The sequence below is a fragment of the Hyla sarda genome, unplaced genomic scaffold, assembly GCF_029499605.1.
Source record: "Hyla sarda isolate aHylSar1 unplaced genomic scaffold, aHylSar1.hap1 scaffold_490, whole genome shotgun sequence".
NCBI classification, from domain to species: Eukaryota; Metazoa; Chordata; class Amphibia; order Anura; family Hylidae; genus Hyla; species Hyla sarda.
The window spans coordinates 1-234,222 of NW_026610501.1; the positions used below are offsets into that span (position 1 = coordinate 1).

The 234,222-nt window shown below is 49.1% G+C and overlaps 418 non-coding genes across 418 annotated transcripts; all 418 read right to left on the reverse strand.

Annotated features, from left to right (window-relative positions):
* Nucleotides 1–12,492: 12,492 nt before the first annotated feature.
* On the reverse strand, nt 12,493–12,564 carry TRNAE-CUC (transfer RNA glutamic acid (anticodon CUC)). Its single transcript has one exon. It is a non-coding gene; the product is annotated as a tRNA-Glu (tRNA).
* Nucleotides 12,565–14,466: 1,902 nt separating this feature from the next.
* Nucleotides 14,467–14,541, reverse strand: TRNAR-CCU (transfer RNA arginine (anticodon CCU)). Its single transcript is given in 2 exon segments — nt 14,467–14,501; nt 14,505–14,541. It is a non-coding gene; the product is annotated as a tRNA-Arg (tRNA).
* Nucleotides 14,542–14,938: 397 nt separating this feature from the next.
* On the reverse strand, nt 14,939–15,010 carry TRNAE-CUC (transfer RNA glutamic acid (anticodon CUC)). The gene has a single exon. It is a non-coding gene; the product is annotated as a tRNA-Glu (tRNA).
* A 1,814-nt stretch (nt 15,011–16,824) lies between these two features.
* TRNAE-CUC (transfer RNA glutamic acid (anticodon CUC)) lies at nt 16,825–16,896 on the reverse strand. Its single transcript has one exon. It is a non-coding gene; the product is annotated as a tRNA-Glu (tRNA).
* Nucleotides 16,897–17,534: 638 nt separating this feature from the next.
* On the reverse strand, nt 17,535–17,606 carry TRNAE-CUC (transfer RNA glutamic acid (anticodon CUC)). Its single transcript has one exon. It is a non-coding gene; the product is annotated as a tRNA-Glu (tRNA).
* A 5,142-nt stretch (nt 17,607–22,748) lies between these two features.
* Nucleotides 22,749–22,820, reverse strand: TRNAE-CUC (transfer RNA glutamic acid (anticodon CUC)). Its single transcript has one exon. It is a non-coding gene; the product is annotated as a tRNA-Glu (tRNA).
* Nucleotides 22,821–24,150: 1,330 nt separating this feature from the next.
* On the reverse strand, nt 24,151–24,222 carry TRNAE-CUC (transfer RNA glutamic acid (anticodon CUC)). The gene has a single exon. It is a non-coding gene; the product is annotated as a tRNA-Glu (tRNA).
* Nucleotides 24,223–24,385: 163 nt separating this feature from the next.
* Nucleotides 24,386–24,463, reverse strand: TRNAE-CUC (transfer RNA glutamic acid (anticodon CUC)). Its single transcript has one exon. It is a non-coding gene; the product is annotated as a tRNA-Glu (tRNA).
* Nucleotides 24,464–26,636: 2,173 nt separating this feature from the next.
* Nucleotides 26,637–26,708, reverse strand: TRNAE-CUC (transfer RNA glutamic acid (anticodon CUC)). Its single transcript has one exon. It is a non-coding gene; the product is annotated as a tRNA-Glu (tRNA).
* Nucleotides 26,709–27,106: 398 nt separating this feature from the next.
* On the reverse strand, nt 27,107–27,178 carry TRNAE-CUC (transfer RNA glutamic acid (anticodon CUC)). The gene has a single exon. It is a non-coding gene; the product is annotated as a tRNA-Glu (tRNA).
* A 398-nt stretch (nt 27,179–27,576) lies between these two features.
* TRNAE-CUC (transfer RNA glutamic acid (anticodon CUC)) lies at nt 27,577–27,648 on the reverse strand. Its single transcript has one exon. It is a non-coding gene; the product is annotated as a tRNA-Glu (tRNA).
* Nucleotides 27,649–27,810: 162 nt separating this feature from the next.
* TRNAE-CUC (transfer RNA glutamic acid (anticodon CUC)) lies at nt 27,811–27,882 on the reverse strand. Its single transcript has one exon. It is a non-coding gene; the product is annotated as a tRNA-Glu (tRNA).
* A 1,340-nt stretch (nt 27,883–29,222) lies between these two features.
* TRNAE-CUC (transfer RNA glutamic acid (anticodon CUC)) lies at nt 29,223–29,294 on the reverse strand. Its single transcript has one exon. It is a non-coding gene; the product is annotated as a tRNA-Glu (tRNA).
* A 398-nt stretch (nt 29,295–29,692) lies between these two features.
* On the reverse strand, nt 29,693–29,764 carry TRNAE-CUC (transfer RNA glutamic acid (anticodon CUC)). Its single transcript has one exon. It is a non-coding gene; the product is annotated as a tRNA-Glu (tRNA).
* A 1,343-nt stretch (nt 29,765–31,107) lies between these two features.
* On the reverse strand, nt 31,108–31,179 carry TRNAE-CUC (transfer RNA glutamic acid (anticodon CUC)). Its single transcript has one exon. It is a non-coding gene; the product is annotated as a tRNA-Glu (tRNA).
* Nucleotides 31,180–31,342: 163 nt separating this feature from the next.
* TRNAE-CUC (transfer RNA glutamic acid (anticodon CUC)) lies at nt 31,343–31,414 on the reverse strand. The gene has a single exon. It is a non-coding gene; the product is annotated as a tRNA-Glu (tRNA).
* A 1,103-nt stretch (nt 31,415–32,517) lies between these two features.
* Nucleotides 32,518–32,589, reverse strand: TRNAE-CUC (transfer RNA glutamic acid (anticodon CUC)). The gene has a single exon. It is a non-coding gene; the product is annotated as a tRNA-Glu (tRNA).
* Nucleotides 32,590–32,752: 163 nt separating this feature from the next.
* TRNAE-CUC (transfer RNA glutamic acid (anticodon CUC)) lies at nt 32,753–32,824 on the reverse strand. The gene has a single exon. It is a non-coding gene; the product is annotated as a tRNA-Glu (tRNA).
* Nucleotides 32,825–34,162: 1,338 nt separating this feature from the next.
* Nucleotides 34,163–34,234, reverse strand: TRNAE-CUC (transfer RNA glutamic acid (anticodon CUC)). The gene has a single exon. It is a non-coding gene; the product is annotated as a tRNA-Glu (tRNA).
* A 398-nt stretch (nt 34,235–34,632) lies between these two features.
* Nucleotides 34,633–34,704, reverse strand: TRNAE-CUC (transfer RNA glutamic acid (anticodon CUC)). The gene has a single exon. It is a non-coding gene; the product is annotated as a tRNA-Glu (tRNA).
* Nucleotides 34,705–36,388: 1,684 nt separating this feature from the next.
* On the reverse strand, nt 36,389–36,460 carry TRNAE-CUC (transfer RNA glutamic acid (anticodon CUC)). The gene has a single exon. It is a non-coding gene; the product is annotated as a tRNA-Glu (tRNA).
* Nucleotides 36,461–37,440: 980 nt separating this feature from the next.
* TRNAE-CUC (transfer RNA glutamic acid (anticodon CUC)) lies at nt 37,441–37,512 on the reverse strand. Its single transcript has one exon. It is a non-coding gene; the product is annotated as a tRNA-Glu (tRNA).
* A 632-nt stretch (nt 37,513–38,144) lies between these two features.
* On the reverse strand, nt 38,145–38,216 carry TRNAE-CUC (transfer RNA glutamic acid (anticodon CUC)). The gene has a single exon. It is a non-coding gene; the product is annotated as a tRNA-Glu (tRNA).
* Nucleotides 38,217–39,082: 866 nt separating this feature from the next.
* Nucleotides 39,083–39,154, reverse strand: TRNAE-CUC (transfer RNA glutamic acid (anticodon CUC)). Its single transcript has one exon. It is a non-coding gene; the product is annotated as a tRNA-Glu (tRNA).
* A 163-nt stretch (nt 39,155–39,317) lies between these two features.
* On the reverse strand, nt 39,318–39,389 carry TRNAE-CUC (transfer RNA glutamic acid (anticodon CUC)). The gene has a single exon. It is a non-coding gene; the product is annotated as a tRNA-Glu (tRNA).
* A 295-nt stretch (nt 39,390–39,684) lies between these two features.
* Nucleotides 39,685–39,756, reverse strand: TRNAE-CUC (transfer RNA glutamic acid (anticodon CUC)). The gene has a single exon. It is a non-coding gene; the product is annotated as a tRNA-Glu (tRNA).
* A 1,949-nt stretch (nt 39,757–41,705) lies between these two features.
* Nucleotides 41,706–41,777, reverse strand: TRNAE-CUC (transfer RNA glutamic acid (anticodon CUC)). The gene has a single exon. It is a non-coding gene; the product is annotated as a tRNA-Glu (tRNA).
* A 397-nt stretch (nt 41,778–42,174) lies between these two features.
* On the reverse strand, nt 42,175–42,246 carry TRNAE-CUC (transfer RNA glutamic acid (anticodon CUC)). The gene has a single exon. It is a non-coding gene; the product is annotated as a tRNA-Glu (tRNA).
* Nucleotides 42,247–45,103: 2,857 nt separating this feature from the next.
* Nucleotides 45,104–45,175, reverse strand: TRNAE-CUC (transfer RNA glutamic acid (anticodon CUC)). Its single transcript has one exon. It is a non-coding gene; the product is annotated as a tRNA-Glu (tRNA).
* Nucleotides 45,176–45,338: 163 nt separating this feature from the next.
* TRNAE-CUC (transfer RNA glutamic acid (anticodon CUC)) lies at nt 45,339–45,410 on the reverse strand. Its single transcript has one exon. It is a non-coding gene; the product is annotated as a tRNA-Glu (tRNA).
* A 163-nt stretch (nt 45,411–45,573) lies between these two features.
* On the reverse strand, nt 45,574–45,645 carry TRNAE-CUC (transfer RNA glutamic acid (anticodon CUC)). The gene has a single exon. It is a non-coding gene; the product is annotated as a tRNA-Glu (tRNA).
* A 295-nt stretch (nt 45,646–45,940) lies between these two features.
* On the reverse strand, nt 45,941–46,012 carry TRNAE-CUC (transfer RNA glutamic acid (anticodon CUC)). The gene has a single exon. It is a non-coding gene; the product is annotated as a tRNA-Glu (tRNA).
* Nucleotides 46,013–46,307: 295 nt separating this feature from the next.
* TRNAE-CUC (transfer RNA glutamic acid (anticodon CUC)) lies at nt 46,308–46,379 on the reverse strand. The gene has a single exon. It is a non-coding gene; the product is annotated as a tRNA-Glu (tRNA).
* A 530-nt stretch (nt 46,380–46,909) lies between these two features.
* Nucleotides 46,910–46,981, reverse strand: TRNAE-CUC (transfer RNA glutamic acid (anticodon CUC)). The gene has a single exon. It is a non-coding gene; the product is annotated as a tRNA-Glu (tRNA).
* A 903-nt stretch (nt 46,982–47,884) lies between these two features.
* On the reverse strand, nt 47,885–47,956 carry TRNAE-CUC (transfer RNA glutamic acid (anticodon CUC)). Its single transcript has one exon. It is a non-coding gene; the product is annotated as a tRNA-Glu (tRNA).
* Nucleotides 47,957–48,354: 398 nt separating this feature from the next.
* On the reverse strand, nt 48,355–48,426 carry TRNAE-CUC (transfer RNA glutamic acid (anticodon CUC)). The gene has a single exon. It is a non-coding gene; the product is annotated as a tRNA-Glu (tRNA).
* A 163-nt stretch (nt 48,427–48,589) lies between these two features.
* On the reverse strand, nt 48,590–48,661 carry TRNAE-CUC (transfer RNA glutamic acid (anticodon CUC)). The gene has a single exon. It is a non-coding gene; the product is annotated as a tRNA-Glu (tRNA).
* Nucleotides 48,662–48,824: 163 nt separating this feature from the next.
* TRNAE-CUC (transfer RNA glutamic acid (anticodon CUC)) lies at nt 48,825–48,896 on the reverse strand. The gene has a single exon. It is a non-coding gene; the product is annotated as a tRNA-Glu (tRNA).
* A 60-nt stretch (nt 48,897–48,956) lies between these two features.
* TRNAE-CUC (transfer RNA glutamic acid (anticodon CUC)) lies at nt 48,957–49,028 on the reverse strand. Its single transcript has one exon. It is a non-coding gene; the product is annotated as a tRNA-Glu (tRNA).
* Nucleotides 49,029–49,323: 295 nt separating this feature from the next.
* TRNAE-CUC (transfer RNA glutamic acid (anticodon CUC)) lies at nt 49,324–49,395 on the reverse strand. Its single transcript has one exon. It is a non-coding gene; the product is annotated as a tRNA-Glu (tRNA).
* A 163-nt stretch (nt 49,396–49,558) lies between these two features.
* TRNAE-CUC (transfer RNA glutamic acid (anticodon CUC)) lies at nt 49,559–49,630 on the reverse strand. Its single transcript has one exon. It is a non-coding gene; the product is annotated as a tRNA-Glu (tRNA).
* Nucleotides 49,631–49,793: 163 nt separating this feature from the next.
* On the reverse strand, nt 49,794–49,865 carry TRNAE-CUC (transfer RNA glutamic acid (anticodon CUC)). The gene has a single exon. It is a non-coding gene; the product is annotated as a tRNA-Glu (tRNA).
* A 398-nt stretch (nt 49,866–50,263) lies between these two features.
* Nucleotides 50,264–50,335, reverse strand: TRNAE-CUC (transfer RNA glutamic acid (anticodon CUC)). The gene has a single exon. It is a non-coding gene; the product is annotated as a tRNA-Glu (tRNA).
* A 163-nt stretch (nt 50,336–50,498) lies between these two features.
* On the reverse strand, nt 50,499–50,570 carry TRNAE-CUC (transfer RNA glutamic acid (anticodon CUC)). Its single transcript has one exon. It is a non-coding gene; the product is annotated as a tRNA-Glu (tRNA).
* A 163-nt stretch (nt 50,571–50,733) lies between these two features.
* TRNAE-CUC (transfer RNA glutamic acid (anticodon CUC)) lies at nt 50,734–50,805 on the reverse strand. Its single transcript has one exon. It is a non-coding gene; the product is annotated as a tRNA-Glu (tRNA).
* A 163-nt stretch (nt 50,806–50,968) lies between these two features.
* TRNAE-CUC (transfer RNA glutamic acid (anticodon CUC)) lies at nt 50,969–51,040 on the reverse strand. The gene has a single exon. It is a non-coding gene; the product is annotated as a tRNA-Glu (tRNA).
* A 404-nt stretch (nt 51,041–51,444) lies between these two features.
* Nucleotides 51,445–51,516, reverse strand: TRNAE-CUC (transfer RNA glutamic acid (anticodon CUC)). The gene has a single exon. It is a non-coding gene; the product is annotated as a tRNA-Glu (tRNA).
* A 163-nt stretch (nt 51,517–51,679) lies between these two features.
* On the reverse strand, nt 51,680–51,751 carry TRNAE-CUC (transfer RNA glutamic acid (anticodon CUC)). Its single transcript has one exon. It is a non-coding gene; the product is annotated as a tRNA-Glu (tRNA).
* Nucleotides 51,752–51,914: 163 nt separating this feature from the next.
* TRNAE-CUC (transfer RNA glutamic acid (anticodon CUC)) lies at nt 51,915–51,986 on the reverse strand. The gene has a single exon. It is a non-coding gene; the product is annotated as a tRNA-Glu (tRNA).
* A 163-nt stretch (nt 51,987–52,149) lies between these two features.
* Nucleotides 52,150–52,221, reverse strand: TRNAE-CUC (transfer RNA glutamic acid (anticodon CUC)). Its single transcript has one exon. It is a non-coding gene; the product is annotated as a tRNA-Glu (tRNA).
* Nucleotides 52,222–52,384: 163 nt separating this feature from the next.
* Nucleotides 52,385–52,456, reverse strand: TRNAE-CUC (transfer RNA glutamic acid (anticodon CUC)). The gene has a single exon. It is a non-coding gene; the product is annotated as a tRNA-Glu (tRNA).
* A 295-nt stretch (nt 52,457–52,751) lies between these two features.
* On the reverse strand, nt 52,752–52,823 carry TRNAE-CUC (transfer RNA glutamic acid (anticodon CUC)). Its single transcript has one exon. It is a non-coding gene; the product is annotated as a tRNA-Glu (tRNA).
* Nucleotides 52,824–52,883: 60 nt separating this feature from the next.
* Nucleotides 52,884–52,955, reverse strand: TRNAE-CUC (transfer RNA glutamic acid (anticodon CUC)). The gene has a single exon. It is a non-coding gene; the product is annotated as a tRNA-Glu (tRNA).
* Nucleotides 52,956–53,247: 292 nt separating this feature from the next.
* On the reverse strand, nt 53,248–53,319 carry TRNAE-UUC (transfer RNA glutamic acid (anticodon UUC)). Its single transcript has one exon. It is a non-coding gene; the product is annotated as a tRNA-Glu (tRNA).
* A 162-nt stretch (nt 53,320–53,481) lies between these two features.
* TRNAE-CUC (transfer RNA glutamic acid (anticodon CUC)) lies at nt 53,482–53,553 on the reverse strand. Its single transcript has one exon. It is a non-coding gene; the product is annotated as a tRNA-Glu (tRNA).
* A 163-nt stretch (nt 53,554–53,716) lies between these two features.
* On the reverse strand, nt 53,717–53,788 carry TRNAE-CUC (transfer RNA glutamic acid (anticodon CUC)). Its single transcript has one exon. It is a non-coding gene; the product is annotated as a tRNA-Glu (tRNA).
* A 163-nt stretch (nt 53,789–53,951) lies between these two features.
* TRNAE-CUC (transfer RNA glutamic acid (anticodon CUC)) lies at nt 53,952–54,023 on the reverse strand. The gene has a single exon. It is a non-coding gene; the product is annotated as a tRNA-Glu (tRNA).
* A 60-nt stretch (nt 54,024–54,083) lies between these two features.
* On the reverse strand, nt 54,084–54,155 carry TRNAE-CUC (transfer RNA glutamic acid (anticodon CUC)). Its single transcript has one exon. It is a non-coding gene; the product is annotated as a tRNA-Glu (tRNA).
* Nucleotides 54,156–54,456: 301 nt separating this feature from the next.
* Nucleotides 54,457–54,528, reverse strand: TRNAE-CUC (transfer RNA glutamic acid (anticodon CUC)). Its single transcript has one exon. It is a non-coding gene; the product is annotated as a tRNA-Glu (tRNA).
* Nucleotides 54,529–54,691: 163 nt separating this feature from the next.
* On the reverse strand, nt 54,692–54,763 carry TRNAE-CUC (transfer RNA glutamic acid (anticodon CUC)). The gene has a single exon. It is a non-coding gene; the product is annotated as a tRNA-Glu (tRNA).
* A 163-nt stretch (nt 54,764–54,926) lies between these two features.
* TRNAE-CUC (transfer RNA glutamic acid (anticodon CUC)) lies at nt 54,927–54,998 on the reverse strand. The gene has a single exon. It is a non-coding gene; the product is annotated as a tRNA-Glu (tRNA).
* A 398-nt stretch (nt 54,999–55,396) lies between these two features.
* On the reverse strand, nt 55,397–55,468 carry TRNAE-CUC (transfer RNA glutamic acid (anticodon CUC)). The gene has a single exon. It is a non-coding gene; the product is annotated as a tRNA-Glu (tRNA).
* Nucleotides 55,469–55,631: 163 nt separating this feature from the next.
* On the reverse strand, nt 55,632–55,703 carry TRNAE-CUC (transfer RNA glutamic acid (anticodon CUC)). The gene has a single exon. It is a non-coding gene; the product is annotated as a tRNA-Glu (tRNA).
* A 301-nt stretch (nt 55,704–56,004) lies between these two features.
* Nucleotides 56,005–56,076, reverse strand: TRNAE-CUC (transfer RNA glutamic acid (anticodon CUC)). Its single transcript has one exon. It is a non-coding gene; the product is annotated as a tRNA-Glu (tRNA).
* Nucleotides 56,077–56,239: 163 nt separating this feature from the next.
* On the reverse strand, nt 56,240–56,311 carry TRNAE-CUC (transfer RNA glutamic acid (anticodon CUC)). The gene has a single exon. It is a non-coding gene; the product is annotated as a tRNA-Glu (tRNA).
* A 530-nt stretch (nt 56,312–56,841) lies between these two features.
* Nucleotides 56,842–56,913, reverse strand: TRNAE-CUC (transfer RNA glutamic acid (anticodon CUC)). Its single transcript has one exon. It is a non-coding gene; the product is annotated as a tRNA-Glu (tRNA).
* A 530-nt stretch (nt 56,914–57,443) lies between these two features.
* Nucleotides 57,444–57,515, reverse strand: TRNAE-CUC (transfer RNA glutamic acid (anticodon CUC)). Its single transcript has one exon. It is a non-coding gene; the product is annotated as a tRNA-Glu (tRNA).
* Nucleotides 57,516–57,678: 163 nt separating this feature from the next.
* On the reverse strand, nt 57,679–57,750 carry TRNAE-CUC (transfer RNA glutamic acid (anticodon CUC)). Its single transcript has one exon. It is a non-coding gene; the product is annotated as a tRNA-Glu (tRNA).
* A 163-nt stretch (nt 57,751–57,913) lies between these two features.
* Nucleotides 57,914–57,985, reverse strand: TRNAE-CUC (transfer RNA glutamic acid (anticodon CUC)). The gene has a single exon. It is a non-coding gene; the product is annotated as a tRNA-Glu (tRNA).
* A 163-nt stretch (nt 57,986–58,148) lies between these two features.
* On the reverse strand, nt 58,149–58,220 carry TRNAE-CUC (transfer RNA glutamic acid (anticodon CUC)). Its single transcript has one exon. It is a non-coding gene; the product is annotated as a tRNA-Glu (tRNA).
* A 163-nt stretch (nt 58,221–58,383) lies between these two features.
* TRNAE-CUC (transfer RNA glutamic acid (anticodon CUC)) lies at nt 58,384–58,455 on the reverse strand. Its single transcript has one exon. It is a non-coding gene; the product is annotated as a tRNA-Glu (tRNA).
* Nucleotides 58,456–58,853: 398 nt separating this feature from the next.
* Nucleotides 58,854–58,925, reverse strand: TRNAE-CUC (transfer RNA glutamic acid (anticodon CUC)). The gene has a single exon. It is a non-coding gene; the product is annotated as a tRNA-Glu (tRNA).
* A 301-nt stretch (nt 58,926–59,226) lies between these two features.
* Nucleotides 59,227–59,298, reverse strand: TRNAE-CUC (transfer RNA glutamic acid (anticodon CUC)). The gene has a single exon. It is a non-coding gene; the product is annotated as a tRNA-Glu (tRNA).
* A 633-nt stretch (nt 59,299–59,931) lies between these two features.
* On the reverse strand, nt 59,932–60,003 carry TRNAE-CUC (transfer RNA glutamic acid (anticodon CUC)). The gene has a single exon. It is a non-coding gene; the product is annotated as a tRNA-Glu (tRNA).
* A 163-nt stretch (nt 60,004–60,166) lies between these two features.
* On the reverse strand, nt 60,167–60,238 carry TRNAE-CUC (transfer RNA glutamic acid (anticodon CUC)). The gene has a single exon. It is a non-coding gene; the product is annotated as a tRNA-Glu (tRNA).
* A 163-nt stretch (nt 60,239–60,401) lies between these two features.
* Nucleotides 60,402–60,473, reverse strand: TRNAE-CUC (transfer RNA glutamic acid (anticodon CUC)). Its single transcript has one exon. It is a non-coding gene; the product is annotated as a tRNA-Glu (tRNA).
* Nucleotides 60,474–61,003: 530 nt separating this feature from the next.
* TRNAE-CUC (transfer RNA glutamic acid (anticodon CUC)) lies at nt 61,004–61,075 on the reverse strand. The gene has a single exon. It is a non-coding gene; the product is annotated as a tRNA-Glu (tRNA).
* A 530-nt stretch (nt 61,076–61,605) lies between these two features.
* On the reverse strand, nt 61,606–61,677 carry TRNAE-CUC (transfer RNA glutamic acid (anticodon CUC)). The gene has a single exon. It is a non-coding gene; the product is annotated as a tRNA-Glu (tRNA).
* Nucleotides 61,678–61,978: 301 nt separating this feature from the next.
* TRNAE-CUC (transfer RNA glutamic acid (anticodon CUC)) lies at nt 61,979–62,050 on the reverse strand. Its single transcript has one exon. It is a non-coding gene; the product is annotated as a tRNA-Glu (tRNA).
* Nucleotides 62,051–62,924: 874 nt separating this feature from the next.
* TRNAE-CUC (transfer RNA glutamic acid (anticodon CUC)) lies at nt 62,925–62,996 on the reverse strand. The gene has a single exon. It is a non-coding gene; the product is annotated as a tRNA-Glu (tRNA).
* Nucleotides 62,997–63,159: 163 nt separating this feature from the next.
* TRNAE-CUC (transfer RNA glutamic acid (anticodon CUC)) lies at nt 63,160–63,231 on the reverse strand. The gene has a single exon. It is a non-coding gene; the product is annotated as a tRNA-Glu (tRNA).
* A 163-nt stretch (nt 63,232–63,394) lies between these two features.
* On the reverse strand, nt 63,395–63,466 carry TRNAE-CUC (transfer RNA glutamic acid (anticodon CUC)). Its single transcript has one exon. It is a non-coding gene; the product is annotated as a tRNA-Glu (tRNA).
* A 163-nt stretch (nt 63,467–63,629) lies between these two features.
* TRNAE-CUC (transfer RNA glutamic acid (anticodon CUC)) lies at nt 63,630–63,701 on the reverse strand. The gene has a single exon. It is a non-coding gene; the product is annotated as a tRNA-Glu (tRNA).
* A 163-nt stretch (nt 63,702–63,864) lies between these two features.
* On the reverse strand, nt 63,865–63,936 carry TRNAE-CUC (transfer RNA glutamic acid (anticodon CUC)). Its single transcript has one exon. It is a non-coding gene; the product is annotated as a tRNA-Glu (tRNA).
* Nucleotides 63,937–64,360: 424 nt separating this feature from the next.
* On the reverse strand, nt 64,361–64,432 carry TRNAE-CUC (transfer RNA glutamic acid (anticodon CUC)). The gene has a single exon. It is a non-coding gene; the product is annotated as a tRNA-Glu (tRNA).
* A 163-nt stretch (nt 64,433–64,595) lies between these two features.
* On the reverse strand, nt 64,596–64,667 carry TRNAE-CUC (transfer RNA glutamic acid (anticodon CUC)). The gene has a single exon. It is a non-coding gene; the product is annotated as a tRNA-Glu (tRNA).
* Nucleotides 64,668–64,830: 163 nt separating this feature from the next.
* Nucleotides 64,831–64,902, reverse strand: TRNAE-CUC (transfer RNA glutamic acid (anticodon CUC)). Its single transcript has one exon. It is a non-coding gene; the product is annotated as a tRNA-Glu (tRNA).
* A 163-nt stretch (nt 64,903–65,065) lies between these two features.
* On the reverse strand, nt 65,066–65,137 carry TRNAE-CUC (transfer RNA glutamic acid (anticodon CUC)). Its single transcript has one exon. It is a non-coding gene; the product is annotated as a tRNA-Glu (tRNA).
* A 163-nt stretch (nt 65,138–65,300) lies between these two features.
* Nucleotides 65,301–65,372, reverse strand: TRNAE-CUC (transfer RNA glutamic acid (anticodon CUC)). Its single transcript has one exon. It is a non-coding gene; the product is annotated as a tRNA-Glu (tRNA).
* Nucleotides 65,373–65,535: 163 nt separating this feature from the next.
* On the reverse strand, nt 65,536–65,607 carry TRNAE-CUC (transfer RNA glutamic acid (anticodon CUC)). The gene has a single exon. It is a non-coding gene; the product is annotated as a tRNA-Glu (tRNA).
* A 163-nt stretch (nt 65,608–65,770) lies between these two features.
* TRNAE-CUC (transfer RNA glutamic acid (anticodon CUC)) lies at nt 65,771–65,842 on the reverse strand. Its single transcript has one exon. It is a non-coding gene; the product is annotated as a tRNA-Glu (tRNA).
* Nucleotides 65,843–66,005: 163 nt separating this feature from the next.
* On the reverse strand, nt 66,006–66,077 carry TRNAE-CUC (transfer RNA glutamic acid (anticodon CUC)). Its single transcript has one exon. It is a non-coding gene; the product is annotated as a tRNA-Glu (tRNA).
* A 301-nt stretch (nt 66,078–66,378) lies between these two features.
* Nucleotides 66,379–66,450, reverse strand: TRNAE-CUC (transfer RNA glutamic acid (anticodon CUC)). The gene has a single exon. It is a non-coding gene; the product is annotated as a tRNA-Glu (tRNA).
* A 163-nt stretch (nt 66,451–66,613) lies between these two features.
* Nucleotides 66,614–66,685, reverse strand: TRNAE-CUC (transfer RNA glutamic acid (anticodon CUC)). The gene has a single exon. It is a non-coding gene; the product is annotated as a tRNA-Glu (tRNA).
* Nucleotides 66,686–66,848: 163 nt separating this feature from the next.
* TRNAE-CUC (transfer RNA glutamic acid (anticodon CUC)) lies at nt 66,849–66,920 on the reverse strand. The gene has a single exon. It is a non-coding gene; the product is annotated as a tRNA-Glu (tRNA).
* Nucleotides 66,921–67,083: 163 nt separating this feature from the next.
* TRNAE-CUC (transfer RNA glutamic acid (anticodon CUC)) lies at nt 67,084–67,155 on the reverse strand. The gene has a single exon. It is a non-coding gene; the product is annotated as a tRNA-Glu (tRNA).
* Nucleotides 67,156–67,318: 163 nt separating this feature from the next.
* Nucleotides 67,319–67,390, reverse strand: TRNAE-CUC (transfer RNA glutamic acid (anticodon CUC)). The gene has a single exon. It is a non-coding gene; the product is annotated as a tRNA-Glu (tRNA).
* A 163-nt stretch (nt 67,391–67,553) lies between these two features.
* TRNAE-CUC (transfer RNA glutamic acid (anticodon CUC)) lies at nt 67,554–67,625 on the reverse strand. The gene has a single exon. It is a non-coding gene; the product is annotated as a tRNA-Glu (tRNA).
* A 163-nt stretch (nt 67,626–67,788) lies between these two features.
* Nucleotides 67,789–67,860, reverse strand: TRNAE-CUC (transfer RNA glutamic acid (anticodon CUC)). The gene has a single exon. It is a non-coding gene; the product is annotated as a tRNA-Glu (tRNA).
* A 163-nt stretch (nt 67,861–68,023) lies between these two features.
* Nucleotides 68,024–68,095, reverse strand: TRNAE-CUC (transfer RNA glutamic acid (anticodon CUC)). The gene has a single exon. It is a non-coding gene; the product is annotated as a tRNA-Glu (tRNA).
* A 301-nt stretch (nt 68,096–68,396) lies between these two features.
* TRNAE-CUC (transfer RNA glutamic acid (anticodon CUC)) lies at nt 68,397–68,468 on the reverse strand. Its single transcript has one exon. It is a non-coding gene; the product is annotated as a tRNA-Glu (tRNA).
* A 163-nt stretch (nt 68,469–68,631) lies between these two features.
* Nucleotides 68,632–68,703, reverse strand: TRNAE-CUC (transfer RNA glutamic acid (anticodon CUC)). The gene has a single exon. It is a non-coding gene; the product is annotated as a tRNA-Glu (tRNA).
* A 163-nt stretch (nt 68,704–68,866) lies between these two features.
* Nucleotides 68,867–68,938, reverse strand: TRNAE-CUC (transfer RNA glutamic acid (anticodon CUC)). The gene has a single exon. It is a non-coding gene; the product is annotated as a tRNA-Glu (tRNA).
* Nucleotides 68,939–69,101: 163 nt separating this feature from the next.
* On the reverse strand, nt 69,102–69,173 carry TRNAE-CUC (transfer RNA glutamic acid (anticodon CUC)). The gene has a single exon. It is a non-coding gene; the product is annotated as a tRNA-Glu (tRNA).
* A 163-nt stretch (nt 69,174–69,336) lies between these two features.
* TRNAE-CUC (transfer RNA glutamic acid (anticodon CUC)) lies at nt 69,337–69,408 on the reverse strand. Its single transcript has one exon. It is a non-coding gene; the product is annotated as a tRNA-Glu (tRNA).
* A 163-nt stretch (nt 69,409–69,571) lies between these two features.
* Nucleotides 69,572–69,643, reverse strand: TRNAE-CUC (transfer RNA glutamic acid (anticodon CUC)). The gene has a single exon. It is a non-coding gene; the product is annotated as a tRNA-Glu (tRNA).
* A 163-nt stretch (nt 69,644–69,806) lies between these two features.
* On the reverse strand, nt 69,807–69,878 carry TRNAE-CUC (transfer RNA glutamic acid (anticodon CUC)). Its single transcript has one exon. It is a non-coding gene; the product is annotated as a tRNA-Glu (tRNA).
* Nucleotides 69,879–70,041: 163 nt separating this feature from the next.
* Nucleotides 70,042–70,113, reverse strand: TRNAE-CUC (transfer RNA glutamic acid (anticodon CUC)). The gene has a single exon. It is a non-coding gene; the product is annotated as a tRNA-Glu (tRNA).
* A 163-nt stretch (nt 70,114–70,276) lies between these two features.
* TRNAE-CUC (transfer RNA glutamic acid (anticodon CUC)) lies at nt 70,277–70,348 on the reverse strand. The gene has a single exon. It is a non-coding gene; the product is annotated as a tRNA-Glu (tRNA).
* A 398-nt stretch (nt 70,349–70,746) lies between these two features.
* On the reverse strand, nt 70,747–70,818 carry TRNAE-CUC (transfer RNA glutamic acid (anticodon CUC)). The gene has a single exon. It is a non-coding gene; the product is annotated as a tRNA-Glu (tRNA).
* A 163-nt stretch (nt 70,819–70,981) lies between these two features.
* TRNAE-CUC (transfer RNA glutamic acid (anticodon CUC)) lies at nt 70,982–71,053 on the reverse strand. Its single transcript has one exon. It is a non-coding gene; the product is annotated as a tRNA-Glu (tRNA).
* Nucleotides 71,054–71,451: 398 nt separating this feature from the next.
* Nucleotides 71,452–71,523, reverse strand: TRNAE-CUC (transfer RNA glutamic acid (anticodon CUC)). The gene has a single exon. It is a non-coding gene; the product is annotated as a tRNA-Glu (tRNA).
* Nucleotides 71,524–71,921: 398 nt separating this feature from the next.
* TRNAE-CUC (transfer RNA glutamic acid (anticodon CUC)) lies at nt 71,922–71,993 on the reverse strand. Its single transcript has one exon. It is a non-coding gene; the product is annotated as a tRNA-Glu (tRNA).
* A 163-nt stretch (nt 71,994–72,156) lies between these two features.
* On the reverse strand, nt 72,157–72,228 carry TRNAE-CUC (transfer RNA glutamic acid (anticodon CUC)). The gene has a single exon. It is a non-coding gene; the product is annotated as a tRNA-Glu (tRNA).
* Nucleotides 72,229–72,391: 163 nt separating this feature from the next.
* On the reverse strand, nt 72,392–72,463 carry TRNAE-CUC (transfer RNA glutamic acid (anticodon CUC)). Its single transcript has one exon. It is a non-coding gene; the product is annotated as a tRNA-Glu (tRNA).
* Nucleotides 72,464–72,764: 301 nt separating this feature from the next.
* Nucleotides 72,765–72,836, reverse strand: TRNAE-CUC (transfer RNA glutamic acid (anticodon CUC)). Its single transcript has one exon. It is a non-coding gene; the product is annotated as a tRNA-Glu (tRNA).
* Nucleotides 72,837–72,999: 163 nt separating this feature from the next.
* TRNAE-CUC (transfer RNA glutamic acid (anticodon CUC)) lies at nt 73,000–73,071 on the reverse strand. The gene has a single exon. It is a non-coding gene; the product is annotated as a tRNA-Glu (tRNA).
* A 163-nt stretch (nt 73,072–73,234) lies between these two features.
* Nucleotides 73,235–73,306, reverse strand: TRNAE-CUC (transfer RNA glutamic acid (anticodon CUC)). Its single transcript has one exon. It is a non-coding gene; the product is annotated as a tRNA-Glu (tRNA).
* Nucleotides 73,307–73,469: 163 nt separating this feature from the next.
* TRNAE-CUC (transfer RNA glutamic acid (anticodon CUC)) lies at nt 73,470–73,541 on the reverse strand. The gene has a single exon. It is a non-coding gene; the product is annotated as a tRNA-Glu (tRNA).
* Nucleotides 73,542–73,704: 163 nt separating this feature from the next.
* TRNAE-CUC (transfer RNA glutamic acid (anticodon CUC)) lies at nt 73,705–73,776 on the reverse strand. The gene has a single exon. It is a non-coding gene; the product is annotated as a tRNA-Glu (tRNA).
* Nucleotides 73,777–74,174: 398 nt separating this feature from the next.
* On the reverse strand, nt 74,175–74,246 carry TRNAE-CUC (transfer RNA glutamic acid (anticodon CUC)). Its single transcript has one exon. It is a non-coding gene; the product is annotated as a tRNA-Glu (tRNA).
* A 163-nt stretch (nt 74,247–74,409) lies between these two features.
* Nucleotides 74,410–74,481, reverse strand: TRNAE-CUC (transfer RNA glutamic acid (anticodon CUC)). Its single transcript has one exon. It is a non-coding gene; the product is annotated as a tRNA-Glu (tRNA).
* A 301-nt stretch (nt 74,482–74,782) lies between these two features.
* TRNAE-CUC (transfer RNA glutamic acid (anticodon CUC)) lies at nt 74,783–74,854 on the reverse strand. The gene has a single exon. It is a non-coding gene; the product is annotated as a tRNA-Glu (tRNA).
* A 398-nt stretch (nt 74,855–75,252) lies between these two features.
* On the reverse strand, nt 75,253–75,324 carry TRNAE-CUC (transfer RNA glutamic acid (anticodon CUC)). The gene has a single exon. It is a non-coding gene; the product is annotated as a tRNA-Glu (tRNA).
* Nucleotides 75,325–75,487: 163 nt separating this feature from the next.
* On the reverse strand, nt 75,488–75,559 carry TRNAE-CUC (transfer RNA glutamic acid (anticodon CUC)). The gene has a single exon. It is a non-coding gene; the product is annotated as a tRNA-Glu (tRNA).
* An 869-nt stretch (nt 75,560–76,428) lies between these two features.
* On the reverse strand, nt 76,429–76,500 carry TRNAE-CUC (transfer RNA glutamic acid (anticodon CUC)). Its single transcript has one exon. It is a non-coding gene; the product is annotated as a tRNA-Glu (tRNA).
* A 163-nt stretch (nt 76,501–76,663) lies between these two features.
* Nucleotides 76,664–76,735, reverse strand: TRNAE-CUC (transfer RNA glutamic acid (anticodon CUC)). Its single transcript has one exon. It is a non-coding gene; the product is annotated as a tRNA-Glu (tRNA).
* Nucleotides 76,736–76,898: 163 nt separating this feature from the next.
* On the reverse strand, nt 76,899–76,970 carry TRNAE-CUC (transfer RNA glutamic acid (anticodon CUC)). Its single transcript has one exon. It is a non-coding gene; the product is annotated as a tRNA-Glu (tRNA).
* Nucleotides 76,971–77,271: 301 nt separating this feature from the next.
* TRNAE-CUC (transfer RNA glutamic acid (anticodon CUC)) lies at nt 77,272–77,343 on the reverse strand. Its single transcript has one exon. It is a non-coding gene; the product is annotated as a tRNA-Glu (tRNA).
* Nucleotides 77,344–77,741: 398 nt separating this feature from the next.
* On the reverse strand, nt 77,742–77,813 carry TRNAE-CUC (transfer RNA glutamic acid (anticodon CUC)). The gene has a single exon. It is a non-coding gene; the product is annotated as a tRNA-Glu (tRNA).
* Nucleotides 77,814–77,976: 163 nt separating this feature from the next.
* On the reverse strand, nt 77,977–78,048 carry TRNAE-CUC (transfer RNA glutamic acid (anticodon CUC)). The gene has a single exon. It is a non-coding gene; the product is annotated as a tRNA-Glu (tRNA).
* A 398-nt stretch (nt 78,049–78,446) lies between these two features.
* Nucleotides 78,447–78,518, reverse strand: TRNAE-CUC (transfer RNA glutamic acid (anticodon CUC)). The gene has a single exon. It is a non-coding gene; the product is annotated as a tRNA-Glu (tRNA).
* Nucleotides 78,519–79,151: 633 nt separating this feature from the next.
* TRNAE-CUC (transfer RNA glutamic acid (anticodon CUC)) lies at nt 79,152–79,223 on the reverse strand. The gene has a single exon. It is a non-coding gene; the product is annotated as a tRNA-Glu (tRNA).
* A 301-nt stretch (nt 79,224–79,524) lies between these two features.
* TRNAE-CUC (transfer RNA glutamic acid (anticodon CUC)) lies at nt 79,525–79,596 on the reverse strand. The gene has a single exon. It is a non-coding gene; the product is annotated as a tRNA-Glu (tRNA).
* Nucleotides 79,597–80,464: 868 nt separating this feature from the next.
* Nucleotides 80,465–80,536, reverse strand: TRNAE-CUC (transfer RNA glutamic acid (anticodon CUC)). The gene has a single exon. It is a non-coding gene; the product is annotated as a tRNA-Glu (tRNA).
* Nucleotides 80,537–80,699: 163 nt separating this feature from the next.
* TRNAE-CUC (transfer RNA glutamic acid (anticodon CUC)) lies at nt 80,700–80,771 on the reverse strand. The gene has a single exon. It is a non-coding gene; the product is annotated as a tRNA-Glu (tRNA).
* A 398-nt stretch (nt 80,772–81,169) lies between these two features.
* TRNAE-CUC (transfer RNA glutamic acid (anticodon CUC)) lies at nt 81,170–81,241 on the reverse strand. Its single transcript has one exon. It is a non-coding gene; the product is annotated as a tRNA-Glu (tRNA).
* A 163-nt stretch (nt 81,242–81,404) lies between these two features.
* Nucleotides 81,405–81,476, reverse strand: TRNAE-CUC (transfer RNA glutamic acid (anticodon CUC)). Its single transcript has one exon. It is a non-coding gene; the product is annotated as a tRNA-Glu (tRNA).
* A 398-nt stretch (nt 81,477–81,874) lies between these two features.
* Nucleotides 81,875–81,946, reverse strand: TRNAE-CUC (transfer RNA glutamic acid (anticodon CUC)). Its single transcript has one exon. It is a non-coding gene; the product is annotated as a tRNA-Glu (tRNA).
* Nucleotides 81,947–82,247: 301 nt separating this feature from the next.
* TRNAE-CUC (transfer RNA glutamic acid (anticodon CUC)) lies at nt 82,248–82,319 on the reverse strand. The gene has a single exon. It is a non-coding gene; the product is annotated as a tRNA-Glu (tRNA).
* A 771-nt stretch (nt 82,320–83,090) lies between these two features.
* TRNAE-CUC (transfer RNA glutamic acid (anticodon CUC)) lies at nt 83,091–83,162 on the reverse strand. The gene has a single exon. It is a non-coding gene; the product is annotated as a tRNA-Glu (tRNA).
* A 633-nt stretch (nt 83,163–83,795) lies between these two features.
* On the reverse strand, nt 83,796–83,867 carry TRNAE-CUC (transfer RNA glutamic acid (anticodon CUC)). Its single transcript has one exon. It is a non-coding gene; the product is annotated as a tRNA-Glu (tRNA).
* Nucleotides 83,868–84,030: 163 nt separating this feature from the next.
* TRNAE-CUC (transfer RNA glutamic acid (anticodon CUC)) lies at nt 84,031–84,102 on the reverse strand. Its single transcript has one exon. It is a non-coding gene; the product is annotated as a tRNA-Glu (tRNA).
* A 163-nt stretch (nt 84,103–84,265) lies between these two features.
* On the reverse strand, nt 84,266–84,337 carry TRNAE-CUC (transfer RNA glutamic acid (anticodon CUC)). Its single transcript has one exon. It is a non-coding gene; the product is annotated as a tRNA-Glu (tRNA).
* Nucleotides 84,338–84,726: 389 nt separating this feature from the next.
* On the reverse strand, nt 84,727–84,798 carry TRNAE-CUC (transfer RNA glutamic acid (anticodon CUC)). Its single transcript has one exon. It is a non-coding gene; the product is annotated as a tRNA-Glu (tRNA).
* A 163-nt stretch (nt 84,799–84,961) lies between these two features.
* Nucleotides 84,962–85,033, reverse strand: TRNAE-CUC (transfer RNA glutamic acid (anticodon CUC)). The gene has a single exon. It is a non-coding gene; the product is annotated as a tRNA-Glu (tRNA).
* Nucleotides 85,034–85,196: 163 nt separating this feature from the next.
* On the reverse strand, nt 85,197–85,268 carry TRNAE-CUC (transfer RNA glutamic acid (anticodon CUC)). Its single transcript has one exon. It is a non-coding gene; the product is annotated as a tRNA-Glu (tRNA).
* Nucleotides 85,269–85,431: 163 nt separating this feature from the next.
* TRNAE-CUC (transfer RNA glutamic acid (anticodon CUC)) lies at nt 85,432–85,503 on the reverse strand. Its single transcript has one exon. It is a non-coding gene; the product is annotated as a tRNA-Glu (tRNA).
* A 398-nt stretch (nt 85,504–85,901) lies between these two features.
* TRNAE-CUC (transfer RNA glutamic acid (anticodon CUC)) lies at nt 85,902–85,973 on the reverse strand. The gene has a single exon. It is a non-coding gene; the product is annotated as a tRNA-Glu (tRNA).
* A 163-nt stretch (nt 85,974–86,136) lies between these two features.
* On the reverse strand, nt 86,137–86,208 carry TRNAE-CUC (transfer RNA glutamic acid (anticodon CUC)). Its single transcript has one exon. It is a non-coding gene; the product is annotated as a tRNA-Glu (tRNA).
* A 389-nt stretch (nt 86,209–86,597) lies between these two features.
* Nucleotides 86,598–86,669, reverse strand: TRNAE-CUC (transfer RNA glutamic acid (anticodon CUC)). The gene has a single exon. It is a non-coding gene; the product is annotated as a tRNA-Glu (tRNA).
* A 163-nt stretch (nt 86,670–86,832) lies between these two features.
* Nucleotides 86,833–86,904, reverse strand: TRNAE-CUC (transfer RNA glutamic acid (anticodon CUC)). Its single transcript has one exon. It is a non-coding gene; the product is annotated as a tRNA-Glu (tRNA).
* Nucleotides 86,905–87,067: 163 nt separating this feature from the next.
* TRNAE-CUC (transfer RNA glutamic acid (anticodon CUC)) lies at nt 87,068–87,139 on the reverse strand. The gene has a single exon. It is a non-coding gene; the product is annotated as a tRNA-Glu (tRNA).
* Nucleotides 87,140–87,537: 398 nt separating this feature from the next.
* Nucleotides 87,538–87,609, reverse strand: TRNAE-CUC (transfer RNA glutamic acid (anticodon CUC)). The gene has a single exon. It is a non-coding gene; the product is annotated as a tRNA-Glu (tRNA).
* Nucleotides 87,610–87,772: 163 nt separating this feature from the next.
* On the reverse strand, nt 87,773–87,844 carry TRNAE-CUC (transfer RNA glutamic acid (anticodon CUC)). Its single transcript has one exon. It is a non-coding gene; the product is annotated as a tRNA-Glu (tRNA).
* A 398-nt stretch (nt 87,845–88,242) lies between these two features.
* On the reverse strand, nt 88,243–88,314 carry TRNAE-CUC (transfer RNA glutamic acid (anticodon CUC)). The gene has a single exon. It is a non-coding gene; the product is annotated as a tRNA-Glu (tRNA).
* Nucleotides 88,315–88,477: 163 nt separating this feature from the next.
* TRNAE-CUC (transfer RNA glutamic acid (anticodon CUC)) lies at nt 88,478–88,549 on the reverse strand. The gene has a single exon. It is a non-coding gene; the product is annotated as a tRNA-Glu (tRNA).
* A 389-nt stretch (nt 88,550–88,938) lies between these two features.
* Nucleotides 88,939–89,010, reverse strand: TRNAE-CUC (transfer RNA glutamic acid (anticodon CUC)). Its single transcript has one exon. It is a non-coding gene; the product is annotated as a tRNA-Glu (tRNA).
* A 163-nt stretch (nt 89,011–89,173) lies between these two features.
* Nucleotides 89,174–89,245, reverse strand: TRNAE-CUC (transfer RNA glutamic acid (anticodon CUC)). The gene has a single exon. It is a non-coding gene; the product is annotated as a tRNA-Glu (tRNA).
* A 163-nt stretch (nt 89,246–89,408) lies between these two features.
* On the reverse strand, nt 89,409–89,480 carry TRNAE-CUC (transfer RNA glutamic acid (anticodon CUC)). Its single transcript has one exon. It is a non-coding gene; the product is annotated as a tRNA-Glu (tRNA).
* Nucleotides 89,481–89,643: 163 nt separating this feature from the next.
* TRNAE-CUC (transfer RNA glutamic acid (anticodon CUC)) lies at nt 89,644–89,715 on the reverse strand. Its single transcript has one exon. It is a non-coding gene; the product is annotated as a tRNA-Glu (tRNA).
* Nucleotides 89,716–90,113: 398 nt separating this feature from the next.
* TRNAE-CUC (transfer RNA glutamic acid (anticodon CUC)) lies at nt 90,114–90,185 on the reverse strand. Its single transcript has one exon. It is a non-coding gene; the product is annotated as a tRNA-Glu (tRNA).
* Nucleotides 90,186–90,583: 398 nt separating this feature from the next.
* On the reverse strand, nt 90,584–90,655 carry TRNAE-CUC (transfer RNA glutamic acid (anticodon CUC)). Its single transcript has one exon. It is a non-coding gene; the product is annotated as a tRNA-Glu (tRNA).
* Nucleotides 90,656–90,818: 163 nt separating this feature from the next.
* On the reverse strand, nt 90,819–90,890 carry TRNAE-CUC (transfer RNA glutamic acid (anticodon CUC)). The gene has a single exon. It is a non-coding gene; the product is annotated as a tRNA-Glu (tRNA).
* A 389-nt stretch (nt 90,891–91,279) lies between these two features.
* On the reverse strand, nt 91,280–91,351 carry TRNAE-CUC (transfer RNA glutamic acid (anticodon CUC)). The gene has a single exon. It is a non-coding gene; the product is annotated as a tRNA-Glu (tRNA).
* A 163-nt stretch (nt 91,352–91,514) lies between these two features.
* TRNAE-CUC (transfer RNA glutamic acid (anticodon CUC)) lies at nt 91,515–91,586 on the reverse strand. The gene has a single exon. It is a non-coding gene; the product is annotated as a tRNA-Glu (tRNA).
* Nucleotides 91,587–91,749: 163 nt separating this feature from the next.
* Nucleotides 91,750–91,821, reverse strand: TRNAE-CUC (transfer RNA glutamic acid (anticodon CUC)). Its single transcript has one exon. It is a non-coding gene; the product is annotated as a tRNA-Glu (tRNA).
* A 163-nt stretch (nt 91,822–91,984) lies between these two features.
* Nucleotides 91,985–92,056, reverse strand: TRNAE-CUC (transfer RNA glutamic acid (anticodon CUC)). Its single transcript has one exon. It is a non-coding gene; the product is annotated as a tRNA-Glu (tRNA).
* Nucleotides 92,057–92,219: 163 nt separating this feature from the next.
* TRNAE-CUC (transfer RNA glutamic acid (anticodon CUC)) lies at nt 92,220–92,291 on the reverse strand. The gene has a single exon. It is a non-coding gene; the product is annotated as a tRNA-Glu (tRNA).
* Nucleotides 92,292–92,454: 163 nt separating this feature from the next.
* TRNAE-CUC (transfer RNA glutamic acid (anticodon CUC)) lies at nt 92,455–92,526 on the reverse strand. The gene has a single exon. It is a non-coding gene; the product is annotated as a tRNA-Glu (tRNA).
* A 163-nt stretch (nt 92,527–92,689) lies between these two features.
* TRNAE-CUC (transfer RNA glutamic acid (anticodon CUC)) lies at nt 92,690–92,761 on the reverse strand. The gene has a single exon. It is a non-coding gene; the product is annotated as a tRNA-Glu (tRNA).
* Nucleotides 92,762–92,924: 163 nt separating this feature from the next.
* TRNAE-CUC (transfer RNA glutamic acid (anticodon CUC)) lies at nt 92,925–92,996 on the reverse strand. The gene has a single exon. It is a non-coding gene; the product is annotated as a tRNA-Glu (tRNA).
* Nucleotides 92,997–93,158: 162 nt separating this feature from the next.
* On the reverse strand, nt 93,159–93,230 carry TRNAE-CUC (transfer RNA glutamic acid (anticodon CUC)). Its single transcript has one exon. It is a non-coding gene; the product is annotated as a tRNA-Glu (tRNA).
* Nucleotides 93,231–93,393: 163 nt separating this feature from the next.
* Nucleotides 93,394–93,465, reverse strand: TRNAE-CUC (transfer RNA glutamic acid (anticodon CUC)). The gene has a single exon. It is a non-coding gene; the product is annotated as a tRNA-Glu (tRNA).
* Nucleotides 93,466–93,628: 163 nt separating this feature from the next.
* Nucleotides 93,629–93,700, reverse strand: TRNAE-CUC (transfer RNA glutamic acid (anticodon CUC)). Its single transcript has one exon. It is a non-coding gene; the product is annotated as a tRNA-Glu (tRNA).
* A 163-nt stretch (nt 93,701–93,863) lies between these two features.
* TRNAE-CUC (transfer RNA glutamic acid (anticodon CUC)) lies at nt 93,864–93,935 on the reverse strand. The gene has a single exon. It is a non-coding gene; the product is annotated as a tRNA-Glu (tRNA).
* Nucleotides 93,936–94,333: 398 nt separating this feature from the next.
* TRNAE-CUC (transfer RNA glutamic acid (anticodon CUC)) lies at nt 94,334–94,405 on the reverse strand. The gene has a single exon. It is a non-coding gene; the product is annotated as a tRNA-Glu (tRNA).
* Nucleotides 94,406–94,568: 163 nt separating this feature from the next.
* On the reverse strand, nt 94,569–94,640 carry TRNAE-CUC (transfer RNA glutamic acid (anticodon CUC)). Its single transcript has one exon. It is a non-coding gene; the product is annotated as a tRNA-Glu (tRNA).
* A 163-nt stretch (nt 94,641–94,803) lies between these two features.
* Nucleotides 94,804–94,875, reverse strand: TRNAE-CUC (transfer RNA glutamic acid (anticodon CUC)). The gene has a single exon. It is a non-coding gene; the product is annotated as a tRNA-Glu (tRNA).
* Nucleotides 94,876–95,037: 162 nt separating this feature from the next.
* Nucleotides 95,038–95,109, reverse strand: TRNAE-CUC (transfer RNA glutamic acid (anticodon CUC)). The gene has a single exon. It is a non-coding gene; the product is annotated as a tRNA-Glu (tRNA).
* Nucleotides 95,110–95,272: 163 nt separating this feature from the next.
* Nucleotides 95,273–95,344, reverse strand: TRNAE-CUC (transfer RNA glutamic acid (anticodon CUC)). The gene has a single exon. It is a non-coding gene; the product is annotated as a tRNA-Glu (tRNA).
* Nucleotides 95,345–95,507: 163 nt separating this feature from the next.
* Nucleotides 95,508–95,579, reverse strand: TRNAE-CUC (transfer RNA glutamic acid (anticodon CUC)). The gene has a single exon. It is a non-coding gene; the product is annotated as a tRNA-Glu (tRNA).
* Nucleotides 95,580–95,977: 398 nt separating this feature from the next.
* TRNAE-CUC (transfer RNA glutamic acid (anticodon CUC)) lies at nt 95,978–96,049 on the reverse strand. The gene has a single exon. It is a non-coding gene; the product is annotated as a tRNA-Glu (tRNA).
* Nucleotides 96,050–96,212: 163 nt separating this feature from the next.
* On the reverse strand, nt 96,213–96,284 carry TRNAE-CUC (transfer RNA glutamic acid (anticodon CUC)). The gene has a single exon. It is a non-coding gene; the product is annotated as a tRNA-Glu (tRNA).
* A 163-nt stretch (nt 96,285–96,447) lies between these two features.
* On the reverse strand, nt 96,448–96,519 carry TRNAE-CUC (transfer RNA glutamic acid (anticodon CUC)). Its single transcript has one exon. It is a non-coding gene; the product is annotated as a tRNA-Glu (tRNA).
* A 162-nt stretch (nt 96,520–96,681) lies between these two features.
* On the reverse strand, nt 96,682–96,753 carry TRNAE-CUC (transfer RNA glutamic acid (anticodon CUC)). Its single transcript has one exon. It is a non-coding gene; the product is annotated as a tRNA-Glu (tRNA).
* Nucleotides 96,754–96,916: 163 nt separating this feature from the next.
* Nucleotides 96,917–96,988, reverse strand: TRNAE-CUC (transfer RNA glutamic acid (anticodon CUC)). Its single transcript has one exon. It is a non-coding gene; the product is annotated as a tRNA-Glu (tRNA).
* A 536-nt stretch (nt 96,989–97,524) lies between these two features.
* On the reverse strand, nt 97,525–97,596 carry TRNAE-CUC (transfer RNA glutamic acid (anticodon CUC)). Its single transcript has one exon. It is a non-coding gene; the product is annotated as a tRNA-Glu (tRNA).
* Nucleotides 97,597–97,759: 163 nt separating this feature from the next.
* On the reverse strand, nt 97,760–97,831 carry TRNAE-CUC (transfer RNA glutamic acid (anticodon CUC)). The gene has a single exon. It is a non-coding gene; the product is annotated as a tRNA-Glu (tRNA).
* Nucleotides 97,832–97,994: 163 nt separating this feature from the next.
* On the reverse strand, nt 97,995–98,066 carry TRNAE-CUC (transfer RNA glutamic acid (anticodon CUC)). The gene has a single exon. It is a non-coding gene; the product is annotated as a tRNA-Glu (tRNA).
* Nucleotides 98,067–98,229: 163 nt separating this feature from the next.
* Nucleotides 98,230–98,301, reverse strand: TRNAE-CUC (transfer RNA glutamic acid (anticodon CUC)). Its single transcript has one exon. It is a non-coding gene; the product is annotated as a tRNA-Glu (tRNA).
* A 163-nt stretch (nt 98,302–98,464) lies between these two features.
* Nucleotides 98,465–98,536, reverse strand: TRNAE-CUC (transfer RNA glutamic acid (anticodon CUC)). Its single transcript has one exon. It is a non-coding gene; the product is annotated as a tRNA-Glu (tRNA).
* A 163-nt stretch (nt 98,537–98,699) lies between these two features.
* TRNAE-CUC (transfer RNA glutamic acid (anticodon CUC)) lies at nt 98,700–98,771 on the reverse strand. Its single transcript has one exon. It is a non-coding gene; the product is annotated as a tRNA-Glu (tRNA).
* Nucleotides 98,772–98,934: 163 nt separating this feature from the next.
* On the reverse strand, nt 98,935–99,006 carry TRNAE-CUC (transfer RNA glutamic acid (anticodon CUC)). Its single transcript has one exon. It is a non-coding gene; the product is annotated as a tRNA-Glu (tRNA).
* Nucleotides 99,007–99,169: 163 nt separating this feature from the next.
* Nucleotides 99,170–99,241, reverse strand: TRNAE-CUC (transfer RNA glutamic acid (anticodon CUC)). The gene has a single exon. It is a non-coding gene; the product is annotated as a tRNA-Glu (tRNA).
* A 771-nt stretch (nt 99,242–100,012) lies between these two features.
* TRNAE-CUC (transfer RNA glutamic acid (anticodon CUC)) lies at nt 100,013–100,084 on the reverse strand. The gene has a single exon. It is a non-coding gene; the product is annotated as a tRNA-Glu (tRNA).
* Nucleotides 100,085–100,247: 163 nt separating this feature from the next.
* TRNAE-CUC (transfer RNA glutamic acid (anticodon CUC)) lies at nt 100,248–100,319 on the reverse strand. Its single transcript has one exon. It is a non-coding gene; the product is annotated as a tRNA-Glu (tRNA).
* A 163-nt stretch (nt 100,320–100,482) lies between these two features.
* Nucleotides 100,483–100,554, reverse strand: TRNAE-CUC (transfer RNA glutamic acid (anticodon CUC)). The gene has a single exon. It is a non-coding gene; the product is annotated as a tRNA-Glu (tRNA).
* A 633-nt stretch (nt 100,555–101,187) lies between these two features.
* Nucleotides 101,188–101,259, reverse strand: TRNAE-CUC (transfer RNA glutamic acid (anticodon CUC)). Its single transcript has one exon. It is a non-coding gene; the product is annotated as a tRNA-Glu (tRNA).
* A 163-nt stretch (nt 101,260–101,422) lies between these two features.
* TRNAE-CUC (transfer RNA glutamic acid (anticodon CUC)) lies at nt 101,423–101,494 on the reverse strand. The gene has a single exon. It is a non-coding gene; the product is annotated as a tRNA-Glu (tRNA).
* Nucleotides 101,495–101,657: 163 nt separating this feature from the next.
* Nucleotides 101,658–101,729, reverse strand: TRNAE-CUC (transfer RNA glutamic acid (anticodon CUC)). The gene has a single exon. It is a non-coding gene; the product is annotated as a tRNA-Glu (tRNA).
* Nucleotides 101,730–101,892: 163 nt separating this feature from the next.
* Nucleotides 101,893–101,964, reverse strand: TRNAE-CUC (transfer RNA glutamic acid (anticodon CUC)). Its single transcript has one exon. It is a non-coding gene; the product is annotated as a tRNA-Glu (tRNA).
* A 163-nt stretch (nt 101,965–102,127) lies between these two features.
* TRNAE-CUC (transfer RNA glutamic acid (anticodon CUC)) lies at nt 102,128–102,199 on the reverse strand. Its single transcript has one exon. It is a non-coding gene; the product is annotated as a tRNA-Glu (tRNA).
* A 163-nt stretch (nt 102,200–102,362) lies between these two features.
* Nucleotides 102,363–102,434, reverse strand: TRNAE-CUC (transfer RNA glutamic acid (anticodon CUC)). Its single transcript has one exon. It is a non-coding gene; the product is annotated as a tRNA-Glu (tRNA).
* Nucleotides 102,435–102,832: 398 nt separating this feature from the next.
* TRNAE-CUC (transfer RNA glutamic acid (anticodon CUC)) lies at nt 102,833–102,904 on the reverse strand. The gene has a single exon. It is a non-coding gene; the product is annotated as a tRNA-Glu (tRNA).
* Nucleotides 102,905–103,067: 163 nt separating this feature from the next.
* Nucleotides 103,068–103,139, reverse strand: TRNAE-CUC (transfer RNA glutamic acid (anticodon CUC)). The gene has a single exon. It is a non-coding gene; the product is annotated as a tRNA-Glu (tRNA).
* A 633-nt stretch (nt 103,140–103,772) lies between these two features.
* On the reverse strand, nt 103,773–103,844 carry TRNAE-CUC (transfer RNA glutamic acid (anticodon CUC)). Its single transcript has one exon. It is a non-coding gene; the product is annotated as a tRNA-Glu (tRNA).
* Nucleotides 103,845–104,007: 163 nt separating this feature from the next.
* On the reverse strand, nt 104,008–104,079 carry TRNAE-CUC (transfer RNA glutamic acid (anticodon CUC)). The gene has a single exon. It is a non-coding gene; the product is annotated as a tRNA-Glu (tRNA).
* Nucleotides 104,080–104,468: 389 nt separating this feature from the next.
* Nucleotides 104,469–104,540, reverse strand: TRNAE-CUC (transfer RNA glutamic acid (anticodon CUC)). Its single transcript has one exon. It is a non-coding gene; the product is annotated as a tRNA-Glu (tRNA).
* Nucleotides 104,541–104,703: 163 nt separating this feature from the next.
* TRNAE-CUC (transfer RNA glutamic acid (anticodon CUC)) lies at nt 104,704–104,775 on the reverse strand. The gene has a single exon. It is a non-coding gene; the product is annotated as a tRNA-Glu (tRNA).
* A 163-nt stretch (nt 104,776–104,938) lies between these two features.
* TRNAE-CUC (transfer RNA glutamic acid (anticodon CUC)) lies at nt 104,939–105,010 on the reverse strand. Its single transcript has one exon. It is a non-coding gene; the product is annotated as a tRNA-Glu (tRNA).
* Nucleotides 105,011–105,173: 163 nt separating this feature from the next.
* Nucleotides 105,174–105,245, reverse strand: TRNAE-CUC (transfer RNA glutamic acid (anticodon CUC)). Its single transcript has one exon. It is a non-coding gene; the product is annotated as a tRNA-Glu (tRNA).
* Nucleotides 105,246–105,408: 163 nt separating this feature from the next.
* On the reverse strand, nt 105,409–105,480 carry TRNAE-CUC (transfer RNA glutamic acid (anticodon CUC)). Its single transcript has one exon. It is a non-coding gene; the product is annotated as a tRNA-Glu (tRNA).
* Nucleotides 105,481–105,878: 398 nt separating this feature from the next.
* On the reverse strand, nt 105,879–105,950 carry TRNAE-CUC (transfer RNA glutamic acid (anticodon CUC)). The gene has a single exon. It is a non-coding gene; the product is annotated as a tRNA-Glu (tRNA).
* A 163-nt stretch (nt 105,951–106,113) lies between these two features.
* Nucleotides 106,114–106,185, reverse strand: TRNAE-CUC (transfer RNA glutamic acid (anticodon CUC)). The gene has a single exon. It is a non-coding gene; the product is annotated as a tRNA-Glu (tRNA).
* Nucleotides 106,186–106,574: 389 nt separating this feature from the next.
* TRNAE-CUC (transfer RNA glutamic acid (anticodon CUC)) lies at nt 106,575–106,646 on the reverse strand. The gene has a single exon. It is a non-coding gene; the product is annotated as a tRNA-Glu (tRNA).
* A 163-nt stretch (nt 106,647–106,809) lies between these two features.
* On the reverse strand, nt 106,810–106,881 carry TRNAE-CUC (transfer RNA glutamic acid (anticodon CUC)). Its single transcript has one exon. It is a non-coding gene; the product is annotated as a tRNA-Glu (tRNA).
* Nucleotides 106,882–107,044: 163 nt separating this feature from the next.
* Nucleotides 107,045–107,116, reverse strand: TRNAE-CUC (transfer RNA glutamic acid (anticodon CUC)). Its single transcript has one exon. It is a non-coding gene; the product is annotated as a tRNA-Glu (tRNA).
* Nucleotides 107,117–107,279: 163 nt separating this feature from the next.
* Nucleotides 107,280–107,351, reverse strand: TRNAE-CUC (transfer RNA glutamic acid (anticodon CUC)). The gene has a single exon. It is a non-coding gene; the product is annotated as a tRNA-Glu (tRNA).
* A 163-nt stretch (nt 107,352–107,514) lies between these two features.
* Nucleotides 107,515–107,586, reverse strand: TRNAE-CUC (transfer RNA glutamic acid (anticodon CUC)). Its single transcript has one exon. It is a non-coding gene; the product is annotated as a tRNA-Glu (tRNA).
* Nucleotides 107,587–107,984: 398 nt separating this feature from the next.
* Nucleotides 107,985–108,056, reverse strand: TRNAE-CUC (transfer RNA glutamic acid (anticodon CUC)). Its single transcript has one exon. It is a non-coding gene; the product is annotated as a tRNA-Glu (tRNA).
* Nucleotides 108,057–108,219: 163 nt separating this feature from the next.
* On the reverse strand, nt 108,220–108,291 carry TRNAE-CUC (transfer RNA glutamic acid (anticodon CUC)). Its single transcript has one exon. It is a non-coding gene; the product is annotated as a tRNA-Glu (tRNA).
* A 389-nt stretch (nt 108,292–108,680) lies between these two features.
* On the reverse strand, nt 108,681–108,752 carry TRNAE-CUC (transfer RNA glutamic acid (anticodon CUC)). The gene has a single exon. It is a non-coding gene; the product is annotated as a tRNA-Glu (tRNA).
* Nucleotides 108,753–108,915: 163 nt separating this feature from the next.
* TRNAE-CUC (transfer RNA glutamic acid (anticodon CUC)) lies at nt 108,916–108,987 on the reverse strand. The gene has a single exon. It is a non-coding gene; the product is annotated as a tRNA-Glu (tRNA).
* Nucleotides 108,988–109,150: 163 nt separating this feature from the next.
* Nucleotides 109,151–109,222, reverse strand: TRNAE-CUC (transfer RNA glutamic acid (anticodon CUC)). The gene has a single exon. It is a non-coding gene; the product is annotated as a tRNA-Glu (tRNA).
* Nucleotides 109,223–109,385: 163 nt separating this feature from the next.
* TRNAE-CUC (transfer RNA glutamic acid (anticodon CUC)) lies at nt 109,386–109,457 on the reverse strand. The gene has a single exon. It is a non-coding gene; the product is annotated as a tRNA-Glu (tRNA).
* A 163-nt stretch (nt 109,458–109,620) lies between these two features.
* On the reverse strand, nt 109,621–109,692 carry TRNAE-CUC (transfer RNA glutamic acid (anticodon CUC)). The gene has a single exon. It is a non-coding gene; the product is annotated as a tRNA-Glu (tRNA).
* A 163-nt stretch (nt 109,693–109,855) lies between these two features.
* On the reverse strand, nt 109,856–109,927 carry TRNAE-CUC (transfer RNA glutamic acid (anticodon CUC)). Its single transcript has one exon. It is a non-coding gene; the product is annotated as a tRNA-Glu (tRNA).
* Nucleotides 109,928–110,090: 163 nt separating this feature from the next.
* On the reverse strand, nt 110,091–110,162 carry TRNAE-CUC (transfer RNA glutamic acid (anticodon CUC)). Its single transcript has one exon. It is a non-coding gene; the product is annotated as a tRNA-Glu (tRNA).
* Nucleotides 110,163–110,551: 389 nt separating this feature from the next.
* Nucleotides 110,552–110,623, reverse strand: TRNAE-CUC (transfer RNA glutamic acid (anticodon CUC)). Its single transcript has one exon. It is a non-coding gene; the product is annotated as a tRNA-Glu (tRNA).
* A 398-nt stretch (nt 110,624–111,021) lies between these two features.
* TRNAE-CUC (transfer RNA glutamic acid (anticodon CUC)) lies at nt 111,022–111,093 on the reverse strand. Its single transcript has one exon. It is a non-coding gene; the product is annotated as a tRNA-Glu (tRNA).
* A 163-nt stretch (nt 111,094–111,256) lies between these two features.
* TRNAE-CUC (transfer RNA glutamic acid (anticodon CUC)) lies at nt 111,257–111,328 on the reverse strand. The gene has a single exon. It is a non-coding gene; the product is annotated as a tRNA-Glu (tRNA).
* Nucleotides 111,329–111,491: 163 nt separating this feature from the next.
* On the reverse strand, nt 111,492–111,563 carry TRNAE-CUC (transfer RNA glutamic acid (anticodon CUC)). The gene has a single exon. It is a non-coding gene; the product is annotated as a tRNA-Glu (tRNA).
* A 163-nt stretch (nt 111,564–111,726) lies between these two features.
* TRNAE-CUC (transfer RNA glutamic acid (anticodon CUC)) lies at nt 111,727–111,798 on the reverse strand. The gene has a single exon. It is a non-coding gene; the product is annotated as a tRNA-Glu (tRNA).
* A 163-nt stretch (nt 111,799–111,961) lies between these two features.
* Nucleotides 111,962–112,033, reverse strand: TRNAE-CUC (transfer RNA glutamic acid (anticodon CUC)). The gene has a single exon. It is a non-coding gene; the product is annotated as a tRNA-Glu (tRNA).
* A 163-nt stretch (nt 112,034–112,196) lies between these two features.
* Nucleotides 112,197–112,268, reverse strand: TRNAE-CUC (transfer RNA glutamic acid (anticodon CUC)). The gene has a single exon. It is a non-coding gene; the product is annotated as a tRNA-Glu (tRNA).
* A 162-nt stretch (nt 112,269–112,430) lies between these two features.
* On the reverse strand, nt 112,431–112,502 carry TRNAE-CUC (transfer RNA glutamic acid (anticodon CUC)). The gene has a single exon. It is a non-coding gene; the product is annotated as a tRNA-Glu (tRNA).
* A 163-nt stretch (nt 112,503–112,665) lies between these two features.
* On the reverse strand, nt 112,666–112,737 carry TRNAE-CUC (transfer RNA glutamic acid (anticodon CUC)). The gene has a single exon. It is a non-coding gene; the product is annotated as a tRNA-Glu (tRNA).
* A 163-nt stretch (nt 112,738–112,900) lies between these two features.
* Nucleotides 112,901–112,972, reverse strand: TRNAE-CUC (transfer RNA glutamic acid (anticodon CUC)). The gene has a single exon. It is a non-coding gene; the product is annotated as a tRNA-Glu (tRNA).
* A 163-nt stretch (nt 112,973–113,135) lies between these two features.
* Nucleotides 113,136–113,207, reverse strand: TRNAE-CUC (transfer RNA glutamic acid (anticodon CUC)). Its single transcript has one exon. It is a non-coding gene; the product is annotated as a tRNA-Glu (tRNA).
* A 163-nt stretch (nt 113,208–113,370) lies between these two features.
* TRNAE-CUC (transfer RNA glutamic acid (anticodon CUC)) lies at nt 113,371–113,442 on the reverse strand. The gene has a single exon. It is a non-coding gene; the product is annotated as a tRNA-Glu (tRNA).
* A 163-nt stretch (nt 113,443–113,605) lies between these two features.
* Nucleotides 113,606–113,677, reverse strand: TRNAE-CUC (transfer RNA glutamic acid (anticodon CUC)). Its single transcript has one exon. It is a non-coding gene; the product is annotated as a tRNA-Glu (tRNA).
* A 163-nt stretch (nt 113,678–113,840) lies between these two features.
* TRNAE-CUC (transfer RNA glutamic acid (anticodon CUC)) lies at nt 113,841–113,912 on the reverse strand. Its single transcript has one exon. It is a non-coding gene; the product is annotated as a tRNA-Glu (tRNA).
* A 163-nt stretch (nt 113,913–114,075) lies between these two features.
* TRNAE-CUC (transfer RNA glutamic acid (anticodon CUC)) lies at nt 114,076–114,147 on the reverse strand. The gene has a single exon. It is a non-coding gene; the product is annotated as a tRNA-Glu (tRNA).
* Nucleotides 114,148–114,309: 162 nt separating this feature from the next.
* Nucleotides 114,310–114,381, reverse strand: TRNAE-CUC (transfer RNA glutamic acid (anticodon CUC)). Its single transcript has one exon. It is a non-coding gene; the product is annotated as a tRNA-Glu (tRNA).
* A 163-nt stretch (nt 114,382–114,544) lies between these two features.
* TRNAE-CUC (transfer RNA glutamic acid (anticodon CUC)) lies at nt 114,545–114,616 on the reverse strand. Its single transcript has one exon. It is a non-coding gene; the product is annotated as a tRNA-Glu (tRNA).
* Nucleotides 114,617–114,779: 163 nt separating this feature from the next.
* Nucleotides 114,780–114,851, reverse strand: TRNAE-CUC (transfer RNA glutamic acid (anticodon CUC)). The gene has a single exon. It is a non-coding gene; the product is annotated as a tRNA-Glu (tRNA).
* A 398-nt stretch (nt 114,852–115,249) lies between these two features.
* Nucleotides 115,250–115,321, reverse strand: TRNAE-CUC (transfer RNA glutamic acid (anticodon CUC)). The gene has a single exon. It is a non-coding gene; the product is annotated as a tRNA-Glu (tRNA).
* Nucleotides 115,322–115,484: 163 nt separating this feature from the next.
* On the reverse strand, nt 115,485–115,556 carry TRNAE-CUC (transfer RNA glutamic acid (anticodon CUC)). Its single transcript has one exon. It is a non-coding gene; the product is annotated as a tRNA-Glu (tRNA).
* A 163-nt stretch (nt 115,557–115,719) lies between these two features.
* Nucleotides 115,720–115,791, reverse strand: TRNAE-CUC (transfer RNA glutamic acid (anticodon CUC)). Its single transcript has one exon. It is a non-coding gene; the product is annotated as a tRNA-Glu (tRNA).
* A 162-nt stretch (nt 115,792–115,953) lies between these two features.
* TRNAE-CUC (transfer RNA glutamic acid (anticodon CUC)) lies at nt 115,954–116,025 on the reverse strand. Its single transcript has one exon. It is a non-coding gene; the product is annotated as a tRNA-Glu (tRNA).
* A 163-nt stretch (nt 116,026–116,188) lies between these two features.
* TRNAE-CUC (transfer RNA glutamic acid (anticodon CUC)) lies at nt 116,189–116,260 on the reverse strand. Its single transcript has one exon. It is a non-coding gene; the product is annotated as a tRNA-Glu (tRNA).
* A 536-nt stretch (nt 116,261–116,796) lies between these two features.
* On the reverse strand, nt 116,797–116,868 carry TRNAE-CUC (transfer RNA glutamic acid (anticodon CUC)). The gene has a single exon. It is a non-coding gene; the product is annotated as a tRNA-Glu (tRNA).
* Nucleotides 116,869–117,031: 163 nt separating this feature from the next.
* Nucleotides 117,032–117,103, reverse strand: TRNAE-CUC (transfer RNA glutamic acid (anticodon CUC)). Its single transcript has one exon. It is a non-coding gene; the product is annotated as a tRNA-Glu (tRNA).
* A 163-nt stretch (nt 117,104–117,266) lies between these two features.
* Nucleotides 117,267–117,338, reverse strand: TRNAE-CUC (transfer RNA glutamic acid (anticodon CUC)). Its single transcript has one exon. It is a non-coding gene; the product is annotated as a tRNA-Glu (tRNA).
* A 163-nt stretch (nt 117,339–117,501) lies between these two features.
* Nucleotides 117,502–117,573, reverse strand: TRNAE-CUC (transfer RNA glutamic acid (anticodon CUC)). Its single transcript has one exon. It is a non-coding gene; the product is annotated as a tRNA-Glu (tRNA).
* A 163-nt stretch (nt 117,574–117,736) lies between these two features.
* On the reverse strand, nt 117,737–117,808 carry TRNAE-CUC (transfer RNA glutamic acid (anticodon CUC)). The gene has a single exon. It is a non-coding gene; the product is annotated as a tRNA-Glu (tRNA).
* A 163-nt stretch (nt 117,809–117,971) lies between these two features.
* TRNAE-CUC (transfer RNA glutamic acid (anticodon CUC)) lies at nt 117,972–118,043 on the reverse strand. Its single transcript has one exon. It is a non-coding gene; the product is annotated as a tRNA-Glu (tRNA).
* A 163-nt stretch (nt 118,044–118,206) lies between these two features.
* TRNAE-CUC (transfer RNA glutamic acid (anticodon CUC)) lies at nt 118,207–118,278 on the reverse strand. The gene has a single exon. It is a non-coding gene; the product is annotated as a tRNA-Glu (tRNA).
* Nucleotides 118,279–118,441: 163 nt separating this feature from the next.
* On the reverse strand, nt 118,442–118,513 carry TRNAE-CUC (transfer RNA glutamic acid (anticodon CUC)). The gene has a single exon. It is a non-coding gene; the product is annotated as a tRNA-Glu (tRNA).
* A 163-nt stretch (nt 118,514–118,676) lies between these two features.
* TRNAE-CUC (transfer RNA glutamic acid (anticodon CUC)) lies at nt 118,677–118,748 on the reverse strand. The gene has a single exon. It is a non-coding gene; the product is annotated as a tRNA-Glu (tRNA).
* Nucleotides 118,749–119,519: 771 nt separating this feature from the next.
* TRNAE-CUC (transfer RNA glutamic acid (anticodon CUC)) lies at nt 119,520–119,591 on the reverse strand. The gene has a single exon. It is a non-coding gene; the product is annotated as a tRNA-Glu (tRNA).
* A 163-nt stretch (nt 119,592–119,754) lies between these two features.
* TRNAE-CUC (transfer RNA glutamic acid (anticodon CUC)) lies at nt 119,755–119,826 on the reverse strand. Its single transcript has one exon. It is a non-coding gene; the product is annotated as a tRNA-Glu (tRNA).
* A 163-nt stretch (nt 119,827–119,989) lies between these two features.
* On the reverse strand, nt 119,990–120,061 carry TRNAE-CUC (transfer RNA glutamic acid (anticodon CUC)). The gene has a single exon. It is a non-coding gene; the product is annotated as a tRNA-Glu (tRNA).
* Nucleotides 120,062–120,694: 633 nt separating this feature from the next.
* TRNAE-CUC (transfer RNA glutamic acid (anticodon CUC)) lies at nt 120,695–120,766 on the reverse strand. The gene has a single exon. It is a non-coding gene; the product is annotated as a tRNA-Glu (tRNA).
* Nucleotides 120,767–120,929: 163 nt separating this feature from the next.
* TRNAE-CUC (transfer RNA glutamic acid (anticodon CUC)) lies at nt 120,930–121,001 on the reverse strand. The gene has a single exon. It is a non-coding gene; the product is annotated as a tRNA-Glu (tRNA).
* A 163-nt stretch (nt 121,002–121,164) lies between these two features.
* TRNAE-CUC (transfer RNA glutamic acid (anticodon CUC)) lies at nt 121,165–121,236 on the reverse strand. The gene has a single exon. It is a non-coding gene; the product is annotated as a tRNA-Glu (tRNA).
* A 163-nt stretch (nt 121,237–121,399) lies between these two features.
* TRNAE-CUC (transfer RNA glutamic acid (anticodon CUC)) lies at nt 121,400–121,471 on the reverse strand. Its single transcript has one exon. It is a non-coding gene; the product is annotated as a tRNA-Glu (tRNA).
* A 163-nt stretch (nt 121,472–121,634) lies between these two features.
* TRNAE-CUC (transfer RNA glutamic acid (anticodon CUC)) lies at nt 121,635–121,706 on the reverse strand. Its single transcript has one exon. It is a non-coding gene; the product is annotated as a tRNA-Glu (tRNA).
* A 163-nt stretch (nt 121,707–121,869) lies between these two features.
* TRNAE-CUC (transfer RNA glutamic acid (anticodon CUC)) lies at nt 121,870–121,941 on the reverse strand. The gene has a single exon. It is a non-coding gene; the product is annotated as a tRNA-Glu (tRNA).
* Nucleotides 121,942–122,574: 633 nt separating this feature from the next.
* On the reverse strand, nt 122,575–122,646 carry TRNAE-CUC (transfer RNA glutamic acid (anticodon CUC)). The gene has a single exon. It is a non-coding gene; the product is annotated as a tRNA-Glu (tRNA).
* Nucleotides 122,647–122,809: 163 nt separating this feature from the next.
* Nucleotides 122,810–122,881, reverse strand: TRNAE-CUC (transfer RNA glutamic acid (anticodon CUC)). Its single transcript has one exon. It is a non-coding gene; the product is annotated as a tRNA-Glu (tRNA).
* Nucleotides 122,882–123,279: 398 nt separating this feature from the next.
* On the reverse strand, nt 123,280–123,351 carry TRNAE-CUC (transfer RNA glutamic acid (anticodon CUC)). The gene has a single exon. It is a non-coding gene; the product is annotated as a tRNA-Glu (tRNA).
* Nucleotides 123,352–123,514: 163 nt separating this feature from the next.
* Nucleotides 123,515–123,586, reverse strand: TRNAE-CUC (transfer RNA glutamic acid (anticodon CUC)). Its single transcript has one exon. It is a non-coding gene; the product is annotated as a tRNA-Glu (tRNA).
* Nucleotides 123,587–123,749: 163 nt separating this feature from the next.
* On the reverse strand, nt 123,750–123,821 carry TRNAE-CUC (transfer RNA glutamic acid (anticodon CUC)). Its single transcript has one exon. It is a non-coding gene; the product is annotated as a tRNA-Glu (tRNA).
* A 163-nt stretch (nt 123,822–123,984) lies between these two features.
* TRNAE-CUC (transfer RNA glutamic acid (anticodon CUC)) lies at nt 123,985–124,056 on the reverse strand. The gene has a single exon. It is a non-coding gene; the product is annotated as a tRNA-Glu (tRNA).
* A 536-nt stretch (nt 124,057–124,592) lies between these two features.
* TRNAE-CUC (transfer RNA glutamic acid (anticodon CUC)) lies at nt 124,593–124,664 on the reverse strand. The gene has a single exon. It is a non-coding gene; the product is annotated as a tRNA-Glu (tRNA).
* Nucleotides 124,665–125,062: 398 nt separating this feature from the next.
* TRNAE-CUC (transfer RNA glutamic acid (anticodon CUC)) lies at nt 125,063–125,134 on the reverse strand. The gene has a single exon. It is a non-coding gene; the product is annotated as a tRNA-Glu (tRNA).
* A 163-nt stretch (nt 125,135–125,297) lies between these two features.
* TRNAE-CUC (transfer RNA glutamic acid (anticodon CUC)) lies at nt 125,298–125,369 on the reverse strand. The gene has a single exon. It is a non-coding gene; the product is annotated as a tRNA-Glu (tRNA).
* A 398-nt stretch (nt 125,370–125,767) lies between these two features.
* TRNAE-CUC (transfer RNA glutamic acid (anticodon CUC)) lies at nt 125,768–125,839 on the reverse strand. The gene has a single exon. It is a non-coding gene; the product is annotated as a tRNA-Glu (tRNA).
* A 633-nt stretch (nt 125,840–126,472) lies between these two features.
* TRNAE-CUC (transfer RNA glutamic acid (anticodon CUC)) lies at nt 126,473–126,544 on the reverse strand. Its single transcript has one exon. It is a non-coding gene; the product is annotated as a tRNA-Glu (tRNA).
* Nucleotides 126,545–127,412: 868 nt separating this feature from the next.
* On the reverse strand, nt 127,413–127,484 carry TRNAE-CUC (transfer RNA glutamic acid (anticodon CUC)). Its single transcript has one exon. It is a non-coding gene; the product is annotated as a tRNA-Glu (tRNA).
* A 536-nt stretch (nt 127,485–128,020) lies between these two features.
* TRNAE-CUC (transfer RNA glutamic acid (anticodon CUC)) lies at nt 128,021–128,092 on the reverse strand. Its single transcript has one exon. It is a non-coding gene; the product is annotated as a tRNA-Glu (tRNA).
* Nucleotides 128,093–128,255: 163 nt separating this feature from the next.
* TRNAE-CUC (transfer RNA glutamic acid (anticodon CUC)) lies at nt 128,256–128,327 on the reverse strand. The gene has a single exon. It is a non-coding gene; the product is annotated as a tRNA-Glu (tRNA).
* A 163-nt stretch (nt 128,328–128,490) lies between these two features.
* Nucleotides 128,491–128,562, reverse strand: TRNAE-CUC (transfer RNA glutamic acid (anticodon CUC)). The gene has a single exon. It is a non-coding gene; the product is annotated as a tRNA-Glu (tRNA).
* A 398-nt stretch (nt 128,563–128,960) lies between these two features.
* Nucleotides 128,961–129,032, reverse strand: TRNAE-CUC (transfer RNA glutamic acid (anticodon CUC)). Its single transcript has one exon. It is a non-coding gene; the product is annotated as a tRNA-Glu (tRNA).
* A 163-nt stretch (nt 129,033–129,195) lies between these two features.
* TRNAE-CUC (transfer RNA glutamic acid (anticodon CUC)) lies at nt 129,196–129,267 on the reverse strand. Its single transcript has one exon. It is a non-coding gene; the product is annotated as a tRNA-Glu (tRNA).
* A 163-nt stretch (nt 129,268–129,430) lies between these two features.
* On the reverse strand, nt 129,431–129,502 carry TRNAE-CUC (transfer RNA glutamic acid (anticodon CUC)). The gene has a single exon. It is a non-coding gene; the product is annotated as a tRNA-Glu (tRNA).
* Nucleotides 129,503–129,900: 398 nt separating this feature from the next.
* On the reverse strand, nt 129,901–129,972 carry TRNAE-CUC (transfer RNA glutamic acid (anticodon CUC)). Its single transcript has one exon. It is a non-coding gene; the product is annotated as a tRNA-Glu (tRNA).
* A 633-nt stretch (nt 129,973–130,605) lies between these two features.
* On the reverse strand, nt 130,606–130,677 carry TRNAE-CUC (transfer RNA glutamic acid (anticodon CUC)). Its single transcript has one exon. It is a non-coding gene; the product is annotated as a tRNA-Glu (tRNA).
* Nucleotides 130,678–130,840: 163 nt separating this feature from the next.
* TRNAE-CUC (transfer RNA glutamic acid (anticodon CUC)) lies at nt 130,841–130,912 on the reverse strand. Its single transcript has one exon. It is a non-coding gene; the product is annotated as a tRNA-Glu (tRNA).
* Nucleotides 130,913–131,075: 163 nt separating this feature from the next.
* Nucleotides 131,076–131,147, reverse strand: TRNAE-CUC (transfer RNA glutamic acid (anticodon CUC)). Its single transcript has one exon. It is a non-coding gene; the product is annotated as a tRNA-Glu (tRNA).
* Nucleotides 131,148–131,310: 163 nt separating this feature from the next.
* TRNAE-CUC (transfer RNA glutamic acid (anticodon CUC)) lies at nt 131,311–131,382 on the reverse strand. Its single transcript has one exon. It is a non-coding gene; the product is annotated as a tRNA-Glu (tRNA).
* A 398-nt stretch (nt 131,383–131,780) lies between these two features.
* Nucleotides 131,781–131,852, reverse strand: TRNAE-CUC (transfer RNA glutamic acid (anticodon CUC)). The gene has a single exon. It is a non-coding gene; the product is annotated as a tRNA-Glu (tRNA).
* Nucleotides 131,853–132,015: 163 nt separating this feature from the next.
* TRNAE-CUC (transfer RNA glutamic acid (anticodon CUC)) lies at nt 132,016–132,087 on the reverse strand. The gene has a single exon. It is a non-coding gene; the product is annotated as a tRNA-Glu (tRNA).
* Nucleotides 132,088–132,250: 163 nt separating this feature from the next.
* On the reverse strand, nt 132,251–132,322 carry TRNAE-CUC (transfer RNA glutamic acid (anticodon CUC)). Its single transcript has one exon. It is a non-coding gene; the product is annotated as a tRNA-Glu (tRNA).
* A 398-nt stretch (nt 132,323–132,720) lies between these two features.
* Nucleotides 132,721–132,792, reverse strand: TRNAE-CUC (transfer RNA glutamic acid (anticodon CUC)). Its single transcript has one exon. It is a non-coding gene; the product is annotated as a tRNA-Glu (tRNA).
* A 398-nt stretch (nt 132,793–133,190) lies between these two features.
* On the reverse strand, nt 133,191–133,262 carry TRNAE-CUC (transfer RNA glutamic acid (anticodon CUC)). The gene has a single exon. It is a non-coding gene; the product is annotated as a tRNA-Glu (tRNA).
* A 163-nt stretch (nt 133,263–133,425) lies between these two features.
* Nucleotides 133,426–133,497, reverse strand: TRNAE-CUC (transfer RNA glutamic acid (anticodon CUC)). Its single transcript has one exon. It is a non-coding gene; the product is annotated as a tRNA-Glu (tRNA).
* A 163-nt stretch (nt 133,498–133,660) lies between these two features.
* TRNAE-CUC (transfer RNA glutamic acid (anticodon CUC)) lies at nt 133,661–133,732 on the reverse strand. Its single transcript has one exon. It is a non-coding gene; the product is annotated as a tRNA-Glu (tRNA).
* Nucleotides 133,733–134,130: 398 nt separating this feature from the next.
* On the reverse strand, nt 134,131–134,202 carry TRNAE-CUC (transfer RNA glutamic acid (anticodon CUC)). Its single transcript has one exon. It is a non-coding gene; the product is annotated as a tRNA-Glu (tRNA).
* Nucleotides 134,203–134,365: 163 nt separating this feature from the next.
* On the reverse strand, nt 134,366–134,437 carry TRNAE-CUC (transfer RNA glutamic acid (anticodon CUC)). The gene has a single exon. It is a non-coding gene; the product is annotated as a tRNA-Glu (tRNA).
* Nucleotides 134,438–134,600: 163 nt separating this feature from the next.
* Nucleotides 134,601–134,672, reverse strand: TRNAE-CUC (transfer RNA glutamic acid (anticodon CUC)). Its single transcript has one exon. It is a non-coding gene; the product is annotated as a tRNA-Glu (tRNA).
* A 163-nt stretch (nt 134,673–134,835) lies between these two features.
* On the reverse strand, nt 134,836–134,907 carry TRNAE-CUC (transfer RNA glutamic acid (anticodon CUC)). Its single transcript has one exon. It is a non-coding gene; the product is annotated as a tRNA-Glu (tRNA).
* Nucleotides 134,908–135,070: 163 nt separating this feature from the next.
* Nucleotides 135,071–135,142, reverse strand: TRNAE-CUC (transfer RNA glutamic acid (anticodon CUC)). The gene has a single exon. It is a non-coding gene; the product is annotated as a tRNA-Glu (tRNA).
* A 398-nt stretch (nt 135,143–135,540) lies between these two features.
* On the reverse strand, nt 135,541–135,612 carry TRNAE-CUC (transfer RNA glutamic acid (anticodon CUC)). Its single transcript has one exon. It is a non-coding gene; the product is annotated as a tRNA-Glu (tRNA).
* A 163-nt stretch (nt 135,613–135,775) lies between these two features.
* Nucleotides 135,776–135,847, reverse strand: TRNAE-CUC (transfer RNA glutamic acid (anticodon CUC)). The gene has a single exon. It is a non-coding gene; the product is annotated as a tRNA-Glu (tRNA).
* Nucleotides 135,848–136,010: 163 nt separating this feature from the next.
* On the reverse strand, nt 136,011–136,082 carry TRNAE-CUC (transfer RNA glutamic acid (anticodon CUC)). The gene has a single exon. It is a non-coding gene; the product is annotated as a tRNA-Glu (tRNA).
* A 163-nt stretch (nt 136,083–136,245) lies between these two features.
* Nucleotides 136,246–136,317, reverse strand: TRNAE-CUC (transfer RNA glutamic acid (anticodon CUC)). Its single transcript has one exon. It is a non-coding gene; the product is annotated as a tRNA-Glu (tRNA).
* Nucleotides 136,318–136,480: 163 nt separating this feature from the next.
* On the reverse strand, nt 136,481–136,552 carry TRNAE-CUC (transfer RNA glutamic acid (anticodon CUC)). Its single transcript has one exon. It is a non-coding gene; the product is annotated as a tRNA-Glu (tRNA).
* Nucleotides 136,553–136,950: 398 nt separating this feature from the next.
* TRNAE-CUC (transfer RNA glutamic acid (anticodon CUC)) lies at nt 136,951–137,022 on the reverse strand. Its single transcript has one exon. It is a non-coding gene; the product is annotated as a tRNA-Glu (tRNA).
* A 163-nt stretch (nt 137,023–137,185) lies between these two features.
* On the reverse strand, nt 137,186–137,257 carry TRNAE-CUC (transfer RNA glutamic acid (anticodon CUC)). Its single transcript has one exon. It is a non-coding gene; the product is annotated as a tRNA-Glu (tRNA).
* A 163-nt stretch (nt 137,258–137,420) lies between these two features.
* On the reverse strand, nt 137,421–137,492 carry TRNAE-CUC (transfer RNA glutamic acid (anticodon CUC)). Its single transcript has one exon. It is a non-coding gene; the product is annotated as a tRNA-Glu (tRNA).
* Nucleotides 137,493–138,125: 633 nt separating this feature from the next.
* TRNAE-CUC (transfer RNA glutamic acid (anticodon CUC)) lies at nt 138,126–138,197 on the reverse strand. The gene has a single exon. It is a non-coding gene; the product is annotated as a tRNA-Glu (tRNA).
* A 163-nt stretch (nt 138,198–138,360) lies between these two features.
* Nucleotides 138,361–138,432, reverse strand: TRNAE-CUC (transfer RNA glutamic acid (anticodon CUC)). Its single transcript has one exon. It is a non-coding gene; the product is annotated as a tRNA-Glu (tRNA).
* Nucleotides 138,433–138,733: 301 nt separating this feature from the next.
* On the reverse strand, nt 138,734–138,805 carry TRNAE-CUC (transfer RNA glutamic acid (anticodon CUC)). The gene has a single exon. It is a non-coding gene; the product is annotated as a tRNA-Glu (tRNA).
* Nucleotides 138,806–138,968: 163 nt separating this feature from the next.
* Nucleotides 138,969–139,040, reverse strand: TRNAE-CUC (transfer RNA glutamic acid (anticodon CUC)). Its single transcript has one exon. It is a non-coding gene; the product is annotated as a tRNA-Glu (tRNA).
* A 398-nt stretch (nt 139,041–139,438) lies between these two features.
* On the reverse strand, nt 139,439–139,510 carry TRNAE-CUC (transfer RNA glutamic acid (anticodon CUC)). The gene has a single exon. It is a non-coding gene; the product is annotated as a tRNA-Glu (tRNA).
* A 398-nt stretch (nt 139,511–139,908) lies between these two features.
* Nucleotides 139,909–139,980, reverse strand: TRNAE-CUC (transfer RNA glutamic acid (anticodon CUC)). Its single transcript has one exon. It is a non-coding gene; the product is annotated as a tRNA-Glu (tRNA).
* A 164-nt stretch (nt 139,981–140,144) lies between these two features.
* Nucleotides 140,145–140,216, reverse strand: TRNAE-CUC (transfer RNA glutamic acid (anticodon CUC)). Its single transcript has one exon. It is a non-coding gene; the product is annotated as a tRNA-Glu (tRNA).
* Nucleotides 140,217–140,989: 773 nt separating this feature from the next.
* On the reverse strand, nt 140,990–141,061 carry TRNAE-CUC (transfer RNA glutamic acid (anticodon CUC)). The gene has a single exon. It is a non-coding gene; the product is annotated as a tRNA-Glu (tRNA).
* A 162-nt stretch (nt 141,062–141,223) lies between these two features.
* TRNAE-CUC (transfer RNA glutamic acid (anticodon CUC)) lies at nt 141,224–141,295 on the reverse strand. Its single transcript has one exon. It is a non-coding gene; the product is annotated as a tRNA-Glu (tRNA).
* Nucleotides 141,296–141,458: 163 nt separating this feature from the next.
* Nucleotides 141,459–141,530, reverse strand: TRNAE-CUC (transfer RNA glutamic acid (anticodon CUC)). Its single transcript has one exon. It is a non-coding gene; the product is annotated as a tRNA-Glu (tRNA).
* A 633-nt stretch (nt 141,531–142,163) lies between these two features.
* On the reverse strand, nt 142,164–142,235 carry TRNAE-CUC (transfer RNA glutamic acid (anticodon CUC)). The gene has a single exon. It is a non-coding gene; the product is annotated as a tRNA-Glu (tRNA).
* A 163-nt stretch (nt 142,236–142,398) lies between these two features.
* TRNAE-CUC (transfer RNA glutamic acid (anticodon CUC)) lies at nt 142,399–142,470 on the reverse strand. The gene has a single exon. It is a non-coding gene; the product is annotated as a tRNA-Glu (tRNA).
* A 163-nt stretch (nt 142,471–142,633) lies between these two features.
* TRNAE-CUC (transfer RNA glutamic acid (anticodon CUC)) lies at nt 142,634–142,705 on the reverse strand. Its single transcript has one exon. It is a non-coding gene; the product is annotated as a tRNA-Glu (tRNA).
* Nucleotides 142,706–142,868: 163 nt separating this feature from the next.
* On the reverse strand, nt 142,869–142,940 carry TRNAE-CUC (transfer RNA glutamic acid (anticodon CUC)). Its single transcript has one exon. It is a non-coding gene; the product is annotated as a tRNA-Glu (tRNA).
* Nucleotides 142,941–143,103: 163 nt separating this feature from the next.
* TRNAE-CUC (transfer RNA glutamic acid (anticodon CUC)) lies at nt 143,104–143,175 on the reverse strand. The gene has a single exon. It is a non-coding gene; the product is annotated as a tRNA-Glu (tRNA).
* A 163-nt stretch (nt 143,176–143,338) lies between these two features.
* Nucleotides 143,339–143,410, reverse strand: TRNAE-CUC (transfer RNA glutamic acid (anticodon CUC)). Its single transcript has one exon. It is a non-coding gene; the product is annotated as a tRNA-Glu (tRNA).
* Nucleotides 143,411–144,042: 632 nt separating this feature from the next.
* TRNAE-CUC (transfer RNA glutamic acid (anticodon CUC)) lies at nt 144,043–144,114 on the reverse strand. The gene has a single exon. It is a non-coding gene; the product is annotated as a tRNA-Glu (tRNA).
* Nucleotides 144,115–144,277: 163 nt separating this feature from the next.
* Nucleotides 144,278–144,349, reverse strand: TRNAE-CUC (transfer RNA glutamic acid (anticodon CUC)). The gene has a single exon. It is a non-coding gene; the product is annotated as a tRNA-Glu (tRNA).
* A 398-nt stretch (nt 144,350–144,747) lies between these two features.
* On the reverse strand, nt 144,748–144,819 carry TRNAE-CUC (transfer RNA glutamic acid (anticodon CUC)). Its single transcript has one exon. It is a non-coding gene; the product is annotated as a tRNA-Glu (tRNA).
* Nucleotides 144,820–144,982: 163 nt separating this feature from the next.
* Nucleotides 144,983–145,054, reverse strand: TRNAE-CUC (transfer RNA glutamic acid (anticodon CUC)). Its single transcript has one exon. It is a non-coding gene; the product is annotated as a tRNA-Glu (tRNA).
* A 163-nt stretch (nt 145,055–145,217) lies between these two features.
* Nucleotides 145,218–145,289, reverse strand: TRNAE-CUC (transfer RNA glutamic acid (anticodon CUC)). Its single transcript has one exon. It is a non-coding gene; the product is annotated as a tRNA-Glu (tRNA).
* A 164-nt stretch (nt 145,290–145,453) lies between these two features.
* Nucleotides 145,454–145,525, reverse strand: TRNAE-CUC (transfer RNA glutamic acid (anticodon CUC)). Its single transcript has one exon. It is a non-coding gene; the product is annotated as a tRNA-Glu (tRNA).
* Nucleotides 145,526–146,060: 535 nt separating this feature from the next.
* On the reverse strand, nt 146,061–146,132 carry TRNAE-CUC (transfer RNA glutamic acid (anticodon CUC)). The gene has a single exon. It is a non-coding gene; the product is annotated as a tRNA-Glu (tRNA).
* A 398-nt stretch (nt 146,133–146,530) lies between these two features.
* On the reverse strand, nt 146,531–146,602 carry TRNAE-CUC (transfer RNA glutamic acid (anticodon CUC)). Its single transcript has one exon. It is a non-coding gene; the product is annotated as a tRNA-Glu (tRNA).
* A 163-nt stretch (nt 146,603–146,765) lies between these two features.
* TRNAE-CUC (transfer RNA glutamic acid (anticodon CUC)) lies at nt 146,766–146,837 on the reverse strand. Its single transcript has one exon. It is a non-coding gene; the product is annotated as a tRNA-Glu (tRNA).
* A 398-nt stretch (nt 146,838–147,235) lies between these two features.
* On the reverse strand, nt 147,236–147,307 carry TRNAE-CUC (transfer RNA glutamic acid (anticodon CUC)). The gene has a single exon. It is a non-coding gene; the product is annotated as a tRNA-Glu (tRNA).
* Nucleotides 147,308–147,940: 633 nt separating this feature from the next.
* TRNAE-CUC (transfer RNA glutamic acid (anticodon CUC)) lies at nt 147,941–148,012 on the reverse strand. The gene has a single exon. It is a non-coding gene; the product is annotated as a tRNA-Glu (tRNA).
* An 868-nt stretch (nt 148,013–148,880) lies between these two features.
* TRNAE-CUC (transfer RNA glutamic acid (anticodon CUC)) lies at nt 148,881–148,952 on the reverse strand. The gene has a single exon. It is a non-coding gene; the product is annotated as a tRNA-Glu (tRNA).
* A 536-nt stretch (nt 148,953–149,488) lies between these two features.
* Nucleotides 149,489–149,560, reverse strand: TRNAE-CUC (transfer RNA glutamic acid (anticodon CUC)). Its single transcript has one exon. It is a non-coding gene; the product is annotated as a tRNA-Glu (tRNA).
* A 163-nt stretch (nt 149,561–149,723) lies between these two features.
* On the reverse strand, nt 149,724–149,795 carry TRNAE-CUC (transfer RNA glutamic acid (anticodon CUC)). The gene has a single exon. It is a non-coding gene; the product is annotated as a tRNA-Glu (tRNA).
* Nucleotides 149,796–149,958: 163 nt separating this feature from the next.
* TRNAE-CUC (transfer RNA glutamic acid (anticodon CUC)) lies at nt 149,959–150,030 on the reverse strand. The gene has a single exon. It is a non-coding gene; the product is annotated as a tRNA-Glu (tRNA).
* Nucleotides 150,031–150,428: 398 nt separating this feature from the next.
* Nucleotides 150,429–150,500, reverse strand: TRNAE-CUC (transfer RNA glutamic acid (anticodon CUC)). The gene has a single exon. It is a non-coding gene; the product is annotated as a tRNA-Glu (tRNA).
* Nucleotides 150,501–150,663: 163 nt separating this feature from the next.
* TRNAE-CUC (transfer RNA glutamic acid (anticodon CUC)) lies at nt 150,664–150,735 on the reverse strand. Its single transcript has one exon. It is a non-coding gene; the product is annotated as a tRNA-Glu (tRNA).
* Nucleotides 150,736–150,898: 163 nt separating this feature from the next.
* On the reverse strand, nt 150,899–150,970 carry TRNAE-CUC (transfer RNA glutamic acid (anticodon CUC)). Its single transcript has one exon. It is a non-coding gene; the product is annotated as a tRNA-Glu (tRNA).
* Nucleotides 150,971–151,368: 398 nt separating this feature from the next.
* Nucleotides 151,369–151,440, reverse strand: TRNAE-CUC (transfer RNA glutamic acid (anticodon CUC)). Its single transcript has one exon. It is a non-coding gene; the product is annotated as a tRNA-Glu (tRNA).
* Nucleotides 151,441–152,073: 633 nt separating this feature from the next.
* Nucleotides 152,074–152,145, reverse strand: TRNAE-CUC (transfer RNA glutamic acid (anticodon CUC)). The gene has a single exon. It is a non-coding gene; the product is annotated as a tRNA-Glu (tRNA).
* A 163-nt stretch (nt 152,146–152,308) lies between these two features.
* Nucleotides 152,309–152,380, reverse strand: TRNAE-CUC (transfer RNA glutamic acid (anticodon CUC)). Its single transcript has one exon. It is a non-coding gene; the product is annotated as a tRNA-Glu (tRNA).
* Nucleotides 152,381–152,543: 163 nt separating this feature from the next.
* Nucleotides 152,544–152,615, reverse strand: TRNAE-CUC (transfer RNA glutamic acid (anticodon CUC)). The gene has a single exon. It is a non-coding gene; the product is annotated as a tRNA-Glu (tRNA).
* Nucleotides 152,616–152,778: 163 nt separating this feature from the next.
* TRNAE-CUC (transfer RNA glutamic acid (anticodon CUC)) lies at nt 152,779–152,850 on the reverse strand. The gene has a single exon. It is a non-coding gene; the product is annotated as a tRNA-Glu (tRNA).
* A 398-nt stretch (nt 152,851–153,248) lies between these two features.
* Nucleotides 153,249–153,320, reverse strand: TRNAE-CUC (transfer RNA glutamic acid (anticodon CUC)). The gene has a single exon. It is a non-coding gene; the product is annotated as a tRNA-Glu (tRNA).
* A 398-nt stretch (nt 153,321–153,718) lies between these two features.
* On the reverse strand, nt 153,719–153,790 carry TRNAE-CUC (transfer RNA glutamic acid (anticodon CUC)). Its single transcript has one exon. It is a non-coding gene; the product is annotated as a tRNA-Glu (tRNA).
* Nucleotides 153,791–153,953: 163 nt separating this feature from the next.
* Nucleotides 153,954–154,025, reverse strand: TRNAE-CUC (transfer RNA glutamic acid (anticodon CUC)). Its single transcript has one exon. It is a non-coding gene; the product is annotated as a tRNA-Glu (tRNA).
* Nucleotides 154,026–154,188: 163 nt separating this feature from the next.
* On the reverse strand, nt 154,189–154,260 carry TRNAE-CUC (transfer RNA glutamic acid (anticodon CUC)). The gene has a single exon. It is a non-coding gene; the product is annotated as a tRNA-Glu (tRNA).
* A 398-nt stretch (nt 154,261–154,658) lies between these two features.
* Nucleotides 154,659–154,730, reverse strand: TRNAE-CUC (transfer RNA glutamic acid (anticodon CUC)). The gene has a single exon. It is a non-coding gene; the product is annotated as a tRNA-Glu (tRNA).
* Nucleotides 154,731–154,893: 163 nt separating this feature from the next.
* Nucleotides 154,894–154,965, reverse strand: TRNAE-CUC (transfer RNA glutamic acid (anticodon CUC)). Its single transcript has one exon. It is a non-coding gene; the product is annotated as a tRNA-Glu (tRNA).
* A 163-nt stretch (nt 154,966–155,128) lies between these two features.
* On the reverse strand, nt 155,129–155,200 carry TRNAE-CUC (transfer RNA glutamic acid (anticodon CUC)). The gene has a single exon. It is a non-coding gene; the product is annotated as a tRNA-Glu (tRNA).
* A 163-nt stretch (nt 155,201–155,363) lies between these two features.
* On the reverse strand, nt 155,364–155,435 carry TRNAE-CUC (transfer RNA glutamic acid (anticodon CUC)). Its single transcript has one exon. It is a non-coding gene; the product is annotated as a tRNA-Glu (tRNA).
* Nucleotides 155,436–155,598: 163 nt separating this feature from the next.
* TRNAE-CUC (transfer RNA glutamic acid (anticodon CUC)) lies at nt 155,599–155,670 on the reverse strand. The gene has a single exon. It is a non-coding gene; the product is annotated as a tRNA-Glu (tRNA).
* A 163-nt stretch (nt 155,671–155,833) lies between these two features.
* Nucleotides 155,834–155,905, reverse strand: TRNAE-CUC (transfer RNA glutamic acid (anticodon CUC)). Its single transcript has one exon. It is a non-coding gene; the product is annotated as a tRNA-Glu (tRNA).
* A 398-nt stretch (nt 155,906–156,303) lies between these two features.
* On the reverse strand, nt 156,304–156,375 carry TRNAE-CUC (transfer RNA glutamic acid (anticodon CUC)). Its single transcript has one exon. It is a non-coding gene; the product is annotated as a tRNA-Glu (tRNA).
* Nucleotides 156,376–156,538: 163 nt separating this feature from the next.
* On the reverse strand, nt 156,539–156,610 carry TRNAE-CUC (transfer RNA glutamic acid (anticodon CUC)). Its single transcript has one exon. It is a non-coding gene; the product is annotated as a tRNA-Glu (tRNA).
* A 163-nt stretch (nt 156,611–156,773) lies between these two features.
* Nucleotides 156,774–156,845, reverse strand: TRNAE-CUC (transfer RNA glutamic acid (anticodon CUC)). The gene has a single exon. It is a non-coding gene; the product is annotated as a tRNA-Glu (tRNA).
* Nucleotides 156,846–157,008: 163 nt separating this feature from the next.
* Nucleotides 157,009–157,080, reverse strand: TRNAE-CUC (transfer RNA glutamic acid (anticodon CUC)). Its single transcript has one exon. It is a non-coding gene; the product is annotated as a tRNA-Glu (tRNA).
* A 163-nt stretch (nt 157,081–157,243) lies between these two features.
* Nucleotides 157,244–157,315, reverse strand: TRNAE-CUC (transfer RNA glutamic acid (anticodon CUC)). Its single transcript has one exon. It is a non-coding gene; the product is annotated as a tRNA-Glu (tRNA).
* A 398-nt stretch (nt 157,316–157,713) lies between these two features.
* On the reverse strand, nt 157,714–157,785 carry TRNAE-CUC (transfer RNA glutamic acid (anticodon CUC)). The gene has a single exon. It is a non-coding gene; the product is annotated as a tRNA-Glu (tRNA).
* A 163-nt stretch (nt 157,786–157,948) lies between these two features.
* TRNAE-CUC (transfer RNA glutamic acid (anticodon CUC)) lies at nt 157,949–158,020 on the reverse strand. Its single transcript has one exon. It is a non-coding gene; the product is annotated as a tRNA-Glu (tRNA).
* A 163-nt stretch (nt 158,021–158,183) lies between these two features.
* TRNAE-CUC (transfer RNA glutamic acid (anticodon CUC)) lies at nt 158,184–158,255 on the reverse strand. Its single transcript has one exon. It is a non-coding gene; the product is annotated as a tRNA-Glu (tRNA).
* A 633-nt stretch (nt 158,256–158,888) lies between these two features.
* TRNAE-CUC (transfer RNA glutamic acid (anticodon CUC)) lies at nt 158,889–158,960 on the reverse strand. The gene has a single exon. It is a non-coding gene; the product is annotated as a tRNA-Glu (tRNA).
* A 163-nt stretch (nt 158,961–159,123) lies between these two features.
* On the reverse strand, nt 159,124–159,195 carry TRNAE-CUC (transfer RNA glutamic acid (anticodon CUC)). Its single transcript has one exon. It is a non-coding gene; the product is annotated as a tRNA-Glu (tRNA).
* A 301-nt stretch (nt 159,196–159,496) lies between these two features.
* Nucleotides 159,497–159,568, reverse strand: TRNAE-CUC (transfer RNA glutamic acid (anticodon CUC)). The gene has a single exon. It is a non-coding gene; the product is annotated as a tRNA-Glu (tRNA).
* A 163-nt stretch (nt 159,569–159,731) lies between these two features.
* On the reverse strand, nt 159,732–159,803 carry TRNAE-CUC (transfer RNA glutamic acid (anticodon CUC)). The gene has a single exon. It is a non-coding gene; the product is annotated as a tRNA-Glu (tRNA).
* Nucleotides 159,804–160,201: 398 nt separating this feature from the next.
* Nucleotides 160,202–160,273, reverse strand: TRNAE-CUC (transfer RNA glutamic acid (anticodon CUC)). The gene has a single exon. It is a non-coding gene; the product is annotated as a tRNA-Glu (tRNA).
* A 163-nt stretch (nt 160,274–160,436) lies between these two features.
* On the reverse strand, nt 160,437–160,508 carry TRNAE-CUC (transfer RNA glutamic acid (anticodon CUC)). Its single transcript has one exon. It is a non-coding gene; the product is annotated as a tRNA-Glu (tRNA).
* Nucleotides 160,509–160,671: 163 nt separating this feature from the next.
* Nucleotides 160,672–160,743, reverse strand: TRNAE-CUC (transfer RNA glutamic acid (anticodon CUC)). Its single transcript has one exon. It is a non-coding gene; the product is annotated as a tRNA-Glu (tRNA).
* Nucleotides 160,744–161,273: 530 nt separating this feature from the next.
* Nucleotides 161,274–161,345, reverse strand: TRNAE-CUC (transfer RNA glutamic acid (anticodon CUC)). The gene has a single exon. It is a non-coding gene; the product is annotated as a tRNA-Glu (tRNA).
* A 398-nt stretch (nt 161,346–161,743) lies between these two features.
* TRNAE-CUC (transfer RNA glutamic acid (anticodon CUC)) lies at nt 161,744–161,815 on the reverse strand. The gene has a single exon. It is a non-coding gene; the product is annotated as a tRNA-Glu (tRNA).
* Nucleotides 161,816–161,978: 163 nt separating this feature from the next.
* TRNAE-CUC (transfer RNA glutamic acid (anticodon CUC)) lies at nt 161,979–162,050 on the reverse strand. Its single transcript has one exon. It is a non-coding gene; the product is annotated as a tRNA-Glu (tRNA).
* Nucleotides 162,051–162,213: 163 nt separating this feature from the next.
* TRNAE-CUC (transfer RNA glutamic acid (anticodon CUC)) lies at nt 162,214–162,285 on the reverse strand. The gene has a single exon. It is a non-coding gene; the product is annotated as a tRNA-Glu (tRNA).
* A 398-nt stretch (nt 162,286–162,683) lies between these two features.
* On the reverse strand, nt 162,684–162,755 carry TRNAE-CUC (transfer RNA glutamic acid (anticodon CUC)). The gene has a single exon. It is a non-coding gene; the product is annotated as a tRNA-Glu (tRNA).
* Nucleotides 162,756–163,153: 398 nt separating this feature from the next.
* Nucleotides 163,154–163,225, reverse strand: TRNAE-CUC (transfer RNA glutamic acid (anticodon CUC)). Its single transcript has one exon. It is a non-coding gene; the product is annotated as a tRNA-Glu (tRNA).
* A 163-nt stretch (nt 163,226–163,388) lies between these two features.
* Nucleotides 163,389–163,460, reverse strand: TRNAE-CUC (transfer RNA glutamic acid (anticodon CUC)). The gene has a single exon. It is a non-coding gene; the product is annotated as a tRNA-Glu (tRNA).
* A 163-nt stretch (nt 163,461–163,623) lies between these two features.
* Nucleotides 163,624–163,695, reverse strand: TRNAE-CUC (transfer RNA glutamic acid (anticodon CUC)). The gene has a single exon. It is a non-coding gene; the product is annotated as a tRNA-Glu (tRNA).
* A 398-nt stretch (nt 163,696–164,093) lies between these two features.
* Nucleotides 164,094–164,165, reverse strand: TRNAE-CUC (transfer RNA glutamic acid (anticodon CUC)). Its single transcript has one exon. It is a non-coding gene; the product is annotated as a tRNA-Glu (tRNA).
* Nucleotides 164,166–164,460: 295 nt separating this feature from the next.
* TRNAE-CUC (transfer RNA glutamic acid (anticodon CUC)) lies at nt 164,461–164,532 on the reverse strand. Its single transcript has one exon. It is a non-coding gene; the product is annotated as a tRNA-Glu (tRNA).
* A 163-nt stretch (nt 164,533–164,695) lies between these two features.
* TRNAE-CUC (transfer RNA glutamic acid (anticodon CUC)) lies at nt 164,696–164,767 on the reverse strand. The gene has a single exon. It is a non-coding gene; the product is annotated as a tRNA-Glu (tRNA).
* A 163-nt stretch (nt 164,768–164,930) lies between these two features.
* TRNAE-CUC (transfer RNA glutamic acid (anticodon CUC)) lies at nt 164,931–165,002 on the reverse strand. The gene has a single exon. It is a non-coding gene; the product is annotated as a tRNA-Glu (tRNA).
* Nucleotides 165,003–165,062: 60 nt separating this feature from the next.
* On the reverse strand, nt 165,063–165,134 carry TRNAE-CUC (transfer RNA glutamic acid (anticodon CUC)). Its single transcript has one exon. It is a non-coding gene; the product is annotated as a tRNA-Glu (tRNA).
* Nucleotides 165,135–165,531: 397 nt separating this feature from the next.
* TRNAE-CUC (transfer RNA glutamic acid (anticodon CUC)) lies at nt 165,532–165,603 on the reverse strand. The gene has a single exon. It is a non-coding gene; the product is annotated as a tRNA-Glu (tRNA).
* Nucleotides 165,604–166,705: 1,102 nt separating this feature from the next.
* On the reverse strand, nt 166,706–166,777 carry TRNAE-CUC (transfer RNA glutamic acid (anticodon CUC)). The gene has a single exon. It is a non-coding gene; the product is annotated as a tRNA-Glu (tRNA).
* Nucleotides 166,778–166,940: 163 nt separating this feature from the next.
* On the reverse strand, nt 166,941–167,012 carry TRNAE-CUC (transfer RNA glutamic acid (anticodon CUC)). Its single transcript has one exon. It is a non-coding gene; the product is annotated as a tRNA-Glu (tRNA).
* A 163-nt stretch (nt 167,013–167,175) lies between these two features.
* On the reverse strand, nt 167,176–167,247 carry TRNAE-CUC (transfer RNA glutamic acid (anticodon CUC)). The gene has a single exon. It is a non-coding gene; the product is annotated as a tRNA-Glu (tRNA).
* Nucleotides 167,248–167,777: 530 nt separating this feature from the next.
* TRNAE-CUC (transfer RNA glutamic acid (anticodon CUC)) lies at nt 167,778–167,849 on the reverse strand. Its single transcript has one exon. It is a non-coding gene; the product is annotated as a tRNA-Glu (tRNA).
* A 1,101-nt stretch (nt 167,850–168,950) lies between these two features.
* TRNAE-CUC (transfer RNA glutamic acid (anticodon CUC)) lies at nt 168,951–169,022 on the reverse strand. The gene has a single exon. It is a non-coding gene; the product is annotated as a tRNA-Glu (tRNA).
* Nucleotides 169,023–169,420: 398 nt separating this feature from the next.
* Nucleotides 169,421–169,492, reverse strand: TRNAE-CUC (transfer RNA glutamic acid (anticodon CUC)). Its single transcript has one exon. It is a non-coding gene; the product is annotated as a tRNA-Glu (tRNA).
* A 632-nt stretch (nt 169,493–170,124) lies between these two features.
* On the reverse strand, nt 170,125–170,196 carry TRNAE-CUC (transfer RNA glutamic acid (anticodon CUC)). Its single transcript has one exon. It is a non-coding gene; the product is annotated as a tRNA-Glu (tRNA).
* A 398-nt stretch (nt 170,197–170,594) lies between these two features.
* Nucleotides 170,595–170,666, reverse strand: TRNAE-CUC (transfer RNA glutamic acid (anticodon CUC)). Its single transcript has one exon. It is a non-coding gene; the product is annotated as a tRNA-Glu (tRNA).
* An 867-nt stretch (nt 170,667–171,533) lies between these two features.
* Nucleotides 171,534–171,605, reverse strand: TRNAE-CUC (transfer RNA glutamic acid (anticodon CUC)). Its single transcript has one exon. It is a non-coding gene; the product is annotated as a tRNA-Glu (tRNA).
* A 163-nt stretch (nt 171,606–171,768) lies between these two features.
* On the reverse strand, nt 171,769–171,840 carry TRNAE-CUC (transfer RNA glutamic acid (anticodon CUC)). Its single transcript has one exon. It is a non-coding gene; the product is annotated as a tRNA-Glu (tRNA).
* A 6,150-nt stretch (nt 171,841–177,990) lies between these two features.
* TRNAE-CUC (transfer RNA glutamic acid (anticodon CUC)) lies at nt 177,991–178,062 on the reverse strand. The gene has a single exon. It is a non-coding gene; the product is annotated as a tRNA-Glu (tRNA).
* A 398-nt stretch (nt 178,063–178,460) lies between these two features.
* Nucleotides 178,461–178,532, reverse strand: TRNAE-CUC (transfer RNA glutamic acid (anticodon CUC)). The gene has a single exon. It is a non-coding gene; the product is annotated as a tRNA-Glu (tRNA).
* A 398-nt stretch (nt 178,533–178,930) lies between these two features.
* On the reverse strand, nt 178,931–179,002 carry TRNAE-CUC (transfer RNA glutamic acid (anticodon CUC)). Its single transcript has one exon. It is a non-coding gene; the product is annotated as a tRNA-Glu (tRNA).
* Nucleotides 179,003–179,399: 397 nt separating this feature from the next.
* TRNAE-CUC (transfer RNA glutamic acid (anticodon CUC)) lies at nt 179,400–179,471 on the reverse strand. The gene has a single exon. It is a non-coding gene; the product is annotated as a tRNA-Glu (tRNA).
* A 163-nt stretch (nt 179,472–179,634) lies between these two features.
* Nucleotides 179,635–179,706, reverse strand: TRNAE-CUC (transfer RNA glutamic acid (anticodon CUC)). Its single transcript has one exon. It is a non-coding gene; the product is annotated as a tRNA-Glu (tRNA).
* A 163-nt stretch (nt 179,707–179,869) lies between these two features.
* TRNAE-CUC (transfer RNA glutamic acid (anticodon CUC)) lies at nt 179,870–179,941 on the reverse strand. The gene has a single exon. It is a non-coding gene; the product is annotated as a tRNA-Glu (tRNA).
* A 163-nt stretch (nt 179,942–180,104) lies between these two features.
* TRNAE-CUC (transfer RNA glutamic acid (anticodon CUC)) lies at nt 180,105–180,176 on the reverse strand. The gene has a single exon. It is a non-coding gene; the product is annotated as a tRNA-Glu (tRNA).
* A 393-nt stretch (nt 180,177–180,569) lies between these two features.
* On the reverse strand, nt 180,570–180,641 carry TRNAE-CUC (transfer RNA glutamic acid (anticodon CUC)). Its single transcript has one exon. It is a non-coding gene; the product is annotated as a tRNA-Glu (tRNA).
* Nucleotides 180,642–180,794: 153 nt separating this feature from the next.
* On the reverse strand, nt 180,795–180,866 carry TRNAE-CUC (transfer RNA glutamic acid (anticodon CUC)). Its single transcript has one exon. It is a non-coding gene; the product is annotated as a tRNA-Glu (tRNA).
* Nucleotides 180,867–182,421: 1,555 nt separating this feature from the next.
* On the reverse strand, nt 182,422–182,493 carry TRNAE-CUC (transfer RNA glutamic acid (anticodon CUC)). Its single transcript has one exon. It is a non-coding gene; the product is annotated as a tRNA-Glu (tRNA).
* Nucleotides 182,494–184,053: 1,560 nt separating this feature from the next.
* TRNAE-UUC (transfer RNA glutamic acid (anticodon UUC)) lies at nt 184,054–184,125 on the reverse strand. Its single transcript has one exon. It is a non-coding gene; the product is annotated as a tRNA-Glu (tRNA).
* Nucleotides 184,126–185,227: 1,102 nt separating this feature from the next.
* TRNAE-CUC (transfer RNA glutamic acid (anticodon CUC)) lies at nt 185,228–185,299 on the reverse strand. Its single transcript has one exon. It is a non-coding gene; the product is annotated as a tRNA-Glu (tRNA).
* Nucleotides 185,300–185,462: 163 nt separating this feature from the next.
* TRNAE-CUC (transfer RNA glutamic acid (anticodon CUC)) lies at nt 185,463–185,534 on the reverse strand. Its single transcript has one exon. It is a non-coding gene; the product is annotated as a tRNA-Glu (tRNA).
* A 1,572-nt stretch (nt 185,535–187,106) lies between these two features.
* TRNAE-CUC (transfer RNA glutamic acid (anticodon CUC)) lies at nt 187,107–187,178 on the reverse strand. Its single transcript has one exon. It is a non-coding gene; the product is annotated as a tRNA-Glu (tRNA).
* Nucleotides 187,179–187,341: 163 nt separating this feature from the next.
* TRNAE-CUC (transfer RNA glutamic acid (anticodon CUC)) lies at nt 187,342–187,413 on the reverse strand. Its single transcript has one exon. It is a non-coding gene; the product is annotated as a tRNA-Glu (tRNA).
* Nucleotides 187,414–188,515: 1,102 nt separating this feature from the next.
* TRNAE-UUC (transfer RNA glutamic acid (anticodon UUC)) lies at nt 188,516–188,587 on the reverse strand. Its single transcript has one exon. It is a non-coding gene; the product is annotated as a tRNA-Glu (tRNA).
* A 397-nt stretch (nt 188,588–188,984) lies between these two features.
* TRNAE-CUC (transfer RNA glutamic acid (anticodon CUC)) lies at nt 188,985–189,056 on the reverse strand. The gene has a single exon. It is a non-coding gene; the product is annotated as a tRNA-Glu (tRNA).
* Between the last annotated feature and the right edge of the window lie 45,166 nt (nt 189,057–234,222).

A 234,222-nucleotide genomic window follows, 5' to 3' on the forward strand; every position in this document is an offset into this window, starting at 1 on the left:
TGTTCCTTCAGTTACAAGGACCATCTCCATGTACCTACAGAGAACCTCAGAGTTCAGACAGTCCGAAGCCTTGTTCCTTCAGTTACAAGGACCATCTCCATGTACCTACAGAGAACCTCAGAGTTCAGACAGTCCGAAGCCTTGTTCCTTCAGTTACAAGGACCATCTCCATGTACCTACAAAGAACCTCGGAGTTCAGACAGTCCGAAGCCTTGTTCCTTCAGTTACAAGAACCATCTCCATGTACCTACAGAGAACCTCAGAGTTCAGACAGTCCGAAGCCTTGTTCCTTCAGTTACAAGGACCATCTCCATGTACCTACAAAGAACCTCAGAGTTCAGACAGTCCGAAGCCTTGTTCCTTCAGTTACAAGGACCATCTCCATGTACCTACAGAGAACCTCAGAGTTCAGACAGTCCGAAGCCTTGTTCCTTCAGTTACAAGGACCATCTCCATGTACCTACAGAGAACCTCAGAGTTCAGACAGTCCGAAGCCTTGTTCCTTCAGTTACAAGGACCATCTCCATGTACCTACAGAGAACCTCAGAGTTCAGACAGTCCGAAGCCTTGTTCCTTCAGTTACAAGGACCATCTCCATGTACCTACAGAGAACCTCAGAGTTCAGACAGTCCGAAACCTTGTTCCTTCAGTTACAAGGACCATCTCCATGTACCTACAAAGAACCTCAGAGTTCAGACAGTCCGAAGCCTTGTTCCTTCAGTTACAAGGACCATCTCCATGTACCTACAAAGAACCTCAGAGTTCAGACAGTCCGAAGCCTTGTTCCTTCAGTTACAAGAACCATCTCCATGTACCTACAGAGAACCTCAGAGTTCAGACAGTCCGAAGCCTTGTTCCTTCAGTTACAAGGACCATCTCCATGTACCTACAAAGAACCTCAGAGTTCAGACAGTCCGAAGCCTTGTTCCTTCAGTTACAAGGACCATCTCCATGTACCTACAGAGAACCTCAGAGTTCAGACAGTCCGAAGCCTTGTTCCTTCAGTTACAAGGACCATCTCCATGTACCTACAGAGAACCTCAGAGTTCAGACAGTCCGAAGCCTTGTTCCTTCAGTTACAAGGACCATCTCCATGTACCTACAGAGAACCTCAGAGTTCAGACAGTCCGAAGCCTTGTTCCTTCAGTTACAAGGACCATCTCCATGTACCTACAGAGAACCTCAGAGTTCAGACAGTCCGAAGCCTTGTTCCTTCAGTTACAAGGACCATCTCCATGTACCTACAAAGAACCTCAGAGTTCAGACAGTCCGAAGCCTTGTTCCTTCAGTTACAAGGACCATCTCCATGTACCTACAGAGAACCTCAGAGTTCAGACAGTCCGAAGCCTTGTTCCTTCAGTTACAAGGACCATCTCCATGTACCTACAGAGAACCTCAGAGTTCAGACAGTCCGAAGCCTTGTTCCTTCAGTTACAAGGACCATCTCCATGTACCTACAAAGAACCTCAGAGTTCAGACAGTCCGAAGCCTTGTTCCTTCAGTTACAAGGACCATCTCCATGTACCTACAAAGAACCTCAGAGTTCAGACAGTCCGAAGCCTTGTTCCTTCAGTTACAAGGACCATCTCCATGTACCTACAAAGAACCTCAGAGTTCAGACAGTCCGAAGCCTTGTTCCTTCAGTTACAAGGACCATCTCCATGTACCTACAGAGAACCTCAGAGTTCAGACAGTCCGAAGCCTTGTTCCTTCAGTTACAAGGACCATCTCCATGTACCTACAGAGAACCTCAGAGTTCAGACAGTCCGAAGCCTTGTTCCTTCAGTTACAAGGACCATCTCCATGTACCTACAGAGAACCTCAGAGTTCAGACAGTCCGAAGCCTTGTTCCTTCAGTTACAAGGACCATCTCCATGTACCTACAAAGAACCTCAGAGTTCAGACAGTCCGAAGCCTTGTTCCTTCAGTTACAAGGAACCATCTCCATGTACCTACAGAGAACCTCAGAGTTCAGACAGTCCGAAGCCTTGTTCCTTCAGTTACAAGGACCATCTCCATGTACCTACAAAGAACCTCAGAGTTCAGACAGTCCGAAGCCTTGTTCCTTCAGTTACAAGGACCATCTCCATGTACCTACAAAGAACCTCAGAGTTCAGACAGTCCGAAGCCTTGTTCCTTCAGTTACAAGGACCATCTCCATGTACCTACAAAGAACCTCAGAGTTCAGACAGTCCGAAGCCTTGTTCCTTCAGTTACAAGGACCATCTCCATGTACCTATAAAGAACCTCAGAGTTCAGACAGTCCGAAGCCTTGTTCCTTCAGTTACAAGAACCATCTCCATGTACCTACAGAGAACCTCAGAGTTCAGACAGTCCGAAGCCTTGTTCCTTCAGTTACAAGGACCATCTCCATGTACCTACAAAGAACCTCAGGAGTTCAGACAGTCCGAAGCCTTGTTCCTTCAGTTACAAGGACCATCTCCATGTACCTACAGAGAACCTCAGAGTTCAGACAGTCCGAAGCCTTGTTCCTTCAGTTACAAGGACCATCTCCATGTACCTACAGAGAACCTCAGAGTTTCAGACAGTCCGAAGCCTTGTTCCTTCAGTTACAAGGACCATCTCCATGTACCTACAGAGAACCTCAGAGTTCAGACAGTCCGAAGCCTTGTTCCTTCAGTTACAAGGACCATCTCCATGTACCTACAAAGAACCTCAGAGTTCAGACAGTCCGAAGCCTTGTTCCTTCAGTTACAAGGACCATCTCCATGTACCTACAAAGAACCTCAGAGTTCAGACAGTCCGAAGCTTTGTTCCTTCAGTTACAAGGACCATCTCCATGTACCTACAAAGAACCTCAGAGTTCAGACAGTCCGAAGCCTTGTTCCTTCAGTTACAAGGACCATCTCCATGTACCTACAGAGAACCTCAGAGTTCAGACAGTCCGAAGCCTTGTTCCTTCAGTTACAAGGACCATCTCCATGTACCTACAGAGAACCTCAGAGTTCAGACAGTCCGAAGCCTTGTTCCTTCAGTTACAAGGACCATCTCCATGTACCTACAGAGAACCTCAGAGTTCAGACAGTCCGAAGCCTTGTTCCTTCAGTTACAAGGACCATCTCCATGTACCTACAAAGAACCTCAGAGTTCAGACAGTCCGAAGCCTTGTTCCTTCAGTTACAAGAACCATCTCCATGTACCTACAGAGAACCTCAGAGTTCAGACAGTCCGAAGCCTTGTTCCTTCAGTTACAAGGACCATCTCCATGTACCTACAGAGAACCTCAGAGTTCAGACAGTCCGAAGCCTTGTTCCTTCAGTTACAAGGACCATCTCCATGTACCTACAGAGAACCTCAGAGTTCAGACAGTCCGAAGCCTTGTTCCTTCAGTTACAAGGACCATCTCCATGTACCTACAGAGAACCTCAGAGTTCAGACAGTCCGAAGCCTTGTTCCTTCAGTTACAAGGACCATCTCCATGTACCTACAAAGAACCTCAGAGTTCAGACAGTCCGAAGCCTTGTTCCTTCAGTTACAAGGACCATCTCCATGTACCTACAAAGAACCTCAGAGTTCAGACAGTCCGAAGCCTTGTTCCTTCAGTTACAAGGACCATCTCCATGTACCTACAGAGAACCTCAGAGTTCAGACAGTCCGAAGCCTTGTTCCTTCAGTTACAAGGACCATCTCCATGTACCTACAGAGAACCTCAGAGTTCAGACAGTCCGAAGCCTTGTTCCTTCAGTTACAAGGACCATCTCCATGTACCTACAGAGAACCTCAGAGTTCAGACAGTCCGAAGCCTTGTTCCTTCAGTTACAAGGACCATCTCCATGTACCTACAGAGAACCTCAGAGTTCAGACAGTCCGAAGCCTTGTTCCTTCAGTTACAAGGACCATCTCCATGTACCTACAAAGAACCTCAGAGTTCAGACAGTCCGAAGCCTTGTTCCTTCAGTTACAAGGACCATCTCCATGTACCTACAAAGAACCTCAGAGTTCAGACAGTCCGAAGCCTTGTTCCTTCAGTTACAAGGACCATCTCCATGTACCTACAGAGAACCTCAGAGTTCAGACAGTCCGAAGCCTTGTTCCTTCAGTTACAAGGACCATCTCCATGTACCTACAGAGAACCTCAGAGTTCAGACAGTCCGAAGCCTTGTTCCTTCAGTTACAAGGACCATCTCCATGTACCTACAAAGAACCTCAGAGTTCAGACAGTCCGAAGCCTTGTTCCTTCAGTTACAAGGACCATCTCCATGTACCTACAAAGAACCTCAGAGTTCAGACAGTCCGAAGCCTTGTTCCTTCAGTTACAAGAACCATCTCCATGTACCTACAGAGAACCTCAGAGTTCAGACAGTCCGAAGCCTTGTTCCTTCAGTTACAAGGACCATCTCCATGTACCTACAAAGAACCTCAGAGTTCAGACAGTCCGAAGCCTTGTTCCTTCAGTTACAAGGACCATCTACATGTACCTACAAAGAACCTCAGAGTTCAGACAGTCCGAAGCCTTGTTCCTTCAGTTACAAGGACCATCTCCATGTACCTACAGAGAACCTCAGAGTTCAGACAGTCCGAAGCCTTGTTCCTTCAGTTACAAGGACCATCTCCATGTACCTACAGAGAACCTCAGAGTTCAGACAGTCCGAAGCCTTGTTCCTTCAGTTACAAGGACCATCTCCATGTACCTACAAAGAACCTCAGAGTTCAGACAGTCCGAAGCCTTGTTCCTTCAGTTACAAGGACCATCTCCATGTACCTACAAAGAACCTCAGAGTTCAGACAGTCCGAAGCCTTGTTCCTTCAGTTACAAGAACCATCTCCATGTACCTACAGAGAACCTCAGAGTTCAGACAGTCCGAAGCCTTGTTCCTTCAGTTACAAGGACCATCTCCATGTACCTACAAAGAACCTCAGAGTTCAGACAGTCCGAAGCCTTGTTCCTTCAGTTACAAGGACCATCTCCATGTACCTACAGAGAACCTCAGAGTTCAGACAGTCCGAAGCCTTGTTCCTTCAGTTACAAGGACCATCTCCATGTACCTACAGAGAACCTCAGAGTTCAGACAGTCCGAAGCCTTGTTCCTTCAGTTACAAGGACCATCTCCATGTACCTACAAAGAACCTCAGAGTTCAGACAGTCCGAAGCCTTGTTCCTTCAGTTACAAGGACCATCTCCATGTACCTACAGAGAACCTCAGAGTTCAGACAGTCCGAAGCCTTGTTCCTTCAGTTACAAGGACCATCTCCATGTACCTACAGAGAACCTCAGAGTTCAGACAGTCCGAAGCCTTGTTCCTTCAGTTACAAGGACCATCTCCATGTACCTACAAAGAACCTCAGAGTTCAGACAGTCCGAAGCCTTGTTCCTTCAGTTACAAGGACCATCTCCATGTACCTACAAAGAACCTCAGAGTTCAGACAGTCCGAAGCCTTGTTCCTTCAGTTACAAGGACCATCTCCATGTACCTACAAAGAACCTCAGAGTTCAGACAGTCCGAAGCCTTGTTCCTTCAGTTACAAGGACCATCTCCATGTACCTACAGAGAACCTCAGAGTTCAGACAGTCCGAAGCCTTGTTCCTTCAGTTACAAGGACCATCTCCATGTACCTACAGAGAACCTCAGAGTTCAGACAGTCCGAAGCCTTGTTCCTTCAGTTACAAGGACCATCTCCATGTACCTACAGAGAACCTCAGAGTTCAGACAGTCCGAAGCCTTGTTCCTTCAGTTACAAGGACCATCTCCATGTACCTACAAAGAACCTCAGAGTTCAGACAGTCCGAAGCCTTGTTCCTTCAGTTACAAGAACCATCTCCATGTACCTACAGAGAACCTCAGAGTTCAGACAGTCCGAAGCCTTGTTCCTTCAGTTACAAGGACCATCTCCATGTACCTACAAAGAACCTCAGAGTTCAGACAGTCCGAAGCCTTGTTCCTTCAGTTACAAGGACCATCTCCATGTACCTACAAAGAACCTCAGAGTTCAGACAGTCCGAAGCCTTGTTCCTTCAGTTACAAGGACCATCTCCATGTACCTACAGAGAACCTCAGAGTTCAGACAGTCCGAAGCCTTGTTCCTTCAGTTACAAGGACCATCTCCATGTACCTACAAAGAACCTCAGAGTTCAGACAGTCCGAAGCCTTGTTCCTTCAGTTACAAGGACCATCTCCATGTACCTACAAAGAACCTCAGAGTTCAGACAGTCCGAAGCCTTGTTCCTTCAGTTACAAGGACCATCTCCATGTACCTACAGAGAACCTCAGAGTTCAGACAGTCCGAAGCCTTGTTCCTTCAGTTACAAGGACCATCTCCATGTACCTACAAAGAACCTCGGAGTTCAGACAGTCCGAAGCCTTGTTCCTTCAGTTACAAGGACCATCTCCATGTACCTACAGAGAACCTCAGAGTTCAGACAGTCCGAAGCCTTGTTCCTTCAGTTACAAGGACCATCTCCATGTACCTACAGAGAACCTCAGAGTTCAGACAGTCCGAAGCCTTGTTCCTTCAGTTACAAGGACCATCTCCATGTACCTACAGAGAACCTCAGAGTTCAGACAGTCCGAAGCCTTGTTCCTTCAGTTACAAGGACCATCTCCATGTACCTACAGAGAACCTCAGAGTTCAGACAGTCCGAAGCCTTGTTCCTTCAGTTACAAGGACCATCTCCATGTACCTACAAAGAACCTCAGAGTTCAGACAGTCCGAAGCCTTGTTCCTTCAGTTACAAGGACCATCTCCATGTACCTACAAAGAACCTCAGAGTTCAGACAGTCCGAAGCTTTGTTCCTTCAGTTACAAGGACCATCTCCATGTACCTACAAAGAACCTCAGAGTTCAGACAGTCCGAAGCCTTGTTCCTTCAGTTACAAGGACCATCTCCATGTACCTACAGAGAACCTCAGAGTTCAGACAGTCCGAAGCCTTGTTCCTTCAGTTACAAGGACCATCTCCATGTACCTACAGAGAACCTCAGAGTTCAGACAGTCCGAAGCCTTGTTCCTTCAGTTACAAGGACCATCTCCATGTACCTACAGAGAACCTCAGAGTTCAGACAGTCCGAAGCCTTGTTCCTTCAGTTACAAGGACCATCTCCATGTACCTACAGAGAACCTCAGAGTTCAGACAGTCCGAAGCCTTGTTCCTTCAGTTACAAGGACCATCTCCATGTACCTACAGAGAACCTCAGAGTTCAGACAGTCCGAAGCCTTGTTCCTTCAGTTACAAGGACCATCTCCATGTACCTACAGAGAACCTCAGAGTTCAGACAGTCCGAAGCCTTGTTCCTTCAGTTACAAGGACCATCTCCATGTACCTACAAAGAACCTCAGAGTTCAGACAGTCCGAAGCCTTGTTCCTTCAGTTACAAGGACCATCTCCATGTACCTACAAAGAACCTCAGAGTTCAGACAGTCCGAAGCCTTGTTCCTTCAGTTACAAGGACCATCTCCATGTACCTACAGAGAACCTCAGAGTTCAGACAGTCCGAAGCCTTGTTCCTTCAGTTACAAGGACCATCTCCATGTACCTACAGAGAACCTCAGAGTTCAGACAGTCCGAAGCCTTGTTCCTTCAGTTACAAGGACCATCTCCATGTACCTACAGAGAACCTCAGAGTTCAGACAGTCCGAAGCCTTGTTCCTTCAGTTACAAGGACCATCTCCATGTACCTACAGAGAACCTCAGAGTTCAGACAGTCCGAAGCCTTGTTCCTTCAGTTACAAGGACCATCTCCATGTACCTACAAAGAACCTCAGAGTTCAGACAGTCCGAAGCCTTGTTCCTTCAGTTACAAGGACCATCTCCATGTACCTACAAAGAACCTCAGAGTTCAGACAGTCCGAAGCTTTGTTCCTTCAGTTACAAGGACCATCTCCATGTACCTACAAAGAACCTCAGAGTTCAGACAGTCCGAAGCCTTGTTCCTTCAGTTACAAGGACCATCTCCATGTACCTACAGAGAACCTCAGAGTTCAGACAGTCCGAAGCCTTGTTCCTTCAGTTACAAGGACCATCTCCATGTACCTACAGAGAACCTCAGATTTCAGACAGTCCGAAGCCTTGTTCCTTCAGTTACAAGGACCATCTCCATGTACCTACAGAGAACCTCAGAGTTCAGACAGTCCGAAGCCTTGTTCCTTCAGTTACAAGGACCATCTCCATGTACCTACAAAGAACCTCAGAGTTCAGACAGTCCGAAGCCTTGTTCCTTCAGTTACAAAAACCATCTCCATGTACCTACAGAGAACCTCAGAGTTCAGACAGTCCGAAGCCTTGTTCCTTCAGTTACAAGGACCATCTCCATGTACCTACAGAGAACCTTAGAGTTCAGACAGTCCGAAGCCTTGTTCCTTCAGTTACAAGGACCATCTCCATGTACCTACAGAGAACCTCAGAGTTCAGACAGTCCGAAGCCTTGTTCCTTCAGTTACAAGGACCATCTCCATGTACCTACAGAGAACCTCAGAGTTCAGACAGTCCGAAGCCTTGTTCCTTCAGTTACAAGGACCATCTCCATGTACATACAAAGAACCTCAGAGTTCAGACAGTCCGAAGCCTTGTTCCTTCAGTTATAAGGACCATCTCCATGTACCTACAAAGAACCTCAGAGTTCAGACAGTCCGAAGCCTTGTTCCTTCAGTTACAAGGACCATCTCCATGTACCTACAGAGAACCTCAGAGTTCAGACAGTCCGAAGCCTTGTTCCTTCAGTTACAAGGACCATCTCCATGTACCTACAAAGAACCTCAGAGTTCAGACAGTCCGAAGCCTTGTTCCTTCAGTTACAAGGACCATCTCCATGTACCTACAAAGAACCTCGGAGTTCAGACAGTCCGAAGCCTTGTTCCTTCAGTTACAAGGACCATCTCCATGTACCTACAAAGAACCTCGGAGTTCAGACAGTCCGAAGCCTTGTTCCTTCAGTTACAAGGACCATCTCCATGTACCTACAAAGAACCTAAGAGTTCAGACAGTCCGAAGCCTTGTTCCTTCAGTTACAAGGACCATCTCCATGTACCTACAGAGAACCTCAGAGTTCAGACAGTCCGAAGCCTTGTTCCTTCAGTTACAAGGACCATCTCCATGTACCTACAGAGAACCTCAGAGTTCAGACAGTCCGAAGCCTTGTTCCTTCAGTTACAAGGACCATCTCCATGTACCTACAAAGAACCTCAGAGTTCAGACAGTCCGAAGCCTTGTTCCTTCAGTTACAAGGACCATCTCCATGTACCTACAGAGAACCTCAGAGTTCAGACAGTCCGAAGCCTTGTTCCTTCAGTTATAAGGACCATCTCCATGTACCTACAGAGAACCTCAGAGTTCAGACAGTCCGAAGCCTTGTTCCTTCAGTTATAAGGACCATCTCCATGTACCTACAAAGAACCTCGGAGTTCAGACAGTCCGAAGCCTTGTTCCTTCAGTTACAAGGACCATCTCCATGTACCTACAGAGAACCTCAGAGTTCAGACAGTCCGAAGCCTTGTTCCTTCAGTTACAAGGACCATCTCCATGTACCTACAAAGAACCTCAGAGTTCAGACAGTCCGAAGCCTTGTTCCTTCAGTTACAAGGACCAAACAAGGGGAAAAGAGCGAGCAAATCATCGCTAGCAAGATGGATAAGAGACACCATCAAGCATTGTTATTATTTGGAAGATAAAGAGTCCCCTCTTCACTCCACAAGATCTACAGCTGCGTCCTGGGCTGAGAAGTATCATGTCCCAATGGACCAGATATGTAAAGCGGCTCCGTGGGCTTCACCGAACACCTTCATAAGACACTACAGGATCGATGTAGCATCGTCTGAGGGATCGGCCTTTGGCTCGAGAGTGCTTCAAGGTGCCGTAAACCATTGATGTCCCTCCCGTTCGTTCTTGCATTGCTTTGCATGTCCCATTCGTGCCGCCTTAAGGACGACCAGGAAGTAGAACATGTATTCTTACCTGATATGTTCTTTTCCTGTAGTCCGTAGGCGGCACAAGTTTACCCTCCCATTAAATACTTTAATTGCTGCATAAGATACAAGTGTCTGTGGTTCTTGGGATAGGTTTATGGCTTCCGGGCAGGTGTGCTCGTTATGGGTAATTGACTAATTAACTTGTCTCACTTTTTACTGCTAGTTTTTGTTTCTTCCTTCCGGGTAAGCAGAAGGGCTTAACCCCATTAGTGCCGCCTACGGACTACAGGAAAATAAAATTTCAGGTAAGAATACATTTTCTACATAATCACATATAGTATATACTCTACAGATATATATAATCACATATAGTATATACTCTACAGATATTATATATATGATCACATATAGCATATACTCTACAGATATATATAATCACATATAGTGTATACTCTACAGATATTATATATATGATCACATATAGTATATACTCTACAGATATTATATATATAATCACATATAGTATATACTCTACAGATATTATATATATGATCACATATAGCATATACTCTACAGATATTATATATATGATCACATATAGTATATACTCTACAGATATATATAATCACATATAGTGTATACTCTACAGATATTATATATGTAATCACATATAGTATATACTCTACAGATATTATATATATGATCACATATAGCATATACTCTACAGATATTATATATATGATCACATATAGTATATACTCTACAGATATTATATATAATCACATATAGTATATACTCTACAGATATTATATATATAATCACATATAGTATATACTCTACAGATATTATATATAATCACATATAGTATATACTCTACAGATATTATATATATAATCACATATAGTATATACTCTACAGATATTATATATGTAATCACATATAGTATATACTCTACAGATATTATATATATGATCACATATAGCATATACTCTACAGATATTATATATATGATCACATATAGTATATACTCTACAGATATTATATATAATCACATATAGTATATACTCTACAGATATTATATATATAATCACATATAGGATATACTCTACAGATATTATATATAATCACATATAGTGTATACTCTACAGATATTATATATATAATCACATATAGTATATACTCTACAGATATTATATATAATCACATAGTATATACTCTACAGATATTATATATATAATCACATATAGTATATACTCTACAGATATTATATATATAATCACATATAGTATATACTCTACAGATATATATAATCACATATAGTGTATACTCTACAGATATTATATATAATCACATATAGTATATACTCTACAGATATTATATATAATCACATAAAGTATATACTCTACAGATATTATATATATAATCACATATAGTATATACTCTACAGATATATATATATATAATCACATGTAGTATATACTCTACAGATATATATAATCACATATAGTGTATACTCTACAGATATTATATATATAATCACATATAGTGTATACTCTACAGATATTATATATATAATCACATATAGTATATACTCTACAGATATTATATATAATCACATATAGTATATACTCTACAGATATTATATATATAATCACATATAGTATATACTCTACAGATATTATATATGTAATCACATATAGTATATACTCTACAGATATTATATATATAATCACATATAGTATATACTCTACAGATATTATATATATAATCACATATAGTATATACTCTACAGATATATATAATCACATATAGTGTATACTCTACAGATATTATATATGTAATCACATATAGTATATACTCTACAGATATTATATATATAATCACATAAAGTATATACTCTACATATATTATATATATAATCACATATAGTATATACTCTACAGATATATATATATATATATAATCACATGTAGTATATACTCTACAGAATATATATATATATAATGTGTATGATCACATATATTATATACTCTGCAGATATTATATACCGTATTTATCGGGGTATACCACGCACCGGCCTATAACACGCACCCTCATTTTACCAAGGATATTTGGGTAAAAAAAGTTTTTTACCCAAATATCCATGGTAAAATAAGTGTGCGTGTTATACCCCGATACACCCCCAGGAAAGGCAGGGGGAGAGAGGCAATGGGTGCCGCTGCCCCTTCTCTCCCCCTGGCTATCGGCGCCGCTGCCCGTTCTGTCCCCCTGACTATCGTGCCAGCGCCCCATTGCCGGTGCCTCCCCCATCCCCGGCCATCCCCAGTTGCATAATTACCTGTTGCCGGGGTCGAGTCCGCGCTGCTTCAGGCCTCCGGTGTGCGTCCCCTGCGTCGTTCCTATCCACTGGAATCGAACCCCGGCCGCGGCGGTGAGAGCGTGGAATCCTAGTCACTAGACCACCAGGGAAAGGTTGGAAAGATTTCGCCCACCAGAGAGCAGAATTATTGAAAAAGCTCTGGAAAAGTCCAAAAGTAAGCGTTCACAATGCAAGCCACTAGACCACCAGGGAGGATACCGACTGAGAAAATACGGATGCTGTTTATTAGTTTCTGAAGATTGAAAAGAGGACTTCCCTGACCGGGAATTGAACCCAGGCCGCGGCAGTGAGAGTGCCGAATCCTAACCACTAGACCACCAGGGAAAAGATGGGAACAATTTGCCTACCAGAAACCAGATTTACTGAGAAAGCTCTGGAAACGTCAAAAAGTAAGCGCGCAAAATGCAAGCCACTAGACCACCAGGGAGGATACCGACTGAGAAAATACGGATGCTGTTTATTAGTTTCTGAAGATTGAAAAGAAGACTTCGCTGACCGGGAATCGAACCCGGGCCGCGGCGGTGAGAGCGCCGAATCCTAGCCACTAGACCACCAGGGAAAAGATGGGAATGTTTTGCCCACCAGGAACCAGATTTACTGAGAAAGCTCTGGAAAAGTCAAAAAGTAAGCGCGCAAAATGCTAGCCACTAGACCACCAGGGAGGATACCGACTGAGAAATTACGGATGCTGTTTATTAGTTTCTGAAGATTGAAAAGAGGACTTCCCTGACCGAGAAGCAAACCCGGGCCGCGGCGGTGAGAGCGCGGAATCCTAGCCACTAGACCACCAGGGAAAGGTTGGAAGCTTTTTGCCCACCAGAGACCAGATTTACTGAGAAAGCTCTGGAAAAGTCAAAAAGCGCGCAAAATGCAAGCCACTAGACCACCAGGGAGGATATTGACTGAGAAAATACGAATGCTGTTTATTAGTTTCTGAAGATTGAAAAGAGGACTTCCCTGACCGGGAATCGAACCAGGGCCGCGGCGGTGAGAGCGCCGAATCCTAGCCACTAGACCACCAGGGAAAAGTTGGGAACTTTCTGCCCACCAGAGAGCAAATTTACTGAGAAAGAGCTGGAAAAGTCAAAAAGCAAGCGCGCAAATGCAAGCCACTAGACCACCAGGGAGGATATCGACTGAGAAAATACGGATGCTGTTTATTAGTTTCTGAAGATTGAAAAGAGGACTTCCCTGACCGGGAATCGAACCCGGGCTGCAGCGGTGAGAGCGCCGAATCCTAGCCACTAGACCACCAGGGAAAGGTTGGGAACTTTCTGCCCACCAGAAAGCAAATTTACTGAGAAAGAGCTGGAAAAGTCAAAAAGCAAGCGCGCAAAATGCAAGCCACTAGACCACCAGGGAGGATACCGACTGAGAAAATATGGATGCTGTTTATTAGTTTCTGAAAATTGAAAAGCGGACTTCTCTGACCAGGAATCGAACCCGGGCCGCAGCAGTGAGAGCGCCGATCCTAGCCACTAGACCACCAGGGAAAAGTTGGAAGCTTTTTGCCCACCAGAGAGCAGCTTTACTGAGAAAGCTCTGGAAAAAATCAAAAAGCAAGCGCGCAAAATGCAAGCCACTAGACCACCAGGGAAAGGTTGGAAACTTTTTGCACACCAGAGAGCAGATTTACTGAGAAAGCTCTGGAAAAGTCAAAAAGCGCGCAAAATGCAAGCCACTAGACCACCAGGGAGGATACCGACTGAGAAAATACGGATGCTGTTTATTAGTTTCTGAAGATTGAAAAGAGGACTTCCCTGCCCGGGAATCGAACCCGGGCCGCGGCGGTGAGAGCGCTGAATCCTAGCCACTAGACCACCAGGGAAAAGTTGGAAGCTTTTAGCCCACCAGAGAGCAGATTTACTGAGAAAGCTCTGGAAAAATCAAAAAGCAAGCGCGCAAAATGCTAGCCACTAGACCACCAGGGAGGATACCGACTGAGAAAATACGGATGCTGTTTATTAGTATCTGATGATTGAAAAGAGGACTTCCCTGACCGGGAAGCAAACCCAGGCCGTGGCGGTGAGAGCGCCGAATCCTAGCCACTAGACCACCAGGGAAAAGTTGGGAGCTTTTTGCCCACCAGAGAGCAGATTTACTGAGAAAGCTCTGGAAAAGTCAAACAGTAAGCGCGCAAAATGCAAGCCACTAGACCACCAGGGAGGATACCGACTGAGAAAATACGGATGCTGTTTATTAGTTTCTGAAGATTGAAAAGAGGACTTCCCTGACCGGGAATCGAACCCGGGCCGCGGCGGTGAGAGGAGCGCCGAATCCTAGCCACTAGACCACCAGGGAAGAGTTGGGGTCTTTTTGCCCACCAGAAACCAGATTTACTGAGAAAGCTCTGGAAAAGTCAAACAGTAAGCGCGCAAAATGCTAGCCACTAGACCACCAGGGAGGATACCGACTGAGAAAATACGGATGCTGTTTATTAGTTTCTGAAGATTGAAAAGAGGACTTCCCTGACCGGGAATCGAACCCGGGCCGCAGCAGTGAGAGTGCTGAATACTAGCCACTAGACCACCAGGGAAAAGTTGGGAACTTTTTGCCCACCAGAGACCAGATTTACTGAGAAAGCTCTGGAAAATTCTAAAGTAAGCGCGCAAAATGCAAGCCACTAGACCACCAGGGAGGATACCGACTGAGAAAATACGGATGCTGTTTATTAGTATCTGAAGATTGAAAAGAGGACTTCCCTGACCGGGAATCGAACCCGGGCCGCGGCGGTGAGAGCGCCGAATCCTAGCCACTAGACCACCAGGGAAGAGTTGGGAACTTTATGCCCACCGGAGAGTGGATTTACTGAGAAAGCTCTGGAAAAGTCAAAAAGTAAGCGCGCAAAATGCAAGCCACTAGACCACCAGGGAGGATACCGACTGAGAAAATACGGATGCTGTTTATTAGTTTCTGAAGATTGAAAAGAGGACTTCCCTGACCGGGAATCGAACCCGGGCCGCAGCGGTGAGAGCGCTGAATACTAGCCACTAGACAACCAGGGAAAAGTTGGGAACTTTTTGCCCACCAGAGACCAGATTTACTGAGAAAGTTCTGGAAAATTCTAAAGTAAGCGCGCAAAATGCAAGCCACTAGACCACCAGGGAGGATACCGACTGAGAAAATACGGATGCTGTTTATTAGTATCTGAAGAGTGAAAATACGACTTCCCTGACCGGGAATCAAACCCGGGCCGCGGGGGTGAGAACGCCGAATCCTAGCCACTAGACCACCAGGGAAAAGTTGGGAGCTTTTTGCCCACCAGAGAGCAGATTTACTGAGAAAGCTCCGGAAAAGTCAAACAGTAAGCGCGCAAAATGCAAGCCACTAGACCACCAGGGAGGATACCGACTGAGAAAATACGGATGCTGTTTATTAGTATCTGAAGATTGAAAAGAAGACTTCCCTGACCGAGAAGCAAACCCGGGCCGTGGCGGTGAGAGCGCCGAATCCTAGCCACTAGACCACCAGGGAAAAGTTGGGAACTATTTGCCCACCAGAAACCAGATTTACTGAGAAAGCTCTGGAAAAGTCAAAAAGTAAGCGCGCAAAATGCAAGCCACTAGACCACCAGGGAGGATACCGACTGAGAAAATACGGATGCTGTTTATTAGTATCTGAAGATTGAAAAGAGGAATTCCCTGACCGAGAAGCAAACCCGGGCCGCGGCGGTGAGAGGAGCGCCGAATCCTAGTCCTAGCCACTAGACCACCAGGGAAGAGTTGGGGACTTTTTGCCCACCAGAAACCAGATTTACTGAGAAAGCTCTGGAAAAGTCAAACAGTAAGCGCGCAAAATGCTAGCCACTAGACCACCAGGGAGGATACCGACTGAGAAAATACGGATGCTGTTTATTAGTTTCTGAAGATTGAAAAGAGGACTTCCCTGACCGGGAATCGAACCCGGGCCGCAGCGGTGAGAGTGCTGAATACTCGCCACTAGACCACCAGGGAAAAGTTGGGAACTTTTTGCCCACCAGAGACCAGATTTACTGAGAAAGTTCTGGAAAATTCTAAAGTAAGCGCGCAAAATGCAAGCCACTAGACCACCAGGGAGGATACCGACTGAGAAAATACGGATGCTGTTTATTAGTATCTGAAGAGTGAAAATACGACTTCCCTGACCGAGAAGCAAACCCGGGCCGTGGCGGTGAGAGCGCCGAATCCTAGCCACTAGACCACCAGGGAAAAGTTGGGAACTATTTGCCCACCAGAAACCAGATTTACTGAGAAAGCTCTGGAAACGTCAAAAAGCAAGCGCGCAAAATGCTAGCCACTAGACCACCTGAAGGATATCGACCGAGAAAATATGAATGCTGTTTATTAGTTTCTGAAGATTGAAAAGAGGACTTCCCTGACCGGGAATCGAACCCAGGCCGCGGCGGTGAGAGCGTGGCATCCTAGCCACTAGACCACCAGGGAAAAGTTGGGAACTTTTTGCCCACCAGAAACCAGATTTACTGAGAAAGCTCTGGAAAAATCAAAAAGCAAGCGCGCAAAATGCAAGCCACTAGACCACCAGGGAGGATATCGACCGAGAAAATACGAATGCTGTTTATTAGTTTCTGAAGATTGAAAAGAGGACTTCCCTGACCGGGAATCGAACCCGGGCCGCGGCGGTGAGAGCGCCGAATCCTAGCCACTAGACCACCAGGGAAAAGTTGGGAGCTTTTTGCCCACCAGAGACCAGATTTACTGAGAAAGCTCTGGAAAAGTCAAACAGTAAGCGCGCAAAATGCAAGCCACTAGACCACCAGGGAGGATATCGACCGAGAAAATACGGATGCTGTTTATTAGTTTCTGAAGATTGAAAAGAGGACTTCCCTGACCGAGAAGCAAACCCGGGCCGCGGCGGTGAGAGCGGGGAATCCTAGCCACTAGACCACCAGGGAAAGGTTGGAAACTTTTTGCCCACCAGAGAGCAGATTTACTGAGAAAGCTCTGGAAACGTCAAAAAGCAAGCGCGCAAAATGCAAGCCACTAGACCACCAGGGAGGATATCGACTGAGAAAATACTGATGCTGTTTATTAGTATCTGAAGAATGAAATGAGGACTTCCCTGACCGGGAATCGAACCCGGGCCGCGGCGGTGAGAGAGCCGAATCCTAGTCCTAGCCACTAGACCACCAGGGAAGAGTTGGGAACTTTTTGCCCACCAGAAACCAGATTTACTGAGAAAGCTCTGGAAAAGTCAAACAGTAAGCGCCAAAATGCAAGCCACTAGACCACCAGGGAGGATATCGACCGAGAAAATACGGATGCTGTTTATTAGTTTCTGAAGATTGAAAAGAGGACTTTCCTGACCGGGAATCGAACCCGGGCCGCGGCGGTGAGAGCACCGAATCATAGCCACTAGACCACCAGGGAAAAGTTGGGAGCTTTTTGCCCACCAGAAACCAGATTTACTGAGAAAGCTCTGGAAAAATCAAAAAGCAAGCGCGCAAAATGCAAGCCACTAGACCACCAGGGAGGATATCGACCGAGAAAATACGAATGCTGTTTATTAGTTTCGGAAGATTGAAAAGAGGACTTCCCTGACCGGGAATCAAGCCCGGGCCGAGGCGGTGAGAGCGCGGAATCCTAGTCCTAGCCACTAGACCACCAGGGAAAAGTTGGGAACTTTTTGCCCACCAGGAACCAGATTTACTGAGAAAGCTCTGGAAAAGTCAAAAAGTAAGCACGCAAATTGCAATCCACTAGACCACCAGGGAGGATACCGACTGAGAAAATACGGATGCTGTTTATTAGTATCTGAAGATTGAAAAGAGGACTTCCTTGACCGAGAAGCAAACCTGGGCCGCGGCGGTGAGAGCGCGGAATCCTAGCCACTAGACCACCAGGGAAAGGTTGGAAACTTTTTGCACACCAGAGAGCAGATTTACTGAGAAAGCTCTGGAAAAGTCAACAAGTCGGCGCGCAAAATGCAAGCCACTAGACCACCAGGGAGGATACCGACTGAGAAAATACGGATGCTGTTTATTAGTTTCTGAAGATTGAAAAGAGGACTTCCCTGACCGGGAATCGAACCCGGGCCGCAGCGGTGAAAGTGCTGAATACTAGCCACGAGACCACCAGGGAAAAGTGGGGAACTTTTTGCCCACCAGAGACCAGATTTACTGAGAAAGCTCTGGAAAATTCTAAAGTAAGCGCGCAAAATGCAAGCCACTAGACCACCAGGGAAAAGTTGGGAGCTTTTTGCCCACCAGAGAGCAGATTTACTGAGAAAGCTCTGGAAACGTCAGAAAGTAAGCGCGCAAAATGCAAGCCACTAGACCACCAGGGAGGATATCGACCGAGAAAATACGGATGCTGTTTATTAGTATCTGAAGATTGTAAAGAAGACTTACCTGACCGAGAAGCAAACCCGGGCGGCGGCGGTGAGAGCGCGGAATCCTAGCCACTAGACCACCAGGGAAAGGTTGGAAACTTTTTGCACACCAGAGAGCAGATTTACTGAGAAAGCTCTGGAAACGTCAAAAAGCCAGCGCGCAAAATGGTAGCCACTAGACCACCAGGGAGGATATCGACTGAGAAAATACGGATGCTGTTTATTAGTATCTGAAGATTGAAAAGAGGACTTCCCTGACCGGGAATCGAACCCTGGCCACGGCGGTGAGAGCGCCGAATCCTAGTCCTAGCCACTAGACCACCAGGGAAAAGTTGGGAACTTTTTGCCCACCAGAAACCAGATTTACTGAGAAAGCTCTGGAAAAATCAAAAAGCAAGCGCGCAAAATGCAAGCCACTAGACCACCAGGGAGGATACCGACTGAGAAAATACGAATGCTGTTTATTAGATTCTGAAGAGTGAAAATACGACTTCCCTGACCGGGAAACGAACCCGGGCCACGGTGAGAGCGCCGATTCCTAGCCACTAGACCACCAGGGAAAAGTTGGGAACTTTTTGCCCACCAGAGAGCAGATTTACTGAGAAAGCTCTGGAAATGTCAAAAAGCAAGCGCGCAAAATGCTAGCCACTAGACCACCAGGGAGGATACCGACTGAGAAAATACGGATGCTGTTTATTAGTTTCTGAAGATTGAAAAGAGGACTTCCCTGACCGGGAATCGAACCCGGGCCGAAGTGGTGAGAGTGCTGAATACCAGCCACTAGACCACCAGGGAAAAGTTGGGATATTTTTGCCCACCAGAGACCAGATTTACTGAGAAAGCTCTGGAAAATTCTAAAGTAAGCGCGCAAAATGCAAGCCACTAGACCACCAGGGAAAAGTTGGGAGCTTTTCTCCCACCAGAGAGCAGATTTACTGAGAAAGCTCTGGAAAAATCAAAAAGCCAGCGCGCAAAATGCAAGCCACTAGACCACCAGGGAGGATACCGACTGAGAAAATACGGATGCTGTTTATTAGTATCTGAAGATTGTAAAGAAGACTTACCTGACCGAGAAGCAAACCCGGGCCGCGGCGGTGAGAGCGCGAAATCCTAGCCACTAGACCACCAGGGAAAGGTTGGAAACTTTTTGCCCACCAGAGAGCAGATTTACTGGGAAAGCTCTGGAAACGTCAAAAAGCAAGCGCGCAAAATGCAAGCCACTAGACCACCAGGGAGGATATCGACCGAGAAAATACGAATGCTGTTTATTAGTTTCTGAAGATTGAAAAGAGGACTTCCCTGACCGGGAATCAACCCGGGCCGCGGCGGTGAGAGCGCCGAATCCTAGCCACTAGACCACCAGGGAAAAGTTGGGAACTTTTTGCCCACCAGAGAGCAGATTTACTGAGAAAGCTCTGGAAAAATCAAAAAGCAAGCGCGCAAAATGCAAGCCACTAGACCACCAGGGAGGATACCGACTGAGAAAATACGGATGCTGTTTATTAGTATCTGAAGATTGAAAAGAGGACTTCCCTGACCGGGAATCGAACCCTGGCCGCGGCGGTGAGAGCGCCGAATCCTAGTCCTAGCCACTAGACCACCAGGGAAGAGTTGGGAACTTTTTGCCCACCAGAGAGCAGATTTACTGAGAAAGCTCTGGAAACGTCAGAAAGTAAGCGCGCAAAATGCAAGCCACTAGACCACCAGGGAGGATATCGACCGAGAAAATACGGATGCTGTTTATTAGTATCTGAAGATTGTAAAGAAGACTTACCTGACCGAGAAGCAAACCCGGGCCGCGGCGGTGAGAGCGCGAAATCCTAGCCACTAGACCACCAGGGAAAGGTTGGAAACTTTTTGCCCACCAGAGAGCAGATTTACTGGGAAAGCTCTGGAAACGTCAAAAAGCAAGCGCGCAAAATGCAAGCCACTAGACCACCAGGGAGGATATCGACCGAGAAAATACGAATGCTGTTTATTAGTTTCTGAAGATTGAAAAGAGGACTTCCCTGACCGGGAATCAACCCGGGCCGCGGCGGTGAGAGCGCCGAATCCTAGCCACTAGACCACCAGGGAAAAGTTGGGAACTTTTTGCCCACCAGAGAGCAGATTTACTGAGAAAGCTCTGGAAAAATCAAAAAGCAAGCGCGCAAAATGCAAGCCACTAGACCACCAGGGAGGATACCGACTGAGAAAATACGGATGCTGTTTATTAGATTCTGAAGAGTGAAAATACGACTTCCCTGACCGGGAAACGAACCCGGGCCGCGGGGGTGAGAGCGCCGAATCCTAGCCACTAGACCACCAGGGAAAAGTTGGGAACTTTTTGCCCACCAGAAACCAGATTTACTGAGAAAGCTCTGGAAAAGTCAAACAGTAAGCGCGCAAAATGCAAGCCACTAGACCACCAGGGAGGATATCGACCGAGAAAATACGAATGCTGTTTATTAGTATCTGAAGATTGAAAAGAGGACTTCCTTGACCGAGAAGCAAACCCGGGCCGCGGCGGTGAGAGCGCGGAATCCTAGCCACTAGACCACCAGGGAAAAGTTGGGAGCTTTTTGCCCACCAGAGAGCAGATTTACTGAGAAAGCTCTGGAAAAATCAAAAAGCAAGCGCGCAAAATGCAAGCCACTAGACCACCAGGGAGGATATCGACCGAGAAAATACGAATGCTGTTTATTAGTTTCTGAAGATTGAAAAGAGGACTTCCCTGACCGGGAATCAAACCCGGGCCGCGGCGGTGAGAGCGCCGAATCCTAGTCCTAGCCACTAGACCACCAGGGAAAAGTTGGGAACTTTTTGCCCACCAGGAACCAGATTTACTCAGAAAGCTCTGGAAACGTCAAAAAGTAAGCACGCAAAATGCAAGCCACTAGACCACCAGGGAGGATACCGACTGAGAAAATACGGATGCTGTTTATTAGTATCTGAAGATTGAAAAGAGGACTTCCCTGACCGGGAATCGAACCCGGGCCGCAGTGGTGAGAGTGCTGAATACTAGCCACTAGACCACCAGGGAAAAGTGGGGAACTGTTTGCCCACCAGAGACCAGATTTACTGAGAAAGCTCTGGAAAATTCTAAAGTAAGCGCGCAAAATGCAAGCCACTAGACCACCAGGGAGGATATCGATTGAGAAAATACGGATGCTGTTTATTACTATCTGAAGATTGAAAAGATGACTTCCCTGACCGGGAATCGAACCCGGGCCGCGGCGGTGAGAGGGCCGAATCCTAGCCACTAGACCACCAGGGAAAGGTTGGGAGCTTTTTGACCACCAGAGAGCAGATTTACTGAGAAAGCTCTGGAAACGTCAAAAAGCAAGCGCGCAAAATGCTAGCCACTAGACCACCAGGGAGGATATCGACCGAGAAAATACGGATGCTATTTATTAGTATCTGAAGATTGTAAAGAGGACTTCCCTGACCGGGAATGGAACCCGGGCCGCGGCGGTGAGAGCGCCGAATCCTAGCCACTAGACCACCAGGGAAAGGTTGGAAACTTTTTGCACACCAGAGAGCAGATTTACTGAGAAAGCTCTGGAAACGTCAAAAAGCAAGCGCGCAAAATGCTAGCCACTAGACCACCAGGGAGGATATCGACTGAGAAAATACGGATGCTGTTTATTAGTATCTGAAGATTGAAAAGAGGACTTCCCTGACCGGGAATCGAACCCTGGCCGCGGCAGTGAGAGCGCCGAATCCTAGTCCTAGCCACTAGACCACCAGGGATGAGTTGGGAACTTTTTGCCCACCAGAAACCAGATTTACTGAGAAAGCTCTGGAAAAGTTGGGAACTTTTTGCCCACCAGAGAACAGATTTACTGAGAAAGCTCTGGAAAAATCAAAAAGCAAGCGCGCAAAATGCAAGCCACTAGACCACCAGGGAGGATACCGACTGAGAAAATACGAATGCTGTTTATTAGATTCTGAAGAGTGAAAATACGACTTCCCTGACCGGGAAACGAACCCGGGCCACGGTGAGAGCGCCGATTCCTAGCCACTAGACCACCAGGGAAAAGTTGGGAACTTTTTGCCCACCAGAGAGCAGATTTACTGAGAAAGCTCTGGAAACGTCGAAAAGCAAGCGCGCAAAATGCAAGCCACTAGACCACCAGGGAGGATATCGACTGAGAAAATACGGATGCTGTTTATTAGTTTCTGAAGATTGAAAAGAGGACTTCCCTGACCGGGAATCGAACCCGGGCCGCGGCGGTGAGAGCGCCGAATCCTAGCCACTAGACCACCAGGGAAAGGTTGGGAACTTTTTCCCACCAGAGAGCAGATTTAATGAGAAAGCTCTGGAAACGTCAAAAAGCAAGCGCGCAAAATGCTAGCCACTAGACCACCAGGGAGGATATCGACTGAGAAAATACGGATGCTGTTTATCAGTTTCTGAAGATTGAAAAGAGGACTTCCCTGACCGGGAATCGAACCCGGGCCGCGGCGGTGAGAGCGTCGAATCCTAGCCACTAGACCACCAGGGAAAAGTTGGGAGCTTTTTGCCCATCGGGAACCAGATTTACTGAGAAAGCTCTGGAAAAGTCAAAAAGTAAGCACGCAAAATGCAAGCCACTAGACAACCAGGGAGGATACCGACTGAGAAAATACGAATGCTGTTTATTAGTTTCTGAAGATTGAAAAGAGGACTTCCCTGACCGAGAAGCAAATCGGGCCGCGGCGGTGAGAGCGCGGAGTCCTAGCCACTAGACCACCAGGGAAAGGTTGGAAACTTTTTGCCCACCAGAAACCAGATTTACTGAGAAAGCTCTGGAAACGTCAAAAAGCAAGCGCGCAAAATGCAAGCCACTAGACCACCAGGGAGGATATCGACTGAGAAAATACGGATGCTGTTTATTAGTATCTGAAGATTGAAAAGAGGACTTCCCTGACCGGGAATCGAACCGAAGCGGTGAGAGCGCCGAATCCTAGCCACTAGACCACCAGGGAAAAGTTGGTACCTTTTTGCCCACCAGAGAGCAGATTTACTGAGAAAGCTCTGGAAACGTCAAAAAGCAAGCGCGCAAAATGCTAGCCACAAGACCACCAGGGAGGATATCAACTGAGAAAATACGAATGCTGTTTATTAGTTTCTGAAGAGTGAAAATACGACTTCCCTGACCGGGAATCGAACCTGGGCCGCGGCGGTGAGAGTGCCGAATCCTAGCCACTAGACCACCAGGGAAAAGTTAGCAACTTTTTGCCCACCAGAGACCAGATTTACTGAGAAAGCTCTGGAAAAGTCAAACAGTAAGCGCGCAAAATGCTAGCCACTAGACCACCAGGGAGGATACCGACTGAGAAATTACGGATGCTGTTTATTAGTTTCTGAAGAGTGAAAATACGACTTCCCTGACCGGGAATTGAACCCAGGCTGTGGCGGTGAGAGCGCCGAATCCTAGCCACTAGACCACCAGGGAAAAGTTGGTAACTTTTTGCCCACCAGAGAGCAGATTTACTGAGAAAGCTCTGGAAACGTCAAAAAGCAAGCGCGCAAAATGCTAGCCACTAGACCACCAGGGAGGATATCGACTGAGAAAATACGAATGCTGTTTATTAGTTTCTGAAGAGTGAATATACGACTTCCCTGACCGGGAATCAAACCCGGGCCGCGGCGGTGAGAGCGCCGAATCCTAGCCACTAGACCACCAGGGAAAAGTTGGTAACTTTTTGCCCACCAGAGAGCAGATTTACTGAGAAAGCTCTGGAAAAGTCAAACAGTAAGCGCGCAAAATGCTAGCCACTAGACCACCAGGGAGGATACCGACTGAGAAAATACGGATGCTGTTTATTAGTATCTGAAGATTGAAAAGAAGACTTCCCTGACCGGGAATCGAACCCGGGCCGCGGCGGTGAGAGCGCCGAATCCTAGTCCTAGCCACTAGACCACCAGGGAGGATATCGACCGAGAAAATACGGAGGCTGTTTATTAGTATCTGAAGATTGAAAAGAAGAATTCCCTGACCGAGAAGCAATCCCGGGCCGCGGCGGTGAGAGCGCGGAGTCCTAGCCACTAGACCACCAGGGAAAGGTTGGAAACTTTTTGCCCACCAGAAACCAGATTTACTGAGAAAGCTCTGGAAAAGTCAAACAGTAAGCGCGCAAAATGCAAGCCACTAGACCACCAGGGAGGATCAGACTGAGAAAATACGGATGCTGTTTATTAGTATCTGAAGATTGAAAAGAGGACTTCCCTGACCGGGAATCGAACCCGGTCCGCGGCGGTGAGAGCGGGAATCCTAGCCACTAGACCACCAGGGAAAAGTTGGGAGCTTTTTGCCCACCAGAGAGCAGATTTACTGAGAAAGCTCTGGAAAAATCAAAAAGCAAGCGCGCAAAATGCAAGCCACTAGACCACCAGGGGGGATATCGACCGAGAAAATACGAATGCTGTTTATTAGTTTCTGAAGATTGAAAAGAGGACTTCCCTGACCGGGAATCGAACCCCGGCCGCAGCGGTGAGAGCACCAAATCCTAGCCACTAGACCACCAGGGAAAAGTTTGGAGCTTTTTGCCCACCAGAGAGCAGATTTACTGAGAAAGCTCTGGAAAAGTCATCAAGTAGGCGCGCAAAATGCAAGCCACTAGACCACCAGGGAGGATACCGACTGAGAAAATACGGATGCTGTTTATTAGTTTCTGAAGATTGAAAAGAGGACTTCCCTGACCGGGAATCGAACCCGGGCTGCAGCGGTGAGAGTGCTGAATACTATCCACTAGACCACCAGGGAATAGTTGGGAACTTTTTGCCCACCAGAGACCAGATTTACTGAGAAAGCTCTGGAAACGTCAGAAAGTAAGCGCGCAAAATGCTAGCCACTAGACCACCAGGGAGGATATCGACCGAGAAAATACGGATGCTGTTTATTAGTTTCTGAAGAGTGAAAATACGACTTCCCTGACCGGGAATCGAACCCGGGCCGCGACGGTGAGAGCGCCAAATCCAAGCCACTAGACCATCAGGGAAAAGTTGAGAGCTTTTTGCCCACCAGAGAGCAGATTTACTGAGAAAGCTCTGGAAACGTCAGAAAGTAAGCGCGCAAAATGCAAGCCACTAGACCACCAGGGAGGATATCGACTGAGAAAATACGGATGCTGTTTATTAGTTTCTGAAGATTGAAAAGAGGACTTCCGAGACCGGGAATCGATCCCGGGCCGCGGCGGTGAGAGCGCCGAATCCTAACCACTAGACCACCAGGGAAAGGTTGGAAACTTTTTGCCCACCAGAAACCAGATTTACTGAGAAAGCTCTGGAAAAGTCAAACAGTAAGCGCGCAAAATGCTAGCCACTAGACCACCAGGGAGGATACCGACTGAGAAATTACGGATGTTGTTTATTAGTTTCTGAAGAGTGAAAAGAGGACTTCCATGACCGAGAAGCAAACCCGGGCCGCGGCGGTGAGAGCGCCGAATCCTAACCACTAGACCACCAGGGAAAGGTTGGAAACTTTTTGCCCACCAGAAACCAGATATACTGAGAAAGCTCTGGAAAAGTCAAACAGTAAGCGCGCAAAATGCTAGCCACTAGACCACCAGGGAGGATACCGACTGAGAAATTACGGATGCTGTTTATTAGTTTCTGAAGAGTGAAAATACGACTTCCCTGACCGGGAATCGAACCCAGGCTGTGGCGGTGAGAGCGCCGAATCCTAGCCACTAGACCACCAGGGAAAAGTTGGTAACTTTTTGCACACCAGAGAGCAGATTTACTGAGAAAGCTCTGGAAACGTCAAAAAGCAAGCGCGCAAAGTGCTAGCCACTAGACCACCAGGGAGGATATCGACTGAGAAATTACGGATGCTGTTTATTAGTTTCTGAAGAGTGAAAACACGACTTCCCTGAATGGGAATCGAAACCGGGCCGCGGCGGTGAGAGCGCCGAATCCTAGCCACTAGACCACCAGGGAAAAGTTGGGAGCTTTTTGCCCACCAGAGAGCAGATTTACTGAGAAAGCTCTGGAAAAATCAAAAAGCAAGCGCGCAAAATGCAAGCCACTAGACCACCAGGGAGGATATCGACCGAGAAAATACGAATGCTGTTTATTAGTTTCTGAAGATTGAAAAGAGGACTTCCCTGACCGGGAATCGAACCCGGGCCGCGGCGGTGAGAGCGCTGAATCCTAGCCACTAGACCACCAGGGAAAAGTTGGCATCTTTTTGCCCATCAGAGACCAGATTTACTGAGAAAGCTCTGGAAAAGTCAAAATGTAAGCACGCAAAATGCAATCCACTAGACCACCAGGGAGGATACCGACTGAGAAAATACGGATGCTGTTTATTAGATTCTGAAGAGTGAAAATACGACTTCCTTGACCGGGAATCAAACCCGGGCCGCGGCGGTGAGAGCGCCGAATCCTAGCCACTAGACCACCAGGGAAAAGTTGGTAACTTTTTGCCCACCAGAGAGCAGATTTACTGAGAAAGCTCTGGAAACGTCAAAAAGCAAGCGCGCAAAATGCTAGCCACTAGACCACCAGGGAGGATACCGACTGAGAAAATACGAATGCTGTTTATTAGTTTCTGAAGAGTGAATACATGACTTCCCTGACCGGGAATCAAACCCGGGCCGCGGCGGTGAGAGCGCCGAATCCTAGCCACTAGACCACCAGGGAAAAGTTGGGAGCTTTTTACCCACCAGAGAGCAGATTTACTGAGAAAGCTCTGGAAAAGTCAAACAGTAAGCGCGCAAAATGCTAGCCACTAGACCACCAGGGAGGATATTGACTGAGAAAATATGGATGCTGTTTATTAGTTTCTGAAGATTGAAAAGAGGACTACCCTGACCGGGAATCGAACCCGGGCCGCAGCGGTGAGAGCACCAAATCCTAGCCACTAGACCACCAGGGAAAAGTTGGTAGCTTTTTGCCCACCAGAGAGCAGATTTACTGAGAAAGCTCTGGAAAAGTCATCAAGTAGGCGCGCAAAATGCAAGCCACTAGACCACCAGGGAGGATATCGACCGAGAAAATACGAATGCTGTTTATTAGTTTCTGAAGATTGAAAAGAGGACTTCCCTGACCGGGAATCGAACCCGGGCCGCGGCGGTGAGAGCGCCGAATCCTAGCCACTAGACCACCAGGGAAAAGTTGGGAGCTTTTTGCCCACCAGAGAGCAGATTTACTGAGAAAGCTCTGGAAAATTATAAAGTAAGCGCGCAAAATGCAAGCCACTAGACCACCAGGGAGGATACCGACTGAGAAAATACGGATGCTGTTTATTAGTATCTGAAGATTGAAAAGAGGACCTCCCTGACCGGGAATCGAACCCTGGCCGCGGCGGTGAGAGCGCCGAATCCTAGCCACTAGACCACCAGGGAAAAGTTGGGAACTTTTTGCCCACCAGAGAGCAGATTTACTGAGAAAGCTCTGGAAAATTCTAAAGTAAGCGCGCAAAATGCAAGCCACTAGACCACCAGGGAGGATACCGACTGAGAAAATACGGATGCTGTTTATTAGTATCTGAAGATTGAAAAGAGGACTTCCCTGACCGGGAATCGAACCGGGGCCGCGGCGGTAAGAGCGCCGAATCCTAGCCACTAGACCACCAGGGAAAAGTTGGGAGCTTTTTGCCAACCAGAGAGCAGATTTACTGAGAAAGCTCTGGAAACGTCAAAAAGCAAGCGCGCAAAATGCTAGCCACTAGACCACCAGGGAGGATATCGACTGAGAAAATACGGATGCTGTTTAATAGTTTCTGAAGATTGAAAATACGACTTCCCTGACAGAGAAGCAAACCGGGCCGCGGCGGTGAGAGCGCCGAATCCTAGCCACTAGACCATCAGGGAAAAGTTGAGAGCTTTTTGCCCACCAGAGAGCAGATTTACTGAGAAAGCTCTGGAAACGTCAGAAAGTAAGCGCGCAAAATGCAAGCCACTAGACCACCAGGGAGGATACCGACTGAGAAAATACGGATGCTGTTTATTAGATTCTGAAGATTGAAAGGAGGACTTCCCTGACCGGGAATCGAACCCGGGCCGCGGTGGTGAGAGCGCCGAACCCTAGCCACTAGACCACCAGGGAAAAGTTGGTAACATTTTGCCCACCAGAGACCAGATTTACTGAGAAAGCTCTGGAAAAGTCAAAATGTAAGCGCGCAAAATGCAATTCACTAGACCACCAGGGAGGATACCGAGTGAGAAAATACGGATGCTGTTTATTAGTTTCTGAAGATTGAAAAGAGGACTTCCCTGACCGTAATCGAACCTGGGCCGTGGCGGTGAGAGCGCCGAATCCTAGTCCTAGCCACTAGACCACCAGGGAAGAATTGGGAACTTTTTTCCCACCAGAAACCAGATTTACTGAGAAAGCTCTGGAAAAGTCAAACAGTAAGCGCGCAAAATGCAAGCCACTAGACCACCAGGGAGGATACCGAGTGAGAAAATACGGATGCTGTTTATCAGTTTCTGAAGATTGAAAAGAGGACTTCCCTGACCGTAATCGAACCCGGGCCGTGGCGGTGAGAGCGCCGAATCCTAGCCACTAGTCCACCAGGGAAAAGTTGGTAACTTTTTGCCCACCAGAGAGCAGATTTACTGAGAAAGCTCTGGAAACGTCAAAAAGCAAGCGCGCAAACTGCTAGCCACTAGACCACCAGGGAGGATATCGACTGAGAAATTACGGATGCTGTTTATTAGTTTCTGAAGAGTGAAAATACGACTTCCCTGACCGGGAATCGAACCCGGGCCGCGGCGGTGAGAGCGCCGAATCCTAGCCACTAGACCACCAGGGAAAAGTTGGTAACTTTTTGCCCACCAGAGACCAGATTTACTGAGAAAGCTCTGGAAAAGTCAAAATGTAAGCGCGCAAAATGCAATCCACTAGACCACCAGGGAGGATACCGACTGAGAAATTACGGATGCTGTTTATTAGTTTCTGAAGAGTGAAAATACGACTTCCCTGACCGGGAATCGAACCCGGGCCGCGGCGGTGAGAGCGGCGAATCCTAGCCACTAGACCACCAGGGAAAAGTTGGTAACTTTTTGCCCACCAGAGACCAGATTTACTGAGAAAGCTCTGGAAAAGTCAAAATGTAAGCGCGCAAAATGCAATCCACTAGACCACCAGGGAGGATACCGACTGAGAAATTACGGATGCTGTTTATTAGTTTCTGAAGAGTGAAAATACGACTTCCCTGACCGGGAATCGAACCCGGGCCGCGGCGGTGAGAGCGCTGAATCCTAGCCACTAGACCACCAGGGAAAAGTTGGGAGCTTTTTGCCCACCAGAGAGCAGATTTACTGAGAAAGCTCTGGAAAAATCAAAAAGCAAGCGCGCAAAATGCAAGCCACTAGACCACCAGGGAGGAAATCGACCGAGAAAATACGAATGCTGTTTATTAGTTTCTGAAGATTGAAAAGAGGACTTCCCTGACCGGGAATCGAACCGGGGCTGCAGCAGTGAGGGTGCCGAATCCTAGCCACTAGACCACCAGGGAAAAGTTGGTAACCTTTTGCCCACCAGAGAGCAGATTTACTGAGAAAGCTCTGGAAACGTCAAAAAGCAAGCGCGCAAAATGCTAGCCACTAGACCACCAGGGAGGATATCGACTGAGAAAATACGGATGCTGTTTAATAGTTTCTGAAGATTGAAAATACGACTTCCCTGACAGAGAAGCAAACCGGGCCGCGGCGGTGAGAGCGCCGAATCCTAGCCACTAGACCATCAGGGAAAAGTTGAGAGCTTTTTGCCCACCAGAGAGCAGATTTACTGAGAAAGCTCTGGAAACGTCAGAAAGTAAGCGCGCAAAATGCAAGCCACTAGACCACCAGGGAGGATACCGACTGAGAAAATACGGATGCTGTTTATTAGATTCTGAAGATTGAAAGGAGGACTTCCCTGACCGGGAATCGAACCCGGGCCGCGGTGGTGAGAGCGCCGAACCCTAGCCACTAGACCACCAGGGAAAAGTTGGTAACATTTTGCCCACCAGAGACCAGATTTACTGAGAAAGCTCTGGAAAAGTCAAAATGTAAGCGCGCAAAATGCAATTCACTAGACCACCAGGGAGGATACCGAGTGAGAAAATACGGATGCTGTTTATTAGTTTCTGAAGATTGAAAAGAGGACTTCCCTGACCGGGAATCGAACCTGGGCCGTGGCGGTGAGAGCGCCGAATCCTAGTCCTAGCCACTAGACCACCAGGGAAGAATTGGGAACTTTTTTCCCACCAGAAACCAGATTTACTGAGAAAGCTCTGGAAAAGTCAAACAGTAAGCGCGCAAAATGCAAGCCACTAGACCACCAGGGAGGATACCGAGTGAGAAAATACGGATGCTGTTTATCAGTTTCTGAAGATTGAAAAGAGGACTTCCCTGACCGGGAATCGAACCCAGGCCGCGGCGGTGAGAGCGCCGAATCCTAGCCACTAGTCCACCAGGGAAAAGTTGGTAACTTTTTGCCCACCAGAGAGCAGATTTACTGAGAAAGCTCTGGAAACGTCAAAAAGCAAGCGCGCAAAGTGCTAGCCACTAGACCACCAGGGAGGATATCGACTGAGAAATTACGGATGCTGTTTATTAGTTTCTGAAGAGTGAAAATACGACTTCCCTGACCGGGAATCGAACCCAGGCCGCGGCGGTGAGAGCGCCGAATCCTAGCCACTAGACCACCAGGGAAAAGTTGGTAACTTTTTGCCCACCAGAGACCAGATTTACTGAGAAAGCTCTGGAAAAGTCAAAATGTAAGCGCGCAAAATGCAATCCACTAGACCACCAGGGAGGATACCGACTGAGAAATTACGGATGCTGTTTATTAGTTTCTGAAGAGTGAAAATACGACTTCCCTGACCGGGAATCGAACCCGGGCCGCGGCGGTGAGAGCGCTGAATCCTAGCCACTAGACCACCAGGGAAAAGTTGGGAGCTTTTTGCCCACCAGAGAGCAGATTTACTGAGAAAGCTCTGGAAACGTCAAAAAGCAAACGCGCAAAATGCTAGCCACTAGACCACCAGGGAGGATATCGACTGAGAAAATACGAATGCTGTTTATTAGTTTCTGAAGATTGAAAAGAGGACTTCCCTGACCGGGAATCGAACCCGGGCCGCGGCGGTGAGAGGGCCGAATCCTAGCCACTAGACCACCAGGGAAAGGTTGGGAGCTTTTTGACCACCAGAGAGCAGATTTACTGAGAAAGCTCTGGAAACGTCAGAAAGTAAGCGCGCAAAATGCTAGCCACTAGACCACCAGGGAGGATATCGACTGAGAAAATACGGATGCTGTTTTTTAGTATCTAAAGATTGAAAAGAGGACTTCCCTGACCGAGAAGCACACCCGGGCCACGGCGGTGAGAGCGCCGAATCCTAGCCACTAGACCACCAGGGAAGAGTTGGGAACTTTTTGCCCACCAGAAACCAGATTTACTGAGAAAGCTCTGGAAAAGTCAAACAGTAAGCGCGCAAAATGAAAGCCACTAGACCACCAGGGAGGATACCGACTGAGAAAATACGGATGCTGTTTATTAGTATCTGAAGATTGAAAAGAGGACTTCCATGACCGAGAAGCAAACCCGGGCCGCGGCGGTGAGAGCGCCGAATCCTAGCCACTAGACCACCAGGGAAGAGTTGGTAATTTTTTGCCCACCAGAGACCAGATTTACTTAGAAAGCTCTGGAAAAGTCAAAATGTAAGCGCGCAAAATCCAATCCACTAGACCACCAGGGAGGATACCGACTGAGAAAATACGGATGCTGTTTATTAGTATCTGAAGATTGAAAAGAGGACTTCCCTGACCGGGAATCGAACCCTGGCCGCGGCGGTGAGAGCGCTGAATCCTAGCCACTAGACCACCAGGGAAAAGTTGGAAACTTTTTGCCCACCAGAGAGCAGATTTACTGAGAAAGCTCTGGAAAAGTCAACAAGTAGGCGCGCAAAATGCAAGCCACTAGACCACCAGGGAGGATACCGACTGAGAAAATACGGATGCTGTTTATTAGTATCTGAAGATTGAAAAGAGGACTTCCCTGACCGAGAATCGAACCCGGGCCGCGGCGGTGAGAGCGCCGAATCCTAGCCACTAGACCACCAGGGAAAAGTTGGGAACTTGTTGCCCACCAGAAACCAGATTTACTGAGAAAGCTCTGGAAAAGTCAAACAGTAAGCGCGCAAAATGCAAGCCACTAGACCACCAGGGAGGATATCGACTGAGAAAATACGAATGCTGTTTATTAGTATCTGAAGATTGAAAAGAGGACTTCCCTGACCGGGAATCGAACCCGGGCCGCGGCAGTGAGAGCACCGAATCCTAGCCACTAGACCACCAGGGAAAAGTTGGGAGCTTTTTGCCCACCAGAGAGCAGATTTACTAAGAAAGCTCTGGAAACGTCAAAAAGCAAGCGCGCAAAATGCAAGCCACTAGACCACCAGGGAGGATACCGACTGAGAAAATACGGATGCTTTTTATTAGTATCTGAAGATTGAAAAGAGGACTTTCCTGACCGGGAATCGAACCCGGGCCGCGGCAGTGAGAGCACCGAATCCTAGCCACTAGACCACCAGGGAAAAGTTGGGAGCTTTTTGCCCACCAGAGAGCAGATTTACTGAGAAAGCTCTGGAAAAGTCAACAAGTAGGCGTGCAAAATGCAAGCCACTAGACCACCAGGGAGGATATCGACTGAGAAAATACGGATGCTGTTTATTAGTTTCTGAAGATTGAAAAGAGGACTTCCCTGACCAGGAATCGAACCCGGGCCGCGGTGGTGAGAGCGCCGAATCCTAGCCACTAGACCACCAGGGAAAAGTTGGGAACTTTTTGCCCACCAGAGAGCAGATTTACTGAGAAAGCTCTGGAAACGTCAAAAAGCAAGCGCGCAAAATGCTAGCCACTAGACCACCAGGGAGGATACCGACTGAGAAAATACGGATGCTGTTTATTAGTATCTGAAAATTGAAAAGAGGACTTACCTGACCGGGAATCGAACCCGGGCCGCGGCGGTGAGAGCGCGGAATCCTAGCCACCAGACCACCAGGGAAAAGTTGGGAACTTTTTGCCCACCAGGAACCAGATTTACTGAGAAAGCTCTGGAAAAGTCAAAAAGTAAGCGCGCAAAATGCAAGCCACTAGACCACCAGGGAGGATACCGACTGAGAAAATACGGATGCTGTTTATTAGTATCTGAAGATTGAAAAGAGGACTTCCCTGATCGGGAATCGAACCCGGGCCGCGGAGGTGAGAGCGCCGAATCCTAGCCACTAGACCACCAGGGAAAAGTTGGGAGCTTTTTGCCCACCAGAGAGCAGATTTACTGAGAAAGCTCTGGAAAAGTCAACAAGTAGGCGTGCAAAATGCAAGCCACTAGACCACCAGGGAGGATACCGACTGAGAAAATACGGATGCTGTTTATTAGTTTCTGAAGATTGAAAAGAGGACTTCCCTGACCGAGAATCGAACCCGGGCCGCGGTGGTGAGAGCGCTGAATACTAGCCACTAGACCACCAGGGAAAAGTTGGGAACTTTTTGCCCACCAGAGAGCAGATTTACTGAGAAAGCTCTGGAAACGTCAAAAAGCAAGCGCGCAAAATGCAAGCCACTAGACCACCAGGGAGGATACCGACTGAGAAAATACGGATGCTGTTTATTAGTATCTGAAGATTGAAAAGAGGACTTCCCTGACCGGGAATCGAACCCGGGCCGCGGCGTAGAGAGCGCCGAATCCTAGCCACTAGACCACCAGGGAAAAGATGGGAGCTTTTTGCCCACCAGAGAGCAGATTTACTGAGAAAGCTCTGGAAAAATCAAAAAGCAAGTGCGCAAAATGCAAGCCACTAGACCACCAGGGAGGATATCGACCGAGAAAATACGAATGCTGTTTATTAGTTTCTGAAGATTGAAAAGAGGACTTTCCTGACCGGGAATCGAACCCGGGCCGCGGCGGTGAGAGCGCGGAATCCTAGCCACCAGACCACCAGGGAAAAGTTGGGAACTTTTTGCCCACCAGGAACCAGATTTACTGAGAAAGCTCTGGAAAAGTCAAATAGTAAGCGCGCAAAATGCAAGCCACTAGACCACCAGGGAGGATACCGACTGAGAAAATACGGATGCTGTTTATTAGTATCTGAAGATTGAAAAGAGGACTTCCCTGACCGGGAATCGAACCCGGGCCGCGGCGGTGAGAGCGCCGAATCCTAGCCACTAGACCACCAGGGAAAAGTTGGGAGCTTTTTGCCCACCAGAGAGCAGATTTACTGAGAAAGCTCTGGAAAAGTCAAAAAGTAGGCGCGCAAAATGCAAGCCACTAGACCACCAGGGAGGATACCGACTGAGAAAATACGGATGCTGTTTATTAGTATCTGAAGATTGAAAAGAGGACTTCCATGACCGAGAAGCAAACCCGGGCCGCGGCGGTGAGAGCGCCGAATCCTAGCCACTAGACCACCAGGGAAAAGTTGGGAACTTTTTGCCCACCAGAGACCAGATTTACTGAGAAAGCTCTGGAAAAGTCAAAAAGTAAGCGCGCAAAATGCAAGCCACTAGACCACCAGGGAGGATACCGACTGAGAAAATACGGATGCTGTTTATTAGTATCTGAAGATTGAAAAGAGGACTTCCCTGACCGGGAATCGAACCCGGGCCGCGGCGGTGAGAGCGCCGAATCCTAGCCACTAGTCCACCAGGGAAAAGTTGGGAGCTTTTTGCCCACCAGAGAGCAGATTTACTGAGAAAGCTCTGGAAAAGTCAACAAGTAGGCGTGCAAAATGCAAGCCACTAGACCACCAGGGAGGATACCGACTGAGAAAATACGGATGCTGTTTATTAGTTTCTGAAGATTGAAAAGAGGACTTCCCTGACCGGAAATTGAACCCGGGCTGCAGCGGTGAGAGTGCTGAATACTAGCCACTAGACCACCAGGGAAAAGTTGGGAACTTTTTGCCCACCAGAGACCAGATTTACTGAGAAAGCTCTGGAAAATTCTAAAGTAAGCGCGCAAAATGCAAGCCACTAGACCACCAGGGAGGATATCGACCGAGAAAATACGGATGCTGTTTATTAGTCGCAGTTTTACTGAGAAAGCTCTGGAAAAATCAAAAAGCAAGCGCGAAAAATGCAAGCCACTAGACCACCAGGGAGGATATCGACCGAGAAAATACGGATGCTGTTTATTAGTTTCTGAAGATTGAAAAGAGGACTTCCCTGACCGGGAATTGAAACCAGGCCGCGGCGGTGAGAGCGCCGAATCCTAGCCACTAGACCACCAGGGAAATGTTGGGAACTTTTTCCCACCAGAGACCAGATTTACTGAGAAAGCTCTGGAAAAGTCAACAAGTAGGCGCGCAAAATGCAAGCCACTAGACCACCAGGGAGGATACCGACTGAGAAAATACGAATGCTGTTTATTAGTTTCTGAAGATTGAAAAGAAGACTTCCCTGACCGGGAATCGAACCCGGGCCGCAGCGGTGAGAGTGCTGAATACTAGCCACTAGACCACCAGGGAAAAGTTGGGAACTTTTTGCCCACCAGAGAGCAGATTTACTGAGAAAGCTCTGGAAACGTCAAAAAGCAAGCGCGCAAAATGCAAGCCACTAGACCACCAGGGAGGATACCGACTGAGAAAATACGGATGCTGTTTATTAGTATCTGAAGATTGAAAAGAAGACTTCCCTGACCGGGAATCGAACCCAGGCCGCGACGGTGAGAGCGCCGAATCCTAGCCACTAGACCACCAGGGAAAAGTTGGGAACTTTTTGCCCACCAGAGAGCAGATTTACTGAGAAAGCTCTGGAAACGTCAAAAAGCAAGCGCGCAAAATGCAAGCCACTAGACCACCAGGGAGGATACCGACTGAGAAAATACGGATGCTGTTTATTAGTATCTGAAGATTGAAAAGAAGACTTCCCTGACCGGGAATCGAACCCGGGCCGCGACGGTGAGAGCGCCGAATCCTAGCCACTAGACCACCAGGGAAAAGTTGGGAACTTTTTGCCCACCAGAGAGCAGATTTACTGAGAAAGCTCTGGAAACGTCAAAAAGCAAGCGCGCAAAATGCTAGCCACTAGACCACCAGGGAGGATATCGACTGAGAAAATACGGATGCTGTTTATTAGTTTCTGAAGATTGAAAAGAGGACTTCCCTGACCGGAAATTGAACCCGGGCTGCAGCGGTGAGAGTGCTGAATACTAGCCACTAGACCACCAGGGAAAAGTTGGGAACTTTTTGCCCACCAGAGACCAGATTTACTGAGAAAGCTCTGGAAAATTCTAAAGTAAGCGCGCAAAATGCAAGCCACTAGACCACCAGGGAGGATATCGACCGAGAAAATACGGATGCTGTTTATTTGTCGCAGTTTTACTGAGAAAGCTCTGGAAAAATCAAAAAGCAAGCGCGAAAAATGCAAGCCACTAGACCACCAGGGAGGATATCGACCGAGAAAATACGGATGCTGTTTATTAGTTTCTGAAGATTGAAAAGAGGACTTCCCTGACCGGGAATTGAAACCAGGCCGCGGCGGTGAGAGCGCCGAATCCTAGCCACTAGACCACCAGGGAAGAGTTGGGAACTTTTTGCACACCAGAGAGCAGATTTACTGAGAAAGCTCTGGAAACGTCAAAAAGCAAGCGCGCAAAATGCTAGCCACTAGACCACCAGGGAGGATATCGACTGAGAAAATACGGATGCTGTTTATTAGTTTCTGAAGATTGAAAAGAGGACTTCCCTGACCGGGAATTGAAACCAGGCCGCGGCGGTGAGAGCGCCGAATCCTAGCCACTAGACCACCAGGGAAAAGTTGGGAGCCTTTTACCCACCAGAGAGCAGATTTACTGAGAAAGCTCTGGAAAAATCAAAAAGCAAGCGCGCAAAATGCAAGCCACTAGACCACCAGGGAGGATATCGACCGAGAAAATACGAATGCTGTTTATTAGTTTCTGAAGATTGAAAAGAGGACTTCCCTGACCGGGAATCGAACCCGGGCCGCGGCGGTGAGAGCGCTGAATCCTAGCCACTAGACCACCAGGGAAATGTTGGGAACTTTTTCCCACCAGAGACCAGATTTACTGAGAAAGCTCTGGAAAAGTCAACAAGTAGGCGCGCAAAATGCAAGCCACTAGACCACCAGGGAGGATACCGACTGAGAAAATACGAATGCTGTTTATTAGTTTCTGAAGATTGAAAAGAGGACTTCCCTGACCGAGAAGCAAACCCGGGCCGCGGCGGTGAGAGCGCCGAATCCTAGCCACTAGACCACCAGGGAAAAATTGGGAACTTTTTGCCCACCAGAGAGCAGATTTACTGAGAAAGCTCTGGAAACGTCAAAAAGCAAGCGCGCAAAATGCAAGCCACTAGACCACCAGGGAGGATATCGACCGAGAAAATACGAATGCTGTTTATTAGTTTCTGAAGATTGAAAAGAGGACTTCCATGACCGGGAATCAAACACGGGCCGCGGCAGTGAGAGCGCCGAATCCTAGCCACTAGACCACCAGGGAAGAGTTGGGAACTTTTTGCACACCAGAGAGCAGATTTACTGAGAAAGCTCTGGAAACGTCAAAAAGCAAGCGCGCAAAATGCTAGCCACTAGACCACCAGGGAGGATACCGACTGAGAAAATACGGATGCTGTTTATTAGTTTCTGAAGATTGAAAAGAGGACTTCCCTGACCGGGAATCGAACCCGGGCCGCGGCGGTGAGAGCGCAGAATCCTAGCCACTAGACCACCAGGGAAAAGTTGGGAACTTTTTGCCCACCAGGAACCAGATTTACTGAGAAAGCTCTGGAAAAGTCAAAAAGTAAGCGCGCAAAATGCAAGCCACTAGACCACTAGGGAGGATATCGACCGAGAAAATACGAATGCTGTTTATTAGTTTCTGAAGATTGAAAAGAGGACTTCCCTGACCGGGAATCGAACCCGGGCCGCGGCGGTGAGAGCGCGGAATCCTAGCCACTAGACCACCAGGGAAGAGTTGGGAACTTTTTGCACACCAGAGAACAGATTTACTGAGAAAGCTCTAGAAAAATCAAAAAGCAAGCGCGCAAAATGCAAGCCACTAGACCACCAGGGAAGATACCGACTGAGAAAATACGGATGCTGTTTATTAGTATCTGAAGATTGAAAAGAGGACTTCCCTGACCAGGAATCGAACCCGGGCCGCGGCGGTGAGAGCGGGAATCCTAGCCACTAGACCACCAGGGAAAAGTTGAGAGCTTTTTGCCCACCAGAGAGCAGATTTATTGAGAAAGCTCTGAAAAAGTCAACAAGTAGGCGCGCAAAATGCAAGCCACTAGACCACCAGGGAGGATACCGACTGAGAAAATACGGATGCTGTTTATTAGTATCTGAAGATTGAAAAGAGGACTTACCTGACCGGGAATCGAACCCGGGCCGCGGCGGTGAGAGCGGGAATCCTAGCCACTAGACCACCAGGGAAAAGTTGGGAACTATTTGCCCACCAGAGAGCAGATTTACTGAGAAATCTCTGGAAACGTCAAAAAGCAAGCGCGCAAAATGCAAGCCACTAGACCACCAGGGAGGATACCGACTGAGAAAATACGGATGCTGTTTATTAGTTTCTGAAGATTGAAAAGGGGACTTCCCTGACCGGGAATCGAACCCGGGCCGCGGCGGTGAGAGCGCCGAATCCTAGCCACTAGACCACCAGGGAAAAGTTGGGAGCTTTTTGCCCACCAGAGAGCAGATTTACTGAGAAAGCTCTGGAAACGTCAAAAAGCAAGCGCGCAAAATGCTAGCCACTAGACCACCAGGGAGGATACCGACTGAGAAAATACGGATGCTGTTTATTAGTTTCTGAAGAGTGAAGAGAGGACTTCCCTGACCGGGAATCGAACCCGGGCCGCGGCAGTGAGAGCGCCGAATCCTAGCCACTAGACCACCAGGGAGGATACCGACTGAGAAAATACGAATGCAGTTTATTAGTATCTGAAGATTGAAAAGAGGACTTCCCTGACCGGGAATCGAACCCGGGCCGCGGCGGTGAGAGCGCCAAATCCTAGCCACTAGACAACCAGGGAAAAGTTGGGAGCTTTTTGCCCACCAGAGAGCAGATTTACTGAGAAAGCTCTGGAAAAATCAAAAAGCAAGCGCGCAAAATGCAAGCCACTAGACCACCAGGGAGGATACCGACTGAGAAAATACGGATGCTGTTTATTAGTTTCTGAAGATTGAAAAGAGGACTTCCCTGACCGGGAATCGAACCCGGGCCGCGGCGGTGAGAGCGCCGAATCCTAGCCACTAGACCACCAGGGAGGATATCAACCAAGAATATACGAATGCTGTTTATTAGTTTCTGAAGATTGAAAAGAGGACTTCTCTGACCGGGAATCGAACCCGGGCCGCGGCGGTGAGAGCGCCAAATCCTAGCCACTAGACAACCAGGGAAAAGTTGGGAGCTTTTTGCCCACCAGAGAGCAGATTTACTGAGAAAGCTCTGGAAAAATCAAAAAGCAAGCGCGCAAAATGCAAGCCACTAGACCACCAGGGAGGATACCGACTGAGAAAATACGGATGCTGTTTATTAGTTTCTGAAGATTGAAAAGAGGACTTCCCTGACCGGGAATCGAACCCGGGCCGCGGCGGTGAGAGCACCGAATCCTAGCCAATAGACCACCAGGGAAAAGTTGGGAACTTTTTGCCCACCAGAAACCAGATTTACTGAGAAAGCTCTGGAAATGTCAAACAGTAAGCGCGCAAAATGCAAGCCACTAGACCACCAGGGAGGATACCGACTGAGAAAATACGAATGCAGTTTATTAGTATCTGAAGATTGAAAAGAGGACTTCCCTGACCGGGAATCGAACCCGGGCCGTGGCAGTGAGAGCGCCGAATCCTAGCCACTAGACCACCAGGGAGGATACCGACTGAGAAAATACGAATGCAGTTTATTAGTATCTGAAGATTGAAAAGAGGACTTCCCTGACCGGGAATCGAACCCGGGCCGCGACGGTGAGAGCGCCGAATCCTAGCCACTAGACAACCAGGGAAAAGTTGGGAGCTTTTTGCCCACCAGAGAGCAGATTTACTGAGAAAGCTCTGGAAAAGTCAAAAAGTAGGCGCGCAAAATGCAAGCCACTAGACCACCAGGGAGGATACCGACTGAGAAAATACGGATGCTGTTTATTAGTATCTGAAGATTGAAAAGAGGACTTCCATGACCGAGAAGCAAACCCGGGCCGCGGCGGTGAGAGCGCCGAATCCTAGCCACTAGACCACCAGGGAAAAGTTGGGAACTTTTTGCCCACCAGAGACCAGATTTACTGAGAAAGCTCTGGAAAAGTCAAAAAGTAAGCGCGCAAAATGCAAGCCACTAGACCACCAGGGAGGATACCGACTGAGAAAATACGAATGCTGTTTATTAGTATCTGAAGATTGAAAAGAGGACTTCCCTGACCGGGAATCGAACCCGGGCCGCGGCGGTGAGAGCGCCGAATCCTAGCCACTAGTCCACCAGGGAAAAGTTGGGAGCTTTTTGCCCACCAGAGAGCAGATTTACTGAGAAAGCTCTGGAAAAGTCAACAAGTAGGCGTGCAAAATGCAAGCCACTAGACCACCAGGGAGGATACCGACTGAGAAAATACGGATGCTGTTTATTAGTTTCTGAAGATTGAAAAGAGGACTTCCCTGACCGGAAATTGAACCCGGGCTGCAGCGGTGAGAGTGCTGAATACTAGCCACTAGACCACCAGGGAAAAGTTGGGAACTTTTTGCCCACCAGAGACCAGATTTACTGAGAAAGCTCTGGAAAATTCTAAAGTAAGCGCGCAAAATGCAAGCCACTAGACCACCAGGGAGGATATCGACCGAGAAAATACGGATGCTGTTTATTAGTCGCAGTTTTACTGAGAAAGCTCTGGAAAAATCAAAAAGCAAGCGCGAAAAATGCAAGCCACTAGACCACCAGGGAGGATATCGACCGAGAAAATACGGATGCTGTTTATTAGTTTCTGAAGATTGAAAAGAGGACTTCCCTGACCGGGAATTGAAACCAGGCCGCGGCGGTGAGAGCGCCGAATCCTAGCCACTAGACCACCAGGGAAAAGTTGGGAGCCTTTTGCCCACCAGAGAGCAGATTTACTGAGAAAGCTCTGGAAAAATCAAAAAGCAAGCGCGCAAAATGCAAGCCACTAGACCACCAGGGAGGATATCGACTGAGAAAATACGAATGCAGTTTATTAGTATCTGAAGATTGAAAAGAGGACTTCCCTGACCGGGAATCGAACCCGGGCCGCGGCGGTGAGAGCGCTGAATCCTAGCCACTAGACCACCAGGGAAATGTTGGGAACTTTTTCCCACCAGAGACCAGATTTACTGAGAAAGCTCTGGAAAAGTCAACAAGTAGGCGCGCAAAATGCAAGCCACTAGACCACCAGGGAGGATACCGACTGAGAAAATACGAATGCTGTTTATTAGTTTCTGAAGATTGAAAAGAAGACTTCCCTGACCGGGAATCGAACCCGGGCCGCAGCGGTGAGAGTGCTGAATACTAGCCACTAGACCACCAGGGAAAAGTTGGGAACTTTTTGCCCACCAGAGAGCAGATTTACTGAGAAAGCTCTGGAAACGTCAAAAAGCAAGCGCGCAAAATGCAAGCCACTAGACCACCAGGGAGGATACCGACTGAGAAAATACGGATGCTGTTTATTAGTATCTGAAGATTGAAAAGAAGACTTCCCTGACCGGGAATCGAACCCGGGCCGCGACGGTGAGAGCGCCGAATCCTAGCCACTAGACCACCAGGGAAAAGTTGGGAACTTTTTGCCCACCAGAGAGCAGATTTACTGAGAAAGCTCTGGAAACGTCAAAAAGCAAGCGCGCAAAATGCTAGCCACTAGACCACCAGGGAGGATATCGACTGAGAAAATACGGATGCTGTTTATTAGTTTCTGAAGATTGAAAAGAGGACTTCCCTGACCGGAAATTGAACCCGGGCTGCAGCGGTGAGAGTGCTGAATACTAGCCACTAGACCACCAGGGAAAAGTTGGCAACTTTTTGCCCACCAGAGACCAGATTTACTGAGAAAGCTCTGGAAAATTCTAAAGTAAGCGCGCAAAATGCAAGCCACTAGACCACCAGGGAGGATATCGACCGAGAAAATACGGATGCTGTTTATTTGTCGCAGTTTTACTGAGAAAGCTCTGGAAAAATCAAAAAGCAAGCGCGAAAAATGCAAGCCACTAGACCACCAGGGAGGATATCGACCGAGAAAATACGGATGCTGTTTATTAGTTTCTGAAGATTGAAAAGAGGACTTCCCTGACCGGGAATTGAAACCAGGCCGCGGCGGTGAGAGCGCCGAATCCTAGCCACTAGACCACCAGGGAAGAGTTGGGAACTTTTTGCACACCAGAGAGCAGATTTACTGAGAAAGCTCTGGAAACGTCAAAAAGCAAGCGCGCAAAATGCTAGCCACTAGACCACCAGGGAGGATATCGACTGAGAAAATACGGATGCTGTTTATTAGTTTCTGAAGATTGAAAAGAGGACTTCCCTGACCGGGAATTGAAACCAGGCCGCGGCGGTGAGAGCGCCGAATCCTAGCCACTAGACCACCAGGGAAAAGTTGGGAGCCTTTTACCCACCAGAGAGCAGATTTACTGAGAAAGCTCTGGAAAAATCAAAAAGCAAGCGCGCAAAATGCAAGCCACTAGACCACCAGGGAGGATATCGACCGAGAAAATACGAATGCTGTTTATTAGTTTCTGAAGATTGAAAAGAGGACTTCCCTGACCGGGAATCGAACCCGGGACGCGGCGGTGAGAGCGCTGAATCCTAGCCACTAGACCACCAGGGAAATGTTGGGAACTTTTTCCCACCAGAGACCAGATTTACTGAGAAAGCTCTGGAAAAGTCAACAAGTAGGCGCGCAAAATGCAAGCCACTAGACCACCAGGGAGGATACCGACTGAGAAAATACGAATGCTGTTTATTAGTTTCTGAAGATTGAAAAGAGGACTTCCCTGACCGAGAAGCAAACCCGGGCCGCGGCGGTGAGAGCGCCGAATCCTAGCCACTAGACCACCAGGGAAAAATTGGGAACTTTTTGCCCACCAGAGAGCAGATTTACTGAGAAAACTCTGGAAAAGTCAAAAAGCAAGCGCGCAAAATGCAAGCCACTAGACCACCAGGGAGGATATCGACCGAGAAAATACGAATGCTGTTTATTAGTTTCTGAAGATTGAAAAGAGGACTTCCCTGACCGGAAATCGAACCCGGGCCACGGTGGTGAGAGCGCCGAATCCTAGCCACTAGACCACCAGGGAAGAGTTGGGAACTTTTTGCACACCAGAGAGCAGATTTACTGAGAAAGCTCTGGAAACGTCAAAAAGCAAGCGCGCAAAATGCAAGCCACTAGACCACCAGGGAGGATATCGACCGAGAAAATACGAATGCTGTTTATTAGTTTCTGAAGATTGAAAAGAGGACTTCCATGACCGGGAATCAAACACGGGCCGCGGCAGTGAGAGCGCCGAATCCTAGCCACTAGACCACCAGGGAAGAGTTGGGAACTTTTTGCACACCAGAGAGCAGATTTACTGAGAAAGCTCTGGAAACGTCAAAAAGCAAGCGCGCAAAATGCTAGCCACTAGACCACCAGGGAGGATACCGACTGAGAAAATACGGATGCTGTTTATTAGTTTCTGAAGATTGAAAAGAGGACTTCCCTGACCGGGAATTGAAACCAGGCCGCGGCGGTGAGAGCACCGAATCCTAGCCACTAGACCACCAGGGAAAAGTTGGGAACTTTTTGCCCACCAGGAACCAGATTTACTGAGAAAGCTCTGGAAAAGTCAAAAAGTAAGCGCGCAAAATGCAAGCCACTAGACCACTAGGGAGGATATCGACCGAGAAAATACGAATGCTGTTTATTAGTTTCTGAAGATTGAAAAGAGGACTTCCCTGACCGGGAATCGAACCCGGGCCGCGGCGGTGAGAGCGCGGAATCCTAGCCACTAGACCACCAGGGAAGAGTTGGGAACTTTTTGCACACCAGAGAACAGATTTACTGAGAAAGCTCTAGAAAAATCAAAAAGCAAGCGCGCAAAATGCAAGCCACTAGACCACCAGGGAAGATACCGACTGAGAAAATAGGGATGCTGTTTATTAGTATCTGAAGATTGAAAAGAGGACTTCCCTGACCAGGAATCGAACCCGGGCCGCGGCGCTGAGAGCGGGAATCCTAGCCACTAGACCACCAGGGAAAAGTTGAGAGCTTTTTGCCCACCAGAGAGCAGATTTATTGAGAAAGCTCTGAAAAAGTCAACAAGTAGGCGCGCAAAATGCAAGCCACTAGACCACCAGGGAGGATACCGACTGAGAAAATACGGATGCTGTTTATTAGTATCTGAAGATTGAAAAGAGGACTTACCTGACCGGGAATCGAACCCGGGCCGCGGCGGTGAGAGCGGGAATCCTAGCCACTAGACCACCAGGGAAAAGTTGGGAACTATTTGCCCACCAGAGAGCAGATTTACTGAGAAATCTCTGGAAACGTCAAAAAGCAAGCGCGCAAAATGCAAGCCACTAGACCACCAGGGAGGATACCGACTGAGAAAATACGGATGCTGTTTATTAGTTTCTGAAGATTGAAAAGGGGACTTCCCTGACCGGGAATCGAACCCGGGCCGCGGCGGTGAGAGCGCCGAATCCTAGCCACTAGACCACCAGGGAAAAGTTGGGAGCTTTTTGCCCACCAGAGAGCAGATTTACTGAGAAAGCTCTGGAAAAATCAAAAAGCAAGCGCGCAAAATGCAAGCCACTAGACCACCAGGGAGGATACCGACTGAGAAAATACGGATGCTGTTTATTAGTTTCTGAAGAGTGAAAGGAGGACTTCCCTGACCGGGAATCGAACCCGGGCCGCGGCGGTGAGAACGCCGAATCCTAGCCACTAGACCACCAGGGAAGAGTTGGGAACTTTTTGCACACCAGAGAGCAGATTTACTGAGAAAGCTCTGGAAACGTCAAAAAGCAAGCGCGCAAAATGCTAGCCACTAGACCACCAGGGAGGATACCGACTGAGAAAATACGGATGCTGTTTATTAGTTTCTGAAGAGTGAAGAGAGGACTTCCCTGACCGGGAATCGAACCCGGGCCGCGGCAGTGAGAGCGCCGAATCCTAGCCACTAGACCACCAGGGAGGATACCGACTGAGAAAATACGAATGCAGTTTATTAGTATCTGAAGATTGAAAAGAGGACTTCCCTGACCGGGAATCGAACCCGGGCCGCGGCGGTGAGAGCGCCAAATCCTAGCCACTAGACAACCAGGGAAAAGTTGGGAGCTTTTTGCCCACCAGAGAGCACATTTACTGAGAAAGCTCTGGAAAAATCAAAAAGCAAGCGCGCAAAATGCAAGCCACTAGACCACCAGGGAGGATACCGACTGAGAAAATACGGATGCTGTTTATTAGTTTCTGAAGATTGAAAAGAGGACTTCCCTGACCGGGAATCGAACCCGGGCCGCGGCAGTGAGAGCGCCGAATCCTAGCCACTAGACCACCAGGGAGGATACCGACTGAGAAAATACGAATGCAGTTTATTAGTATCTGAAGATTGAAAAGAGGACTTCCCTGACCGGGAATCGAACCCGGGCCGCGGCGGTGAGAGCGCCAAATCCTAGCCACTAGACAACCAGGGAAAAGTTGGGAGCTTTTTGCCCACCAGAGAGCACATTTACTGAGAAAGCTCTGGAAAAATCAAAAAGCAAGCGCGCAAAATGCAAGCCACTAGACCACCAGGGAGGATACCGACTGAGAAAATACGGATGCTGTTTATTAGTTTCTGAAGATTGAAAAGAGGACTTCCCTGACCGGGAATCGAACCCGGGCCGCGGCGGTGAGAGCGCCGAATCCTAGCCACTAGACCACCAGGGAGGATATCAACCAAGAATATACGAATGCTGTTTATTAGTTTCTGAAGATTGAAAAGAGGACTTCTCTGACCGGGAATCGAACCCAGGCCGCGGCGGTGAGAGCACCGAATCCTAGCCAATAGACCACCAGGGAAAAGTTGGGAACTTTTTGCCCACCAGAAACCAGATTTACTGAGAAAGCTCTGGAAATGTCAAACAGTAAGCGCGCAAAATGCAAGCCACTAGACCACCAGGGAGGATACCGACTGAGAAAATACGAATGCAGTTTATTAGTATCTGAAGATTGAAAAGAGGACTTCCCTGACCGGGAATCGAACCCGGGCCGCGACGGTGAGAGCGCCGAATCCTAGCCACTAGACAACCAGGGAAAAGTTGGGAGCTTTTTGCCCACCAGAGAGCAGATTTACTGAGAAAGCTCTGGAAAAATCAAAAAGCAAGCGCGCAAAATGCAAGCCACTAGACCACCAGGGAGGATACCGACTGAGAAAATACGGATGCTGTTTATTAGTTTCTGAAGAGTGAAAGGAGGACTTCCCTGACCGGGAATCGAACCCGGGCCGCGGCGGTGAGAACGCCGAATCCTAGCCACTAGACCACCAGGGAAGAGTTGGGAACTTTTTGCCCACCAGAAACCAGATTTACTGAGAAAGCTCTGGAAATGTCAAACAGTAAGCGCGCAAAATGCAAGCCACTAGACCACCAGGGAGGATACCGACTGAGAAAATACGAATGCAGTTTATTAGTATCTGAAGATTGAAAAGAGGACTTCCCTGACCGGGAATCGAACCCGGGCCGTGGCAGTGAGAGCGCCGAATCCTAGCCACTAGACCACCAGGGAGGATACCGACTGAGAAAATACGAATGCAGTTTATTAGTATCTGAAGATTGAAAAGAGGACTTCCCTGACCGGGAATCGAACCCGGGCCGCGACGGTGAGAGCGCCGAATCCTAGCCACTAGACAACCAGGGAAAAGTTGGGAGCTTTTTGCCCACCAGAGAGCAGATTTACTGAGAAAGCTCTGGAAAAATCAAAAAGCAAGCGCGCAAAATGCAAGCCACTAGACCACCAGGGAGGATACCGACTGAGAAAATACGGATGCTGTTTATTAGTTTCTGAAGATTGAAAAGAGGACTTCCCTGACCGGAAATCGAACCCGGGCCGCGGCGGTGAGAGCGCCGAATCCTAGCCACTAGACCACCAGGGAAAAGTTGGGAGCTTTTTGCCCCCCAGAGAGCAGATTTACTGAGAAAGCTCTGGAAAAGTCAACAAGTAGGCGCGCAAAATGCAAGCCACTAGACCACCAGGGAGGATACCGACTGAGAAAATACGGATGCTGTTTATTAGTATCTGAAGATTGAAAAGAGGACTTCCCTGACCGGGAATCAAACCCGGGCCGCGGCGGTGAGAACGCCGAATCTTAGTCCTAGCCACTAGACCACCAGGGAGGATATCGACCAAGAAAATACGAATGCTGTTTATTAGTTTCTGAAGATTGAAAAGAGGACTTCCCTGACCGGGAATCGAACCCGGGCCGCGGCGGTGAGAGCGCCGAATCCTAGCCACTAGACCACCAGGGAAAAGTTGGGAGCTTTTTGCCCACCAGAAACCAGATTTACTGAGAAAGCTCTGGAAATGTCAAACAGTAAGCGCGCAAAATGCAAGCCACTAGACCACCAGGGAGGATACCGACTGCGAAAATACGGATGCTGTTTATTAGTTTCTGAAGAGTGAAAAGAGGACTTCTCTGACCGGGAATCGAACCCGGGCCGCGGCGGTGAGAACGCCGAATCCTAGCCACTAGACCACCAGGGAAGAGTTGGGAACTTTTTGCACACCAGAGAGCAGATTTACTGAGAAAGCTCTGGAAACGTCAAAAAGCAAGCGCGCAAAATGCTAGCCACTAGACCACCAGGGAGGATACCGACTGAGAAAATACGGATGCTGTTTATTAGTTTCTGAAGAGTGAAAAGAGGACTTCCCTGACCGGGAATTGAACCCGGGCCGCGGCGGTGAGAGCGCCGAATCCTAGCCACTAGACCACCAGGGAAAAGTTGGGAGCTTTTTGCCCACCAGAGAGCAGATTTACTGAGAAAGCTCTGGAAAAGTCAACAAGTAGGCGCGCAAAATGCTAGCCACTAGACCACCAGGGAGGATACCGACTGAGAAAATACGGATGCTGTTTATTAGTATCTGAAGATTGAAAAGAGGACTTCCCTGACCGGGAATCGAACCCGGGCCGCGGCGGTGAGAGCGCCGAATCCTAGCCACTAGACCACCAGGGAAAAGTTGGGAGCTTTTTGCCCACCAGAAACCAGATTTACTGAGAAAGCTCTGGAAATGTCAAACAGTAAGCGCGCAAAATGCAAGCCACTAGACCACCAGGGAGGATACCGACTGAGAAAATACGAATGCAGTTTATTAGTATCTGAAGATTGAAAAGAGGACTTCCCTGACCGGGAATCGAACCCGGGCCGCGGCAGTGAGAGCGCCGAATCCTAGCCACTAGACCACCAGGGAGGATACCGACTGAGAAAATACGAATGCAGTTTATTAGTATCTGAAGATTGAAAAGAGGACTTCCCTGACCGGGAATCGAACCCGGGCCGCGGCGGTGAGAGCGCCGAATCCTAGCCACTAGACAACCAGGGAAAAGTTGGGAGCTTTTTGCCCACCAGAGAGCAGATTTACTGAGAAAGCTCTGGAAAAATCAAAAAGCAAGCGCGCAAAATGCAAGCCACTAGACCACCAGGGAGGATACCGACTGAGAAAATACGAATGCAGTTTATTAGTATCTGAAGATTGAAAAGAGGACTTCCCTGACCGGGAATCGAACCCAGGCCGCGGCAGTGAGAGCGCCGAATCCTAGCCACTAGACCACCAGGAAGGATACCGACTGAGAAAATACGGATGCTGTTTATTAGTTTCTGAAGATTGAAAAGAGGACTTCCCTGACCGGGAATCGAACCCGGGCCGCGGCGGTGAGAGCGCCGAATCCTAGCCACTAGACCACCAGGGAAAAGTTGGGAGCTTTTTGCCCACCAGAGAGCAGATTTACTGAGAAAGCTCTGGAAAAGTCAACAAGTAGGCGCGCAAAATGCAAGCCACTAGACCACCAGGGAGGATATCGACCAAGAAAATACGAATGCTGTTTATTAGTTTCTGAAGATTGAAAAGAGGACTTCCCTGACCGGGAATCGAACCCGGGCCGCGGCGGTGAGAGCGCCGAATCCTAGCCACTAGACCACCAGGGAAAAGTTGGGAGCTTTTTGCCCACCAGAAACCAGATTTACTGAGAAAGCTCTGGAAATGTCAAACAGTAAGCGCGCAAAATGCAAGCCACTAGACCACCAGGGAGGATACCGACTGAGAAAATACGGATGCTGTTTATTAGTATCTGAAGATTGAAAAGAGGACTTCCCTGACCGGGAATCGAACCCGGGCCGTGGCGGTGAGAGCGCCGAATCCTAGCCACTAGACCACCAGGGAAAAGTTGGGAGCTTTTTGCCCACCAGAGAGCAGATTTACTGAGAAAGCTCTGGAAAAATCAAAAAGCAAGCGCGCAAAATGCAAGCCACTAGACCACCAGGGAGGATACCGACTGCGAAAATACGGATGCTGTTTATTAGTTTCTGAAGAGTGAAAAGAGGACTTCTCTGACAGGGAATCGAACCCGGGCCGCGGCGGTGAGAACGCCGAATCCTAGCCACTAGACCACCAGGGAAGAGTTGGGAACTTTTTGCACACCAGAGAGCAGATTTACTGAGAAAGCTCTGGAAACGTCAAAAAGCAAGCGCGCAAAATGCTAGCCACTAGACCACCAGGGAGGATACCGACTGAGAAAATACGGATGCTGTTTATTAGTTTCTGAAGAGTGAAAAGAGGACTTCCCTGACCGGGAATTGAACCCGGGCCGCGGCGGTGAGAGCGCCGAATCCTAGCCACTAGACCACCAGGGAAAAGTTGGGAGCTTTTTGCCCACCAGAGAGCAGATTTACTGAGAAAGCTCTGGAAAAGTCAACAAGTAGGCGCGCAAAATGCAAGCCACTAGACAACCAGGGAGGATACCGACTGAGAAAATACGGATGCTGTTTATTAGTATCTGAAGATTGAAAAGAGGACTTCCCTGACCGGGAATCGAACCCGGGCCGCGGCGGTGAGAGCGCCGAATCCTAGCCACTAGACCACCAGGGAAAAGTTGGGAGCTTTTTGCCCACCAGAAACCAGATTTACTGAGAAAGCTCTGGAAATGTCAAACAGTAAGCGCGCAAAATGCAAGCCACTAGACCACCAGGGAGGATACCGACTGAGAAAATACGAATCTAGTTTATTAGTATCTGAAGATTGAAAAGAGGACTTCCCTGACCGGGAATCGAACCCGGGCCGCGGCGGTGAGAGCGCCGAATCCTAGCCACTAGACAACCAGGGAAAAGTTGGGAGCTTTTTGCCCACCAGAGAGCAGATTTACTGAGAAAGCTCTGGAAAAATCAAAAAGCAAGCGCGCAAAATGCAAGCCACTAGACCACCAGGGAGGATACCGACTGAGAAAATACGGATGCTGTTTATTAGTTTCTGAAGATTGAAAAGAGGACTTCCCTGACCGGGAATCGAACCCGGGCCGCGGCGGTGAGAGCGCCGAATCCTAGCCACTAGACCACCAGGGAAGAGTTGGGAACTTTTTGCACACCAGAGAGCAGATTTACTGAGAAAGCTCTGGAAACGTCAAAAAGCAAGCGCGCAAAATCCTAGCCACTAGACCACCAGGGAAAAGTTGGGAGCTTTTTGCCCACCAGAGAGCAGATTTACTGAGAAAGCTCTGGAAAAGTCAACAAGTAGGCGCGCAAAATGCAAGCCACTAGACAATCAGGGAGGATACCGACTGAGAAAATACGGATGCTGTTTATTAGTATCTGAAGATTGAAAAGAGGACTTCCCTGACCGGGAATCAAACCCGGGCCGCGGCGGTGAGAACGCCGAATCTTAGTCCTAGCCACTAGACCACCAGGGAGGATATCGACCAAGAAAATACGAATGCTGTTTATTAGTTTCTGAAGATTGAAAAGAGGACTTCCCTGACCGGGAATCGAACCCGGGCCGCGGCGGTGAGAGCGCCGAATCCTAGCCACTAGACCACCAGGGAAAAGTTGGGAGCTTTTTGCCCACCAGAAACCAGATTTACTGAGAAAGCTCTGGAAATGTCAAACAGTAAGCGCGCAAAATGCAAGCCACTAGACCACCAGGGAGGATACCGACTGAGAAAATACGGATGCTGTTTATTAGTATCTGAAGATTGAAAAGAGGACTTCCCTGACCGGGAATCGAACCCGGGCCGCGGCGGTGAGAGCGCCGAATCCTAGCCACTAGACCACCAGGAAAAAGTTGGGAGCTTTTTGCCCACCAGAGAGCAGATTTACTGAGAAAGCTCTGGAAAAATCAAAAAGCAAGCGCGCAAAATGCAAGCCACTAGACCACCAGGGAGGATACCGACTGAGAAAATACGGATGCTGTTTATTAGTTTCTGAAGAGTGAAAAGAGGACTTCCCTGACCGGGAATCGAACCCGGGCCGCGGCGGTGAGAGCGCCGAATCCTAGCCACTAGACCACCAGGGAAGAGTTGGGAACTTTTTGCACACCAGAGAGCAGATTTACTGAGAAAGCTCTGGAAACGTCAAAAAGCAAGCGCGCAAAATGCTAGCCACTAGACCACCAGGGAGGATACCGACTGAGAAAATACGGATGCTGTTTATTAGTTTCTGAAGAGTGAAAAGAGGACTTCCCTGACCGGGAATTGAACCCGGGCCGCGGCGGTGAGAGCGCCGAATCCTAGCCACTAGACCACCAGGGAAAAGTTGGGAGCTTTTTGCCCACCAGAGAGCAGATTTACTGAGAAAGCTCTGGAAAAGTCAACAAGTAGGCGCGCAAAATGCAAGCCACTAGACCACCAGGGAGGATACCGACTGAGAAAATACGGATGCTGTTTATTAGTATCTGAAGATTGAAAAGAGGACTTCCCTGACCGGGAATCGAACCCGGGCCGCGGCGGTGAGAGCGCCGAATCCTAGCCACTAGACCACCAGGGAGGATATCGCCCAAGAAAATACGAATGCTGTTTATTAGTTTCTGAAGATTGAAAAGAGGACTTCCCTGACCGGGAATCGAACCCGGGCCGCGGCGGTGAGAGCGCCGAATCCTAGCCACTAGCCCACCAGGGAAAAGATGGGAGCTTTTTGCCCACCAGAAACCAGATTTACTGAGAAAGCTCTGGAAATGTCAAACAGTAAGCGCGCAAAATGCAAGCCACTAGACCACCAGGGAGGATACCGACTGAGAAAATACGAATGCAGTCTATTAGTATCTGAAGATTGAAAAGAGGACTTCCCTGACCGGGAATCGAACCCGGGCCGCGGCAGTGAGAGCGCCGAATCCTAGCCACTAGACCACCAGGGAGGATACTGACTGAGAAAATACGAATGCAGTTTATTAGTATCTGAAGATTGAAAAGAGGACTTCCCTGACCGGGAATCGAACCCGGGCCGCGGCGGTGAGAGCGCCGAATCCTAGCCACTAGACAACCAGGGAAAGTTGGGAGCTTTTTGCCCACCAGAGAGCAGATTTACTGAGAAAGCTCTGGAAAAATCAAAAAGCAAGCGCGCAAAATGCAAGCCACTAGACCACCAGGGAGGATACCGACTGAGAAAATACGGATGCTGTTTATTAGTTTCTGAAGATTGAAAAGAGGACTTCCCTGACCGGGAATCGAACCCGGGCCGCGGCGGTGAGAGCCGAATCCTAGCCACTAGACCACCAGGGAGGATATCAACCAAGAATATACGAATGCTGTTTATTAGTTTCTGAAGATTGAAAAGAGGACTTCCCTGACCGGGAATCGAACCCGGGCCGCGGCGGTGAAAGCGCCGAATCCTAGCCACTAGACAACCAGGGAAAGTTGGGAGCTTTTTGCCCACCAGAGAGCAGATTTACTGAGAAAGCTCTGGAAAAATCAAAAAGCAAGCGCGCAAAATGCAAGCCACTAGACCACCAGGGAGGATACCGACTGAGAAAATACGGATGCTGTTTATTAGTTTCTGAAGATTGAAAAGAGGACTTCCCTGACCGGGAATCGAACCCAGGCCGCGGCGGTGAGAGCACCGAATCCTAGCCACTAGACCACCAGGGAAAAGTTTGGAACTTTTTGCCCACCAGAAACCAGATTTACTGAGAAAGCTCTGGAAATGTCAAACAGTAAGCGCGCAAAATGCAAGCCACTAGACCACCAGGGAGGATACCGACTGAGAAAATACGAATGCAGTTTATTAGTATCTGAAGATTGAAAAGAGGACTTCCCTGACCGGGAATCGAACCCGGGCCGCGGCGGTGAGAGCGCCGAATCCTAGCCACTAGACAACCAGGGAAAAGTTGGGAGCTTTTTGCCCACCAGAGAGCAGATTTACTGAGAAAGCTCTGGAAAAATCAAAAAGCAAGCGCGCAAAATGCAAGCCACTAGACCACCAGGGAGGATACCGACTGAGAAAATACGGATGCTGTTTATTAGTTTCTGAAGATTGAAAAGAGGACTTCCCTGACCGGGAATCGAACCCGGGCCGCGGCAGTGAGAGCGCCGAATCCTAGCCACTAGACCACCAGGGAGGATACCGACTGAGAAAATACGGATGCTGTTTATTAGTTTCTGAAGATTGAAAAGAGGACTTCCCTGACCGGGAATCGAACCCGGGCCGCGGCAGTGAGAGCGCCGAATCCTAGCCACTAGACCACCAGGGAAAAGTTGGGAGCTTTTTGCCCACCAGAGAGCAGATTTACTGAGAAAGCTCTGGAAAAGTCAACAAGTAGGCGCGCAAAATGCAAGCCACTAGACCACCAGGGAGGATACCGACTGAGAAAATACGGATGCTGTTTATTAGTATCTGAAGATTGAAAAGAGGACTTCCCTGACCGGGAATCAAACCCGGGCCGCGGCGGTGAGAACGCCGAATCTTAGTCCTAGCCACTAGACCACCAGGGAGGATATCGACCAAGAAAATACGAATGCTGTTTATTAGTTTCTGAAGATTGAAAAGAGGACTTCCCTGACCGGGAATCGAACCCGGGCCGCGGCGGTGAGAGCGCCGAATCCTAGCCACTAGACCACCAGGGAAAAGTTGGGAGCTTTTTGCCCACCAGAGAGCAGATTTACTGAGAAAGCTCTGGAAAAATCAAAAAGCAAGCGCGCAAAATGCAAGCCACTAGACCACCAGGGAGTATACCGACTGAGAAAATACGGATGCTGTTTATTAGTTTCTGAAGAGTGAAAAGAGGACTTCCCTGACCGGGAATCGAACCCGGGCCACGGCGGTGAGAACGCCGAATCCTAGCCACTAGACCACCAGGGAAGAGTTGGGAACTTTTTGCACACCAGAGAGCAGATTTACTGAGAAAGCTCTGGAAACGTCAAAAAGCAAGCGCGCAAAATGCAAGCCACTAGACCACCAGGGAGGATACCGACTGAGAAAATACGAATGCAGTTTATTAGTATCTGAAGATTGAAAAGAGGACTTCCCTGACCGGGAATCGAACCCGGGCCGCGGCGGTGAGAGCGCCGAATCCTAGCCACTAGACCACCAGGGAAAGGTTGGGAGCTTTTTGCCCACCAGAGAGCAGATTTACTGAGAAAGCTCTGGAAAAGTCAACAAGTAGGCGCGCAAAATGCAAGCCACTAGACCACCAGGGAGGATACCGACTGAGAAAATACGGATGCTGTTTATTAGTTTCTGAAGATTGAAAAGAGGACTTCCCTGACCGGGAATCGAACCCGGGCCGCGGAGGTGAGAGCGCCGAATCCTAGCCACTAGACCACCAGGGAAAAGTTGGGAACTTTTTGCCCACCAGGAACCAGATTTACTGAGAAAGCTCTGGAAAAATCAAAAAGCAAGTGCGCAAAATGCAAGCCACTAGACCACCAGGGAGGATATCGACCGAGAAAATACGAATGCTGTTTATTAGTTTCTGAAGATTGAAAAGAGGACTTCCCTGACCGGGAATCAAACCCGGGCCGCGGCGGTGAGAGCGCCGAATCCTAGCCACTAGACCACCAGGGAAGAGTTGGGAACTTGTTGCCCACCAGAGAGCAGATTTACTGAGAAAGCTCTGGAAACGTCAAAAAGCAAGCGCGCAAAATGCTAGCCACTAGACCACCAGGGAGGATATCGACTGAGAAAATACGGATGCTGTTTATTAGTTTCTGAAGATTGAAAAGAGGACTTCCCTGACCGGGAATCGAACCCGGGCCGCGGCGGTGAGAGCGCCGAATCCTAGCCACTAGACCACCAGGGAAAAGTTGGGAGCTTTTTGCCCACCAGAGAGCAGATTTACTGAGAAAGCTCTGGAAAAGTCAACAAGTAGGCGCGCAAAATGCAAGCCACTAGACCACCAGGGAGGATACCGACTGAGAAAATACGGATGCTGTTTATTAGTATCTGAAGATTGAAAAGAGGACTTCCCTGACCGGGAATCAAACCCGGGCCGCGGCGGTGAGAACGCCGAATCTTAGTCCTAGCCACTAGACCACCAGGGAGGATATCGACCAAGAAAATACGAATGCTGTTTATTAGTTTCTGAAGATTGAAAAGAGGACTTCCCTGACCGGGAATCGAACCCGGGCCGCGGCGGTGAGAGCGCCAAATCCTAGCCACTAGACCACCAGGGAAAAGTTGGGAGCTTTTTGCCCACCAGAAACCAGATTTACTGAGAAAGCTCTGGAAATGTCAAACAGTAAGCGCGCAAAATGCAAGCCACTAGACCACCAGGGAGGATACCGACTGAGAAAATACGGATGCTGTTTATTAGTATCTGAAGATTGAAAAGAGGACTTCCCTGACCGGGAATCGAACCCGGGCCGCGGCAGTGAGAGCGCCGAATCCTAGCCACTAGACCACCAGGGAGGATACCGACTGAGAAAATACGAATGCAGTTTATTAGTATCTGAAGATTGAAAAGAGGACTTCCCTGACCGGGAATCGAACCCGGGCCGCGGCGGTGAGAGCGCCGAATCCTAGCCACTAGACAACCAGGGAAAAGTTGGGAGCTTTTTGCCCACCAGAGAGCAGATTTACTGAGAAAGCTCTGGAAAAATCAAAAAGCAAGCGCGCAAAATGCAAGCCACTAGACCACCAGGGAGGATACCGACTGAGAAAATACGGATGCTGTTTATTAGTTTCTGAAGATTGAAAAGAGGACTTCCCTGACCGGGAATCGAACCCGGGCCGCGGCGGTGAGAGCGCCGAATCCTAGCCACTAGACAACCAGGGAAAAGTTGGGAGCTTTTTGCCCACCAGAGAGCAGATTTACTGAGAAAGCTCTGGAAAAATCAAAAAGCAAGCGCGCAAAATGCAAGCCACTAGACCACCAGGGAGGATACCGACTGAGAAAATACAGATGCTGTTTATTAGTTTCTGAAGATTGAAAAGAGGACTTCCCTGACCGGGAATCGAACCCGGGCCGCGGCGGTGAGAGCGCCGAATCCTAGCCACTAGACCACCAGGGAAAAGTTGGGAACTTTTTGCCCACCAGAAACCAGATTTACTGAGAAAGCTCTGGAAATGTCAAACAGTAAGTGCGCAAAATGCAAGCCACTAGACCACCAGGGAGGATACCGACTGAGAAAATACGAATGCAGTTTATTAGTATCTGAAGATTGAAAAGAGGACTTCCCTGACCGGGAATCGAACCCGGGCCGCAGCAGTGAGAGCGCCGAATCCTAGCCACTAGACCACCAGGAAGGATACCGACTGAGAAAATACGAATGCAGTTTATTAGTATCTGAAGATTGAAAAGAGGACTTCCCTGACCGGGAATCGAACCCGGGCCGCGGCGGTGAGAGCGCCGAATCCTAGCCACTAGACAACCAGGGAAAAGTTGGGAGCTTTTTGCCCACCAGAGAGCAGATTTACTGAGAAAGCTCTGGAAAAATCAAAAAGCAAGCGCGCAAAATGCAAGCCACTAGACCACCAGGGAGGATACCGACTGAGAAAATACGGATGCTGTTTATTAGTTTCTGAAGATTGAAAAGAGGACTTCCCTGACCGGGAATCGAACCCGGGCCGCGGCGGTGAGAGCGCCGAATCCTAGCCACTAGACCACCAGGGAAAAGTTGGGAGCTTTTTGCCCACCAGAGAGCAGATTTACTGAGAAAGCTCTGGAAAAGTCAACAAGTAGGCGCGCAAAATGCAAGCCACTAGACCACCAGGGAGGATATCGACCAAGAAAATACGAATGCTGTTTATTAGTTTCTGAAGATTGAAAAGAGGACTTCCCTGACCGGGAATCGAACCCGGGCCGCGGCGGTGAGAGCGCCGAATCCTAGCCACTAGACCACCAGGGAAAAGTTGGGAGCTTTTTGCCCACCAGAAACCAGATTTACTGAGAAAGCTCTGGAAATGTCAAACAGTAAGCGCGCAAAATGCAAGCCACTAGACCACCAGGGAGGATACCGACTGAGAAAATACGGATGCTGTTTATTAGTATCTGAAGATTGAAAAGAGGACTTCCCTGACCGGGAATCGAACCCGGGCCGTGGCGGTGAGAGCGCCGAATCCTAGCCACTAGACCACCAGGGAAAAGTTGGGAGCTTTTTGCCCACCAGAGAGCAGATTTACTGAGAAAGCTCTGGAAAAATCAAAAAGCAAGCGCGCAAAATGCTAGCCACTAGACCACCAGGGAGGATACCGACTGAGAAAATACGGATGCTGTTTATTAGTTTCTGAAGAGTGAAAAGAGGACTTCCCTGACCGGGAATTGAACCCGGGCCGCGGCGGTGAGAGCGCCGAATCCTAGCCACTAGACCACCAGGGAAAAGTTGGGAGCTTTTTGCCCACCAGAGAGCAGATTTACTGAGAAAGCTCTGGAAAAGTCAACAAGTAGGCGCGCAAAATGCAAGCCACTAGACAACCAGGGAGGATACCGACTGAGAAAATACGGATGCTGTTTATTAGTATCTGAAGATTGAAAAGAGGACTTCCCTGACCGGGAATCGAACCCGGGCCGCGGCGGTGAGAGCGCCGAATCCTAGCCACTAGACCACCAGGGAAAAGTTGGGAGCTTTTTGCCCACCAGAAACCAGATTTACTGAGAAAGCTCTGGAAATGTCAAACAGTAAGCGCGCAAAATGCAAGCCACTAGACCACCAGGGAGGATACCGACTGAGAAAATACGAATCTAGTTTATTAGTATCTGAAGATTGAAAAGAGGACTTCCCTGACCGGGAATCGAACCCGGGCCGCGGCGGTGAGAGCGCCGAATCCTAGCCACTAGACAACCAGGGAAAAGTTGGGAGCTTTTTGCCCACCAGAGAGCAGATTTACTGAGAAAGCTCTGGAAAAATCAAAAAGCAAGCGCGCAAAATGCAAGCCACTAGACCACCAGGGAGGATACCGACTGAGAAAATACGGATGCTGTTTATTAGTTTCTGAAGATTGAAAAGAGGACTTCCCTGACCGGGAATCGAACCCGGGCCGCGGCAGTGAGAGCGCCGAATCCTAGCCACTAGACCACCAGGGAAAAGTTGGGAGCTTTTTGCCCACCAGAGAGCAGATTTACTGAGAAAGCTCTGGAAAAGTCAACAAGTAGGCGCGCAAAATGCAAGCCACTAGACCACCAGGGAGGATACCGACTGAGAAAATACGGATGCTGTTTATTAGTATCTGAAGATTGAAAAGAGGACTTCCCTGACCGGGAATCAAACCCGGGCCGCGGCGGTGAGAACGCCGAATCTTAGTCCTAGCCACTAGACCACCAGGGAGGATATCGACCAAGAAAATACGAATGCTGTTTATTAGTTTCTGAAGATTGAAAAGAGGACTTCCCTGACCGGGAATCGAACCCGGGCCGCGGCGGTGAGAGCGCCGAATCCTAGCCACTAGACCACCAGGGAAAAGTTGGGAGCTTTTTGCCCACCAGAAACCAGATTTACTGAGAAAGCTCTGGAAATGTCAAACAGTAAGCGCGCAAAATGCAAGCCACTAGACCACCAGGGAGGATACCGACTGAGAAAATACGGATGCTGTTTATTAGTATCTGAAGATTGAAAAGAGGACTTCCCTGACCGGGAATCGAACCCGGGCCGTGGCGGTGAGAGCGCCGAATCCTAGCCGCTAGACCACCAGGGAAAAGTTGGGAGCTTTTTGCCCACCAGAGAGCAGATTTACTGAGAAAGCTCTGGAAAAATCAAAAAGCAAGCGCGCAAAATGCAAGCCACTAGACCACCAGGGAGGATACCGACTGCGAAAATACGGATGCTGTTTATTAGTTTCTGAAGAGTGAAAAGAGGACTTCCCTGACCAGGAATCGAACCCGGGCCGCGGCGGTGAGAACACCGAATCCTAGCCACTAGACCACCAGGGAAGAGTTGGGAACTTTTTGCACACCAGAGAGCAGATTTACTGAGAAAGCTCTGGAAACGTCAAAAAGCAAGCGCGCAAAATGCTAGCCACTAGACCACCAGGGAGGATACCGACTGAGAAAATACGGATGCTGTTTATTAGTTTCTGAAGAGTGAAAAGAGGACTTCCCTGACCGGGAATTGAACCCGGGCCGCGGCGGTGAGAGCGCCGAATCCTAGCCACTAGACCACCAGGGAAAAGTTGGGAGCTTTTTGCCCACCAGAGAGCAGATTTACTGAGAAAGCTCTGGAAAAGTCAACAAGTAGGCGCGCAAAATGCAAGCCACTAGACAACCAGGGAGGATACCGACTGAGAAAATACGGATGCTGTTTATTAGTATCTGAAGATTGAAAAGAGGACTTCCCTGACCGGGAATCGAACCCGGGCCGCGGCGGTGAGAGCGCCGAATCCTAGCAACTAGACCACCAGGGAAAAGTTGGGAGCTTTTTGCCCACCAGAAACCAGATTTACTGAGAAAGCTCTGGAAATGTCAAACAGTAAGCGCGCAAAATGCAAGCCACTAGACCACCAGGGAGGATACCGACTGAGAAAATACGAATGCAGTTTATTAGTATCTGAAGATTGAAAAGAGGACTTCCCTGACCGGGAATCGAACCCGGGCCGCGGCAGTGAGAGCGCCGAATCCTAGCCACTAGACCACCAGGGAGGATACCGACTGAGAAAATACGAATGCAGTTTATTAGTATCTGAAGATTGAAAAGAGGACTTCCCTGACCGGGAATCGAACCCGGGCCGCGGCGGTGAGAGCGCCGAATCCTAGCCACTAGACAACCAGGGAAAAGTTGGGAGCTTTTTGCCCACCAGAGAGCATATTTACTGAGAAAGCTCTGGAAAAATCAAAAAGCAAGCGCGCAAAATGCAAGCCACTAGACCACCAGGGAGGATACCGACTGAGAAAATACGGATGCTGTTTATTAGTTTCTGAAGATTGAAAAGAGGACTTCCCTGACCGGGAATCGAACCCGGGCCGCGGCGGTGAGAGCGCCGAATCCTAGCCACTAGACAACCAGGGAAAAGTTGGGAGCTTTTTGCCCACCAGAGAGCAGATTTACTGAGAAAGCTCTGGAAAAATCAAAAAGCAAGCGCGCAAAATGCAAGCCACTAGACCACCAGGGAGGATACCGACTGAGAAAATACGGATGCTGTTTATTAGTTTCTGAAGATTGAAAAGAGGACTTCCCTGACCGGGAATCGAACCCGGGCCGCGGCGGTGAGAGCGCCGAATCCTAGCCACTAGACCACCAGGGAGGATATCAACCAAGAATATACGAATGCTGTTTATTAGTTTCTGAAGATTGAAAAGAGGACTTCTCTGACCGGGAATCGAACCCGGGCCGCGGCGGTGAGAGCACCGAATCCTAGCCACTAGACCACCAGGGAAAAGTTGGGAACTTTTTGCCCACCAGAAACCAGATTTACTGAGAAAGCTCTGGAAATGTCAAACAGTAAGCGCGCAAAATGCAAGCCACTAGACCACCAGGGAGGATACCGACTGAGAAAATACGAATGCAGTTTATTAGTATCTGAAGATTGAAAAGAGGACTTCCCTGACCGGGAATCGAACCCGGGCCGCGGCGGTGAGAGCGCCGAATCCTAGCCACTAGACAACCAGGGAAAAGTTGGGAGCTTTTTGCCCACCAGAGAGCAGATTTACTGAGAAAGCTCTGGAAAAATCAAAAAGCAAGCGCGCAAAATGCAAGCCACTAGACCACCAGGGAGGATACCGACTGAGAAAATACGGATGCTGTTTATTAGTTTCTGAAGATTGAAAAGAGGACTTCCCTGACCGGGAATCGAACCCGGGCCGCGGCGGTGAGAGCGCCGAATCCTAGCCACTAGACCACCAGGGAAAAGTTGGGAGCTTTTTGCCCACCAGAGAGCAGATTTACTGAGAAAGCTCTGGAAAAGTCAACAAGTAGGCGCGCAAAATGCAAGCCACTAGACCACCAGGGAGGATACCGACTGAGAAAATACGGATGCTGTTTATTAGTATCTGAAGATTGAAAAGAGGACTTCCCTGACCGGGAATCAAACCCGGGCCGCGGCGGTGAGAACGCCGAATCTTAGTCCTAGCCACTAGACCACCAGGGAGGATATCGACCAAGAAAATACGAATGCTGTTTATTAGTTTCTGAAGATTGAAAAGAGGACTTCCCTGACCGGGAATCGAACCCGGGCCGCGGCGGTGAGAGCGCCGAATCCTAGCCACTAGACCACCAGGGAAAAGTTGGGAGCTTTTTGCCCACCAGAAACCAGATTTACTGAGAAAGCTCTGGAAATGTCAAACAGTAAGCGCGCAAAATGCAAGCCACTAGACCACCAGGGAGGATACCGACTGAGAAAATACGGATGCTGTTTATTAGTATCTGAAGATTGAAAAGAGGACTTCCCTGACCGGGAATCGAACCCGGGCCGTGGCGGTGAGAGCGCCGAATCCTAGCCGCTAGACCACCAGGGAAAAGTTGGGAGCTTTTTGCCCACCAGAGAGCAGATTTACTGAGAAAGCTCTGGAAAAATCAAAAAGCAAGCGCGCAAAATGCAAGCCACTAGACCACCAGGGAGGATACCGACTGCGAAAATACGGATGCTGTTTATTAGTTTCTGAAGAGTGAAAAGAGGACTTCTCTGACTGGGAATCGAACCCGGGCCGCGGCGGTGAGAACGCCGAATCCTAGCCACTAGACCACCAGGGAAGAGTTGGGAACTTTTTGCACACCAGAGAGCAGATTTACTGAGAAAGCTCTGGAAACGTCAAAAAGCAAGCGCGCAAAATCCTAGCCACTAGACCACCAGGGAAAAGTTGGGAGCTTTTTGCCCACCAGAGAGCAGATTTACTGAGAAAGCTCTGGAAAAGTCAACAAGTAGGCGCGCAAAATGCAAGCCACTAGACAATCAGGGAGGATACCGACTGAGAAAATACGGATGCTGTTTATTAGTATCTGAAGATTGAAAAGAGGACTTCCCTGACCGGGAATCAAACCCGGGCCGCGGCGGTGAGAACGCCGAATCTTAGTCCTAGCCACTAGACCACCAGGGAGGATATCGACCAAGAAAATACGAATGCTGTTTATTAGTTTCTGAAGATTGAAAAGAGGACTTCCCTGACCGGGAATCGAACCCGGGCCGCGGCGGTGAGAGCGCCGAATCCTAGCCACTAGACCACCAGGAAAAAGTTGGGAGCTTTTTGCCCACCAGAGAGCAGATTTACTGAGAAAGCTCTGGAAAAATCAAAAAGCAAGCGCGCAAAATGCAAGCCACTAGACCACCAGGGAGGATACCGACTGAGAAAATACGGATGCTGTTTATTAGTTTCTGAAGAGTGAAAAGAGGACTTCCCTGACCGGGAATCGAACCCGGGCCGCGGCGGTGAGAGCGCCGAATCCTAGCCACTAGACCACCAGGGAAGAGTTGGGAACTTTTTGCACACCAGAGAGCAGATTTACTGAGAAAGCTCTGGAAACGTCAAAAAGCAAGCGCGCAAAATGCTAGCCACTAGACCACCAGGGAGGATACCGACTGAGAAAATACGGATGCTGTTTATTAGTTTCTGAAGAGTGAAAAGAGGACTTCCCTGACCGGGAATTGAACCCGGGCCGCGGCGGTGAGAGCGCCGAATCCTAGCCACTAGACCACCAGGGAAAAGTTGGGAGCTTTTTGCCCACCAGAGAGCAGATTTACTGAGAAAGCTCTGGAAAAGTCAACAAGTAGGCGCGCAAAATGCAAGCCACTAGACAACCAGGGAGGATACCGACTGAGAAAATACGGATGCTGTTTATTAGTATCTGAAGATTGAAAAGAGGACTTCCCTGACCGGGAATCGAACCCGGGCCGCGGCGGTGAGAGCGCCGAATCCTAGCCACTAGACCACCAGGGAAAAGATGGGAGCTTTTTGCCCACCAGAAACCAGATTTACTGAGAAAGCTCTGGAAATGTCAAACAGTAAGCGCGCAAAATGCAAGCCACTAGACCACCAGGGAGGATACCGACTGAGAAAATACGAATGCAGTCTATTAGTATCTGAAGATTGAAAAGAGGACTTCCCTGACCGGGAATCGAACCCGGGCCGCGGCAGTGAGAGCGCCGAATCCTAGCCACTAGACCACCAGGGAGGATACTGACTGAGAAAATACGAATGCAGTTTATTAGTATCTGAAGATTGAAAAGAGGACTTCCCTGACCGGGAATCGAACCCGGGCCGCGGCGGTGAGAGCGCCGAATCCTAGCCACTAGACAACCAGGGAAAGTTGGGAGCTTTTTGCCCACCAGAGAGCAGATTTACTGAGAAAGCTCTGGAAAAATCAAAAAGCAAGCGCGCAAAATGCAAGCCACTAGACCACCAGGGAGGATACCGACTGAGAAAATACGGATGCTGTTTATTAGTTTCTGAAGATTGAAAAGAGGACTTCCCTGACCGGGAATCGAACCCGGGCCGCGGCGGTGAGAGCCGAATCCTAGCCACTAGACCACCAGGGAGGATATCAACCAAGAATATACGAATGCTGTTTATTAGTTTCTGAAGATTGAAAAGAGGACTTCCCTGACCGGGAATCGAACCCGGGCCGCGGCGGTGAGAACGCCGAATCCTAGCCACTAGACCACCAGGGAAGAGTTGGGAACTTTTTGCACACCAGAGAGCAGATTTACTGAGAAAGCTCTGGAAAAGTCAACAAGTAGGCGCGCAAAATGCAAGCCACTAGACCACCAGGGAGGATACCGACTGAGAAAATACGGATGCTGTTTATTAGTATCTGAAGATTGAAAAGAGGACTTCCCTGACCGGGAATCGAACCCGGGCCGCGGCGGTGAGAGCGCCGAATCCTAGCCACTAGACCACCAGGGAAAAGTTGGGAGCTTTTTGCCCACCAGAAACCAGATTTACTGAGAAAGCTCTGGAAATGTCAAACAGTAAGCGCGCAAAATGCAAGCCACTAGACCACCAGGGAGGATACCGACTGAGAAAATACGGATGCTGTTTATTAGTTTCTGAAGATTGAAAAGAGGACTTCCCTGACCGGGAATCGAACCCGGGCCGCGGCGGTGAGAGCGCCGAATCCTAGCCACTAGACCACCAGGGAAAAGTTGGGAGCTTTTTGCCCACCAGAGAGCAGATTTACTGAGAAAGCTCTGGAAAAATCAAAAAGCAAGCGCGCAAAATGCAAGCCACTAGACCACCAGGGAGGATACCGACTGAGAAAATACGGATGCTGTTTATTAGTTTCTGAAGAGTGAAAAGAGGACTTCCCTGACCGGGAATCGAACCCGGGCCGCGGCGGTGAGAACGCCGAATCCTAGCCACTAGACCACCAGGGAAGAGTTGGGAACTTTTTGCACACCAGAGAGCAGATTTACTGAGAAAGCTCTGGAAACGTCAAAAAGCAAGCGCGCAAAATGCAAGCCACTAGACCACCAGGGAGGATACCGACTGAGAAAATACGAATGCAGTTTATTAGTATCTGAAGATTGAAAAGAGGACTTCCCTGACCGGGAATCGAACCCGGGCCGCGGCGGTGAGAGCGCCGAATCCTAGCCACTAGACCACCAGGGAAAGGTTGGGAGCTTTTTGCCCACCAGAGAGCAGATTTACTGAGAAAGCTCTGGAAAAGTCAACAAGTAGGCGCGCAAAATGCAAGCCACTAGACCACCAGGGAGGATATCGACTGAGAAAATACGGATGCTGTTTATTAGTTTCTGAAGAGTGAAAAGAGGACTTCCCTGACCGGGAATCGAACCCGGGCCGCGGCGGTGAGAGCGCCGAATCCTAGCCACTAGACCACCAGGGAAAAGTTGGGAACTTTTTGCCCACCAGGAACCAGATTTACTGAGAAAGCTCTGGAAAAATCAAAAAGCAAGTGCGCAAAATGCAAGCCACTAGACCACCAGGGAGGATACCGACTGAGAAAATACGGATGCTGTTTATTAGTTTCTGAAGATTGAAAAGAGGACTTCCCTGACCGGGAATCGAACCCGGGCCGCGGTGGTGAGAGCGCCGAATCCTAGCCACTAGACCACCAGGGAAGAGTTGGGAACTTGTTGCCCACCAGAGAGCAGATTTACTGAGAAAGCTCTGGAAACGTCAAAAAGCAAGCGCGCAAAATGCTAGCCACTAGACCACCAGGGAGGATATCGACTGAGAAAATACGGATGCTGTTTATTAGTTTCTGAAGATTGAAAAGAGGACTTCCCTGACCGGGAATCGAACCCGGGCCGCGGCGGTGAGAGCGCCGAATCCTAGCCACTAGACCACCAGGGAAAAGTTGGGAGCTTTTTGCCCACCAGAGAGCAGATTTACTGAGAAAGCTCTGGAAAAGTCAACAAGTAGGCGCGCAAAATGCAAGCCACTAGACCACCAGGGAGGATACCGACTGAGAAAATACGGATGCTGTTTATTAGTATCTGAAGATTGAAAAGAGGACTTCCCTGACCGGGAATCAAACCCGGGCCGCGGCGGTGAGAACGCCGAATCTTAGTCCTAGCCACTAGACCACCAGGGAGGATATCGACCAAGAAAATACGAATGCTGTTTATTAGTTTCTGAAGATTGAAAAGAGGACTTCCCTGACCGGGAATCGAACCCGGGCCGCGGCGGTGAGAACGCCGAATCCTAGCCACTAGACCACCAGGGAAGAGTTGGGAACTTTTTGCACACCAGAGAGCAGATTTACTGAGAAAGCTCTGGAAAAGTCAACAAGTAGGCGCGCAAAATGCAAGCCACTAGACCACCAGGGAGGATACCGACTGAGAAAATACGGATGCTGTTTATTAGTATCTGAAGATTGAAAAGAGGACTTCCCTGACCGGGAATCGAACCCGGGCCGCGGCGGTGAGAGCGCCGAATCCTAGCCACTAGACCACCAGGGAAAAGTTGGGAGCTTTTTGCCCACCAGAAACCAGATTTACTGAGAAAGCTCTGGAAATGTCAAACAGTAAGCGCGCAAAATGCAAGCCACTAGACCACCAGGGAGGATACCGACTGAGAAAATACGGATGCTGTTTATTAGTTTCTGAAGATTGAAAAGAGGACTTCCCTGACCGGGAATCGAACCCGGGCCGCGGCGGTGAGAGCGCCGAATCCTAGCCACTAGACCACCAGGGAAAAGTTGGGAGCTTTTTGCCCACCAGAGAGCAGATTTACTGAGAAAGCTCTGGAAAAATCAAAAAGCAAGCGCGCAAAATGCAAGCCACTAGACCACCAGGGAGGATACCGACTGAGAAAATACGGATGCTGTTTATTAGTTTCTGAAGAGTGAAAAGAGGACTTCCCTGACCGGGAATCGAACCCGGGCCGCGGCGGTGAGAACGCCGAATCCTAGCCACTAGACCACCAGGGAAGAGTTGGGAACTTTTTGCACACCAGAGAGCAGATTTACTGAGAAAGCTCTGGAAACGTCAAAAAGCAAGCGCGCAAAATGCAAGCCACTAGACCACCAGGGAGGATACCGACTGAGAAAATACGAATGCAGTTTATTAGTATCTGAAGATTGAAAAGAGGACTTCCCTGACCGGGAATCGAACCCGGGCCGCGGCGGTGAGAGCGCCGAATCCTAGCCACTAGACCACCAGGGAAAGGTTGGGAGCTTTTTGCCCACCAGAGAGCAGATTTACTGAGAAAGCTCTGGAAAAGTCAACAAGTAGGCGCGCAAAATGCAAGCCACTAGACCACCAGGGAGGATATCGACTGAGAAAATACGGATGCTGTTTATTAGTTTCTGAAGAGTGAAAAGAGGACTTCCCTGACCGGGAATCGAACCCGGGCCGCGGCGGTGAGAGCGCCGAATCCTAGCCACTAGACCACCAGGGAAAAGTTGGGAACTTTTTGCCCACCAGGAACCAGATTTACTGAGAAAGCTCTGGAAAAATCAAAAAGCAAGTGCGCAAAATGCAAGCCACTAGACCACCAGGGAGGATACCGACTGAGAAAATACGGATGCTGTTTATTAGTTTCTGAAGATTGAAAAGAGGACTTCCCTGACCGGGAATCGAACCCGGGCCGCGGTGGTGAGAGCGCCGAATCCTAGCCACTAGACCACCAGGGAAGAGTTGGGAACTTGTTGCCCACCAGAGAGCAGATTTACTGAGAAAGCTCTGGAAACGTCAAAAAGCAAGCGCGCAAAATGCTAGCCACTAGACCACCAGGGAGGATATCGACTGAGAAAATACGGATGCTGTTTATTAGTTTCTGAAGATTGAAAAGAGGACTTCCCTGACCGGGAATCGAACCCGGGCCGCGGCGGTGAGAGCGCCGAATCCTAGCCACTAGACCACCAGGGAAAAGTTGGGAGCTTTTTGCCCACCAGAGAGCAGATTTACTGAGAAAGCTCTGGAAAAGTCAACAAGTAGGCGCGCAAAATGCAAGCCACTAGACCACCAGGGAGGATACCGACTGAGAAAATACGGATGCTGTTTATTAGTATCTGAAGATTGAAAAGAGGACTTCCCTGACCGGGAATCAAACCCGGGCCGCGGCGGTGAGAACGCCGAATCTTAGTCCTAGCCACTAGACCACCAGGGAGGATATCGACCAAGAAAATACGAATGCTGTTTATTAGTTTCTGAAGATTGAAAAGAGGACTTCCCTGACCGGGAATCGAACCCGGGCCGCGGCGGTGAGAGCGCCGAATCCTAGCCACTAGACCACCAGGGAAGAGTTGGGAACTTGTTGCCCACCAGAGAGCAGATTTACTGAGAAAGCTCTGGAAACGTCAAAAAGCAAGCGCGCAAAATGCTAGCCACTAGACCACCAGGGAGGATATCGACTGAGAAAATACGGATGCTGTTTATTAGTTTCTGAAGATTGAAAAGAGGACTTCCCTGACCGGGAATCGAACCCGGGCCGCGGCGGTGAGAGCGCCGAATCCTAGCCACTAGACCACCAGGGAAAAGTTGGGAGCTTTTTGCCCACCAGAGAGCAGATTTACTGAGAAAGCTCTGGAAAAGTCAACAAGTAGGCGCGCAAAATGCAAGCCACTAGACCACCAGGGAGGATACCGACTGAGAAAATACGGATGCTGTTTATTAGTATCTGAAGAGTGAAAAGAGGACTTCCCTGACCGGGAATCGAACCCGGGCCGCGGCGGTGAGAACGCCGAATCCTAGCCACTAGACCACCAGGGAAGAGTTGGGAACTTTTTGCACACCAGAGAGCAGATTTACTGAGAAAGCTCTGGAAACGTCAAAAAGCAAGCGCGCAAAATGCTAGCCACTAGACCACCAGGGAGGATATCGACTGAGAAAATACGGATGCTGTTTATTAGTTTCTGAAGATTGAAAAGAGGACTTCCCTGACCGGGAATCGAACCCGGGCCGCGGCGGTGAGAGCGCCGAATCCTAGCCACTAGACCACCAGGGAAAAGTTGGGAGCTTTTTGCCCACCAGAAACCAGATTTACTGAGAAAACTCTGGAAAAGTCAACAAGTAGGCGCGCAAAATGCAAGCCACTAGACCACCAGGGAGGATACCGACTGAGAAAATACGGATGCTGTTTATTAGTATCTGAAGATTGAAAAGAGGACTTCCCTGACCGGGAATCGAACCCGGGCCGCGGCGGTGAGAGCGCCGAATCCTAGCCACTAGACCACCAGGGAAAAGTTGGGAGCTTTTTGCCCACCAGAAACCAGATTTACTGAGAAAGCTCTGGAAATGTCAAACAGTAAGCGCGCAAAATGCAAGCCACTAGACCACCAGGGAGGATACCGACTGAGAAAATACGGATGCTGTTTATTAGTATCTGAAGATTGAAAAGAGGACTTCCCTGACCGGGAATCGAACCCGGGCCGCGGCGGTGAGAGCGCCGAATCCTAGCCACTAGACCACCAGGGAAAAGTTGGGAGCTTTTTGCCCACCAGAGAGCAGATTTACTGAGAAAGCTCTGGAAAAATCAAAAGGCAAGCGCGCAAAATGCAAGCCACTAGACCACCAGGGAGGATACCGACTGAGAAAATACGGATGCTGTTTATTAGTTTCTGAAGATTGAAAAGAGGACTTCCCTGACCGGGAATCGAACCCGGGCCGCGGCGGTGAGAACGCCGAATCCTAGCCACTAGACCACCAGGGAAGAGTTGGGAACTTTTTGCACACCAGAGAGCAGATTTACTGAGAAAGCTCTGGAAACGTCAAAAAGCAAGCGCGCAAAATGCAAGCCACTAGACCACCAGGGAGGATACCGACTGAGAAAATACGAATGCAGTTTATTAGTATCTGAAGATTGAAAAGAGGACTTCCCTGACCGGGAATCGAACCCGGGCCGCGGCGGTGAGAGCGCCGAATCCTAGCCACTAGACCACCAGGGAAAGGTTGGGAGCTTTTTGCCCACCAGAGAGCAGATTTACTGAGAAAGCTCTGGAAAAGTCAACAAGTAGGCGCGCAAAATGCAAGCCACTAGACCACCAGGGAGGATACCGACTGAGAAAATACGGATGCTGTTTATTAGTTTCTGAAGATTGAAAAGAGGACTTCCCTGACCGGGAATCGAACCCGGGCCGCGGCGGTGAGAGCGCCGAATCCTAGCCACTAGACCACCAGGGAAAAGTTGGGAACTTTTTGCCCACCAGGAACCAGATTTACTGAGAAAGCTCTGGAAAAATCAAAAAGCAAGTGCGCAAAATGCAAGCCACTAGACCACCAGGGAGGATACCGACTGAGAAAATACGGATGCTGTTTATTAGTTTCTGAAGATTGAAAAGAGGACTTCCCTGACCGGGAATCGAACCCAGGCCGCGGTGGTGAGAGCGCCGAATCCTAGCCACTAGACCACCAGGGAAGAGTTGGGAACTTGTTGCCCACCAGAGAGCAGATTTACTGAGAAAGCTCTGGAAACGTCAAAAAGCAAGCGCGCAAAATGCTAGCCACTAGACCACCAGGGAGGATACCGACTGAGAAAATACGGATGCTGTTTATTAGTATCTGAAGATTGAAAAGAGGACTTCCCTGACCGGGAATCGAACCCGGGCCGCGGCGGTGAGAGCGCCGAATCCTAGCCACTAGACCACCAGGGAAAAGTTGGGAGCTTTTTGCCCACCAGAGAGCAGATTTACTGAGAAAGCTCTGGAAAAATCAAAAAGCAAGCGCGCAAAATGCAAGCCACTAGACCACCAGGGAGGATACCGACTGAGAAAATACGGATGCTGTTTATTAGTTTCTGAAGAGTGAAAAGAGGACTTCCCTGACCGGGAATCGAACCCGGGCCGCGGCGGTGAGAACGCCGAATCCTAGCCACTAGACCACCAGGGAAGAGATGGGAACTTTTTGCACACCAGAGAGCAGATTTACTGAGAAAGCTCTGGAAACGTCAAAAAGCAAGTGCGCAAAATGCAAGCCACTAGACCACCAGGGAGGATACCGACTGAGAAAATACGAATGCAGTTTATTAGTATCTGAAGATTGAAAAGAGGACTTCCCTGACCGGGAATCGAACCCGGGCCGCGGCGGTGAGAGCGCCGAATCCTAGCCACTAGACAACCAGGGAAAAGTTGGGAACTTTTTGCACACCAGAGAGCAGATTTACTGAGAAAGCTCTGGAAACGTCAAAAAGCAAGTGCGCAAAATGCAAGCCACTAGACCACCAGGGAGGATACCGACTGAGAAAATACGGATGCTGTTTATTAGTTTCTGAAGATTGAAAAGAGGACTTCCCTGACCGGGAATCGAACCCGGGCCGCGGCGGTGAGAGCGCCGAATCCTAGCCACTAGACCACCAGGGAAGAGTTGGGAACTTTTTGCACACCAGAGAGCAGATTTACTGAGAAAGCTCTGGAAACGTCAAAAAGCAAGCGCGCAAAATGCTAGCCACTAGACCACCAGGGAGGATACCGACTGAGAAAATACGAATGCAGTTTATTAGTATCTGAAGATTGAAAAGAGGACTTCCCTGACCGGGAATCGAACCCGGGCCGCGGCGGTGAGAGCGCCGAATCCTAGCCACTAGACAACCAGGGAAAAGTTGGGAGCTTTTTGCCCACCAGAGAGCAGATTTACTGAGAAAGCTCTGGAAAAATCAAAAAGCAAGCGCGCAAAATGCAAGCCACTAGACCACCAGGGAGGATACCGACTGAGAAAATACGGATGCTGTTTATTAGTTTCTGAAGATTGAAAAGAGGACTTCCCTGACCGGGAATCGAACCCGGGCCGCGGCGGTGAGAGCGCCGAATCCTAGCCACTAGACCACCAGGGAAAAGTTGGGAACTTTTTGCCCACCAGGAACCAGATTTACTGAGAAAGCTCTGGAAAAATCAAAAAGCAAGTGCGCAAAATGCAAGCCACTAGACCACCAGGGAGGATACCGACTGAGAAAATACGGATGCTGTTTATTAGTTTCTGAAGATTGAAAAGAGGACTTCCCTGACCGGGAATCGAACCCGGGCCGCGGCGGTGAGAGCGCCGAATCCTAGCCACTAGACCACCAGGGAAGAGTTGGGAACTTGTTGCCCACCAGAGAGCAGATTTACTGAGAAAGCTCTGGAAACGTCAAAAAGCAAGCGCGCAAAATGCTAGCCACTAGACCACCAGGGAGGATATCGACTGAGAAAATACGGATGCTGTTTATTAGTTTCTGAAGATTGAAAAGAGGACTTCCCTGACCGGGAATCGAACCCGGGCCGCGGCGGTGAGAGTGCCGAATCCTAGCCACTAGACCACCAGGGAAAAGTTGGGAGCTTTTTGCCCACCAGAGAGCAGATTTACTGAGAAAGCTCTGGAAAAGTCAACAAGTAGGCGCGCAAAATGCAAGCCACTAGACCACCAGGGAGGATACCGACTGAGAAAATACGGATGCTGTTTATTAGTATCTGAAGATTGAAAAGAGGACTTCCCTGACCGGGAATCAAACCCGGGCCGCGGCGGTGAGAACGCCGAATCTTAGTCCTAGCCACTAGACCACCAGGGAGGATATCGACCAAGAAAATACGAATGCTGTTTATTAGTTTCTGAAGATTGAAAAGAGGACTTCCCTGACCGGGAATCGAACCCGGGCCGCGGCGGTGAGAGCGCCGAATCCTAGCCACTAGACCACCAGGGAAAAGTTGGGAGCTTTTTGCCCACCAGAAACCAGATTTACTGAGAAAGCTATGGAAATGTCAAACAGTAAGCGCGCAAAATGCAAGCCACTAGACCACCAGGGAGGATACTGACTGAGAAAATACGGATGCTGTTTATTAGTATCTGAAGATTGAAAAGAGGACTTCCCTGACCGGGAATCGAACCCGGGCCGCGGCGGTGAGAGCGCCGAATCCTAGCCACTAGACCACCAGGGAAAAGTTGGGAGCTTTTTGCCCACCAGAGAGCAGATTTACTGAGAAAGCTCTGGAAAAATCAAAAAGCAAGCGCGCAAAATGCAAGCCACTAGACCACCAGGGAGGATACCGACTGAGAAAATACGGATGCTGTTTATTAGTTTCTGAAGAGTGAAAAGAGGACTTCCCTGACCGGGAATCGAACCCGGGCCGCGGCGGTGAGAACGCCGAATCCTAGCCACTAGACCACCAGGGAAGAGTTGGGAACTTTTTGCACACCAGAGAGCAGATTTACTGAGAAAGCTCTGGAAACGTCAAAAAGCAAGCGCGCAAAATGCTAGCCACTAGACCACCAGGGAGGATATCGACTGAGAAAATACGGATGCTGTTTATTAGTTTCTGAAGATTGAAAAGAGGACTTCCCTGACCGGGAATCGAACCCGGGCCGCGGCGGTGAGAGCGCCGAATCCTAGCCACTAGACCACCAGGGAAAAGTTGGGAACTTTTTGCCCACCAGGAACCAGATTTACTGAGAAAGCTCTGGAAAAATCAAAAAGCAAGTGCGCAAAATGCAAGCCACTAGACCACCAGGGAGGATACCGACTGAGAAAATACGGATGCTGTTTATTAGTTTCTGAAGAGTGAAAAGAGGACTTCCCTGACCGGGAATCGAACCCGGGCCGCGGCGGTGAGAACGCCGAATCCTAGCCACTAGACCACCAGGGAAAAGTTGGGAACTTTTTGCACACCAGAGAGCAGATTTACTGAGAAAGCTCTGGAAACGTCAAAAAGCAAGCGCGCAAAATGCTAGCCACTAGACCACCAGGGAGGATACCGACTGAGAAAATACGAATGCAGTTTATTAGTATCTGAAGATTGAAAAGAGGACTTCCCTGACCGGGAATCGAACCCGGGCCGCGGCGGTGAGAGCGCCGAATCCTAGCCACTAGACAACCAGGGAAAAGTTGGGAGCTTTTTGCCCACCAGAGAGCAGATTTACTGAGAAAGCTCTGGAAAAATCAAAAAGCAAGCGCGCAAAATGCAAGCCACTAGACCACCAGGGAGGATACCGACTGAGAAAATACGGATGCTGTTTATTAGTTTCTGAAGATTGAAAAGAGGACTTCCCTGACCGGGAATCGAACCCGGGCCGCGGCGGTGAGAGCGCCGAATCCTAGCCACTAGACCACCAGGGAAAAGTTGGGAACTTTTTGCCCACCAGGAACCAGATTTACTGAGAAAGCTCTGGAAAAATCAAAAAGCAAGTGCGCAAAATGCAAGCCACTAGACCACCAGGGAGGATACCGACTGAGAAAATACGGATGCTGTTTATTAGTTTCTGAAGATTGAAAAGAGGACTTCCCTGACCGGGAATCGAACCCGGGCCGCGGCGGTGAGAGCGCCGAATCCTAGCCACTAGACCACCAGGGAAGAGTTGGGAACTTGTTGCCCACCAGAGAGCAGATTTACTGAGAAAGCTCTGGAAAAGTCAACAAGTAGGCGCGCAAAATGCAAGCCACTAGACCACCAGGGAGGATACCGACTGAGAAAATACGGATGCTGTTTATTAGTATCTGAAGATTGAAAAGAGGACTTCCCTGACCGGGAATCAAACCCGGGCCGCGGCGGTGAGAACGCCGAATCTTAGTCCTAGCCACTAGACCACCAGGGAGGATATCGACCAAGAAAATACGAATGCTGTTTATTAGTTTCTGAAGATTGAAAAGAGGACTTCCCTGACCGGGAATCGAACCCGGGCCGCGGCGGTGAGAGCGCCGAATCCTAGCCACTAGACCACCAGGGAAAAGTTGGGAGCTTTTTGCCCACCAGAAACCAGATTTACTGAGAAAGCTCTGGAAATGTCAAACAGTAAGCGTGCAAAATGCAAGCCACTAGACCACCAGGGAGGATACCGACTGAGAAAATACGGATGCTGTTTATTAGTATCTGAAGATTGAAAAGAGGACTTCCCTGACCGGGAATCGAACCCGGGCCGCTGCGGTGAGAGCGCCGAATCCTAGCCACTAGACCACCAGGGAAAAGTTGGGAGCTTTTTGCCCACCAGAGAGCAGATTTACTGAGAAAGCTCTGGAAACGTCAAAAAGCAAGCGCGCAAAATGCTAGCCACTAGACCACCAGGGAGGATACCGACTGAGAAAATACGGATGCTGTTTATTAGTATCTGAAGATTGAAAAGAGGACTTCCCTGACCGGGAATCGAACCCGGGCCGCGGCGGTGAGAGCGCCGAATCCTAGCCACTAGACCACCAGGGAAAAGTTGGGAGCTTTTTGCCCACCAGAGAGCAGATTTACTGAGAAAGCTCTGGAAAAATCAAAAAGCAAGCGCGCAAAATGCAAGCCACTAGACCACCAGGGAGGATACCGACTGAGAAAATACGGATGCTGTTTATTAGTTTCTGAAGAGTGAAAAGAGGACTTCCCTGACCGGGAATCGAACCCGGGCCGCGGCGGTGAGAACGCCGAATCCTAGCCACTAGACCACCAGGGAAGAGATGGGAACTTTTTGCACACCAGAGAGCAGATTTACTGAGAAAGCTCTGGAAAAATCAAAAAGCAAGCGCGCAAAATGCAAGCCACTAGACCACCAGGGAGGATACCGACTGAGAAAATACGGATGCTGTTTATTAGTTTCTGAAGAGTGAAAAGAGGACTTCCCTGACCGGGAATCGAACCCGGGCCGCGGCGGTGAGAGCGCCGAATCCTAGCCACTAGACAACCAGGGAAAAGTTGGGAACTTTTTGCACACCAGAGAGCAGATTTACTGAGAAAGCTCTGGAAACGTCAAAAAGCAAGTGCGCAAAATGCAAGCCACTAGACCACCAGGGAGGATACCGACTGAGAAAATACGGATGCTGTTTATTAGTTTCTGAAGATTGAAAAGAGGACTTCCCTGACCGGGAATCGAACCCCGGGCGGCGGCGGTGAGAGCGCCGAATCCTAGCCACTAGACCACCAGGGAAGAGTTGGGAACTTTTTGCACACCAGAGAGCAGATTTACTGAGAAAGCTCTGGAAACGTCAAAAAGCAAGCGCGCAAAATGCTAGCCACTAGACCACCAGGGAGGATACCGACTGAGAAATTACGGATGCTGTTTATTAGTATCTGAAGATTGAAAAGAGGACTTCCCTGACCGGGAATCGAACCCGGGCCGCGGCGGTGAGAGCGCCGAATCCTAGCCACTAGACAACCAGGGAAAAGTTGGGAGCTTTTTGCCCACCAGAGAGCAGATTTACTGAGAAAGCTCTGGAAAAATCAAAAAGCAAGCGCGCAAAATGCAAGCCACTAGACCACCAGGGAGGATACCGACTGAGAAAATACGGATGCTGTTTATTAGTTTCTGAAGATTGAAAAGAGGACTTCCCTGACCGGGAATCAAACCCGGGCCGCGGCGGTGAGAGCGCCGAATCCTAGCCACTAGACCACCAGGGAAAAGTTGGGAACTTTTTGCCCACCAGGAACCAGATTTACTGAGAAAGCTCTGGAAAAATCAAAAAGCAAGTGCGCAAAATGCAAGCAACTAGACCACCAGGGAGGATATCGACTGAGAAAATACGGATGCTGTTTATTAGTTTCTGAAGATTGAAAAGAGGACTTCCCTGACCGGGAATCGAACCCGGGCCGCGGCGGTGAGAGCGCCGAATCCTAGCCACTAGACCACCAGGGAAGAGTTGGGAACTTGTTGCCCACCAGAGAGCAGATTTACTGAGAAAGCTCTGGAAACGTCAAAAAGCAAGCGCGCAAAATGCTAGCCCCTAGACCACCAGGGAGGATATCGACTGAGAAAATACGGATGCTGTTTATTAGTTTCTGAAGATTGAAAAGAGGACTTCCCTGACCGGGAATCGAACCCGGGCCGCGGCGGTGAGAGCGCCGAATCCTAGCCACTAGACCACCAGGGAAAAGTTGGGAGCTTTTTGCCCACCAGAGAGCAGATTTACTGAGAAAGCTCTGGAAAAGTCAACAAGTAGGCGCGCAAAATGCAAGCCACTAGACCACCAGGGAGGATACCGACTGAGAAAATACGGATGCTGTTTATTAGTATCTGAAGATTGAAAAGAGGACTTCCCTGACCGGGAATCAAACCCGGGCCGCGGCGGTGAGAACGCCGAATCTTAGTCCTAGCCACTAGACCACCAGGGAGGATATCGACCAAGAAAATACGAATGCTGTTTATTAGTTTCTGAAGATTGAAAATAGGACTTCCCTGACCGGGAATCGAACCCGGGCCGCGGCGGTGAGAGCGCCGAATCCTAGCCACTAGACCACCAGGGAAAAGTTGGGAGCTTTTTGCCCACCAGAAACCAGATTTACTGAGAAAGCTATGGAAATGTCAAACAGTAAGCGCGCAAAATGCAAGCCACTAGACCACCAGGGAGGATACCGACTGAGAAAATACGGATGCTGTTTATTAGTATCTGAAGATTGAAAAGAGGACTTCCCTGACCGGGAATCGAACCCGGGCCGCGGCGGTTAGAGCGCCGAATCCTAGCCACTAGACCACCAGGGAAAAGTTGGGAGCTTTTTGCCCACCAGAGAGCAGATTTACTGAGAAAGCTCTGGAAAAATCAAAAAGCAAGCGCGCAAAATGCAAGCCACTAGACCACCAGGGAGGATACCGACTGAGAAAATACGGATGCTGTTTATTAGTTTCTGAAGAGTGAAAAGAGGACTTCCCTGACCGGGAATCGAACCCGGGCCGCGGCGGTGAGAACGCCGAATCCTAGCCACTAGACCACCAGGGAAGAGTTGGGAACTTTTTGCACACCAGAGAGCAGATTTACTGAGAAAGCTCTGGAAACGTCAAAAAGCAAGCGCGCAAAATGCTAGCCACTAGACCACCAGGGAGGATATCGACTGAGAAAATACGGATGCTGTTTATTAGTTTCTGAAGATTGAAAAGAGGACTTCCCTGACCGGGAATCGAACCCGGGCCGCGGCGGTGAGAGCGCCGAATCCTAGCCACTAGACCACCAGGGAAAAGTTGGGAGCTTTTTGCCCACCAGAAACCAGATTTACTGAGAAAACTCTGGAAAAGTCAACAAGTAGGCGCGCAAAATGCAAGCCACTAGACCACCAGGGAGGATACCGACTGAGAAAATACGGATGCTGTTTATTAGTTTCTGAAGAGTGAAAAGAAGACTTCCCTGACCGGGAATCGAACCCGGGCCGCGGCGGTGAGAGCGCCGAATCCTAGCCACTAGACAACCAGGGAAAAGTTGGGAGCTTTTTGCCCACCAGAGAGCAGATTTACTGAGAAAGCTCTGGAAAAATCAAAAAGCAAGCGCGCAAAATGCAAGCCACTAGACCACCAGGGAGGATACCGACTGAGAAAATACGGATGCTGTTTATTAGTTTCTGAAGATTGAAAAGAGGACTTCCCTGACCGGGAATCGAACCCGGGCCGCGGCGGTGAGAGCGCCGAATCCTAGCCACTAGACCACCAGGGAAAAGTTGGGAACTTTTTGCCCACCAGGAACCAGATTTACTGAGAAAGCTCTGGAAAAATCAAAAAGCAAGTGCGCAAAATGCAAGCCACTAGACCACCAGGGAGGATACCGACTGAGAAAATACGGATGCTGTTTATTAGTTTCTGAAGAGTGAAAAGAGGACTTCCCTGACCGGGAATCGAACCCGGGCCGCGGCGGTGAGAACGCCGAAGCCTAGCCACTAGACCACCAGGGAAGAGTTGGGAACTTTTTGCACACCAGAGAGCAGATTTACTGAGAAAGCTCTGGAAACGTCAAAAAGCAAGCGCGCAAAATGCTAGCCACTAGACCACCAGGGAGGATACCGACTGAGAAAATACGAATGCAGTTTATTAGTATCTGAAGATTGAAAAGAGGACTTCCCTGACCGGGAATCGAACCCGGGCCGCGGCGGTGAGAGCGCCGAATCCTAGCCACTAGACAACCAGGGAAAAGTTGGGAGCTTTTTGCCCACCAGAGAGCAGATTTACTGAGAAAGCTCTGGAAAAATCAAAAAGCAAGCGCGCAAAATGCAAACCACTAGACCACCAGGGAGGATACCGACTGAGAAAATACGGATGCTGTTTATTAGTTTCTGAAGATTGAAAAGAGGACTTCCCTGACCGGGAATCGAACCCGGGCCGCGGTGGTGAGAGCGCCGAATCCTAGCCACTAGACCACCAGGGAAGAGTTGGGAACTTGTTGCCCACCAGAGAGCAGATTTACTGAGAAAGCTCTGGAAAAGTCAACAAGTAGGCGCGCAAAATGCAAGCCACTAGACCACCAGGGAGGATACCGACTGAGAAAATACGGATGCTGTTTATTAGTATCTGAAGATTGAAAAGAGGACTTCCCTGACCGGGAATCAAACCCGGGCCGCGGCGGTGAGAACGCCGAATCTTAGTCCTAGCCACTAGACCACCAGGGAGGATATCGACCAAGAAAATACGAATGCTGTTTATTAGTTTCTGAAGATTGAAAAGAGGACTTCCCTGACCGGGAATCGAACCCGAGCCGCGGCGGTGAGAGCGCCGAATCCTAGCCACTAGACCACCAGGGAAAAGTTGGGAGCTTTTTGCCCACCAGAAACCAGATTTACTGAGAAAGCTCTGGAAATGTCAAACAGTAAGCGCGCAAAATGCAAGCCACTAGACCACCAGGGAGGATACCGACTGAGAAAATACGGATGCTGTTTATTAGTATCTGAAGATTGAAAAGAGGACTTCCCTGACCGGGAATCGAACCCGGGCCGCTGCGGTGAGAGCGCCGAATCCTAGCCACTAGACCACCAGGGAAAAGTTGGGAGCTTTTTGCCCACCAGAGAGCAGATTTACTGAGAAAGCTCTGGAAAAATCAAAAAGCAAGCGCGCAAAATGCAAGCCACTAGACCACCAGGGAGGATACCGACTGAGAAAATACGGATGCTGTTTATTAGTTTCTGAAGAGTGAAAAGAGGACTTCCCTGACCGGGAATCAAACCCGGGCCGCGGCGGTGAGAACGCCGAATCCTAGCCACTAGACCACCAGGGAAGAGTTGGGAACTTTTTGCACACCAGAGAGCAGATTTACTGAGAAAGCTCTGGAAACGTCAAAAAGCAAGCGCGTAAAATGCTAGCCACTGGACCACCAGGGAGGATACCGACTGAGAAAATACGAATGCAGTTTATTAGTGTCTGAAGATTGAAAAGAAGACTTCCCTGACCGGGAATCGAACCCGGGCCGCGGCGGTGAGAGCGCCGAATCCTAGCCACTAGACAACCAGGGAAAAGTTGGGAGCTTTTTGCCCACCAGAGAGCAGATTTACTGAGAAAGCTCTGGAAAAATCAAAAAGCAAGCGTGCAAAATGCAAGCCACTAGACCACCAGGGAGGATACCGACTGAGAAAATACGGATGCTGTTTATTAGTTTCTGAAGATTGAAAAGAGGACTTCCCTGACCGGGAATCGAACCCGGGCCGCGGCGGTGAGAGCGCCGAATCCTAGCCACTAGACCACCAGGGAAAAGTTGGGAACTTTTTGCCCACCAGGAACCAGATATACTGAGAAAGCTCTGGAAAAATCAAAAAGCAAGTGCGCAAAATGCAAGCCACTAGACCACCAGGGAGGATACCGACTGAGAAAATACGGATGCTGTTTATTAGTTTCTGAAGAGTGAAAAGAGGACTTCCCTGACCGGGAATCGAACCCGGGCCGCGGCGGTGAGAACGCCGAATCCTAGCCACTAGACCACCAGGGAAGAGTTGGGAACTTTTTGCACACCAGAGAGCAGATTTACTGAGAAAGCTCTGGAAACGTCAAAAAGCAAGCGCGCAAAATGCTAGCCACTAGACCACCAGGGAGGATACCGACTGAGAAAATACGAATGCAGTTTATTAGTATCTGAAGATTTAAAAGAGGACTTCCCTGACCGGGAATCGAACCCGGGCCGCGGCGGTGAGAGCGCCGAATCCTAGCCACTAGACAACCAGGGAAAAGTTGGGAGCTTTTTGCCCACCAGAGAGCAGATTTACTGAGAAAGCTCTGGAAAAATCAAAAAGCAAGCGCGCAAAATGCAAGCCACTAGACCACCAGGGAGGATACCGACTGAGAAAATACGGATGCTGTTTATTAGTTTCTGAAGATTGAAAAGAGGACTTCCCTGACCGGGAATCGAACCCAGGCCGCGGCGGTGAGAGCGCCGAATCCTAGCCACTAGACCACCAGGGAAAAGTTGGGAACTTTTTGCCCACCAGGAACCAGATTTACTGAGAAAGCTCTGGAAAAATCAAAAAGCAAGTGCGCAAAATGCAAGCCACTAGACCACCAGGGAGGATACCGACTGAGAAAATACGGATGCTGTTTATTAGTTTCTGAAGATTGAAAAGATGACTTCCCTGACCGGGAATCGAACCCGGGCCGCGGCGGTGAGAGCGCCGAATCCTAGCCACTAGACCACCAGGGAAGAGTTGGGAACTTGTTGCCCACCAGAGAGCAGATTTACTGAGAAAGCTCTGGAAACGTCAAAAAGCAAGCGCGCAAAATGCTAGCCACTAGACCACCAGGGAGGATACCGACTGAGAAAATACGAATGCAGTTTATTAGTATCTGAAGATTGAAAAGAGGACTTCCCTGACCGGGAATCGAACCCGGGCCGCGGCGGTGAGAGCGCCGAATCCTAGCCACTAGACAACCAGGGAAAAGTTGGGAGCTTTTTGCCCACCAGAGAGCAGATTTACTGAGAAAGCTCTGGAAAAATCAAAAAGCAAGCGCGCAAAATGCAAGCCACTAGACCACCAGGGAGGATACCGACTGAGAAAATACGGATGCTGTTTATTAGTTTCTGAAGATTGAAAAGAGGACTTCCCTGACCGGGAATCGAACCCGGGCCGCGGCGGTGAGAGCGCCGAATCCTAGCCACTAGACCACCAGGGAAAAGTTGGGAGCTTTTTGCCCACCAGAGAGCAGATTTACTGAGAAAGCTCTGGAAAAGTCAACAAGTAGGCGCGCAAAATGCAAGCCACTAGACCACCAGGGAGGATACCGACTGAGAAAATACGGATGCTGTTTATTAGTATCTGAAGATTGAAAAGAGGACTTCCCTGACCGGGAATCAAACCCGGGCCGCGGCGGTGAGAACGCCGAATCTTAGTCCTAGCCACTAGACCACCAGGGAGGATACCGACTGAGAAAATACGGATGCTGTTTATTAGTATCTGAAGATTGAAAAGAGGACTTCCCTGACCGGGAATCGAACCCGGGCCGCGGCGGTGAGAGCACCGAATCCTAGCCACTAGACCACCAGGGAAAAGTTGGGAGCTTTTTGCCCACCAGAGAGCAGATTTACTGAGAAAGCTCTGGAAAAATCAAAAAGCAAGCGCGCAAAATGCAAGCCACTAGACCACCAGGGAGGATACCGACTGAGAAAATACGGATGCTGTTTATTAGTTTCTGAAGAGTGAAAAGAGGACTTCCCTGACCGGGAATCGAGCCCGGGCCGCGGCGGTGAGAACGCCGAATCCTAGCCACTAGACCACCAGGGAAGAGTTGGGAACTTTTTGCACACCAGAGAGCAGATTTACTGAGAAAGCTCTGGAAACGTCAAAAAGCAAGCGCGCAAAATGCTAGCCACTAGACCACCAGGGAGGATACCGACTGAGAAAATACGAATGCAGTTTATTAGTATCTGAAGATTGAAAAGAGGACTTCCCTGACCGGGAATCGAACCCGGGCCGCGGCGGTGAGAGCGCCGAATCCTAGCCACTAGACAACCAGGGAAAAGTTGGGAGCTTTTTGCCCACCAGAGAGCAGATTTACTGAGAAAGCTCTGGAAAAATCAAAAAGCAAGCGCGCAAAATGCAAGCCACTAGACCACCAGGGAGGATACCGACTGAGAAAATACGAATGCAGTTTATTAGTATCTGAAGATTGAAAAGAGGACTTCCCTGACCGGGAATCGAACCCGGGCCGCGGCGGTGAGAACGCCGAATCTTAGTCCTAGCCACTAGACCACCAGGGAGGATACCGACTGAGAAAATACGGATGCTGTTTATTAGTATCTGAAGATTGAAAAGAGGACTTCCCTGACCGGGAATCGAACCCGGGCCGCGGCGGTGAGAGCACCGAATCCTAGCCACTAGACCACCAGGGAAAAGTTGGGAGCTTTTTGCCCACCAGAGAGCAGATTTACTGAGAAAGCTCTGGAAAAATCAAAAAGCAAGCGCGCAAAATGCAAGCCACTAGACCACCAGGGAGGATACCGACTGAGAAAATACGGATGCTGTTTATTAGTTTCTGAAGAGTGAAAAGAGGACTTCCCTGACCGGGAATCGAGCCCGGGCCGCGGCGGTGAGAACGCCGAATCCTAGCCACTAGACCACCAGGGAAGAGTTGGGAACTTTTTGCACACCAGAGAGCAGATTTACTGAGAAAGCTCTGGAAACGTCAAAAAGCAAGCGCGCAAAATGCTAGCCACTAGACCACCAGGGAGGATACCGACTGAGAAAATACGAATGCAGTTTATTAGTATCTGAAGATTGAAAAGAGGACTTCCCTGACCGGGAATCGAACCCGGGCCGCGGCGGTGAGAGCGCCGAATCCTAGCCACTAGACAACCAGGGAAAAGTTGGGAGCTTTTTGCCCACCAGAGAGCAGATTTACTGAGAAAGCTCTGGAAAAATCAAAAAGCAAGCGCGCAAAATGCAAGCCACTAGACCACCAGGGAGGATACCGACTGAGAAAATACGGATGCTGTTTATTAGTTTCTGAAGATTGAAAAGAGGACTTCCCTGACCGGGAATCGAACCCGGGCCGCGGCGGTGAGAGCGCCGAATCCTAGCCACTAGACCACCAGGGAAAAGTTGGGAACTTTTTGCCCACCAGGAACCAGATTTACTGAGAAAGCTCTGGAAAAATCAAAAAGCAAGTGCGCAAAATGCAAGCCACTAGACCACCAGGGAGGATATCGACCAAGAAAATACGAATGCTGTTTATTAGTTTCTGAAGATTGAAAAGAGGACTTCCCTGACCGGGAATCGAACCCGGGCCGCGGCGGTGAGAGCGCCGAATCCTAGCCACTAGACCACCAGGGAAAAGTTGGAAGCTTTTTGCCCACCAGAAACCAGATTTACTGAGAAAGCTCTGGAAATGTCAAACAGTAAGCGCGCAAAATGCAAGCCACTAGACCACCAGGGAGGATACCGACTGAGAAAATACGGATGCTGTTTATTAGTATCTGAAGATTGAAAAGAGGACTTCCCTGACCGGGAATCGAACCCGGGCCGCGGCGGTGAGAGCGCCGAATCCTAGCCACTAGACCACCAGGGAAAAGTTGGGAGCTTTTTGCCCACCAGAGAGCAGATTTACTGAGAAAGCTCTGGAAAAATCAAAAAGCAAGCGCGCAAAATGCAAGCCACTAGACCACCAGGGACTGAGAAAATACGGATGCTGTTTATTAGTTTCTGAAGAGTGAAAAGAGGACTTCCCTGACCGGGAATCGAACCCGGGCCGCGGCGGTGAGAATGCCGAATCCTAGCCACTAGACCACCAGGGAAGAGTTGGGAACTTTTTGCACACCAGAGAGCAGATTTACTGAGAAAGCTCTGGAAACGTCAAAAAGCAAGCGCGCAAAATGCTAGCCACTAGACCACCAGGGAGGATACCGACTGAGAAAATACGGATGCTGTTTATTAGTTTCTGAAGATTGAAAAGAGGACTTCCCTGACCGGGAATCGAACCCGGGCCGCGGCGGTGAGAGCGCCGAATCCTAGCCACTAGACCACCAGGGAAGAGTTGGGAACTTGTTGCCCACCAGGAACCAGATTTACTGAGAAAGCTCTGGAAAAATCAAAAAGCAAGCGCGCAAAATGCAAGCCACTAGACCACCAGGGAGGATACCGACTGAGAAAATACGGATGCTGTTTATTAGTTTCTGAAGATTGAAAAGAGGACTTCCCTGACCGGGAATCGAACCCGGGCCGCGGCGGTGAGAGCGCCGAATCCTAGCCACTAGACCACCAGGGAAGAGTTGGGAACTTGTTGCCCACCAGAGAGCAGATTTACTGAGAAAGCTCTGGAAACGTCAAAAAGCAAGCGCGCAAAATGCTAGCCACTAGACCACCAGGGAGGATATCGACTGAGAAAATACGGATGCTGTTTATTAGTTTCTGAAGATTGAAAAGATGACTTCCCTGACCGGGAATCGAACCCGGGCCGCGGCGGTGAGAGCGCCGAATCCTAGCCACTAGACCACCAGGGAAGAGTTGGGAACTTGTTGCCCACCAGAGAGCAGATTTACTGAGAAAGCTCTGGAAACGTCAAAAAGCAAGCGCGCAAAATGCTAGCCACTAGACCACCAGGGAGGATACCGACTGAGAAAATACGGATGCTGTTTATTAGTTTCTGAAGAGTGAAAAGAGGACTTCCCTGACCGGGAATCGAACCCGGGCCGCGGCGGTGAGAACGCCGAATCCTAGCCACTAGACCACCAGGGAAGAGTTGGGAACTTTTTGCACACCAGAGAGCAGATTTACTGAGAAAGCTCTGGAAAAATCAAAAAGCAAGCGCGCAAAATGCAAGCCACTAGACCACCAGGGAGGATACCGACTGAGAAAATACGGATGCTGTTTATTAGTTTCTGAAGATTGAAAAGACGACTTCCCTGACCGGGAATCGAACCTGGGCCGCGGCGGTGAGAGCGCCGAATCCTAGCCACTAGACCACCAGGGAAAAGTTGGGAACTTTTTGCCCACCAGGAACCAGATTTACTGAGAAAGCTCTGGAAAAATCAAAAAGCAAGTGCGCAAAATGCAAGCCACTAGACCACCAGGGAGGATATCGACCAAGAAAATACGAATGCTGTTTATTAGTTTCTGAAGATTGAAAAGAGGACTTCCCTGACCGGGAATCGAACCCGGGCCGCGGCGGTGAGAGCGCCGAATCCTAGCCACTAGACCACCAGGGAAAAGTTGGAAGCTTTTTGCCCACCAGAAACCAGATTTACTGAGAAAGCTCTGGAAATGTCAAACAGTAAGCGCGCAAAATGCAAGCCACTAGACCACCAGGGAGGATACCGACTGAGAAAATACGGATGCTGTTTATTAGTATCTGAAGATTGAAAAGAGGACTTCCCTGACCGGGAATCGAACCCGGGCCGCGGCGGTGAGAGCGCCGAATCCTAGCCACTAGACCACCAGGGAAAAGTTGGGAGCTTTTTGCCCACCAGAGAGCAGATTTACTGAGAAAGCTCTGGAAAAATCAAAAAGCAAGCGCGCAAAATGCAAGCCACTAGACCACCAGGGACTGAGAAAATACGGATGCTGTTTATTAGTTTCTGAAGAGTGAAAAGAGGACTTCCCTGACCGGGAATCGAACCCGGGCCGCGGCGGTGAGAATGCCGAATCCTAGCCACTAGACCACCAGGGAAGAGTTGGGAACTTTTTGCACACCAGAGAGCAGATTTACTGAGAAAGCTCTGGAAACGTCAAAAAGCAAGCGCGCAAAATGCTAGCCACTAGACCACCAGGGAGGATACCGACTGAGAAAATACGGATGCTGTTTATTAGTTTCTGAAGATTGAAAAGAGGACTTCCCTGACCGGGAATCGAACCCGGGCCGCGGCGGTGAGAGCGCCGAATCCTAGCCACTAGACCACCAGGGAAAAGTTGGGAACTTTTTGCCCACCAGGAACCAGATTTACTGAGAAAGCTCTGGAAAAATCAAAAAGCAAGTGCGCAAAATGCAAGCCACTAGACCACCAGGGAGGATACCGACTGAGAAAATACGGATGCTGTTTATTAGTTTCTGAAGATTGAAAAGAGGACTTCCCTGACCGGGAATCGAACCCGGGCCGCGGCGGTGAGAGCGCCGAATCCTAGCCACTAGACCACCAGGGAAGAGTTGGGAACTTGTTGCCCACCAGAGAGCAGATTTACTGAGAAAGCTCTGGAAACGTCAAAAAGCAAGCGCGCAAAATGCTAGCCACTAGACCACCAGGGAGGATATCGACTGAGAAAATACGGATGCTGTTTATTAGTTTCTGAAGATTGAAAAGAGGACTTCCCTGACCGGGAATCGAACCCGGGCCGCGGCGGTGAGAGCGCCGAATCCTAGCCACTAGACCACCAGGGAAAAGTTGGGAGCTTTTTGCCCACCAGAGAGCAGATTTACTGAGAAAGCTCTGGAAAAGTCAACAAGTAGGCGCGCAAAATGCTAGCCACTAGACCACCAGGGAGGATACCGACTGAGAAAATACGGATGCTGTTTATTAGTATCTGAAGATTGAAAAGAGGACTTCCCTGACTGGGAATCGAACCCGGGCCGCGGCGGTGAGAGCGCCGAATCCTAGCCACTAGACCACCAGGGAAGAGTTGGGAACTTGTTGCCCACCAGAGAGCAGATTTACTGAGAAAGCTCTGGAAACGTCAAAAAGCAAGCGCGCAAAATGCTAGCCACTAGACCACCAGGGAGGATATCGACTGAGAAAATACGGATGCTGTTTATTAGTTTCTGAAGATTGAAAAGAGGACTTCCCTGACCGGGAATCGAACCCGGGCCGCGGCGGTGAGAGCGCCGAATCCTAGCCACTAGACCACCAGGGAAAAGTTGGGAGCTTTTTGCCCACCAGAGAGCAGATTTACTGAGAAAGCTCTGGAAAAGTCAACAAGTAGGCGCGCAAAATGCTAGCCACTAGACCACCAGGGAGGATACCGACTGAGAAAATACGGATGCTGTTTATTAGTATCTGAAGATTGAAAAGAGGACTTCCCTGACCGGGAATCGAACCCGGGCCGCGGCGGTGAGAGCGCCGAATCCTAGCCACTAGACCACCAGGGAAAAGTTGGGAACTTTTTGCCCACCAGGAACCAGATTTACTGAGAAAGCTCTGGAAAAATCAAAAAGCAAGCGCGCAAAATGCAAGCCACTAGACCACCAGGGAGGATACCGACTGAGAAAATACGGATGCTGTTTATTAGTTTCTGAAGATTGAAAAGAGGACTTCCCTGACCGGGAATCGAACCTGGGCCGCGGCGGTGAGAGCGCCGAATCCTAGCCACTAGACCACCAGGGAAAAGTTGGGAACTTTTTGCCCACCAGGAACCAGATTTACTGAGAAAGCTCTGGAAAAATCAAAAAGCAAGTGCGCAAAATGCAAGCCACTAGACCACCAGGGAGGATATCGACCAAGAAAATACGAATGCTGTTTATTAGTTTCTGAAGATTGAAAAGAGGACTTCCCTGACCGGGAATCGAACCCGGGCCGCGGCGGTGAGAGCGCCGAATCCTAGCTACTAGACCACCAGGGAAAAGTTGGAAGCTTTTTGCCCACCAGAAACCAGATTTACTGAGAAAGCTCTGGAAATGTCAAACAGTAAGCGCGCAAAATGCAAGCCACTAGACCACCAGGGAGGATACCGACTGAGAAAATACGGATGCTGTTTATTAGTATCTGAAGATTGAAAAGAGGACTTCCCTGACCGGGAATCGAACCCGGGCCGCGGCGGTGAGAGCGCCGAATCCTAGCCACTAGACCACCAGGGAAAAGTTGGGAGCTTTTTGCCCACCAGAGAGCAGATTTACTGAGAAAGCTCTGGAAAAATCAAAAAGCAAGCGCGCAAAATGCAAGCCACTAGACCACCAGGGACTGAGAAAATACGGATGCTGTTTATTAGTTTCTGAAGAGTGAAAAGAGGACTTCCCTGACCGGGAATCGAACCCGGGCCGCGGCGGTGAGAATGCCGAATCCTAGCCACTAGACCACCAGGGAAGAGTTGGGAACTTTTTGCACACCAGAGAGCAGATTTACTGAGAAAGCTCTGGAAACGTCAAAAAGCAAGCGCGCAAAATGCTAGCCACTAGACCACCAGGGAGGATACCGACTGAGAAAATACGGATGCTGTTTATTAGTTTCTGAAGATTGAAAAGAGGACTTCCCTGACCGGGAATCGAACCCGGGCCGCGGCGGTGAGAGCGCCGAATCCTAGCCACTAGACCACCAGGGAAGAGTTGGGAACTTGTTGCCCACCAGGAACCAGATTTACTGAGAAAGCTCTGGAAAAATCAAAAAGCAAGCGCGCAAAATGCAAGCCACTAGACCACCAGGGAGGATACCGACTGAGAAAATACGGATGCTGTTTATTAGTTTCTGAAGATTGAAAAGAGGACTTCCCTGACCGGGAATCGAACCCGGGCCGCGGCGGTGAGAACGCCGAATCCTAGCCACTAGACCACCAGGGAAGAGTTGGGAACTTGTTGCCCACCAGAGAGCAGATTTACTGAGAAAGCTCTGGAAACGTCAAAAAGCAAGCGCGCAAAATGCTAGCCACTAGACCACCAGGGAGGATATCGACTGAGAAAATACGGATGCTGTTTATTAGTTTCTGAAGATTGAAAAGATGACTTCCCTGACCGGGAATCGAACCCGGGCCGCGGCGGTGAGAGCGCCGAATCCTAGCCACTAGACCACCAGGGAAGAGTTGGGAACTTGTTGCCCACCAGAGAGCAGATTTACTGAGAAAGCTCTGGAAACGTCAAAAAGCAAGCGCGCAAAATGCTAGCCACTAGACCACCAGGGAGGATACCGACTGAGAAAATACGGATGCTGTTTATTAGTTTCTGAAGAGTGAAAAGAGGACTTCCCTGACCGGGAATCGAACCCGGGCCGCGGCGGTGAGAACGCCGAATCCTAGCCACTAGACCACCAGGGAAGAGTTGGGAACTTTTTGCACACCAGAGAGCAGATTTACTGAGAAAGCTCTGGAAACGTCAAAAAGCAAGCGCGCAAAATGCTAGCCACTAGACCACCAGGGAGGATACCGACTGAGAAAATACGAATGCAGTTTATTAGTATCTGAAGATTGAAAAGAGGACTTCCCTGACCGGGAATCGAACCCGGGCCGCGGCGGTGAGAGCGCCGAATCCTAGCCACTAGACAACCAGGGAAAAGTTGGGAGCTTTTTGCCCACCAGAGAGCAGATTTACTGAGAAAGCTCTGGAAAAATCAAAAAGCAAGCGCGCAAAATGCAAGCCACTAGACCACCAGGGAGGATACCGACTGAGAAAATACGGATGCTGTTTATTAGTTTCTGAAGATTGAAAAGAGGACTTCCCTGACCGGGAATCGAACCCGGGCCGCGGCGGTGAGAGCGCCGAATCCTAGCCACTAGACCACCAGGGAAAAGTTGGGAACTTTTTGCCCACCAGGAACCAGATTTACTGAGAAAGCTCTGGAAAAATCAAAAAGCAAGCGCGCAAAATGCAAGCCACTAGACCACCAGGGAGGATACCGACTGAGAAAATACGGATGCTGTTTATTAGTTTCTGAAGATTGAAAAGAGGACTTCCCTGACCGGGAATCGAACCTGGGCCGCGGCGGTGAGAGCGCCGAATCCTAGCCACTAGACCACCAGGGAAAAGTTGGGAACTTTTTGCCCACCAGGAACCAGATTTACTGAGAAAGCTCTGGAAAAATCAAAAAGCAAGTGCGCAAAATGCAAGCCACTAGACCACCAGGGAGGATATCGACCAAGAAAATACGAATGCTGTTTATTAGTTTCTGAAGATTGAAAAGAGGACTTCCCTGACCGGGAATCGAACCCGGGCCGCGGCGGTGAGAGCGCCGAATCCTAGCCACTAGACCACCAGGGAAAAGTTGGAAGCTTTTTGCCCACCAGAAACCAGATTTACTGAGAAAGCTCTGGAAATGTCAAACAGTAAGCGCGCAAAATGCAAGCCACTAGACCACCAGGGAGGATACCGACTGAGAAAATACGGATGCTGTTTATTAGTATCTGAAGATTGAAAAGAGGACTTCCCTGACCGGGAATCGAACCCGGGCCGCGGCGGTGAGAGCGCCGAATCCTAGCCACTAGACCACCAGGGAAAAGTTGGGAGCTTTTTGCCCACCAGAGAGCAGATTTACTGAGAAAGCTCTGGAAAAATCAAAAAGCAAGCGCGCAAAATGCAAGCCACTAGACCACCAGGGACTGAGAAAATACGGATGCTGTTTATTAGTTTCTGAAGAGTGAAAAGAGGACTTCCCTGACCGGGAATCGAACCCGGGCCGCGGCGGTGAGAATGCCGAATCCTAGCCACTAGACCACCAGGGAAGAGTTGGGAACTTTTTGCACACCAGAGAGCAGATTTACTGAGAAAGCTCTGGAAACGTCAAAAAGCAAGCGCGCAAAATGCTAGCCACTAGACCACCAGGGAGGATACCGACTGAGAAAATACGGATGCTGTTTATTAGTTTCTGAAGATTGAAAAGAGGACTTCCCTGACCGGGAATCGAACCCGGGCCGCGGCGGTGAGAGCGCCGAATCCTAGCCACTAGACCACCAGGGAAAAGTTGGGAACTTTTTGCCCACCAGGAACCAGATTTACTGAGAAAGCTCTGGAAAAATCAAAAAGCAAGTGCGCAAAATGCAAGCCACTAGACCACCAGGGAGGATACCGACTGAGAAAATACGGATGCTGTTTATTAGTTTCTGAAGATTGAAAAGAGGACTTCCCTGACCGGGAATCGAACCCGGGCCGCGGCGGTGAGAGCGCCGAATCCTAGCCACTAGACCACCAGGGAAGAGTTGGGAACTTGTTGCCCACCAGAGAGCAGATTTACTGAGAAAGCTCTGGAAACGTCAAAAAGCAAGCGCGCAAAATGCTAGCCACTAGACCACCAGGGAGGATATCGACTGAGAAAATACGGATGCTGTTTATTAGTTTCTGAAGATTGAAAAGAGGACTTCCCTGACCGGGAATCGAACCCGGGCCGCGGCGGTGAGAGCGCCGAATCCTAGCCACTAGACCACCAGGGAAAAGTTGGGAGCTTTTTGCCCACCAGAGAGCAGATTTACTGAGAAAGCTCTGGAAAAGTCAACAAGTAGGCGCGCAAAATGCTAGCCACTAGACCACCAGGGAGGATACCGACTGAGAAAATACGGATGCTGTTTATTAGTATCTGAAGATTGAAAAGAGGACTTCCCTGACCGGGAATCGAACCCGGGCCGCGGCGGTGAGAGCGCCGAATCCTAGCCACTAGACCACCAGGGAAAAGTTGGGAGCTTTTTGCCCACCAGAGAGCAGATTTACTGAGAAAGCTCTGGAAAAATCAAAAAGCAAGCGCGCAAAATGCAAGCCACTAGGCCACCAGGGAGGATACCGACTGAGAAAATACGGATGCTGTTTATTAGTTTCTGAAGAGTGAAAAGAGGACTTCCCTGACCGGGAATCGAACCCGGGCCGCGGCGGTGAGAACGCCGAATCCTAGCCACTAGACCACCAGGGAAAAGTTGGGAACTTTTTGCCCACCAGGAACCAGATTTACTGAGAAAGCTCTGGAAAAATCAAAAAGCAAGTGCGCAAAATGCAAGCCACTAGACCACCAGGGAGGATACCGACTGAGAAAATACGGATGCTGTTTATTAGTTTCTGAAGATTGAAAATACGACTTCCCTGACCGGGAATCGAACCCGGGCCGCGGCGGTGAGAGCGCCGAATCCTAGCCACTAGACCACCAGGGAAAAGTTGGGAACTTTTTGCCCACCAGGAACCAGATTTACTGAGAAAGCTCTGGAAAAATCAAAAAGCAAGTGCGCAAAATGCAAGCCACTAGACCACCAGGGAGGATACCGACTGAGAAAATACGGATGCTGTTTATTAGTTTCTGAAGAGTGAAAAGAGGACTTCCCTGACCGGGAATCGAACCCGGGCCGCGGCGGTGAGAGCGCCGAATCCTAGCCACTAGACCACCAGGGAAAAGTTGGGAGCTTTTTGCCCACCAGAGAGCAGATTTACTGAGAAAGCTCTGGAAAAGTCAACAAGTAGGCGCGCAAAATGCAAGCCACTAGACCACCAGGGAGGATACCGACTGAGAAAATACGGATGCTGTTTATTAGTATCTGAAGATTGAAAAGAGGACTTCCCTGACCGGGAATCAAACCCGGGCCGCGGCGGTGAGAGCGCCGAATCCTAGCCACTAGACCACCAGGGAAAAGTTGGGAGCATTTGCCCACCAGAGAGCAGATTTACTGAGTAAGCTCTGGAAAAATCAAAAAGCAAGCGCGCAAAATGCAAGCCACTAGACCACCAGGGAGGATACCGACTGAGAAAATACGGATGCTGTTTATTAGTTTCTGAAGAGTGAAAAGAGGACTTCCCTGACCGGGAATCGAACCCGGGCCGCGGCGGTGAGAACGCCGAATCCTAGCCACTAGACCACCAGGGAAGAGTTGGGAACTTTTTGCACACCAGAGAGCAGATTTACTGAGAAAGCTCTGGAAACGTCAAAAAGCAAGCGCGCAAAATGCTAGCCACTAGACCACCAGGGAGGATATCGACTGAGAAAATACGGATGCTGTTTATTAGTTTCTGAAGATTGAAAAGAGGACTTCCCTGACCGGGAATCGAACCCGGGCCGCGGCGGTGAGAGCGCCGAATCCTAGCCACTAGACCACCAGGGAAAAGTTGGGAGCTTTTTGCCCACCAGAGAGCAGATTTACTGAGAAAGCTCTGGAAAAATCAAAAAGCAAGCGCGCAAAATGCAAGCCACTAGACCACCAGGGAGGATACCGACTGAGAAAATACGGATGCTGTTTATTAGTTTCTGAAGAGTGAAAAGGGGACTTCCCTGACCGGGAATCGAACCCGGGCCGCGGCGGTGAGAACGCCGAATCCTAGCCACTAGACCACCAGGGAAGAGTTGGGAACTTTTTGCACACCAGAGAGCAGATTTACTGAGAAAGCTCTGGAAACGTCAAAAAGCAAGCGCGCAAAATGCTAGCCACTAGACCACCAGGGAGGATACCGACTGAGAAAATACGAATGCAGTTTATTAGTATCTGAAGATTGAAAAGAGGACTTCCCTGACCGGGAATCGAACCCGGGCCGCGGCGGTGAGAGCGCCGAATCCTAGCCACTAGACCACCAGGGAAAAGTTGGGAGCTTTTTGCCCACCAGAGAGCAGATTTACTGAGAAAGCTCTGGAAAAATCAAAAAGCAAGCGCGCAAAATGCAAGCCACTAGGCCACCAGGGAGGATACCGACTGAGAAAATACGGATGCTGTTTATTAGTTTCTGAAGAGTGAAAAGAGGACTTCCCTGACCGGGAATCGAACCCGGGCCGCGGCGGTGAGAGCGCGGAATCCTAGCCACTAGACCACCAGGGAAAAGTTGGGAACTTTTTGCCCACCAGGAACCAGATTTACTGAGAAAGCTCTGGAAAAATCAAAAAGCAAGTGCGCAAAATGCAAGCCACTAGACCACCAGGGAGGATACCGACTGAGAAAATACGGATGCTGTTTATTAGTTTCTGAAGATTGAAAATACGACTTCCCTGACCGGGAATCGAACCCGGGCCGCGGCGGTGAGAGCGCCGAATCCTAGCCACTAGACCACCAGGGAAAAGTTGGGAACTTTTTGCCCACCAGGAACCAGATTTACTGAGAAAGCTCTGGAAAAATCAAAAAGCAAGTGCGCAAAATGCAAGCCACTAGACCACCAGGGAGGATACCGACTGAGAAAATACGGATGCTGTTTATTAGTTTCTGAAGAGTGAAAAGAGGACTTCCCTGACCGGGAATCGAACCCGGGCCGCGGCGGTGAGAGCGCCGAATCCTAGCCACTAGACCACCAGGGAAAAGTTGGGAGATTTTTGCCCACCAGAGAGCAGATTTACTGAGAAAGCTCTGGAAAAGTCAACAAGTAGGCGCGCAAAATGCAAGCCACTAGACCACCAGGGAGGATACCGACTGAGAAAATACGGATGCTGTTTATTAGTATCTGAAGATTGAAAAGAGGACTTCCCTGACCGGGAATCAAACCCGGGCCGCGGCGGTGAGAGCGCCGAATCCTAGCCACTAGACCACCAGGGAAAAGTTGGGAGCATTTGCCCACCAGAGAGCAGATTTACTGAGTAAGCTCTGGAAAAATCAAAAAGCAAGCGCGCAAAATGCAAGCCACTAGACCACCAGGGAGGATACCGACTGAGAAAATACGGATGCTGTTTATTAGTTTCTGAAGAGTGAAAAGAGGACTTCCCTGACCGGGAATCGAACCCGGGCCGCGGCGGTGAGAACGCCGAATCCTAGCCACTAGACCACCAGGGAAGAGTTGGGAACTTTTTGCACACCAGAGAGCAGATTTACTGAGAAAGCTCTGGAAACGTCAAAAAGCAAGCGCGCAAAATGCTAGCCACTAGACCACCAGGGAGGATATCGACTGAGAAAATACGGATGCTGTTTATTAGTTTCTGAAGATTGAAAAGAGGACTTCCCTGACCGGGAATCGAACCCGGGCCGCGGCGGTGAGAGCGCCGAATCCTAGCCACTAGACCACCAGGGAAAAGTTGGGAGCTTTTTGCCCACCAGAGAGCAGATTTACTGAGAAAGCTCTGGAAAAATCAAAAAGCAAGCGCGCAAAATGCAAGCCACTAGACCACCAGGGAGGATACCGACTGAGAAAATACGGATGCTGTTTATTAGTTTCTGAAGAGTGAAAAGGGGACTTCCCTGACCGGGAATCGAACCCGGGCCGCGGCGGTGAGAACGCCGAATCCTAGCCACTAGACCACCAGGGAAGAGTTGGGAACTTTTTGCACACCAGAGAGCAGATTTACTGAGAAAGCTCTGGAAACGTCAAAAAGCAAGCGCGCAAAATGCTAGCCACTAGACCACCAGGGAGGATACCGACTGAGAAAATACGAATGCAGTTTATTAGTATCTGAAGATTGAAAAGAGGACTTCCCTGACCGGGAATCGAACCCGGGCCGCGGCGGTGAGAGCGCCGAATCCTAGTCACTAGACCACCAGGGAAAAGTTGGGAGCTTTTTGCCCACCAGAAACCAGATTTACTGAGAAAGCTCTGGAAAAATCAAAAAGCAAGCGCGCAAAATGCAAGCCACTAGACCACCAGGGAGGATACCGACTGAGAAAATACGGATGCTGTTTATTAGTTTCTGAAGATTGAAAAGAGGACTTCCCTGACCGGGAATCGAACCCGGGCCGCGGCGGTGAGAGCGCCGAATCCTAGCCACTAGACCACCAGGGAAGAGTTGGGAACTTGTTGCCCACCAGAGAGCAGATTTACTGAGAAAGCTCTGGAAACGTCAAAAAGCAAGCGCGCAAAATGCTAGCCACTAGACCACCAGGGAGGATATCGACTGAGAAAATACGGATGCTGTTTATTAGTTTCTGAAGAGTGAAAAGAGGACTTCCCTGACCGGGAATCGAACCCGGGCCGCGGCGGTGAGAGCGCCGAATCCTAGCCACTAGACCACCAGGGAAAAGTTGGTAGCTTTTTGCCCACCAGAGAGCAGATTTACTGAGAAAGCTCTGGAAAAGTCAACAAGTAGGCGCGCAAAATGCAAGCCACTAGACCACCAGGGAGGATACCGACTGAGAAAATACGGATGCTGTTTATTAGTATCTGAAGATTGAAAAGAGGACTTCCCTGACCGGGAATCGAACCCGGGCCGCGGCGGTGAGAGCGCCGAATCCTAGCCACTAGACCACCAGGGAAAAGTTGGGAGCATTTGCCCACCAGAGAGCAGATTTACTGAGTAAGCTCTGGAAAAATCAAAAAGCAAGCGCGCAAAATGCAAGCCACTAGACCACCAGGGAGGATACCGACTGAGAAAATACGGATGCTGTTTATTAGTTTCTGAAGAGTGAAAAGAGGACTTCCCTGACCGGGAATCGAACCCGGGCCGCGGCGGTGAGAACGCCGAATCCTAGCCACTAGACCACCAGGGAAGAGTTGGGAACTTTTTGCACACCAGAGAGCAGATTTACTGAGAAAGCTCTGGAAACGTCAAAAAGCAAGCGCGCAAAATGCTAGCCACTAGACCACCAGGGAGGATATCGACTGAGAAAATACGGATGCTGTTTATTAGTTTCTGAAGATTGAAAAGAGGACTTCCCTGACCGGGAATCGAACCCGGGCCGCGGCGGTGAGAGCGCCGAATCCTAGCCACTAGACCACCAGGGAAAAGTTGGGAGCTTTTTGCCCACCAGAGAGCAGATTTACTGAGAAAGCTCTGGAAAAATCAAAAAGCAAGCGCGCAAAATGCAAGCCACTAGACCACCAGGGAGGATACCGACTGAGAAAATACGGATGCTGTTTATTAGTTTCTGAAGATTGAAAAAAGGACTTCCCTGATCGCGAATCGAACCCGGGCCGCGGCGGTGAGAGCGCCGAATCCTAGCCACTAGACCACCAGGGAAGAGTTGGGAACTTGTTGCCCACCAGAGAGCAGATTTACTGAGAAAGCTCTGGAAACGTCAAAAAGCAAGCGCGCAAAATGCTAGCCACTAGACCACCAGGGAGGATATCGACTGAGAAAATACGGATGCTGTTTATTAGTTTCTGAAGATTGAAAAGAGGACTTCCCTGACCGGGAATCGAACCCGGGCCGCGGCGGTGAGAGCGCCGAATCTTAGTCCTAGCCACTAGACCACCAGGGAGGATATCGACCAAGAAAATACGAATGCTGTTTATTAGTTTCTGAAGATTGAAAAGAGGACTTCCCTGACCGGGAATCGAACCCGGGCCGCGGCGGTGAGAGCGCCGAATCCTAGCCACTAGACCACCAGGGAAAAGTTGGGAGCTTTTTGCCCACCAGAGAGCAGATTTACTGAGAAAGCTCTGGAAAAATCAAAAAGCAAGCGCGCAAAATGCAAGCCACTAGACCACCAGGGAGGATACCGACTGAGAAAATACGGATGCTGTTTATTAGTTTCTGAAGAGTGAAAAGAGGACTTCCCTGACCGGGAATCGAACCCGGGCCGCGGCGGTGAGAGCGCCGAATCCTAGCCACTAGACCACCAGGGAAAAGTTGGGAACTTTTTGCCCACCAGGAACCAGATTTACTGAGAAAGCTCTGGAAAAATCAAAAAGCAAGTGCGCAAAATGCAAGCCACTAGACCACCAGGGAGGATACCGACTGAGAAAATACGGATGCTGTTTATTAGTTTCTGAAGATTGAAAAGAGGACTTCCCTGACCGGGAATCGAACCCGGGCCGCGGCGGTGAGAGCGCCGAATCCTAGCCACTAGACCACCAGGGAAGAGTTGGGAACTTGTTGCCCACCAGAGAGCAGATTTACTGAGAAAGCTCTGGAAACGTCAAAAAGCAAGCGCGCAAAATGCTAGCCACTAGACCACCAGGGAGGATATCGACTGAGAAAATACGGATGCTGTTTATTAGTTTCTGAAGAGTGAAAAGAGGACTTCCCTGACCGGGAATCGAACCCGGGCCGCGGCGGTGAGAGCGCCGAATCCTAGCCACTAGACCACCAGGGAAAAGTTGGGAGCTTTTTGCCCACCAGAGAGCAGATTTACTGAGAAAGCTCTGGAAAAGTCAACAAGTAGGCGCGCAAAATGCAAGCCACTAGACCACCAGGGAGGATACCGACTGAGAAAATACGGATGCTGTTTATTAGTATCTGAAGATTGAAAAGAGGACTTCCCTGACCGGGAATCGAACCCGGGCCGCGGCGGTGAGAACGCCGAATCCTAGCCACTAGACCACCAGGGAAGAGTTGGGAACTTTTTGCACACCAGAGAGCAGATTTACTGAGAAAGCTCTGGAAACGTCAAAAAGCAAGCGCGCAAAATGCTAGCCACTAGACCACCAGGGAGGATATCGACTGAGAAAATACGGATGCTGTTTATTAGTTTCTGAAGATTGAAAAGAGGACTTCCCTGACCGGGAATCGAACCCGGGCCGCGGCGGTGAGAGCGCCGAATCCTAGCCACTAGACCACCAGGGAAAAGTTGGGAGCTTTTTGCCCACCAGAGAGCAGATTTACTGAGAAAGCTCTGGAAAAATCAAAAAGCAAGCGCGCAAAATGCAAGCCACTAGACCACCAGGGAGGATACCGACTGAGAAAATACGGATGCTGTTTATTAGTTTCTGAAGAGTGAAAAGGGGACTTCCCTGACCGGGAATCGAACCCGGGCCGCGGCGGTGAGAACGCCGAATCCTAGCCACTAGACCACCAGGGAAGAGTTGGGAACTTTTTGCACACCAGAGAGCAGATTTACTGAGAAAGCTCTGGAAACGTCAAAAAGCAAGCGCGCAAAATGCTAGCCACTAGACCACCAGGGAGGATACCGACTGAGAAAATACGAATGCAGTTTATTAGTATCTGAAGATTGAAAAGAGGACTTCCCTGACCGGGAATCAAACCCGGGCCGCGGCGGTGAGAGCGCCGAATCCTAGCCACTAGACCACCAGGGAAAAGTTGGGAGCTTTTTGCCCACCAGAAACCAGATTTACTGAGAAAGCTCTGGAAAAATCAAAAAGCAAGCGCGCAAAATGCAAGCCACTAGACCACCAGGGAGGATACCGACTGAGAAAATACGGATGCTGTTTATTAGTTTCTGAAGATTGAAAAGAGGACTTCCCTGACCGGAAATTGAACCCGGGCCGCGGCGGTGAGAGCGCCGAATCCTACCCACTAGACCACCAGGGAAAAGTTGGGAGCTTTTTGCCCACCAGAGAGCAGATTTACTGAGAAAGCTCTGGAAAAATCAAAAAGCAAGCGCGCAAAATGCAAGCCACTAGACCACCAGGGAGGATACCGACTGAGAAAATACGGATGCTGTTTATTAGTTTCTGAAGATTGAAAAAAGGACTTCCCTGATCGGGAATCGAACCCGGGCCGCGGCGGTGAGAGCGCCGAATCCTAGCCACTAGACCACCAGGGAAGAGTTGGGAACTTGTTGCCCACCAGAGAGCAGATTTACTGAGAAAGCTCTGGAAACGTCAAAAAGCAAGCGCGCAAAATGCTAGCCACTAGACCACCAGGGAGGATATCGACTGAGAAAATACGGATGCTGTTTATTAGTTTCTGAAGATTGAAAAGAGGACTTCCCTGACCGGGAATCGAACCCGGGCCGCGGCGGTGAGAGCGCCGAATCTTAGTCCTAGCCACTAGACCACCAGGGAGGATATCGACCAAGAAAATACGAATGCTGTTTATTAGTTTCTGAAGATTGAAAAGAGGACTTCCCTGACCGGGAATCGAACCCGGGCCGCGGCGGTGAGAGCGCCGAATCCTAGCCACTAGACCACCAGGGAAAAGTTGGGAGCTTTTTGCCCACCAGAAATCAGATTTACTGAGAAAGCTCTGGAAATGTCAAACAGTAAGCGCGCAAAATGCAAGCCACTAGACCACCAGGGAGGATACCGACTGAGAAAATACGGATGCTGTTTATTAGTATCTGAAGATTGATAAGAGGACTTCCCTGACCGGGAATCGAACCCGGGCCGCGGCGGTGAGAGCGCCGAATCCTAGCCACTAGACCACCAGGGAAAAGTTGGGAGCTTTTTGCCCACCAGAGAGCAGATTTACTGAGAAAGCTCTGGAAAAATCAAAAAGCAAGCGCGCAAAATGCAAGCCACTAGACCACCAGGGAGGATACCGACTGAGAAAATACGGATGCTGTTTATTAGTTTCTGAAGAGTGAAAAGAGGACTTCCCTGACCGGGAATCGAACCCGGGCCGCGGCGGTGAGAACGCCGAATCCTAGCCACTAGACCACCAGGGAAGAGTTGGGAACTTTTTGCACACCAGAGAGCAGATTTACTGAGAAAGCTCTGGAAACGTCAAAAAGCAAGCGCGCAAAATGCTAGCCACTAGACCACCAGGGAGGATACCGACTGAGAAAATACGAATGCAGTTTATTAGTATCTGAAGATTGAAAAGAGGACTTCCCTGACCGGGAATCGAACCCGGGCCGCGGCGGTGAGAGCGCCGAATCCTAGTCACTAGACCACCAGGGAAAAGTTGGGAGCTTTTTGCCCACCAGAAACCAGATTTACTGAGAAAGCTCTGGAAAAATCAAAAAGCAAGCGCGCAAAATGCAAGCCACTAGACCACCAGGGAGGATACCGACTGAGAAAATACGGATGCTGTTTATTAGTTTCTGAAGATTGAAAAGAGGACTTACCTGACCGGGAATCGAACCCGGGCCGCGGCGGTGAGAGCGCCGAATCCTAGCCACTAGACCACCAGGGAAGAGTTGGGAACTTGTTGCCCACCAGAGAGCAGATTTACTGAGAAAGCTCTGGAAACGTCAAAAAGCAAGCGCGCAAAATGCTAGCCACTAGACCACCAGGTAGGATACCGACTGAGAAAATACGGATGCTGTTTATTAGTTTCTGAAGAGTGAAAAGAGGACTTCCCTGACCGGGAATCGAACCCGGGCCGCGGCGGTGAGAACGCCGAATCCTAGCCACTAGACCACCAGGGAAAAGTTGGGAACTTTTTGCCCACCAGGAACCAGATTTACTGAGAAAGCTCTGGAAAAATCAAAAAGCAAGTGCGCAAAATGCAAGCCACTAGACCACCAGGGAGGATACCGACTGAGAAAATACGGATGCTGTTTATTAGTTTCTGAAGATTGAAAAGAGGACTTCCCTGACCGGGAATCGAACCCGGGCCGCGGCGGTGAGAGCGCCGAATCCTAGCCACTAGACCACCAGGGAAGAGTTGGGAACTTGTTGCCCACCAGAGAGCAGATTTACTGAGAAAGCTCTGGAAACGTCAAAAAGCAAGCGCGCAAAATGCTAGCCACTAGACCACCAGGGAGGATATCGACTGAGAAAATACGGATGCTGTTTATTAGTTTCTGAAGATTGAAAAGAGGACTTCCCTGACCGGGAATCGAACCCGGGCCGCGGCGGTGAGAGCGCCGAATCCTAGCCACTAGACCACCAGGGAAAAGTTGGGAGCTTTTTGCCCACCAGAGAGCAGATTTACTGAGAAAGCTCTGGAAAAATCAAAAAGCAAGCGCGCAAAATGCAAGCCACTAGACCACCAGGGAGGATACCGACTGAGAAAATACGGATGCTGTTTATTAGTTTCTGAAGATTGAAAAGAGGACTTCCCTGACCGGGAATCGAACCCGGGCCGCGGCGGTGAGAACGCCGAATCCTAGCCACTAGACCACCAGGGAAGAGTTGGGAACTTTTTGCACACCAGAGATCAGATTTACTGAGAAAGCTCTGGAAACGTCAAAAAGCAAGCGCGCAAAATGCTAGCCACTAGACCACCAGGGAGGATACCGACTGAGAAAATACGAATGCAGTTTATTAGTATCTGAAGATTGAAAAGAGGACTTCCCTGACCGGGAATCGAACCCGGGCCGCGGCGGTGAGAACGCCGAATCCTAGCCACTAGACCACCAGGGAAGAGTTGGGAACTTTTTGCACACCAGAGAGCAGATTTACTGAGAAAGCTCTGGAAACGTCAAAAAGCAAGCGCGCAAAATGCTAGCCACTAGACCACCAGGGAGGATACCGACTGAGAAAATACGAATGCAGTTTATTAGTATCTGAAGATTGAAAAGAGGACTTCCCTGACCGGGAATCGAACCCGGGCCGCGGCAGTGAGAGCGCCGAATCCTAGCCACTAGACCACCAGGGAAAAGTTGGGAACTTTTTGCCCACCAGGAACCAGATTTACTGAGAAAGCTCTGGAAAAATCAAAAAGCAAGTGCGCAAAATGCAAGCCACTAGACCACCAGGGAGGATACCGACTGAGAAAATACGGATGCTGTTTATTAGTTTCTGAAGAGTGAAAAGAGGACTTCCCTGACCGGGAATCAAACCCGGGCCGCGGCGGTGAGAACGCCGAATCCTAGCCACTAGACCACCAGGGAAGAGTTGGGAACTTTTTGCACACCAGAGAGCAGATTTACTGAGAAAGCTCTGGAAACGTCAAAAAGCAAGCGCGCAAAATGCAAGCCACTAGACCACCAGGGAGGATACCGACTGAGAAAATACGGATGCTGTTTATTAGTTTCTGAAGATTGAAAAGAGGACTTCCCTGACCGAGAATCGAACCCGGGCCGCGGCGGTGAGAGCGCCGAATCCTAGCCACTAGACCACCAGGGAAAAGTTGGGAACTTTTTGCCCACCAGGAACCAGATTTACTGAGAAAGCTCTGGAAAAATCAAAAAGCAAGTGCGCAAAATGCAAGCCACTAGACCACCAGGGAGGATACCGACTGAGAAAATACGGATGCTGTTTATTAGTTTCTGAAGATTGAAAAGAGGACTTCCCTGACCGGGAATCGAACCCGGGCCGCGGCGGTGAGAGCGCCGAATCCTAGCCACTAGACCACCAGGGAAGAGTTGGGAACTTGTTACCCACCAGAGAGCAGATTTACTGAGAAAGCTCTGGAAACGTCAAAAAGCAAGTGCGCAAAATGCTAGCCACTAGACCACCAGGGAGGATATCGACTGAGAAAATACGGATGCTGTTTATTAGTTTCTGAAGATTGAAAAGAGGACTTCCCTGACCGGGAATCGAACCCGGGCCGCGGCGGTGAGAGCGCCGAATCCTAGCCACTAGACAACCAGGGAAAAGTTGGGAGCTTTTTGCCCACCAGAGAGCAGATTTACTGAGAAAGCTCTGGAAAAATCAAAAAGCAAGCGCGCAAAATGCAAGCCACTAGACCACCAGGGAGGATACCGACTGAGAAAATACGGATGCTGTTTATTAGTTTCTGAAGATTGAAAAGAGGACTTCCCTGACCGGGAATCGAACCTGGGCCGCGGCGGTGAGAGCGCCGAATCCTAGCCACTAGACCACCAGGGAAAAGTTGGGAACTTTTTGCCCACCAGGAACCAGATTTACTGAGAAAGCTCTGGAAAAATCAAAAAGCAAGTGCGCAAAATGCAAGCCACTAGACCACCAGGGAGGATATCGACCAAGAAAATACGAATGCTGTTTATTAGTTTCTGAAGATTGAAAAGAGGACTTCCCTGACCGGGAATCGAACCCGGGCCGCGGCGGTGAGAGCGCCGAATCCTAGCCACTAGACCACCAGGGAAAAGTTGGAAGCTTTTTGCCCACCAGAAACCAGATTTACTGAGAAAGCTCTGGAAATGTCAAACAGTAAGCGCGCAAAATGCAAGCCACTAGACCACCAGGGAGGATACCGACTGAGAAAATACGGATGCTGTTTATTAGTATCTGAAGATTGAAAAGAGGACTTCCCTGACCGGGAATCGAACCCGGGCCGCGGCGGTGAGAGCGCCGAATCCTAGCCACTAGACCACCAGGGAAAAGTTGGGAGCTTTTTGCCCACCAGAGAGCAGATTTACTGAGAAAGCTCTGGAAAAATCAAAAAGCAAGCGCGCAAAATGCAAGCCACTAGACCACCAGGGACTGAGAAAATACGGATGCTGTTTATTAGTTTCTGAAGAGTGAAAAGAGGACTTCCCTGACCGGGAATCGAACCCGGGCCGCGGCGGTGAGAATGCCGAATCCTAGCCACTAGACCACCAGGGAAGAGTTGGGAACTTTTTGCCCACCAGAGAGCAGATTTACTGAGAAAGCTCTGGAAACGTCAAAAAGCAAGCGCGCAAAATGCTAGCCACTAGACCACCAGGGAGGATACCGACTGAGAAAATACGGATGCTGTTTATTAGTTTCTGAAGATTGAAAAGAGGACTTCCCTGACCGGGAATCGAACCCGGGCCGCGGCGGTGAGAGCGCCGAATCCTAGCCACTAGACCACCAGGGAAGAGTTGGGAACTTGTTGCCCACCAGGAACCAGATTTACTGAGAAAGCTCTGGAAAAATCAAAAAGCAAGCGCGCAAAATGCAAGCCACTAGACCACCAGGGAGGATACCGACTGAGAAAATACGGATGCTGTTTATTAGTTTCTGAAGATTGAAAAGAGGACTTCCCTGACCGGGAATCGAACCCGGGCCGCGGCGGTGAGAGCGCCGAATCCTAGCCACTAGACCACCAGGGAAGAGTTGGGAACTTGTTGCCCACCAGAGAGCAGATTTACTGAGAAAGCTCTGGAAACGTCAAAAAGCAAGCGCGCAAAATGCTAGCCACTAGACCACCAGGGAGGATATCGACTGAGAAAATACGGATGCTGTTTATTAGTTTCTGAAGATTGAAAAGATGACTTCCCTGACCGGGAATCGAACCCGGGCCGCGGCGGTGAGAGCGCCGAATCCTAGCCACTAGACCACCAGGGAAGAGTTGGGAACTTGTTGCCCACCAGAGAGCAGATTTACTGAGAAAGCTCTGGAAACGTCAAAAAGCAAGCGCGCAAAATGCTAGCCACTAGACCACCAGGGAGGATACCGACTGAGAAAATACGGATGCTGTTTATTAGTTTCTGAAGAGTGAAAAGAGGACTTCCCTGACCGGGAATCGAACCCGGGCCGCGGCGGTGAGAACGCCGAATCCTAGCCACTAGACCACCAGGGAAGAGTTGGGAACTTTTTGCACACCAGAGAGCAGATTTACTGAGAAAGCTCTGGAAAAATCAAAAAGCAAGCGCGCAAAATGCAAGCCACTAGACCACCAGGGAGGATACCGACTGAGAAAATACGGATGCTGTTTATTAGTTTCTGAAGATTGAAAAGAGGACTTCCCTGACCGGGAATCGAACCCGGGCCGCGGCGGTGAGAGCGCCGAATCCTAGCCACTAGACCACCAGGGAAAAGTTGGGAACTTTTTGCCCACCAGGAACCAGATTTACTGAGAAAGCTCTGGAAAAATCAAAAAGCAAGCGCGCAAAATGCAAGCCACTAGACCACCAGGGAGGATACCGACTGAGAAAATACGGATGCTGTTTATTAGTTTCTGAAGATTGAAAAGAGGACTTCCCTGACCGGGAATCGAACCTGGGCCGCGGCGGTGAGAGCGCCGAATCCTAGCCACTAGACCACCAGGGAAAAGTTGGGAACTTTTTGCCCACCAGGAACCAGATTTACTGAGAAAGCTCTGGAAAAATCAAAAAGCAAGTGCGCAAAATGCAAGCCACTAGACCACCAGGGAGGATATCGACCAAGAAAATACGAATGCTGTTTATTAGTTTCTGAAGATTGAAAAGAGGACTTCCCTGACCGGGAATCGAACCCGGGCCGCGGCGGTGAGAGCGCCGAATCCTAGCCACTAGACCACCAGGGAAAAGTTGGAAGCTTTTTGCCCACCAGAAACCAGATTTACTGAGAAAGCTCTGGAAATGTCAAACAGTAAGCGCGCAAAATGCAAGCCACTAGACCACCAGGGAGGATACCGACTGAGAAAATACGGATGCTGTTTATTAGTATCTGAAGATTGAAAAGAGGACTTCCCTGACCGGGAATCGAACCCGGGCCGCGGCGGTGAGAGCGCCGAATCCTAGCCACTAGACCACCAGGGAAAAGTTGGGAGCTTTTTGCCCACCAGAGAGCAGATTTACTGAGAAAGCTCTGGAAAAATCAAAAAGCAAGCGCGCAAAATGCAAGCCACTAGACCACCAGGGACTGAGAAAATACGGATGCTGTTTATTAGTTTCTGAAGAGTGAAAAGAGGACTTCCCTGACCGGGAATCGAACCCGGGCCGCGGCGGTGAGAATGCCGAATCCTAGCCACTAGACCACCAGGGAAGAGTTGGGAACTTTTTGCACACCAGAGAGCAGATTTACTGAGAAAGCTCTGGAAACGTCAAAAAGCAAGCGCGCAAAATGCTAGCCACTAGACCACCAGGGAGGATACCGACTGAGAAAATACGGATGCTGTTTATTAGTTTCTGAAGATTGAAAAGAGGACTTCCCTGACCGGGAATCGAACCCGGGCCGCGGCGGTGAGAGCGCCGAATCCTAGCCACTAGACCACCAGGGAAAAGTTGGGAACTTTTTGCCCACCAGGAACCAGATTTACTGAGAAAGCTCTGGAAAAATCAAAAAGCAAGTGCGCAAAATGCAAGCCACTAGACCACCAGGGAGGATACCGACTGAGAAAATACGGATGCTGTTTATTAGTTTCTGAAGATTGAAAAGAGGACTTCCCTGACCGGGAATCGAACCCGGGCCGCGGCGGTGAGAGCGCCGAATCCTAGCCACTAGACCACCAGGGAAGAGTTGGGAACTTGTTGCCCACCAGAGAGCAGATTTACTGAGAAAGCTCTGGAAACGTCAAAAAGCAAGCGCGCAAAATGCTAGCCACTAGACCACCAGGGAGGATATCGACTGAGAAAATACGGATGCTGTTTATTAGTTTCTGAAGATTGAAAAGAGGACTTCCCTGACCGGGAATCGAACCCGGGCCGCGGCGGTGAGAGCGCCGAATCCTAGCCACTAGACCACCAGGGAAAAGTTGGGAGCTTTTTGCCCACCAGAGAGCAGATTTACTGAGAAAGCTCTGGAAAAGTCAACAAGTAGGCGCGCAAAATGCTAGCCACTAGACCACCAGGGAGGATACCGACTGAGAAAATACGGATGCTGTTTATTAGTATCTGAAGATTGAAAAGAGGACTTCCCTGACCGGGAATCGAACCCGGGCCGCGGCGGTGAGAGCGCCGAATCCTAGCCACTAGACCACCAGGGAAAAGTTGGGAACTTTTTGCCCACCAGGAACCAGATTTACTGAGAAAGCTCTGGAAAAATCAAAAAGCAAGTGCGCAAAATGCAAGCCACTAGACCACCAGGGAGGATACCGACTGAGAAAATACGGATGCTGTTTATTAGTTTCTGAAGATTGAAAATACGACTTCCCTGACCGGGAATCGAACCCGGGCCGCGGCGGTGAGAGCGCCGAATCCTAGCCACTAGACCACCAGGGAAAAGTTGGGAACTTTTTGCCCACCAGGAACCAGATTTACTGAGAAAGCTCTGGAAAAATCAAAAAGCAAGCGCGCAAAATGCAAGCCACTAGACCACCAGGGAGGATACCGACTGAGAAAATACGGATGCTGTTTATTAGTTTCTGAAGATTGAAAAGAGGACTTCCCTGACCGGGAATCGAACCTGGGCCGCGGCGGTGAGAGCGCCGAATCCTAGCCACTAGACCACCAGGGAAAAGTTGGGAACTTTTTGCCCACCAGGAACCAGATTTACTGAGAAAGCTCTGGAAAAATCAAAAAGCAAGTGCGCAAAATGCAAGCCACTAGACCACCAGGGAGGATATCGACCAAGAAAATACGAATGCTGTTTATTAGTTTCTGAAGATTGAAAAGAGGACTTCCCTGACCGGGAATCGAACCCGGGCCGCGGCGGTGAGAGCGCCGAATCCTAGCTACTAGACCACCAGGGAAAAGTTGGAAGCTTTTTGCCCACCAGAAACCAGATTTACTGAGAAAGCTCTGGAAATGTCAAACAGTAAGCGCGCAAAATGCAAGCCACTAGACCACCAGGGAGGATACCGACTGAGAAAATACGGATGCTGTTTATTAGTATCTGAAGATTGAAAAGAGGACTTCCCTGACCGGGAATCGAACCCGGGCCGCGGCGGTGAGAGCGCCGAATCCTAGCCACTAGACCACCAGGGAAAAGTTGGGAGCTTTTTGCCCACCAGAGAGCAGATTTACTGAGAAAGCTCTGGAAAAATCAAAAAGCAAGCGCGCAAAATGCAAGCCACTAGACCACCAGGGACTGAGAAAATACGGATGCTGTTTATTAGTTTCTGAAGAGTGAAAAGAGGACTTCCCTGACCGGGAATCGAACCCGGGCCGCGGCGGTGAGAATGCCGAATCCTAGCCACTAGACCACCAGGGAAGAGTTGGGAACTTTTTGCACACCAGAGAGCAGATTTACTGAGAAAGCTCTGGAAACGTCAAAAAGCAAGCGCGCAAAATGCTAGCCACTAGACCACCAGGGAGGATACCGACTGAGAAAATACGGATGCTGTTTATTAGTTTCTGAAGATTGAAAAGAGGACTTCCCTGACCGGGAATCGAACCCGGGCCGCGGCGGTGAGAGCGCCGAATCCTAGCCACTAGACCACCAGGGAAGAGTTGGGAACTTGTTGCCCACCAGGAACCAGATTTACTGAGAAAGCTCTGGAAAAATCAAAAAGCAAGCGCGCAAAATGCAAGCCACTAGACCACCAGGGAGGATACCGACTGAGAAAATACGGATGCTGTTTATTAGTTTCTGAAGATTGAAAAGAGGACTTCCCTGACCGGGAATCGAACCCGGGCCGCGGCGGTGAGAGCGCCGAATCCTAGCCACTAGACCACCAGGGAAGAGTTGGGAACTTGTTGCCCACCAGAGAGCAGATTTACTGAGAAAGCTCTGGAAACGTCAAAAAGCAAGCGCGCAAAATGCTAGCCACTAGACCACCAGGGAGGATATCGACTGAGAAAATACGGATGCTGTTTATTAGTTTCTGAAGATTGAAAAGATGACTTCCCTGACCGGGAATCGAACCCGGGCCGCGGCGGTGAGAGCGCCGAATCCTAGCCACTAGACCACCAGGGAAGAGTTGGGAACTTGTTGCCCACCAGAGAGCAGATTTACTGAGAAAGCTCTGGAAACGTCAAAAAGCAAGCGCGCAAAATGCTAGCCACTAGACCACCAGGGAGGATACCGACTGAGAAAATACGGATGCTGTTTATTAGTTTCTGAAGAGTGAAAAGAGGACTTCCCTGACCGGGAATCGAACCCGGGCCGCGGCGGTGAGAACGCCGAATCCTAGCCACTAGACCACCAGGGAAGAGTTGGGAACTTTTTGCACACCAGAGAGCAGATTTACTGAGAAAGCTCTGGAAACGTCAAAAAGCAAGCGCGCAAAATGCTAGCCACTAGACCACCAGGGAGGATACCGACTGAGAAAATACGAATGCAGTTTATTAGTATCTGAAGATTGAAAAGAGGACTTCCCTGACCGGGAATCGAACCCGGGCCGCGGCGGTGAGAGCGCCGAATCCTAGCCACTAGACCACCAGGGAAAAGTTGGGAACTTTTTGCCCACCAGGAACCAGATTTACTGAGAAAGCTCTGGAAAAATCAAAAAGCAAGTGCGCAAAATGCAAGCCACTAGACCACCAGGGAGGATATCGACCAAGAAAATACGAATGCTGTTTATTAGTTTCTGAAGATTGAAAAGAGGACTTCCCTGACCGGGAATCGAACCCGGGCCGCGGCGGTGAGAGCGCCGAATCCTAGCCACTAGACCACCAGGGAAAAGTTGGAAGCTTTTTGCCCACCAGAAACCAGATTTACTGAGAAAGCTCTGGAAATGTCAAACAGTAAGCGCGCAAAATGCAAGCCACTAGACCACCAGGGAGGATACCGACTGAGAAAATACGGATGCTGTTTATTAGTATCTGAAGATTGAAAAGAGGACTTCCCTGACCGGGAATCGAACCCGGGCCGCGGCGGTGAGAGCGCCGAATCCTAGCCACTAGACCACCAGGGAAAAGTTGGGAGCTTTTTGCCCACCAGAGAGCAGATTTACTGAGAAAGCTCTGGAAAAATCAAAAAGCAAGCGCGCAAAATGCAAGCCACTAGACCACCAGGGACTGAGAAAATACGGATGCTGTTTATTAGTTTCTGAAGAGTGAAAAGAGGACTTCCCTGACCGGGAATCGAACCCGGGCCGCGGCGGTGAGAATGCCGAATCCTAGCCACTAGACCACCAGGGAAGAGTTGGGAACTTTTTGCACACCAGAGAGCAGATTTACTGAGAAAGCTCTGGAAACGTCAAAAAGCAAGCGCGCAAAATGCTAGCCACTAGACCACCAGGGAGGATACCGACTGAGAAAATACGGATGCTGTTTATTAGTTTCTGAAGATTGAAAAGAGGACTTCCCTGACCGGGAATCGAACCCGGGCCGCGGCGGTGAGAGCGCCGAATCCTAGCCACTAGACCACCAGGGAAAAGTTGGGAACTTTTTGCCCACCAGGAACCAGATTTACTGAGAAAGCTCTGGAAAAATCAAAAAGCAAGTGCGCAAAATGCAAGCCACTAGACCACCAGGGAGGATACCGACTGAGAAAATACGGATGCTGTTTATTAGTTTCTGAAGATTGAAAAGAGGACTTCCCTGACCGGGAATCGAACCCGGGCCGCGGCGGTGAGAGCGCCGAATACTAGCCACTAGACCACCAGGGAAGAGTTGGGAACTTGTTGCCCACCAGAGAGCAGATTTACTGAGAAAGCTCTGGAAACGTCAAAAAGCAAGCGCGCAAAATGCTAGCCACTAGACCACCAGGGAGGATATCGACTGAGAAAATACGGATGCTGTTTATTAGTTTCTGAAGATTGAAAAGAGGACTTCCCTGACCGGGAATCGAACCCGGGCCGCGGCGGTGAGAGCGCCGAATCCTAGCCACTAGACCACCAGGGAAAAGTTGGGAGCTTTTTGCCCACCAGAGAGCAGATTTACTGAGAAAGCTCTGGAAAAGTCAACAAGTAGGCGCGCAAAATGCTAGCCACTAGACCACCAGGGAGGATACCGACTGAGAAAATACGGATGCTGTTTATTAGTATCTGAAGATTGAAAAGAGGACTTCCCTGACCGGGAATCGAACCCGGGCCGCGGCGGTGAGAGCGCCGAATCCTAGCCACTAGACCACCAGGGAAAAGTTGGGAGCTTTTTGCCCACCAGAGAGCAGATTTACTGAGAAAGCTCTGGAAAAATCAAAAAGCAAGCGCGCAAAATGCAAGCCACTAGGCCACCAGGGAGGATACCGACTGAGAAAATACGGATGCTGTTTATTAGTTTCTGAAGAGTGAAAAGAGGACTTCCCTGACCGGGAATCGAACCCGGGCCGCGGCGGTGAGAACGCCGAATCCTAGCCACTAGACCACCAGGGAAAAGTTGGGAACTTTTTGCCCACCAGGAACCAGATTTACTGAGAAAGCTCTGGAAAAATCAAAAAGCAAGTGCGCAAAATGCAAGCCACTAGACCACCAGGGAGGATACCGACTGAGAAAATACGGATGCTGTTTATTAGTTTCTGAAGATTGAAAATACGACTTCCCTGACCGGGAATCGAACCCGGGCCGCGGCGGTGAGAGCGCCGAATCCTAGCCACTAGACCACCAGGGAAAAGTTGGGAACTTTTTGCCCACCAGGAACCAGATTTACTGAGAAAGCTCTGGAAAAATCAAAAAGCAAGTGCGCAAAATGCAAGCCACTAGACCACCAGGGAGGATACCGACTGAGAAAATACGGATGCTGTTTATTAGTTTCTGAAGAGTGAAAAGAGGACTTCCCTGACCGGGAATCGAACCCGGGCCGCGGCGGTGAGAGCGCCGAATCCTAGCCACTAGACCACCAGGGAAAAGTTGGGAGCTTTTTGCCCACCAGAGAGCAGATTTACTGAGAAAGCTCTGGAAAAGTCAACAAGTAGGCGCGCAAAATGCAAGCCACTAGACCACCAGGGAGGATACCGACTGAGAAAATACGGATGCTGTTTATTAGTATCTGAAGATTGAAAAGAGGACTTCCCTGACCGGGAATCAAACCCGGGCCGCGGCGGTGAGAGCGCCGAATCCTAGCCACTAGACCACCAGGGAAAAGTTGGGAGCATTTGCCCACCAGAGAGCAGATTTACTGAGTAAGCTCTGGAAAAATCAAAAAGCAAGCGCGCAAAATGCAAGCCACTAGACCACCAGGGAGGATACCGACTGAGAAAATACGGATGCTGTTTATTAGTTTCTGAAGAGTGAAAAGAGGACTTCCCTGACCGGGAATCGAACCCGGGCCGCGGCGGTGAGAACGCCGAATCCTAGCCACTAGACCACCAGGGAAGAGTTGGGAACTTTTTGCACACCAGAGAGCAGATTTACTGAGAAAGCTCTGGAAACGTCAAAAAGCAAGCGCGCAAAATGCTAGCCACTAGACCACCAGGGAGGATATCGACTGAGAAAATACGGATGCTGTTTATTAGTTTCTGAAGATTGAAAAGAGGACTTCCCTGACCGGGAATCGAACCCGGGCCGCGGCGGTGAGAGCGCCGAATCCTAGCCACTAGACCACCAGGGAAAAGTTGGGAGCTTTTTGCCCACCAGAGAGCAGATTTACTGAGAAAGCTCTGGAAAAATCAAAAAGCAAGCGCGCAAAATGCAAGCCACTAGACCACCAGGGAGGATACCGACTGAGAAAATACGGATGCTGTTTATTAGTTTCTGAAGAGTGAAAAGGGGACTTCCCTGACCGGGAATCGAACCCGGGCCGCGGCGGTGAGAACGCCGAATCCTAGCCACTAGACCACCAGGGAAGAGTTGGGAACTTTTTGCACACCAGAGAGCAGATTTACTGAGAAAGCTCTGGAAACGTCAAAAAGCAAGCGCGCAAAATGCTAGCCACTAGACCACCAGGGAGGATACCGACTGAGAAAATACGAATGCAGTTTATTAGTATCTGAAGATTGAAAAGAGGACTTCCCTGACCGGGAATCGAACCCGGGCCGCGGCGGTGAGAGCGCCGAATCCTAGCCACTAGACCACCAGGGAAAAGTTGGGAGCTTTTTGCCCACCAGAGAGCAGATTTACTGAGAAAGCTCTGGAAAAATCAAAAAGCAAGCGCGCAAAATGCAAGCCACTAGGCCACCAGGGAGGATACCGACTGAGAAAATACGGATGCTGTTTATTAGTTTCTGAAGAGTGAAAAGAGGACTTCCCTGACCGGGAATCGAACCCGGGCCGCGGCGGTGAGAACGCCGAATCCTAGCCACTAGACCACCAGGGAAAAGTTGGGAACTTTTTGCCCACCAGGAACCAGATTTACTGAGAAAGCTCTGGAAAAATCAAAAAGCAAGTGCGCAAAATGCAAGCCACTAGACCACCAGGGAGGATACCGACTGAGAAAATACGGATGCTGTTTATTAGTTTCTGAAGATTGAAAATACGACTTCCCTGACCGGGAATCGAACCCGGGCCGCGGCGGTGAGAGCGCCGAATCCTAGCCACTAGACCACCAGGGAAAAGTTGGGAACTTTTTGCCCACCAGGAACCAGATTTACTGAGAAAGCTCTGGAAAAATCAAAAAGCAAGTGCGCAAAATGCAAGCCACTAGACCACCAGGGAGGATACCGACTGAGAAAATACGGATGCTGTTTATTAGTTTCTGAAGAGTGAAAAGAGGACTTCCCTGACCGGGAATCGAACCCGGGCCGCGGCGGTGAGAGCGCCGAATCCTAGCCACTAGACCACCAGGGAAAAGTTGGGAGCTTTTTGCCCACCAGAGAGCAGATTTACTGAGAAAGCTCTGGAAAAGTCAACAAGTAGGCGCGCAAAATGCAAGCCACTAGACCACCAGGGAGGATACCGACTGAGAAAATACGGATGCTGTTTATTAGTATCTGAAGATTGAAAAGAGGACTTCCCTGACCGGGAATCAAACCCGGGCCGCGGCGGTGAGAGCGCCGAATCCTAGCCACTAGACCACCAGGGAAAAGTTGGGAGCATTTGCCCACCAGAGAGCAGATTTACTGAGTAAGCTCTGGAAAAATCAAAAAGCAAGCGCGCAAAATGCAAGCCACTAGACCACCAGGGAGGATACCGACTGAGAAAATACGGATGCTGTTTATTAGTTTCTGAAGAGTGAAAAGAGGACTTCCCTGACCGGGAATCGAACCCGGGCCGCGGCGGTGAGAACGCCGAATCCTAGCCACTAGACCACCAGGGAAGAGTTGGGAACTTTTTGCACACCAGAGAGCAGATTTACTGAGAAAGCTCTGGAAACGTCAAAAAGCAAGCGCGCAAAATGCTAGCCACTAGACCACCAGGGAGGATATCGACTGAGAAAATACGGATGCTGTTTATTAGTTTCTGAAGATTGAAAAGAGGACTTCCCTGACCGGGAATCGAACCCGGGCCGCGGCGGTGAGAGCGCCGAATCCTAGCCACTAGACCACCAGGGAAAAGTTGGGAGCTTTTTGCCCACCAGAGAGCAGATTTACTGAGAAAGCTCTGGAAAAATCAAAAAGCAAGCGCGCAAAATGCAAGCCACTAGACCACCAGGGAGGATACCGACTGAGAAAATACGGATGCTGTTTATTAGTTTCTGAAGAGTGAAAAGGGGACTTCCCTGACCGGGAATCGAACCCGGGCCGCGGCGGTGAGAACGCCGAATCCTAGCCACTAGACCACCAGGGAAGAGTTGGGAACTTTTTGCACACCAGAGAGCAGATTTACTGAGAAAGCTCTGGAAACGTCAAAAAGCAAGCGCGCAAAATGCTAGCCACTAGACCACCAGGGAGGATACCGACTGAGAAAATACGAATGCAGTTTATTAGTATCTGAAGATTGAAAAGAGGACTTCCCTGACCGGGAATCGAACCCGGGCCGCGGCGGTGAGAGCGCCGAATCCTAGTCACTAGACCACCAGGGAAAAGTTGGGAGCTTTTTGCCCACCAGAAACCAGATTTACTGAGAAAGCTCTGGAAAAATCAAAAAGCAAGCGCGCAAAATGCAAGCCACTAGACCACCAGGGAGGATACCGACTGAGAAAATACGGATGCTGTTTATTAGTTTCTGAAGATTGAAAAGAGGACTTCCCTGACCGGGAATCGAACCCGGGCCGCGGCGGTGAGAGCGCCGAATCCTAGCCACTAGACCACCAGGGAAGAGTTGGGAACTTGTTGCCCACCAGAGAGCAGATTTACTGAGAAAGCTCTGGAAACGTCAAAAAGCAAGCGCGCAAAATGCTAGCCACTAGACCACCAGGGAGGATATCGACTGAGAAAATACGGATGCTGTTTATTAGTTTCTGAAGAGTGAAAAGAGGACTTCCCTGACCGGGAATCGAACCCGGGCCGCGGCGGTGAGAGCGCCGAATCCTAGCCACTAGACCACCAGGGAAAAGTTGGTAGCTTTTTGCCCACCAGAGAGCAGATTTACTGAGAAAGCTCTGGAAAAGTCAACAAGTAGGCGCGCAAAATGCAAGCCACTAGACCACCAGGGAGGATACCGACTGAGAAAATACGGATGCTGTTTATTAGTATCTGAAGATTGAAAAGAGGACTTCCCTGACCGGGAATCGAACCCGGGCCGCGGCGGTGAGAGCGCCGAATCCTAGCCACTAGACCACCAGGGAAAAGTTGGGAGCATTTGCCCACCAGAGAGCAGATTTACTGAGTAAGCTCTGGAAAAATCAAAAAGCAAGCGCGCAAAATGCAAGCCACTAGACCACCAGGGAGGATACCGACTGAGAAAATACGGATGCTGTTTATTAGTTTCTGAAGAGTGAAAAGAGGACTTCCCTGACCGGGAATCGAACCCGGGCCGCGGCGGTGAGAACGCCGAATCCTAGCCACTAGACCACCAGGGAAGAGTTGGGAACTTTTTGCACACCAGAGAGCAGATTTACTGAGAAAGCTCTGGAAACGTCAAAAAGCAAGCGCGCAAAATGCTAGCCACTAGACCACCAGGGAGGATATCGACTGAGAAAATACGGATGCTGTTTATTAGTTTCTGAAGATTGAAAAGAGGACTTCCCTGACCGGGAATCGAACCCGGGCCGCGGCGGTGAGAGCGCCGAATCCTAGCCACTAGACCACCAGGGAAAAGTTGGGAGCTTTTTGCCCACCAGAGAGCAGATTTACTGAGAAAGCTCTGGAAAAATCAAAAAGCAAGCGCGCAAAATGCAAGCCACTAGACCACCAGGGAGGATACCGACTGAGAAAATACGGATGCTGTTTATTAGTTTCTGAAGATTGAAAAAAGGACTTCCCTGATCGCGAATCGAACCCGGGCCGCGGCGGTGAGAGCGCCGAATCCTAGCCACTAGACCACCAGGGAAGAGTTGGGAACTTGTTGCCCACCAGAGAGCAGATTTACTGAGAAAGCTCTGGAAACGTCAAAAAGCAAGCGCGCAAAATGCTAGCCACTAGACCACCAGGGAGGATATCGACTGAGAAAATACGGATGCTGTTTATTAGTTTCTGAAGATTGAAAAGAGGACTTCCCTGACCGGGAATCGAACCCGGGCCGCGGCGGTGAGAGCGCCGAATCTTAGTCCTAGCCACTAGACCACCAGGGAGGATATCGACCAAGAAAATACGAATGCTGTTTATTAGTTTCTGAAGATTGAAAAGAGGACTTCCCTGACCGGGAATCGAACCCGGGCCGCGGCGGTGAGAGCGCCGAATCCTAGCCACTAGACCACCAGGGAAAAGTTGGGAGCTTTTTGCCCACCAGAGAGCAGATTTACTGAGAAAGCTCTGGAAAAATCAAAAAGCAAGCGCGCAAAATGCAAGCCACTAGACCACCAGGGAGGATACCGACTGAGAAAATACGGATGCTGTTTATTAGTTTCTGAAGAGTGAAAAGAGGACTTCCCTGACCGGGAATCGAACCCGGGCCGCGGCGGTGAGAGCGCCGAATCCTAGCCACTAGACCACCAGGGAAAAGTTGGGAACTTTTTGCCCACCAGGAACCAGATTTACTGAGAAAGCTCTGGAAAAATCAAAAAGCAAGTGCGCAAAATGCAAGCCACTAGACCACCAGGGAGGATACCGACTGAGAAAATACGGATGCTGTTTATTAGTTTCTGAAGATTGAAAAGAGGACTTCCCTGACCGGGAATCGAACCCGGGCCGCGGCGGTGAGAGCGCCGAATCCTAGCCACTAGACCACCAGGGAAGAGTTGGGAACTTGTTGCCCACCAGAGAGCAGATTTACTGAGAAAGCTCTGGAAACGTCAAAAAGCAAGCGCGCAAAATGCTAGCCACTAGACCACCAGGGAGGATATCGACTGAGAAAATACGGATGCTGTTTATTAGTTTCTGAAGAGTGAAAAGAGGACTTCCCTGACCGGGAATCGAACCCGGGCCGCGGCGGTGAGAGCGCCGAATCCTAGCCACTAGACCACCAGGGAAAAGTTGGGAGCTTTTTGCCCACCAGAGAGCAGATTTACTGAGAAAGCTCTGGAAAAGTCAACAAGTAGGCGCGCAAAATGCAAGCCACTAGACCACCAGGGAGGATACCGACTGAGAAAATACGGATGCTGTTTATTAGTATCTGAAGATTGAAAAGAGGACTTCCCTGACCGGGAATCGAACCCGGGCCGCGGCGGTGAGAACGCCGAATCCTAGCCACTAGACCACCAGGGAAGAGTTGGGAACTTTTTGCACACCAGAGAGCAGATTTACTGAGAAAGCTCTGGAAACGTCAAAAAGCAAGCGCGCAAAATGCTAGCCACTAGACCACCAGGGAGGATATCGACTGAGAAAATACGGATGCTGTTTATTAGTTTCTGAAGATTGAAAAGAGGACTTCCCTGACCGGGAATCGAACCCGGGCCGCGGCGGTGAGAGCGCCGAATCCTAGCCACTAGACCACCAGGGAAAAGTTGGGAGCTTTTTGCCCACCAGAGAGCAGATTTACTGAGAAAGCTCTGGAAAAATCAAAAAGCAAGCGCGCAAAATGCAAGCCACTAGACCACCAGGGAGGATACCGACTGAGAAAATACGGATGCTGTTTATTAGTTTCTGAAGAGTGAAAAGGGGACTTCCCTGACCGGGAATCGAACCCGGGCCGCGGCGGTGAGAACGCCGAATCCTAGCCACTAGACCACCAGGGAAGAGTTGGGAACTTTTTGCACACCAGAGAGCAGATTTACTGAGAAAGCTCTGGAAACGTCAAAAAGCAAGCGCGCAAAATGCTAGCCACTAGACCACCAGGGAGGATACCGACTGAGAAAATACGAATGCAGTTTATTAGTATCTGAAGATTGAAAAGAGGACTTCCCTGACCGGGAATCAAACCCGGGCCGCGGCGGTGAGAGCGCCGAATCCTAGCCACTAGACCACCAGGGAAAAGTTGGGAGCTTTTTGCCCACCAGAAACCAGATTTACTGAGAAAGCTCTGGAAACGTCAAAAAGCAAGCGCGCAAAATGCTAGCCACTAGACCACCAGGGAGGATACCGACTGAGAAAATACGAATGCAGTTTATTAGTATCTGAAGATTGAAAAGAGGACTTCCCTGACCGGGAATCAAACCCGGGCCGCGGCGGTGAGAGCGCCGAATCCTAGCCACTAGACCACCAGGGAAAAGTTGGGAGCTTTTTGCCCACCAGAAACCAGATTTACTGAGAAAGCTCTGGAAAAATCAAAAAGCAAGCGCGCAAAATGCAAGCCACTAGACCACCAGGGAGGATACCGACTGAGAAAATACGGATGCTGTTTATTAGTTTCTGAAGATTGAAAAGAGGACTTCCCTGACCGGAAATTGAACCCGGGCCGCGGCGGTGAGAGCGCCGAATCCTACCCACTAGACCACCAGGGAAAAGTTGGGAGCTTTTTGCCCACCAGAGAGCAGATTTACTGAGAAAGCTCTGGAAAAATCAAAAAGCAAGCGCGCAAAATGCAAGCCACTAGACCACCAGGGAGGATACCGACTGAGAAAATACGGATGCTGTTTATTAGTTTCTGAAGATTGAAAAAAGGACTTCCCTGATCGGGAATCGAACCCGGGCCGCGGCGGTGAGAGCGCCGAATCCTAGCCACTAGACCACCAGGGAAGAGTTGGGAACTTGTTGCCCACCAGAGAGCAGATTTACTGAGAAAGCTCTGGAAACGTCAAAAAGCAAGCGCGCAAAATGCTAGCCACTAGACCACCAGGGAGGATATCGACTGAGAAAATACGGATGCTGTTTATTAGTTTCTGAAGATTGAAAAGAGGACTTCCCTGACCGGGAATCGAACCCGGGCCGCGGCGGTGAGAGCGCCGAATCTTAGTCCTAGCCACTAGACCACCAGGGAGGATATCGACCAAGAAAATACGAATGCTGTTTATTAGTTTCTGAAGATTGAAAAGAGGACTTCCCTGACCGGGAATCGAACCCGGGCCGCGGCGGTGAGAGCGCCGAATCCTAGCCACTAGACCACCAGGGAAAAGTTGGGAGCTTTTTGCCCACCAGAAATCAGATTTACTGAGAAAGCTCTGGAAATGTCAAACAGTAAGCGCGCAAAATGCAAGCCACTAGACCACCAGGGAGGATACCGACTGAGAAAATACGGATGCTGTTTATTAGTATCTGAAGATTGATAAGAGGACTTCCCTGACCGGGAATCGAACCCGGGCCGCGGCGGTGAGAGCGCCGAATCCTAGCCACTAGACCACCAGGGAAAAGTTGGGAGCTTTTTGCCCACCAGAGAGCAGATTTACTGAGAAAGCTCTGGAAAAATCAAAAAGCAAGCGCGCAAAATGCAAGCCACTAGACCACCAGGGAGGATACCGACTGAGAAAATACGGATGCTGTTTATTAGTTTCTGAAGAGTGAAAAGAGGACTTCCCTGACCGGGAATCGAACCCGGGCCGCGGCGGTGAGAACGCCGAATCCTAGCCACTAGACCACCAGGGAAGAGTTGGGAACTTTTTGCACACCAGAGAGCAGATTTACTGAGAAAGCTCTGGAAACGTCAAAAAGCAAGCGCGCAAAATGCTAGCCACTAGACCACCAGGGAGGATACCGACTGAGAAAATACGAATGCAGTTTATTAGTATCTGAAGATTGAAAAGAGGACTTCCCTGACCGGGAATCGAACCCGGGCCGCGGCGGTGAGAGCGCCGAATCCTAGTCACTAGACCACCAGGGAAAAGTTGGGAGCTTTTTGCCCACCAGAAACCAGATTTACTGAGAAAGCTCTGGAAAAATCAAAAAGCAAGCGCGCAAAATGCAAGCCACTAGACCACCAGGGAGGATACCGACTGAGAAAATACGGATGCTGTTTATTAGTTTCTGAAGATTGAAAAGAGGACTTACCTGACCGGGAATCGAACCCGGGCCGCGGCGGTGAGAGCGCCGAATCCTAGCCACTAGACCACCAGGGAAGAGTTGGGAACTTGTTGCCCACCAGAGAGCAGATTTACTGAGAAAGCTCTGGAAACGTCAAAAAGCAAGCGCGCAAAATGCTAGCCACTAGACCACCAGGTAGGATACCGACTGAGAAAATACGGATGCTGTTTATTAGTTTCTGAAGAGTGAAAAGAGGACTTCCCTGACCGGGAATCGAACCCGGGCCGCGGCGGTGAGAACGCCGAATCCTAGCCACTAGACCACCAGGGAAAAGTTGGGAACTTTTTGCCCACCAGGAACCAGATTTACTGAGAAAGCTCTGGAAAAATCAAAAAGCAAGTGCGCAAAATGCAAGCCACTAGACCACCAGGGAGGATACCGACTGAGAAAATACGGATGCTGTTTATTAGTTTCTGAAGATTGAAAAGAGGACTTCCCTGACCGGGAATCGAACCCGGGCCGCGGCGGTGAGAGCGCCGAATCCTAGCCACTAGACCACCAGGGAAGAGTTGGGAACTTGTTGCCCACCAGAGAGCAGATTTACTGAGAAAGCTCTGGAAACGTCAAAAAGCAAGCGCGCAAAATGCTAGCCACTAGACCACCAGGGAGGATATCGACTGAGAAAATACGGATGCTGTTTATTAGTTTCTGAAGATTGAAAAGAGGACTTCCCTGACCGGGAATCGAACCCGGGCCGCGGCGGTGAGAGCGCCGAATCCTAGCCACTAGACCACCAGGGAAAAGTTGGGAGCTTTTTGCCCACCAGAGAGCAGATTTACTGAGAAAGCTCTGGAAAAATCAAAAAGCAAGCGCGCAAAATGCAAGCCACTAGACCACCAGGGAGGATACCGACTGAGAAAATACGGATGCTGTTTATTAGTTTCTGAAGATTGAAAAGAGGACTTCCCTGACCGGGAATCGAACCCGGGCCGCGGCGGTGAGAACGCCGAATCCTAGCCACTAGACCACCAGGGAAGAGTTGGGAACTTTTTGCACACCAGAGATCAGATTTACTGAGAAAGCTCTGGAAACGTCAAAAAGCAAGCGCGCAAAATGCTAGCCACTAGACCACCAGGGAGGATACCGACTGAGAAAATACGAATGCAGTTTATTAGTATCTGAAGATTGAAAAGAGGACTTCCCTGACCGGGAATCGAACCCGGGCCGCGGCGGTGAGAACGCCGAATCCTAGCCACTAGACCACCAGGGAAGAGTTGGGAACTTTTTGCACACCAGAGAGCAGATTTACTGAGAAAGCTCTGGAAACGTCAAAAAGCAAGCGCGCAAAATGCTAGCCACTAGACCACCAGGGAGGATACCGACTGAGAAAATACGAATGCAGTTTATTAGTATCTGAAGATTGAAAAGAGGACTTCCCTGACCGGGAATCGAACCCGGGCCGCGGCAGTGAGAGCGCCGAATCCTAGCCACTAGACCACCAGGGAAAAGTTGGGAACTTTTTGCCCACCAGGAACCAGATTTACTGAGAAAGCTCTGGAAAAATCAAAAAGCAAGTGCGCAAAATGCAAGCCACTAGACCACCAGGGAGGATACCGACTGAGAAAATACGGATGCTGTTTATTAGTTTCTGAAGAGTGAAAAGAGGACTTCCCTGACCGGGAATCAAACCCGGGCCGCGGCGGTGAGAACGCCGAATCCTAGCCACTAGACCACCAGGGAAGAGTTGGGAACTTTTTGCACACCAGAGAGCAGATTTACTGAGAAAGCTCTGGAAACGTCAAAAAGCAAGCGCGCAAAATGCAAGCCACTAGACCACCAGGGAGGATACCGACTGAGAAAATACGAATGCAGTTTATTAGTATCTGAAGATTGAAAAGAGGACTTCCCTGACCGGGAATCGAACCCGGGCCGCGGCGGTGAGAGCGCCGAATCCTAGCCACTAGACAACCAGGGAAAAGTTGGGAGCTTTTTGCCCACCAGAGAGCAGATTTACTGAGAAAGCTCTGGAAAAATCAAAAAGCAAGCGCGCAAAATGCAAGCCACTAGACCACCAGGGAGGATACCGACTGAGAAAATACGGATGCTGTTTATTAGTTTCTGAAGATTGAAAAGAGGACTTCCCTGACCGGGAATCGAACCCGGGCCGCGGCGGTGAGAGCGCCGAATCCTAGCCACTAGACCACCAGGGAAAAGTTGGGAACTTTTTGCCCACCAGGAACCAGATTTACTGAGAAAGCTCTGGAAAAATCAAAAAGCAAGTGCGCAAAATGCAAGCCACTAGACCACCAGGGAGGATACCGACTGAGAAAATACGGATGCTGTTTATTAGTTTCTGAAGATTGAAAAGAGGACTTCCCTGACCGGGAATCGAACCCGGGCCGCGGCGGTGAGAGCGCCGAATCCTAGCCACTAGACCACCAGGGAAGAGTTGGGAACTTGTTACCCACCAGAGAGCAGATTTACTGAGAAAGCTCTGGAAACGTCAAAAAGCAAGTGCGCAAAATGCTAGCCACTAGACCACCAGGGAGGATATCGACTGAGAAAATACGGATGCTGTTTATTAGTTTCTGAAGATTGAAAAGAGGACTTCCCTGACCGGGAATCGAACACGGGCCGCGGCGGTGAGAGCGCCGAATCCTAGCCACTAGACAACCAGGGAAAAGTTGGGAGCTTTTTGCCCACCAGAGAGCAGATTTACTGAGAAAGCTCTGGAAAAATCAAAAAGCAAGCGCGCAAAATGCAAGCCACTAGACCACCAGGGAGGATACCGACTGAGAAAATACGGATGCTGTTTATTAGTTTCTGAAGATTGAAAATAGGACTTCCCTGACCGGGAATCGAACCCGGGCCGCGGCGGTGAGAGCGCCGAATCCTAGCCACTAGACCACCAGGGAAAAGTTGGGAACTTTTTGCCCACCAGGAACCAGATTTACTGAGAAAGCTCTGGAAAAATCAAAAAGCAAGTGCGCAAAATGCAAGCCACTAGACCACCAGGGAGGATACCGACTGAGAAAATACGGATGCTGTTTATTAGTTTCTGAAGATTGAAAAGAGGACTTCCCTGACCGGGAATCGAACCCGGGCCGCGGCGGTGAGAGCGCCGAATCCTAGCCACTAGACCACCAGGGAAAAGTTGGGAGCTTTTTGCCCACCAGAAACCAGATTTACTGAGAAAGCTCTGGAAATGTCAAACAGTAAGCGCGCAAAATGCAAGCCACTAGACCACCAGGGAGGATACCGACTGAGAAAATACGGATGCTGTTTATTAGTATCTGAAGATTGAAAAGAGGACTTCCCTGACCGGGAATCGAACCCGGGCCGCGGCGGTGAGAGCGCCGAATCCTAGCCACTAGACCACCAGGGAAAAGTTGGGAGCTTTTTGCCCACCAGAGAGCAGATTTACTGAGAAAGCTCTGGAAAAATCAAAAAGCAAGCGCGCAAAATGCAAGCTACTAGACCACCAGGGAGGATACCGACTGAGAAAATACGGATGCTGTTTATTAGTTTCTGAAGAGTGAAAAGAGGACTTCCCTGACCGGGAATCGAACCCAGGCCGCGGCGGTGAGAACGCCGAATCCTAGCCACTAGACCACCAGGGAAGAGTTGGGAACTTTTTGCCCACCAGAGAGCAGATTTACTGAGAAAGCTCTGGAAAAGTCAACAAGTAGGCGCGCAAAATGCAAGCCACTAGACCACCAGGGAGGATACCGACTGAGAAAATACGGATGCTGTTTATTAGTATCTGAAGATTGAAAAGAGGACTTCCCTGACCGGGAATCAAACCCGGGCCGCGGCGGTGAGAACGCCGAATCTTAGTCCTAGCCACTAGACCACCAGGGAGGATATCGACCAAGAAAATACGAATGCAGTTTATTAGTATCTGAAGATTGAAAAGAGGACTTCCCTGACCGGGAATCGAACCCGGGCCGCGGCGGTGAGAGCGCCGAATCCTAGCCACTAGACAACCAGGGAAAAGTTGGGAGCTTTTTGCCCACCAGAGAGCAGATTTACTGAGAAAGCTCTGGAAAAATCAAAAAGCAAGCGCGCAAAATGCAAGCCACTAGACCACCAGGGAGGATACCGACTGAGAAAATACGGATGCTGTTTATTAGTTTCTGAAGAGTGAAAAGAGGACTTCCCTGACCGGGAATCGAACCCGGGCCGCGGCGGTGAGAACGCCGAATCCTAGCCACTAGACCACCAGGGAAGAGTTGGGAACTTTTTGCACACCAGAGAGCAGATTTACTGAGAAAGCTCTGGAAACGTCAAAAAGCAAGCGCGCAAAATGCTAGCCACTAGACCACCAGGGAGGATACCGACTGAGAAAATACGAATGCAGTTTATTAGTATCTGAAGATTGAAAAGAGGACTTCCCTGACCGGGAACCGAACCCGGGCCGCGGCGGTGAGAGCGCCGAATCCTAGCCACTAGACAACCAGGGAAAAGTTGGGAGCTTTTTGCCCACCAGAGAGCAGATTTACTGAGAAAGCTCTGGAAAAATCAAAAAGCAAGCGCGCAAAATGCAAGCCACTAGACCACCAGGGAGGATACCGACTGAGAAAATACGGATGCTGTTTATTAGTTTCTGAAGATTGAAAAGAGGACTTCCCTGACCGGGAATCGAACCCGGGCCGCGGCGGTGAGAGCGCCGAATCCTAGCCACTAGACCACCAGGGAAAAGTTGGGAACTTTTTGCCCACCAGGAACCAGATTTACTGAGAAAGCTCTGGAAAAATCAAAAAGCAAGTGCGCAAAATGCAAGCCACTAGACCACCAGGGAGGATACCGACTGAGAAAATACGGATGCTGTTTATTAGTTTCTGAAGATTGAAAAGAGGACTTCCCTGACCGGGAATCGAACCCGGGCCGCGGCGGTGAGAGCGCCGAATCCTAGCCACTAGACCACCAGGGAAGAGTTGGGAACTTGTTGCCCACCAGAGAGCAGATTTACTGAGAAAGCTCTGGAAACGTCAAAAAGCAAGCGCGCAAAATGCTAGCCACTAGACCACCAGGGAGGATATCGACGGAGAAAATACGGATGCTGTTTATTAGTTTCTGAAGATTGAAAAGAGGACTTCCCTGACCGGGAATCGAACCCGGGCTGTGGCGGTGAGAGCGCCGAATCCTAGCCACTAGACCACCAGGGAAAAGTTGGGAGCTTTTTGCCCACCAGAGAGCAGATTTACTGAGAAAGCTCTGGAAAAGTCAACAAGTAGGCGCGCAAAATGCAAGCCACTAGTCCACCAGGGAGGATACCCACTGAGAAAATACGGATGCTGTTTATTAGTTTCTATAGAGTGAAAAGAGGACTTCCCTGACCGGGAATCGAACCCGGGCCGCGGCGGTGAGAACGCCGAATCCTAGCCACTAGACCACCAGGGAAAAGTTGGGAGCTTTTTGCCCACCAGAGAGCAGATTTACTGAGAAAGCTCTGGAAAAATCAAAAAGCAAGCGCGCAAAATGCTAGCCACTAGACCACCAGGGAGGATACCGACTGAGAAAATACGGATGCTGTTTATTAGTTTCTGAAGATTGAAAAGAGGACTTACCTGACCGGGAATCGAACCCGGGCCGCGGCGGTGAGAGCGCCGAATCCTAGCCACTAGACCACCAGGGAAGAGTTGGGAACTTTTTGCACACCAGAGAGCAGATTTACTGAGAAAGCTCTGGAAACGTCAAAAAGCAAGCGCGCAAAATGCTAGCCACTAGACCACCAGGGAGGATATCGACGGAGAAAATACGGATGCTGTTTATTAGTTTCTGAAGATTGAAAAGAGGACTTCCCTGACCGGGAATCGAACCCGGGCTGTGGCGGTGAGAGCGCCGAATCCTAGCCACTAGACCACCAGGGAAAAGTTGAGTGCTTTTTGCCCACCAGAGAGCAGATTTACTGAGAAAGCTCTGGAAAAGTCAACAAGTAGGCGCGCAAAATGCAAGCCACTAGACCACCAGGGAGGATACCCACTGAGAAAATACGGATGCTGTTTATTAGTTTCTATAGAGTGAAAAGAGGACTTCCCTGACCGGGAATCGAACCCGGGCCGCGGCGGTGAGAACGCCGAATCCTAGCCACTAGACCACCAGGGAAAAGTTGGGAGCTTTTTGCACACCAGAGAGCAGATTTACTGAGAAAGCTCTGGAAAAATCAAAAAGCAAGCGCGCAAAATGCTAGCCACTAGACCACCAGGGAGGATACCGACTGAGAAAATACGGATGCTGTTTATTAGTTTCTGAAGATTGAAAAGAGGACTTACCTGACCGGGAATCGAACCCGGGCCGCGGCGGTGAGAGCGCCGAATCCTAGCCACTAGACCACCAGGGAAGAGTTGGGAACTTTTTGCACACCAGAGAGCAGATTTACTGAGAAAGCTCTGGAAACGTCAAAAAGCAAGCGCGCAAAATGCAAGCCACTAGACCACCAGGGAGGATACCGACTGAGAAAATATGAATGCAGTTTATTAGTATCTGAAGATTGAAAAGAGGACTTCCCTGACCGGGAATCGAACCCGGGCCGCGGCGGTGAGAGCGCCGAATCCTAGCCACTAGACAACCAGGGAAAAGTTGGGAGCTTTTTGCCCACCAGAGAGCAGATTTACTGAGAAAGCTCTGGAAAAATCAAAAAGCAAGCGCGCAAAATGCAAGCCACTAGACCACCAGGGAGGATACCGACTGAGAAAATACGGATGCTGTTTATTAGTTTCTGAAGATTGAAAAGAGGACTTCCCTGACCGGGAATCGAACCCGGGCCGCGGCGGTGAGAGCGCCGAATCCTAGCCACTAGACAACCAGGGAAAAGTTGGGAACTTTTTGCCCACCAGGAACCAGATTTACTGAGAAAGCTCTGGAAAAATCAAAAAGCAAGTGCGCAAAATGCAAGCCACTAGACCACCAGGGAGGATACCGACTGAGAAAATACGGATGCTGTTTATTAGTTTCTGAAGATTGAAAAGAGGACTTCCCTGACCGGGAATCGAACCCGGGCCGCGGCGGTGAGAGCGCCGAATCCTAGCCACTAGACCACCAGGGAAGAGTTGGGAACTTGTTGCCCACCAGAGAGCAGATTTACTGAGAAAGCTCTGGAAACGTCAAAAAGCAAGCGCGCAAAATGCTAGCCACTAGACCACCAGGGAGGATATCGACTGAGAAAATACGGATGCTGTTTATTAGTTTCTGAAGATTGAAAAGAGGACTTCCCTGACCGGGAATCGAACCCGGGCCGCGGCGGTGAGAGCGCCGAATCCTACCCAGTAGACCACCAGGGAAAAGTTGGGAGCTTTTTGCCCACCAGAGAGCAGATTTACTGAGAAAGCTCTGGAAAAGTCAACAAGTAGGCGCGCAAAATGCAAGCCACTAGACCACCAGGGAGGATACCGACTGAGAAAATACGGATGCTGTTTATTAGTATCTGAAGATTGAAAAGAGGACTTCCCTGACCGGGAATCAAACCCGGGCCGCGGCGGTGAGAACGCCGAATCTTAGTCCTAGCCACTAGACCACCAGGGAGGATATCGACCAAGAAAATACGAATGCTGTTTATTAGTTTCTGAAGATTGAAAAGAGGACTTCCCTGACCGGGAATCGAACCCGGGCCGCGGCGGTGAGAGCGCCGAATCCTAGCCACTAGACCACCAGGGAAAAGTTGGGAGCTTTTTGCCCACCAGAAACCAGATTTACTGAGAAAGCTCTGGAAATGTCAAACAGTAAGCGCGCAAAATGCAAGCCACTAGACCACCAGGGAGGATACCGACTGAGAAAATACGGATGCTGTTTATTAGTTTCTGAAGATTGAAAAGAGGACTTCCCTGACCGGGAATCGAACCCGGGCCGCGGCGGTGAGAGCGCCGAATCCTAGCCACTAGACCACCAGGGAAAAGTTGGGAGCTTTTTGCCCACCAGAGAGCAGATTTACTGAGAAAGCTCTGGAAAAATCAAAAAGCAAGCGCGCAAAATGCAAGCCACTAGACCACCAGGGAGGATACCGACTGAGAAAATACGGATGCTGTTTATTAGTTTCTGAAGAGTGAAGAGAGGACTTCCCTGACCGGGAATCGAACCCGGGCCGCGGCGGTGAGAACGCCGAATCCTAGCCACTAGACCACCAGGGAAGAGTTGGGTACTTTTTGCACACCAGAGAGCAGATTTACTGAGAAAGCTCTGGAAACGTCAAAAAGCAAGCGCGCAAAATGCTAGCCACTAGACCACCAGGGAGGATACCGACTGAGAAAATACGAATGCAGTTTATTAGTATCTGAAGATTGAAAAGAGGACTTCCCTGACCGGGAATCGAACCCGGGCCGCGGCGGTGAGAGCGCCGAATCCTAGCCACTAGACAACCAGGGAAAAGTTGGGAGCTTTTTGCCCACCAGAGAGCAGATTTACTGAGAAAGCTCTGGAAAAATCTAAAAGCAAGCGCGCAAAATGCAAGCCACTAGACCACCAGGGAGGATACCGACTGAGAAAATACGGATGCTGTTTATTAGTTTCTGAAGATTGAAAAGAAGACTTCCCTGACCGGGAATCGAACCCGGGCCGCGGCGGTGAGAGCGCCGAATCCTAGCCACTAGACCACCAGGGAAAAGTTGGGAACTTTTTGCCCACCAGGAACCAGATTTACTGAGAAAGCTCTGGAAAAATCAAAAAGCAAGTGCGCAAAATGCAAGCCACTAGACCACCAGGGAGGATACCGACTGAGAAAATACGGATGCTGTTTATTAGTTTCTGAAGATTGAAAAGAGGACTTCCCTGACCGGGAATCGAACCCGGGCCGCGGCGGTGAGAGCGCCGAATCCTAGCCACTAGACCACCAGGGAAGAGTTGGGAACTTGTTGCCCACCAGAAACCAGATTTACTGAGAAAGCTCTGGAAACGTCAAAAAGCAAGCGCGCAAAATGCTAGCCACTAGACCACCAGGGAGGATATCGACTGAGAAAATACGGATGCTGTTTATTAGTTTCTGAAGATTGAAAAGAGGACTTCCCTGACCGGGAATCGAACCCGGGCCGCGGCGGTGAGAGCGCCGAATCCTAGCCACTAGACCACCAGGGAAAAGTTGGGAGCTTTTTGCCCACCAGAAACCAGATTTACTGAGAAAGCTCTGGAAATGTCAAACAGTAAGCGTGCAAAATGCAAGCCACTAGACCACCAGGGAGGATACCGACTGAGAAAATATGGACGCTGTTTATTAGTATCTGAAGATTGAAAAGAGGACTTCCCTTACCGGGAATCGAACCCGGGCCGCGGCGGTGAGAGCGCCGAATCCTAGCCACTAGACAACCAGGGAAAAGTTGGGAGCTTTTTGCCCACCAGAGAGCAGATTTACTGAGAAAGCTCTGGAAAAATCTAAAAGCAAGCGCGCAAAATGCAAGCCACTAGACCACCAGGGAGGATACCGACTGAGAAAATACGGATGCTGTTTATTAGTTTCTGAAGATTGAAAAGAAGACTTCCCTGACCGGGAATCGAACCCGGGCCGCGGCGGTGAGAGCGCCGAATCCTAGCCACTAGACCACCAGGGAAGAGTTGGGAACTTGTTGCCCACCAGAGAGCAGATTTACTGAGAAAGCTCTGGAAACGTCAAAAAGCAAGCGCGCAAAATGCTAGCCACTAGACCACCAGGGAGGATATCGACTGAGAAAATACGGATGCTGTTTATTAGTTTCTGAAGATTGAAAAGAGGACTTCCCTGACCGGGAATCAAACCCGGGCCGCGGCGGTGAGGGCGCCGAATCCTAGCCACTAGACCACCAGGGAAAAGTTGGGAGCTTTTTGCCCACCAGAAACCAGATTTACTGAGAAAGCTCTGGAAATGTCAAACAGTAAGCGTGCAAAATGCAAGCCACTAGACCACCAGGGAGGATACCGACTGAGAAAATATGGACGCTGTTTATTAGTATCTGAAGATTGAAAAGAGGACTTCCCTTACCGGGAATCGAACCCGGGCCGCGGCGGTGAGAGCGCCGAATCCTAGCCACTAGACCACCAGGGAAAAGTTGGGAGCTTTTTGCCCACCAGAGAGCAGATTTACTGAGAAAGCTCTGGAAAAATCAAAAAGCAAGTGCGCAAAATGCAAGCCACTAGACCACCAGGGAGGATACCGACTGAGAAAATACGGATGCTGTTTATTAGTTTCTGAAGAGTGAAAAGAGGACTTCCCTGACCGGGAATCGAACCCGGGCCGCGGCGGTGAGAACGCCGAATCCTAGCCACTAGACCACCAGGGAAGAGTTGGGAACTTTTTGCACACCAGAGAGCAGATTTACTGAGAAAGCTCTGGAAACGTCAAAAAGCAAGCGCGCAAAATGCTAGCCACTAGACCACCAGGGAGGATACCGACTGAGAAAATACGAATGCAGTTTATTAGTATCTGAAGATTGAAAAGAGGACTTCCCTGACCGGGAATCGAACCCGGGCCGCGGCGGTGAGAGCGCCGAATCCTAGCCACTAGACCACCAGGGAAAAGTTGGGAACTTTTTGCCCACCAGGAACCAGATTTACTGAGAAAGCTCTGGAAAAATCAAAAAGCAAGTGCGCAAAATGCAAGCCACTAGACCACCAGGGAGGATACCGACTGAGAAAATACGGATGCTGTTTATTAGTTTCTGAAGATTGAAAAGAGGACTTCCCTGACCGGGAATCGAACCCGGGCCGCGGCGGTGAGAGCGCCGAATCCTAGCCACTAGACCACCAGGGAAGAGTTGGGAACTTGTTGCCCACCAGAGAGCAGATTTACTGAGAAAGCTCTGGAAACGTCAAAAAGCAAGCGCGCAAAATGCAAGCCACTAGACCACCAGGGAGGATACCGACTGAGAAAATACGGATGCTGTTTATTAGTTTCTGAAGATTGAAAAGAGGACTTCCCTGACCGGGAATCGAACCCGGGCCGCGGCGGTGAGAGCGCCAAATCCTAGCCACTAGACCACCAGGGAAAAGTTGGGAGCTTTTTGCCCACCAGAGAGCAGATTTACTGAGAAAGCTCTGGAAACGTCAAAAAGCAAGCGCGCAAAATGCTAGCCACTACACCACCAGGGAGGATACCGACTGAGAAAATACGGATGCTGTTTATTAGTTTCTGAAGAGTGAAAAGAGGACTTCCCTGACCGGGAATTGAAACCAGGCCGCGGCGGTGAGAGCGCCGAATCCTAGCCACTAGACCACCAGGGAAGAGTTGGGAACTTTTTGCACACCAGAGAGCAGATTTACTGAGAAAGCTCTGGAAACGTCAAAAAGCAAGCGCGCAAAATGCTAGCCACTAGACCACCAGGGAGGATACCGACTGAGAAAATACGAATGCAGTTTATTAGTATCTGAAGATTGAAAAGAGGACTTCCCTGACCGGGAATCGAACCCGGGCCGCGGCGGTGAGAGCGCCGAATCCTAGCCACTAGACCACCAGGGAAAAGTTGGGAACTTTTTGCCCACCAGGAACCAGATTTACTGAGAAAGCTCTGGAAAAATCAAAAAGCAAGTGCGCAAAATGCAAGCCACTAGACCACCAGGGAGGATACCGACTGAGAAAATACGGATGCTGTTTATTAGTTTCTGAAGAGTGAAAAGAGGACTTCCCTGACCGGGAATCGAACCCGGGCCGCGGCGGTGAGAACGCCGAATCCTAGCCACTAGACCACCAGGGAAGAGTTGGGTACTTTTTGCACACCAGAGAGCAGATTTACTGAGAAAGCTCTGGAAACGTCAAAAAGCAAGCGCGCAAAATGCTAGCCACTAGACCACCAGGGAGGATACCGACTGAGAAAATACGGATGCTGTTTATTAGTTTCTGAAGATTGAAAAGAGGACTTCCCTGACCGGGAATCGAACCCGGGCCGCGGCGGTGAGAGCGCCAAATCCTAGCCACTAGACCACCAGGGAAAAGTTGGGAGCTTTTTGCCCACCAGAGAGCAGATTTACTGAGAAAGCTCTGGAAACGTCAAAAAGCAAGCGCGCAAAATGCTAGCCACTAGACCACCAGGGAGGATACCGACTGAGAAAATACGGATGCTGTTTATTAGTTTCTGAAGAGTGAAAAGAGGACTTCCCTGACCGGGAATTGAAACCAGGCCGCGGCGGTGAGAGCGCCGAATCCTAGCCACTAGACCACCAGGGAAGAGTTGGGAACTTTTTGCACACCAGAGAGCAGATTTACTGAGAAAGCTCTGGAAACGTCAAAAAGCAAGCGCGCAAAATGCTAGCCACTAGACCACCAGGGAGGATACCGACTGAGAAAATACGAATGCAGTTTATTAGTATCTGAAGATTGAAAAGAGGACTTCCCTGACCGGGAATCGAACCCGGGCCGCGGCGGTGAGAGCGCCGAATCCTAGCCACTAGACCACCAGGGAAAAGTTGGGAACTTTTTGCCCACCAGGAACCAGATTTACTGAGAAAGCTCTGGAAAAATCAAAAAGCAAGTGCGCAAAATGCAAGCCACTAGACCACCAGGGAGGATACCGACTGAGAAAATACGAATGCAGTTTATTAGTATCTGAAGATTGAAAAGAGGACTTCCCTGACCGGGAATCGAACCCGGGCCGCGGCGGTGAGAGCGCCGAATCCTAGCCACTAGACAACCAGGGAAAAGTTGGGAGCTTTTTGCCCACCAGAGAGCAGATTTACTGAGAAAGCTCTGGAAAAATCTAAAAGCAAGCGCGCAAAATGCAAGCCACTAGACCACCAGGGAGGATACCGACTGAGAAAATACGGATGCTGTTTATTAGTTTCTGAAGATTGAAAAGAAGACTTCCCTGACCGGGAATCGAACCCGGGCCGCGGCGGTGAGAGCGCCGAATCCTAGCCACTAGACCACCAGGGAAAAGTTGGGAACTTTTTGCCCACCAGGAACCAGATTTACTGAGAAAGCTCTGGAAAAATCAAAAAGCAAGTGCGCAAAATGCAAGCCACTAGACCACCAGGGAGGATACCGACTGAGAAAATACGGATGCTGTTTATTAGTTTCTGAAGATTGAAAAGAGGACTTCCCTGACCGGGAATCGAACCCGGGCCGCGGCGGTGAGAGCGCCGAATCCTAGCCACTAGACCACCAGGGAAGAGTTGGGAACTTGTTGCCCACCAGAGAGCAGATTTACTGAGAAAGCTCTGGAAACGTCAAAAAGCAAGCGCGCAAAATGCTAGCCACTAGACCACCAGGGAGGATATCGACTGAGAAAATACGGATGCTGTTTATTAGTTTCTGAAGATTGAAAAGAGGACTTCCCTGACCGGGAATCGAACCCGGGCCGCGGCGGTGAGAGCGCCGAATCCTAGCCACTAGACCACCAGGGAAAAGTTGGGAGCTTTTTGCCCACCAGAAACCAGATTTACTGAGAAAGCTCTGGAAATGTCAAACAGTAAGCGCGCAAAATGCAAGCCACTAGACCACCAGGGAGGATACCGACTGAGAAAATATGGACGCTGTTTATTAGTATCTGAAGATTGAAAAGAGGACTTCCCTTACCGGGAATCGAACCCGGGCCGCGGCGGTGAGAGCGCCGAATCCTAGCCACTAGACCACCAGGGAAAAGTTGGGAGCTTTTTGCCCACCAGAGAGCAGATTTACTGAGAAAGCTCTGGAAAAATCAAAAAGCAAGCGCGCAAAATGCAAGCCACTAGACCACCAGGGAGGATACCGACTGAGAAAATACGGATGCTGTTTATTAGTTTCTGAAGAGTGAAAAGAGGACTTCCCTGACCGGGAATCGAACCCGGGCCGCGGCGGTGAGAACGCCGAATCCTAGCCACTAGACCACCAGGGAAAAGTTGGGAACTTTTTGCCCACCAGGAACCAGATTTACTGAGAAAGCTCTGGAAAAATCAAAAAGCAAGTGCGCAAAATGCAAGCCACTAGACCACCAGGGAGGATACCGACTGAGAAAATACGGATGCTGTTTATTAGTTTCTGAAGAGTGAAAAGAGGACTTCCCTGACCGGGAATCGAACCCGGGCCGCGGCGGTGAGAACGCCGAATCCTAGCCACTAGACCACCAGGGAAGAGTTGGGAACTTTTTGCACACCAGAGAGCAGATTTACTGAGAAAGCTCTGGAAACGTCAAAAAGCAAGCGCGCAAAATGCTAGCCACTAGACCACCAGGGAGGATACCGACTGAGAAAATACGAATGCAGTTTATTAGTATCTGAAGATTGAAAAGAGGACTTCCCTGACCGGGAATCGAACCCAGGCCGCGGCGGTGAGAGCGCCGAATCCTAGCCACTAGACCACCAGGGAAAAGTTGGGAACTTTTTGCCCACCAGGAACCAGATTTACTGAGAAAGCTCTGGAAAAATCAAAAAGCAAGTGCGCAAAATGCAAGCCACTAGACCACCAGGGAGGATACCGACTGAGAAAATACGGATGCTGTTTATTAGTTTCTGAAGATTGAAAAGAGGACTTCCCTGACCGGGAATCGAACCCGGGCCGCGGCGGTGAGAGCGCCAAATCCTAGCCACTAGACCACCAGGGAAAAGTTGGGAGCTTTTTGCCCACCAGAGAGCAGATTTACTGAGAAAGCTCTGGAAAAGTCAACAAGTAGGCGCGCAAAATGCAAGCCACTAGACCACCAGGGAGGATACCGACTGAGAAAATACGGATGCTGTTTATTAGTATCTGAAGATTGAAAAGAGGACTTCCCTGACCGGGAATCGAACCCGGGCCGCGGCGGTGAGAGCGCCGAATCCTAGCCACTAGACCACCAGGGAAAAGTTGGGAACTTTTTGCCCACCAGGAACCAGATTTACTGAGAAAGCTCTGGAAAAATCAAAAAGCAAGTGCGCAAAATGCAAGCCACTAGACCACCAGGGAGGATACCGACTGAGAAAATACGGATGCTGTTTATTAGTTTCTGAAGAGTGAAAAGAGGACTTCCCTGACCGGGAATTGAAACCAGGCCGCGGCGGTGAGAGCGCCGAATCCTAGCCACTAGACCACCAGGGAAGAGTTGGGAACTTTTTGCACACCAGAGAGCAGATTTACTGAGAAAGCTCTGGAAACGTCAAAAAGCAAGCGCGCAAAATGCTAGCCACTAGACCACCAGGGAGGATACCGACTGAGAAAATACGAATGCAGTTTATTAGTATCTGAAGATTGAAAAGAGGACTTCCCTGACCGGGAATCGAACCCGGGCCGCGGCGGTGAGAGCGCCGAATCCTAGCCACTAGACCACCAGGGAAAAGTTGGGAACTTTTTGCCCACCAGGAACCAGATTTACTGAGAAAGCTCTGGAAAAATCAAAAAGCAAGTGCGCAAAATGCAAGCCACTAGACCACCAGGGAGGATACCGACTGAGAAAATACGGATGCTGTTTATTAGTTTCTGAAGATTGAAAAGAGGACTTCCCTGACCGGGAATCGAACCCGGGCCGCGGCGGTGAGAGCGCCGAATCCTAGCCACTAGACCACCAGGGAAGAGTTGGGAACTTGTTGCCCACCAGAGAGCAGATTTACTGAGAAAGCTCTGGAAACGTCAAAAAGCAAGCGCACAAAATGCTAGCCACTAGACCACCAGGGAGGATATCGACTGAGAAAATACGGATGCTGTTTATTAGTTTCTGAAGATTGAAAAGAGGACTTCCCTGACCGGGAATCGAACCCGGGCCGCGGCGGTGAGAGCGCCGAATCCTAGCCACTAGACCACCAGGGAAAAGTTGGGAGCTTTTTGCCCACCAGAGAGCAGATTTACTGAGAAAGCTCTGGAAAAGTCAACAAGTAGGCGCGCAAAATGCAAGCCACTAGACCACCAGGGAGGATACCGACTGAGAAAATACGGATGCTGTTTATTAGTATCTGAAGATTGAAAAGAGGACTTCCCTGACCGGGAATCGAACCCGGGCCGCGGCGGTGAGAGCGCCGAATCCTAGCCACTAGACCACCAGGGAAAAGTTGGGAGCTTTTTGCCCACCAGAAACCAGATTTACTGAGAAAGCTCTGGAAATGTCAAACAGTAAGCGCGCAAAATGCAAGCCACTAGACCACCAGGGAGGATACCGACTGAGAAAATACGGATGCTGTTTATTAGTATCTGAAGATTGAAAAGAGGACTTCCCTGACCGGGAATCGAACCCGGGCCGCGGCGGTGAGAGCGCCGAATCCTAGCCACTAGACCACCAGGGAAAAGTTGGGAGCTTTATGCCCACCAGAGAGCAGATTTACTGAGAAAGCTCTGGAAACGTCAAAAAGCAAGCGCGCAAAATGCTAGCCACTAGACCACCAGGGAGGATACCGACTGAGAAAATACGAATGCAGTTTATTAGTATCTGAAGATTGAAAAGAGGACTTCCCTGACCGGGAATCGAACCCGGGCCGCGGCGGTGAGAGCGCCGAATCCTAGCCACTAGACAACCAGGGAAAAGTTGGGAGCTTTTTGCCCACCAGAGAGCAGATTTACTGAGAAAGCTCTGGAAAAATCAAAAAGCAAGCGCGCAAAATGCAAGCCACTATATCACCAGGGAGGATACCGACTGAGAAAATACGGATGCTGTTTATTAGTTTCTGAAGATTGAAAAGAGGACTTCCCTGACCGGGAATCGAACCCGGGCCGCGGCGGTGAGAGCGCCGAATCCTAGCCACTAGACCACCAGGGAAGAGTTGGGAACTTGTTGCCCACCAGAGAGCAGATTTACTGAGAAAGCTCTGGAAACGTCAAAAAGCAAGAGCGCAAAATGCAAGCCACTAGACCACCAGGGAGGATACCGACTGAGAAAATACGGATGCTGTTTATTAGTTTCTGAAGATTGAAAAGAGGACTTCCCTGACCGGGAATCGAACCCGGGCCGCGGCGGTGAGAGCGCCGAATCCTAGCCACTAGACCACCAGGGAAAAGTTGGGAGCTTTTTGCCCACCAGAGAGCAGATTTACTGAGAAAGCTCTGGAAAAGTCAACAAGTAGGCGCGCAAAATGCAAGCCACTAGACCACCAGGGAGGATACCGACTGAGAAAATACGGATGCTGTTTATTAGTATCTGAAGATTGAAAAGAGGACTTCCCTGACCGGGAATCGAACCCGGGCCGCGGCGGTGAGAGCGCCGAATCCTAGCCACTAGACCACCAGGGAAAAGTTGGGAGCTTTTTGCCCACCAGAGAGCAGATTTACTGAGAAAGCTCTGGAAACGTCAAAAAGCAAGCGCGCAAAATGCTAGCCACTAGACCACCAGGGAGGATACCGACTGAGAAAATACGAATGCAGTTTATTAGTATCTGAAGATTGAAAAGAGGACTTCCCTGACCGGGAATCGAACCCGGGCCGCGGCGGTGAGAGCGCCGAATCCTAGCCACTAGACAACCAGGGAAAAGTTGGGAGCTTTTTGCCCACCAGAGAGCAGATTTACTGAGAAAGCTCTGGAAAAATCAAAAAGCAAGCGCGCAAAATGCAAGCCACTAGACCACCAGGGAGGATACCGACTGAGAAAATACGGATGCTGTTTATTAGTTTCTGAAGATTGAAAAGAGGACTTCCCTGACCGGGAAACGAACCCGGGCCGCGGCGGTGAGAGCGCCGAATCCTAGCCACTAGACCACCAGGGAAGAGTTGGGAACTTGTTGCCCACCAGAGAGCAGATTTACTGAGAAAGCTCTGGAAACGTCAAAAAGCAAGCGCGCAAAATGCTAGCCACTAGACCACCAGGGAGGATATCGACTGAGAAAATACGGATGCTGTTTATTAGTTTCTGAAGATTGAAAAGAGGACTTCCCTGACCGGGAATCGAACCCGGGCCGCGGCGGTGAGAGCGCCGAATCCTAGCCACTAGACCACCAGGGAAAAGTTGGGAGCTTTTTGCCCACCAGAGATCAGATTTACTGAGAAAGCTCTGGAAAAGTCAACAAGTAGGCGCGCAAAATGCAAGCCACTAGACCACCAGGGAGGATATCGACCAAGAAAATACGAATGCTGTTTATTAGTTTCTGAAGATTGAAAAGAGGACTTCCCTGACCGGGAATCGAACCCGGGCCGCGGCGGTGAGAGCGCCAAATCCTAGCCACTAGACCACCAGGGAAAAGTTGGGAGCTTTTTGCCCACCAGAGAGCAGATTTACTGAGAAAGCTCTGGAAACGTCAAAAAGCAAGCGCGCAAAATGCTAGCCACTAGACCACCAGGGAGGATACCGACTGAGAAAATACGAATGCAGTTTATTAGTATCTGAAGATTGAAAAGAGGACTTCCCTGACCGGGAATCAAACCCGGGCCGCGGCGGTGAGAACGCCGAATCTTAGTCCTAGCCACTAGACCACCAGGGAGGATATCGACCAAGAAAATACGAATGCTGTTTATTAGTTTCTGAAGATTGAAAAGAGGACTTCCCTGACCGGGAATCGAACCCGGGCCGCGGCGGTGAGAGCGCCGAATCCTAGCCACTAGACCACCAGGGAAAAGTTGGGAGCTTTTTGTCCACCAGAGAGCAGATTTACTGAGAAAGCTCTGGAAAAGTCAACAAGTAGGCGCGCAAAATGCAAGCCACTAGACCACCAGGGAGGATACCGACTGAGAAAATACGGATGCTGTTTATTAGTATCTGAAGATTGAAAAGAGGACTTCCCTGACCGGGAATCGAACCCAGGCCGCGGCGGTGAGAGCACCGAATCCTAGCCACTAGACCACCAGGGAAAAGTTGGGAGCTTTTTGCCCACCAGAGAGCAGATTTACTGAGAAAGCTCTGGAAAAGTCAACAAGTAGGCGCGCAAAATGCAAGCCACTAGACCACCAGGGAGGATACCGACTGAGAAAATACGGATGCTGTTTATTAGTATCTGAAGATTGAAAAGAGGACTTCCCTGACCGGGAATCGAACCCGGGCCGCGGCGGAGAGAGCGCCGAATCCTAGCCCAAAGACCACCAGGGAAGAGTTGGGAACTTTTTGCACACCAGAGAGCAGATTTACTGAGAAAGCTCTGGAAACGTCAAAAAGCAAGCGCGCAAAATGCTAGCCACTAGACCACCAGGGAGGATACCGACTGAGAAAATACGGATGCTGTTTATTAGTTTCTGAAGAGTGAAAAGAGGACTTCCCTGACCGGGAATCGAACCCGGGCCGCGGCGGTGAGAGCGCCGAATCCTAGCCACTAGACCACCAGGGAAAAGTTGGGAGCTTTTTGCCCACCAGAGAGCAGATTTACTGACAAAGCTCTGGAAATGTCAAACAGTAAGCGCGCAAAATGCAAGCCACTAGACCACCAGGGAGGATACCGACTGAGAAAATACGAATGCAGTTTATTAGTATCTGAAGATTGAAAAGAGGACTTCCCTGACCGGGAATCGAACCCGGGCCGCGGCGGTGAGAGCGCCGAATCCTAGCCACTAGACAACCAGGGAAAAGTTGGGAGCTTTTTGCCCACCAGAGAGCAGATTTACTGAGAAAGCTCTGGAAAAATCAAAAAGCAAGCGCGCAAAATGCAAGCCACTAGACCACCAGGGAGGATACCGACTGAGAAAATACGGATGCTGTTTATTAGTTTCTGAAGAGTGAAAAGGGGACTTCCCTGACCGGGAATCGAACCCGGGCCGCGGCGGTGAGAACGCCGAATCCTAGCCACTAGACCACCAGGGAAGAGTTGGGAACTTTTTGCCACACCAGAGAGCAGATTTACTGAGAAAGCTCTGGAAACGTCAAAAAGCAAGCGCGCAAAATGCTAGCCACTAGACCACCAGGGAGGATACCGACTGAGAAAATACGAATGCAGTTTATTAGTATCTGAAGATTGAAAAGAGGACTTCCCTGACCGGGAATCAAACCCGGGCCGCGGCGGTGAGAGCGCCGAATCCTAGCCACTAGACCACCAGGGAAAAGTTGGGAGCTTTTTGCCCACCAGAAACCAGATTTACTGAGAAAGCTCTGGAAAAATCAAAAAGCAAGCGCGCAAAATGCAAGCCACTAGACCACCAGGGAGGATACCGACTGAGAAAATACGGATGCTGTTTATTAGTTTCTGAAGATTGAAAAGAGGACTTCCCTGACCGGAAATTGAACCCGGGCCGCGGCGGTGAGAGCGCCGAATCCTACCCACTAGACCACCAGGGAAAAGTTGGGAGCTTTTTGCCCACCAGAGAGCAGATTTACTGAGAAAGCTCTGGAAAAATCAAAAAGCAAGCGCGCAAAATGCAAGCCACTAGACCACCAGGGAGGATACCGACTGAGAAAATACGGATGCTGTTTATTAGTTTCTGAAGATTGAAAAAAGGACTTCCCTGATCGGGAAATCGAACCCGGGCCGCGGCGGTGAGAGCGCCGAATCCTAGCCACTAGACCACCAGGGAAGAGTTGGGAACTTGTTGCCCACCAGAGAGCAGATTTACTGAGAAAGCTCTGGAAACGTCAAAAAAGCAAGCGCGCAAAATGCTAGCCACTAGACCACCAGGGAGGATATCGACTGAGAAAATACGGATGCTGTTTATTAGTTTCTGAAGATTGAAAAGAGGACTTCCCTGACCGGGAATCGAACCCGGGCCGCGGCGGTGAGAGCGCCGAATCTTAGTCCTAGCCACTAGACCACCAGGGAGGATATCGACCAAGAAAATACGAATGCTGTTTATTAGTTTCTGAAGATTGAAAAGAGGACTTCCCTGACCGGGAATCGAACCCGGGCCGCGGCGGTGAGAGCGCCGAATCCTAGCCACTAGACCACCAGGGAAAAGTTGGGAGCTTTTTGCCCACCAGAAATCAGATTTACTGAGAAAGCTCTGGAAATGTCAAACAGTAAGCGCGCAAAATGCAAGCCACTAGACCACCAGGGAGGATACCGACTGAGAAAATACGGATGCTGTTTATTAGTATCTGAAGATTGATAAGAGGACTTCCTGACCGGGAATCGAACCCGGGCCGCGGCGGTGAGAGCGCCGAATCCTAGCCACTAGACCACCAGGGAAAAGTTGGGAGCTTTTTGCCCACCAGAGAGCAGATTTACTGAGAAAGCTCTGGAAAAATCAAAAAGCAAGCGCGCAAAATGCAAGCCACTAGACCACCAGGGAGGATACCGACTGAGAAAATACGGATGCTGTTTATTAGTTTCTGAAGAGTGAAAAGAGGACTTCCCTGACCGGGAATCGAACCCGGGCCGCGGCGGTGAGAACGCCGAATCCTAGCCACTAGACCACCAGGGAAGAGTTGGGAACTTTTTGCACACCAGAGAGCAGATTTACTGAGAAAGCTCTGGAAACGTCAAAAAGCAAGCGCGCAAATGCTAGCCACTAGACCACCAGGGAGGATACCGACTGAGAAAATACGAATGCAGTTTATTAGTATCTGAAGATTGAAAAGAGGACTTCCCTGACCGGGAATCGAACCCGGGCCGCGGCGGTGAGAGCGCCGAATCCTAGTCACTAGACCACCAGGGAAAAGTTGGGAGCTTTTTGCCCACCAGAAACCAGATTTACTGAGAAAGCTCTGGAAAAATCAAAAAGCAAGCGCGCAAAATGCAAGCCACTAGACCACCAGGGAGGATACCGACTGAGAAAATACGGATGCTGTTTATTAGTTTCTGAAGATTGAAAAGAGGACTTACCTGACCGGGAATCGAACCCGGGCCCGCGGCGGTGAGAGCGCCGAATCCTAGCCACTAGACCACCAGGGAAGAGTTGGGAACTTGTTGCCCACCAGAGAGCAGATTTACTGAGAAAGCTCTGGAAACGTCAAAAAGCAAGCGCGCAAAATGCTAGCCACTAGACCACCAGGTAGGATACCGACTGAGAAAATACGGATGCTGTTTATTAGTTTCTGAAGAGTGAAAAGAGGACTTCCCTGACCGGGAATCGAACCCGGGCCGCGGCGGTGAGAACGCCGAATCCTAGCCACTAGACCACCAGGGAAAAGTTGGGAACTTTTTGCCCACCAGGAACCAGATTTACTGAGAAAGCTCTGGAAAAATCAAAAAGCAAGTGCGCAAAATGCAAGCCACTAGACCACCAGGGAGGATACCGACTGAGAAAATACGGATGCTGTTTATTAGTTTCTGAAGATTGAAAAGAGGACTTCCCTGACCGGGAATCGAACCCGGGCCGCGGCGGTGAGAGCGCCGAATCCTAGCCACTAGACCACCAGGGAAGAGTTGGGAACTTGTTGCCCACCAGAGAGCAGATTTACTGAGAAAGCTCTGGAAACGTCAAAAAGCAAGCGCGCAAAATGCTAGCCACTAGACCACCAGGGAGGATATCGACTGAGAAAATACGGATGCTGTTTATTAGTTTCTGAAGATTGAAAAGAGGACTTCCCTGACCGGGAATCGAACCCGGGCCGCGGCGGTGAGAGCGCCGAATCCTAGCCACTAGACCACCAGGGAAAAGTTGGGAGCTTTTTGCCCACCAGAGAGCAGATTTACTGAGAAAGCTCTGGAAAAATCAAAAAGCAAGCGCGCAAAATGCAAGCCACTAGACCACCAGGGAGGATACCGACTGAGAAAATACGGATGCTGTTTATTAGTTTCTGAAGATTGAAAAGAGGACTTCCCTGACCGGGAATCGAACCCGGGCCGCGGCGGTGAGAACGCCGAATCCTAGCCACTAGACCACCAGGGAAGAGTTGGGAACTTTTTGCACACCAGAGATCAGATTTACTGAGAAAGCTCTGGAAACGTCAAAAAGCAAGCGCGCAAAATGCTAGCCACTAGACCACCAGGGAGGATACCGACTGAGAAAATACGAATGCAGTTTATTAGTATCTGAAGATTGAAAAGAGGACTTCCCTGACCGGGAATCGAACCCGGGCCGCGGCGGTGAGAACGCCGAATCCTAGCCACTAGACCACCAGGGAAGAGTTGGGAACTTTTTGCACACCAGAGAGCAGATTTACTGAGAAAGCTCTGGAAACGTCAAAAAGCAAGCGCGCAAAATGCTAGCCACTAGACCACCAGGGAGGATACCGACTGAGAAAATACGAATGCAGTTTATTAGTATCTGAAGATTGAAAAGAGGACTTCCCTGACCGGGAATCGAACCCGGGCCGCGGCAGTGAGAGCGCCGAATCCTAGCCACTAGACCACCAGGGAAAAGTTGGGAACTTTTTGCCCACCAGGAACCAGATTTACTGAGAAAGCTCTGGAAAAATCAAAAAGCAAGTGCGCAAAATGCAAGCCACTAGACCACCAGGGAGGATACCGACTGAGAAAATACGGATGCTGTTTATTAGTTTCTGAAGAGTGAAAAGAGGACTTCCCTGACCGGGAATCAAACCCGGGCCGCGGCGGTGAGAACGCCGAATCCTAGCCACTAGACCACCAGGGAAGAGTTGGGAACTTTTTGCACACCAGAGAGCAGATTTACTGAGAAAGCTCTGGAAACGTCAAAAAGCAAGCGCGCAAAATGCAAGCCACTAGACCACCAGGGAGGATACCGACTGAGAAAATACGAATGCAGTTTATTAGTATCTGAAGATTGAAAAGAGGACTTCCTGACCGGGAATCGAACCCGGGCCGCGGCGGTGAGAGCGCCGAATCCTAGCCACTAGACAACCAGGGAAAAGTTGGGAGCTTTTTGCCCACCAGAGAGCAGATTTACTGAGAAAGCTCTGGAAAAATCAAAAAGCAAGCGCGCAAAATGCAAGCCACTAGACCACCAGGGAGGATACCGACTGAGAAAATACGGATGCTGTTTATTAGTTTCTGAAGATTGAAAAGAGGACTTCCCTGACCGGGAATCGAACCCGGGCCGCGGCGGTGAGAGCGCCGAATCCTAGCCACTAGACCACCAGGGAAAAGTTGGGAACTTTTTGCCCACCAGGAACCAGATTTACTGAGAAAGCTCTGGAAAAATCAAAAAGCAAGTGCGCAAAATGCAAGCCACTAGACCACCAGGGAGGATACCGACTGAGAAAATACGGATGCTGTTTATTAGTTTCTGAAGATTGAAAAGAGGACTTCCCTGACCGGGAATCGAACCCGGGCCGCGGCGGTGAGAGCGCCGAATCCTAGCCACTAGACCACCAGGGAAGAGTTGGGAACTTGTTACCCACCAGAGAGCAGATTTACTGAGAAAGCTCTGGAAACGTCAAAAAGCAAGTGCGCAAAATGCTAGCCACTAGACCACCAGGGAGGATATCGACTGAGAAAATACGGATGCTGTTTATTAGTTTCTGAAGATTGAAAAGAGGACTTCCCTGACCGGGAATCGAACCCGGGCCGCGGCGGTGAGAGCGCCGAATCCTAGCCACTAGACAACCAGGGAAAAGTTGGGAGCTTTTTGCCCACCAGAGAGCAGATTTACTGAGAAAGCTCTGGAAAAATCAAAAAGCAAGCGCGCAAAATGCAAGCCACTAGACCACCAGGGAGGATACCGACTGAGAAAATACGGATGCTGTTTATTAGTTTCTGAAGATTGAAAATAGGACTTCCCTGACCGGGAATCGAACCCGGGCCGCGGCGGTGAGAGCGCCGAATCCTAGCCACTAGACCACCAGGGAAAAGTTGGGAACTTTTTGCCCACCAGGAACCAGATTTACTGAGAAAGCTCTGGAAAAATCAAAAAGCAAGTGCGCAAAATGCAAGCCACTAGACCACCAGGGAGGATACCGACTGAGAAAATACGGATGCTGTTTATTAGTTTCTGAAGATTGAAAAGAGGACTTCCCTGACCGGGAATCGAACCCGGGCCGCGGCGGTGAGAGCGCCGAATCCTAGCCACTAGACCACCAGGGAAAAGTTGGGAGCTTTTTGCCCACCAGAAACCAGATTTACTGAGAAAGCTCTGGAAATGTCAAACAGTAAGCGCGCAAAATGCAAGCCACTAGACCACCAGGGAGGATACCGACTGAGAAAATACGGATGCTGTTTATTAGTATCTGAAGATTGAAAAGAGGACTTCCCTGACCGGGAATCGAACCCGGGCCGCGGCGGTGAGAGCGCCGAATCCTAGCCACTAGACCACCAGGGAAAAGTTGGGAGCTTTTTGCCCACCAGAGAGCAGATTTACTGAGAAAGCTCTGGAAAAATCAAAAAGCAAGCGCGCAAAATGCAAGCTACTAGACCACCAGGGAGGATACCGACTGAGAAAAATACGGATGCTGTTTATTAGTTTCTGAAGAGTGAAAAGAGGACTTCCCTGACCGGGAATCGAACCCAGGCCGCGGCGGTGAGAACGCCGAATCCTAGCCACTAGACCACCAGGGAAGAGTTGGGAACTTTTTGCCCACCAGAGAGCAGATTTACTGAGAAAGCTCTGGAAAAGTCAACAAGTAGGCGCGCAAATGCAAGCCACTAGACCACCAGGGAGGATACCGACTGAGAAAATACGGATGCTGTTTATTAGTATCTGAAGATTGAAAAGAGGACTTCCCTGACCGGGAATCAAACCCGGGCCGCGGCGGTGAGAACGCCGAATCTTAGTCCTAGCCACTAGACCACCAGGGAGGATATCGACCAAGAAAATACGAATGCAGTTTATTAGTATCTGAAGATTGAAAAGAGGACTTCCCTGACCGGGAATCGAACCCGGGCCGCGGCGGTGAGAGCGCCGAATCCTAGCCACTAGACAACCAGGGAAAAGTTGGGAGCTTTTTGCCCACCAGAGAGCAGATTTACTGAGAAAGCTCTGGAAAAATCAAAAAGCAAGCGCGCAAAATGCAAGCCACTAGACCACCAGGGAGGATACCGACTGAGAAAATACGGATGCTGTTTATTAGTTTCTGAAGAGTGAAAAGAGGACTTCCCTGACCGGGAATCGAACCCGGGCCGCGGCGGTGAGAACGCCGAATCCTAGCCACTAGACCACCAGGGAAGAGTTGGGAACTTTTTGCACACCAGAGAGCAGATTTACTGAGAAAGCTCTGGAAACGTCAAAAAGCAAGCGCGCAAAATGCTAGCCACTAGACCACCAGGGAGGATACCGACTGAGAAAATACGAATGCAGTTTATTAGTATCTGAAGATTGAAAAGAGGACTTCCCTGACCGGGAATCGAACCCGGGCCGCGGCGGTGAGAGCGCCGAATCCTAGCCACTAGACAACCAGGGAAAAGTTGGGAGCTTTTTGCCCACCAGAGAGCAGATTTACTGAGAAAGCTCTGGAAAAATCAAAAAGCAAGCGCGCAAAATGCAAGCCACTAGACCACCAGGGAGGATACCGACTGAGAAAATACGGATGCTGTTTATTAGTTTCTGAAGATTGAAAAGAGGACTTCCCTGACCGGGAATCGAACCCGGGCCGCGGCGGTGAGAGCGCCGAATCCTAGCCACTAGACCACCAGGGAAAAGTTGGGAACTTTTTGCCCACCAGGAACCAGATTTACTGAGAAAGCTCTGGAAAAATCAAAAAGCAAGTGCGCAAAATGCAAGCCACTAGACCACCAGGGAGGATACCGACTGAGAAAATACGGATGCTGTTTATTAGTTTCTGAAGATTGAAAAGAGGACTTCCCTGACCGGGAATCGAACCCGGGCCGCGGCGGTGAGAGCGCCGAATCCTAGCCACTAGACCACCAGGGAAGAGTTGGGAACTTGTTGCCCACCAGAGAGCAGATTTACTGAGAAAGCTCTGGAAACGTCAAAAAGCAAGCGCGCAAAATGCTAGCCACTAGACCACCAGGGAGGATATCGACGGAGAAAATACGGATGCTGTTTATTAGTTTCTGAAGATTGAAAAGAGGACTTCCCTGACCGGGAATCGAACCCGGGCTGTGGCGGTGAGAGCGCCGAATCCTAGCCACTAGACCACCAGGGAAAAGTTGGGAGCTTTTTGCCCACCAGAGAGCAGATTTACTGAGAAAGCTCTGGAAAAGTCAACAAGTAGGCGCGCAAAATGCAAGCCACTAGTCCACCAGGGAGGATACCCACTGAGAAAATACGGATGCTGTTTATTAGTTTCTATAGAGTGAAAAGAGGACTTCCCTGACCGGGAATCGAACCCGGGCCGCGGCGGTGAGAACGCCGAATCCTAGCCACTAGACCACCAGGGAAAAGTTGGGAGCTTTTTGCCCACCAGAGAGCAGATTTACTGAGAAAGCTCTGGAAAAATCAAAAAGCAAGCGCGCAAAATGCTAGCCACTAGACCACCAGGGAGGATACCGACTGAGAAAATACGGATGCTGTTTATTAGTTTCTGAAGATTGAAAAGAGGACTTACCTGACCGGGAATCGAACCCGGGCCGCGGCGGTGAGAGCGCCGAATCCTAGCCACTAGACCACCAGGGAAGAGTTGGGAACTTTTTGCACACCAGAGAGCAGATTTACTGAGAAAGCTCTGGAAACGTCAAAAAGCAAGCGCGCAAAATGCTAGCCACTAGACCACCAGGGAGGATATCGACGGAGAAAATACGGATGCTGTTTATTAGTTTCTGAAGATTGAAAAGAGGACTTCCCTGACCGGGAATCGAACCCGGGCTGTGGCGGTGAGAGCGCCGAATCCTAGCCACTAGACCACCAGGGAAAAGTTGAGTGCTTTTTGCCCACCAGAGAGCAGATTTACTGAGAAAGCTCTGGAAAAGTCAACAAGTAGGCGCGCAAAATGCAAGCCACTAGACCACCAGGGAGGATACCCACTGAGAAAATACGGATGCTGTTTATTAGTTTCTATAGAGTGAAAAGAGGACTTCCCTGACCGGGAATCGAACCCGGGCCGCGGCGGTGAGAACGCCGAATCCTAGCCACTAGACCACCAGGGAAAAGTTGGGAGCTTTTTGCACACCAGAGAGCAGATTTACTGAGAAAGCTCTGGAAAAATCAAAAAGCAAGCGCGCAAAATGCTAGCCACTAGACCACCAGGGAGGATACCGACTGAGAAAATACGGATGCTGTTTATTAGTTTCTGAAGATTGAAAAGAGGACTTACCTGACCGGGAATCGAACCCGGGCCGCGGCGGTGAGAGCGCCGAATCCTAGCCACTAGACCACCAGGGAAGAGTTGGGAACTTTTTGCACACCAGAGAGCAGATTTACTGAGAAAGCTCTGGAAACGTCAAAAAGCAAGCGCGCAAAATGCAAGCCACTAGACCACCAGGGAGGATACCGACTGAGAAAATATGAATGCAGTTTATTAGTATCTGAAGATTGAAAAGAGGACTTCCCTGACCGGGAATCGAACCCGGGCCGCGGCGGTGAGAGCGCCGAATCCTAGCCACTAGACAACCAGGGAAAAGTTGGGAGCTTTTTGCCCACCAGAGAGCAGATTTACTGAGAAAGCTCTGGAAAAATCAAAAAGCAAGCGCGCAAAATGCAAGCCACTAGACCACCAGGGAGGATACCGACTGAGAAAATACGGATGCTGTTTATTAGTTTCTGAAGATTGAAAAGAGGACTTCCCTGACCGGGAATCGAACCCGGGCCGCGGCGGTGAGAGCGCCGAATCCTAGCCACTAGACAACCAGGGAAAAGTTGGGAACTTTTTGCCCACCAGGAACCAGATTTACTGAGAAAGCTCTGGAAAAATCAAAAAGCAAGTGCGCAAAATGCAAGCCACTAGACCACCAGGGAGGATACCGACTGAGAAAATACGGATGCTGTTTATTAGTTTCTGAAGATTGAAAAGAGGACTTCCCTGACCGGGAATCGAACCCGGGCCGCGGCGGTGAGAGCGCCGAATCCTAGCCACTAGACCACCAGGGAAGAGTTGGGAACTTGTTGCCCACCAGAGAGCAGATTTACTGAGAAAGCTCTGGAAACGTCAAAAAGCAAGCGCGCAAAATGCTAGCCACTAGACCACCAGGGAGGATATCGACTGAGAAAATACGGATGCTGTTTATTAGTTTCTGAAGATTGAAAAGAGGACTTCCCTGACCGGGAATCGAACCCGGGCCGCGGCGGTGAGAGCGCCGAATCCTACCCAGTAGACCACCAGGGAAAAGTTGGGAGCTTTTTGCCCACCAGAGAGCAGATTTACTGAGAAAGCTCTGGAAAAGTCAACAAGTAGGCGCGCAAAATGCAAGCCACTAGACCACCAGGGAGGATACCGACTGAGAAAATACGGATGCTGTTTATTAGTATCTGAAGATTGAAAAGAGGACTTCCCTGACCGGGAATCAAACCCGGGCCGCGGCGGTGAGAACGCCGAATCTTAGTCCTAGCCACTAGACCACCAGGGAGGATATCGACCAAGAAAATACGAATGCTGTTTATTAGTTTCTGAAGATTGAAAAGAGGACTTCCCTGACCGGGAATCGAACCCGGGCCGCGGCGGTGAGAGCGCCGAATCCTAGCCACTAGACCACCAGGGAAAAGTTGGGAGCTTTTTGCCCACCAGAAACCAGATTTACTGAGAAAGCTCTGGAAATGTCAAACAGTAAGCGCGCAAAATGCAAGCCACTAGACCACCAGGGAGGATACCGACTGAGAAAATACGGATGCTGTTTATTAGTTTCTGAAGATTGAAAAGAGGACTTCCCTGACCGGGAATCGAACCCGGGCCGCGGCGGTGAGAGCGCCGAATCCTAGCCACTAGACCACCAGGGAAAAGTTGGGAGCTTTTTGCCCACCAGAGAGCAGATTTACTGAGAAAGCTCTGGAAAAATCAAAAAGCAAGCGCGCAAAATGCAAGCCACTAGACCACCAGGGAGGATACCGACTGAGAAAATACGGATGCTGTTTATTAGTTTCTGAAGAGTGAAGAGAGGACTTCCCTGACCGGGAATCGAACCCGGGCCGCGGCGGTGAGAACGCCGAATCCTAGCCACTAGACCACCAGGGAAGAGTTGGGTACTTTTTGCACACCAGAGAGCAGATTTACTGAGAAAGCTCTGGAAACGTCAAAAAGCAAGCGCGCAAAATGCTAGCCACTAGACCACCAGGGAGGATACCGACTGAGAAAATACGAATGCAGTTTATTAGTATCTGAAGATTGAAAAGAGGACTTCCCTGACCGGGAATCGAACCCGGGCCGCGGCGGTGAGAGCGCCGAATCCTAGCCACTAGACAACCAGGGAAAAGTTGGGAGCTTTTTGCCCACCAGAGAGCAGATTTACTGAGAAAGCTCTGGAAAAATCTAAAAGCAAGCGCGCAAAATGCAAGCCACTAGACCACCAGGGAGGATACCGACTGAGAAAATACGGATGCTGTTTATTAGTTTCTGAAGATTGAAAAGAAGACTTCCCTGACCGGGAATCGAACCCGGGCCGCGGCGGTGAGAGCGCCGAATCCTAGCCACTAGACCACCAGGGAAAAGTTGGGAACTTTTTGCCCACCAGGAACCAGATTTACTGAGAAAGCTCTGGAAAAATCAAAAAGCAAGTGCGCAAAATGCAAGCCACTAGACCACCAGGGAGGATACCGACTGAGAAAATACGGATGCTGTTTATTAGTTTCTGAAGATTGAAAAGAGGACTTCCCTGACCGGGAATCGAACCCGGGCCGCGGCGGTGAGAGCGCCGAATCCTAGCCACTAGACCACCAGGGAAGAGTTGGGAACTTGTTGCCCACCAGAAACCAGATTTACTGAGAAAGCTCTGGAAACGTCAAAAAGCAAGCGCGCAAAATGCTAGCCACTAGACCACCAGGGAGGATATCGACTGAGAAAATACGGATGCTGTTTATTAGTTTCTGAAGATTGAAAAGAGGACTTCCCTGACCGGGAATCGAACCCGGGCCGCGGCGGTGAGAGCGCCGAATCCTAGCCACTAGACCACCAGGGAAAAGTTGGGAGCTTTTTGCCCACCAGAAACCAGATTTACTGAGAAAGCTCTGGAAATGTCAAACAGTAAGCGTGCAAAATGCAAGCCACTAGACCACCAGGGAGGATACCGACTGAGAAAATATGGACGCTGTTTATTAGTATCTGAAGATTGAAAAGAGGACTTCCCTTACCGGGAATCGAACCCGGGCCGCGGCGGTGAGAGCGCCGAATCCTAGCCACTAGACAACCAGGGAAAAGTTGGGAGCTTTTTGCCCACCAGAGAGCAGATTTACTGAGAAAGCTCTGGAAAAATCTAAAAGCAAGCGCGCAAAATGCAAGCCACTAGACCACCAGGGAGGATACCGACTGAGAAAATACGGATGCTGTTTATTAGTTTCTGAAGATTGAAAAGAAGACTTCCCTGACCGGGAATCGAACCCGGGCCGCGGCGGTGAGAGCGCCGAATCCTAGCCACTAGACCACCAGGGAAGAGTTGGGAACTTGTTGCCCACCAGAGAGCAGATTTACTGAGAAAGCTCTGGAAACGTCAAAAAGCAAGCGCGCAAAATGCTAGCCACTAGACCACCAGGGAGGATATCGACTGAGAAAATACGGATGCTGTTTATTAGTTTCTGAAGATTGAAAAGAGGACTTCCCTGACCGGGAATCAAACCCGGGCCGCGGCGGTGAGGGCGCCGAATCCTAGCCACTAGACCACCAGGGAAAAGTTGGGAGCTTTTTGCCCACCAGAAACCAGATTTACTGAGAAAGCTCTGGAAATGTCAAACAGTAAGCGTGCAAAATGCAAGCCACTAGACCACCAGGGAGGATACCGACTGAGAAAATATGGACGCTGTTTATTAGTATCTGAAGATTGAAAAGAGGACTTCCCTTACCGGGAATCGAACCCGGGCCGCGGCGGTGAGAGCGCCGAATCCTAGCCACTAGACCACCAGGGAAAAGTTGGGAGCTTTTTGCCCACCAGAGAGCAGATTTACTGAGAAAGCTCTGGAAAAATCAAAAAGCAAGTGCGCAAAATGCAAGCCACTAGACCATCAGGGAGGATACCGACTGAGAAAATACGGATGCTGTTTATTAGTTTCTGAAGAGTGAAAAGAGGACTTCCCTGACCGGGAATCGAACCCGGGCCGCGGCGGTGAGAACGCCGAATCCTAGCCACTAGACCACCAGGGAAGAGTTGGGAACTTTTTGCACACCAGAGAGCAGATTTACTGAGAAAGCTCTGGAAACGTCAAAAAGCAAGCGCGCAAAATGCTAGCCACTAGACCACCAGGGAGGATACCGACTGAGAAAATACGAATGCAGTTTATTAGTATCTGAAGATTGAAAAGAGGACTTCCCTGACCGGGAATCGAACCCGGGCCGCGGCGGTGAGAGCGCCGAATCCTAGCCACTAGACCACCAGGGAAAAGTTGGGAACTTTTTGCCCACCAGGAACCAGATTTACTGAGAAAGCTCTGGAAAAATCAAAAAGCAAGTGCGCAAAATGCAAGCCACTAGACCACCAGGGAGGATACCGACTGAGAAAATACGGATGCTGTTTATTAGTTTCTGAAGATTGAAAAGAGGACTTCCCTGACCGGGAATCGAACCCGGGCCGCGGCGGTGAGAGCGCCGAATCCTAGCCACTAGACCACCAGGGAAGAGTTGGGAACTTGTTGCCCACCAGAGAGCAGATTTACTGAGAAAGCTCTGGAAACGTCAAAAAGCAAGCGCGCAAAATGCAAGCCACTAGACCACCAGGGAGGATACCGACTGAGAAAATACGGATGCTGTTTATTAGTTTCTGAAGATTGAAAAGAGGACTTCCCTGACCGGGAATCGAACCCGGGCCGCGGCGGTGAGAGCGCCAAATCCTAGCCACTAGACCACCAGGGAAAAGTTGGGAGCTTTTTGCCCACCAGAGAGCAGATTTACTGAGAAAGCTCTGGAAACGTCAAAAAGCAAGCGCGCAAAATGCTAGCCACTAGACCACCAGGGAGGATACCGACTGAGAAAATACGGATGCTGTTTATTAGTTTCTGAAGAGTGAAAAGAGGACTTCCCTGACCGGGAATTGAAACCAGGCCGCGGCGGTGAGAGCGCCGAATCCTAGCCACTAGACCACCAGGGAAGAGTTGGGAACTTTTTGCACACCAGAGAGCAGATTTACTGAGAAAGCTCTGGAAACGTCAAAAAGCAAGCGCGCAAAATGCTAGCCACTAGACCACCAGGGAGGATACCGACTGAGAAAATACGAATGCAGTTTATTAGTATCTGAAGATTGAAAAGAGGACTTCCCTGACCGGGAATCGAACCCGGGCCGTGGCGGTGAGAGCGCCGAATCCTAGCCACTAGACCACCAGGGAAAAGTTGGGAACTTTTTGCCCACCAGGAACCAGATTTACTGAGAAAGCTCTGGAAAAATCAAAAAGCAAGTGCGCAAAATGCAAGCCACTAGACCACCAGGGAGGATACCGACTGAGAAAATACGAATGCAGTTTATTAGTATCTGAAGATTGAAAAGAGGACTTCCCTGACCGGGAATCGAACCCGGGCCGCGGCGGTGAGAGCGCCGAATCCTAGCCACTAGACAACCAGGGAAAAGTTGGGAGCTTTTTGCCCACCAGAGAGCAGATTTACTGAGAAAGCTCTGGAAAAATCTAAAAGCAAGCGCGCAAAATGCAAGCCACTAGACCACCAGGGAGGATACCGACTGAGAAAATACGGATGCTGTTTATTAGTTTCTGAAGATTGAAAAGAAGACTTCCCTGACCGGGAATCGAACCCGGGCCGCGGCGGTGAGAGCGCCGAATCCTAGCCACTAGACCACCAGGGAAAAGTTGGGAACTTTTTGCCCACCAGGAACCAGATTTACTGAGAAAGCTCTGGAAAAATCAAAAAGCAAGTGCGCAAAATGCAAGCCACTAGACCACCAGGGAGGATACCGACTGAGAAAATACGGATGCTGTTTATTAGTTTCTGAAGATTGAAAAGAGGACTTCCCTGACCGGGAATCGAACCCGGGCCGCGGCGGTGAGAGCGCCGAATCCTAGCCACTAGACCACCAGGGAAGAGTTGGGAACTTGTTGCCCACCAGAGAGCAGATTTACTGAGAAAGCTCTGGAAACGTCAAAAAGCAAGCGCGCAAAATGCTAGCCACTAGACCACCAGGGAGGATATCGACTGAGAAAATACGGATGCTGTTTATTAGTTTCTGAAGATTGAAAAGAGGACTTCCCTGACCGGGAATCGAACCCGGGCCGCGGCGGTGAGAGCGCCGAATCCTAGCCACTAGACCACCAGGGAAAAGTTGGGAGCTTTTTGCCCACCAGAAACCAGATTTACTGAGAAAGCTCTGGAAATGTCAAACAGTAAGCGCGCAAAATGCAAGCCACTAGACCACCAGGGAGGATACCGACTGAGAAAATATGGACGCTGTTTATTAGTATCTGAAGATTGAAAAGAGGACTTCCCTTACCGGGAATCGAACCCGGGCCGCGGCGGTGAGAGCGCCGAATCCTAGCCACTAGACCACCAGGGAAAAGTTGGGAGCTTTTTGCCCACCAGAGAGCAGATTTACTGAGAAAGCTCTGGAAAAATCAAAAAGCAAGCGCGCAAAATGCAAGCCACTAGACCACCAGGGAGGATACCGACTGAGAAAATACGGATGCTGTTTATTAGTTTCTGAAGAGTGAAAAGAGGACTTCCCTGACCGGGAATCGAACCCGGGCCGCGGCGGTGAGAACGCCGAATCCTAGCCACTAGACCACCAGGGAAAAGTTGGGAACTTTTTGCCCACCAGGAACCAGATTTACTGAGAAAGCTCTGGAAAAATCAAAAAGCAAGTGCGCAAAATGCAAGCCACTAGACCACCAGGGAGGATACCGACTGAGAAAATACGGATGCTGTTTATTAGTTTCTGAAGAGTGAAAAGAGGACTTCCCTGACCGGGAATCGAACCCGGGCCGCGGCGGTGAGAACGCCGAATCCTAGCCACTAGACCACCAGGGAAGAGTTGGGAACTTTTTGCACACCAGAGAGCAGATTTACTGAGAAAGCTCTGGAAACGTCAAAAAGCAAGCGCGCAAAATGCTAGCCACTAGACCACCAGGGAGGATACCGACTGAGAAAATACGAATGCAGTTTATTAGTATCTGAAGATTGAAAAGAGGACTTCCCTGACCGGGAATCGAACCCAGGCCGCGGCGGTGAGAGCGCCGAATCCTAGCCACTAGACCACCAGGGAAAAGTTGGGAACTTTTTGCCCACCAGGAACCAGATTTACTGAGAAAGCTCTGGAAAAATCAAAAAGCAAGTGCGCAAAATGCAAGCCACTAGACCACCAGGGAGGATACCGACTGAGAAAATACGGATGCTGTTTATTAGTTTCTGAAGATTGAAAAGAGGACTTCCCTGACCGGGAATCGAACCCGGGCCGCGGCGGTGAGAGCGCCGAATCCTAGCCACTAGACCACCAGGGAAGAGTTGGGAACTTGTTGCCCACCAGAGAGCAGATTTACTGAGAAAGCTCTGGAAACGTCAAAAAGCAAGCGCGCAAAATGCAAGCCACTAGACCACCAGGGAGGATACCGACTGAGAAAATACGGATGCTGTTTATTAGTTTCTGAAGATTGAAAAGAGGACTTCCCTGACCGGGAATCGAACCCGGGCCGCGGCGGTGAGAGCGCCAAATCCTAGCCACTAGACCACCAGGGAAAAGTTGGGAGCTTTTTGCCCACCAGAGAGCAGATTTACTGAGAAAGCTCTGGAAAAGTCAACAAGTAGGCGCGCAAAATGCAAGCCACTAGACCACCAGGGAGGATACCGACTGAGAAAATACGGATGCTGTTTATTAGTATCTGAAGATTGAAAAGAGGACTTCCCTGACCGGGAATCGAACCCGGGCCGCGGCGGTGAGAGCGCCGAATCCTAGCCACTAGACCACCAGGGAAAAGTTGGGAACTTTTTGCCCACCAGGAACCAGATTTACTGAGAAAGCTCTGGAAAAATCAAAAAGCAAGTGCGCAAAATGCAAGCCACTAGACCACCAGGGAGGATACCGACTGAGAAAATACGGATGCTGTTTATTAGTTTCTGAAGAGTGAAAAGAGGACTTCCCTGACCGGGAATTGAAACCAGGCCGCGGCGGTGAGAGCGCCGAATCCTAGCCACTAGACCACCAGGGAAGAGTTGGGAACTTTTTGCACACCAGAGAGCAGATTTACTGAGAAAGCTCTGGAAACGTCAAAAAGCAAGCGCGCAAAATGCTAGCCACTAGACCACCAGGGAGGATACCGACTGAGAAAATACGAATGCAGTTTATTAGTATCTGAAGATTGAAAAGAGGACTTCCCTGACCGGGAATCGAACCCGGGCCGCGGCGGTGAGAGCGCCGAATCCTAGCCACTAGACCACCAGGGAAAAGTTGGGAACTTTTTGCCCACCAGGAACCAGATTTACTGAGAAAGCTCTGGAAAAATCAAAAAGCAAGTGCGCAAAATGCAAGCCACTAGACCACCAGGGAGGATACCGACTGAGAAAATACGGATGCTGTTTATTAGTTTCTGAAGATTGAAAAGAGGACTTCCCTGACCGGGAATCGAACCCGGGCCGCGGCGGTGAGAGCGCCGAATCCTAGCCACTAGACCACCAGGGAAGAGTTGGGAACTTGTTGCCCACCAGAGAGCAGATTTACTGAGAAAGCTCTGGAAACGTCAAAAAGCAAGCGCACAAAATGCTAGCCACTAGACCACCAGGGAGGATATCGACTGAGAAAATACGGATGCTGTTTATTAGTTTCTGAAGATTGAAAAGAGGACTTCCCTGACCGGGAATCGAACCCGGGCCGCGGCGGTGAGAGCGCCGAATCCTAGCCACTAGACCACCAGGGAAAAGTTGGGAGCTTTTTGCCCACCAGAGAGCAGATTTACTGAGAAAGCTCTGGAAAAGTCAACAAGTAGGCGCGCAAAATGCAAGCCACTAGACCACCAGGGAGGATACCGACTGAGAAAATACGGATGCTGTTTATTAGTATCTGAAGATTGAAAAGAGGACTTCCCTGACCGGGAATCGAACCCGGGCCGCGGCGGTGAGAGCGCCGAATCCTAGCCACTAGACCACCAGGGAAAAGTTGGGAGCTTTTTGCCCACCAGAAACCAGATTTACTGAGAAAGCTCTGGAAATGTCAAACAGTAAGCGCGCAAAATGCAAGCCACTAGACCACCAGGGAGGATACCGACTGAGAAAATACGGATGCTGTTTATTAGTATCTGAAGATTGAAAAGAGGACTTCCCTGACCGGGAATCGAACCCGGGCCGCGGCGGTGAGAGCGCCGAATCCTAGCCACTAGACCACCAGGGAAAAGTTGGGAGCTTTATGCCCACCAGAGAGCAGATTTACTGAGAAAGCTCTGGAAACGTCAAAAAGCAAGCGCGCAAAATGCTAGCCACTAGACCACCAGGGAGGATACCGACTGAGAAAATACGAATGCAGTTTATTAGTATCTGAAGATTGAAAAGAGGACTTCCCTGACCGGGAATCGAACCCGGGCCGCGGCGGTGAGAGCGCCGAATCCTAGCCACTAGACAACCAGGGAAAAGTTGGGAGCTTTTTGCCCACCAGAGAGCAGATTTACTGAGAAAGCTCTGGAAAAATCAAAAAGCAAGCGCGCAAAATGCAAGCCACTATATCACCAGGGAGGATACCGACTGAGAAAATACGGATGCTGTTTATTAGTTTCTGAAGATTGAAAAGAGGACTTCCCTGACCGGGAATCGAACCCGGGCCGCGGCGGTGAGAGCGCCGAATCCTAGCCACTAGACCACCAGGGAAGAGTTGGGAACTTGTTGCCCACCAGAGAGCAGATTTACTGAGAAAGCTCTGGAAACGTCAAAAAGCAAGAGCGCAAAATGCAAGCCACTAGACCACCAGGGAGGATACCGACTGAGAAAATACGGATGCTGTTTATTAGTTTCTGAAGATTGAAAAGAGGACTTCCCTGACCGGGAATCGAACCCGGGCCGCGGCGGTGAGAGCGCCGAATCCTAGCCACTAGACCACCAGGGAAAAGTTGGGAGCTTTTTGCCCACCAGAGAGCAGATTTACTGAGAAAGCTCTGGAAAAGTCAACAAGTAGGCGCGCAAAATGCAAGCCACTAGACCACCAGGGAGGATACCGACTGAGAAAATACGGATGCTGTTTATTAGTATCTGAAGATTGAAAAGAGGACTTCCCTGACCGGGAATCGAACCCGGGCCGCGGCGGTGAGAGCGCCGAATCCTAGCCACTAGACCACCAGGGAAAAGTTGGGAGCTTTTTGCCCACCAGAGAGCAGATTTACTGAGAAAGCTCTGGAAACGTCAAAAAGCAAGCGCGCAAAATGCTAGCCACTAGACCACCAGGGAGGATACCGACTGAGAAAATACGAATGCAGTTTATTAGTATCTGAAGATTGAAAAGAGGACTTCCCTGACCGGGAATCGAACCCGGGCCGCGGCGGTGAGAGCGCCGAATCCTAGCCACTAGACAACCAGGGAAAAGTTGGGAGCTTTTTGCCCACCAGAGAGCAGATTTACTGAGAAAGCTCTGGAAAAATCAAAAAGCAAGCGCGCAAAATGCAAGCCACTAGACCACCAGGGAGGATACCGACTGAGAAAATACGGATGCTGTTTATTAGTTTCTGAAGATTGAAAAGAGGACTTCCCTGACCGGGAAACGAACCCGGGCCGCGGCGGTGAGAGCGCCGAATCCTAGCCACTAGACCACCAGGGAAGAGTTGGGAACTTGTTGCCCACCAGAGAGCAGATTTACTGAGAAAGCTCTGGAAACGTCAAAAAGCAAGCGCGCAAAATGCTAGCCACTAGACCACCAGGGAGGATATCGACTGAGAAAATACGGATGCTGTTTATTAGTTTCTGAAGATTGAAAAGAGGACTTCCCTGACCGGGAATCGAACCCGGGCCGCGGCGGTGAGAGCGCCGAATCCTAGCCACTAGACCACCAGGGAAAAGTTGGGAGCTTTTTGCCCACCAGAGATCAGATTTACTGAGAAAGCTCTGGAAAAGTCAACAAGTAGGCGCGCAAAATGCAAGCCACTAGACCACCAGGGAGGATATCGACCAAGAAAATACGAATGCTGTTTATTAGTTTCTGAAGATTGAAAAGAGGACTTCCCTGACCGGGAATCGAACCCGGGCCGCGGCGGTGAGAGCGCCAAATCCTAGCCACTAGACCACCAGGGAAAAGTTGGGAGCTTTTTGCCCACCAGAGAGCAGATTTACTGAGAAAGCTCTGGAAACGTCAAAAAGCAAGCGCGCAAAATGCTAGCCACTAGACCACCAGGGAGGATACCGACTGAGAAAATACGAATGCAGTTTATTAGTATCTGAAGATTGAAAAGAGGACTTCCCTGACCGGGAATCAAACCCGGGCCGCGGCGGTGAGAACGCCGAATCTTAGTCCTAGCCACTAGACCACCAGGGAGGATATCGACCAAGAAAATACGAATGCTGTTTATTAGTTTCTGAAGATTGAAAAGAGGACTTCCCTGACCGGGAATCGAACCCGGGCCGCGGCGGTGAGAGCGCCGAATCCTAGCCACTAGACCACCAGGGAAAAGTTGGGAGCTTTTTGTCCACCAGAGAGCAGATTTACTGAGAAAGCTCTGGAAAAGTCAACAAGTAGGCGCGCAAAATGCAAGCCACTAGACCACCAGGGAGGATACCGACTGAGAAAATACGGATGCTGTTTATTAGTATCTGAAGATTGAAAAGAGGACTTCCCTGACCGGGAATCGAACCCAGGCCGCGGCGGTGAGAGCACCGAATCCTAGCCACTAGACCACCAGGGAAAAGTTGGGAGCTTTTTGCCCACCAGAGAGCAGATTTACTGAGAAAGCTCTGGAAAAGTCAACAAGTAGGCGCGCAAAATGCAAGCCACTAGACCACCAGGGAGGATACCGACTGAGAAAATACGGATGCTGTTTATTAGTATCTGAAGATTGAAAAGAGGACTTCCCTGACCGGGAATCGAACCCGGGCCGCGGCGGAGAGAGCGCCGAATCCTAGCCCAAAGACCACCAGGGAAGAGTTGGGAACTTTTTGCACACCAGAGAGCAGATTTACTGAGAAAGCTCTGGAAACGTCAAAAAGCAAGCGCGCAAAATGCTAGCCACTAGACCACCAGGGAGGATACCGACTGAGAAAATACGGATGCTGTTTATTAGTTTCTGAAGAGTGAAAAGAGGACTTCCCTGACCGGGAATCGAACCCGGGCCGCGGCGGTGAGAGCGCCGAATCCTAGCCACTAGACCACCAGGGAAAAGTTGGGAGCTTTTTGCCCACCAGAGAGCAGATTTACTGACAAAGCTCTGGAAATGTCAAACAGTAAGCGCGCAAAATGCAAGCCACTAGACCACCAGGGAGGATACCGACTGAGAAAATACGAATGCAGTTTATTAGTATCTGAAGATTGAAAAGAGGACTTCCCTGACCGGGAATCGAACCCGGGCCGCGGCGGTGAGAGCGCCGAATCCTAGCCACTAGACAACCAGGGAAAAGTTGGGAGCTTTTTGCCCACCAGAGAGCAGATTTACTGAGAAAGCTCTGGAAAAATCAAAAAGCAAGCGCGCAAAATGCAAGCCACTAGACCACCAGGGAGGATACCGACTGAGAAAATACGGATGCTGTTTATTAGTTTCTGAAGATTGAAAAGAGGACTTCCCTGACCGGGAATCGAACCCGGGCCGCGGCGGTGAGAGCGCCGAATCCTAGCCACTAGACCACCAGGGAGGATATCAACCAAGAATATACGAATGCTGTTTATTAGTTTCTGAAGATTGAAAAGAGGACTTCTCTGACCGGGAATCGAACCCGGGCCGCGGCGGTGAGAGCACCGAATCCTAGCCACTAGACCACCAAGGAAAAGTTGGGAACTTTTTGCCCACCAGAAACCAGATTTACTGAGAAAGCTCTGGAAATGTCAAACAGTAAGCGCGCAAAATGCAAGCCACTAGACCACCAGGGAGGATATCGACTGAGAAAATACGGATGCTGTTTATTAGTTTCTGAAGATTGAAAAGAAGACTTCCCTGACCAGGAATCGAACCCGGGCCGTGGCCGTGAGAGCGCCGAATCCTAGCCACTAGACCACCAGGGAAAAGTTGGGAACTTTTTGCCCACCAGGAACCAGATTTACTGAGAAAGCTCTGGAAAAGTCAAAAAGTAAGCGCGCAAAATGCAAGCCACTAGACCACCAGGGAGGATACCGACTGAGAAAATACGGATGCTGTTTATTAGTATCTGAAGATTGAAAAGAGGACTTCCCTGACCGGGAATCGAACCCGGGCCGCGGCGGTGAGAGCGCCGAATCCTAGCCACTAGACCACCAGGGAAAAGATGGGAGCTTTTTGCCCACCAGAGAGCAGATTTACTGAGAAAGCTCTGGAAAAATCAAAAAGCAAGTGCGCAAAATGCAAGCCACTAGACCACCAGGGAGGATATCGACCGAGAAAATACGAATGCTGTTTATTAGTTTCTGAAGATTGAAAAGAGGACTTCCCTGACCGGGAATCGAACCCGGGCCGCGGCGGTGAGAGCGCGGAATCCTAGCCACCAGACCACCAGGGAAAAGTTGGGAACTTTTTGCCCACCAGGAACCAGATTTACTGAGAAAGCTCTGGAAAAGTCAAAAAGTAAGCGCGCAAAATGCTAGCCACTAGACCACCAGGGAGGATACCGACTGAGAAAATACGGATGCTGTTTATTAGTATCTGAAGATTGAAAAGAGGACTTCCCTGACCGGGAATCGAACCCGGGCCGCGGCGGTGAGAGCGCCGAATCCTAGCCACTAGACCACCAGGGAAAAGTTGGGAGCTTTTTGCCCACCAGAGAGCAGATTTACTGAGAAAGCTTTGGAAAAGTCAACAAGTAGGCGCGCAAAATGCAAGCCACTAGACCACCAGGGAGGATATCGACTGAGAAAATACGGATGCTGTTTATTAGTTTCTGAAGATTGAAAAGAGGACTTCCCTGACCGGGAATCGAACCCGGGCCGCGGCGGTGAGAGCGCCGAATCCTAGCCACTAGACCACCAGGGAAAAGTTGGGAGCTTTTTGCCCACCAGAGAGCAGATTTACTGAGAAAGCTCTGGAAAAATCAAAAAGCAAGCGCGCAAAATGCAAGCCACTAGACCACCAGGGAGGATACCGACTGAGAAAATACGGATGCTGTTTATTAGTTTCTGAAGATTGAAAAGAGGACTTCCCTGACCGGGAATCGAACCCGGGCCGCGGCGGTGAGAGCGCCGAATCCTAGCCACTAGACCACCAGGGAAAAGTTGGGAACTTTTTGCCCACCAGGAACCAGATTTACTGAGAAAGCTCTGGAAAAATCAAAAAGCAAGTGCGCAAAATGCAAGCCACTAGACCACCAGGGAGGATACCGACTGAGAAAATACGGATGCTGTTTATTAGTTTCTGAAGATTGAAAAAAGGACTTACCTGACCGGGAATCGAACCCGGGCCGCGGCGGTGAGAGCGCCGAATCCTAGCCACTAGACCACCAGGGAAAAGTTGGGAACTTGTTGCCCACCAGAGAGCAGATTTACTGAGAAAGCTCTGGAAACGTCAACAAGTAGGCGCGCAAAATGCTAGCCACTAGACCACCAGGGAGGATATCGACTGAGAAAATACGGATGCTGTTTATTAGTTTCTGAAGATTGAAAAGAGGACTTCCCTGACCGGGAATCGAACCCGGGCCGCGGCGGTGAGAGCGCCGAATCCTAGCCACTAGACCACCAGGGAAAAGATGGGAGCTTTTTGCCCACCAGAGAGCAGATTTACTGAGAAAGCTCTGGAAAAATCAAAAAGCAAGTGCGCAAAATGCAAGCCACTAGACCACCAGGGAGGATATCGACCGAGAAAATACGAATGCTGTTTATTAGTTTCTGAAGATTGAAAAGAGGACTTCCCTGACCGGGAATCGAACCCGGGCCGCGGCGTTGAGAGCGCGGAATCCTAGCCACCAGACCACCAGGGAAAAGTTGGGAACTTTTTGCCCACCAGGAACCAGATTTACTGAGAAAGCTCTGGAAAAGTCAAAAAGTAAGCGCGCAAAATGCTAGCCACTAGACCACCAGGGAGGATACCGACTGAGAAAATACGGATGCTGTTTATTAGTATCTGAAGATTGAAAAGAGGACTTCCCTGACCGGGAATCGAACCCGGGCCGCGGCGGTGAGAGCGCCGAATCCTAGCCACTAGACCACCAGGGAAAAGTTGGGAGCTTTTTGCCCACCAGAGAGCAGATTTACTGAGAAAGCTTTGGAAAAGTCAACAAGTAGGCGCGCAAAATGCAAGCCACTAGACCACCAGGGAGGATACCGACTGAGAAAATACGGATGCTGTTTATTAGTTTCTGAAGATTGAAAAGAGGACTTCCCTGACCGGGAATCGAACCCGGGCCGCGGCGGTGAGAGCGCCGAATCCTAGCCACTAGACCACCAGGGAAAAGTTGGGAGCTTTTTGCCCACCAGAGAGCAGATTTACTGAGAAAGCTCTGGAAAAATCAAAAAGCAAGCGCGCAAAATGCAAGCCACTAGACCACCAGGGAGGATACCGACTGAGAAAATACGGATGCTGTTTATTAGTTTCTGAAGATTGAAAAGAGGACTTCCCTGACCGGGAATCGAACCCGGGCCGCGGCGGTGAGAGCGCCGAATCCTAGCCACTAGACCACCAGGGAAAAGTTGGGAACTTTTTGCCCACCAGGAACCAGATTTACTGAGAAAGCTCTGGAAAAATCAAAAAGCAAGTGCGCAAAATGCAAGCCACTAGACCACCAGGGAGGATACCGACTGAGAAAATACGGATGCTGTTTATTAGTTTCTGAAGATTGAAAAAAGGACTTACCTGACCGGGAATCGAACCCGGGCCGCGGCGGTGAGAGCGCCGAATCCTAGCCACTAGACCACCAGGGAAGAGTTGGGAACTTGTTGCCCACCAGAGAGCAGATTTACTGAGAAAGCTCTGGAAACGTCAACAAGTAGGCGCGCAAAATGCTAGCCACTAGACCACCAGGGAGGATATCGACTGAGAAAATACGGATGCTGTTTATTAGTTTCTGAAGATTGAAAAGAGGACTTCCCTGACCGGGAATCGAACCCGGGCCGCGGCGGTGAGAGCGCCGAATCCTAGCCACTAGACCACCAGGGAGGATATCAACCAAGAATATACGAATGCTGTTTATTAGTTTCTGAAGATTGAAAAGAGGACTTCTCTGACCGGGAATCGAACCCAGGCCGCGGCGGTGAGAGCACCGAATCCTAGCCACTAGACCACCAGGGAAAAGTTGGGAGCTTTTTGCCCACCAGAGAGCAGATTTACTGAGAAAGCTCTGGAAAAGTCAACAAGTAGGCGCGCAAAATGCAAGCCACTAGACCACCAGGGAGGATACCGACTGAGAAAATACGGATGCTGTTTATTAGTATCTGAAGATTGAAAAGAGGACTTCCCTGACCGGGAATCGAACCCGGGCCGCGGCGGTGAGAGCGCCGAATCCTAGCCACTAGACCACCAGGGAAGAGTTGGGAACTTTTTGCCCACCAGAGAGCAGATTTACTGAGAAAGCTCTGGAAACGTCAAAAAGCAAGCGCGCAAAATGCTAGCCACTAGACCACCAGGGAGGATACCGACTGAGAAAATATGGATGCTGTTTATTAGTTTCTGAAGAGTGAAAAGAGGACTTCCCTGACCGGGAATCGAACCCGGGCCGCGGCGGTGAGAGCGCCGAATCCTAGCCACTAGACAACCAGGGAAAAGTTGGGAGCTTTTTGCCCACCAGAGAGCAGATTTACTGAGAAAGCTCTGGAAAAGTCAACAAGTAGGCGCGCAAAATGCAAGCCACTAGACCACCAGGGAGGATACCGACTGAGAAAATACGAATGCAGTTTATTAGTATCTGAAGATTGAAAAGAGGACTTCCCTGACCGGGAATCGAACCCGGGCCGCGGCAGTGAGAGCGCCGAATCCTAGCCACTAGACCACCAGGGAGGATACCGACTGAGAAAATACGAATGCAGTTTATTAGTATCTGAAGATTGAAAAGAGGACTTCCCTGACCGGGAATCGAACCCGGGCCGCGGCGGTGAGAGCGCCGAATCCTAGCCACTAGACCACCAGGGAAAAGTTGGGAGCTTTTTGCCCACCAGAGAGCAGATTTACTGAGAAAGCTCTGGAAAAATCAAAAAGCAAGCGCGCAAAATGCAAGCCACTAGACCACCAGGGAGGATACCGACTGAGAAAATACGGATGCTGTTTATTAGTTTCTGAAGATTGAAAAGAGGACTTCCCTGACCGGGAATCGAACCCGGGCCGCGGCGGTGAGGCGCCGAATCCTAGCCACTAGACCACCAGGGAAAAGTTGGGAACTTTTTGCCCACCAGAAACCAGATTTACTGAGAAAGCTCTGGAAAAGTCAAACAGTAAGCGCGCAAAATGCAAGCCACTAGACCACCAGGGAGGATACCGACTGAGAAAATACGGATGCTGTTTATTAGTATCTGAAGATTGAAAAGAGGACTTCCCTGACCGGGAATCGAACCCGGGCCGCGGCGGTGAGAGCGCCGAATCCTAGCCACTAGACCACCAGGGAAAAGTTGGGAACTTTTTGCCCACCAGAGAGCAGATTTACTGAGAAAGCTCTGGAAACGTCAAAAAGCAAGCGCGCAAAATGCAAGCCACTAGACCACCAGGGAGGATATCGACTGAGAAAATACGGATGCTGTTTATTAGTTTCTGAAGATTGAAAAGAAGACTTCCCTGACCAGGAATCGAACCCGGGCCGTGGCCGTGAGAGCGCCGAATCCTAGCCACTAGACCACCAGGGAAAAGTTGGGAACTTTTTGCCCACCAGGAACCAGATTTACTGAGAAAGCTCTGGAAAAGTCAAAAAGTAAGCGCGCAAAATGCAAGCCACTAGACCACCAGGGAGGATACCGACTGAGAAAATACGGATGCTGTTTATTAGTATCTGAAGATTGAAAAGAGGACTTCCCTGACCGGGAATCGAACCCGGGCCGCGGCGGTGAGAGCGCCGAATCCTAGCCACTAGACCACCATGGAAAAGTTGGGAACTTTTTGCCCACCAGGAACCAGATTTACTGAGAAAGCTCTGGAAAAGTCAAAAAGTAAGCGCGCAAAATGCAAGCCACTAGACCACCAGGGAGGATACCGACTGAGAAAATACGGATGCTGTTTATTAGTATCTGAAGATTGAAAAGAGGACTTCCCTGACCGGGAATCGAACCCGGGCCGCGGCCGTGAGAGCGCCGATCCTAGCCACTAGACCACCAGGGAAAAGATGGGAGCTTTTTGCCCACCAGAGAGCAGATTTACTGAGAAAGCTCTGGAAAAATCAAAAAGCAAGTGCGCAAAATGCAAGCCACTAGACCACCAGGGAGGATATCGACTGAGAAAATACGGATGCTGTTTATTAGTTTCTGAAGAATGAAAAGAGGACTTCCCTGACCGGGAATCGAACCCGGGCCGCAGTGGTGAGAGCGCTGAATCCTAGCCACTAGACCACCATGGAAAAGTTGGGAGCTTTTTGCCCACCAGAAACCAGATTTACTGAGAAAGCTCTGGAAATGTCAAACAGTAAGCGCGCAAAATGCAAGCCACTAGACCACCAGGGAGGATACCGACTGAGAAAATACGGATGCTGTTTATTAGTATCTGAAGATTGAAAAGAGGACTTCCCTGACCGGGAATCGAACCCGGGCCGCGGCGGTGAGAGCGCCGAATCCTAGCCACTAGACCACCAGGGAAAAGTTGGGAGCTTTTTGCCCACCAGAGAGCAGATTTACTGAGAAAGCTCTGGAAAAATCAAAAAGCAAGCGCGCAAAATGCAAGCCACTAGACCACCAGGGAGGATACCGACTGAGAAAATACGGATGCTGTTTATTAGTTTCTGAAGAGTGAAAATACGACTTCCCTGACCGGGAATCGAACCCGGGCCGCGGCGGTGAGAGCGCCGAATCCTAGCCACTAGACCACCAGGGAAAAGTTGGGAGCTTTTTGCCCACCAGAGAGCAGATTTACTGAGAAAGCTCTGGAAAAATCAAAAAGCAAGCGCGCAAAATGCAAGCCACTAGACCACCAGGGAGGATACCGACTGAGAAAATACGGATGCTGTTTATTAGTTTCTGAAGATTGAAAAGAGGACTTCCCTGACCGGGAATCGAACCCGGGCCGCGGCGGTGAGAGCGCCGAATCCTAGCCACTAGACCACCAGGGAGGATATCGACCAAGAATATACGAATGCTGTTTATTAGTTTCTGAAGATTGAAAAGAGGACTTCCCTGACCGAGAATCGAACCCGGGCCGCGGTGGTGAGAGCGCTGAATACTAGCCACTAGACCACCAGGGAAAAGTTGGGAACTTTTTGCCCACCAGAGAGCAGATTTACTGAGAAAGCTCTGGAAACGTCAAAAAGCAAGCGCGCAAAATGCAAGCCACTAGACCACCAGGGAGGATATCGACTGAGAAAATACGGATGCTGTTTATTAGTATCTGAAGATTGAAAAGAAGACTTCCCTGACCGGGAATCGAACCCCGGCCGCGGCGGTGAGAGCGCCGAATCCTAGCCACTAGACCACCAGGGAAAAGATGGGAGCTTTTTGCCCACCAGAGAGCAGATTTACTGAGAAAGCTCTGGAAAAGTCAAAAAGTAAGCGCGCAAAATGCAAGCCACTAGACCACCAGGGAGGATACCGACTGAGAAAATACGGATGCTGTTTATTAGTATCTGAAGATTGAAAAGAGGACTTCCCTGACCGGGAATTGAACCCGGGCCGCGGCGGTGAGAGCGCCGAATCCTAGCCACTAGACCACCAGGGAAAAGTTGGGAGCTTTTTGCCCACCAGAGAGCAGATTTACTGAGAAAGCTCTGGAAAAGTCAACAAGTAGGCGCGCAAAATGCAAGCCACTAGACCACCAGGGAGGATACCGACTGAGAAAATACGGATGCTGTTTATTAGTTTCTGAAGATTGAAAAGAGGACTTCCCTGACCGGGAATTGAACGCGGGCCGCAGCGGTGAGAGCGCCGAATCCTAGCCACTAGACCACCAGGGAAAAGTTGAGAACTTTTTGCCCACCAGAGACCAGATTTACTGAGAAAGCTCTGGCAAATTCTAAAGTAAGCGCGCAAAATGCAAGCCACTAGACCACCAGGGAGGATACCGACTGAGAAATTACGGATGCTGTTTATTAGTATCTGAAAATTGAAAAGAGGACTTCCCTGACCGGGAATCGAACCCGGGCCGCGGCGGTGAGAGCGCGGAATCCTAGCCACCAGACCACCAGGGAAAAGTTGGGAACTTTTTGCCCACCAGGAACCAGATTTACTGAGAAAGCTCTGGAAAATTCTAAAGTAAGCGCGCAAAATGCAAGCCACTAGACCACCAGGGAGGATACCGACTGAGAAAATACGGATGCTGTTTATTAGTATCTGAAAATTGAAAAGAGGACTTCCCTGAGCGGAAATTGAACCCGGGCTGCAGCGGTGAGAGCGCCGAATCCTAGCCACTAGACCACCAGGGAAAAGTTGGGAACTTTTTGCCCACCAGAGACCAGATTTACTGAGAAAGCTCTGGAAACGTCAAAAAGCAAGCGCGCAAAATGCTAGCCACTAGACCACCAGGGAGGATACCGACTGAGAAAATACGGATGCTATTTATTAGTATCTGAAGAGTGAAAAGAGGACTTCCCTGACCGGGAATTGAAACCAGGCCGCGGCGGTGAGAGCGCCGAATCCTAGCCACTAGACCACCAGGGAAAAGTTGGGAGCCTTTTGCCCACCAGAGAGCAGATTTACTGAGAAAGCTCTGGAAAAATCAAAAAGCAAGCGCGCAAAATGCTAGCCACTAGACCACCAGGGAGGATACCGACTGAGAAAATACGGATGCTGTTTATTTGTTTCTGAAGATTGAAAAGAGGACTTCCCTGACCGGGAATCGAACCCGGGCCGCGGCGGTGAGAGCGCCGAATCCTTGCCACTAGACCACCAGGGAAGAGTTAGGAACTTTTTGCACACCAGAGAGCAGATTTACTGAGAAAGCTCTGGAAACGTCAAAAAGCAAGCGCGCTAAATGCTAGCCACTAGACCACCAGGGAGGATACCGACTGAGAAAATACGGATGCTGTTTATTAGTTTCTGAAGATTGAAAAGAGGACTTCCCTGACCGGGAATCGAACCCGGGCCGCGGCGTCGAGAGCGCGGAATCCTAGCCACTAGACCACCAGGGAAAAGTTGGGAACTTTTTGCCCACCAGGAACCAGATTTACTGAGAAAGCTCTGGAAAAATCAAAAAGCAAGTGCGCAAAATGCAAGCCACTAGACCACCAGGGAGGATATCGACTGAGAAAATACGAATGCTGTTTATTAGTTTCTGAAGATTGAAAAGAAGACTTCCCTGACCGGGAATCGAACCCGGGCCGCGGCGGTGAGAACGCCGAATCCTAGCCACTAGACCACCAGGGAGAAGTTGGGAACTTTTTGCACACCAGAGAGCAGATTTACTGAGAAAGCTCTGGAAACGTCAAAAAGCAAGCGCGCAAAATGCTAGCCACTAGACCACCAGGGAGGATATCGACCGAGAAAATACGGATGCTGTTTATTAGTTTCTGAAGATTGAAAAGAGGACTTACCTGACCGGGAATCGAACCCGGGCCGCGGCGGTGAGAGCGCCGAATCCTAGCCACTAGACCACCAGGGAAGAGTTGGGAACTTTTTGCCCACCAGAGACCAGATTTACTGAGAAAGCTCTGGAAACGTCAAAAAGCAAGCGCGCAAAATGCTAGCCACTAGACCACCAGGGAGGATATCGACTGAGAAAATACGGATGCTGTTTATTAGTTTCTGAAGATTGAAAAGAGGACTTCCCTGACCGGGAATCAAACCCGGGCCGCGGCGGTGAGAGCGGGAATCCTAGCCACTAGACCACCAGGGAAAGGTTGGGAGCTTTTTGCCCACCAGAGAGCAGATTTATTGAGAAAGCTCTGGAAAAGTCAAAAAGCAAGCGCGCAAAATGCAAGCCACTAGACCACCAGGGAGGATACCGACTGAGAAAATATGGATGCTGTTTATTAGTATCTGAAGATTGAAAAGAGGACTTCCCTGACCGGGAATCGAACCCGGGCCGCGGCGGTGAGAGCGCCGAATCCTAGCCACTAGACCACCAGGGAAGAGTTGGGAACTTTTTGCACACCAGAGAGCAGATTTACTGAGAAAGCTCTGGAAACGTCAAAAAGCAAGCGCGCAAAATGCTAGCCACTAGACCACCAGGGAGGATATCGACTGAGAAAATATGGACGCTGTTTATTAGTTTCTGAAGATTGAAAAGAGGACTTCCCTGACCGGGAATCGAACCCGGGCCGCGGCGGTGAGAGCGCGGAATCCTAGCCACTAGACCACCAGGGAAGAGTTGGGAACTTTTTGCACACCAGAGAGCAGATTTACTGAGAAAGCTCTGGAAACGTCAAAAAGCAAGCGCGCAAAATGCTAGCCACTAGACCACCAGGGAGGATATCGACTGAGAAAATACGAATGCTGTTTATTAGTTTCTGAAGAGTGAAAATACGACTTCCCTGACCGGGAATCGAACCCGGGCCGCGGCGGTGAGAGCGCCGAATCCTAGCCACTAGACCACCAGGGAAAAGTTGGGAAATTTTTGCCCACCAGAGAGCAGATTTACTGAGAAAGCTCTGGAAAAGTCAACAAGTAGGCGCGCAAAATGCAAGCCACTAGACCACCAGGGAGGATACCGACTGAGAAAATACGGATGCTGTTTATTAGTTTCTGAAGATTGAAAAGAGAACTTCCCTGACCGGGAATTTAACCCGGGCCGCAGCGGTGAGAGTGCTGAATACTAGCCACTAGACCACCAGGGAAAAGTTGGGCCCTTTTTGCCCACCAGAGACCAGATTTACTGAAAAAGCTCTGGAAAATTCTAAAGTAAGCGCGCAAAATGCAAGCCACTAGACCACCAGGGAGGATATCGACCGAGAAAATACGAATGCTGTTTATTAATTTCTGAAGATTGAAAAGAGGACTTCCCTGACCGGGAATCGAACCCGGGCCGCGGCGGTGAGAGTGCTGAATCCTAGCCACTAGACCACCAGGGAAAAGTTGGAAACTTTTTGCCCACCAGAGAGCAGATTTACTGAGAAAGCTCATGAAAAATCAAAAAGCAAGTGCGCAAAATGCAAGCCACTAGACCACCAGGGCGGATATCGACTGAGAAAATACGGATGCTGTTTATTAGTTTCTGAAGATTGAAAAGAGGACTTCCCTGACCGGGAATCGAACCCGGGCCGCGGCGGTGAGAGTGCTGAATCCTAGCCACTAGACCACCAGGGAAAAGTTGGGAACTTTTTGCCCACCAGAGACCAGATTTACTGAGAAAGCTCTGGAAACGTCAAAAAGCAAGCGCGCAAAATGCAAGCCACTAGACCACCAGGGAGGATACCGACTGAGAAAATACGAATGCTGTTTATTAGTTTCTGAAGAGTGAAAATACGACTTCCCTGACCGGGAATCGAACCCGGGCCGCGGCGGTGAGAGCGCCGAATCCTAGCCACTAGACCACCAGGGAAAAGTTGGAAACTTTTTGCCCACCAGAGAGCAGATTTACTGAGAAAGCTCATGAAAAATCAAAAAGCAAGTGCGCAAAATGCAAGCCACTAGACCACCAGGGCGCATATCGACTGAGAAAATACGGATGCTGTTTATTAGTTTCTGAAGATTGAAAAGAGGACTTCCCTGACCGGGAATCGAACCCGGGCCGCGGCGGTGAGAACGCCGAATCCTAGCCACTAGACCACCAGGGAAAAGTTGGGAACTTTTTGCCCACCAGAGACCAGATTTACTGAGAAAGCTCTGGAAACGTCAAAAAGCAAGCGCGCAAAATGCTAGCCACTAAGGGGGCGTGGCCTGGCAGCCGAGGAGACTGGCCGCATAGAGAGTGTGCTCCGTCCATAGGGCCTATCTACCGACTAAGATACCGCAAAGACGCCGTTCCTTTCCCCACCTTCTACATCAATAACACCTCCTGACATGCCGGGGAGAAGACGGAAGGTTAATAAACCGGGACCGCTGGCTAAATTCTGTTTTACCCGCACGGCGATGTGTGCCCAAGATGGCGCCGACCCGGGAATCGCGGCCTCCTCCACTAGCTTGCGCACATCCGGACGTGGCAGCCCTCAGTCTCCTGCCTCATCAGTGCCGCGGCGCTCGCTTTCAGATCCTGCCCTGCATGGCGGATCACCACAGTGCGATGCAGGGGCTCGGACACCGGAACAGCTAAGGGAGTCTACACGTAGCTCTGAAGATGTCAGCAACACTGGTTCCCTGAGATTCCGTGCTCCAGAAGCACAGGGCTTCGCAGCAGCGTCTCCCTCCACCAGCCCAGCTACGCAGAGACGATGTACATCTCCTTCGGCACCTTCTATGGAGGTATGTGACGGGGGACTTTCAGACTCTCATGCCACAGGAGATGACAGCCTTCTCACTAAACTGTCTGTCACTGGTCAAACGCTCACTGACACTTCCATGAAAGCTATGTTACTGGCACTCAGACAGACATTCCTCCTAGACATGAACAAAATGATATCACCTTTGAGCGCCACTATTGATGAGCTTGGAGGTAGAGTGGATCATGTGGAAACTAAATTTGGGGAGTTTTCTGAGTCACATAATGCCCTCATAGACTCTCATTATGATCTGGAGGAAGAAGTCACTACACTTAAAGCCAAAGTAGCCGATTTAGAAGACAGGAGTCGGCGCAATAATATTAAATTGAGAGGGGTACCTGAATCGGTGCAGCCTGCTGATATTCCTGATTATGTCCGCTCCCTCCTCAAAGCGGTGCTTCCCTCTTGCTCCTCACATGAACTGGAAGTGGATAGAGCACATAGAGTTCCGCGCCCTCGGCATCTTGATACCTCAATACCCAGAGACATTTTGGCTAGAATCCATTTTTTCAACATCAAAGAAAGGGTGATGGAACACTCCAGAAGGAATGGTGGCCTCCCTGCACCTTTCCACTCTGTCTCGCTATACGCTGATTTGTCGGCAGCGACCCTGCAAGCCCGTAGGGCTCTGCTGCCAATAACGCAAGCCCTCCAAGCAGCGAAGATTCCATATAAATGGGGCTTTCCAACCCGCTTACTTATCCGGAGAGGGGAAAAGATGCATGTGATTAGATCAACGGATGAAGGCCATACCCTTCTTTCTTCCTGGAACTTATCGCTTGCCACTCAAGGAAATCGCAAGGACAGATTATCACCTTCCAAAATCCCTAGAGAGTGGGATGCCGCCTGAAGAAAAAGTGGAGGTTGCCCTTCCTCCTTCTTTCTTTTTTGACATGCTGTATTTGAGGATTTATTCATGTTAGGCCCTGTGTGTCCGGTCAGGATCCTTTGGTTACAGTGTGGACTATTGCCCTGTCCATGTTGGTGAATTCCAATATTTGGAACCATTTTAGTGTTTTTTTATTTGTGATGTTTTCGTTTTTGTTTATTTGTTCATTTGCTGTTCCTGCTAATCTAGGCTTTGTGCTAAGATTTTATTGGGATATGTGTCATACCTGCTCAATTATAGGGAAGTGCGTGCTGGCTGGGAGGCGTGCTTTCCCGCCCATTTATATTGTTATGCTTGATACTTGCTTTATACTTACCTTCCCACATGGTAGTTAAAATAGTGAGCATTAATGTTAATGGCCTTAATTCACCCCATAAAAGATCGCATTTTTGGAGAGAGGCGCAATCACTACATAGCGATATCATATGTGCCCAGGAGACCCATCTTCTAGCGAAAGATGCCCACCGTCTTAAACACCCTTCTTATCCCCATATTTTTCATGCACATAATGTTACAAAAACTAAGGGCATTTGTATCGCCATTAAAAATTCTGTTTCCTTTCTGTTGCAAGAGGCAATTATTGACGTTAAAGGCAGGTATATTATCCTGTTATGCTCTATTAATAAGATAGCCCTCACACTAGTATCTTTGTATGCTCCGAACAGAGGTCAAACCCGCTTTTTATCTGCAGTACTTAAAAAGGCGCGTAAATGCAAATGGGGCTCTCTCTTAATGACGGGTGACTTTAATTTAGTGATGGACCCCGATATAGATTCTTCTACTGTTTCAAGGTCTCCTCTTAAAGGATTGTCCTCCTGGACATGGCCTAATGAGCTATATGATGTTTGGCGAATCGGACATGGAGATGAAAGGGATTACACCTTTTGGTCCTCAGCACATAATTCCTACTCTAGGTTAGACATGTTCCTAGTCGATAATGCTATACTCACTAAAGTTCTCACCTCCTCAATTGAGACCATATCTTGGTCTGACCACTCCCCTATTACTATGACTTTGAAGGACTCGATCTCATCGCCAATGACCTACTCCTGGCGGATGAGCCCTTTTTTACTATCCCACGAGGAATATTCTGCCCGCCTCCGATCAGACGTTTCTGACTATTTCCAACACAATACTGGCTCTGTGTCTAGCCCGATTTCTCTATGGAACTGCCATAAAGCGTTCACTCGAGGTTTATGCATTAAGTATAGCACTATTCTTAAGAAACAGAGGGATTTGAAACTAACAGCTTTGTTGTCTAGGTTGCAGATAGCGGAAGCTACTAATAGATCTCAGCCTGGTCCAGATGCAGCTTCCAATCTGAACTCTCTGAGGAAAGAACTAAGGGGTTTCATGTTAGCCACATATGAAAAAGCTTATCGGAAGACTCAGGCTCGGTACTACTCACAGGACAATAAGGCAGGTAAATTATTAGCCCACAGGCTCAAATCCAAACATTTAAAATCAAGAATCCCAGTATTGATACACCCAATCACGAAGGCAAAACTATATTCTCCCCTAGATATTGCTAACGGTTTTGGTATTTTTTATTCCAAATTGTATAACCTTGCAGACTCTATCCCGCCCAATCCTAATCATTTAGAATTAGTCCAAGACTATCTTAAAAAATTGCATCTGCCCACTCTTTCCTCACTGCAACAAGAGTCATTATGTCAAGATTTTTCCACCTCTGAACTTCTTAAAGTAATTAGTTCTCTCCCTGTAAACAAAGCTCCTGGCCCGGACGGATTTACTAGTTTATACTACAAATCTCTGTCTCCCCTCGTTGCCCCTGCTTTGTTTGCCTTTTGTAATTATGCAATGACACATGGTTCTCTACCCAAGGAAAACTTGCAAGCGACAATTACCACCCTTCCCAAACCGGGTAAATCGAATGATCTACCCCAAAATTTCCGCCCTATCTCACTATTAAATCAGGACCTAAAAATTTATTCTAAAATGATTGCTAATAGACTTGCACCCATTTTGTGTCAGTTGGTTAGCCCGGACCAAGCTGGATTTGTGTCCGGTCGACAAACGTCGGACAATACCCGGAGAATGTTGAACCTTTTCCATCACATAGAGAGCCGTAACATCACGGCCCTGATAATGGCTTTGGATGCCGAGAAGGCGTTCGACCGGCTCCGCTGGTCGTTCGCCTTCTCGGTCCTCCGAGTCATGGGTTTTAGAGATTCCATCCTATCGGCTATACAATCTCTTTACACTTGCCCTACAGCTAGAGTACTAGCAAATGGATCCCTCTCTGACGAGTTTCCCATCACTAATGGTACTCGTCAGGGGTGCCCCTTGTCCCCTTTAATTTATATTTTATCTATTGAACCTTTAGCACAAGCCATACGACTAGATAATAGAATATCAGGTATCACAATAGGCTCCACACAGCATATCATTTCACTCTATGCGGATGATATCATTTTAGCATTCACAGATCCGGTCGCTTCTCTTGAAGCGGTCATGGACAATATACAGGAATTCGGTGATCTCTCATATTACCATCTTAATACTACAAAAACACAGGCACTGCCCATCAATATTGCTCCACAGGTGGTCACCCATTTAGTTTCTAAATATGAGCTGGATTGGAGAGATACTAATTTGACGTACTTGGGAGTGAAATTGTCCTATCCTTACTCTACATTATATCACACTAATTATGTCCCGCTCCTAGCGGAAATAGCGACGTCCACAGCGGACTTATCTAAAAATGAAGTTTCTTGGGTTGGCAGGATTGCGGCTTTTAAAATGTTTTTGTTGCCCAAATTTCTATACTTGTTCCGATCCCTTCCCCTGCCACTTCCACACTCGTTTTTTCAACAAGCACAAAAAATACTATCTGACTATATATGGGATAAAAAGAAACCTCGTATAGCACGCCGTATAATGACTAAAACGTGGGAAGCAGGGGGGCTCAACACCCCAGACATTAAAAGTTATTATATTGCTACGCTAGTCTCTGCCCTTAAACAATGGTGGGTGGCTCCCTCTGACTGCCCGTGGGTAGAATTGGAACAATTCTCAATATCCCCCTTCACATTACGGGACTTAATGTATCTCCCATTGTGGCATCTCCCCCTGCCCCCCCTCTCCAATCCATACGTAAAAGCCGCTCATATGGCATGGTATACTTATCTTTCCTCCTTAACTATTAACACTAAATCGGACCCTTTGGACCTACCCATGTCATTGATTCAGGCCTCCATTCCTAATTTAAATCTCCATGCATGGTCACTGAGGGGAATAACACATATTAAACATTTGTTTGATGGGCAAGCATTGATGTCCTTTAATTCCCTGCGTCAATTATTCTCTCTTCCTAACAAAGATTTTTACATTTACCTACAAATACGTCACTTTATTCATTCCCTGAAACCTTCTAAGATTGGCATTGATAGTTACACCATTCATTACCTTACCTCCTCTGTTAAAGGCATAAAACCACTTTACTTAGCGATTACCCAATCAGATGTATGTATTAAAACTTATCCTCTTAAAGCTTGGGAGAGAGACCTCAACTTCACGGCAGATATAGTTTTGTGGCAAAAAGCCTTTAGGAATATCCGTAAAGCCTTTCAATGTTCTACACACCTAGAGTCGGCTTTGAAAACAATTCTCAGGTGGTATCTCACACCAGACAAGCTGGCGATCATATACCCTGAGTCTTCCGATAAATGTTGGCGTGGATGTGGTCATAGGGGATCTCTGGCTCATATCTTATGGTATTGTCCGGTCATTACACCCTTTTGGGTAGAAGTTATTGAACTACTAAATGAAACGTTCGAGGTCCAGGGGACTTGGTTGCCGGAATCTATATTACTCTTCATGAACCTGCAATCTATCCCACCGGTTGATAGGGAGTTATTTTGTATTATCTGCATAATAGCTAAGCTTGCCTTAACTAGTCATTGGAAGTCGCAGATTATTCCAACCACTGATCTGATTATAACAAAGATAAATAACACTTACTCCTTTGAATATATCATAGCCAGAGGTTCGGGTCAAATGTTAAAATTCTCGAAACGGTGGTGTGCTTGGGAGAATTCCAGACATTTCATACCCCCTCCGTGACGAGATCCTAAATACTAATAACCCTAACTTTTATAGCTATACTTGATTGGGGAATAGGGCCACTGACCGACTTACCTCACATGATTACCATCCACTATTACTACACTCAGGGTGACAAATAAACATTTAGATATTGACAGATGATCAAACTTAGTACGTCCAAAGTATACATCTTTAAAACTGACGATACCCCCATTCAAACCCTTCTGACACTCTTTCTACCGACAAGAGACGAAGACTTTTGGGGTTATACAAATCTAAGTTTACGCCCGTTGGTGTAATTTTGTTTGTTTATGTTCTTCTTGTAAAAAAGAAAAATAGGATATGTCTACAACTGCTACAGCCAACTATGTATCTTGCACTCTATGTGTTGTAACATATCGCAGCTGTGACTGCTAGATGCTGTTTATTTGTTTCTGCTGTACAATAAAAAACTATTGAACGTAAAATGCAAGCCACTAGACCACCAGGGAGGATATCGACCGGGAAAATACGGATGCTGTTTATTAGTTTCTGAAGATTGAAAAGAGGACTTCCCTGACCGGGAATCGAACCCGGGCCGCGGCGGTGAGAGCGCCGAATCCTAGCCACTAGACCACCAGGGAAAAGTTGGGAGCCTTTTGCCCACCAGAGAGCAGATTTACTGAGAAAGCTCTGGAAAAATCAAAAAGCAAGCGCGCAAAATGCAAGCCACTAGACCACCAGGGAGGATATCAACCAAGAATATACGAATGCTGTTTATTCGTTTCTGAAGATTGAAAAGAGGACTTCCCTGACCGGGAATCGAACCCGGGCCGCGGCGGTGAGAGCGCGGAATCCTAGCCACTAGACCACCAGGGAAAGGTTGGGAGCTTTTTGTCCACCAGAGAGCAGATTTACTGAGAAAGCTCTGGAAACGTCAAAAAGCAAGTGCGCAAAATGCAAGCCACTAGACCACCAGGGAGGATATCGACTGAGAAAATACGAATGCTGTTTATTAGTTTCTGAAGATTGAAAAGAGGACTTCCCTGACCGGGAATCGAACCCGGGCCGCGGCGGTGAGAGCGCCGAATCCTAGCCACTAGACCACCAGGGAAGAGTTGGGAACTTTTTGCACACCAGAGAGCAGATTTACTGAGAAAGCTCTGGAAACGTCAAAAAGCAAGCGCGCAAAATGCTAGCCACTAGACCACCAGGGAGGATATCGACTGAGAAAATATGGACGCTGTTTATTAGTTTCTGAAGATTGAAAAGAGGACTTCCCTGACCGGGAATCGAACCCGGGCCGCGGCGGTGAGAGCGCGGAATCCTAGCCACTAGACCACCAGGGAAGAGTTGGGAACTTTTTGCACACCAGAGAGCAGATTTACTGAGAAAGCTCTGGAAACGTCAAAAAGCAAGCGCGCAAAATGCTAGCCACTAGACCACCAGGGAGGATATCGACTGAGAAAATACGAATGCTGTTTATTAGTTTCTGAAGAGTGAAAATACGACTTCCCTGACCGGGAATCGAACCCGGGCCGCGGCGGTGAGAGCGCCGAATCCTAGCCACTAGACCACCAGGGAAAAGTTGGGAAATTTTTGCCCACCAGAGAGCAGATTTACTGAGAAAGCTCTGGAAAAGTCAACAAGTAGGCGCGCAAAATGCAAGCCACTAGACCACCAGGGAGGATACCGACTGAGAAAATACGGATGCTGTTTATTAGTTTCTGAAGATTGAAAAGAGAACTTCCCTGACCGGGAATTTAACCCGGGCCGCAGCGGTGAGAGTGCTGAATACTAGCCACTAGACCACCAGGGAAAAGTTGGGCCCTTTTTGCCCACCAGAGACCAGATTTACTGAAAAAGCTCTGGAAAATTCTAAAGTAAGCGCGCAAAATGCAAGCCACTAGACCACCAGGGAGGATATCGACCGAGAAAATACGAATGCTGTTTATTAATTTCTGAAGATTGAAAAGAGGACTTCCCTGACCGGGAATCGAACCCGGGCCGCGGCGGTGAGAGCGCCGAATCCTAGCCACTAGACCACCAGGGAAGAGTTGGGAACTTTTTGCACACCAGAGAGCAGATTTACTGAGAAAGCTCTGGAAACGTCAAAAAGCAAGCGCGCAAAATGCAAGCCACTAGACCACCAGGGAGGATACCGACTGAGAAAATACGGATGCTGTTTATCAGTTTCTGAAGAGTGAAAAGAGGACTTCCCTGACCGGGAATCGAACCCGGGCCGCGGCGGTGAGAACGCCGAATCCTAGCCACTAGACCACCAGGGAAGAGTTGGGAACTTTTTGCCCACCAGAGAGCAGATTTACTGAGAAAGCTCTGGAAACGTCAAAAAGCAAGCGCGCAAAATGCAAGCCACTAGACAACCAGGGAGGATACCGACTGAGAAAATACGGATGCTGTTTATTAGTATCTGAAGATTGAAAAGAGGACTTCCCTGACCGGGAATCGAACCCGGGCCGCGGCGGTGAGAGCGCCGAATCCTAGCCACTAGACCACCAGGGAAAAGTTGGGAGCTTTTTGCCCACCAGAAACCAGATTTACTGAGAAAGCTCTGGAAATGTCAAACAGTAAGCGCGCAAAATGCAAGCCACTAGACCACCAGGGAGGATACCGACAGAGAAAATACGAATGCAGTTTATTAGTATCTGAAGATTGAAAAGAGGACTTCCCTGACCGGGAATCGAACCCGGGCCGCGGCAGTGAGAGCGCCGAATCCTAGCCACTAGACCACCAGGGAGGATACCGACTGAGAAAATACGGATGCTGTTTATTAGTTTCTGAAGATTGAAAAGAGGACTTCTCTGACCGGGAATCGAACCCAGGCCGCGGCGGTGAGAGCACCGAATCCTAGCCACTAGACCACCAGGGAAAAGTTGGGAGCTTTTTGCCCACCAGAGAGCAGATTTACTGAGAAAGCTCTGGAAAAGTCAACAAGTAGGCGCGCAAAATATACGGATGCTGTTTATTAGTATCTGAAGATTGAAAAGAGGACTTCCCTGACCGGGAATCAAACCCGGGCCGCGGCGGTGAGAACGCCGAATCTTAGTCCTAGCCACTAGACCACCAGGGAGGATATCGACCAAGAAAATACGAATGCTGTTTATTAGTATCTGAAGATTGAAAAGAGGACTTCCCTGACCGGGAATCGAACCCAGGCCGCGGCGGTGAGAGCACCGAATCCTAGCCACTAGACCACCAGGGAACTTTTTGCCCACCAGGAACCAGATTTACTGAGAAAGCTCTGGAAAAGTCAAAAAGTAAGCGCGCAAAATGCAAGCCACTAGACCACCAGGGAGGATACCGACTGAGAAAATACGGATGCTGTTTATTAGTATCTGAAGATTGAAAAGAGGACTTCCCTGACCGGGAATCGAACCCAGGCCGCGGCGGTGAGAGCGCCGAATCCTAGCCACTAGACCACCAGGGAAAAGTTGGGAGCTTTTTGCCCACCAGAGAGCAGATTTACTGAGAAAGCTCTGGAAAAGTCAAAAAGTAAGCGCGCAAAATGCAAGCCACTAGACCACCAGGGAGGATACCGACTGAGAAAATACGGATGCTGTTTATTAGTATCTGAAGATTGAAAAGAGGACTTCCCTGACCGGGAATCGAACCTGGGCCGCGGCGGAGAGAGCGCCGAATCCTAGCCACTAGACCACCAGGGAAAAGTTGGGAGCTTTTTGCCCACCAGAGAGCAGATTTACTGAGAAAGCTCTGGAAAAGTCAACAAGTAGGCGTGCAAAATGCAAGCCACTAGACCACCAGGGAGGATACCGACTGAGAAAATACGGATGCTGTTTATTAGTTTCTGAAGATTGAAAAGAGGACTTCCCTGACCGGAAATTGAACCCGGGCTGCAGCGGTGAGAGTGCTGAATACTAGCCACTAGACCACCAGGGAAAAGTTGGGAGCCTTTTGCCCACCAGAGAGCAGATTTACTGAGAAAGCTCTGGAAAAATCAAAAAGCAAGCGCGCAAAATGCAAGCCACTAGACCACCAGGGAGGATATCGACCGAGAAAATACGAATGCTGTTTATTCGTTTCTGAAGATTGAAAAGAGGACTTCCCTGACCGGGAATCGAACCCTGGCCGCGGCAGTGAGAGCGCTGAATCCTAGCCACTAGACCACCAGGGAAAAGTTGGGAGCCTTTTTCCCACCAGAGACCAGATTTACTGAGAAAGCTCTGGAAAAGTCAACAAGTAGGCGCGCAAAATGCAAGCCACTAGACCACCAGGGAGGATACCGACTGAGAAAATACGAATGCTGTTTATTAGTTTCTGAAGATTGAAAAGAAGACTTCCCTGACCGGGAATCGAACCCGGGCCGCAGCGGTGAGAGTGCTGAATACTAGCCACTAGACCACCAGGGAAAAGCAAGCGCGCAAAATGCAAGCCACTAGACCACCAGGGAGGATACCGACTGAGAAAATATGCAAGCCACTAGACCACCAGGGCGGATATCGACCGAGAAAATACGAATGCTGTTTATTAGTTTCTGAAGATTGAAAAGAGGACTTCCCTGACCAGGAATCGAACCCGGGCCGCGGCGGTGAGAGCGCGGAATCCTAGCCACTAGACCACCAGGGAAGAGTTGGGAACTTTTTGCACACCAGAGAGCAGATTTACTGAGAAAGCTCTGGAAACGTCAAAAAGCAAGCGCGCAAAATGCTAGCCACTAGACCACCAGGGAGGATATCGACTGAGAAAATACGGATGCTGTGTATTAGTATCTGAAGATTGAAAAGAGGACTTCCCTGACCGGGAATCGAACCCGGGCCGCGGCAGTGAGAGCGCGGAATCCTAGCCACTAGACCACCAGGGAAAAGTTGGGAACTTTTTGCCCACCAGGAACCAGATTTACTGAGAAAGCTCTGGAAAAATCAAAAAGCAAGTGCGCAAAATGCAAGCCACTAGACCACCAGGGAGGATACCGACTGAGAAAATACGGATGCTGTTTATTAGTTTCTGAAGATTGAAAAGAGGACTTCCCTGACCGGGAATCGAACCCGGGCCGCGGCGGCGAGAGCGCGGAATCCTAGCCACTAGACCATCAGGGAAAAGTTGGGAACTTTTTGCCCACCAGGAACCAGATGTACTGAGAAAGCTCTGGAAAAATCAAAAAGCAAGTGCGCAAAATGCTAGCCACTAGACCACCAGGGAGGATATCGACTGAGAAAATATGGACGCTGTTTATTAGTTTCTGAAGATTGAAAAGAGGACTTCCCTGACCGGGAATCGAACCCGGGCCGCGGGGGTGAGAGTGCTGAATACTAGCCACTAGAAAAGTTGGGAACTTTTTGCCCACCAGAGACCAGATTTACTGAGAAAGCTCTGGCAAATTCTAAAGTAAGCGCGCAAAATGCAAGCCACTAGACCACCAGGGAGGATACCGACTGAGAAAATACGGATGCTGTTTATTAGTATCTGAAGATTGAAAAGAGGACTTCCCTGACCGGGAATCGAACCCGGGCCGCGGGGGTGAGAGCGCCGAATCCTAGCCACTAGACCACCAGGCAAAAGTTGGGAGCTTTTTGCCCACCAGAGACCAGATTTACTGAGAAAGCTCTGGCAAATTCTAAAGTAAGCGCGCAAAATGCAAGCCACTAGACCACCAGGGAGGATACCGACTGAGAAAATACGGATGCTGTTTATTAGTATCTGAAAATTGAAAAGAGGACTTCCCTGACCGGGAATCGAACCCGGGCCGCGGCGGTGAGAGCGCGGAATCCTAGCCACCAGACCACCAGGGAAAAGTTGGGAACTTTTTGCCCACCAGGAACCAGATTTACTGAGAAAGCTCTGGAAAAGTCAAAAAGTAAGCGCGCAAAATGCAAGCCACTAGACCACCAGGGAGGATATCGACTGAGAAAATACGAATGCTGTTTATTAGTTTCTGAAGATTGAAAAGAGGACTTCCCTGACCGGGAATCGAACCCAGGCCGCGGCGGTGAGAGCGCCGAATCCTAGCCACTAGACCACGAGGCAAAAGTTGGGAGCTTTTTGCCCACCAGAGAGCAGATTTATTGAGAAAGCTCTGGAAAAGTCAAAAAGCAAGCGCGCAAAATGCAAGCCACTAGACCACCAGGGCGGATATCGACCGAGAAAATACGAATGCTGTTTATTAGTTTCTGAAGATTGAAAAGAGGACTTCCCTGACCGGGAATCGAACCCGGGCCGCGGCGGTGAGAGCGGGAATCCTAGCCACTAGACCACCAGGGAAAAGTTGGGAACTATTTGCCCACCAGAGAGCAGATTTACTGAGAAAGCTCTGGAAACGTCAAAAAGCAAGCGCGCAAAATGCAAGCCACTAGACCACCAGGGAGGATATCGACTGAGAAAATACGGATGCTGTTTATTAGTTTCTGAAGATTGAAAAGAGGACTTCCCTGACCGGGAATCGAACCCGGGCCGCGGCGGTGAGAGCGCGGAATCCTAGCCACTAGACCACCAGGGAAGAGTTGGGAACTTTTTGCACACCAGAGAGCAGATTTACTGAGAAAGCTCTGGAAACGTCAAAAAGCAAGCGCGCAAAATGCAAGCCACTAGACCACCAGGGAGGATACCGACTGAGAAAATATGGATGCTGTTTATTAGTTTCTGAAGATTGAAAAGAGGACTTCCCTGACCGGGAATCGAACCCAGGCCGCGGCGGTGAAAGCGCCGAATCCTAGCCACTAGACCACCAGGGAAAAGTTGGGAGCTTTTTGCCCACCATGGAGCAGATTTACTGAGAAAGCTCTGGAAAAATCAAAAAGCAAGCGCGCAAAATGCAAGCCACTAGACCACCAGGGAGGATATCGACCGAGAAAATACGAATGCTGTTTATTAGTTTCTGAAGATTGAAAAGAGGACTTCCCTGACCGGGAATCGAACCCGGGCCGCGGCGGTGAGAGCGGGAATCCTAGCCACTAGACCACCAGGGAAAAGTTGAGAGCTTTTTGCCCACCAGAGAGCAGATTTATTGAGAAAGCTCTGAAAAAGTCAACAAGTAGGCGCGCAAAATGCAAGCCACTAAACCACCAGGGAGGATATCGACCGAGAAAATACGAATGCTGTTTATTAGTTTCTGAAGATTGAAAAGAGGACTTCCCTGACCGGGAACCGAACCCAGGCCGCGGCGGTGAGAGCGCCGAATCCTAGCCACTAGACCACCAGGGAAAAGTTGGGAACTATTTGCCCACCAGAGAGCAGATTTACTGAGAAAGTTCTGGAAACGTCAAAAAGCAAGCGCGCAAAATGCAAGCCACTAGACCACCAGGGAGGATACCGACTGAGAAAATACGGATGCTGTGTATTAGTATCTGAAGATTGAAAAGAGGACTTCCCTGACCGGGAATCGAACCCGGGCCGCGGCGGTGAGAGCGCGGAATCCTAGCCACTAGACCACCAGGGAAAAGTTGGGAACTTTTTGCCCACCAGGAACCAGATTTACTGAGAAAGCTCTGGAAAAATCAAAAAGCAAGTGCGCAAAATGCAAGCCACTAGACCACCAGGGAGGATACCGACTGAGAAAATACGGATGCTGTTTATTAGTTTCTGAAGATTGAAAAGAGGACTTACCTGACCGGGAATCGAACCCGGGCCGCGGCGGCGAGAGCGCGGAATCCTAGCCACTAGACCACCAGGGAAAAGTTGGGAACTTTTTGCCCACCAGGAACCAGATTTACTGAGAAAGCTCTGGAAAAATCAAAAAGCAAGTGCGCAAAATGCAAGCCACTAGACCACCAGGGAGGATACCGACTGAGAAAATACGGATGCTGTTTATTAGTTTCTGAAGATTGAAAAGAGGACTTCCCTGACCGGGAATCGAACCCGGGCCGCGGCGGTGAGAGCGCCAAATCCTAGCCACTAGACCACCAGGGAAGAGTTGGGAACTTTTTGCCCACCAGAGAGCAGATTTACTGAGAAAGCTCTGGAAACGTCAAAAAGCAAGCGCGCAAAATGCTAGCCACTAGACCACCAGGGAGGATATCGACCGAGAAAATACGAATGCTGTTTATTAGTTTCTGAAGATTGAAAAGAGGACTTCCCTGACCGGGAATCGAACCCGGGCCGCGGCGGTGAGAGCGCCGAATCCTAGCCACTAGACCACCAGGGAAAAGTTGGGAGCTTTTTGCCCACCAGAGAGCACATTTATTGAGAAAGCTCTGGAAAAGTCAACAAGTAGGCGCGCAAAATGCAAGCCACTAGACCACCAGGGAGGATATCGACTGAGAAAATACGGATGCTGTTTATTAGTTTCTGAAGATTGAAAAGAGGACTTCCCTGACCGGGAATCGAACCCGGGCCGCAGCTGTGAGAGCGCCGAATCCTAGCCACTAGACCACCAGGGAAAAGTTGGGCCCTTTTTGCCCACCAGAAACCAGATTTACTGAGAAAGCTCTGGAAAAATCAAAAAGCAAGCGCGCAAAATGCAAGCCACTAGACCACCAGGGAGGATACCGACTGAGAAAATACGGATGCTGTTTATTAGTATCTGAAGATTGAAAAGAGGTCTTCCCTGACCGGGAATCGAACCCGGGCCGCAGCTGTGAGAGCGCCGAATCCTAGCCACTAGACCACCAGGGAAAAGTTGGTAACTTTTTGCCCACCAGAGAGCAGATTTACTGAGAAAGCTCTGGAAAAGTCAACAAGTAGGCGCGCAAAATGCAAGCCACTAGACCACCAGGGAGGATATCGACTGAGAAAATACGGATGCTGTTTATTAGTTTCTGAAGATTGAAAAGAGAACTTCCCTGACCGGGAATTTAACCCGGGCCGCAGCTGTGAGAGTGCTGAATACTATCCACTAGACCACCAGGGAAAAGTTGGGCCCTTTTTGCCCACCAGAGACCAGATTTACTGAAAAAGCTCTGGAAAATTCTAAAGTAAGCGCGCAAAATGCAAGCCACTAGACCACCAGGGAGGATATCGACCGAGAAAATACGAATGCTGTTTATTAGTTTCTGAAGATTGAAAAGAGGACTTCCCTGACCGGGAACCGAACCCAGGCCGCGGCGGTGAGAGCGCCGAATCCTAGCCACTAGACCACCAGGGAAAAGTTGGGAACTATTTGCCCACCAGAGAGCAGATTTACTGAGAAAGTTCTGGAAACGTCAAAAAGCAAGCGCGCAAAATGCAAGCCACTAGACCACCAGGGAGGATACCGACTGAGAAAATACGGATGCTGTGTATTAGTATCTGAAGATTGAAAAGAGGACTTCCCTGACCGGGAATCGAACCCGGGCCGCGGCGGTGAGAGCGCGGAATCCTAGCCACTAGACCACCAGGGAAAAGTTGGGAACTTTTTGCCCACCAGGAACCAGATTTACTGAGAAAGCTCTGGAAAAATCAAAAAGCAAGTGCGCAAAATGCAAGCCACTAGACCACCAGGGAGGATACCGACTGAGAAAATACGGATGCTGTTTATTAGTTTCTGAAGATTGAAAAGAGGACTTACCTGACCGGGAATCGAACCCGGGCCGCGGCGGCGAGAGCGCGGAATCCTAGCCACTAGACCACCAGGGAAAAGTTGGGAACTTTTTGCCCACCAGGAACCAGATTTACTGAGAAAGCTCTGGAAAAATCAAAAAGCAAGTGCGCAAAATGCAAGCCACTAGACCACCAGGGAGGATACCGACTGAGAAAATACGGATGCTGTTTATTAGTTTCTGAAGATTGAAAAGAGGACTTCCCTGACCGGGAATCGAACCCGGGCCGCGGCGGTGAGAGCGCCAAATCCTAGCCACTAGACCACCAGGGAAGAGTTGGGAACTTTTTGCCCACCAGAGAGCAGATTTACTGAGAAAGCTCTGGAAACGTCAAAAAGCAAGCGCGCAAAATGCTAGCCACTAGACCACCAGGGAGGATATCGACCGAGAAAATACGAATGCTGTTTATTAGTTTCTGAAGATTGAAAAGAGGACTTCCCTGACCGGGAATCGAACCCGGGCCGCGGCGGTGAGAGCGCCGAATCCTAGCCACTAGACCACCAGGGAAAAGTTGGGAGCTTTTTGCCCACCAGAGAGCACATTTATTGAGAAAGCTCTGGAAAAGTCAACAAGTAGGCGCGCAAAATGCAAGCCACTAGACCACCAGGGAGGATATCGACTGAGAAAATACGGATGCTGTTTATTAGTTTCTGAAGATTGAAAAGAGGACTTCCCTGACCGGGAATCGAACCCGGGCCGCAGCTGTGAGAGCGCCGAATCCTAGCCACTAGACCACCAGGGAAAAGTTGGGCCCTTTTTGCCCACCAGAAACCAGATTTACTGAGAAAGCTCTGGAAAAATCAAAAAGCAAGCGCGCAAAATGCAAGCCACTAGACCACCAGGGAGGATACCGACTGAGAAAATACGGATGCTGTTTATTAGTTTCTGAAGATTGAAAAGAGGACTTCCCTGACCGGGAATCGAACCCGGGCCGCAGCTGTGAGAGCGCCGAATCCTAGCCACTAGACCACCAGGGAAAAGTTGGTAACTTTTTGCCCACCAGAGAGCAGATTTACTGAGAAAGCTCTGGAAAAGTCAACAAGTAGGCGCGCAAAATGCAAGCCACTAGACCACCAGGGAGGATATCGACTGAGAAAATACGGATGCTGTTTATTAGTTTCTGAAGATTGAAAAGAGAACTTCCCTGACCGGGAATTTAACCCGGGCCGCAGCTGTGAGAGTGCTGAATACTATCCACTAGACCACCAGGGAAAAGTTGGGCCCTTTTTGCCCACCAGAGACCAGATTTACTGAAAAAGCTCTGGAAAATTCTAAAGTAAGCGCGCAAAATGCAAGCCACTAGACCACCAGGGAGGATATCGACCGAGAAAATACGAATGCTGTTTATTAATTTCTGAAGATTGAAAAGAGGACTTCCCTGACCGGGAATCGAACCCGGGCTGCTGCGGTGAGAGCGCGAAATCCTAGCCACTAGACCACCAGGGAAAAGTTGGGAACTTTTTGCCCACCAGGAACCAGATTTACTGAGAAAGCTCTGGAAAAATCAAAAAGCAAGTGCGCAAAATGCAAGCCACTAGACCACCAGGGAGGATATCGACTGAGAAAATACGAATGCTGTTTATTAGTTTCTGAAGATTGAAAAGAGGACTTCCCTGACCGGGAATCGAACCCGGGCCGCGGCGGTGAAAGCGCCGAATCCTAGCCACTAGACCACCAGGGAAAAGTTGGGAGCTTTTTGCCCACCAGAGAGCAGATTTATTGAGAAAGCTCTGGAAACGTCAAAAAGCAAGTGCGCAAAATGCAAGCCACTAGACCACCAGGGAGGATACCGACTGAGAAAATACGGATGCTGTTTATTAGTTTCTGAAGATTGAAAAGAGGACTTCCCTGACCGGGAATTGAACCCGGGCCGCGGCGGCGAGAGCGCGGAATCCTAGCCACTAGACCACCAGGGAAAAGTGGGGAGCTTTTTGCCCACCAGAGAGCAGATTTACTGAGAAAGCTCTGGAAACGTCAAAAAGCAAGCGCGCAAAATGCTAGCCACTAGACCACCAGGGAGGATATCGACTGAGAAAATACGGATGCTGTTTATTAGTTTCTGAAGAGTGAAATTCGACTTCCCTGACCGGGAATCGAACCCGGGCCGCGGCGGAGAGAGCGCCGAATCCTAGCCACTAGACCACCAGGGAAAAGTTGGGAACTTTTTGCCCACCAGAGAGCTGATTTACTGAGAAAGCTCTGGAAAAATCAAAAAGCAAGCGCGCAAAATGCAAGCCACTAGACCACCAGGGAGGATATCGACCGAGAAAATACGAATGCTGTTTATTAGTTTCTGAAGATTGAAAAGAGGACTTCCCTGACCGGGAATCGAACCGGGGCCGCGGCGGTGAGAGCGCGGAATCCTAGCCACTAGACCACCAGGGAAAAGTTGGGAACTTTTTGCCCACCAGGAACCAGATTTACTGAGAAAGCTCTGGAAAAGTCAACAAGTAAGCGCGCAAAATGCAAGCCACTAGACCACCAGGGAGGATACCGACTGAGAAAATACGAATGCTGTTTATTAGTTTCTGAAGATTGAAAAGAGGACTTCCCTGACCGGGAATCGAACCGGGGCCGCGGCGGTGAGAGCGCGGAATCCTAGCCACTAGACCACCAGGGAAAAGTTGGGAACTTTTTGCCCACCAGGAACCAGATTTACTGAGAAAGCTCTGGAAAAGTCAACAAGTAAGCGCGCAAAATGCAAGCCACTAGACCACCAGGGAGGATACCGACTGAGAAAATATGGATGCTGTTTATTAGTTTCTGAAGATTGAAAAGAGGACTTCCCTGACCGAGAAGCAAAGCCGGGCCGCGGCGGTGAGAGCGCGGAATCCTAGCCACTAGACCACCAGGGAAAGGTTGGAAACTTTGTGCACACCAGAGAGCAGATTTACTGAGAAAGCTCTGGAAACGTCAAAAAGCAAGCGCGCAAAATCCTAGCCACTAGACCACCAGGGAAAAGTTGGGAGCTTTTTGCCCACCAGAGAGCAGATTTACTGAGAAAGCTCTGGAAAAATCAACAAGTAAGCGCGCAAAATGCAAGCCACTAGACCACCAGGGAGGATATCGACTGAGAAAATACGGATGCTGTTTATTAGTTTCTGAAGATTGAGAAGAGGACTTCCCTGACCGAGTATCGAACCCGGGCCGCGGAGGTGAGAGCGCCGAATCCTAGCCACTAGACCACCAGGCAAAAGTTGGGAACTTTGTGCCCACCAGAGACCAGATTTACTGAGAAAGCTCTGGAAAAGTCAAAAAGTAAGCGTGCAAATCAGTAAATCTGGTCTCTGATGGGCAAAAAGTTCACAACTTTTCCCTGGTGGTCTAGTGGGTAGGATTTGGCGCTCTCATCGCCGCGGCCTATGTTCGATTCCAGGTCAGGGAACATATATATAGCAGACAGACGCGGTCCTTAGCTGTATTACACTGCGCCAAATATAGTGCTCTAGAAGATTTACAGAAGCGGTGCCATCACCCATATAGCAGACAGACGCGGTCCTTAGCTGTATTACACTGCGCCAAATATAGCGCTCTAGAAGATTTACAGAAGCGGTGCCATTACCCATATAGCAGACAGACGCGGTCCTTAGCTGTATTACACTGTGCCGAATATAGTGCTCTAGAAGATTTACAGAAGCGGTGCCATCACTCATATAGCAGACAGACGCGGTCCTTAGCTGTATTACACTGCGCCAAATATAGTGCTCTAGAAGATTTACAGAAGCGGTGCCATCACCCATATAGCAGACAGACGCGGTCCTTAGCTGTATTACACTGCGCCAAATATAGCGCTCTAGAAGATTTACAGAAGCGGTGCCATTACCCATATAGCAGACAGACGCGGTCCTTAGCTGTATTACACTGTGCCGAATATAGTGCTCTAGAAGATTTACAGAAGCGGTGCCATCACTCATATAGCAGACAGACGCGGTCCTTAGCTGTATTACACTGCGCCAAATATAGCGCTCTAGAAGATTTACAGAAGCGGTGCCATCACTCATATAGCAGACAGACGCGGTCCTTAGCTGTATTACACTGCGCCAAATATAGTGCTCTAGAAGATTTACAGAAGCGTCGCCATCACCCATATAGCAGACAGACGCGGTCCTAAGCTGTATTACACTGCGCCAAATATAGTGCTCTAGAAGATTTACAGAAGCGGTGCCATTACCCATATAGCAGACAGACGCGGTCCTTAGCTGTATTACACTGTGCCGAATATAGTGCTCTAGAAGATTTACAGAAGCGGTGCCATCACTCATATAGCAGACAGACGCGGTCCTTAGCGGTATTACACTGCGCCAAATATAGCGCTCTAGAAGATTTACAGAAGCGGTGCCATCACTCATATAGCAGACAGACGCGGTCTTTAGCTGTATTACACTGCGCTGAATATAGCGCTCTAGAAGATTTACAGAAGCGGTGCCATCACTCATATAGCAGACAGACGCGGTCCTTAGCTGTATTACACTGTGCCGAATATAGCGCTCTAGAAGATTTACAGAAGCGGTGCCATCACTCATATAGCAGACAGACGCGGTCCTTAGCTGTATTACACTGCGACAAATATAGCGCTCTAGAAGATTTACAGAAGCGGTGCCATCACTCATATAGCAGACAGACAAGGTCCTTAGCGGTATTACACTTCGCCGAATATAACGCTCTAGAAGATTTACAGAAGCGGTGCCATCACTCATATAGCAGACAGACGCGGTCCTTAGCGGTATTACACTGCACCGAATATAGCGCTCTAGAAGATTTACAGAAGCGGTGCCATCACCCATATAGCAGACAGACGCGGTCCTTAGCTATATTACACTGCGCCAAATATAGCGCCCTAGAAGATTTACAGAAGCGGTGTCATCACCCATATAGTAGACAGACGCGGTCCTTAGCTGTATTACACTGCGACAAATATAGCGCTCTAGAAGATTTACAGAAGCGGTGCCATCACCCATATAGTAGACAGACGCGGTCCTTAGCTGTATTACACTGCGACAAATATAGCGCTCTAGAAGATTTACAGAAGCGGTGCCATTACCCATAAAGCAGACAGACAAGGTCCTTAGCGGTATTACACTGCACCGAATATAGCGCTCTAGAAGATTTACAGAAGCGGTGCCATCACCCATATAGCAGACAGACGCGGTCCTTAGCTGTATTACACTGCGACAAATATAGCGCTCTAGAAGATTTACAGAAGCGGTGTCATCACCCATATAGTAGACAGACGCGGTCCTTAGCTGTATTACACTGCGACAAATATAGCGCTCTAGAAGATTTACAGAAGCGGTGCCATCACCCATATAGCAGACAGACGCGGTCCTTAGCTGTATTACACTGCGACAAATATAGCGCTCTAGAAGATTTACAGAAGCTGTGCCATCACTCATATAGCAGAGAGACACGGTCCTTAGCTGTATTACACTGCGCCAAATATAGCGCTCTAGAAGATTTACAGAAGCGGTGCCATCACTCATATAGCAGACAGACGCGGTCCTTAGCTGTATTACACTGCGCTGAATATAGCGCTCTAGAAGATTTACAGAAGCGGTGCCATCACTCATATAGCAGACAGACACGGTCCTTAGCTGTATTACACTGTGCCGAATATAACGCTCTGGAAGATTTACAGAAGCGGTGCCATCACTCATATAGCAGACAGACGCGGTCCTTAGCTGTATTACACTGCGCCAAATATAGTGCTCTAGAAGACTTACAGAAGCGGTGCCATCACTCATATAGCAGACAGACGCGGTCCTTAGCTGTATGACACCTCGCCAAATATAGCGCTCTAGAAGATTTACAGAAGCGGTGCCATCACTCATATAGCAGACAGACGCGGTCCTTAGCTGTATTACACTGCGCCAAATATAGCGCTCTAGAAGACTTACAGAAGCGGTGCCATCACTCATATAGCAGACAGACGCGGTCCTTAGCTGTATTACACTGCACCAAATATAGCGCTCTAGAAGATTTACAGAAGCGCCGCCATCACCCATATAGCAGACAGACGCGGTCCTTAGCGGTATTACACTGCGCCGAATATAGCGCTCTAGAAGATTTACAGAAGCGGTGCCATCACTCATATAGCAGACAGACACGGTCCTTAGCTGTATTACACTGCACCAAATATCGCGCTCTAGAAGATTTACAGAAGCGTCGCCATCACTCATATAGCAGACAGACGCGGTCCTTAGCTGTATTACACTGCGCCAAATATAGTGCTCTAGAAGACTTACAGAAGCGGTGCCATCACTCATATAGCAGACAGACGCGGTCCTTAGCTGTATTACACTGCGCCAAATATAGTGCTCTAGAAGATTTACAGAAGCGGTGCCATCACCCATATAGAAGACAGACGCGGTCCTTAGCGGTATTACACTGCGCCAAATATAGTGCTCTAGAAGATTTACAGAAGCGGTGCCATCACTCATATAGCAGACAGACACGGTCCTTAGCTGTATTACACTGCGCCAAATATAGCGCTCTAGAAGATTTACAGAAGCGGTGCCATCACCCATATAGCAGACAGACGCGGTCCTTAGCGGTATTACACTGTGCCGAATATAGTGCTCTAGAAGATTTACAGAAGCGTCGCCATCACTCATATAGCAGACAGACGCGGTCCTTAGCGGTATTACACTGTGCCGAATATAGTGCTCTAGAAGATTTACAGAAGCGGTGCCATCACTCATATAGCAGACAGATGCGGTCCTTAGCTGTATTACACTGTGCCGAATATAGTGCTCTAGAAGACTTACAGAAGCGGTGCCATCACTCATATAGCAGACAGACGCGGTCCTTAGCTGTATTACACTGCGCCAAATATAGCGCTCTAGAAGATTTACAGAAGCGGTGCCATCACTCATATAGCAGACAGACGCGGTCCTTAGCTGTATTACACCTCGCCAAATATAGCGCTCTAGAAGATTTACAGAAGCGGTGCCATCACTCATATAGCAGACAGACACGGTCCTTAGCTGTATTACACTGCGCCAAATATAGCGCTCTGGAAGATTTACAGAAGCGGTGCCATCACTCATATAGCAGACAGACGCGGTCCTTAGCTGTATTACACCTCGCCAAATATAGCGCTCTAGAAGATTTACAGAAGCGGTGCCATCACTCATATAGCAGACAGACACGGTCCTTAGCTGTATTACACTGCGCCGAATATAACGCTCTGGAAGATTTACAGAAGCGGTGCCATCACTCATATAGCAGACAGACGCGGTCCTTAGCTGTATTACACTGCGCCAAATATAGCGCTCTAGAAGATTTACAGAAGCGGTGCCATCACTCATATAGCAGACAGACGCGGTCCTTAGCTGTATTACACTGCGCCAAATATAGCGCTCTAGAAGATTTACAGAAGCGGTGCCATCACTCATATAGCAGAAAGACACGGTCCTTAGCTGTATTACACTGCGCCAAATATAGCGCTCTAGAAGATTTACAGAAGCGGTGCCATCACTCATATAGCAGACAGACACGGTCCTTAGCTGTATTACACTGCGCCAAATATAGCGCTCTAGAAGATTTACAGAAGCGGTGCCATCACTCATATAGCAGAGAGACACGGTCCTTAGCTGTATTACACTGCGCCGAATATAACCGTCTAGAAGACTTACAGAAGCGGTGCCATCACTCATATAGCAGACAGACGCGGTCCTTAGCTGTATTACACTGCGCCAAATATAGCGCTCTAGAAGATTTACAGAAGCGTCGCCATCACTCATATAGCAGACAGACGCGGTCCTTAGCTGTATTACACTGCGCCAAATATAGCGCTCTAGAAGATTTACAGAAGCGTCGCCATCACTCATATAGCAGACAGACGCGGTCCTTAGCGGTATTACACTGCGCTGAATATAGCGCTCTAGAAGATTTACAGAAGCGGTGCCATCACTCATATAGCAGAGAGACACGGTCCTTAGCTGTATTACACTGCGCCAAATATAGCGTTCTAGAAGATTTACAGAAGCGGTGCCATCACCCATATAGCAGACAGACGCGGTCCTTAGCTGTATTACACTGCGCCAAATATAGCGCTCTAGAAGATTTACAGAAGCGGTGCCATCACTCATATAGCAGACAGACGCGGTCCTTAGCTGTATTACACTGCGCCAAATATAGCGCTCTAGAAGATTTACAGAAGCGGTGCCATCACTCATATAGCAGACAGACGCGGTCCTTAGCTGTATTACACTGCGCCAAATATAGCGCTCTAGAAGATTTACAGAAGCGGTGCCATCACCCAGATAGCAGACAGACGCGGTCCTTAGCTGTATTACACTGCGCCAAATATAGCGCTCTAGAAGATTTACAGAAGCGGTGCCATCACTCATATAGCAGACAGACGCGGTCCTTAGCGATATTACACTGTGCCGAATATAGTGCTCTAGAAGATTTACAGAAGCGGTGCCATCACTCATATAGCAGACAGACGCGGTCCTTAGCTGTATTACACTGCGCCAAATATAGTGCCCTAGAAGATTTACAGAAGCGGTGTCATCACCCATATAGCAGACAGACGCGGTCCTTAGCTGTATTACACTGCGCCGAATATAGCGCTCTAGAAGATTTACAGAAGCGGTGCCATCACTCATATAGCAGACAGACGCGGTCCTTAGCTGTATTACACTGCGCCAAATATAGCGCTCTAGAAGATTTACAGAAGCGGTGCCATCACTCATATAGCAGACAGACGCGGTCCTTAGCTGTATTACACTGCGCCAAATATAGCGCTCTAGAAGATTTACAGAAGCGGTGCCATCACTCATATAGCAGACAGACGCGGTCCTTAGCTGTATTACACTGCGCCAAATATAGCGCTCTAGAAGACTTACAGAAGCGGTGCCATCACCCATATAGCAGACAGACGCGATCCTTAGCTGTATTACACTGCGCCAAATATAGTGCCCTAGAAGATTTACAGAAGCGGTGCCATCACTCATATAGCAGACAGACGCGGTCCTTAGCTGTATTACACTGCGCCAAATATAGCGCTCTAGAAGATTTACAGAAGCGGTGCCATCACTCATATAGCAGACAGACGCGGTCCTTAGCTGTATTACACTGCGCCAAATATAGCGCTCTAGAAGATTTACAGAAGCGGTGCCATTACCCATATAGCAGACAGACGCGGTCCTTAGCTGTTTTACACTGCGCCAAATATAGCGCTCTAGAAGATTTACAGAAGCGGTGCCATCACTCATATAGCAGACAGACGCGGTCCTTAGCTGTATTACACTGCGCCAAATACAGTGCTCTAGAAGACTTACAGAAGCGGTGCCATCACTCATATAGCAGACAGACGCGGTCCTTAGCTGTATTACACTGCGCCAAATATAGCGCTCTAGAAGATTTACAGAAGCGGTGCCATCATCCATATAGCAGACAGACGCGGTCCTTAGCTGTATTACACTGCGCCAAATATAGCGCTCTAGAAGATTTACAGAAGCGGTGCCATTACCCATATAGCAGACAGACGCGGTCCTTAGCTGTATTACACTGCGCCAAATATAGCGCTCTACAAGATTTACAGAAGCGGTGCCATCACCCATATAGCAGACAGACACGGTCCTTAGCTGTATTACACTGTGCCGAATATAGCGTTCTAGAAGATTTACAGAAGCGGTGCCATCACCCATATAGCAGACAGACGCGGTCCTTAGCTGTATTACACTGCGCCAAATATAGCGCTCTAGAAGATTTACAGAAGCGGTGCCATCACTCATATAGCAGACAGACGCGGTCCTTAGCTGTATTACATTGCGCCAAATATAGCGCTCTAGAAGATTTACAGAAGCGTCGCCATCACTCATATAGCAGACAGACGCGGTCCTTAGCTGTATTACACTGCGCCGAATATAGTGCTCTAGAAGATTTACAGAAGCGCCGCCATCACTCATATAGCAGAGAGACGCGATCCTTAGCTGTATTACACTGCGCCAAATATAGCGCTCTAGAAGATTTACAGAAGCGGTGCCATCACTCATATAGCAGACAGACACGGTCCTTAGCTGTATTACACTGCGCCAAATATAGCGCTCTAGAAGATTTACAGAAGCGGTGCCATCACTCATATAGCAGACAGACGCGATCCTTAGCGGTATTACACTGCGCTGAATATAGCGCTCTAGAAGATTTACAGAAGCGGTGCCATCACTCATATAGCAGACAGACGCGGTCCTTAGCTGTATTACACTGCGCTGAATATAGCGCTCTAGAAGATTTACAGAAGCGGTGCCATCACTCATATAGCAGACAGACGCGGTCCTTAGCTGTATTACACTGCGCCGAATATAACCGTCTAGAAGATTTACAGAAGCGGTGCCATCACTCATATAGCAGACAGACGCGGTCCTTAGCTGTATTACACTGCGCCAAATATAGTGCTCTAGAAGATTTACAGAAGCGGTGCCATCACTCATATAGCAGACAGACGCGGTCCTTAGCTGTATTACACTGCGCCAAATATAGTGCTCTAGAAGATTTACAGAAGCGGTGCCATCACCCATATAGAAGACAGACGCGGTCCTTAGCGGTATTACACTGCGCCAAATATAGTGCTCTAGAAGATTTACAGAAGCGGTGCCATCACTCATATAGCAGACAGACACGGTCCTTAGCTGTATTACACTGCGCCAAATATAGCGCTCTAGAAGATTTACAGAAGCGGTGCCATCACCCATATAGCAGACAGACGCGGTCCTTAGCGGTATTACACTGTGCCGAATATAGTGCTCTAGAAGATTTACAGAAGCGTCGCCATCACTCATATAGCAGACAGACGCGGTCCTTAGCGGTATTACACTGTGCCGAATATAGTGCTCTAGAAGATTTACAGAAGCGGTGCCATCACCCATATAGCAGACAGACACGGTCCTTAGCTGTATTACACTGCGCCAAATATAGCGCTCTAGAAGATTTACAGAAGCGGTGCCATCACTCATATAGCAGACAGACGCGGTCCTTAGCTGTATTACACTGTGCAGAATATAGCGCTCTAGAAGATTTACAGAAGCGGTGTCTTCACCCATATAGCAGACAGACGCGGTCCTTAGCTGTATTACACTGCGCCAAATATAGCGCTCTAGAAGATTTACAGAAGCGGTGCCATCACTCATATAGCAGACAGACGCGGTCCTTAGCTGTATTACACCTCGCCAAATATAGCGCTCTAGAAGATTTACAGAAGCGGTGCCATCACTCATATAGCAGACAGACACGGTCCTTAGCTGTATTACACTGTGCCGAATATAACGCTCTGGAAGATTTACAGAAGCGGTGCCATCACTCATATAGCAGACAGACGCGGTCCTTAGCTGTATTACACTGCGCCAAATATAGCGCTCTAGAAGATTTACAGAAGCGGTGCCATCACTCATATAGCAGACAGACACGGTCCTTAGCTGTATTACACTGTGCCGAATATAGCGCTCTAGAAGATTTACAGAAGCGGAGCCATCACTCATATAGCAGACAGACGCGGTCCTTAGCTGTATTACACTGTGCCGAATATAGCGCTCTAGAAGATTTACAGAAGCGGTGCCATCACTCATATAGCAGACAGATGCAGTCCTTAGCGGTATTACACTGCGCTGAATATAGCGCTCTAGAAGATTTACAGAAGCGGTGCCATCACTCATATAGCAGACAGACGCGGTCCTTAGCGGTATTACACTGTGCTGAATATAGTGCTCTAGAAGATTTACAGAAGCGGTGCCATCACCCATATAGCAGACAGACGCGGTCCTTAGCGGTATTACACTGCGCCAAATATAGTGCTCTAGAAGATTTACAGAAGCGTCGCCATCACTCATATAGCAGACAGACGCGGTCCTTAGCTGTATTACACTGCGCCAAATATAGCGCTCTAGAAGATTTACAGAAGCGTCGCCATCACTCATATAGCAGACAGACGCGGTCCTTAGCTGTATTACACTGCGCCAAATATAGCGCTCTAGAAGATTTACAGGAGCGTCGCCATCACTCATATAGCAGACAGACGCGGTCCTTAGCTGTATTACACTGCGCCAAATATAGCGCTCTAGAAGATTTACAGAAGCGGTGCCATCACTCATATAGCAGACAGACACGGTCCTTAGCTGTATTACACTGCGCCAAATATAGTGCTCTAGAAGATTTACAGAAGCGTCGCCATCACTCATATAGCAGACAGACGCGGTCCTTAGCGGTATTACACTGTGCCGAATATAGTGCTCTAGAAGATTTACAGAAGCGGTGCCATCACTCATATAGCAGAGAGACGCGATCCTTAGCTGTATTACACTGCGCCAAATATAGTGCTCTAGAAGATTTACAGAAGCGGTGCCATCACTCATATAGCAGACAGACTCGGTCCTTAGCTGTATTACACTGTGCCGAATATAGCGCTCTAGAAGATTTACAGAAGCGGTGCCATCACTCATATAGCAGACAGACGCGGTCCTTAGCTGTATTACACTGCGCCAAATATAGCGCTCTAGAAGATTTACAGAAGCGGTGCCATCACCCATATAGCAGACAGACGCGGTCCTTAGCTGTATTACACTGCGCCAAATATAGCGCTCTAGAAGATTTACAGAAGCGGTGCCATCACCCATATAGCAGACAGACTCGGTCCTTAGCTGTATTACACTGCGCCAAATATAGCGCTCTAGAAGACTTACAGAAGCGGTGCCATTACCCATATAGCAGACAGACGCGGTCCTTAGCTGTATTACACTGCGCCAAATATAGCGCTCTAGAAGATTTACAGAAGCGGTGCCATCACCCATATAGCAGACAGACGCGGTCCTTAGCTGTATTACATTGCGCCAAATATAGCGCTCTAGAAGATTTACAGAAGCGGTGCCATCACTCATATAGCAGAGAGACGCGATCCTTAGCTGTATTACACTGCGCCAAATATAGCGTTCTAGAAGATTTACAGAAGCGGTGCCATCACTCATATAGCAGACAGACACGGTCCTTAGCTGTATTACACTGCGCCAAATATAGCGCTCTAGAAGATTTACAGAAGCGGTGCCATCACTCATATAGCAGACAGACGCGGTCCTTAGCTGTATTACACTGTGCAGAATATAGCGCTCTAGAAGATTTACAGAAGCGGTGCCATCACTCATATAGCAGACAGACGCGATCCTTAGCGGTATTACACTGCGCTGAATATAGCGCTCTAGAAGATTTACAGAAGCGGTGCCATCACTCATATAGCAGACAGACGCGGTCCTTAGCTGTATTACACTGCGCCAAATATAGCGCTCTAGAAGATTTACAGAAGCGGTGCCATCACTCATATAGCAGACAGACGCGGTCCTTAGCTGTATTACACTGTGCAGAATATAGCGCTCTAGAAGATTTACAGAAGCGGTGCCATCACTCATATAGCAGACAGACGCGGTCCTTAGCTGTATTACACTGCGCCAAATATAGCGCTCTAGAAGATTTACAGAAGCGGTGCCATCACCCATATAGCAGACAGACGCGGTCCTTAGCTGTATTACACTGCGCCAAATATAGTGCTCTAGAAGACTTACAGAAGCGGTGCCATCACTCATATAGCAGACAGACGCGGTCCTTAGCGGTATTACACTGTGCTGAATATAGTGCTCTAGAAGATTTACAGAAGCGGTACCATCACTCATATAGCAGACAGACACGGTCCTTAGCTGTATTACACTGTGCCGAATATAGTACTCTAGAAGATTTACAGAAGCGGTGCCATCACTCATATAGCAGACAGACGCGGTCCTTAGCTGTATTACACTGCGCCAAATATAGCGCTCTAGAAGATTTACAGAAGCGGTGCCATCACTCATATAGCAGACAGATGCGGTCCTTAGCTGTATTACACTGTGCCGAATATAGCGCTCTAGAAGATTTACAGAAGCGGTGCCATCACTCATATAGCAGACAGACGCGGTCCTTAGCTGTATTACACTGCGCCAAATATAGTGCTCTAGAAGATTTACAGAAGCGGTGCCATCACTCATATAGCAGACAGACGCGGTCCTTAGCTGTATTACACTGCGCCAAATATAGCGCTCTAGAAGATTTACAGAAGCGGTGCCATCATCCATATAGCAGACAGACTCGGTCCTTAGCTGTATTACACTGCGCCAAATATAGCGCTCTAGAAGACTTACAGAAGCGGTGCCATCACTCATATAGCAGACAGACGCGGTCCTTAGCTGTATTACACTGTGCCGAATATAGCGTTCTAGAAGATTTACAGAAGCGGTGCCATCACTCATATAGCAGACAGACGCGGTCCTTAGCTGTATTACATTGCGCCAAATATAGCGCTCTAGAAGATTTACAGAAGCGGTGCCATCACTCATATAGCAGAGAGACGCGATCCTTAGCTGTATTACACTGTGCCGAATATAGCGCTCTAGAAGATTTACAGAAGCGTCGCCATCACTCATATAGCAGACAGACGCGGTCCTTAGCTGTATTACACTGCGCCAAATATAGCGTTCTAGAAGATTTACAGAAGCGGTGCCATCACTCATATAGCAGACAGACACGGTCCTTAGCTGTATTACACTGCGCCAAATATAGCGCTCTAGAAGATTTACAGAAGCGGTGCCATCACTCATATAGCAGACAGACGCGGTCCTTAGCTGTATTACACTGTGCAGAATATAGCGCTCTAGAAGATTTACAGAAGCGGTGCCATCACTCATATAGCAGACAGACGCGATCCTTAGCGGTATTACACTGCGCTGAATATAGCGCTCTAGAAGATTTACAGAAGCGGTGCCATCACTCATATAGCAGACAGACGCGGTCCTTAGCTGTATTACACTGTGCAGAATATAGCGCTCTAGAAGATTTACAGAAGCGGTGCCATCACTCATATAGCAGACAGACGCGGTCCTTAGCTGTATTACACTGCGCCAAATATAGCGCTCTAGAAGATTTACAGAAGCGGTGCCATCACTCATATAGCAGACAGACGCGGTCCTTAGCTGTATTACACTGCGCCGAATATAGCGCTCTAGAAGATTTACAGAAGCGGTGCCATCACTCATATAGCAGACAGACGCGGTCCTTAGCTGTATTACACTGCGCCGAATATAGCGCTCTAGAAGATTTACAGAAGCGGTGCCATCACCCATATAGCAGACAGACGCGGTCCTTAGCTGTATTACACTGCGCCAAATATAGTGCTCTAGAAGACTTACAGAAGCGGTGCCATCACTCATATAGCAGACAGACGCGGTCCTTAGCGGTATTACACTGTGCTGAATATAGTGCTCTAGAAGATTTACAGAAGCGGTGCCATCACTCATATAGCAGACAGATGCGGTCCTTAGCTGTATTACACTGTGCCGAATATAGCGCTCTAGAAGATTTACAGAAGCGGTGCCATCACTCATATAGCAGACAGACACGGTCCTTAGCTGTATTACACTGTGCAGAATATAGCGCTCTAGAAGATTTACAGAAGCGGTGCCATCACTCATATAGCAGACAGACGCGGTCCTTAGCTGTATTACACTGCGCCAAATATAGCGCTCTAGAAGATTTACAGAAGCGGTGCCATCACTCATATAGCAGACAGATGCGGTCCTTAGCTGTATTACACTGCGCCAAATATAGCGCTCTAGAAGATTTACAGAAGCGGTGCCATCACCCATATAGCAGACAGACTCGGTCCTTAGCTGTATTACACTGTGCAGAATATAGCGCTCTAGAAGATTTACAGAAGCGGTGCCATCACTCATATAGCAGACAGACGCGGTCCTTAGCTGTATTACACTGCGCCAAATATAGCGCTCTAGAAGATTTACAGAAGCGGTGCCATCACTCATATAGCAGACAGACGCGGTCCTTAGCTGTATTACACTGCGCCAAATATAGCGCTCTAGAAGATTTACAGAAGCGGTGCCATCACTCATATAGCAGACAGACACGGTCCTTAGCTGTATTACACTGCGCCAAATATAGCGCTCTAGAAGACTTACAGAAGCGGTGCCATCACTCATATAGCAGACAGACGCGGTCCTTAGCTGTATTACACTGCGCCAAATATAGTGCTCTAGAAGACTTACAGAAGCGGTGCCATTACCCATATAGCAGACAGACGCGGTCCTTAGCTGTATTACACTGCGCCAAATATAGCGCTCTAGAAGATTTACAGAAGCGGTGCCATCACCCATATAGCAGACAGACGCGGTCCTTAGCTGTATTACACTGCGCCGAATATAGTGCTCTAGAAGATTTACAGAAGCGGTGCCATCACTCATATAGCAGACAGACGCGGTCCTTAGCTGTATTACATTGCGCCAAATATAGCGCTCTAGAAGATTTACAGAAGCGGTGCCATCACTCATATAGCAGAGAGACGCGATCCTTAGCTGTATTACACTGTGCAGAATATAGCGCTCTAGAAGATTTACAGAAGCGGTGCCATCACTCATATAGCAGAGAGACACGGTCCTTAGCTGTATTACACTGCGCCGAATATAGCGTTCTAGAAGATTTACAGAAGCGGTGCCATCACTCATATAGCAGACAGACACGGTCCTTAGCTGTATTACACTGCGCCAAATATAGCGCTCTAGAAGATTTACAGAAGCGGTGCCATCACTCATATAGCAGACAGACGCGGTCCTTAGCTGTATTACACTGTGCAGAATATAGCGCTCTAGAAGATTTACAGAAGCGGTGCCATCACTCATATAGCAGACAGACGCGATCCTTAGCGGTATTACACTGCGCTGAATATAGCGCTCTAGAAGATTTACAGAAGCGGTGCCATCACTCATATAGCAGACAGACGCGGTCCTTAGCTGTATTACACTGTGCAGAATATAGCGCTCTAGAAGATTTACAGAAGCGGTGCCATCACTCATATAGCAGACAGACGCGGTCCTTAGCTGTATTACACTGCGCCAAATATAGCGCTCTAGAAGATTTACAGAAGCGGTGCCATCACCCATATAGCAGACAGACGCGGTCCTTAGCTGTATTACACTGCGCCAAATATAGTGCTCTAGAAGACTTACAGAAGCGGTGCCATCACTCATATAGCAGACAGACGCGGTCCTTAGCGGTATTACACTGTGCTGAATATAGTGCTCTAGAAGATTTACAGAAGCGGTACCATCACTCATATAGCAGACAGATGCGGTCCTTAGCTGTATTACACTGTGCCGAATATAGTGCTCTAGAAGATTTACAGAAGCGGTGCCATCACCCATATAGCAGACAGACGCGGTCCTTAGCTGTATTACACTGCGCCAAATATAGCGCTCTAGAAGATTTACAGAAGCGGTGCCATCACTCATATAGCAGACAGATGCGGTCCTTAGCTGTATTACACTGTGCCGAATATAGCGCTCTAGAAGATTTACAGAAGCGGTGCCATCACTCATATAGCAGACAGACGCGGTCCTTAGCTGTATTACACTGCGCCAAATATAGTGCTCTAGAAGATTTACAGAAGCGGTGCCATCACTCATATAGCAGACAGACGCGGTCCTTAGCTGTATTACACTGCGCCAAATATAGCGCTCTAGAAGATTTACAGAAGCGGTGCCATCACCCATATAGCAGACAGACTCGGTCCTTAGCTGTATTACACTGCGCCAAATATAGCGCTCTAGAAGACTTACAGAAGCGGTGCCATCACTCATATAGCAGACAGACGCGGTCCTTAGCTGTATTACACTGTGCCGAATATAGCGTTCTAGAAGATTTACAGAAGCGGTGCCATCACTCATATAGCAGACAGACGCGGTCCTTAGCTGTATTACATTGCGCCAAATATAGCGCTCTAGAAGATTTACAGAAGCGGTGCCATCACTCATATAGCAGAGAGACGCGATCCTTAGCTGTATTACACTGCGCCAAATATAGCGTTCTAGAAGATTTACAGAAGCGGTGCCATCACTCATATAGCAGACAGACACGGTCCTTAGCTGTATTACACTGCGCCAAATATAGCGCTCTAGAAGATTTACAGAAGCGGTGCCATCACTCATATAGCAGACAGACGCGGTCCTTAGCTGTATTACACTGCGCCAAATATAGTGCTCTAGAAGATTTACAGAAGCGGTGCCATCACTCATATAGCAGACAGACGCGGTCCTTAGCTGTATTACACTGTGCAGAATATAGCGCTCTAGAAGATTTACAGAAGCGGTGCCATCACTCATATAGCAGACAGACGCGATCCTTAGCGGTATTACACTGCGCTGAATATAGCGCTCTAGAAGATTTACAGAAGCGGTGCCATCACTCATATAGCAGACAGACGCGGTCCTTAGCTGTATTACACTGTGCAGAATATAGCGCTCTAGAAGATTTACAGAAGCGGTGCCATCACTCATATAGCAGACAGACGCGGTCCTTAGCTGTATTACACTGCGCCAAATATAGCGCTCTAGAAGATTTACAGAAGCGGTGCCATCACCCATATAGCAGACAGACGCGGTCCTTAGCTGTATTACACTGCGCCAAATATAGTGCTCTAGAAGACTTACAGAAGCGGTGCCATCACTCATATAGCAGACAGACGCGGTCCTTAGCGGTATTACACTGTGCTGAATATAGTGCTCTAGAAGATTTACAGAAGCGGTGCCATCACTCATATAGCAGACAGATGCGGTCCTTAGCTGTATTACACTGTGCCGAATATAGCGCTCTAGAAGATTTACAGAAGCGGTGCCATCACTCATATAGCAGACAGACACGGTCCTTAGCTGTATTACACTGTGCAGAATATAGCGCTCTAGAAGATTTACAGAAGCGGTGCCATCACTCATATAGCAGACAGACGCGGTCCTTAGCTGTATTACACTGCGCCAAATATAGCGCTCTAGAAGATTTACAGAAGCGGTGCCATCACTCATATAGCAGACAGATGCGGTCCTTAGCTGTATTACACTGCGCCAAATATAGCGCTCTAGAAGATTTACAGAAGCGGTGCCATCACCCATATAGCAGACAGACGCGGTCCTTAGCTGTATTACACTGCGCCAAATATAGCGCTCTAGAAGATTTACAGAAGCGGTGCCATCACTCATATAGCAGACAGACGCGGTCCTTAGCTGTATTACACTGTGCCGAATATAGCGCTCTAGAAGATTTACAGAAGCGGTGCCATCACTCATATGGCAGACAGACGCGGTCCTTAGCTGTATTACACTGCGCCAAATATAGCGCTCTAGAAGACTTACAGAAGCGGTGCCATCACCCATATAGCAGACAGACGCGGTCCTTAGCTGTATTACACTGCACCGAATATAGCGCTCTAGAAGATTTACAGAAGCGGTGCCATCACCCATATAGCAGACAGACGCGGTCCTTAGCTGTATTACACTGCGACAAATATAGCGCTCTAGAAGATTTACAGAAGCGGTGTCATCACCCATATAGTAGACAGACGCGGTCCTTAGCTGTATTACACTGCGACAAATATAGCGCTCTAGAAGATTTACAGAAGCGGTGCCATCACCCATATAGCAGACAGACGCGGTCCTTAGCTGTATTACACTGCGCCAAATATAGTGCTCTAGAAGACTTACAGAAGCGGTGCCATCACTCATATAGCAGACAGACGCGGTCCCTTAGCTGTATGACACCTCGCCAAATATAGCGCTCTAGAAGATTTACAGAAGCGGTGCCATCACTCATATAGCAGACAGACGCGGGTCCTTAGCTGTATTACACTGTGCCGAATATAGTGCTCTAGAAGATTTACAGAAGCGGTGCCATTACCCATATAGCAGACAGACGCGGTCCTTAGCTGTATTACACTGCGCCAAATATAGCGCTCTAGAAGACTTACAGAAGCGGTGCCATCACTCATATAGCAGACAGACGCGGTCCTTAGCTGTATTACACTGTGCCGAATATAGCGTTCTAGAAGATTTACAGAAGCGCCGCCATCACCCATATAGCAGACAGACGCGGTCCTTAGCGGTATTACACTGCGCCGAATATAGCGCTCTAGAAGATTTACAGAAGCGGTGCCATCACTCATATAGCAGACAGACACGGTCCTTAGCTGTATTACACTGCGCCAAATATCGCGCTCTAGAAGATTTACAGAAGCGGTGCCATCACTCATATAGCAGACAGACGCGGTCCTTAGCTGTATTACACTGCACCAAATATCGCGCTCTAGAAGATTTACAGAAGCGTCGCCATCACTCATATAGCAGACAGACGCGGTCCTTAGCTGTATTACACTGCGCCAAATATAGTGCTCTAGAAGACTTACAGAAGCGGTGCCATCACCCATATAGCAGACAGACGCGGTCCTTAGCTGTATTACACTGCGCCAAATATAGTGCTCTAGAAGACTTACAGAAGCGGTGCCATCACCCATATAGCAGACAGACGCGGTCCTTAGCTGTATTACACTGCGCCAAATATAGTGCTCTAGAAGACTTACAGAAGCGGTGCCATCACCCATATAGCAGACAGACACGGTCCTTAGCTGTATTACACTGCGCCAAATATCGCGCTCTAGAAGATTTACAGAAGCGGTGCCATCACTCATATAGCAGACAGACGCGGTCCTTAGCTGTATTACACTGTGCAGAATATAGCGCTCTAGAAGATTTACAGAAGCGGTGCCATTACCCATATAGCAGACAGACGCGGTCCTTAGCGGTATTACACTGCGCCGAATATAGTGCTTTAGAAGATTTACAGAAGCGGTGCCATCACTCATATAGCAGACAGACGCGGTCCTTAGCGGTATTACACTGTGCCGAATATAGTGCTCTAGAAGATTTACAGAAGCGTCGCCATCACTCATATAGCAGACAGACGCGGTCCTTAGCGGTATTACACTGTGCCGAATATAGTGCTCTAGAAGATTTACAGAAGCGGTGCCATCACCCATATAGCAGACAGACACGGTCCTTAGCTGTATTACACTGTGCTGAATATAGTGCTCTAGAAGATTTACAGAAGCGGTGCCATCACTCATATAGCAGACAGACGCGGTCCTTAGCTGTATTACACTGCGCCAAATATAGCGCTCTAGAAGATTTACAGAAGCGGTGCCATTACCCATATAGCAGACAGACACGGTCCTTAGCTGTATTACACTGCGCCAAATATAGCGCTCTAGAAGATTTACAGAAGCGGTGCCATCACTCATATAGCAGACAGACGCGGTCCTTAGCTGTATTACACTGCGACAAATATAGCGCTCTAGAAGATTTACAGAAGCGGTGCCATCACTCATATAGCAGAGAGACGCGGTCCTTAGCTGTATTACACTGCGCCGAATATAACCGTCTAGAAGACTTACAGAAGCGTCGCCATCACTCATATAGCAGACAGACGCGGTCCTTAGCTGTATTACACTGCGCCAAATATAGCGCTCTAGAAGATTTACAGAAGCGTCGCCATCACTCATATAGCAGACAGACGCGGTCCTTAGCTGTATTACACTGCGCCAAATATAGCGCTCTAGAAGATTTACAGAAGCGTCGCCATCACTCATATAGCAGACAGACGCGGTCCTTAGCGGTATTACACTGCGCTGAATATAGCGCTCTAGAAGATTTACAGAAGCGGTGCCATCACTCATATAGCAGAGAGACACGGTCCTTAGCTGTATTACACTGCGCCAAATATAGCGTTCTAGAAGATTTACAGAAGCGGTGCCATCACCCATATAGCAGACAGACGCGGTCCTTAGCTGTATTACACTGCGCCAAATATAGCGCTCTAGAAGATTTACAGAAGCGGTGCCATCACCCAGATAGCAGACAGACGCAGTCCTTAGCTGTATTACACTGCGCCAAATATAGCGCTCTAGAAGATTTACAGAAGCGGTGCCATCACCCATATAGCAGACAGACGCGGTCCTTAGCTGTATTACACTGCGCCAAATATAGTGCTCTAGAAGACTTACAGAAGCGGTGCCATCACTCATATAGCAGACAGACGCGGTCCTTAGCGGTATTACACTGTGCTGAATATAGTGCTCTAGAAGATTTACAGAAGCGGTACCATCACTCATATAGCAGACAGATGCGGTCCTTAGCTGTATTACACTGTGCCGAATATAGTACTCTAGAAGATTTACAGAAGCGGTGCCATCACTCATATAGCAGACAGACGCGGTCCTTAGCTGTATTACACTGCGCCAAATATAGCGCTCTAGAAGATTTACAGAAGCGGTGCCATCACTCATATAGCAGACAGATGCGGTCCTTAGCTGTATTACACTGTGCCGAATATAGCGCTCTAGAAGATTTACAGAAGCGGTGCCATCACTCATATAGCAGACAGACGCGGTCCTTAGCTGTATTACACTGCGCCAAATATAGTGCTCTAGAAGATTTACAGAAGCGGTGCCATCACTCATATAGCAGACAGACGCGGTCCTTAGCTGTATTACACTGCGCCAAATATAGCGCTCTAGAAGATTTACAGAAGCGGTGCCATCACCCATATAGCAGACAGACTCGGTCCTTAGCTGTATTACACTGCGCCAAATATAGCGCTCTAGAAGACTTACAGAAGCGGTGCCATCACTCATATAGCAGACAGACGCGGTCCTTAGCTGTATTACACTGTGCCGAATATAGCGTTCTAGAAGATTTACAGAAGCGGTGCCATCACTCATATAGCAGACAGACGCGGTCCTTAGCTGTATTACATTGCGCCAAATATAGCGCTCTAGAAGATTTACAGAAGCGGTGCCATCACTCATATAGCAGAGAGACGCGATCCTTAGCTGTATTACACTGCGCCAAATATAGCGTTCTAGAAGATTTACAGAAGCGGTGCCATCACTCATATAGCAGACAGACACGGTCCTTAGCTGTATTACACTGCGCCAAATATAGCGCTCTAGAAGATTTACAGAAGCGGTGCCATCACTCATATAGCAGACAGACGCGGTCCTTAGCTGTATTACACTGTGCAGAATATAGTGCTCTAGAAGATTTACAGAAGCGGTGCCATCACTCATATAGCAGACAGACGCGGTCCTTAGCTGTATTACACTGCGCCGAATATAGCGCTCTAGAAGATTTACAGAAGCGGTGCCATCACTCATATAGCAGACAGACGCGGTCCTTAGCTGTATTACACTGCGCCGAATATAGCGCTCTAGAAGATTTACAGAAGCGGTGCCATCACCCATATAGCAGACAGACGCGGTCCTTAGCTGTATTACACTGCGCCAAATATAGTGCTCTAGAAGACTTACAGAAGCGGTGCCATCACTCATATAGCAGACAGACGCGGTCCTTAGCGGTATTACACTGTGCTGAATATAGTGCTCTAGAAGATTTACAGAAGCGGTGCCATCACTCATATAGCAGACAGACACGGTCCTTAGCTGTATTACACTGTGCAGAATATAGCGCTCTAGAAGATTTACAGAAGCGGTGCCATCACTCATATAGCAGACAGACACGGTCCTTAGCTGTATTACACTGCGCCAAATATAGCGCTCTAGAAGATTTACAGAAGCGGTGCCATCACTCATATAGCAGACAGACGCGGTCCTTAGCTGTATTACACTGCGCCAAATATAGCGCTCTAGAAGATTTACAGAAGCGGTGCCATCACTCATATAGCAGACAGATGCGGTCCTTAGCTGTATTACACTGCGCCAAATATAGCGCTCTAGAAGATTTACAGAAGCGGTGCCATCACCCATATAGCAGACAGACTCGGTCCTTAGCTGTATTACACTGCGCCAAATATAGCGCTCTAGAAGATTTACAGAAGCGGTGCCATCACTCATATAGCAGACAGACGCGGTCCTTAGCTGTATTACACTGCGCCAAATATAGCGCTCTAGAAGATTTACAGAAGCGGTGCCATCACTCATATAGCAGACAGACACGGTCCTTAGCTGTATTACACTGCGCCAAATATAGCGCTCTAGAAGACTTACAGAAGCGGTGCCATTACCCATATAGCAGACAGACGCGGTCCTTAGCTGTATTACACTGCGCCAAATATAGCGCTCTAGAAGATTTACAGAAGCGGTGCCATCACCCATATAGCAGACAGACGCGGTCCTTAGCTGTATTACACTGCGCCGAATATAGTGCTCTAGAAGATTTACAGAAGCGGTGCCATCACTCATATAGCAGACAGACGCGGTCCTTAGCTGTATTACATTGCGCCAAATATAGCGCTCTAGAAGATTTACAGAAGCGGTGCCATCACTCATATAGCAGAGAGACGCGATCCTTAGCTGTATTACACTGCGCCGAATATAGCGTTCTAGAAGATTTACAGAAGCGGTGCCATCACTCATATAGCAGACAGACACGGTCCTTAGCTGTATTACACTGCGCCAAATATAGCGCTCTAGAAGATTTACAGAAGCGGTGCCATCACTCATATAGCAGACAGACGCGGTCCTTAGCTGTATTACACTGTGCAGAATATAGCGCTCTAGAAGATTTACAGAAGCGGTGCCATCACTCATATAGCAGACAGACGCGATCCTTAGCGGTATTACACTGCGCTGAATATAGCGCTCTAGAAGATTTACAGAAGCGGTGCCATCACTCATATAGCAGACAGACGCGGTCCTTAGCTGTATTACACTGTGCAGAATATAGCGCTCTAGAAGATTTACAGAAGCGGTGCCATCACTCATATAGCAGACAGACGCGGTCCTTAGCTGTATTACACTGCGCCAAATATAGCGCTCTAGAAGATTTACAGAAGCGGTGCCATCACCCATATAGCAGACAGACGCGGTCCTTAGCTGTATTACACTGCGCCAAATATAGTGCTCTAGAAGACTTACAGAAGCGGTGCCATCACTCATATAGCAGACAGACGCGGTCCTTAGCGGTATTACACTGTGCTGAATATAGTGCTCTAGAAGATTTACAGAAGCGGTACCATCACTCATATAGCAGACAGATGCGGTCCTTAGCTGTATTACACTGTGCCGAATATAGTGCTCTAGAAGATTTACAGAAGCGGTGCCATCACTCATATAGCAGACAGACGCGGTCCTTAGCTGTATTACACTGCGCCAAATATAGCGCTCTAGAAGATTTACAGAAGCGGTGCCATCACTCATATAGCAGACAGATGCGGTCCTTAGCTGTATTACACTGTGCCGAATATAGCGCTCTAGAAGATTTACAGAAGCGGTGCCATCACTCATATAGCAGACAGACGCGATCCTTAGCTGTATTACACTGTGCCGAATATAGTGCTCTAGAAGATTTACAGAAGCGGTGCCATCACTCATATAGCAGACAGACGCGGTCCTTAGCTGTATTACACTGCGCCAAATATAGCGCTCTAGAAGATTTACAGAAGCGGTGCCATCACCCATATAGCAGACAGACTCGGTCCTTAGCTGTATTACACTGCGCCGAATATAGCGTTCTAGAAGATTTACAGAAGCGGTGCCATCACTCATATAGCAGACAGACGCGGTCCTTAGCTGTATTACATTGCGCCAAATATAGCGCTCTAGAAGATTTACAGAAGCGGTGCCATCACTCATATAGCAGAGAGACGCGATCCTTAGCTGTATTACACTGCGCCAAATATAGCGTTCTAGAAGATTTACAGAAGCGGTGCCATCACTCATATAGCAGACAGACACGGTCCTTAGCTGTATTACACTGCGCCAAATATAGCGCTCTAGAAGATTTACAGAAGCGGTGCCATCACTCATATAGCAGACAGACGCGGTCCTTAGCTGTATTACACTGTGCAGAATATAGCGCTCTAGAAGATTTACAGAAGCGGTGCCATCACTCATATAGCAGACAGACGCGATCCTTAGCGGTATTACACTGCGCTGAATATAGCGCTCTAGAAGATTTACAGAAGCGGTGCCATCACTCATATAGCAGACAGACGCGGTCCTTAGCTGTATTACACTGTGCAGAATATAGCGCTCTAGAAGATTTACAGAAGCGGTGCCATCACTCATATAGCAGACAGACACGGTCCTTAGCTGTATTACACTGCGCCAAATATAGCGCTCTAGAAGATTTACAGAAGCGGTGCCATCACTCATATAGCAGACAGACGCGGTCCTTAGCTGTATTACACTGCGCCAAATATAGCGCTCTAGAAGATTTACAGAAGCGGTGCCATCACCCATATAGCAGACAGACGCGGTCCTTAGCTGTATTACACTGCGCCAAATATAGTGCTCTAGAAGACTTACAGAAGCGGTGCCATCACTCATATAGCAGACAGACGCGGTCCTTAGCGGTATTACACTGTGCTGAATATAGTGCTCTAGAAGATTTACAGAAGCGGTGCCATCACTCATATAGCAGACAGATGCGGTCCTTAGCTGTATTACACTGTGCCGAATATAGCGCTCTAGAAGATTTACAGAAGCGGTGCCATCACTCATATAGCAGACAGACACGGTCCTTAGCTGTATTACACTGTGCAGAATATAGCGCTCTAGAAGATTTACAGAAGCGGTGCCATCACTCATATAGCAGACAGACGCGGTCCTTAGCTGTATTACACTGCGCCAAATATAGCGCTCTAGAAGATTTACAGAAGCGGTGCCATCACTCATATAGCAGACAGATGCGGTCCTTAGCTGTATTACACTGCGCCAAATATAGCGCTCTAGAAGATTTACAGAAGCGGTGCCATCACCCATATAGCAGACAGACGCGGTCCTTAGCTGTATTACACTGCGCCAAATATAGCGCTCTAGAAGATTTACAGAAGCGGTGCCATCACTCATATAGCAGACAGACGCGGTCCTTAGCTGTATTACACTGTGCCGAATATAGCGCTCTAGAAGATTTACAGAAGCGGTGCCATCACTCATATGGCAGACAGACGCGGTCCTTAGCTGTATTACACTGCGCCAAATATAGCGCTCTAGAAGACTTACAGAAGCGGTGCCATCACCCATATAGCAGACAGACGCGGTCCTTAGCTGTATTACACTGCACCGAATATAGCGCTCTAGAAGATTTACAGAAGCGGTGCCATCACCCATATAGCAGACAGACGCGGTCCTTAGCTGTATTACACTGCGACAAATATAGCGCTCTAGAAGATTTTACAGAAGCGGTGTCATCACCCATATAGCAGACAGACGCGGTCCTTAGCTGTATTACACTGCGACAAATATAGCGCTCTAGAAGATTTACAGAAGCGGTGCCATCACCCATATAGCAGACAGACGCGGTCCTTAGCTGTATTACACTGCGCCAAATATAGTGCTCTAGAAGACTTACAGAAGCGGTGCCATCACTCATATAGCAGACAGACGCGGTCCTTAGCTGTATTACACTGTGCCGAATATAGTGCTCTAGAAGATTTACAGAAGCGGTGCCATCACTCATATAGCAGACAGACGCGGTCCTTAGCTGTATTACACTGCGCCAAATATAGTGCTCTAGAAGACTTACAGAAGCGGTGCCATCACTCATATAGCAGACAGACGCGGTCCTTAGCTGTATGACACCTCGCCAAATATAGCGCTCTAGAAGATTTACAGAAGCGGTGCCATCACTCATATAGCAGACAGACGCGGTCCTTAGCTGTATTACACTGTGCCGAATATAGTGCTCTAGAAGATTTACAGAAGCGGTGCCATTACCCATATAGCAGACAGACGCGGTCCTTAGCTGTATTACACTGCGCCAAATATAGCGCTCTAGAAGACTTACAGAAGCGGTGCCATCACTCATATAGCAGACAGACGCGGTCCTTAGCTGTATTACACTGTGCCGAATATAGCGTTCTAGAAGATTTACAGAAGCGCCGCCATCACCCATATAGCAGACAGACGCGGTCCTTAGCGGTATTACACTGCGCCGAATATAGCGCTCTAGAAGATTTACAGAAGCGGTGCCATCACTCATATAGCAGACAGACACGGTCCTTAGCTGTATTACACTGCGCCAAATATCGCGCTCTAGAAGATTTACAGAAGCGGTGCCATCACTCATATAGCAGACAGACGCGGTCCTTAGCTGTATTACACTGCACCAAATATCGCGCTCTAGAAGATTTACAGAAGCGTCGCCATCACTCATATAGCAGACAGACGCGGTCCTTAGCTGTATTACACTGCGCCAAATATAGTGCTCTAGAAGACTTACAGAAGCGGTGCCATCACCCATATAGCAGACAGACGCGGTCCTTAGCTGTATTACACTGCGCCAAATATAGTGCTCTAGAAGACTTACAGAAGCGGTGCCATCACCCATATAGCAGACAGACACGGTCCTTAGCTGTATTACACTGCGCCAAATATCGCGCTCTAGAAGATTTACAGAAGCGGTGCCATCACTCATATAGCAGACAGACACGGTCCTTAGCTGTATTACACTGTGCAGAATATAGCGCTCTAGAAGACTTACAGAAGCGGTGCCATCACCCATATAGCAGACAGACGCGGTCCTTAGCTGTATTACACTGCGCCAAATATAGTGCTCTAGAAGACTTACAGAAGCGGTGCCATCACCCATATAGCAGACAGACACGGTCCTTAGCTGTATTACACTGCGCCAAATATCGCGCTCTAGAAGATTTACAGAAGCGGTGCCATCACTCATATAGCAGACAGACACGGTCCTTAGCTGTATTACACTGTGCAGAATATAGCGCTCTAGAAGATTTACAGAAGCGTCGCCATCACTCATATAGCAGACAGACGCGGTCCTTAGCGGTATTACACTGTGCCGAATATAGTGCTCTAGAAGATTTACAGAAGCGGTGCCATCACCCATATAGCAGACAGACACGGTCCTTAGCTGTATTACACTGCGCCAAATATAGCGCTCTAGAAGATTTACAGAAGCTGTGCCATTACCCATATAGCAGACAGACGCGGTCCTTAGCGGTATTACACTGCGCCGAATATAGTGCTCTAGAAGATTTACAGAAGCGGTGCCATCACTCATATAGCAGACAGACGCGGTCCTTAGCTGTATTACACTGTGCCGAATATAGTGCTCTAGAAGATTTACAGAAGCTGTGCCATTACCCATATAGCAGACAGACGCGGTCCTTAGCTGTATTACACTGTGCCGAATATAGTGCTCTAGAAGATTTACAGAAGCTGTGCCATTACCCATATAGCAGACAGACGCGGTCCTTAGCGGTATTACACTGTGCCGAATATAGTGCTCTAGAAGATTTACAGAAGCGTCGCCATCACTCATATAGCAGACAGACGCGGTCCTTAGCGGTATTACACTGTGCCGAATATAGTGCTCTAGAAGATTTACAGAAGCGGTGCCATCACCCATATAGCAGACAGACACGGTCCTTAGCTGTATTACACTGCGCCAAATATAGCGCTCTAGAAGATTTACAGAAGCGGTGTCTTCACCCATATAGCAGACAGACGCGGTCCTTAGCTGTATTACACTGCGCCAAATATAGCGCTCTAGAAGATTTACAGAAGCGGTGCCATCACTCATATAGCAGACAGACGCGGTCCTTAGCTGTATTACACCTCGCCAAATATAGCGCTCTAGAAGATTTACAGAAGCGGTGCCATCACTCATATAGCAGACAGACACGGTCCTTAGCTGTATTACACTGTGCCGAATATAACGCTCTGGAAGATTTACAGAAGCGGTGCCATCACTCATATAGCAGACAGACGCGGTCCTTAGCTGTATTACACTGCGCCAAATATAGCGCTCTAGAAGATTTACAGAAGCGGTGCCATCACTCATATAGCAGACAGACGCGGTCCTTAGCTGTATTACACTGTGCTGAATATAACGCTCTAGAAGATTTACAGAAGCGGTGCCATCACTCATATAGCAGAAAGACACGGTCCTTAGCTGTATTACACTGCGCCAAATATAGCGCTCTAGAAGATTTACAGAAGCGGTGCCATCACTCATATAGCAGACAGACACGGTCCTTAGCTGTATTACACTGCGCCAAATATAGCGCTCTAGAAGATTTACAGAAGCGGTGCCATCACTCATATAGCAGAGAGACACGGTCCTTAGCTGTATTACACTGCGCCGAATATAACCGTCTAGAAGACTTACAGAAGCGTCGCCATCACTCATATAGCAGACAGACGCGGTCCTTAGCTGTATTACACTGCGCCAAATATAGCGCTCTAGAAGATTTACAGAAGCGTCGCCATCACTCATATAGCAGACAGACGCGATCCTTAGCTGTATTACACTGCGCCAAATATAGCGTTCTAGAAGATTTACAGAAGCGGTGCCATCACTCATATAGCAGACAGACACGGTCCTTAGCTGTATTACACTGCGCCAAATATAGCGCTCTAGAAGATTTACAGAAGCGGTGCCATCACTCATATAGCAGACAGACGCGGTCCTTAGCTGTATTACACTGTGCAGAATATAGCGCTCTAGAAGATTTACAGAAGCGGTGCCATCACTCATATAGCAGACAGACGCGATCCTTAGCGGTATTACACTGCGCTGAATATAGCGCTCTAGAAGATTTACAGAAGCGGTGCCATCACTCATATAGCAGACAGACGCGGTCCTTAGCTGTATTACACTGTGCAGAATATAGCGCTCTAGAAGATTTACAGAAGCGGTGCCATCACTCATATAGCAGACAGACGCGGTCCTTAGCTGTATTACACTGCGCCAAATATAGCGCTCTAGAAGATTTACAGAAGCGGTGCCATCACCCATATAGCAGACAGACGCGGTCCTTAGCTGTATTACACTGCGCCAAATATAGTGCTCTAGAAGACTTACAGAAGCGGTGCCATCACTCATATAGCAGACAGACGCGGTCCTTAGCGGTATTACACTGTGCTGAATATAGTGCTCTAGAAGATTTACAGAAGCGGTGCCATCACTCATATAGCAGACAGATGCGGTCCTTAGCTGTATTACACTGTGCCGAATATAGCGCTCTAGAAGATTTACAGAAGCGGTGCCATCACTCATATAGCAGACAGACACGGTCCTTAGCTGTATTACACTGTGCAGAATATAGCGCTCTAGAAGATTTACAGAAGCGGTGCCATCACTCATATAGCAGACAGACGCGGTCCTTAGCTGTATTACACTGCGCCAAATATAGCGCTCTAGAAGATTTACAGAAGCGGTGCCATCACTCATATAGCAGACAGATGCGGTCCTTAGCTGTATTACACTGCGCCAAATATAGCGCTCTAGAAGATTTACAGAAGCGGTGCCATCACCCATATAGCAGACAGACGCGGTCCTTAGCTGTATTACACTGCGCCAAATATAGCGCTCTAGAAGATTTACAGAAGCGGTGCCATCACTCATATAGCAGACAGACGCGGTCCTTAGCTGTATTACACTGTGCCGAATATAGCGCTCTAGAAGATTTACAGAAGCGGTGCCATCACTCATATGGCAGACAGACGCGGTCCTTAGCTGTATTACACTGCGCCAAATATAGCGCTCTAGAAGACTTACAGAAGCGGTGCCATCACCCATATAGCAGACAGACGCGGTCCTTAGCTGTATTACACTGCACCGAATATAGCGCTCTAGAAGATTTACAGAAGCGGTGCCATCACCCATATAGCAGACAGACGCGGTCCTTAGCTGTATTACACTGCGACAAATATAGCGCTCTAGAAGATTTACAGAAGCGGTGTCATCACCCATATAGTAGACAGACGCGGTCCTTAGCTGTATTACACTGCGACAAATATAGCGCTCTAGAAGATTTACAGAAGCGGTGCCATCACCCATATAGCAGACAGACGCGGTCCTTAGCGGTATTACACTGCGCCAAATATAGTGCTCTAGAAGACTTACAGAAGCGGTGCCATCACTCATATAGCAGACAGACGCGGTCCTTAGCTGTATTACACTGTGCCGAATATAGTGCTCTAGAAGATTTACAGAAGCGGTGCCATTACCCATATAGCAGACAGACGCGGTCCTTAGCTGTATTACACTGTGCCGAATATAGTGCTCTAGAAGATTTACAGAAGCGGTGCCATTACCCATATAGCAGACAGACACGGTCCTTAGCTGTATTACACTGCGCCAAATATAGCGCTCTAGAAGACTTACAGAAGCGGTGCCATCACTCATATAGCAGACAGACGCGGTCCTTAGCTGTATTACACTGTGCCGAATATAGCGTTCTAGAAGATTTACAGAAGCGCCGCCATCACCCATATAGCAGACAGACGCGGTCCTTAGCGGTATTACACTGCGCCGAATATAGCGCTCTAGAAGATTTACAGAAGCGGTGCCATCACTCATATAGCAGACAGACACGGTCCTTAGCTGTATTACACTGCGCCAAATATCGCGCTCTAGAAGATTTACAGAAGCGGTGCCATCACTCATATAGCAGACAGACGCGGTCCTTAGCTGTATTACACTGCACCAAATATCGCGCTCTAGAAGATTTACAGAAGCGTCGCCATCACTCATATAGCAGACAGACGCGGTCCTTAGCTGTATTACACTGCGCCAAATATAGTGCTCTAGAAGACTTACAGAAGCGGTGCCATCACCCATATAGCAGACAGACGCGGTCCTTAGCTGTATTACACTGCGCCAAATATAGTGCTCTAGAAGACTTACAGAAGCGGTGCCATCACCCATATAGCAGACAGACACGGTCCTTAGCTGTATTACACTGCGCCAAATATCGCGCTCTAGAAGATTTACAGAAGCGGTGCCATCACTCATATAGCAGACAGACACGGTCCTTAGCTGTATTACACTGTGCAGAATATAGCGCTCTAGAAGATTTACAGAAGCGGTGCCATTACCCATATAGCAGACAGACGCGGTCCTTAGCGGTATTACACTGCGCCGAATATAGTGCTTTAGAAGATTTACAGAAGCGGTGCCATCACTCATATAGCAGACAGACGCGGTCCTTAGCTGTATTACACTGCGCCGAATATAGTGCTCTAGAAGATTTACAGAAGCGGTGCCATCACTCATATAGCAGACAGACGCGGTCCTTAGCGGTATTACACTGTGCCGAATATAGTGCTCTAGAAGATTTACAGAAGCGTCGCCATCACTCATATAGCAGACAGACGCGGTCCTTAGCGGTATTACACTGTGCCGAATATAGTGCTCTAGAAGATTTACAGAAGCGGTGCCATCACCCATATAGCAGACAGACACGGTCCTTAGCTGTATTACACTGCGCCAAATATAGCGCTCTAGAAGATTTACAGAAGCTGTGCCATTACCCATATAGCAGACAGACGCGGTCCTTAGCGGTATTACACTGCGCCGAATATAGTGCTCTAGAAGATTTACAGAAGCGGTGCCATCACTCATATAGCAGACAGACGCGGTCCTTAGCTGTATTACACTGTGCCGAATATAGTGCTCTAGAAGATTTACAGAAGCTGTGCCATTACCCATATAGCAGACAGACGCGGTCCTTAGCTGTATTACACTGCGCTGAATATAGCGCTCTAGAAGATTTACAGAAGCGGTGCCATCACTCATATAGCAGACAGACGCGGTCCTTAGCGGTATTACACTGTGCCGAATATAGTGCTCTAGAAGATTTACAGAAGCGGTGCCATCACCCATATAGCAGACAGACACGGTCCTTAGCTGTATTACACTGCGCCAAATATAGCGCTCTAGAAGATTTACAGAAGCGGTGTCTTCACCCATATAGCAGACAGACGCGGTCCTTAGCTGTATTACACTGCGCCAAATATAGCGCTCTAGAAGATTTACAGAAGCGGTGCCATCACTCATATAGCAGACAGACGCGGTCCTTAGCTGTATTACACTGTGCTGAATATAACGCTCTAGAAGATTTACAGAAGCGGTGCCATCACTCATATAGCAGAAAGACACGGTCCTTAGCTGTATTACACTGCGCCAAATATAGCGCTCTAGAAGATTTACAGAAGCGGTGCCATCACTCATATAGCAGACAGACACGGTCCTTAGCTGTATTACACTGCGCCAAATATAGCGTTCTAGAAGATTTACAGAAGCGGTGCCATCACTCATATAGCAGAGAGACACGGTCCTTAGCTGTATTACACTGCGCCGAATATAACCGTCTAGAAGACTTACAGAAGCGTCGCCATCACTCATATAGCAGACAGACGCGGTCCTTAGCTGTATTACACTGCGCCAAATATAGCGCTCTAGAAGATTTACAGAAGCATCGCCATCACTCATATAGCAGACAGACGCGGTCCTTAGCTGTATTACACTGCGCCAAATATAGCGCTCTAGAAGATTTACAGAAGCGTCGCCATCACTCATATAGCAGACAGACGCGGTCCTTAGCGGTATTACACTGCGCTGAATATAGCGCTCTAGAAGATTTACAGAAGCGGTGCCATCACTCATATAGCAGAGAGACACGGTCCTTAGCTGTATTACACTGCGCCAAATATAGTGCTCTAGAAGACTTACAGAAGCGGAGCCATCACTCATATAGCAGACAGACGCGGTCCTTAGCTGTATTACACTGCGCCAAATATAGTGCTCTAGAAGATTTACAGAAGCGGTGCCATCACTCATATAGCAGACAGACGCGGTCCTTAGCTGTATTACACTGCGCCAAATATAGCGTTCTAGAAGATTTACAGAAGCGGTGCCATCACCCATATAGCAGACAGACGCGGTCCTTAGCTGTATTACACTGCGCCAAATATAGCGCTCTAGAAGATTTACAGAAGCGGTGCCATCACTCATATAGCAGACAGACGCGGTCCTTAGCTGTATTACACTGCGCCAAATATAGCGCTCTAGAAGATTTACAGAAGCGGTGCCATCACCCAGATAGCAGACAGACGCAGTCCTTAGCTGTATTAGACTGCGCCAAATATAGCGCTCTAGAAGATTTACAGAAGCGGTGCCATCACTCATATAGCAGACAGACGCGGTCCTTAGCTGTATTACACTGCGCCAAATATAGTGCCCTAGAAGATTTACAGAAGCGGTGCCATCACTCATATAGCAGACAGACGCGGTCCTTAGCTGTATTACACTGCGCCAAATATAGCGCTCTAGAAGATTTACAGAAGCGGTGCCATCACTCATATAGCAGACAGACGCGGTCCTTAGCTGTATTACACTGCGCCAAATATAGCGCTCTAGAAGACTTACAGAAGCGGTGCCATCACCCATATAGCAGACAGACGCGGTCCTTAGCTGTATTACACTGCGCCAAATATAGCGCTCTAGAAGATTTACAGAAGCGGTGCCATCACTCATATAGCAGACAGACGCGGTCCTTAGCTGTATTACACTGCGCCAAATATAGCGCTCTAGAAGATTTACAGAAGCGGTGCCATTACCCATATAGCAGACAGACGCGGTCCTTAGCTGTTTTACACTGCGCCAAATATAGCGCTCTAGAAGATTTACAGAAGCGGTGCCATCACTCATATAGCAGACAGACGCGGTCCTTAGCTGTATTACACTGCGCCAAATACAGTGCTCTAGAAGACTTACAGAAGCGGTGCCATCACTCATATAGCAGACAGACGCGGTCCTTAGCTGTATTACACTGCGCCAAATATAGCGCTCTAGAAGATTTACAGAAGCGGTGCCATCATCCATATAGCAGACAGACGCGGTCCTTAGCTGTATTACACTGCGCCAAATATAGCGCTCTAGAAGATTTACAGAAGCGGTGCCATTACCCATATAGCAGACAGACGCGGTCCTTAGCTGTATTACACTGCGCCAAATATAGCGCTCTACAAGATTTACAGAAGCGGTGCCATCACCCATATAGCAGACAGACACGGTCCTTAGCTGTATTACACTGTGCCGAATATAGCGTTCTAGAAGATTTACAGAAGCGGTGCCATCACCCATATAGCAGACAGACGCGGTCCTTAGCTGTATTACACTGCGCCAAATATAGCGCTCTAGAAGATTTACAGAAGCGGTGCCATCACTCATATAGCAGACAGACGCGGTCCTTAGCTGTATTACATTGCGCCAAATATAGCGCTCTAGAAGATTTACAGAAGCGGTGCCATCACTCATATAGCAGAGAGACGCGATCCTTAGCTGTATTACACTGCGCCAAATATAGCGCTCTAGAAGATTTACAGAAGCGGTGCCATCACTCATATAGCAGACAGACACGGTCCTTAGCTGTATTACACTGCACCGAATATAGCGCTCTAGAAGATTTACAGAAGCGGTGCCATCACTCATATAGCAGACAGACACGGTCCTTAGCGGTATTACACTGCGCCAAATATAGCGCTCTAGAAGATTTACAGAAGCGGTGCCATCACTCATATAGCAGACAGACGCGATCCTTAGCGGTATTACACTGCGCTGAATATAGCGCTCTAGAAGATTTACAGAAGCGGTGCCATCACTCATATAGCAGACAGACGCGGTCCTTAGCTGTATTACACTGCGCCGAATATAACCGTCTAGAAGATTTACAGAAGCGGTGCCATCACCCATATAGCAGACAGACGCGGTCCTTAGCTGTATTACACTGCGCCAAATATAGCGCTCTAGAAGACTTACAGAAGCGGTGCCATCACTCATATAGCAGACAGACGCGGTCCTTAGCTGTATTACACTGCGCCAAATATAGTGCTCTAGAAGACTTACAGAAGCGGTGCCATCACTCATATAGCAGACAGACACGGTCCTTAGCTGTATTACACTGCGCCAAATATAGCGCTCTAGAAGATTTACAGAAGCGGTGCCATCACTCATATAGCAGACAGACGCAGTCCTTAGCTGTATTACACTGCGCCAAATATAGCGCTCTAGAAGATTTACAGAAGCGGTGTCATCACTCATATAGCAGACAGACGCGGTCCTTAGCTGTATTACACTGCGCCAAATATAGTGCTCTAGAAGATTTACAGAAGCGGTGCCATCACTCATATAGCAGACAGACGCGGTCCTTAGCTGTATTACACTGCGCCAAATATAGCGCTCTAGAAGATTTACAGAAGCGGTGCCATCACTCATATAGCAGACAGATGCAGTCCTTAGCGGTATTACACTGCGCTGAATATAGCGCTCTAGAAGATTTACAGAAGCGGTGCCATCACTCATATAGCAGACAGACGCGGTCCTTAGCGGTATTACACTGTGCTGAATATAGTGCTCTAGAAGATTTACAGAAGCGGTGCCATCACTCATATAGCAGACAGACGCGGTCCTTAGCTGTATTACACTGTGCCAAATATAGTGCTCTAGAAGATTTACAGAAGCGGTGCCATCACTCATATAGCAGACAGACGCGGTCCTTAGCTGTATTACACTGTGCCAAATATAGCGCTCTAGAAGACTTACAGAAGCGGTGCCATCACTCATATAGCAGATGGACGCGGTCCTTAGCTGTATTACACTGTGCCGAATATAGCGCTCTAGAAGATTTACAGAAGCGGTGCCATCACCCACATTGCAGACAGACACGGTCCTTAGCTGTATTACACTGCGCCAAATATAGTGCTCTAGAAGATTTACAGAAGCGTCGCCATCACTCATATAGCAGACAGACGCGGTCCTTAGCTGTATTACACTGCGCCAAATATAGCGCTCTAGAAGATTTACAGAAGCGTCGCCATCACTCATATAGCAGACAGACGCGGTCCTTAGCTGTATTACACTGCGCCAAATATAGCGCTCTAGAAGATTTACAGGAGCGTCGCCATCACTCATATAGCAGACAGACGCGGTCCTTAGCTGTATTACACTGCGCCAAATATAGCGCTCTAGAAGATTTACAGAAGCGGTGCCATCACTCATATAGCAGACAGACACGGTCCTTAGCTGTATTACACTGCGCCAAATATAGTGCTCTAGAAGATTTACAGAAGCGTCGCCATCACTCATATAGCAGACAGACGCGGTCCTTAGCGGTATTACACTGTGCCGAATATAGTGCTCTAGAAGATTTACAGAAGCGGTGCCATCACTCATATAGCAGAGAGACGCGATCCTTAGCTGTATTACACTGCGCCAAATATAGCGCTCTAGAAGATTTACAGAAGCGGTGCCATTACCCATATAGCAGACAGACGCGGTCCTTAGCTGTATTACACTGCGCCAAATATAGCGCTCTAGAAGATTTACAGAAGCGGTGCCATCACTCATATAGCAGACAGACTCGGTCCTTAGCTGTATTACACTGTGCCGAATATAGCGCTCTAGAAGATTTACAGAAGCGGTGCCATCACTCATATAGCAGACAGACTCGGTCCTTAGCTGTATTACACTGCGCCAAATATAGCGCTCTAGAAGACTTACAGAAGCGGTGCCATTACCCATATAGCAGACAGACGCGGTCCTTAGCTGTATTACACTGCGACAAATATAGCGCTCTAGAAGATTTACAGAAGCGGTGCCATCACTCATATAGCAGACAGACGCGGTCCTTAGCTGTATTACACTGCGCCAAATATAGCGCTCTAGAAGACTTACAGAAGCCGTGCCATTACCCATATAGCAGACAGACGCGGTCCTTAGCTGTATTACACTGCGCCAAATATAGCGCTCTAGAAGATTTACAGAAGCGGTGCCATCACCCATATAGCAGACAGACTCGGTCCTTAGCTGTATTACACTGCGCCAAATATAGCGCTCTAGAAGACTTACAGAAGCGGTGCCATTACCCATATAGCAGACAGACGCGGTCCTTAGCTGTATTACACTGCGCCAAATATAGCGCTCTAGAAGATTTACAGAAGCGGTGCCATCACCCATATAGCAGACAGACGCGGTCCTTAGCTGTATTACACTGCGCCAAATATAGCGCTCTAGAAGACTTACAGAAGCCGTGCCATTACCCATATAGCAGACAGACGCGGTCCTTAGCTGTATTACACTGCGCCAAATATAGCGCTCTAGAAGATTTACAGAAGCGGTGCCATCACCCATATAGCAGACAGACGCGGTCCTTAGCTGTATTACACTGCGCCGAATATAGTGCTCTAGAAGATTTACAGAAGCGGTGCCATCACCCATATAGCAGACAGACGCGGTCCTTAGCTGTATTACACTGCGCCAAATATAGCGCTCTAGAAGATTTACAGAAGCGGTGCCATCACCCATATAGCAGACAGACGCGGTCCTTAGCTGTATTACACTGCGCCAAATATAGTGCTCTAGAAGACTTACAGAAGCGGTGCCATCACTCATATAGCAGACAGACGCGGTCCTTAGCTGTATTACACTGCGCCAAATATAGCGCTCTAGAAGACTTACAGAAGCGGTGCCATTACCCATATAGCAGACAGACGCGGTCCTTAGCTGTATTACACTGCGCCAAATATAGCGCTCTAGAAGATTTACAGAAGCGGTGCCATCACTCATATAGCAGACAGACGCGGTCCTTAGCTGTATTACATTGCGCCAAATATAGCGCTCTAGAAGATTTACAGAAGCAGTGCCATCACTCATATAGCAGAGAGACGCGATCCTTAGCTGTATTACACTGCGCCAAATATAGCGTTCTAGAAGATTTACAGAAGCGGTGCCATCACCCATATAGCAGACAGACACGGTCCTTAGCTGTATTACACTGCGCCGAATATAGTGCTCTAGAAGATTTACAGAAGCGGTGCCATCACTCATATAGCAGACAGACACGGTCCTTAGCTGTATTACACTGCGCCAAATATAGCGCTCTAGAAGATTTACAGAAGCGGTGCCATCACTCATATAGCAGACAGACGCGGTCCTTAGCTGTATTACACTGTGCAGAATATAGCGCTCTAGAAGATTTACAGAAGCGGTGCCATCACTCATATAGCAGACAGACGCGATCCTTAGCGGTATTACACTGCGCTGAATATAGCGCTCTAGAAGATTTACAGAAGCGGTGCCATCACTCATATAGCAGACAGACGCGGTCCTTAGCTGTATTACACTGTGCAGAATATAGCGCTCTAGAAGATTTACAGAAGCGGTGCCATCACTCATATAGCAGACAGACGCGGTCCTTAGCTGTATTACACTGCGCCAAATATAGCGCTCTAGAAGATTTACAGAAGCGGTGCCATCACCCATATAGCAGACAGACGCGGTCCTTAGCTGTATTACACTGCGCCAAATATAGTGCTCTAGAAGACTTACAGAAGCGGTGCCATCACTCATATAGCAGACAGACGCGGTCCTTAGCTGTATTACACTGCGCCAAATATAGTGCTCTAGAAGATTTACAGAAGCGGTGCCATCACTCATATAGCAGACAGACGCGGTCCTTAGCTGTATTACACTGTGCCGAATATAGTGCTCTAGAAGATTTACAGAAGCGGTGCCATCACTCATATAGCAGACAGACGCGGTCCTTAGCTGTATTACACTGCGCCAAATATAGCGCTCTAGAAGATTTACAGAAGCGGTGCCATCACTCATATAGCAGACAGATGCGGTCCTTAGCTGTATTACACTGTGCCGAATATAGCGCTCTAGAAGATTTACAGAAGCGGTGCCATCACTCATATAGCAGACAGACGCGGTCCTTAGCTGTATTACACTGCGCCAAATATAGTGCTCTAGAAGATTTACAGAAGCGGTGCCATCACTCATATAGCAGACAGACGCGGTCCTTAGCTGTATTACACTGCGCCAAATATAGCGCTCTAGAAGATTTACAGAAGCGGTGCCATCACCCATATAGCAGACAGACTCGGTCCTTAGCTGTATTACACTGCGCCAAATATAGCGCTCTAGAAGACTTACAGAAGCGGTGCCATCACTCATATAGCAGACAGACGCGGTCCTTAGCTGTATTACACTGTGCCGAATATAGCGTTCTAGAAGATTTACAGAAGCGGTGCCATCACTCATATAGCAGACAGACGCGGTCCTTAGCTGTATTACATTGCGCCAAATATAGCGCTCTAGAAGATTTACAGAAGCGGTGCCATCACTCATATAGCAGAGAGACGCGATCCTTAGCTGTATTACACTGCGCCAAATATAGCGTTCTAGAAGATTTACAGAAGCGGTGCCATCACTCATATAGCAGACAGACACGGTCCTTAGCTGTATTACACTGCGCCAAATATAGCGCTCTAGAAGATTTACAGAAGCGGTGCCATCACTCATATAGCAGACAGACGCGGTCCTTAGCTGTATTACACTGTGCAGAATATAGCGCTCTAGAAGATTTACAGAAGCGGTGCCATCACTCATATAGCAGACAGACGCGATCCTTAGCGGTATTACACTGCGCTGAATATAGCGCTCTAGAAGATTTACAGAAGCGGTGCCATCACTCATATAGCAGACAGACGCGGTCCTTAGCTGTATTACACTGTGCAGAATATAGCGCTCTAGAAGATTTACAGAAGCGGTGCCATCACTCATATAGCAGACAGACGCGGTCCTTAGCTGTATTACACTGCGCCAAATATAGCGCTCTAGAAGATTTACAGAAGCGGTGCCATCACCCATATAGCAGACAGACGCGGTCCTTAGCTGTATTACACTGCGCCAAATATAGTGCTCTAGAAGACTTACAGAAGCGGTGCCATCACTCATATAGCAGACAGACGCGGTCCTTAGCGGTATTACACTGTGCTGAATATAGTGCTCTAGAAGATTTACAGAAGCGGTGCCATCACTCATATAGCAGACAGATGCGGTCCTTAGCTGTATTACACTGTGCCGAATATAGCGCTCTAGAAGATTTACAGAAGCGGTGCCATCACTCATATAGCAGACAGACGCGGTCCTTAGCGGTATTACACTGTGCCGAATATAGCGCTCTAGAAGACTTACAGAAGCGGTGCCATCACCCATATAGCAGACAGATGCGGTCCTTAGCTGTATTACACTGCGCCAAATATAGCGCTCTAGAAGATTTCCAGAAGCGGTGCCATCACTCATATAGCAGAGAGACGCGGTCCTTAGCTGTATTACACTGCGCCAAATATAGTGCTCTAGAAGATTTACAGAAGCGGTGCCATCACTCATATAGCAGACAGACGCGGTCCTTAGCTGTATTACACTGCGCCAAATATAGCGCTCTAGAAGATTTACAGAAGCGGTGCCATCACTCATATAGCAGACAGACGCGGTCCTTAGCTGTATTACACTGTGCAGAATATAGCGCTCTAGAAGATTTACAGAAGCGGTGCCATCACCCATATAGCAGACAGACGCGGTCCTTAGCGGTATTACACTGCACCAAATATAGCGCTCTAGAAGATTTACAGAAGCGTCGCCATCACTCATATAGCAGAGAGACGCGATCCTTAGCTGTATTACACTGCGCCAAATATAGTGCTCTAGAAGACTTACAGAAGCGTCGCCATCACTCATATAGCAGACAGACGCGGTCCTTAGCTGTATTACACTGCGCCAAATATAGCGCTCTAGAAGATTTACAGAAGCGGTGCCATCACTCATATAGCAGACAGACACGGTCCTTAGCTGTATTACACTGCGCCAAATATAGCGCTCTAGAAGATTTACAGAAGCGGTGCCATCACCCATATAGCAGACAGACGCGGTCCTTAGCTGTATTACACTGTGCCGAATATAGCGCTCTAGAAGATTTACAGAAGCGGTGCCATCACCCATATAGCAGACAGACGCGGTCCTTAGCTGTATTACACTGCGCCAAATATAGCGCTCTAGAAGATTTACAGAAGCGGTGCCATTACCCATATAGCAGACAGACGCGGTCCTTAGCTGTATTACACTGCGCCAAATATAGCGCTCTAGAAGATTTACAGAAGCGGTGCCATCACTCATATAGCAGACAGACGCGGTCCTTAGCTGTATTACACTGCGCCAAATATAGTGCTCTAGAAGATTTACAGAAGCGGTGCCATCACTCATATAGCAGACAGACACGGTCCTTAGCTGTATTACACTGCGCCAAATATAGCGCTCTAGAAGATTTACAGAAGCGGTGCCATCACTCATATAGCAGACAGACACGGTCCTTAGCTGTATTACACTGCGCCAAATATAGCGCTCTAGAAGATTTACAGAAGCGGTGCCATCACTCATATAGCAGACAGACACGGTCCTTAGCTGTATTACACTGCGCCAAATATAGCGCTCTAGAAGATTTACAGATTTACTTTTCTCCTTGTAAGAAATTTGTTTTCCTGTTGACTACATTACGCATTGCTGACAGCTTCCGCACTCCGATTCAGAGACGAATAATACGTCCACGGAAACAGCTATATACAGGTAGACACCGGCGCGGGCGTCTTCAGGACGAGCTACAGGCGCTAAGCACCAAAACCAAAGAAACCCGACTATTCTGGAGCATCCATTCCCACCAAGAGGCACCGATTTACAATATGGGCACAATCCAGAGGCCGCATGGAACGAAGCGCAAATCCTACTCACTGCACCTGCTAAATCTCACGCAAAACCGTAAAGAATATGAAGGAGTTACAATGGAATGATGCAAAGCTAAAGACTCGCCTGACGGAGGCGCAAATTACAAAATACGGATAACAAAATATTACAGGTACAAATGGAAGGAAGTGAAGTGGGATAAATACATGTGCGACAAAAAGGACTGAGTCAGGGAATGTATTTACCCGCGCCAAACATGACAAATGAATCCAGTAAATCCAAACGCTATACAGTGACCCCCCGATCTACAATGACCCCAACCTACCATATATATACAGTGACCCCCCGACATACGATGGCCCCGACATACCATATATATACAGTGACCCCCGATCTACGATGGCCCCGACATACCATATATATACAGTGACCCCCCGGCCTACGATGGCCCCGACATACCATATATATACAGTGACCCCCCCGACCTACGATGGCCCCGACATACCATATATATACAGTGACCCCCGATCTACAATGGCCCCAACCTACCATATATATACAGTGACCCCCGACCTACGATGGCCCCAACCTACCATATATATACAGTGACCCCCGACCTACGATGGCCCCAACCTACCATATATATACAGTGACCCCCGACCTACGATGGCCCCGACATACCATATATATACAGTGACCCCCCGACCTACGATGGCCCCGACATACCATATATATATACAGTGACCCCCCGACCTACGATGGCCCCGACATACCATATATATACAGTGACCCCCGACCTACGATGGCCCCGACATACCATATATATACAGTGACCCCCGACCTACGATGGCCCCGACATACCATATATATATACAGTGACCCCCCGACCTACGATGGCCCTGACATACCATATATATACAGTGACCCCCCGACCTACGATGGCCCCGACATACCATATATATACAGTGACCCCCCGACCTACAATGGCCCCGACATACCATATATATACAGTGACCCCCGACCTACGATGGCCCCGACATACCATATATATACAGTGACCCCCCGACCTACGATGGCCCCGACATACCATATATATACAGTGACCCCCGACCTACAATGGCCCCGACATACCATATATATATACAGTGACCCCCAACCTACAATGGCCCCGACATACCATATATATATACAGTGACCCCCGACCTACAATGGCCCCGACATACCATATATATACAGTGACCCCCCCCGACCTACGATGGCCCCGACATACCATATATATATACAGTGACCCCCGACCTACAATGGCCCCGACATACCATATATATACAGTGACCCCCGACCTACGATGGCCCCGACATACCATATATATACAGTGACCCCCGACCTACGATGGCCCCGACATACCATATATATACAGTGACCCCCCGACCTACGATGGCCCCGACATACCATATATATATACAGTGACCCCCCGACCTACGATGGCCCCGACATACCATATATATATACAGTGACCCCCGACCTACGATGGCCCCGACATACCATATATATACAGTGATCCCCTGACCTACGATGGCCCCGACATACCATATATATACAGTGACCCCCGACCTACGATGGCCCCGACATACCATATATATACAGTGATCCCCTGACCTACGATGGCCCCGACATACCATATATATACAGTGACCCCCGACCTACGATGGCCCCGACATACCATATATATATACAGTGACCCTCCGACCTACGATGGCCCCGACATACCATATATATACAGTGACCCCCCGACCTACGATGGCCCCGATATACCATATATATACAGTGACCCCCCCCCCGACCTACAATGGCCCCGACATACCATATATATACAGTGACCCCCCGACCTACGATGGCCCGACATACCATATATATACAGTGATCCCCTGACCTACGATGGCCCCGACATACCATATATATACAGTGACTCCCCCGACCTACGATGGCCCCGACATACCATATATATATACAGTGACCCCCTGACCTACGATGGCCCCGACATACCATATATATACAGTGACCCCCCGACCTACGATGGCCCCGACATACCATATATATACAGTGACCCCCCGACCTACGATGGCCCAGACATACCATATATATATACAGTGACCCCCTGACCTACGATGGCCCCGACATACCATATATATACAGTGACCCCCCGACCTAAGATGGCCCCGACATACCATATATATACAGTGACCCCCCGACCTAAGATGGCCCCGACATACCATATATATACAGTGACCCCCCGACCTACGATGGCCCCGACATACCATATATATACAGTGACCCCCCGACCTACGATGGCCCCGACATACCTTATATATACAGTGACCCCCGACCTACAATGGCCCCGACATACCATATATATATACAGTGACCCCCCGACCAACGATGGCCCCGACATACCATATATATACAGTGACCCCCGACCTACAATGGTCCCGACATACCATATATATACAGTGACCCCCCGACCTACAATGGCCCCGACATACCATATATATACAGTGACCCCCCGACCTACGATGGCCCCGACATACCATATATATATACAGTGACCCCCGACCTACAATGGCCCCGACATACCATATATATACAGTGACCCCCGACCTACAATGGCCCCGACATACCATATATATACAGTGACCCCCGACCTACAATGGCCCCGACATACCATATATATACAGTGACCCCCCGACCTACGATGGCCCCGACATACCATTTATATATACAGTGACCCCCCGACCTACGATGGCCCCAACCTACCATATATATACAGTGACCCCCCGACCTACAATGGCCCCGACATACCATATATATACAGTGACCCCCCCGACCTACAATGGCCCCAACCTACCATATATATACAGTGACCCCCGACCTACAATGGCCCCAACCTACCATATATATACAGTGACCCCCGACCTATGATGGCCCCAACCTACCATATATATACAGTGACCCCCGACCTACGATGGCCCCGACATACCATATATATACAGTGACCCCCCCGACCTACAATGGCCCCAACCTACCATATATATACAGTGACCCCCGACCTACGATGGCCCCAACCTACCATATATATACAGTGACCCCCGACCTACGATGGCCCCGACATACCATATATATACAGTGACCCCCCCGACCTACAATGGCCCCAACCTACCATATATATACAGTGACCCCCGACCTACAATGGCCCCAACCTACCATATATATACAGTGACCCCCGACCTATGATGGCCCCAACCTACCATATATATACAGTGACCCCCGACCTACGATGGCCCCGACATACCATATATATACAGTGACCCCCCCGACCTACAATGGCCCCAACCTACCATATATATACAGTGACCCCCGACCTACGATGGCCCCGACATACCATATATATACAGTGACCCCCCGACCTACAATGGCCCCAACCTACCATATATATACAGTGACCCCCGACCTACAATGGCCCCGACATACCATATATATACAGTGACCCCCCGACCTACGATGGCCCCGACATACCATATATATATACAGTGACCCCCCCCCGACCTACGATGGCCCCGACATACCATATATATACAGTGACCCCCCGACCTACGATGGCCCCGACATACCATATATATACAGTGACCCCCCGACCTACAATGGCCCCGACATACCATATATATACAGTGACCCCCCCGACCTACAATGGCCCCGACATACCATATATATACAGTGACCCCCCCGACCTACAATGGCCCCGACATACCATATATATACAGTGACCCCCCGACCTACGATGGCCCCGACATACCATATATATACAGTGACCCCCCCCCCCGACCTACGATGGCCCCGACATACCATATATATACAGTGACCCCCCCGACCTACGATGGCCCCAACATACCATATATATACAGTGACCCCCCGGCCTACGATGGCCCCGACATACCATATATATACAGTGACCCCCCCCCCCCGACCTACGATGGCCCCGACATACCATATATATACAGTGACCCCCCGACCTACGATGGCCCCGACATACCATATATATACAGTGACCCCCCCCCCGACCTACGTTGGC